General features: G+C 35.2%; 11 protein-coding genes and 3 long non-coding RNA genes across 20 annotated transcripts; 6 read left to right on the plus strand and 8 right to left on the minus strand.

The window, feature by feature from the left end:
• The first annotated feature begins 7,613 nt into the window (after nucleotides 1–7,613).
• On the plus strand, nucleotides 7,614–18,039 carry LOC144349345 (neuralized-like protein 4). Of its 2 annotated transcripts, XM_085505739.1 has the most exons (6): nucleotides 7,614–8,085; nucleotides 8,304–8,510; nucleotides 14,675–14,819; nucleotides 14,907–15,001; nucleotides 15,088–15,235; nucleotides 16,578–18,039. In XM_085505739.1, exons 2-6 carry the CDS (start codon nucleotides 8,447–8,449, stop codon nucleotides 16,780–16,782), a joined length of 657 nt encoding a protein of 218 aa, XP_085361865.1. In that variant the 5' UTR covers nucleotides 7,614–8,085; nucleotides 8,304–8,446; the 3' UTR covers nucleotides 16,783–18,039. The 2 variants fall into 2 exon arrangements, with proteins under 2 accessions (XP_085361865.1, XP_085361864.1); XM_085505738.1 differs by lacking the exons at nucleotides 7,614–8,085; nucleotides 8,304–8,510 and adding an exon at nucleotides 13,172–13,458.
• Nucleotides 18,040–19,170: 1,131 nt separating this feature from the next.
• On the plus strand, nucleotides 19,171–26,255 carry LOC102800526 (uncharacterized). The gene is made up of 5 exons (XM_078007977.2): nucleotides 19,171–19,244; nucleotides 23,480–23,554; nucleotides 23,853–23,930; nucleotides 24,098–24,176; nucleotides 26,137–26,255. Exons 1-5 carry the CDS (start codon nucleotides 19,171–19,173, stop codon nucleotides 26,245–26,247), a joined length of 417 nt encoding a protein of 138 aa, XP_077864103.2. The 3' UTR covers nucleotides 26,248–26,255.
• Nucleotides 26,256–26,523: 268 nt separating this feature from the next.
• LOC146736176 (alpha-N-acetylneuraminide alpha-2,8-sialyltransferase-like) lies at nucleotides 26,524–28,826 on the plus strand. The gene is made up of 4 exons (XM_085505185.1): nucleotides 26,524–26,546; nucleotides 28,017–28,106; nucleotides 28,203–28,411; nucleotides 28,600–28,826. The coding sequence occupies exons 1-4, from the start codon at nucleotides 26,524–26,526 to the stop codon at nucleotides 28,824–28,826; spliced, it is 549 nt and encodes a 182-aa protein (XP_085361311.1).
• A 4,817-nt stretch (nucleotides 28,827–33,643) lies between these two features.
• Nucleotides 33,644–50,829, minus strand: LOC144349431 (uncharacterized). 2 transcript variants are annotated; one of them, XM_085505740.1, is made up of 17 exons: nucleotides 50,683–50,828; nucleotides 49,853–50,052; nucleotides 48,891–49,031; nucleotides 47,561–47,689; nucleotides 47,335–47,445; nucleotides 46,140–46,294; nucleotides 40,114–40,264; nucleotides 39,458–39,607; nucleotides 38,532–38,662; nucleotides 38,053–38,344; nucleotides 36,833–36,982; nucleotides 36,535–36,678; nucleotides 36,020–36,174; nucleotides 35,783–35,930; nucleotides 35,388–35,546; nucleotides 35,167–35,297; nucleotides 33,644–35,031 (listed from the first exon to the last, which is right to left on the minus strand). In XM_085505740.1, the coding sequence occupies exons 3-17, from the start codon at nucleotides 49,029–49,031 to the stop codon at nucleotides 34,815–34,817; spliced, it is 2,364 nt and encodes a 787-aa protein (XP_085361866.1). In that variant the 5' UTR covers nucleotides 49,853–50,052; nucleotides 50,683–50,828; the 3' UTR covers nucleotides 33,644–34,814. The 2 variants fall into 2 exon arrangements, with proteins under 2 accessions (XP_085361866.1, XP_077864108.2); XM_078007982.2 differs by lacking the exon at nucleotides 49,853–50,052 and having other exon boundaries at nucleotides 50,683–50,829.
• A 1,432-nt stretch (nucleotides 50,830–52,261) lies between these two features.
• LOC100367799 (oxygen-dependent coproporphyrinogen-III oxidase-like) lies at nucleotides 52,262–71,113 on the plus strand. Its single transcript, XM_002730632.3, has 15 exons — nucleotides 52,262–52,382; nucleotides 56,154–56,238; nucleotides 59,280–59,343; nucleotides 60,313–60,414; nucleotides 60,507–60,554; nucleotides 61,544–61,618; nucleotides 63,978–64,096; nucleotides 64,739–64,805; nucleotides 65,027–65,152; nucleotides 66,700–66,811; nucleotides 67,308–67,387; nucleotides 68,133–68,212; nucleotides 69,009–69,035; nucleotides 69,646–69,748; nucleotides 70,887–71,113. The coding sequence occupies exons 2-15, from the start codon at nucleotides 56,204–56,206 to the stop codon at nucleotides 70,971–70,973; spliced, it is 1,125 nt and encodes a 374-aa protein (XP_002730678.1). The 5' UTR covers nucleotides 52,262–52,382; nucleotides 56,154–56,203; the 3' UTR covers nucleotides 70,974–71,113.
• A 4,363-nt stretch (nucleotides 71,114–75,476) lies between these two features.
• Nucleotides 75,477–94,977, minus strand: LOC100313685 (notum protein). The gene is given in 14 exon segments (NM_001168142.1): nucleotides 75,477–76,669; nucleotides 76,995–77,159; nucleotides 78,392–78,534; nucleotides 79,473–79,520; nucleotides 79,656–79,794; nucleotides 80,283–80,383; nucleotides 80,528–80,716; nucleotides 81,304–81,406; nucleotides 81,573–81,628; nucleotides 81,874–81,934; nucleotides 82,129–82,224; nucleotides 82,372–82,424; nucleotides 82,714–82,982; nucleotides 94,794–94,977. Coding segments are annotated over 13 exon segments (1,527 nt in total). The 5' UTR covers nucleotides 82,974–82,982; nucleotides 94,794–94,977; the 3' UTR covers nucleotides 75,477–76,556.
• A 5,934-nt stretch (nucleotides 94,978–100,911) lies between these two features.
• Nucleotides 100,912–117,608, minus strand: LOC100368401 (homogentisate 1,2-dioxygenase-like). 2 transcript variants are annotated; one of them, XM_085505398.1, is made up of 14 exons: nucleotides 117,517–117,608; nucleotides 116,177–116,254; nucleotides 114,769–114,963; nucleotides 113,758–113,817; nucleotides 113,452–113,578; nucleotides 112,446–112,525; nucleotides 110,472–110,571; nucleotides 108,754–108,875; nucleotides 107,683–107,787; nucleotides 105,404–105,530; nucleotides 104,652–104,704; nucleotides 102,928–103,068; nucleotides 102,361–102,485; nucleotides 100,912–101,196 (listed from the first exon to the last, which is right to left on the minus strand). In XM_085505398.1, the coding sequence occupies exons 1-14, from the start codon at nucleotides 117,547–117,549 to the stop codon at nucleotides 101,094–101,096; spliced, it is 1,449 nt and encodes a 482-aa protein (XP_085361524.1). In that variant the 5' UTR covers nucleotides 117,550–117,608; the 3' UTR covers nucleotides 100,912–101,093. The 2 variants fall into 2 exon arrangements, with proteins under 2 accessions (XP_085361524.1, XP_085361525.1); XM_085505399.1 differs by having other exon boundaries at nucleotides 102,357–102,485.
• Nucleotides 117,609–123,002: 5,394 nt separating this feature from the next.
• LOC100368553 (ferry endosomal RAB5 effector complex subunit 4-like) lies at nucleotides 123,003–142,947 on the minus strand. Its single transcript, XM_085505400.1, has 11 exons — nucleotides 142,794–142,947; nucleotides 141,382–141,459; nucleotides 140,816–140,888; nucleotides 139,508–139,621; nucleotides 138,455–138,588; nucleotides 137,078–137,189; nucleotides 131,266–131,367; nucleotides 130,597–130,739; nucleotides 124,803–124,908; nucleotides 124,068–124,113; nucleotides 123,003–123,209 (listed from the first exon to the last, which is right to left on the minus strand). Exons 1-11 carry the CDS (start codon nucleotides 142,857–142,859, stop codon nucleotides 123,113–123,115), a joined length of 1,071 nt encoding a protein of 356 aa, XP_085361526.1. The 5' UTR covers nucleotides 142,860–142,947; the 3' UTR covers nucleotides 123,003–123,112.
• Nucleotides 142,948–143,209: 262 nt separating this feature from the next.
• LOC100368708 (intersectin-1-like) lies at nucleotides 143,210–205,001 on the plus strand. Of its 4 annotated transcripts, XR_014931012.1 has the most exons (43): nucleotides 143,210–143,494; nucleotides 150,173–150,243; nucleotides 154,468–154,548; nucleotides 156,479–156,542; nucleotides 157,056–157,234; nucleotides 163,298–163,423; nucleotides 163,618–163,723; nucleotides 163,887–164,045; nucleotides 165,685–166,013; nucleotides 166,271–166,368; nucleotides 167,230–167,282; nucleotides 167,469–167,580; nucleotides 168,697–168,846; nucleotides 169,173–169,307; nucleotides 170,033–170,120; nucleotides 170,279–170,418; nucleotides 170,927–171,066; nucleotides 171,196–171,485; nucleotides 173,870–174,165; nucleotides 174,281–174,471; nucleotides 175,946–176,125; nucleotides 177,708–177,855; nucleotides 179,456–179,658; nucleotides 180,315–180,460; nucleotides 181,067–181,456; nucleotides 182,398–182,519; nucleotides 183,145–183,264; nucleotides 183,668–183,725; nucleotides 184,659–184,853; nucleotides 190,781–190,902; nucleotides 191,695–191,801; nucleotides 192,203–192,278; nucleotides 192,620–192,727; nucleotides 193,544–193,642; nucleotides 193,987–194,154; nucleotides 196,197–196,268; nucleotides 196,789–196,920; nucleotides 197,530–197,648; nucleotides 198,150–198,232; nucleotides 199,565–199,648; nucleotides 200,189–200,362; nucleotides 201,155–201,723; nucleotides 201,750–205,001. XR_014931012.1 is itself a non-coding variant. In XM_085505741.1 (42 exons), the coding sequence occupies exons 2-42, from the start codon at nucleotides 150,216–150,218 to the stop codon at nucleotides 201,310–201,312; spliced, it is 5,829 nt and encodes a 1,942-aa protein (XP_085361867.1). In that variant the 5' UTR covers nucleotides 143,210–143,494; nucleotides 150,173–150,215; the 3' UTR covers nucleotides 201,313–205,001. The 4 variants fall into 4 exon arrangements, 3 of the variants coding, with proteins under 3 accessions (XP_085361867.1, XP_085361868.1, XP_085361869.1); XM_085505741.1 differs by having other exon boundaries at nucleotides 201,155–205,001; XM_085505742.1 differs by lacking the exon at nucleotides 175,946–176,125 and having other exon boundaries at nucleotides 201,155–205,001.
• Nucleotides 205,002–206,649: 1,648 nt separating this feature from the next.
• On the minus strand, nucleotides 206,650–216,711 carry LOC100368866 (ATP synthase subunit O, mitochondrial-like). Its single transcript, XM_002730639.4, has 7 exons — nucleotides 216,632–216,711; nucleotides 215,473–215,517; nucleotides 215,225–215,335; nucleotides 212,236–212,308; nucleotides 208,688–208,860; nucleotides 207,100–207,186; nucleotides 206,650–206,962 (listed from the first exon to the last, which is right to left on the minus strand). Exons 1-7 carry the CDS (start codon nucleotides 216,656–216,658, stop codon nucleotides 206,843–206,845), a joined length of 636 nt encoding a protein of 211 aa, XP_002730685.1. The 5' UTR covers nucleotides 216,659–216,711; the 3' UTR covers nucleotides 206,650–206,842.
• A 190-nt stretch (nucleotides 216,712–216,901) lies between these two features.
• On the plus strand, nucleotides 216,902–218,985 carry LOC100367955 (small ribosomal subunit protein bS6m-like). Its single transcript, XM_002730633.3, has 3 exons — nucleotides 216,902–217,056; nucleotides 218,119–218,258; nucleotides 218,537–218,985. Exons 1-3 carry the CDS (start codon nucleotides 217,012–217,014, stop codon nucleotides 218,718–218,720), a joined length of 369 nt encoding a protein of 122 aa, XP_002730679.1. The 5' UTR covers nucleotides 216,902–217,011; the 3' UTR covers nucleotides 218,721–218,985.
• A 7,348-nt stretch (nucleotides 218,986–226,333) lies between these two features.
• LOC102810226 (uncharacterized) lies at nucleotides 226,334–229,739 on the minus strand. Its single transcript, XR_438057.2, has 4 exons — nucleotides 229,668–229,739; nucleotides 228,819–228,916; nucleotides 227,546–227,624; nucleotides 226,334–226,893 (listed from the first exon to the last, which is right to left on the minus strand). It is a non-coding gene; the product is annotated as an uncharacterized LOC102810226 (long non-coding RNA).
• Nucleotides 229,740–230,563: 824 nt separating this feature from the next.
• Nucleotides 230,564–233,049, minus strand: LOC146736177 (uncharacterized). The gene is made up of 2 exons (XR_014930901.1): nucleotides 232,991–233,049; nucleotides 230,564–230,658 (listed from the first exon to the last, which is right to left on the minus strand). It is a non-coding gene; the product is annotated as an uncharacterized LOC146736177 (long non-coding RNA).
• A 2,012-nt stretch (nucleotides 233,050–235,061) lies between these two features.
• LOC144349391 (uncharacterized) lies at nucleotides 235,062–239,089 on the minus strand. Its single transcript, XR_013419933.2, has 4 exons — nucleotides 239,009–239,089; nucleotides 238,198–238,295; nucleotides 236,490–236,568; nucleotides 235,062–235,745 (listed from the first exon to the last, which is right to left on the minus strand). It is a non-coding gene; the product is annotated as an uncharacterized LOC144349391 (long non-coding RNA).
• Between the last annotated feature and the right edge of the window lie 26,186 nt (nucleotides 239,090–265,275).

Consider the following 265,275-nt stretch of genomic DNA (forward strand, 5'->3'; position numbering starts at 1 on the left):
TAACAAGATAAGACATGCTGATGAGTGTTGTGCGGTATTTTAATTGATCAATTCATTAAAGATTAAATCTTGCTAAAAATAAGGAGAGAATGTGTTCAAAACAAGAAAAAAATACTTGTATATAGTTCCGCGGAAGAAACGCTGACTAAAATGGTGGATGATTGATATTTAGCCTTCAGAGGCTAGTTATGCGTCATGAGACACAGGTCTGTGCTGAATAGCGCCACCTGTGTTGACACAATGCTCCGGATGGTGAACTGACCATAGACAAACGAGGACATAACGATGACATGAAACCTGAAGGGTTCGATACAAAACAAATATTTCTTTCCCCTAGTATTGTATATTTCGGAAACCGTGCTTATGCGAATATTAAGGAGTGAGTTAAATAATCATAATAAGTGACATCACGACATTTTTGTGTAAGTTTTGTATAAAAAAAATAATGCTTATTCCGACAGGTTATAATATTTAATTTTGGATACAATCCAAGAAGGTTGCTAACTGACTCTTTGGAAATAAACATGGGTTACCATAGCAACTATTAATAAACCGTGTTTCGTCTGTGTATGACAAAGACATAATTCATACTAACACGATAATTCATGGCAAACTGTATAGTGCAATTAGATTTCCCAACTTTTCCGGGATATGTACATTGAAATGTAACATCATATGTATGCATGCCAATCACAATGCGCATGTTTGAGTTTATGTCATTGCACAGGACGCATACTAGGCGAGTGCTCATGGAAGGATAACGGGTTAAGATTTTGAGAGTTGTTTTTCCTTGTTTTGTAAATTGCAAAAGAAATCTTTTCTTTTTTACATATCTTAGACCAATTTCTTGATTTTACATGGAACAAACCCTTATTAAGAATCCTGATAGCTCATTTCAAATAAATAACACAAATAAATAATACAACTGCTATACCAAGTAATTTCAATTTAACAAACCAAAATGTTCATATTGAATCAGTAATGAACTACAGTGAAACTGCAACAGCTTTTAGAATAATTTCTTCAGTCGAAATAATCTGATGCAAAATGCTGTCAATTTTAAACTTCGTAATTTTAAAGACTTTAAAGCCATAGCGTATAATTGTTTACAAACAAGTGTCTACCCATGAGCCTTTGCGTTTTTAGCGTGTGTTGTTATCGTCGCTTGGGACTCAATTCCCGCGCGTGCGCAGGTTGTAAGAGAAGAAGGAGAGAAGAAGGCAGCGAGGGGTTACTTCCGCTGACAGTTTGGGTCAATAAAGCTGGACTATCTGTCATGAACTAAATGTGTATTCCTGACTTTCCTACGTGTAAATGTTTTAAGCAAAGCGAATCAAAGTTTCCTGTACACAGCATACTGTTCATAACAACAAAATCTATTTAATTACCCGCTACTTGAAAATCGTCGCTACACCTTATGGGTTGTCCATTTATACTACATCCTAAGTACATCATCAATAGTACAGGTAATTGTGGAATAAGTTTTATATTAGGCGTTAGTATAAGAACGATGACCGGTTTGAACCCCATTGGTGTTGGTTAAAACACGCAAATTAGTAGGAGTTTACTAGTTTTTTAGTCAATTTCACCAGTTTTTAGTGAATTTTCAACAAAACCCATCGTGATATGCGTATATTATCTAAGACTAGAATAAAAAAAGGCGCCCGAAATTACGCAACGAAACTGTAACTGAGTACCTGGGAAACGCGGACAGTTTGCAACGGAGAAGAATAACAAATTATAACAAAACTAACACCACTCTTGGTCATGTGACTCGTAGTGTGGGTTGTTGGAGTGTTTGTTAATTTTACAACAGAAACGGTATGCAATGGGCTGAAGGTGAGGTGACTACGGTGGCCCACAAGTCACAACATATATTTAATTCATCGCGGCACAACTCTATTAATTTCACAGTAATATTTTCTAATTTGACGGCAAAACAATATTACTTCATGACAAAACTCCACAATTTGACTACAAAACTGCTGAATAAGCTGTTTTTTAAGGACAAAGATCTACAATTTCAAGGCAAAACCCAATTATTTCTTGGCAAATGTTACTATTTAACAAAAGAAAACTATTATTCAATGGCTAAACATTAATTTTTAAGTAAAAAACATTTATCAAAATCACATGAACCACGGGGAAACGCTATTATTGCACGGACATACACTAGTATTTTACAGCAAAACTTTAATTAGTTGCGGCAAAGCTCGGTTACTTCGCAACAAAGCTTGCGGCAAAACTCTCCGCGTCACGGTAAAACTCATCGCGTCACGGTAAAACTCATCGCGTCACGGTAAAACTCATCGCGTCACGGTAAAACTCATCGCGTCATAGCAAAACTCTCCGCGTCACGGTAAAACTCATCGCGTCACGGTAAAACTCATCGCGTCATAGCAAAACTCTCCGCGTCACGGTAAAACTCATCGCGTCACGGTAAAACTCTCCGCGTCACGGTAAAACTCATCGCGTCATAGCAAAACTCTCCGCGTCACGGTAAAACTCATCGCGTCATAGCAAAACTCTCCATTTATGAACACTAATATTGAACTCAACAATTGAGTTTGCTACTCTTTTGCAAAAAATTTGAGGTACGATGGTTTTCACGATGAACATTATTATATGTTGCGTGTTCAAGTAACTGGTAACTTGTATTGTGCACACGCTCATTCAGTGATTGAACTATACAATCAGAAGTGTTTGGACAGATGGCATATTCGTTAAAAAAGCAACAACAACTTGGACCGAATGGTGCCTTTTAGATGTTCTGAGGAAAAAAGGAAACTAAAAATACTAAATAAACCTGAAGTTACTCTGGTACAAAACGTATGGAAATTGTAATTGATACGTCGGCAGTTGTGTACTGCAATGTTAGTGTTATTTGCAGCAGCCTCCATTCATTTCATTATGTGCGCGTAGTTACAATAACCGATTAAACTCAAGTTCATGCATTTATAGGACAAGAGAATTCCATACTGCATAACTTCCTTGTCGAAATAGACATGATCAGTGAAATCATAGAAATGGTAGAATTTAACAGGAAAATGCAGTTCAATTCGTGTTAATGGCGTGTGGTAATATTTTGTTTTCACATTATATATGCATTACTTCATAAAACAAAAATATTTTACAACACATATTTCAGATTCAAATATCGCATTGCTTGAATCAATAATAATAATTATATTAATAATAAACATTACTCGCTGTAAAGTTACAGTAGCGGACAATATAATATTGCTAATATTGGGAATTAATGTTGTCCTGTTAATATCGGTTATTGTTGGTTGAGAAGATCTCTTGTGGTTTTAAAACACCACACTTCCCGTTTCAGGGGGTGATTTAAGTGACATTTTTAATTAATGACTATTTAATTGTTCCACAATTTTTTTCCAAGGAATTTGATGGTCTGGGGAGACTGAATTCGAGACAACATTAGCACATGGGAAGAAATTGGGCACTTTTATTTATGTCAACGAAGAATTGATTTAAAGCTATTATTGTACGTTTCAGTGCCATTGTTCACAATTATTGGGTGTTGCGTCTACAGTTTTACGAAAGTTTCGAATTTTAGCAAACACATTTATACAGCTTCACATAAGTCGGGGACACTTTTTCATGCGATTGAGATTATTTTTTTTAAATAATAATATATGTCAAACATACTCTTTGTATTTAGGAATAAATTATGTGATTTTTGTATTGTATTGTATGTTATGGTTACTATACAATAGTACAAAGTGCTTGATCATACTTGAAATAAATTGTGTCCCTGTCACAATCGCTTGTCAATTTTCAGTTAGTATTTTGCATGGAAGCACTATTCAAAGTGTTGCGCTGGTAAACACTTTTGCAATACATATTTCTGTTGTAATTATTAATCATTTTAATATAATTGAAAGTACTGTCATGGATTTCCATGTGTTTAGAGATCGGTCAGAGATATAATTTGATAGTTGGTTTCCAGTGCATAGCTGCTTGATATCATTAGACACTTGCCCATAAACTGTCATCAATTAGGTTTATACAAGGTCCTGGACGGAACTTGAGTTAGTGATTGTAACTAATTACGATATAAACGTCTCCAACGGATGGTTATTCCTTACAGTTTGGATGTGTAGGCTCTTAATGTACCGGACAATTAAGTATATATATATGACGTGTTAAGTACTTCGTGTGATTGGCTATATGCGAGTGGAATGTGTGGAGGCCACGCCTCGAGCTCTTAAACTTCCATGTGATAGGGTAACGTTTTGGGGAAGGGAATAAATCTAGTTTTGGTCAGCTCTCCACGAGGTAGGCAGCGTATTGGGGAGTTCTCCGCGAGGCGAGCCAGCCTTAGCGAGCTCTACACGTGGCGCGAAGAAAAGTGGTCAACACGAATTCCATCTGTGTTTGTCTTTGCTTGGTCGAAAGAGTTGCGAACGTAACGATCCTAGGTACCTGATATAACGACGACGAACACGAGAATTACACCCTCATTCAATGACAGGTTATGAGCAAGTGTCGAATAATATCAACCAGCTATTTACTGGAAACCAGCTATCAAATCGTATCAGTGACCGATTTCTAGGCACATGGAAATACATCCATGACAGTAACTTTATTTGATGAAATAATAAATGCCAGAGTATTAGAATAACACTGGACATATTGATGTCAAGACTGGATAATCACAAGAGACACCTACTAATTCCTATGCGCATCTGCATATAGAAAACAGCTGCAACACATGGCAACATAGTAATGACACAGTAATGAGGCCCAAAATGTGTGAATCGGTTTCGAGTTACATACATCAAGTTACGAAATCTTAGAGTTACAAAAATGACCACGCCTACATTTGCAAAACCACGCCCACTTTTGCAACTCGATCGATCCTCGAACCTGGAGTTAGGGGCAACATATATTTTTATTTTTGTTCACGTTCACATTTAGTAACTCGGACTTTAAATTACAGTAACGGGCAACCTATATTTTTGTTTAACGTCCAAATTTAGTAACTCGAATTTTCATTATTTTTTAATCGAACTTCGAATAACGGAAAATATACAACATGAAACAAAGCAAACACTCCATGGTTTGAGTTAAACACCAGATAAACGCAACTCTTCTACGTGTCCGTGGCTAGTAGAGATGCCATGATGATAACAGTGATTGTGAATGTGATCGTAAAGATTGACTTGAATGTCGTCAATTTTTAGGATTCACTTGAATGTCGTCAATTTCTAGTAGGATTCACTTGAATGTCGTCTGTTTTGTATGATTGACTTAAATGAGTATTCAATTTCTAGGATTGACTTGAATGTCGTCAATTTGTGAGATTTACTTTAATGTCGTCAATTTGTAAGATTGAATTGAATGTCGTCAATTTGTAGAATTGATTTGTACGTCGTCAATTTGGAAGATTTACTTGAATATCGTCACTCTGTAGAATTGACTTGAATGTCGTCAATTTGCAGGATTGAAATGAATGTCGTCAATTTGTGAGATTTACTTTAATGTCGTCAATTTTTAGGACTGACTTGAATATCGTCAATTTGCAGGATTGAATTGAATGTCGTTAATTTGTAGAATTGATTTGTACGTCGTCAATTTGAAAGATTTACTTGAATATCGTCACTTCGTAGAATTGACTTGAATGTCGTCAATTTGCAGGATTGAATTGAATGTCGTCAATTTGTGAGATTTACTTTAATGTCGTCAATTTGTAAGATTGAATTGAATGTCGTCAATTTGTAGAATTGATTTGTACGTCGTCAATTTGGAAGATTTACTTGAATATCGTCACTCTGTAGAATTGATTTGAATGTCGTCAATTTGCAGGACTGAATTGAATGTCGTCAATTTGTGAGATTTACTTTAATGTCGTCAATTTTTAGGATTGACTTGAATATCGTCAATTTGCAGGATTGAATTGAATGTCGTCAATTTGTAGAATTGATTTGTACGTCGTCAATTTGAAAGATTTACTTGAATATCGTCACTTCATAGAATTGACTTGAATGTCGTCAATTTGCAGGATTGAATTGAATGTCGTCAATTTGTGAGATTTACTTTAATGTCGTCAATTGTAGAATTGATTTGTACGTCGTCAATTTGAAGGATTTACTTGAATATCGCCACTTCCCAGAATTGACTTGAATGTCGTCAATTTATTGTATTGACTTGAATGTCGTCTGTATGATTAGTGTAAATGTTGTCACCTTAGAGAATTGACTTGAATGTCGTCGATTTGCAGGATTGATGCAAATGTCAGGAGTTGTAAAGTTGAAAGAAATTCACACTATATAAATGTCAAGCGAAGTGAATAAACGTTGTGCACGTTGTTTATTGTCGACTCAATCCATCGATTGATGCCACATCAGTCTGGTTTGGAACATAAAGCAGCTGTACGTAGAAAGCTCAAACAAAGTGTACTTTTCATTTGCGTCATCTGCATGCTATGGTTCATCGAACATTCTATATTGATGCACCTGTAATGTACAGTAGTATATATATTCTATCAAGTCTGAAGAAACACTACGTGTCTCAAAGAGCATGCACCAACAGGTGTCATCAAACAAACAAGGTCTACTGTGTTTGTCTATCAGTTTAGACTACACTGGTACCACAAGGTCAATAACAATAAGAGTGCGAAGTCCATATTATAATTGATATGGCGAAAAAAGTTTGTACTCATTCTTTCGTTGACAATCACAAATGTACTCTGGTGTGCGTGTTAATTGATTTACATTCATATTGTTCGCTATTTAAAAAAAAACGAATAGTCACCGAAGATGGCGCTGCTTATTGAAACGTCAAAGTTGTAAATGGAATTGCCGATTCTTCATAATGTGAAGTGTATTCTCGGATTAAATTTATAAAAAAGTGCAACCATTTTTAATAATGGAAACAATGTCGCGTATAAATTCTAAACTTGGAAACCCGAATGCCTTGTGTTTATTGTTATTTTCAGGTCGACCTGACCTAAACATTCTACATTCAATGCTGGTTTTCAAAACTTACGTACAATTTTGTAAATTATGAATTTGACATTTTGAAATAATCGCATGCTCGTTATTAAATTTTATAAATTATGACACATAAATGGCAACTATATAACACGTATTGTCGATAACCAGCTTTATGTTATTAAGAGTGGCGGTAATTGCGTTGATACGCTAGGCAGAGTCATGTAATAGTAGCCCCTCCTTATATTTCTAGTCTTTTAATTAACATCGGGGCACACCGTCGGTTTTATTATGCCAAATTTTGTTTCTAGTAAACGATTCAACATTGCCGTGTTAATATTTTTGGTGGATAATATAAATAGTTTGTTGGCTTCATAGCAGTATTGTATTACTCACGATTTCTTCTGAAACGTTAACGGCGTCATGGCTAAATATAGCAATTCTATGAAATAGAGAATAAGCATGACTCATTATCATGTAAATAAAAAACCCGAACGGTAATAGACGAGCATAAAATAAATATTGCACGGGTTTTTCCCCTACATGTTATGAACCCCTTATATACACACTGAATACAATAATGACCCAGTAAACTGCTTCTTTGTTCAGCATCGGCGGCCCGAGCAGTGCCGCTTATACGTGTTTCTGTTCGACAATAAGGAGTATACGACACGCAAGACGGCATTCTTGGAGAATAACCTAATTTCACACAATGTTTCAATGTGCAGAATCCCAATTCGCTAAATCAACATTTCGCTATTACGTCATTTTACTACAATTCGCTAAATTAGTACAACACCGCTCTCAGTAGTGTACGTTATATTTTTTATTGTACGCCTCATAAGTACCGTTTGAGTTCAGATATTTATGTTTATAAATCGTTTCCAACGTTCTTGTCACCAACCTGACAGCAATATATTTCCCATGTAAATGCTGTTATACCTAAATAATAATTGTCAGTCTTCATATCTGTGATTTAAAGCATTTTTTTTTTAATTCGGCACTCAAGCAATCGTTCCCCGGAGTTTTGTTATTTGGAATTTCGCACGACGTTTTTGAGCTTTCCTTAATGGTTGTATTACCTCCGCGACACTTGTTATCTTCGGGTGGTCACTGTTTCTACGAAAATGTAGGTATCTTTCCCGGAGTTTTGTTATTTGTAATTTAGCAGGACGTTTCTACGAATTCCTTAATGATTGTTTTACCCCTCAAACACTTGTTATCGTGGCAGTATCACTGTTTCTACGAAAATGTAGATATCTTTCCCGCGTTGCCTGACAGCAATGTATTTCTCATGTATTTATGACGTTGTCATACCCATAAAATGCTTTTAACTCTTTTAAACAGGATACAAAACAAATGCAGTGGAATTATTTTTAGACATTGCATAGCTATGTGATCGAAATAGTTATTCAACTACAAGCACCGAATGGTTGAAGTCACAACGCGGACCTTGAAACTCGTCCTGATTCAGTAGTATAGAATTCATCATGAACGAGAATAGTGACTACTATAAAAAATGTCGCCGGTATTTCAGAACGCTGAAACTGCCATGTAAGTAGAATAATATTCACGTGAAACACGACCTAGTTTGACCCTGAACGTGGCCAGTGGCGGATCCAGAGGGGGGGGGGGGCAGAGGGGCCTTGACCCTGACCCACTGACAACAACAATGATTGTTTTCCCCATTGCTCATTGAATTCTGCTACCTTCTAAGTAGGGACCATTGTTATGACTGCTCAATCGAAATAGCTATGGACTGACAATGAGTTTGAACAATGAACGATCCATGACAAAAACGTATGCTTACGAGGGATGAGACTTCAGAACACCCTTGGATACTGAGTGGAGAGTTACACAGCTCGGACTTGCAAGTTCGCAAGTCGGACGAATCTCGTTCACCATTGATTCACTCCTTTACCTGAACTCTCGTCACCTTGTAGACTAACAAACATTATGCCACTTTTGGTCACGTGCATCATTGTTCTCGCCAACGATTTACAGGATTGACTTGACTGTCATCAATTTGTAGGATTGAATTGAATATCTTTAATTTTTAAGATTTACTTGAATGTCGTCAATTTGTTGGATTAAATTGAATGTTGTCATTTTGTAGAATTGACTTGAATGTCGCGTCTTTGTAGAACTGATTTGAATGTCGTCACTTTGTAGGATTGACTTGAGTTTCGTCACTTTGTAGAATTGACTTAATGTCGTCCATTTTTAGAATTCACTTGAATGTCGTCAATTTGCAGGATTGACTTGAATGTCGTCACTTTGTAGGATTGACTTGAACGTCGCCATTTTGTAGGATTGACTTGTATGACGCCATTTTGTAGGGGTGACCCTGAATTTCGTTAATTTACAGGATTGACTTGAATGCCGTTACTTTGTAAGAGTAACTTGAATGTCATCTAATTGTAGGATTCGTGCAAATTTCATTTCTTTGTAGAATTCGTGCAAACTTCATCTCTTTGTAGGATTGACTTGAATGTCGTCAGTTTATAGGATTGACTTAAATGTCGTTAGTTTGTAAGATTGACTTGAATGTCGTCAATTTGTAGGATTGATTTGAATGTCGTCATTTTACAGGATTGGCTCGACTCGAATGTCGCCACTTTGTAGGACTGATTTGAATGTCGTCACTTTGTAGGATTGACTTAAATGTCGTCACTTTGTAGAATTGACTTAATGTCGTCCAATTTTAGGATTCACTTGAATGTCGTCAATTTGCAGGATTGACTTGAATGCCGTTACTTTGTAAGAGTGACTTGAATGTCGTCGCTTTGTAAGATTGACTTGAATGTCGTCAATTTGTAGGATTGACTTGAATGTCGTCACTTTGTGGGATTGACTTGAATGTCGTCACTTTGTAGGATTAACTTGAATGTCGTCAAATTGTGAGATTGACTTGAATGCCGTTACTTTGTAAGAGTAACTTGAATGTCATCTATTTGTAGGATTCGTGCAAATTTCATTTTTTTGTAGAATTCGTGCAAACTTCATCTCTTTGTAGGATTGACTTGAATGTCGTTAGTTTGTAAGATTGACTTGAATGTCGTCAATTTGTAGGATTGATTTGAATGTCGTCAATTTACAGGATTGGCTCGACTGTCATCAATTTGTAGGATTGAATTGAATATCTTTAATTTGTAAGATTTACTTGACTGTCGTCAATTTGTTGGATTAAATTGAATGTTGTCATTTTGTAGGATTGACTTGAATGTCGCCACTTTGTAGGACTGATTTGAATGTCGTCACTTTGTAGGATTGACTTAAATGTCGTCACTTTGTAGAATTGACTTAATGTCGTCCAATTTTAGGATTCACTTGAATGTCGTCAATTTGCAGGATTGACTTGAATGTTGTCACTTTGTAGGATTGACTTATATGACGCCACTTTGTAGGGGTGACCCTGAATGTCGTTAATTTACAGGATTGACTTGAATGCCGTTACTTTGTAAGAGTGACTTGAATGTCATCTATTTGTAGGATTCGTGCAAATTTCATCTCTTTGTAGGATTTACTTGAATGTCGTCAGTTTATAGGATTGACTTAAATGTCGTTAGTTTGGAAGATTGACTTGAATGTTGTCAATTTCTAGGATTAAATTGATTGTTGTCACTTTGTAGGACTGATTTGAATGTCGTTAATTTGTAGTATGAAATTGAATGTCGTCCATTTCTAGGAATGCTTTGATGTCTTCAATTTGTAAGATTGACTTGAATGTCATCACATTGTAGGATTGACTTGAATGGCGTCACGTTGTAGGATTGATTTGAATGTTCTAACTTTGCAAGATTGACTTGAATGTCGTCACTTCGTAGGAATGACCATGAATGTCGTTAATTTACAGGATCGGCTTGACTGTCATCAATTTGTAGGATTGAATTGAATGTCGTCAATTTGTTGGATTAAATTGAATGTTGTCATTTTGTAGGATTAAAATGATTGTTGTCATTTTGTAGGATTGACTTGTATGACGCCACTTTATAGGGGTGACCCTGAATGTCGTTAATTTACAGAATTGACTTGAATGTCGTTACTTTGTAAGAGTGACTTGAATGTCATCTATTTGTAGGATTCGTGCAAATTTCATCTCTTTGTAGGATTTACTTGAATGTCGTCAGTTTGTGGGATTGATTTGAATGTCGTCAATTTACAGGATTGGCTTGACTGTCATCAATTTGTAGGATTGAATTGAATATCTTTAATTTGTAAGACTTAATTGAATGTCGTCAATTTGTTGGATTAGATTGAATGTTGTCATTCTGTAGGATTGAATTGAATGTCGCCACTTTGTAGGACTGATTTGAATGTCGTCACTTTGTATGATTGACTTGAATGTCGTCACATTGTAGAATTGACTTAATGTCGTCCATTTTTAGGATTCACTTGAATGTCGTCAATTTGCAGGATTGACTTGAATGTTGTCACTTTGTAGGATTGACTTGAATGTCGTCATTTTGTAGGATTGACTTGTATGACGCCACTTTGTAGGGATGACCATGAATGTCGTTAATTTACAGGATTAACTTGAATGTCGTTACTTTGTAAGAGTGACTTGAATGTCATCTATTTGTAGGATTCGTGCAAATTTCATCTCTTTGTAGAATTCGTGCAAATTTCATCTCTTTGTAAGATTGACTTGAATGTTGTCAATTTGTAGGATTAAATTGATTGTCACTTTGTAGGACTGATTTGAATGTCGTCAATTTGTAGGATAAAATTGAATGTCGTCCATTTCTAGGAATGCTTTGATGTCTTCAATTTGTAAGATTGAATTGAATGTCGTCAATTTGTAGGATTGTCTTGAATGTCGTCAATTTGTAGGTTTGACTTGAATGTCGTCAATTTGTAGGATTGACTTGAATGTCGTCAATTTGTAGGATTGACTTGAATGTCGTCATTTTGTAGGAATGACCTGACTGTCGTCAATTTAATTTGTAAGAGTTAAATTGAATGTCGTCAACTTGAAGGATTGACTTGAATGTCATCACATTGTAGGATTGACTTAAATGGCGTCACGTTGTATGATTGATTTGAATGTCGTCACTTAGTAGGATTGACTTGAATGTCAATTTGTAGGATTGACTTGAATGTCGTCAATTTGTAGCACTGACTTGAATGTCGTCATTTTGTAGGAATGACCTGACTGTCGTCAATTTGTAGAGTTAAATTGAATGTCCTAACTTTGTAGGAATGACCATGAATGTCGCTAATTTACAGGATTGGCTTGACTGTCATCAATTTGTAGGATTGAATTGAATGTCGTCAATTTGTTGGATTAAATTGAATGTTGTCATTTTTTAGGATTAAATTGATTGTTGTCACTTTGTAGGACTGATTTGAATGTCGTCAATTTGTAGGATGAAATTGAATGTCGTCCATTTCTAGGAATGCTTTGATGTATTCAATTTGTAAGATTGACTTGAATGTCGTCAATTTGTAGGTTTGACTTAAATGTCGTCAATTTGTAGGTTTGACTTAAATGTCGTCAATTGGTAGGATTGACTTGAATGTCGTATTTTTTGGAATTGACTTGAATGTCATCAATTTGTGGAATTGACTTGAATGTCGTCAATTTGGAGAATTGACTTGAAGAGATTAAGGTTGGGTCCAGAATATGCCTCATTGCATGCATAATTGTCTATTTACCATGAGTTTTTCAGAAATGTGGCTAAATATAGAACGCTGCCCTCTGTGTGTGTAATGAGGCGATAAATTGCGACCTTTGATAGTGAGTTGACTCTAGCCTCGTTTGGAAATGGGGATTCCCCGGGTGATTCCCTGGCTTGTGTACCTATGTATATGGCGTTGAGAATTGTGTTTCTGACGCCGAATAATACATCATAATCTTGTGGTTGTCTAAGTGATGATTTATATCCGCTTTCATGTGTAAGCACATGACAAATCTAACTATGTCATTGTTGATGCAGTTGTCACTCTTTTTTTTTTCAATATCTGTGAAGTAGCTATAGAGGCAAAGCAACCCTCATTATCATGTAATGATACCCAGATGCATAATATTGCTAGTCGAACGTAAAAGTGAGATGTGCTATTGTTAGAAATTGCACAGGGTTATTCCACTAAATGTTATAGGTCGCTTATATACACATCGAATACAATAATGATCATTCAAGCAATTGTTTCCTGGAATTGTGTTATTTGGAATTTCGCATGACGTTTCGAAACCTTCCTTGATGGTTATTTACCACTTCATATCTAATCGTGACAGTGGTAAATTTCCCCGTGTTGCATGATGACAATGTATTTCTAATGTAAACGTTGTCATACCTAAATAAAACAAATGATTCAACCCTCTCAAACTGGATACAAAACAACTGCAGCTGAATTATTTTTAGACGAAATAGTATACGCGCAACTGGCGGAGGTCACAAACAACCGAACTCATGTTCCAGAAGTACAGAGTGTACAATGAACGAGAACTGTGACTACTATAAAAAATGTCGCCGGTATTTCAAAACGCTGAAACTGCCATGTAAGTAGAATAATATTCCCGTGAAACACTACCTAGTTTGACCCTGAACGTCGCCAATTTGTAAGACTGACTTGAATGTCGAAACTTTGTAGGGTTGTCCCCGAATGTCGTCAACGTGTAGGATTGACTTGAATGGCGTCAATTTGTAGGATTGACTTGAATGTCGTCACTTTGTAGGCTTAACTGGAATGTCGTCAATTTGTAAGATTGACTTGAATGTCGTCAATTTGTAGGATTGACTTGAATGTCGTCACTTTGTAGGATTGACCTGAATGTCGTCGCTTTGTAAGATTGACGTGAATGTCGGCAATTTGTAGGATTGACTTGAATGTCGTCACTTTGTGGGATTGACTTGAATGTCGTCACTTTGTAGGATTGACTTGAATGTCGTCAAATTGTGAGATTGACTTGAATGTCGTCAATTTGTAGGATTGACTTGAATGTCGTCACTTTGTTGGATTGACTTGAATGTCGTCAATTTGTGAGATTGACTTGAATGTCGTCAATTTGTAGGATTAACTTGAATGTCGTCAATTTGTAGCATTGACTTGAATGTCGCCACTTTGTAGGATTCACTTGAATGTCGTCAATTTGTGAGATTGACTTGAATGTCGTCAATTTGTAGGATTGATTTGAATGTCGTCACTTTATAGGATTGACTTGAAGGTCGTCAGTTTGTAGGATTGACTTGAATGTCGCCACTTTGTATGATTCACTTGAATGTCGTCACTTTGAAGGATTGAGTTGAATGTCGTCAATTTGTATGATTCACTTGAATGTCGTCACTTTATAGGATTGACTTGAAGGTCGTCAATTTGTAGGATTGACTTGAATGTCGCCACTTTGTAGGATTGACTTGAATGTCGTCACTTTGTGGATGACTTGAATGTCGTCAAATTGTGACCCAAAAGTGCTTCTATATTACGTTCTTTAAAGCGGGAGGGTCGTCACCTGCGCACGCGCGGGAATTGAGTCCCAAGCGACGATAACAACACACGCTAAAACACGCGAAGGCTCATGGGTAGGCGCTTGCTTGTAAACAATGACACGATATGGCCATCTCACGCATGCCCAGGTGACGACTCCCCCGCTTTAAATAATCAATATCGTCATCATTTGTTGTGTCCTGCATTCTAGTTAACTGCAGTTCAATTAAAGTCATAAAAGTACAATGATATCCTATATATTTCAACTTCTAATTTTATTATTTCACCAGCTTCTTATTTTAGACATGGTACACCGTACAACATGTGTTATTGCAAAAATTGCCATACACATCGAAGAGATAATGAGGTTTACCAAAGAGGTAGCCCGGCAAAGGATTACGTTTTACCATTGGGATGGGCTCGAATTCCTCTAAGGCGAGTATCTAATATAAGAATGAAATGATTGTAGTGAATCGTTTCTTATAATTTAATATTTACTTTTGATATTTTTTTTATTTTTAGAGTCGCTGACGTCCCTAGCAAACATCACATTGCATTTCATGGTACTGATTCTGAATATGTGAAAAGCATATTGAAATACGGTCTACGTAAACCAGGTGAGTGTATGGCTAACAATTTGTAATTCACCACCACTATAATACTTAATAAGACATTTATATTTTAAATATGTAATTGATTGCAGGAGACAAGACTCCCGATGGTGAACTGATTGAAGAAAGACGGGGACATTTTAACGATGACATGAAACCTGAGGGGTTCGATACAAAACAAATATTTCTTTCTCCCAGTATTATATATTCCGGAAACCGTGCTTATGCGAATATTAAAGAGTGAGTTAATCACGTTTTGTATTAAAAAAAATAATGCTTATTCCGACACTTGCTGGCTTCAAAGCTTATATATATGCAAGTCAAGAAAGTTGCTAGCTGACTCTTTGGAAACAAACTTGGGTCACCATAGCAACTATTAATGTGCCATGTTTCGTCTGTGTATGACAAAGACATAATTCATACGTAACACGACAATTCATGGCAAACTGTATAGTGCAATTAGATTTCCCAACTTTTCCGGGATATGTACATTGAAATGTAACATCATATGTGTGCATGCCAATCACAATGCGCATGTTTGAGGATAAGGGGTTCGGATTTTGTGTTTAATGCACCGACCTATACACTCACACTATAATACAACATTTGAAAGCTTATTATGCCTAGTTTGCAACCATGTATGACGTGGACCTGTAAAATGGTCAGAATGTATGTTATGATGGGGAAACGGTCATGTCCCAGGGATTTAGGTGGCGCCGTTTTCGGAACACACTACACATAGCCGATTTATAAACTGGCATTTACTAAAATTAAGTAACAATCCATGAAAGCTTGAAGTATTGGAGGCATATGAAGAACAAATACTATTTAAGATTATATTTTAAGATTACCCCGTTCAAAATAGGAGCCTGGCAATATTGGTCAATAAGGATATCTGAAATGATTGAAGTATATAAATTTACACACAAGTATTTTCAAACAAAATGAAAAAATGATATCTGTGTTTGGCATAGTTAAAATTAGTTAGAATAAATGTCCGCAATATACTGACTGTTTAAGGTGGAACAATTCTGCCAAAAATAGTGTCGAAATAAACAAGCGATCGAGCCTTGCTGTTTGATAAAACATAAATTACAATTTCTTGATTTTTCATGGAACAAAACCTTATCAAGAATAGCTCATTTCAAAAAAATAATGCTGTTACATAAATACATAACTCAAATAAATAAATAATACAACTGGTATACCAAGTAATTCCAACTAAACAAACAATATTGAGTCAGTAATGAACTACAGTGAAATTGCAACAGCTTTTCAGTCAAAATAATCTGATGTAAAATGCTGTCAATTTGAAAGACTTTAAAGCGGGGGAGTCGTCATCTGCCTATGCGCCAGATGGACATAGCGTGTCATTGTGTCAACAATGAGCCTTTGCGTTTCAGCGTGTGTTGTTCTCGTCGCCTGGGACTCAATTCCCGTGCGTGCGCAGGTGACGACCCGCGCCCCCGCTTTAAGCTCAACACTGTAATCCATAATAACTATATCATATATATCGTATCTTGAGAACGACTGGCTTTTTGGTATAGCAATTTGTCAATGTTTTTTCCTTCTCCAATTACAGATGGTATGACAAGGAGTCTGGCACTAAGAATAAGGCAAGAGTTGCATTTCAGGCCTGGATCAGACCTGGATCATACGATGTAAACCATCATACAATCAGTGCCGATTATCAGATTGATAAACACATTCCAAACAGCGAGCTGGAATGGTCCACCAAAGACAAGTCTGCCATTATCTTGTATGGGTTGTTAATTATTTTAGAATAGCAATTTACTTTAATAGCATTAACATCACTACTGTGTTATAAAATTTGTATGATGATTTATCGGGAATGTGTATGATCTACTGCCATTTTATAAGTTCATATTTCGTTTTTACATATCTATTTTAATTATTAAAATACAGATATTAATGATATTAAGGAATAAGCATTTAATTGGTGTACAATACTTTATTATGATGTGTGATAATTCCAACTCTTACAACGTGCCGAATTAAAGTGAACATAATTCAATTACATTATTGTATTGAACACAATGATTTTCAATGCAGTTCTCTGTTCATTTCGATTAAATCATGTGTATGTAATTCAATCGCGTGACTAATATTAGATGCCTGAGATTAAATGAGATAAGGACAATCCTCAATTCCCATTGTGTAAAGAGTAACGTTACATTAAAAAATGGTAGTATGGAGCTAAAAATGAATATTATAAAGATTACGTATAGAGCACAGTTTTTATTATTTAATCAAGTCAAAATCACATTATCACCCTTTTTCATATGCGTGTTTTTCTTATATCGCTGATATGAAAAACAATTATTATTATCCTTATTATTATGTGCAGAATTTAATAATTTATCAATGATAATACAACCGAGCTCTGTGACACTTGTATCTTTTTACATGTTTTTATTATGTAAACGATGTATCAACAGTTGTAAATTATGTTTCATATCATCTAAGGAAGTGATTATTCTTGTGTTAAACATTAAAAAAAATAGATATTCATTTTCTGGAAGTGGTTTTGAAAGGTTACAAAATAATAGCTATTCGACTTTTTAAGCAATTTGTGAATATGTTGACTCAAGAAACTACGTATTTACAATAAACTTTAATAGAAAAAGATTGCAATTATTGATGAGGAAAGGAACCGAGTAAAATTTCTGTGATGAAATCATGTACGCACACTTGGGTCACATGACGTTGCAGTATTGTTTAGGATCAACAACTTGCATGTATAAAGTAGACATTTTAAACATGTATTACAGAAATGTTATAAACACAGTGTTTACTAATTGTATTCAGTTGTGGCAACTTCGCAATCTTTTAACCGTAAGACACATCCTTGGTAAACACATGATCGCTGCATCTATTGCCTGATCGCATGTTTGCTCTGCCACGCCTTAGAATTTTATTGTAGAGTTGGTAAGATTTTGTAAGAGGAGAAGGAGAGAAGAAGGCTTGGAGAGGTTACCTCAGCTAACCATTTGGATGAATAAAGCAGGACTATCTGCATAAAACTAATGTGTATTCATGAAATCTCTATGTTTAAATGTTATCTGCCAAGCCAGTCAAAGCTCCCTGAACACAACACACTGTTCACAACAAATCACCTATTCAATTACCGGCTACTTGAAATTCGTCACTACACCTAATCCCGAAACATTTATTTTGTGATTGATTATCATCTGCAGTAATAGAGTTGAAAAACATGGCAAAGAGGTTGTGATTCACGTGAATAGAACATGCAGTGATCTGCCATCTTAGGCGAGACGCAGGTCATTCGGTTCCAATGAATGAACCTAACAAGCGAAGCGATAATCAATGACGTCTGGGAGGTGCAAACTTGGTGAAGTCGATCACAGTAACTTACGAGCTAAAACCCGGATAAATCGATCAGTACTATTTTATTAATTTGCACTGTCAATATTAGTTGAAAAATTACAAAGAAGGTTTATGCAAATTTTCGGGATATCTCTTTTGTATATTTGTCACCTTTTTTCTGAAAAAAAAACTAGACCACCAATTAAAGGACTCCCGTCAACCGTACAATCAGCCAAGATTTCACCTACACCTGAGATAAAGGACATGAAAAGTATCACAGCCCGAATATAAATGTTTGTGCTCGAGCTCAGATATTTCATATAAACTCACTATCCCTCTTTTGGTCTTGAATTTCACAAGTGACATTTGGTCTATGCATGTACGCATGTCCATTTTGTACCAATAATGTCGCACGTGTCTTCTATGAAGCGCATCGACCTCAGACTTTTACTATTTTGGATCTTCACAATTGTCTTACTGTATTATTTTACCAGTGATTTAGTATATTGTTACATCAAGGGCAATGCCAACAGGTACGTCATTAATTATTACAAGTAATTGTGTAAAGTTCAACAATAAGCGTTTGTATGAGCATAGACCTTCTAAGGTCAATGGTATGAGCACGCAACCGGTTTGAACCCAAATGGTTTCAGAAAAAAAAATCGACTGGAGGTCCGCGAGTTATACCGCGCATTTAACGAGTTTTACTAGTTTGTTTAGTCGATTCGCTAGTTTTCAGTGACTTTTCAACAAAACCCACGGTGATATGCGAATATTACCTATATCCCTTTGTTTGCGCTAACGGTGAACCAAATATCAGAATAAAAATGGCGACTGATAGTACACAGCGCAACTGTAACTGGGCAACCAGGACACGTGGACAGTTTGCAAAGGAGAACAAGTATAACGAAGTATAACAAGGCTAACACCACTCTTGGTGAGATTCGTAGCTGTGAGTGTGGGTTGTTGAAGTGTTTGTTAATTATACCACTCAGACGGTATGCAATCGGTTGCAATAAAAGTGCACAGGTGAGGTGACTCACGTACGCACAAATGTTTTGTACGCTTTGTTGTTTGTCTGAATGAATAATTCAAAAAAACGCTTGGCCTTTTCAACTTCTGCTTTCGAACCTCCATTGAAATGTTAATAGCTCTGCCGTTGAAGGTTAAAGACTCTACTTTCTGTGGTTGATATATTTGGCTCGAACTTTCCTTGGCCAACTTTTCAATAGTTCTGCCTTCTGACGTTGCACCGCGACTAAAGCTACTCACTCCTAGCCAATGACCTGTGCCATGCGTTCGGGCAAACCGTTAGGAATTCCTAGGAATTTAGGAACTATGATCAACTGTACGCATTCCCCATGAGCGAGGGGGGGGGGTTATCGGCTGGTATCTAGTGTAAGAAATAGACAAGGGATGAAGGCTCCAGTCAGCTCATATTTTTTTAAACTGAAAAAAACAGACGAACATAATGAAAAATAAAATCTATAAAAAATACCAGGTTGAAGATTATTAGTTGCTCTTTCACATTTCGCCAAAGCCTTACCAATACTTTACCGATATCTGCAGAATAAATCAAGAAAACTACACAAATTGACTTAGGATTTCCTAACGGTTTGCCCGAACGCATGGCACAGTTGGAGGCGTGGCCTGTTCAGCATTTTGTCAACAGCCAATCACAGAACTGGTTACGAATCACTTGAGCAAGGCTAACCAAGTCGTGACCTCGACGTGATCACTGTGCAAATGGAAAAGTGTTATTATCGAAGAAACCGAAATGAGACCACAGAAATTATGTTCGCGGTACTTAGAAATACTATAAAAGGTTTGAATTCAATTTGATTATCAACTGCAGTAATAGAATTGAAAAACATGGCAAAGAGGTTGTGATTCACGTGAATAGAACATGCAGTGATCAGCCATCTGAGGCGAGACGCAGGACATTCGGTTCCAATGAATGATGTCCGGGAGAGGTGTAAACTTGAAGAAGTCTACTGTTGCGTGACCTAGATTTTGACCTCATAACACTTTTTTTTAAAAGCGTCATCAACGTTGTTTTGAAATATGATACCCCGTGTCAGAATTCACAAAGGGGAGAGTTGTGTCGTATTTTCTAAAGTCAAACTATCTTTGCCAAATTTTATTAGCAGCTATTAGAAAATACCTATGCCAAAAAATCACCGTCGTGAAGCAGCTGGGAGTCGAGATCAACTCTCCAACTTTCGAGACTAACCACAAATACTTATAAAATCACAAAGAACATAAAACACACTGTATCATGTATCAACATGCTAGACAATAATGTCTCTGTTTTTCTAGTTGAATGCATGCTTTATATATTCCTATAGTGAATGTGGAAAAAAAACACTTCTACTACATGCTTATCATCGTCGAGTAGAACATGTAAACATACAGTATATTCGGTTTATATTTACATCGTTTTAACATAGCCGGTTACTTGCCGGTTTTACTGAGTGGTCGAGAACACTTGTAACCCTAACGCAGAACAGCAAAACGACTCTTGCAAACTTCATGTAGAACGAAATTGCAAACAAACTTGAATTGGAGTGGAGCAGTGTTTTTCTTTGGGAACTCATTGACTAACTTACAATAACGACGAGACATTACACTGCAATCGTAATGGATGCCCGGGGGGTTCACTCTATATGCTGTTACTACCCCATGTGCGTTCCAAATTTAGCGGGAAAGCGGGGTATTTTTCACCTTCCAGAGCGGGCCCGCGCGGGAGGCTAATTGGTCCCCCTTTAAAATGCTAATGTCTGCAATAGGCCCCTAGAAAATAAACTCACAGGGTTACTGCGCCCGCTGTAGGCCCGCTCTTGCAACAACCACTCCCATACACCGCCCTAGGCCTCGAATTGGCGGACCCATAGCCCCGACTAGACCGCAAACTTCCGTCTGAACTTTCCCATTGGGACTTACCCGCCACTTCCAACACGAGCATACGGGGAAGGCTTAATATTGTAATCGAAGAAACGAAACGAAACAGGATAACACACATAATACAAATTGAACTGTATTCAGTGAAAAACGGCAGAGAATGCTCGCAATATGGGGTAGGATGTTCTCAATATGTGTCTGAAATAGGGGGTGTTTTTTTCTTCAATATGTCTGCTCTAGAGGGTATTAAATTTACATTGCGTCCGCAATAGGGGGTATGGTTTGCCAATGTGCTGCCAGCCCTAGGCGCCTATTATTTTTTTAGCAAGAACGCACATGGTGTAAGTTTTTAATATAGAGTGACCTCCCACTGACAACTGGATGACAACTCTGCAATGGGATCCATGCGTTCATCTACAAAATTCTGTTTAGATTACCGAGGCCTGCGACGAACATTCATTTGCTACGCTTCGCGTTCAACCTCATATAATAAAAAAGAACTCATGTCAGGTGTCAACATGTCTCTTTATATTTAGTATAGTGGTAATTATATGTTGTTTTGTGGTTGGTTACTACGGGCGTTTGATTAATGGTTATGGAAATGCGCATTTTATTCTTCTGTTTTGTTTGTTAGGCGGTCTCGGCTTTGCATATATTTTGTTGATCCCGAAAAAATAATTGTGAACCAATAATTGTGTCTTTCGTGAATATATCCTTCAAAATCGACAAAGATGTTGTCAGCAAGAAATTCTAGAATACTGAAATGTTTCGCACAAGTCTTGTTGTAAGTGGGGTAAAATCATATCAAACTACTATACTATATATTTGTAGCGACTTATTGAAACTAGCGGGTATTCCAAAAATTGTTTTTTGCCAGTTTAACATACAACCATTTAAACGCTTGGCTGACCCTGAAGCTGGGTCATTTTTTGTATGATGGAAACTTGTGCCCCTATGTTTCAAATTTTATTTGACAGCTCATTTATATTTCTTACAATAGATTATTGTATGTATATATGTGGAATTTGGTATGAGGTATAAGTGGGTCAATTATTTGACATTGCACTTATGAAGGAATAATGTGATGCCAAATGGACTGAATATGTACACTGAACACACTGTCACAAAGTAGTTAGGTTTGTGTTTGCGTTTGGTAAGGGGAATTAATTATGCGCACACAGTATAGTTGTTATAATATACGTCATTTATTGTGAAGGTTTCAATCGATAGATAAAATACAACACGTTGACATAAGTTGGCTGCTACGTGACAACCCCATGTCTCCGCCTGGAAATACATTTGGTTAGCCGACGACGATCTAGAATGAGATCAACCCCGTTCTTTTGAATAGAATGGGTCATGGGTCACGTGGTATTCGTAATGCACTCAGATTGGACAAGCATCCGGCTGATACGCAAATATAATTGTAATTACCATACTGTGGGTTTAGTAGTTGTATTGAAAACACATCAATACCAAAGTAATAAAACATCAAGACAGTTGAATGTTAGGTAACGCTTGGTAGTCCTTTCAAAATAAACGAGAACGACTGTAATTTTGACAATGGTGTATCTATGACTGGTAACAACACCCATGTCATGAATTAGTTTTCGCGTGTCTGTTGACCGACTCATCTGTCATCATTTAGACTCAGTGATTTGGAACTAATTACGATATAACCGTCGCTATCTGGACTACTATTTCTGACAGTTGGTATTTGTGGTTTATTAGTATAGTGAACGATTAATCAAAAGATATGACGTGTCCAGTACGTGGTGTGATTGGCTGTGTGATTGAAGACCACGCCTTAGAGTCTTTTAACTGCTTTGTAATTGGTTAGGTTTTGATACGTAATAAACGGTCTAAGTCCTTGGTCGCAGAGAGAGAGGGGGGGAACTCCACGAGGCGAGAGAGTCTTGGGGAGTGCTGGGGAGAGACGCCGACGAGGCGTTCTCGATGTGGCTATTGAAACGTATTTCGTTGTGTGTGTCTTATCTGACTGTTAAGCTTAAGTGACATTCCCGGCCCGGTACCTCAAGCAGACGAGACATGGAGACAGAGACGAGAATTCCCCCCTGACACGTGTTGGAGAACCCCCAGAGAAGAAGAATTTCCCCTGTGCTACTCAATTTATCAATAAATGTTCCTTCCTCTAAGTTAACAATATGACAGCCTTGAAGGCAAATTTGCACAAAAAGGATTATTTGATGTTAAAATATTTATTTTTATTTTCAGAAAATACATACTTGAAGATACAATCAGAGATGCCGAATATTGGACAATGAACAGCACTAGTTTACATGACACTCGGTAAGATGATTTATGTTTGTAATTACATTATGTGTTTACTACACCGCCCATCACGTTTATGCTTATGAAATATATAATGTTCAAATATTTGCGAAAGAAACAAGATACAATGAACACACGCGTATTTAGATTAAATCAATGTTAATGAACGGACCAAATGCTAAGATAACATAAACTATTGCTACTACTTTAAATGCTTAGTGAAATTCAATAAATATTGTTTTGTTAATTTGATTGATATCACGCTCAAGCTTTTGCTTTGACTTTTATGCCAACGTATCATATATTCTTTTATTAGCAAAAATAAGATAATTGTTGATTCAAGTATGAATGTCGAAAATTGGAGATTCAATAGAACGCGTCTTTATGAAACTAGGTAAGAATATTTTATATATGTTTACGACAATGTCTAATAGTGTTACTAGAATATATTGCTGAATATAATAATCTCTCATATGTGGATTATTTTTAAATAAACATAGCACCAATTTTTTGAATAAAGTGTCATTGTGTGCCTGACTTGTATACGCATTTACATTACAGGTTTAAACTATACCAACATTTACTTAGATACAATTTTTCAGCTGAGTGGCGATACCGTAATTTCCTTGAATATGCTGCAGTAAGTATATTATTAGTCAAAGTATAATGAATCTGTATATTGTAATTGGTACAATATATACACGATCAAAAAAACAAATACGTCAAACATTGTTGTCCTCCAAGCGACAATAAATTGTAATGTTACTAAACTTGTAAAACTGCTAGGGTCAATTAGATATAGAATAAAGGATAATGTTGAAAGTATATAACTGATTTCAAAATAATTGAGCATGTAAGTTATACATTTTACCACCTGACCATGGTGCATATAGTTCATATAGTGCATATAATTGTGACGTTTAACATAAAATATTATTGCTAATCGGTACAGTAATTGTAACAATATGCAAGTTACACGTCAATTTATGCGTGTTCGTACATTACGCAGAGAAAACCAAACCATATGACAGTGTCGAATTTATCACAGTAATATGAGAATATCAGGCTGCTTGTCATCAATTATTAGTATGACAATAACTTCATAAATTGGATTTGACATAGTTAAGTCATTCTTACCTCACCTTACCAAATTTCAATGTAAATCATTGGATTGGACTAGTGGGTTTACTGGCCAGGTAAATCCCCATAGTTAGGGAATCACAGAATGTACTCTATACAATAATTACATAGTCAGGGCCTTCAGAACTGGAAAACGTGTTCTACGTGCGACTCACCTGGGCGCATTTTCGGGGAGAGGTCAAGGTCATAGTACGTATTTATGTATGTTCAGTATTGAGCTCCAAGGAGGGATAGCTAGGAATTTTTAACTTGTAACACATGTGCCTCATTTAAGCCACATGACAAATTTCAGGGTCACAGTATATATTCGTACTATGTAATATAACTTCATGGGGGACAAATAGCAAATGCCATCAACATTGGCACATATATTCTCTATGTAATTCACAAGACCTTCACAACACGCAGGCGCAGTATGTGTTTAAGCATGTTCAGAATTCTGCTACAAAGGATAATAGCTAGAAATTTCAAACTTGGCACATATGATAATCCCACTACCCACATTTTCAGATCAAAGGTCATAGTAACAGTTTATATGTGTATAAATCCTAAAATGTGGCTCTGGTTGTTCGTTTAAATATTAAAGATATCCTAGCATAGGCTGGAATCTCTGAGTTTTGAGTGTCGATTTTTACACAGGAGGATTCATTCATCATGACACAGTTTTAATATACGTGCTCATGCAAAAGTTCCTCTATTTTTAGTCCTGCCAACCTAGCTTTGATGCTCTAGTCAATTCACATAAGGCTTTGCAAAGTCCGCCAACGTAATGATGATGATTACTGATCAGTCCTACTGGACTGTCCGTTATCATTGCGTCAGTGTGTGCACATTGCATGCATTGGGACATCCAAAGTTCGGTCTTGGAGGACTTGGGGGAACTGTCCCCCTTTCCGCCAATCCGTTTGCGATGAAATAGGCTGATACACACTTAAACGTATTTATTGTTATAATACATTTTCCAGTACCAATTGATTAATACACCCACCATACGACAAGCGCATTTGTATTTGCGTCCACTGATAACTCTTGCATTACAATCCCGGCATATTATTTTCTGGTAATTTTTCTTGTACTTATTTTTTGTTTGGATCAGCTGAAAATATTATGATTAGAGTGCTCAAATCAGAAATACATTCTCAGATATGATAACCGAGATGTCGCAAGCAGTCTATAGTATTGCCCCCTTTCGAACATTGTTATGCTAATGTAACTAATGATTGAACACAACAAAAAGTCAAGTGAAATCCTTAGAACAGATATTCATTGTTGGACTTCCAAACATCCTATCTGACACATTTCCCAGAGAACCCAACAAGTCAGATCATCAAATTGAATGTCATATTCTCTAAAACAATTAACATAACATACTAATTAATAATTAGGTGATATATGATCCATGTATGTAGAATTTGAATCAATTGTGACATTTAATTTATTATCATTCATTTTATTTTTAGAACAAAGACAAAATGCATTACAAACTATGTAGTGTTGTTGGAAATGGAGGTATTCTCAAAAACAGTAGATGTGGAGCAGAAATCGACAAAGCCGACTATGTCTTCAGGTAACTGAGAAACGTAAATACTGTGGGATTTATAAGTATTGTGCATATTCTATCAATTGATATGTTGTGCTATCATGTATGAACAATCAGCATAATATATAAGTTACTTTTTTTTATCTTGCGGTAACTCAAGGAACCCCGGACAAATCATCAACCTTGAATATACATATCCCATATATTATGGCAGTATTATAAAGCAGTTGTACAATGTTCCACTCTATGTATAACAAATCTCGGTAATCTAATTTTACCGTTTTAAGCAAATTTACTTTTTGGAATTATGACTGACTATGGCGAAAAAGGGTAAGTATTTCGAGATATTGGTAGTTTTACACAATATTATTAAAGGTGTATTAATTCCAAATTCTCCCAACTTCGAACTTCTTCGCCCATACATTTTAAAAGTCTTAGGGGCTATTCGGCTCCAAAATTAGTAATTATGTTACTAAAGACTCAGTCACACCATGACGTTCTGGCTAGCGTTCTCTGGCGTTTGAGGAAACGTTGTTAATCTCCCAAACTCGCTGGGACAGCGCCAGAAGAACGCCGTGAGAACGCTAGTGAACGTCGGTAATCGTTGCTGATCGTCGGGAATCGGCGGAGAACGCTGGTCCAAAAAAAAGTTTTGAACATGCACAAAAGTTCTCATTTGAGACCAGCGTTCTTCAACGTTTATTTTTAAACGCTGTTAAACGTTAAATAACATTCTTCGATCGTTTTGCTAACGTTCGACAATCGTTAGTCAGTCGTTGCTCTAGCGTTACTTAGTTGTTACCAATCGCTCGCTTTGCAGTGAACAACTCACTAGCGAACTGTCAACGACCGCTGAACGTACCCCTAGCGCACTAAATCGTCCGACTAACGTCAAATTAACGACCTAACGTTAGATACACGCTCAACACGCTCACTTAACGTTTAACAGTCGTTCGTCGCGCGCTAGTGACACGTTAGCACACGTAAATGATTTCCAGGGGTATCTTACTTGGTCGCTCATTACATGCTCCTCGTGCGTTAGGAACACGCTAGTCATACGTTTAGGCACTCGTTAATCGAACGCTGGATGTGTCTACCTCGTTCCAGAACGCTTGGAAATTGTACGATTGAAACGTTCAGAGAACGCTGACCAAAACGTTATGGTGTGACGGGGCCATTAGGCATCCCCAAACAGAAAATAGATTGATGACCCCCCCCCCCTCCAAATAACCATATGTCGCAATAGGCTAAACTAATGATAATCGTCATTCACCTACGACAATACAAAAGGTAATGACATACCCAACCATAGATATTTAAACCAGTCGTATAACAAAATTATGAAGACCAAGAAAAACTAATCAGCCAGAAAGTTCTACCGTGCTTTGAAAACGCGCCCACAAACTAACGATTTCTCTGTTGGGGTTTAGCACTTAGAAGCTGCAAATTGAATAATCGAATAAACAGGATATTCAGTTCGTTATCCTACAATATATATTGTAGAGTCACTGATGAGATATCCTCTATATATTAGATGACGCATATGCCTCTACATATTCGTTATAGTATCATTCAATGTCAGTTGTGATCCTGACATTATGGTATATGACATTCTTTGTGAATGTTTCACTGTGTACTAGGGGCAACGAATAATAAGTAGTAATGACCATTTGGTTCAAGATTGTTTCAAACTTTCACTGAAGTTTTATAACAAGAGTTGTTGTACGCAAACAGTTGATGACTATTTAAACACGTTATGTCTACGTAAAACAATACATTGATGCGATATTTTGTTTGCAGGGCTAATCTACCTTCAATTCGTAATTTCACGGACGATGCTGGAAAGAAGACAAACTTGAGCAGTTTTAATCCAAGCATAATTAGTAACAGGTTTGACATCATCATAATTTCACCAATATTGAATCAACTTGCATGAAAACAAAAACAAATTGACAAACAATAGGCATATGTCATTTATTTGAATAGGTACCACAACAATTTATCCGGATTTAAGGAGGATCTCGATGCATATCAAGGTCTTATATTGTTTTCTCGGACTGAGACAATAAAAGGAGCAAAACGTTCATTTTTATCATATGTAATAGAGAATACTACGTTATCTGACTTGGAAGTTGAATTGAATTACTTATTTGCAGTTGAAACATTTTGGTTGTGCAATAAAAGGGTAACTACAGGTTAGTTTTCAATTGTTGACAAATTATCAAGACATGATTACAGACTTTACTTATGTGGATATAATAAGGATTGAATCACAAGTTTAAAAAACATATATATATGTTTATAGTCTTTCGCAAATTTTGGATTGTTTAGGTTTTTCAAGAATTGGTTAGTCTATTGTCTATTAAACTTTTGATTTGTTTAGGATTGCTGTTGGTCAGCCTGGCGCTTACACGCTGTGATGAGCTTAACCTGTTTGGATTCTGGCCATTTGATACTGATAAAGAGGGCAACTATGTACCATACCACTATACCGAGGACAGTAATTGGAAGGAGGCATTAAAACTACATAACATGCCGTGCGAGTTTCAGATTCTTAGAGAACTGCATATCAAGGGTGTGCTTAAGCTGCATATTGAAAAGTGTGAATAGCGAGTAACAAGGTAAATTGAAATCGCTTCAAGTTAATAAACAATCTTTGAGGGGAAACAAGATGATGTAGAATCAAAGGAACTTAAATTATAATCGTGTAAACAAGCAAGTCGCGTAGTGCAATATGCAGGAATGATATGCTGACAATTGTACTAAACAGACGACTTCACAGGAAATCACGTCAAACAATGACGAACTGATGGGGGAATATATAGTAACGACAATTATGCAAAGATGGTTTGCTGGCAAGGTCTTTGCCAATTATTCTGTATCAAGCTCAGTGTTTTTGGCAAGACTATTCACATTATCCAGATCGAAAGATGCTTGCTGGCAGTTTTTTTTTTTGTTTCTAGAAAGATTTTTAAGATTACTGCAATTATCTTTTGTTGTTGTTGTTCTTTTTGTCTGAATATTAAAGCAGGAGGGTCGTCACCTGCGCATGCGTGAGAATTGAGTCCCAAGCGACGATAACAACACACGCTAAAAATACACAGGCTCATGGGTAGACGCTTGTTTGTAAAGAATGACACGCTATTGCCATCTGACGCATGCACAGGTGACGACTCCCCCGCCTTAAATTTGTTGGCATTGTTTGTGACTTCATGCATTTTGTTTGTATCCAGAATATAACTAAGCTTGTACTTATTGGCAATCCATTGTGGTTTTTATCAAGAACATTTTGGGGTGTGTACCACTTTAGCTTGCAGCATTTTGTTATTGTTCTGGTTATAATGGTTGATGAGTTTGTTTGTTATATGTAATATTATTCGTTTTACTTTTGCTGTTGTTTTTGTGTATAATTTTTACTGTGACGTCAATACAGAACGGGACTACAACTTAAACTGGTGCCCGTGTACATGGAGTGTCAGCACAAAGGACAAGGCAATATACAAAGGTTGTGTACATTAACTACAGAGCCTGATAAAGGTATATAAACCCATTGCTAATGACGGGATGTATATGTTTTTTTCAGCATGTGGCCATCTTGGTTCTCATGTTTACTGCCCGGTCACAATTAGCAGCTACATATCGTTCTGGTTCACGGAAATTTTCCGTGTTCTTGATGTTTCTCGCTCTGCATCATCTACCATTTTTTGGAAGCTAAGTTTAATAGTGTTAACTTCTCTCTGTTTGACATAAAACAATCAAACTGCTTTCCAGCACGTGGTATTTGAACTACTCTGGCTCTCTCATATAACCACTGCAAATGATTTGTCGGCTTTTCTGCATAGTCTGTTAATAATTCTTCTCTTTCAGTCATCCTACTCTCAATCATCACGCCTATGAGTGTAATGTATCTTCCCAGCATCAGCAAATTTGGAGTAAACAAGGTAGATTCTTGGAACGTTTTTTTTTTCTAGAAGACATTCTCACCAGGGGAATATGTAAATTCTAGTCAGACAGATCTATCCTGACTAATTGTATCTTTATATATAACTATTGCTCTTAGGATTACAATGTATCTTTTTCCTGCAATTGACACGTTTCTGCAAATATATATGATTCAAGGGTTACTTACTACACTGATGTGTATGCTACTATATGCCTTTATCTATTTTGTAATATACTCGCCAACAAGAGGATAATTTTTCCTCCTAAGAGTCTCAGGTAATGATCCTATTGCTCTCTCATGCTCTTTCCTCTGACTAAAAAAAACATGTTTTGCACACAGTGTACACTGCTGATACCACAGCACATCGGTTGTTAAATCGTGTCAATTTCTCTCTCCACAGTGTTTGTGATACCAATGTGACCTGAAGCTACGTAGTCATGCCTGCAAAGTCTGCAAATCTTCATCATTGGACTCTTTAGTCGCCTGATTTCTGCATCAGTTTTCTGTCACACTATAATCCTGATGGCCGTACCTTGATCTCCATTTTAATGACTACTATTTCAGTGTTCACTATTCTGGTTTCTTCAATTCTGGTTTCACCTTTTTCTGTATCCGTCATATATATATGGGAGTAGTTCATGCTATACTCTCCAGTCTTGGAAATCTCAGTGCTATGTTTCACCTGTCAACCAAATGTCAATATGGTTTTCTTGACAACCTGTCAGCATTCTGTTCACTACCTTTAATAACTTCATTTGAACACTTGAAACATTAAAGCTGCATAACCAGTCCTGATTGTGAATCTTCTACCATACAATATCTAACGAAATCCGCCAATAAATTCTTCCTTGTGGCACAATAATTCCATTCCTTTTTTCTTAACGACCTGTTGCCATATGCAATCACCATTTCCTTTCCATCTTAGTCTGTGATAAGACAGTTCCTATTCCGGTTTTACACATTGAACACATATTCCCTTTTTGCCATGTAGATACAATATAATAACACTGTAGTAGACATCACACACTTTAATTCGTGGCAAGCACTTTCACATTCTCTATCCCAGTCACATGTAAATCCCGACACGTATTGTTATCGGCACTATACGAAACAAGTACATTACACTGGTTCTGAACAGGTCACATTTTATTGGTTGAGTTTTAACCCAGCCACTCTCAGCACTATCTCCAACCATTTCAACTTTTTGGATACACCTTTACCATAAACAATATTACTATCTAAATATAACAAAAAATATTTCCCACTGCAATCTAACCATTACATACCATAGAAGTTGCATTACAAGTACCAAATGCTATTAACTTCTAGCTATATAGAGCACTATCAGTAACAACGGCAGCTTTATTTGTTGTATCCACTTGCTAAAAGTTGAAAACCAGCAAGCTCGACACAATCTAGGGAATCATCCATTCTTGGGGATTGGATGTGTATCTTTAATTGTTACATTGAATTGAATCAGTCAGCATTCTATAAACAACAAAGAACATATCTTTCTTCACCAAAAGATAGGCGATACCTAGGAAGTACAACTCGGTTGGATGATACCTGCTTTCAATATTTTTTCTACCCGTTTCCCAGTCTCCTCTCTGCGAATTTAGTAGCCTTCTTTGATGTTTCCTAATAAGAGCTGCATCACCTGTTTAACATGCATGGTGTATGATGTTACATTTGGTCACTGCACCTGTACCACCCTGTCACATTCTGGCAACATTTTTCCTCTTGCCAAGATGTGGGGACCATAATATTAATTTCTGTTGGCTATTCCTTTCCACCTAGATCTTGTATTTCGATTGTTTGGCTTAGTGTGATCTTACATATTTGTCAACATGGATTTCTCCCGGATTTCTGATAATAGTGTGTTGTTCATCTTAAGTTAGTTCCCTCTGGGTTTCTGACACCTTGAAGTTCCTGTAGTTAATTCATATTAGACCAACATAAGATCCAATTCCAACACTAACAGCTAGTTGTGGTGTTGTAATTCATTACATATTCTACACTAGCATCCACTGTAGGTGAGTATAGGTATAGTGACTGGAAAATTGGCAGAGAACAACACTCAGCTGGAGAACCAAACAACACTCAGCTTAACAGTATATAATCCAGCATAAACTCTCATTGACAGTACCTTTGCATCAACGGGTTTGACATTTCCCTCGGCAAATTACAGCATCAACACTTACTAAATGACTGAAGATTTAATTATGCACACACCACGAGTTTACTGTTATTCCACTAAACAGCCTGTCAGCCATACAAGTCAAACAGTCAAGTACTGTCCAGCTCGGTAAGCAATCATGAAAACAAATAGTATTAATTAAACTGGATCCGTAGAAATATATTTATGATTAAGTATTATCTACGAACTCTAACAACAAATCCACACGCAAAAAAATCATTCAGTGACGAAAAATACACTGGTACCAACAACTAAAAAATTCGTCGGCATAATTTCAGAAGACGTACGTACACTAAGCATTTTGTTTTTTTATTTATGTTAATTTATTCATGACGTGGCAGTTTTTGTGTTCATAAATATTCATTAATTTCTGGATCAGTACATTCTAAAAAGGGCGATATATTAATTTAGGGGGGCATTTTCGGAGTTAAAAAAGTTAAAAAGGGTAGCAACCCTTAGGGGGTTAATACAATTCTCGCCCCTTGTTCGTACTTTGAAGAGCTTTGACTGGCTTCCATTGGACCATTGGAGGTAGTATATATATATATGTGTGTGTGTGTGTGTGTGTGTTATTGTGTGGAGTTAAGTTCTTGATATACTGAAGCTTTAGATGTTTATGGCAAATATTTTATGTAGTTATGGACATGACTGACTGAAAGGTGATTATACTGATCAAGTTTTGACAGACAATGGTAAATATTGTACGTGTAAGTCCTTTGTTTCGCTTATTACAGATTTCCGATTTTCTGTAATTAGCGAAACGAATTTTTTACTAATTAAAATATTGTTATTTTCGGAAAATATTTTGTAAATATTGTGCGTGTAAAACCCATTTACTTTGATTAAAGTTTATTTTTTATTATGTGTGCTATCTTGTTTTGTTTCGTTTCTTCGATTACAATAAGCCCGTTCAGACGATAGCCAACCACGTCTCTGTCTTCCAGCGATACTTATTCCCCCTCGTTTACCTCGTTTTTTAGAAATCTCCGCTAGGTAATTTGTCAACCAATCAGGAGTCGTCACTGCTGACCTAAATGCCTTATTTAGCATGCCCTCACGTTGTGTGTGTTCCATTTCACGCCCGTCTAGGACCGTTCCTTTGTAACCATGGTTTTCAGTTAACACGTATTGACCGTCGTTATGCAAAGGTCGAGGAACTGGCAACCAGGTTGTCGACGTAATTGTGTCATTGCTATAATTAGACCGGTGCTTAGCACACTGCACTTGTACAGCATTCAGACTCTCACGGCGCTTGTGATATCTCGCAAAAACAATATACAGACACACTTATTTCTGTTTAAACAGTAATTGTCACCAAATTGATCATGGTGTGACGAATATTACTGTTTAAATTGTATATAAGCCTCGAGACATACAACCAAGAAGTCATGTCAGGAATGGGAACATGTGGCATCCTTCATGAAATAAATATATAGCACATGAAAGTTATATAAATATATATATATAAAAAAAAACATGTTTGCAGTAAACTCAAAACCTACCCCAAAACAAACATATACACACAATAGTTTTACACATATGTATAAACAGTATAAGAATGAGTTTTCTACTATAACCACACCATACCATATCATAGGATAGGTTTATGTTGAAAGAATGATTTTGTTCGGTCCAAAACTTCTAACATAACAACACAACTTATTGAAGGGGTTGTGACATCACTAATACATCATGCAACGAATGTAATAGTGATAGTAAAATTACAAAACAAATGTCTTAATTATATCTTTGATAGTTAACAAATTAAAACTTCTTATACTAATACATGGGGGTTCCTGACATTTATACGCATATAAAAAAACCTATTGTGAACTATACACCGACTAAAATCATTAGCTTAAATATTTTTGAGGGGCACTATTTTGTGCAATATAAGAACCCCTGTAGGTACTTCCTCGCCAAATATTAGTCAGATACGTAATAAAGTACAGATACGTAATACTAGAAGAAATATAGAAGAAGAAATCTGCACTATACAGAACAAATTGAGCCCAATATGTTTAACCATTAATTGCAATTGCAGATGGATTCATAACTTATTGTTTGCAATGAAAGCAAACCTGCTGAACATACAGACTCAGCTACATCCGGTGATCCTCTTATGAATAACACAAATTAAAAATGGCGGACAAAATATAAGTTAACTGCTATATTTTCTCATACGTTTCGGCAATTTATTTTGCTACATTATCTGCCTATGTACTAACAAGTCCATGTTTAAAGATTGTGGTGCTCACTTGTCCTTAGCAAAACACTGCATGTACGTGCAAATAGATATGTGTATATTTTTAACGGCAAAAAGCACAACATCTTCAGCAAGCATGACCATACCCATCATGTATGCGTACAGTATATGTATGTGCCTAACGTAGATCCAGACTTCTTGCAGCTTCAAACTTTACATTTGTACTTGGTCTTGATCATGTATTTTCAGAATTCACGAATATCCAGAATAAAAATCTCCCTTTTTCTGATACATTTGTCCTGGTTGTTTAACATCACGTTCGGAGCGAGGGTAAGACTGACTGGACCGTGCTGTCGCACGAAAATTTTCAGGAATCGGTTTAGCTGCGCCTTCAGTTTTAACTCCTAGTTCCATCTTGTCTGTACCAGACGCTGCTGCATGCAAGGGTCTAAATTTGATATCTAGAAATCTAAATGAAAAAAATAAAGATTGACAAGCACACCGTTGCACATACCGAAACGAACATGAATTGAGAGGCAAGTGATAAGTAAGTAACAGACGACTAAACAAAATTCATCACCAAGTAATTGAATTGTGTATTTACCTATCAATATTGTCATCCAACCATCTCTTGTATTTGAGTTTACCAATCCACGATGATGGTAACTTTTTAGACCCCAGCTTACATCCGAGTAATGCCCCTGCTACTGCTCCATTTGTGTCTGCATCACCAGCCTGGAAGGTAAATGAACAGATATTGAAAATATACAATACAAATATATGTAATTAGTACATTGTGGAACATACAATAGATAACTAATGTACCTCTTTAACGATGGCTGTCAGAGCTTGTCTGAAATCCGTCTGCCGTAATGCCCAGAAACCAGCCCCAAGACATTTGTAAGTGTAGCCAATTTTCCCAGCTTCATCTAACTTCAGGTCTTTTATGTTTTTTGCGTTCATGTACCGATACAATTCGTCAATCTACAAGTAAATGGCATTAATACAGTTTACACAAATGTCGTTATCGATTATTTTTCATATTATATGATTTTGTAAATTTGTATCACAATTACTAGTTCTTATGGATAATAAGCTTCACGTCAAGTAAAATAATTGAATTATAGAATATGTGTCTGAACACCATTGATACGGCTATTAAGATCACACAGATATGCTGATAACATAGTGGTATTGATACAGAATATACTTGTACATACTTGTGATTTGTCATTAAGATACACTTTTGCATGATGGAAGCTTTCATTCACTATTCTCTCAACATCATACTTTCCTATTAGGCTTAGATGTCTCCCTTGTAACATCATTGCAATGGACGTTGTCACAGCAACACAAGAAGCTACACATCTGTTAAATCGAATGATGAACTGTTAACATCAATTGTATTGTTCGAACACAGTATGTGGGCAGCTGAGAATAATAAAGTGTTTCATAACCTTGGATCAGCATGGGTTGTTTCACATATTTTCACAGTGTTCTTTTTGACCATTTCAATATCATCAAACTGATGAATACCAAGTATTGATGTCCTCATCACTGCTCCATTTGGTGCCAAATGTCCACCACTAGAACGCCACACCTCGTAAGCTGCCTACAACATGATGAAGATTGATAACTGTAATTATATTAAATTATAAATAATATGACAGCTATAGGATAATAATATCCTACAACTAGTTATTAAGCATATGTCCTACAAGTTACATCATTATGTGGGGAACATACTTAAGTGAGTGGTCGACATATGCACCCCTTTCCATGTTTGTGTTTGAATGGACACGGTTAGTGCCAAAAAATACAAAGAAGCTATCATATTGTGGACCTAAGTTGGTCATATGATACAAATTTTGGAATATGGTTTTGAAGAATTGTGAAGTTGTAGAACATAATTCAATGGCTGAGCTTACAATATTACATGTATGTGTGTTATAAAAAATGATTATATTGATGCCTGATTTGGTTTCATGTGAAACTTCGCATGGCTAAGAACTTGGTATGTTGTAGTTCCTATACCAAGACCACCAGTGTCACCAAGCGCCGGGAATCCGTTATGCATCCAATGTACAAGTTTTCCAGCAAAGTTCATTGGCACAACCTACATGAAAGAAAACATGTTAGTTAACCGACCATACTAACAGGGCCACCTAATTAATTATTATTGAATTAATATAAGTAATGGTTAGTGTCATAATGTGGAGTAATTACTCTGATAATAATTGGTAATTACTATAAAAGAAATTAAATGTAACCTTTCCATCGTTATCCACTAGTGATTGCATAATCAGTATCATCTGATCGCTATCATCTGTCCAATCACCTGCTTCCCATCTGCGTTGATGTTCTTTATACTTGTCAGCTCTCTCTTTAAATGCATACTCAAGTTGATTTTCGGGATAGAACTGTAATATGGTTAGTATAGTCGTAATTGCCACAAAGTCAAACGTTGTGAAAAGTGAGATGACTGTTTTACATTACATGACATGTAGAAATTCGAGTTGTCCATTGATACATACCCCCTCAATGGATAAAAGGACAGACAAAATCGCTACTACTACACACTGCTGAATATTAGAACACAACCTGACATATACACAACATACGCTCACATTGCATTGCCCGCAATTGGCAAGTTTTAATCGATTGCTCTCTATGTATAAATCTAACAGTTATACATATGATAAATAGTTCAAACTCATAATGGTCAATTGTAACATTTCATTAGGGATGTAGAAAACTTAAATTTACACTGATTATTTTCATCGAAGAAGGATTTTTAAACATAAACTATATTATTTCAAGCTCATGATTCACACTAATATATGAAAAACATAACATTTTCACTAGAATTTGCATTTCAGTGGAGTTTCTGCATTGAATTGTTAAATGGTCATGAAAATTCTTGTGACCAATGTTTTGAAGTCCAGTAAATTGAGAATGATTGCTAAAGATGTTCTTACTTTACTTGCGTGATTTATCAATTATTTACAATACATGCAAATATAGAACTACGAGGGTTGTTATTGTTGAAAGCTGTTTTAAATATGTTCCATTTATGATAGACATATAAAATGGTGATACAATAATTATACCTAAAAAGTATAAAATGTGCCAAAAATCTTCTACTACAACCTTGAATGAATTCGAGCAAAACAATCAATAATCTGTCTCAATATTATATTATATTTAACTTATATATAATCAAACAGATCAGGCTGAGCGTAATCTGCAATAATAAAGACTTAGGATTATTCCATTTATACTCCATATCATCAGCGTTTTTCTTTCGATATAGATGATCTGTCAGTCTTCAGTGTTGGTCATTTAACAGATACGGTTTGTGTCTTTTCTTTGCCAATTGTTAACGTTATTCTGTTGGGTAATGTTGTATATCTCATTCTGCTTTTATCAACCTCCAAGTTCGATATGATAACAATAACAAGTTTATAAATACAAAAATTTGTCAAGCTACCTTTTTAGCTTCTTGCTTATCCATGAACTCAGTTAATAATCCAATGGCATCACCAATACAATTGCCGTAGATTGTCCCCAGTATGCGTCTCAACAAAGTTGTCTCTGATAATGCAGTCTTATAGTTAGATATTTCTCCAAACAATTCAAATTGTCGATGGTCCAATGGCTGTCTGCTTTTACTGGAATAGTCATCCGCGCTACTAGTGTCGACTGTTGCCATTGCGCGGGAATAGTCACCCGCTTGTTGGGTATGTTGGCTCCGTGGCACATTGATTGGTAGATTAATAAACCTGTACAAATTAAGTAAATTAATGATTACAACATACGACAGTGTTACCAATGCCTGTAATTGACTGACTATCCATTGGTTGTTCGAAGAGTTTGACTAACTATCTGTTCAGGTTTATGAAATTCCTTGAACTCTACTTTGAAAAGGATGGTATGTGAAGCTGGACATTTTTCGCGGGGCGTGCTTACCTTTTGATTGTTGATTCAAGTGTACTTTGCTGTGGGAAACTGCTCACCCAGTTGGGCGGTATTGCGTTGTAGCCCAATTTACATCCTAATAATGCCCCAGCAACTGCGCCGTTAGAGTCGGCATCCCCACCCTATGAAAAAAAACAATATACCATTTGACTTTCGGGGAGCAAATTACAATTACTAATTAAATAATAACACACGTTTGTGAGGGCAATATCACGATAGATTGCCTGTCCAAGGAATGGTAGTCATGACCATACCTAAAGTAGACAACAATCATGTCATTGCCCGAATGATCATGTTTTATCATAGATTTAACACATTTCACTGTTGTTATCCATGATATGATTGGTTAAATCTCGGTCACATGATATATGTAGATGGTTATGAAGAGAGTTATGTAAGAATGGGTGGCGTCTTTTTACGGTTGTCTGCCTTATGGTCAGTTGTTATGATCATAATAATGATGATGCCTCCTCTGGCACAAAAAAATGTGATTATGCAAATGAGTGCAAAACCTTTAATTTTAAATAATTACAAAACGTTTGTGTCTGATTGTTTTGATATTTCACATAACCATCACCTGGCGATGCACCTCAGTACGTCAAATACTATATATAAATGCGGCAAATATTAATTGCAGGCACATAGGTAACCTTGCTTTTTTCTGAGCAGCGAGATAATAATGAATTAGCAATGGCTTGAGATTTAAATTAAGCCGTATATATAAAACAACGTATGTTGTTATATCTGTAAGTACATCCCGTTTTATTAAAATTTCATACAATCCGCCGTGAAATAAATTGACGAAGGTAAAATATGTCAAACGTTCAAATTGAATGCAAGGATCAATCACAAATCATATGTTTGTATAGTAACGGACATGGTACAGAGCACTTTGAACAGTACTTGTGTATTTTTACCTCTTTAACAATTGTCGTTAGGGTTTCCTGGAAGTCTGTCTGTTGTAAAGCCCAAAAGCCGTAACCAAGACAAGTGTACGTGTAACTGTACTTATCAGATGATAGCCTTCTATAGTCAGATATATGCATGTATTGGCGTAATTCTTCAACCTACAACAAACAAATTCAATACATTTCCATATGGCATATGGAAACATTTTAATTAATGATTCATTCATTAAGGGAATGTATATGAGAACGTTTCCTTTATATAAAATGTATGGTATTATTATACATCTGTCACCGTAACGCCATAAGTTACAGTGTGTCGTAATTTTGCGGTATTTTACGGGGTATTTTCATCTTATCATATAAGGAAATGCGAATTCCAAATATGGAATGATTACATGCGTAAGCGTCCTTTAATAATGAAAACAAACATGACTGCCACCAGGGTTTGACCAGACTCTACACAAAGAAGTTCGCTAATTCTGTTCTAAATATTCCCATGATGTATAAACTGAAAACTTATCTCTAACCTGTATTTATTATGACAAGATATTTTAAGTTTACAAAGTGTTATTATAAGGAGGATTATTGTTGTACTATATGCTCCTTTTTTCTTATTTTCGCTGTATATACCTGGAAGTATTCAATACACTAGAGAAAACACTTACTTGTTCCTTATTTTCAAGACATCGTTTTGCATATTTGAAACTTTCTGTTACAAGACTCTCAACGTTTACTCTTTTGTCATGGTCAACTTGATGTTTGCCCTGTAGCAACATTGCTATAGCGGTTGTCACAGCAACGCATGACGCAATACATCTATGTTGTACATAGAAATAAAGAAATAAGTTATGACATTACGAATACTCATGATAACTGAGGTGTGGGGTTATGACATCATCATGACATCATAATGCCCGAAATGTATTTACCCCCCCCCCCCCGTTACCTATTTGAATGTGCTCTGTGAAGTTTCGTTGACGTTAAAGGGGCACCTTCCAGTTAAGATTAATTTCACAACAAATTTACTTTCTGGATTAAAATAACAATGGATAACAAAAGATAGATTAACATTGTAAACAACATAAACAATAGTGTCCCATGATTCTTTGGTGCAATCCATGGGATTGAGCGGTTCCCCTTTAAGTGTTCGTCATATGTATGTACGCAAATGTAAATAACAATTGATAAACACAAAGTAATTCACTTATGCGCAAATAAATCACCAATGAGTGAACAATGTACAATGAAATAGACCCTAAGTTTCACATAATTGATGGTAACTTCGGGGTACATATTAACTACTAACTTCCGTTAATTATGTTTGGTAGAGGATGAAGTCGAACAAGGAGATCAAAATGCCGAAATTGAGCATGGGTTGTATTACATTCTATGAACGTACCTAGGGTCAGAATGGGTTGTATTGAATTATATAAACGTACCTAAGGTCAGAATGGGTTGTATTGAATTCTATGAACGTACTTAGGTCAGCATGGGTTGTATTGAATTCTATAATTGTACCTATGGTCGGCATGGGTTGTATTACATTCTATAAACATATCCAGGGTCAGAATGGGTTGTATTGAATTATATAAACGTACCTAGGGTCAGAATGGGTTGTATTGAATTCTATGAACGTACTTAGGTCAGCATGGGTTGTATTGAATTCTATAATTGTACCTATGATCGGCATGGGTTGTATTACATTCCATAAACATATCCAGGGTCAGAATGGGTTGTATTGAATTATATAAACGTACCTAGGGTCAGAATGGGTTGTATTGAATTCTATAATTGTACCTATGGTCAGCATGGGTTGTATTACATACTATAAACGTACCTAGAGTCAGCAAGGGTTGTATTACAATCTATAATTGTACCTATGGTCAGAATGGGTTGTATTACATTCTATAAACGTACCTAGAGTCAGCATGGGTTGTATTACATTCTATAAACGTACCTAGAGTCAGCATGGGTTGTATTGAATTCTATAATTGTACCTATGGTCAGAATGGGTTGTATTACATTCTATAAACGTACCTAGAGTCAGCATGGGTTGTATTACATTCTATAAACGTACCTAGAGTCAGCATGGGTTGTATTACATTCTATAAACGTACCTAGGGTCAGCATGGGTTGTATTACATTCTATAAACGTACCTAGAGTCAGCATGGGTTGTATTTAATTCTATGAACGTACCTAGAGTCAGCATGGGTTGTATTACATTCTATAATTGTACCTATGGTCAGAATGGGTTGTATTACATTCTATAAACGTACCTAGAGTCAGCATAAGTTGTATTACATTCTATAAACGTACCTAGAGTCAGCATGGGTTGTATTGAATTCTATAATTGTACCTATGGTCAGAATGGGTTGTATTACATTCTATAAACGTACCTAGAGTCAGCATGGGTTGTATTACATTCTATAAACGTACCTAGAGTCAGCATGGGTTGTATTACATTATATAAACGTATCTAGGGTCAGCATGGGTTGTATTACATTCTATAAACGTACCCAAGGTCAGCATGGGTTGTATTGAATTCTATGAACGTACCTTGAGTCAACATGGCTCGTATTACATTATATAAACATATCCAGGGTCAGCATGGGTTGTATTACATTCTATAAACATATCCAGGGTCAGAATGGGTTGTATTAAATTATATAAACGTACCTAGGGTCAGAATGGGTTGTACTGAATTCTATAAACGTACCTAGGGTCAGAATGGGTTGTATTGAATTCTATGAAAGTACTTAGGTCAGCATGGGTTGTATTGAGTTCTATAATTGTACCTATGGTCGGTATGCGTTGTATTACATTCTATAAACATATCCAGGGTCAGAATGGGTTGTATTGAATTATATAAACGTACCTAGGGTCAGAATGAGTTGTATTGAATTATGTGAACGTACCTAGGGTCAGAATGGGTTGTATTGAATTCTATAAACGTACCTAGGGTCAGAATGAGTTGTATTGAATTCTATAAACGTACCTAGGGTCAGCATGGATTGTATTGAATTCTATAATTGTACTTATGGTCAGCATGGGTTGTATTACATTATATAAACGTACCTAGAGTCAGCATGGGTTGTATTGAATTCTATAATTGTACCTATGGTCAGCATGGGTTGTATTACATTATATAAACGTACCTAGAGTCAGCATGGGTTGTATTACATTCTATAAACGTACCTAGAGTCAGCAACGGTTGTATTACATTCTATAAACATACATAGAGTCAGCATGGATTGTATTACATTCTATAATTGTACCTATGGTCAGCATGGGTTGTATTACATTCTATTAACATACCTATGGTCGGCATGGGTTGTATTACATTCTATAAACGTACCTAGAGTCAGCATGGGTTGTATTACATTATATAAACATACCTAGAGTCAGCATGGGTTGAATTACATTCTATAATTGTACCTATGATCGGCATTGGTTGTATTATATTCTATTAACGTACCTAGAGTCAGCATGGGTTGTATTACATTCTATAATTGTACCTATGGTCAGAATGGGTTGTATTACATTCTATAAACGTACCTAGAGTCAGCATGGGTTGTATTACATTCTATAAACGTACCTAGAGTCAGCATGGGTTGTATTACATTCTATAAACGTACCTAGAGTCAGCATGGGTTGTATTACATTCTATAAACGTACCTAGGGTCAGCATGGGTTGTATTACATTCTATAAACGTACCCAAGGTCAGCATGGGTTGTATTGAATTCTATGAACGTACCTAGAGTTAGCATGGGTTGTATTACATTCTATAATTGTACCTATGGTCAGAATGGGTTGTATTACATTCTATAAACGTACCTAGAGTCAGCATGGGTTGTATTACATTCTATAAACATACCTAGAGTCAGCATGGGTTGAATTACATTCTATAATTGTACCTATGATCGGCATTGGTTGTATTATATTCTATTAACGTACCTAGAGTCAGCATGGGTTGTATTACATTCTATAATTGTACCTATGGTCAGAATGGGTTGTATTACATTCTATAAACGTACCTAGAGTCAGAATGGGTTGTATTACATTCTATAAACGTACCTAGAGTCAGCATGGGTTGTATTACATTCTATAAACGTACCTAGAGTCAGCATGGGTTGTATTACATTCTATAAACGTACCTAGGGTCAGCATGGGTTGTATTACATTCTATAAACGTACCCAAGGTCAGCATGGGTTGTATTGAATTCTATGAACGTACCTAGAGTCAGCATGGGTTGTATTACATTCTATAATTGTACCTATGGTCAGAATGGGTTGTATTACATTCTATAAACGTACCTAGAGTCAGCATAAGTTGTATTACATTCTATAAACGTACCTAGAGTCAGCATGGGTTGTATTGAATTCTATAATTGTACCTATGGTCAGAATGGGTTGTATTACATTCTATAAACGTACCTAGAGTCAGCATGGGTTGTATTACATTCTATAAACGTACCTAGAGTCAGCATGGGTTGTATTACATTATATAAACGTACCTAGGGTCAGCATGGGTTGTATTACATTCTATAAACGTACCCAAGGTCAGCATGGGTTGTATTGAATTCTATGAACGTACCTTGAGTCAACATGGCTCGTATTACATTCTATAAACATATCCAGGGTCAGCATGGGTTGTATTACATTCTATAAACATATCCAGGGTCAGAATGGGTTGTATTAAATTATATAAACGTACCTAGGGTCAGAATGGGTTGTACTGAATTCTATAAACGTACCTAGGGTCAGAATGGGTTGTATTGAATTCTATGAAAGTACTTAGGTCAGCATGGGTTGTATTGAGTTCTATAATTGTACCTATGGTCGGTATGCGTTGTATTACATTCTATAAACGTACCTAGAGTCAGAATGGGTTGTATTGAATTATATAAACGTACCTAGGGTCAGAATGAGTTGTATTGAATTATGTGAACGTACCTAGGGTCAGAATGGGTTGTAGTGAATTATATAATTGTACCTATGTCAGCATGGGTTGTAATACATTCTATAAACGTACCAAGAGTCAGCAAGGGTTGTATTGAATTCTATAAAAGTACCTAGAGTCAGCATGGATTGTATTGAATTCTATAATTGTACTTATGGTCAGCATGGGTTGTATTACATTATATAAACGTACCTAGAGTCAGCATGGGTTGTATTGAATTCTATAATTGTACCTATGGTCAGCATGGGTTGTATTACATTATATAAACGTACCTAGAGTCAGCATGGGTTGTATTACATTCTATAAACGTACCTAGAGTCAGCATGGGTTGTATTACATTCTTTAAACGTACCTAGAGTCAGCAAGGGTTGTATTACATTCTATAAACATACATAGAGTCAGCATGGATTGTATTACATTCTATAATTGTACCTATGGTCAGCATGGGTTGTATTACATTCTATTAACATACCTATGGTCGGCATGGGTTGTATTACATTCTATAAACGTACCTAGAGTCAGCATGGGTTGTATTACATTCTATAAACATACCTAGAGTCAGCATGGGTTGAATTACATTCTATAATTGTACCTATGATCGGCATTGGTTGTATTATATTCTATTAACGTACCTAGAGTCAGCATGGGTTGTATTACATTCTATAATTGTACCTATGGTCAGAATGGGTTGTATTGCATTCTATAAACATACCTGGAGTCAGTATGGGTTGTATTACATTCTATAAACGTACCTAGAGTCAGCATGGGTTGTATTACATTCTATTAACGTACCTAGAGTCAGCATGGATTGTATTGAATTCTATAATTGTACCTAAGGTCAGCATGGGTTGTATTGAATTCTATGAACGTACCTAGGGTCAGAATGGGTTGTACTGAATTCTATAAACGTACCCAGGACAGCATGGATTGTATTACATTCTATGAACATACCCAAGGTCAGCATGGGTTGTATTGAATTCTATAAACGTACCCAAGGTCAGCATGGGTTGTATTGAATTCTATTATCGTGCCTAGAGTCAGCATGGCTTGTATTACATTCTATAAACATATCCAGGGTCAGCATGGGTTGTATTGAATTTTATAAACGTACCCAGGTCAGCATGGGTTGTATTGAATTCTATAATTGTACCTAGGGTCAGCAGGGGTTGTATTGAATTCTATAATCGTGCCTTGAGTCAGCATTGATTGTATTGAATTCTATGAATGTACCTAAGGTCAGCATGGCTTGTATTGAATTCAATAATTGTATGTAGGGTCAGCATGGGTGATATTGCATTCTATAAAAAAAATACCTAGAACACTGCGATAAAGACTTTCCGATTTTTACCAAGTAAAATAATTTTTATTAAAGTTATTGGTGATACATGAGTTGGAGAACACACTACATAGTTTGTAATTTCATTCAGTTCTTTCAGTCATAATTCAATACAAATAAAAGGCAAACATAAAGAGAATACTAATATATCAAATTAACTTTTTCTGTAATATTCTTGTATAATCGGTAATTATGAAAATTATTTATGAGAACATAGGGATTACATTTCGTTATGAATTATTCTTAATATACATTTCTGAATTATCTTGTCAAAATCAGGTTTTTTTTTCAGGCTTTTTTTTCGCAAAAAACAAAAGAATTTCACAATATCGAAAATGCAAACTTTTTATCGAGTGTTCTAGGGTAAGCATACATGACATTCTATCAACGTACCTAGGATCAGCATGGGTTGTTTTGCAGACATTTATAGTATTGACTATGACCTTTTCAATGTCATAAAATTGGTGTATACCAAGAACACATGTTCGAACTACAGCCCCATTTGGCGCCGACCACTTCCCGCTAGTTTCCCAAACTTTGACTGCAGCCTTCAAAGAAAAGTATTTTTTGCACTTTTAATAAAATTTATGGTAACTAACCATGTATACAGTTTTGCAACAAATGATCATGAATAATTAAATGATTTACACAGTAATTAGAAAGATTTATCTACCATAACGAAGATTTGTATATGAAGGCGTCATATACTGTTTTTCATCTAAACTATTGCAACTATTATACAGATTCCTTAACAATTATATCACCAGTCATCTCTAGAACACTCAACTTACTGCAGGAAAATCATCTCGCACACACATAAAGCACACAATGCATTTATTGCTTCGTGCATTGAAATTCGCCTTAATTAAAATTGAGTAATTAACAAACACAAATCATAAGCATAAACTAAACATTTATATGGCATATCCTAGTTACAATAATATCTGATGAGTTGTTATTGAGATATTGGTGGAAAAGCCAAGAATTGGGTACTAGTTTTTATTATTACACACTGATTTCAAACAATGTCTAATCCAGTCTGTACATCTATGTATCTATGTAGCAAGTTATATGGATATCTGATGAGTTGTTCATGCGATATCATTGGTAAAGCTGAGAATTGGTTAATTGTTATGTAAATGGGGTAATTAACAAGCATGGATTTCAACCAAAATTAACCAGTTCTGAGTATTGGCCCAGAGCATCTATGTACCAAATGTCATTTAAATGAGATAATTGGCGGAGAGGATGATAATAGTAAAATTATTATGCAAATAAGCTAATTAATATTCACGGATTTAACCAAAAACTATTAAGCATTGTTCCAGAGCATCTATGCCCTCAGTATTCCTTTGAGATAATAGTGGAACAGACATACATGCAAACATACGGAGACAGAAACTTAATATATAAAGTATTCAGTGTGGTTTAACTTGGAACATTAAATTGTGATTGATTCGAGCGCTATATAAATTTGTTATTTGTATTTATCCCCCTTTTCGAATTGTCGTTATGAGCGTTGCGCGTAGTGACGAGCTCCTGTGAGTTGTATGTCTATTGTGGATTAAGGATTGCATACAGTACTCACCTTATGGGGGTCGACTCGACTCATCTGGTGGCAGAGTACTTGGTGTGTTGTATCACCAATACCGTTTATATCGACTGAAAATAATTTTCTGATAAGATGTCTAGAATCAATCTGGTAAGTAAACACAAATTAAGAATAAACATTTAAATATTAAAAATACACTAGTGACAAATTGGGGGTCTAATGTCTGTGATTCGAGTATAACTAATAATGTAAAACACAATACCTGGCCATTGTTTTCAAGAATGGATTGTAGAATTAATAACATTATATTACTGTCGTGTATCCGATCGTGATGATCTAAATTGAAATGTCTTAAACTGTCATTCATACAAAATTCGACACCATGATGTTTCTGTAAAAAAAAGTTTTAATATGACATAATATTCAGTTATCAGTTTTTGGCGTTTTTTATTTGAATGTATAAAATTGATTCAAAACTTCCTATTGAACAACCTTCTCATAAATAAGTATTAGGTATTATGTGCAGCACATGTTATGATTTCACGATAATTTTGATGTTAACTAACAGTCACCTTTTTATTATTTTTAAATACAGTCGTGGAAACCATTACGTTTTAAAACCCGTTTTTTATATAATTTGCTCCTATGAATACAGTTCTTCAAATTCTTTACTTGGTTGTATAGAGTGAACAACAGGATAACTTGTTGTTGTTTGTGTAATCTGGTTTCAGAAATCGATTAAAAATTAAGCAATGTTTCGTCATATACAATATACACATATACGAGATATGTGTGACTACATATGTAGATAAAAGTGACCACATATACGAGATATATGTGACCACATATGTAGATAAACGTTACCACATATACGAGATATATGTGACCACATATGTAGATAAACATGACCACATATACGAGATATATGTGACAACATATGTAGATAAACGTGACCACATATACGAGATATATGTGACCACATATGTAGATAAACGTGACCACATATACGAGATATATGTGACCACATATGTAGATAAACGTGACCACATATACGAGATATATGTGACTACATATGTAGATAAACGTGACCACATATACGAGATATTTGTGACCACATATGTAAATAAACGTGACCACATATACGAGATATATGAGACCACATATACGAGATAAACGTGGCCACATATACGAGATACACGTGACCACATATACGAGATAAACGTGGCCACATATACAATATACACGTGACCACATATACAAGATACACGTGACCACATATACAAGATACACGTGACCACATATACAAGATACACGGGACCACATATACAAGATACACGTGACCACGTATACAAGATACACGTGACCATATATACAAAATACACGTGACCACATATACAAGATACACGTGACCACATACACAAGATGCATGTGACCGCGTATACAAGATACACGTGACCACATATACAAGATACACATGACCACATATACAAGATATACGTGACCACATATACGAGATGCTCGTGACCACATATACAACAGCACGTGACCACTTATACAAGATACGCGTGATCACATATACAATATACACTTACGGCTTCGTTCCATGTCATGCCAACGGTGGCCAGTCCCACTGCATTCCCAATACAGTTCCCAAAAATAGTACCATATATTCTATCTACAAACATTTTACTTGACAGCATGGTTGGAGAATCCAGGATGTTTCGAAGTGCCATCTACAAGATTCAATGTCATGCCGTTATACAATTACATACACACATACCCTCCAGCAGCCAGCCAGTAAAAATGTAATCAGTTCGGTATTTTCGTCCTTTTGACAATTGCCTAAATTTGTTAATTTGTTTCAAAAAAGCAAAGGTAAGAACACATGAATTAATTAACTAGATGGAGAGAAGTTGACAATCTGGGGAGTGTGTGGAATTTGGAGAAAAAAATAATCGGCGCAGAGCAAATAAAAAAAAATATCTAATGGGACAGTTACAGAAATGAATACTTTTATTTAAAAAAACACATACATGAAAGAAACAAATCATATAAAAACATGACAGAAGTCCAGATGTTCATTAGTAAATAACAATGAAGAAAGTAAACCATTTTACTACAGAATCGGTCATGTTCAACTTACTACTAGTAAATCGAAAGAGGCGGTGGCACAACATTTTGCATGTGGGGTGAGATCTGCTCACCAACTTGCTCCGAAAGTGCAATCTCACGTGGGTCTAGGGCATATTCTCCACCTTAAAAATTTTGAAATATAGACCCTCTGAAACGCTATTTCCTGCATTTTGAGTGTCAAATTTTGCTGACACAAAAGGTTTCATCTTGATTTCGGAGGGGCGATACCCCCAACATTTTTTTCGAGGGGGCGATCGAAATTCTTGCCGCCTCCGATGATCGGACAGTTTCTACGTTGTAAACTGTTCATGCTTGCTGGTCAGTCAGTTTCAGGCGGAAGCCGTGGAGGGCAATACATAAAACTTGCCTAATTGGGACGTGCCCCTGAAATGGGTCTCTCGTGCGTCACAGTGCAACTCACCTCTTACAATTGTTTCTAGTAGCAAGACGCAGAACTCGAACCACTTTCTTGTTCAGCCGAGCCGTAGAACAGTCACTCGATTGAGCTAAGCAGGTGATTGAAGAGAGGATGCAACAAATGGTCTTTTATTACATGCATTTATCAGGCGAGCCGTGGACATCCGGGTAGTTTTTTTATCTGATTTTTGACCCCTGGTTTACCTGCACAAAAAAGGAGTTACATAGCATACACACACAGCAACCACAGAGGCATTTGTTAAAAAGAAATCACCAATCGGTGAAGGGTTCAGTTAGGATTAGAGGTTAGGGTACAAAAGGAAATCTTTGCTCGCTATATTTCCAGTAAAACATAGTAAACATACTCGCATTCGAGCTGCGTGTCTCCAAGTTTTACTTATACATGTAATGGTACGATTTATTTCCGTAATTCTCTTCATATTTGTACGTTTACTATTAGTAGTCTGGCATGTTGCATGCACTCTAAATGTATTATTACTTCCGGGTTCATTCATCGCTAAAAATAACACAATACCATACGTGCAAGGTAAATTAACTCGTTGAAGTCGTTGTCAATATTCTTCATAATAGTGTGTATCGAGTTATTCCGGATGAAATTATTTCGGCTTGAGAAAATGCATTGAGAGCGTTAACATAGTGGGAGATTCGCGAACAGTAAATTTTACTTTCATTTTAACTCTATACATACCATCCTGATTACGCAATACATTGGTCGAATCATGGAACTACTGGGGTTTGTAGTTCCACTAGTCGAATGTTAATCGAGATCAGAAAAAATCTAAGATATAATTACTCATCAAATGTCAGACATACCATGACAACTTCCCGGAACAGTCTTCTGAGCTCGGATTTTAATTGTTGAGGGACTGTGATGTGATGAACAGTCTTCCGTTTATGTTATCACAAACACTATGTACTCACCACATTGTCTGCCGTTGGTGGCGCATGTCAGAAATTTAAAAAAAAACTAGTATTGTATTCGCTTTCTACGTCAGATGTAAAATGCGGATACTGTGATAAATTAACACAATAAATGTTTTGATACTAGTCAAATATATATTTCATTTTGTACATTTATGTGTATGTCTGTCTAAAATCTTGTTTCATTTCACTCAAATGACTCGGATGTTATTTCTAGGTAAGTAGATATTAGAATTATATATGTATACAATGCATACTGCACTATTTTATTTCCTCGTCGGTTTGACACGTTTTGTAGAAATATATAAAAGCGTGAGTTAACATTAAAAGCGGGGTAAAGAATTTCGAACAGCGCCGTCACCGACGAGAAAATCTCACTATCTATAGAACGGGGTATTACCAACAAGTTGCTTGTGTCAGTAAAAAATGGTGTGAAAAATATCAAATGCCGCTAGAGATGTGTGGTTTTCACGACTAAAATAAGCGAAATGCTATATAGGTTTGGTAAAAGTGTTCTTAAAAAGCTGTGAGGTGGATTAAAAAATATCTTTATGGGATTATTACGTTATTTTTCCCGATTATCATTCTTAAAAATACCGAAACAACCCGAACAAGAACTTATTTTAATCACATGGTGATGTACCTCCTCTATTTATAATAATTTATTAATTTTGTTCGTTTTAAAATATGGTCTAGCAAAATTGGTCTAAAATTATGTCTCGGGTGCACATTGGAAGCAAGTACAGCCCGGAACACTTGCCAGAAAGGAGGCATTTCGGCTAAACATTTTTTTTTTATTTTTTAAAATGCCCATTTTGGATAAAACACTGACCTTCTTTGAGTCCGTCCGAGTCGAATGAACGTGCGAAATAAAACATGTCATTCCTACAGGCATTGTCGGCCGGCTGCAGTCGGTAGTGTAATTTCACCAAGTGTCCGATATATTCAGTCTCGTTCGGGCATCCGGCACTACTTCGATAAAGAGGGTCGGCAAGGACTCGGAGTAAAATGTAATCAGCTATTTTATTCGTCCGTAAAAAGATATTATTTTTTGTAAGCGTATACAGCATTTACCAAAAGAATTCGTTACGGTACGCATTTTCCAATTTTGATTCTTAAACACAAATTATCAAAAATATTATAAAAATGTAATTAGGAATTTGCTTTGTCTGTAAAGTGTAAAAACCTATTTTTTACTGTAAATAGAACTTTCATTTATTTCCTAAAAATGTAAAATGCCGCTTTTATTTCCTGTAACCTGTACCAGCTACTCCCCCCCCCCCGATAAGCGGCAACAATTGTTATTGACATTTTTGTATTGTTCTGTAATAATTTCATGATCTATATATATTCTCAAAGTGGCGCTTAGTATGTAAGGGGAAGTGATTAATAATATCATACGAAGTTGACAATAGATGTACTTTGCGCCGACAAGCAGATTTAGAAGATGCTGGGGAGACCGAGTGATCGTTTTTTTTAACTTAAAGGGCCTTTTTTCACATGTTCATGTCATCCCAGCTGAGCGTGTGTACATGTATGTGTGTAGCAATTTCCCATTGATTTGAAATGCGGGTTTAGGACATAGCCCATAGGTAAGCATTTTCTAATCATTTTAATTACTGACCTGTGTTCTTGTATGACGCAATAATCTGATTATCCCTGTTTTGATTACATACATTTGTGCGCTGGTACATGTGGCGTGTCTTTTTCTCCTTTTACATTGGCCCATAAAAACACGGAACATTGTCATACATTTAGGTCATAGCTTTGACATCGGTCTATATTCGGTTAATATCTTCGGTCAAAAGTAAGTGTCTTTACGTGCCGAGTCTCGTGTGTGCGCGACGTATTGAGTCGTAAGTTTAAGTACGAAAATGTTTACCTTTGAACTTTCAACTTTACACCCTGGGGTTTTTCCTATATTTATCAACAACAATGGGATCGCCGACGTACGTGTCCGTCGGTGCGTAGTTCTCATTGAGCCCTGGAAACAACTGTGGGCTATTGTACATATTGGAATGATCACGTCAAACATTAAGTATTCAGTTATGGATATAACTCTTCACACTTACTGGCTGCGAATGCTTTGAAAATATGTAGCAAAAAGTATACAGTATTCTGTTTCAGGATCTTATATGCTTGATTAATAAAATAAATACAGACTTGATTTATTATTACTATATACTATAGAATATAGACTATAGAATGATGCCTAAATCGGTAATCACTTGTGGATGTTGACGTCAACCTAAGAGAAAATTTATTACATATAAATATCATTTTTGGGTCATTCTGAAAAGAGTGTTGTGTACAGTATGATTCGAGCGTAACTTACCATTTGGCGAGCTTTAAATCAGCTTCAATGAATTCCTCATGAGTACCATTTGTAAATTTTTTTTTTTTTTTTTTGACATGAAAATTGTTCATTAATATTTTGATTTGAATTTAAAATATATGTTCAAAGTTCATGAAAGGAATAAAATTATGACACATCCTGTGAACACACAGCTACTAAATTAGTAACCATGGTAGCACATATACCTGACGTATATTAACATACTATTTTTCTTACCTTGTCATATCAGTTTGGTCAGTTTGCCTGCACTTTGAGCATGTGTGAACAAACACCCCTCTTCTCTTTTTCAGTGAGGTTCCCTCAAAACCTTAATAATTTAGGAGCTCAAATTTCTCAGTGAAATTGGAAAATTCTTTCATGCATTTTAGATTAAAATACACTTGATTCATGTTAATTTTAGCATTATAGAAATTATAACATTTCTTATTGCCATTTCTTTTGTAATAACAAATAAAATCTCTATCTTTCCAACAATAAGCACACATATGCAAACATGTATAGGCTCACTGTATGGGGCGGTGGTTGTCATGCCATGCACGTGCGAGATATGGGTCTCATACATGTATTAACATAAATTACTAACAAGTACAAACTGAGACGTACCCAAGCTTTAACTAGGTAATTTCTTTGGTGATTGGCAGGTATCAAAGGAGTCAACAGCGGTAATTAGTGTACGTTACGCTATTATAATTCTGTGAACTAGCGTTGAAATTAATACTTGGGGTTATGCCACTAACTTAGTGTATGTAAAATCCTGAGATCACATGGCTGTGTATCTATACTTTCCATAGCATGTCCACCAAACATTGGTACCTGAGTTAGACACTATGCTTAGTCTTATAGCCCAGGACAAGTAAAAGTTAACGTCAGTACATAACATGAAACAACCCCAAGTGTTGTTTTTTTTAATCCATTTCTTCAATATTTTGCTATCATCTAATTATTTTTTTTTTCTCCACCCAAAACTATTTTTTTTTTCTTTTTTTTTTCTTTTTTTTTTTTTGCACATTTTCCTCCCACCAAGACCTTGATAAAACTTTGTGAATGTAAATAAATCAATGACAACCAATCAGATTATGGTTGTACATTTGACCAATCAGATTATGGTTGTACATTTGACCAATCAGATTATGGTTGTACATTTGACCAATCAGATTATGGTTGTACATTTGACCAATCAGATTATGGTTGTACATTTGACCAATCAGATTATGGTTGTACATTTGACCAATCAGATTATGGTTGTACATTTGACCAATCAGATTATGGTTGTACATTTGACCAATCAGATTATGGTTGTACATTTGACCAATCAGATTATGGTTGTACATTTGACCAATCAGATTATGGTTGTACATTTGACCAATCAGATTATGGTTGTACATTTGACCAATCAGATTATGGTTGTACATTTGACCAATCAGATTATGGTTGTACATTTGACCAATCAGATTATGGTTGTACATTTGACCAATCAGATTATGGTTGTACATTTGATCAATCAGATTATGGTTGTACATTTGACCAATTAGATTATGGTTGTACATTTGACCAATCAGATTATGGTTGTACATTTGACCAATCAGATTATGGTTGTACATTTGACCAATCAGATTATGGTTGTACATTTGACCAATCAGATTATGGTTGTACATTTGACCAATCAGATTATGGTTGTACATTTGACCAATCAGATTATGGTTGTACATTTGACCAATCAGATTATGGTTGTACATTTGACCAATCAGATTATGGTTGTACATTTGACCAATCAGATTATGGTTGTACATTTGACCAATCAGATTATGGTTGTACATTTGACCAATCAGATTATGGTTGTACATTTGACCAATCAGATTATGGTTGTACATTTGATCAATCAGATTATGGTTGTACATTTGACCAATTAGAATATGGTTGTACATTTGACCAATCATATTACGGTTGTACATTTGATCAATCAGATTAAAGTTGTACATTTGACCAATCAAATTAAGGTTGTACATTTGACCAATCAGATTATGGTTGTACATTTGACCAATCAGATTATGGTTGTACATTTGACCAATCAGATTATGGTTGTACATTTGACCAATCAGATTATGGTTGTACATTTGACCAATCAGATTATGGTTGTACATTTGACCAATCAGATTATGGTTGTACATTTGACCAATCAAATTAAGGTTGTACATTTGACCAATCAGATTAAGGTTGTACATGTACATTTGACCAAGCAGATTATGGTTGTACATTTGACCAATCAGATTATGGTTGTACATTTGACCAATCAGATTATGGTTGTACATTTGACCAAGCAGATTATGGTTGTACATTTGACCAATCAGATTATGGTTGTACATTTGACCAATCAGATTATGGTTGTACATTTGACCAATCAGATTATGGTTGTACATTTGACCAATCAGATTATGGTTGTACATTTGACCAATCAAATTAAGGTTGTACATTTGACCAATCAGATTAAGGTTGTACATGTACATTTGACCAAGCAGATTATGGTTGTACATTTGACCAATCAGATTATGGTTGTACATTTGACCAATCAGATTATGGGTGTACATTTGACCAAGCAGATTATGGTTGTACATTTGATCAATCAGATTATGGTTGTACATTTGACCAATCAGATTATGGTTGTACATTTGACCAATCAGATTATGGTTGTACATTTGACCAATCAGATTATGGTTGTACATTTGACCAAGCAGATTATGGTTGTACATTTGACCAATCAGATTATGGTTGTACATTTGACCAATCAGATTATGGTTGTACATTTGACCAATCAGATTATGGTTGTACATTTAACCAATCAGATTATGGTTGTACATTTGACCAATCAGATTATGGTTGTACATTTGACCAATCAGATTATGGATGTACATTTGTCGTTTGAATACAACAAGTGAACCTTCAGCACCTTGTGTAATATGACACAATTGTCCAATAAAATAAGGGTTTCTCTTTATTATTTTAATAACAGGTGAAATTGGACATATCATTTTATTATACTTGCATCTATATTAAATCAAGATGGCAACTTTTGGAAGAACATTTGTCAAGTACAGGTACGTTTCAACTTCCTTTCTTCATGGAATTTTGTATCACTATCATTATATATGCATATTGTATTTCTTTTATTACAATGAAAATCAATACAGTTTGGCAATTAGTGTCATTATTTGTGTTTTTAAGGTAGCGGGACTATTATTTGCATACTTGTTTTCATCTTCTAATTGTGACCAAATGACTACAAATAGACCAAGGAAAGTATATATTTTTAGAATCGCCAGACTTCAAGCTTTTCAAAGGTGTGTTTGTCGTGCCCGTATCTGCATTCTATGACCCGTTACTTAATCAAAGGTGAAAAATTACTTTTTTTGTAAAAAAAAATAATTACGCATTTATGCTGGTGATAAGAAGTATTTTTTTCACTTTTCCTAGTTGTTCAATAGTCTGGTAATTTGAATGTGTCTGGTCAGTTTTATGCAAGCAACGCGTTTTAAAAAATAGTGTGCTGAATTTCAATTACTGTTTTAGTCGCATTGCCCCCAACTCAAATCACAACTCGTTGGTAAATAATCGATGAAATAGTTTGTCTGGACACATTCAAGTTCCTATCACTGTCACCTTAAAGCTGTGAAAATTTGGTGTTAATCCAACGACAATAAGTATACGTTATTTTTTGTTAAAGACCTTGTATTTTGAAAAACATAAACTCCTAGAAAACGTCCATGAAGTAACAGCAAAGATTTTCAAGCTTGTTTATCGGCACAATCAGTTTGTTTTCCCATCAAGGTCTGCTTTAACATGTGTAGGGACATCCAAATGTGTAAGACTATTGGAAACCAAAAAAAATAAAGGAATGGGATAGCTATAATTGGATAAATTCGGCATATGAAAACACCAAAATCAATGATTTTTGTTCAGTGGCTATGTGACCTTGTGTCTGACGCATTCATATGCAAATGACGAATCTGTGAAACAAACAGGGGCAGAAACAAACTACTCAAATGTTTGGAAACACTCATTGTGTGTCAGATAACTACTGATAACACATCCTAACATTGCTTTGTCTTGAGTTTATCTTTGAAACTTATAGGCACACAGATTAAACCTGTGTTGTTGATTTTGGAAAACACTACTGAGGCTGCTTTGCTTCCCTTCAGAAAATCTACATTTTAACCAACTTACATGACATTCTATGTTATGTTGACTTTATCACATGAAAGTTTATAGTGCATTTCATCAATTAATAAATAAATGTGAAAATCGTAATTTTCAACACAAATAATAGTCTCGCTACCTTAAATGAGCCAAAATAAAGTAGTGTCTAGGCATAACACACTGATTCAAAGAAAGTTAAAGATGGTATAGCAGATGATTATTATACATATAATTACTGTAAATGCAAGAAATCACACTAATCACAAGAAATCGTTGCCTGGAGTTGATAAACACGTACCATTAGTTTGATGACACATCTTTGTTGATACAATATCACTCTGCAGGTTATTTTGATAAAATTCCAGTTATTTTTTCAAAAAATCACCAAACAAAACAAAAGTTGTGTGCTGCTCATACTGAGCTGAATTGATTTCCACTGTATAAGCACATGGGTTTGTGTAAACACATAAATGATGCAGCACTGTGCTGATAAAATAGATACAGTTTGTGATTACCGGTAAAGTGTATAATGTACATCACTTAATGTGGGGGAGGGTCGTCACCTGCGCATGCGTCAGATGGCCATAGCGTGTCATTGTTTACATTGTAAACAAGTGTCAACCCATGAGCCATTGCGTTTTTAGGGTGTGTTGTTATCATTGCTTTGGACTCACTTCCCGCACATGCGCAGGTGACGATCCTCCCACTTTAATATATATGTAAAATACAGCACATGGGATAACAGACTTGTAGTGTTAGATGGCCAAAAAGTCACTCATTTTACCGTGCTCCAACCAATGCCTAGTGATATTCTAGTATTATCTCATTACCTATATAAATTTATGCAAACATGACACACTATGGGATGTCATAAACATCTATGTGACATTCCACTTGATATATGCCTAGGTACAGTGCTAGTAATATCTCATTACCTATATAAATTTATGCAAACACCACACAGTATGGGATGTCATAAACATCTAAGTGACATTCCACTTGATATATGCCTAGGTATAGTGCTAGTAACATCTCATTACCTATTCAGATTTATGCAAACATTACACACACTATGGGATGTCATAAACATCTATGTGACATTCCACTCACTATATGCCTAAGAACAGTGCTAGTAATATCTCATTACATATCTCAGCACATATGCTTTGGGATGTCGTAAATCTTCTTGAAGGAAATATAACTGAATAAAGATAAAAAAAAACAATCATATTTAAGATTCTTTTGATAATTTGAATTGCATTTCTCAAGAAATATCCAGTCATTTAGTTATCAAATCAATTTCCCCAGCTTCGTCATGTCCACGTTTGAAGGCTGATTATGTACATGTACTCACTGGTATATACGTTATTTTTATTAGAAGATGCTTTGATCAGACATGCTACATGAAAAATATGAAGTTAAAGCATTCATGAAACACACATGTCCCAAATTGTGGCTGTTTTTGCTGAAAATCAAAGATGGCAGCAAAACCATATGACCCCCCCAAATTCTCAAGCTTTAATGTGCTTTACACATAGATGATAAAAAACAAGATAACAATTCAAAAGTCAGGTAATCCAAGTCACATTAAGATTTATCATTATAGAAAATATCAGATCATTCTATTCAGATCACTCAGGACAGCTTGATGAAAAAACTGTGGAAGAAGAAGAAGAAAGAAAAACCTGTAGAAAAACAAAAGGGCCAAAACTGACTTGGACTCTAATAAATGCATTTAACAGCATGCACACTAATTCCGAAATTTGTGTTGATGTTTATTATCATTTTTTTTCTCATGTCAATGTGTACTAATAAGTAACTGTTTCCAATATCATGTGTATTAAAATAATAGTTAATGCTAATCTTTACTTCAATTCCAAAACAATTTAGAATTTTAACTTGTAATAAGTTTAATATAATTCATTGTTTTTTCTTTGTGCAGGTCTGTTTTACTGGGAGTTGCAGCTGGTAGCTCAGTGTTGGGATATGGTGTTTACTACAAAACAGTATGTCATATCTTGTCATAACCCACCCTCCTGGCTCTCTATTGTGTTTATAAGTGTAAATCTAGTATAAAAATAAATGTACTGTAATGTACTTTATTTTCACTTGGAATTAATTTTCGCTATTTTTGCTGAGAGGATGATTCCGTGAAAATAAAATCCAGCGAATATACTTTTTTTCCTATATTTCACATTAAACTCATCAAAAAACAGTGAAAATATATTCCATACGAAACGCCCAAAAAGCCCTTTCAGTGAAAATTAATTCCAGCGAAAATAAAGTATTCCACAGTATTATAGAAATAATAGTTAGGTAGCCATTGTACCAAAATTTATTTCGACATATTTCTTTCAAAATTTACTTGTTACCAAAAATATAAGAAGGGATTTTTCGCACTATGATGTGATTTTGAAATACAAACAGTCATTGAAACCAATTTATCTCAACAAATGTAATTGAAAGATATTCAAGTACAGTAAGATAAAGCTTACATTTATATTTACTGCTCTTCAATTTCATAAAATTAAATATGTAAAATATCCTTATCCTTATGCGTCAGCACTAGCACTTGCAATTTGCACAGAAAAAAAAAAGTCAGGAGAGACGACAATGACATTGAATTTCAGGAACTGTCGCCTGACACCAAAAAAAAAAAATCTCCTTATTTGCATACATTAATTTGCATATAATTGTGAAATTTTAACGAAATTTCATTTAAAGTACTAGTACTTGTGTCTGTCTGTAGTTGCATTGGTTTGTTTAACCCAGGTGGGTCTGCAAGCCGTCATTGATAGTACTATAAGTCATTACCCGGTAGATATTGTATCTGCCAATACTGCCTCTATATCGACACGTTGTTTGTCACACTTGGTGCTATTGCACTTTGGCTGTTATACTTGGTGTTGGTAATTTAATCAGATCTTGAATCTCCCAGTACTGCCTTTATAGTTGTTGAATCGTTTATGTTTCAGGTCAATGTCGTACAAGCCAGAAGCATTCATACAGAGCAACAGAATGTTGATGTGTCAAAGTTCATGGCCGAACCAATCACAGTTGTCGACAAACTACAAAAGGTACAGATCCTTCAAAATAGTAAATCTCAGGAGCAAATATCATTAACATCTCATTACCCATTCATATTTATGCATATTGTTTCTATTTACAGCAAGATGATATGAAGAAAAGAATGGAACTGTATATTCTGCAATTACAGGTAAGAAAATCTACCATGATGCATTGCAATAATATTAATTAATATTTTCTAGATTTGGATTGTGTTTGTTGTTGAATTCAATTCATTTATGTTTGTTGCTAGGAAAAATGTGTTAAATAGAGACAGTAATTCGCATCCAACAAGATGCAATATAACGCTCCCAATTCCCTTACTTTTGTTTTCAGCTTGTCTGTTCAATAGTCCCTTCTTAAGATAGCATCTCACTCACTAACTATTCTATCATAAGGAATTATGTTTATATTTTTGCGAAAAGATGCAATGCTTACCTAAAACTTGCCTATTTGGCTGGGTCTTGTAACATCCACACTTCCAAGATAACCACTGTCACACGCAACATAATATTACCGTAATTGGTATAGTACAGGTGTGATGGTTCAAATACCAAAATGGCAACAGTAACAGAAAGACTTCCCTGGCGGCGATGATAAAATACGAACACGGAGCCAACAGATGAGGTTTCAACTGGTACTGGTATTATTATACTCTGCAAACATCAAGTACAATAACGCGGTAAAACTCCACTACTCCAATAACTAGATACTTAAACTCCAATACAATTCAACGAGATCTCCGATCTGAACTCAGTGCTGAACAACTCCCCTATATATACCCACACTGTCTATAAATAGATCATTACATCAGCATACATAATGAGTCTGGAATTTACTATAAATTTCTAGAATGTTCCATTACCTTCTATTGGTTCCTACAGTGTTCTATTACCTATTCAACCATTTTCTAAAAATAATCTAGAATATTCCACCCAGACACAGTACGGTTCTAGAACATTCTCAGTGACACGGAAGTGGTAAATAAGTCGTATGCGACAACCACATTTGGTGTTTTACAGTACAAATTCTACCGTATTTTGTGATAAGTGGAGTTTGCCTTTCTGTGTATGATATTTTTACTACTTTTATTTAATAGTAATGATGATTAACTTATCATGGTAAATTTTTGTCCTGTAGGCTGATATTTGCAGACGCTTTGAGAATCTTGAACAGAGTAAAAAATTTCAGGTTGAACGTTGGGAAAGAAAAGAGGTAAATAAATTGAAAGTTTAAAATTAATATGAAGTTGACTACAAAACTGAAACCGCTGGTTACAATAGCTTTTCACTTTATTCTTATCTTGTTTCATTTCATTTCTCAGTTTCTCAAATACAGTGTATCTGTGTTTGTGGTAACTTTACTTTTAAACATTCAGAGATGTATCTGTCATGTTATATATTTTATTTTATTAATATGGCACACATTTTTAAGTTTGTTACATTCTGTCTTTACTCCACTTTCCCCATGTATATTGTTGAAGTTGAATTTGAGTTGATAAAACTGTTGCTGTGTTCTTCAAGTATACGTTTGTTTTTAAAGGGGAACCGATACTATAATTATGGAACAAGATGGCCACCGTATTAGTATGCTAATTCGAACCAAGCCGCTCACATCGCAGCGGGAGCTCCATGAAATGTGCCATTTACGAAGTTTAGAGATCAAGCTGTGATTCCAAATACAATTCTACCGGGGCATGAATATGTATGCTAGCGATTTCACTCATCTGATTGAGCTTTAGATATATAAATGTTGTTGTTTTCGGTCAAAATGTACCAAGACAAGTAAAAATCAGTGGCGGCTAATGTATGCAAAACTCCTGTCAATCACAGTTTGAGTAAACGAAAATGTAAATCTCCTAGATGTTTATTCAATCTACAAAGCTTGTTGGTTTACAAACATCATCATCGTTACGTAGTTTGCCTATGGTCTAGTACCTTCCATTGTCTAACCATCAGTAACACTGGGACATGACGAAGTAAGACACTAAACAATGTCAATAACATTAGGTTACCGGCTCTCGGATATCCATTGCAATAACCGTAGAAGTAGAGATTATTCGCGTAGTTTTAATTTCGCGGTGAGTCCAAAAGTGCGAAATTAAAAACACGCGAAAATGTCTTGTTGGAATGTAAAACACAAGTCAAAGCAACACCCACTCCTGGCCCACATCACTGAGTAGAAAGCGATATTTGAAACCAAAGTGGAGAGAGGGAGTTTGGGCCAGACTCATAGCTCAACAAACTATATGCTACTTAAAATTACAATGCATTTGAATAAGTTATGCATACATGTAATATTGTTTCTTTTAATATAATATGTAACATGGTGTGCAATGATAATAAAATAACACAATAGAGAGTCCGGGAGAAAATAAGATCTGTATGATTTTGTTATTCAATTTCATTTTAGTTGTTTTTATTTGCCAGAAAACAATAGGCCCTGTGTTTCGTAAGTCAGCATGAAATTCATCAGACATCAGTACTGGCCAGTAGTACAATCAAGCGATCTGTAAAAAAAAAGTTAGCAACGGGTTCAACTTATGTGCACGATAAAAGTTTACAAACGACTCAACAAAAAGTATCCATGTGTTGTGACTAGCATAACAAGTAGTCATAGTCGCGCCATATATTGAAACAACGTCGGTTTTCACTAAACGCTCTTCTCTTTCTCGCCGCTCATTTGATTTCGTCTGTAAAGTCAACCCCACGTTCACCTGCCAGACCACAAGAACTCAAGTGTCATAAACAGGTTAGAAGATAAGCCTGTGATGTCGTGGCGTCTTTTTATTTCTTATGATTTTGTTATTTTATCACCCAGAATTCCCGTGTAATAACTTCTATACTTATAATATACAGTAAACTTTTTCGCCGCTACCAATTTGTAAATATTATATGGAAATTTGAGGGCAATAGTAAATTCACGTTTTGTTTACCAATTTGCGATGGAATTATGAAAACCGAAGTCCCAGAGGTATTTCCCCACTTGTTACATTAAGTCTATAGTCTGCATAGGAAGGTTCGTTCTCATTCTCAGTTTTACTGTATATGAGATCAGTACCGTCAATAGACCGACGCAACGGAAACAGACAAGTCAGCGAATTTTCCTCGTGACCGTTTAGAAACAATCTGGTTTTGTGTTCAATATCCGGGTCGACTGATGCCTTTATTTGTGGTCCGTCATCAACTTGAGTTAGTTTAGTTCCGCGTCATATTTGCCAGTCGATATTACGGAGCGTGCGAAATCATGGCATATAGCTCTGTGTTTGACGCAAATGATCAAACTAATGTGTACTTTGTTTGCAATTCAATAAGCAAATTATAATCCGTTCATAGGATGTTTATATCAGTTGTTGTTTTGTGGTATTAGCGGGACAGGGGGAAATATAAGCATTCATTTACTTAGTGGACAAAGGCGGAGTTAATTACCCATGAGCACTTGGTGCAATCCATGGGATTGAGAGGTTCCCCTTTAACTTTAAAATATTTTACTGGTTTCCTAAGATTGTGTTCGTTTCATTTATTATTCCGGATATGACCCTCTAAGCTTGTGTTTGTTTTCATTTCATTATTAGGGTGGTGGCGGCATCAGTTGTATCTTACAAGATGGTTCTGTTTTTGAAAAGGCCGGCGTGAATATTTCTGTTGTGACGGGAGAATTGCCGCCAGAAGCTGTAAAACAAATGAAGAGTCGGTGAGTATGGGAAGATAATTAAAATTTTTAATTATTGATTACTAATTAACTACTGCAAGTGTTCCCATACCCATGGGATCAAGTAAAATATCAAACTAAGCATGTTCTATTTTGGGATATATTCGTTAATGTTTTGTGAATAGTTTATAACTCTTTATACATATACGATCAAACCCGTTTAAAGCGACCATTCAAGGAGCTTCCTTAAAATAGTCTTTATAGAAAGGTCAGCTTTATATGGAGATTGGAGTATTTTTTAATGGAGCACAAATTACCTGTAATTAGGTGGACCTAATTTTTTTCAAAGTTTGTATTGACATCACTTATGGTGGGTTATATACTGATTTGATTCAAAATGGCCAACTGGTGGTCCTTTTGTATTTTTTACATATCCTAGCTATTTCTCAGATATACTCTTTTGATACTTTTGTTTTTCATTAAACCCAGCACTCACTGTACATGTTTGTTATATTCTATTAAATTAGTTTGAAGTAATTTTATTTGAGGGACTTTCAGAAATGTTAAATTGGAACATGTACTTGTATGCTGATTAACTATTTTATGAGCTTGCTATCAAAATATGTATGTGTACACTTTACATAATGTTTTGTGCATTTACCATTCTGTCTTTTTCTTTTTCAGTGGTAAAAATATTGGTGAGGGTAAATTGCCTTTCTTTGCTGCTGGTATCAGTTCTGTTATTCATCCTGTAAGTATAAACCCGTCTATCTAATATTGTCGCTGCCATAAATAATTCCGTCTTCATAACTAATATAATCTCACACCCCACCAGCACTGGGATTCGAGAGAGTGTATTCACAGAGATTTCTGTGCCTAAAGAATCACAGTGAAATCCCTGTTTAAAATTTCACAATTTTGATAAAAGCTATTTACAGTAATCAATGCTTATATAATAATTAAATTTTGCAGAGAAATCCCATGGTTCCTACAGTGCATTTTAATTACCGATATTTTGAGATTGATGAAGGGAATGGTAAAACAACATGGTGGTTTGGTGGCGGTACGGATCTCACTCCTTATTATCTGGATAAAGAGGTGAGTACAGTTACCTGTGCAAGTCATTGGGCTACATGCACTTTATACAGTGTAACACACTGGAGTTTTTGCACAAGTCATAATTAAACATGATAGCTGCAGGTTACATCACAATTACAATAATAGGGGTGGAGTCTTTGCAGGAGGTATGTCATAATTTACATGATAGTTGTGTTATATCACAGTTATGTTGAAACCTGTCTAAGCTGTACCGCCAGTTGATGACGTAGTTTTTAGATGTTTTTATATATACAAGTGTGTGGAGTATTGACTGGAATATGTGTGAATATGAGGTTATTATGAAGATACCTCAAAGTATGCATGAAGACAGTATAGCGAAAGTATTGACCGACGCGCAGCAAAGATCGATGCTACGATGCACTGTCTGAGTACATACTTTTAGTTGAGGTATCTTCGTAATGACCTTATTAATATACATCTTTTTCTTCCAAGAATAACATGTACATCAAAGTGATGCCAAAATGTAAAATAATATTGTTCATACAGGGTTCCAGCTTGCAATATACACAGCTTTTTACTGCATATCATTCTGATTAAAATATTATGTAGATGTATATTGTTAGGTTACACATCAATTTCACACTAAAATTTATTAAATTTTGAAAAGTCTTGCATCTATACATTCTTCCACAATTTTTCAGTCGATAACATTGTGGCAAAATAAGGTATAATTGTGTTTACCATTGTACTCAGAGCTGGATCAGCTTTAAAGGGCGGGGACTTGTCACGATCACACATGCACGAGATATGGGTCTTATATATAAAAAAGATGTCGACATGAAAAGTTATTAAGGTTTACCTAGATATTTTCTGTGGTGATTTGAACAGATTAACAATTATTCCAAAAAATGAATGTCTGTAAATCATGTACATCATGCTCAGATCAAAACTCGTATTCATATTTTCATTGAGGAAAATGAAGTTTAAAAACACAAATCTCACACATGCGTGGTACAAGAACCACCACGCTTTAAGAAGTGAGGAGCTTTACTCTTGTCACAGTGTGCTGTAAATATAGGTCTACTCCGTATTTTTGAGATGAGGGCTTATCTTCAGTACAGGTTTAATAATAAACTTCTCTGCTTAAAATTCGTCAATCTTATTACAATCTGAGGGTGGGAATTGTTTGGAATATGGCCACAATTGTCGCAGAGTGAGGAGAGAAATGTACCTAGCATTGAATACAATAATTCAATCTAAGGTTTTTCTTTTTTTAAATAATTAACTTGTTGTGCAAATAGAGGGGTTGTATACAATGTGCAATAAATGAACAAAATCAAAACCTTGATGTTGTACCTAAAGCTTTACTCGCCGGTGAGTATAGCGTTGTGGAATTAATGGTGCCTTCCTACATTTTTGTTACATGCTGAACTGTTCAGAATAGAATGCACACCACTTCCTAAATGTATGATTATTACAAATCAGTAATACAACATGTATGTAATATTTCCCAAACTTAGTTGCTTAGCAATCTAATACATCATACCTTATCTCATGGTAAACGCAATTTTAATTTTTTTGTTCAGGATGTTGTACATTTTCATAAAACTTTAAAAGAAGCATGTGACAAGCATGATAAGAAGCACTATATAGATTTCAAGAAATGGTGTGATGATTATTTTTTTGTAACTCACAGAGGTATGTATAGTCAAATAGCTCTTGAGAGTAACAGGCAACTGCAGTCTTCTTTTTTGATATAACAGTGGGTATGAACAGAGGTACCTAAACTAGTCTGTTATATTATAGATATTTGATTCTGCATGTTTTTAAAAACAGGTTTCTGTGGTGTTACACATCCAGATGCTCTCATACAAGAGACATCACACGGAACATCATTCTATAATTCTCTATAATCATTTGCGTCTTCGGTAGAATTCTCTACGAATTGCACACATTGGTATAATTACTATGCAAGAAGGAAGAATATATATTTGAATGTGTTTACCTGATATATATTTCAGAGTATAATCCATGCATAAAAACTGGGCATTCAGACCACTGGTCACCTTGCCATCCAATAGTTAACTTGGTGTTCTCCCCATCTAAACGGCCATTCTTGGCTAATATGTATCAATAACATTATACAAAAGTTCAAGAATGACACTGATCATTAGTTTTGCTTTTATATTTGTAGGTGAACGTCGTGGAGTGGGTGGAATATTTTTTGATGATTTGGACAAACCATCACAAGAAGATTGTTTCAAATTTATTCAGGTGAAGACATGTTGATTACTGTCGAGCGGAGCTTATCTTATGAGTGATTGTCCGTTCTTGAAAACTACAAGCCTGATTGCTTTGATACTTGGTGTATATGTACCTTGGGTAGACCTCTCTTTGATTTGTTCATTTCATGATGATATCTTCAATTCTCTAATTTTGATGAATATTTTTGTCATTTTTGGTAAAAAGTGATATTTTCCATTTCTTGTAAAAAAAAAAAACGCAAGTCGAATTGTTTTGATATTACATATATAGGTACTACATTTGGACCTCTCTCAGATTTGTTCATTTTGTAATGATATCTTTAATTCTCTAATTTTGATGATTATTTTTGTCATTTTTGATGAAAAGTGATATTTTTGAATTCTTGTTGAAAACAGCAAGTCCGGTTGCTTTGATACTATACATATTCATTTTCTAATGATATCTTCAGTTCTTAATTGAAATGTGCATTGCTAACAGCGGATCTATCTCAGCCGACAGGCTGCTTGTTTTATTGACCTTATGTGGCATGAAAATTATTGATTTTGACAGATGTCGTATACGACAGGTCTTGTGTGTGTAAATTACGTTTATTTTTGACAGATATATGTAACTAGTATTGTGCTATGTGTTCAGTGGAAATATTCAAATGTCATGTTAGATGTATGTCTGATGGGCTCGGTGTTGTAAGATTAGCTATTCAAATCTGTGTTCATTTCATCATCATGTGTTATTACACAGTCTTTTCTATTTTCAGTCATGTGGAAATGCCATCATGCCGTCATATGAACCTATTGTGGAGAAACATAAAAATGAAAATTTTGGCTACAAAGAACGGTAAGCAAGATGATTTCATGTTAATGGTATCACCCTTCACATTAAATCTATATTGCCCTAACCCTCATGTTAAATTTATATCACCCTCTCATTAAATCTTTATAACCCTCACTTTAAATGTATATAACCCTCACTATAAATCTATATCAATCATTGTATTAAACATTAAAGCTACCACTGTCATGTCAAGTCTGTCACCCTCACATTAAATATATATCACCCTTACATTAAATATATATCACCCTCACATTAAATATATATCACCCTCACATTAAATATATATCATCCTCACATTAAATATATATCACCCTCACATTAAAAATATATCGCCCTCACATTAAATATATATCACCCTCACATTAAATTTATAACGCCCTCACATTAAATATATATCACCCTCACATTAAATATATATCACCCTCACATTAAATATATATCACCCTCACATTAAATATTTATCACCTTCACATTAAATATATATCGCCCACACATTAAATATATATCGCCCTCACATTAAAAATACATCGCCCTCACATTAAATATATATCACCCTCACATTAAATTTATAACGCCCTCACATTAAATCTATAATACTCTCACATTTAATTTATATCTCCTTTGCACTTCCGGTATATCCAAGTCTTATTTTATGTGAAGTAAAATTGTTCTCCATTATACATCAATCAATACTGTCACATCTGTGTATACTTTGTTGATTTCCATTTGCAATAAAACTGCATGCAACATTTTATCATAATGTTTTGATTATATTTAACTATTTTGTTCTAAATTTCAGACGGTGGCAACTGTTAAGGAGAGGAAGGTATGTCTAATAATTCATGTACAATAAATTAACATGTATTGAATTGGCTGCTGTTACCTTGAACACTAACAAAGGGATCAACTTCTACCTTGTCTTATTGCGTTATTGTCAAACTGACTTTAATGAGGATAATACAAATCATTGGCTGATATTGTGATATTGCTAGACTATTCCTAGTTCATGCATTGTAACTGGTGGTAATTTTTGTTATGATGTCAATGTTAATTATTACATAGATTAAAAAATGTGACAATGACACAAAACTTGTGTTAACATTGTATACCTCCAAATGAGTATGCTGATGTAGGAGGTTTGGAGTCGAAGGTTACCCCAGGTATATTTCAATGATCAAGTTTTTGAGAAACATGAGTCTGAAATTTTGACAAATTTCATCACATCTCAAAATTTTGCTTGGCGACATGAGATTATTAAAAATTATAGATTATTGATATATGCAAAATTTGAATTTGGCTCAATATGATTTGATTTTGCGATGAGAATATAAAAATTGGTGATGGAAAAAAATGAGCATGGATTCAACTTAATGTTTATTTAAATTTGGTTTTTAGTTGTTGTAGGTCTAGCTTTAAGAAATAACTTTCTTTTTCAGATATGTGGAGTTCAATTTGGTGTATGATAGAGGTACCAAGTTTGGTTTGTACACTCCTGGTGCAAGAATTGAAAGTATTCTAATGTCATTACCATTAACTGCGGTAAGTGAATCAACAAAATTAGCATACACAATGATATATTTGTATTCGGTGTTAATTTAGTGGCTCGGATTGATGCAACTCGTGTCATAATGTGGGATTATGTATAAATATCACATGACCACGATGCATATATTAACAGTTGTGACATTTAGCATAAAATATCACTGCTGATATGCATCTATGAATGTCACAACATTTATGTTACACTTCATTTTTATGGTACTATTTTTATCAAAGCAATCTCCATATTTTCGGACTGGATAAAGACTAATACTCATTTGGTGTGTTGCCACTTGCTCATAAACTCATGAAAGTTTATTTTGAAAAAAGTATTGCTACTGACGTGATGTGTTTATTCATTGTACTGGTAATTAGCATAAATTAGCAAATGATGCATGCTAATTGGTTTTTGAGGAAAATGTTATCACCGGATATCACTAATTTGTGGAGCTGGTTGGCACTTGTGGTGTACGTCACAGATTGTATTATCCACTCGCCTTTGGTTCGTGGATAATACCGTACTAGCGTGTGACATCACTTGTGACAACTGGCTTGTGGAGCAAGTGATATCAGGTGAATAAAATCATAATATGCGAAATATTTTATGTTAAATGAGGGGGATATTTATCATTCCATGGAATCAAATCAAATACTACAAATCATTTTAATTATGTGGGATACATGTACAAAGTTTCATAAATTTCTCACAATAAAAATTGTCAAGTGAATGTAGGCTTCATCATCATCTTGATGTATTGTGTGTAATTGTATGGTGAATCCATCTTTGTGTCTGGATAGTGCCTTTTGAATCTAGTTTATGTAAATAATATCACAAACATCATATATTGTAGTAGATTGGTGGGTTGATGTGGACTACATCATAAACACCCAGCAATAAAATGACGAATTTGATTATGACATTGAAATATTTGTATAAGACCTGGCTTTGGTATGAGCAGACAGAATAAAGAGTTGTTGTTCATGAACATTCTCTGACCTATCTACATGCATTTTATTATGAAATACAGTAGATAATATTTGGTAATTTTTTATTATGTTAGTTTCATTGTTATTTAATTGACATATTCCTAATGAATAGCTGTTACTGATAAATTATTCACCTTGTGTTATATTGCAGAGATGGGAGTATATGCATACTCCAAAAGAAGGCTCAAAAGAAATGGAACTTATGGATGTTTTGAAGAACCCTAAAGACTGGGTTTGAAACTAATTTTACAGTATATTTATAATATTATGCAGATTTACTTCTGAACACTCTTCTTTGAATACATCTAAGGTTGTCAGTTTTATTATTTGGTTGGTACATCAAATGAACTTTCTTCTTAAAAGTCACATTATACTAAATATTTTATTACATTATTAAAGCGCGGTGGTCATCGCGCAGCGCGTGTTCGAATTTCATGTAAATAACAATGTATTTTACATGCGTTGTGTACGTTGCTATGAGTCCCATATTGAACAGGACGCGGCGCGACGACTACCGGCCTTTAAAACATATAAAACTGCAAGACAACGAGGTAGTAAAGCATAGCTACTAACTCTATGCATACATTATGGTCATTAGTTGCAGACACTGTCATATTTCATGAAGTAGTTTGCTTATTTACGACCAAAGTAGTTTGTTTGTTTATACAAACCAGTATGTTGATAAAATGTTCAAAACTTTTGATAAAAATGTGTTAAAAATAATATAAACTATAGATTTTTTTCGAAAATCCACATGGAAATTGCTGAAAATTATAGAAAATTTGGTGGGAAAATTTATGTGTGTGTGTGTGTGTATATTAAGGTATTGCCAACCCAGTGTTTTGGTGTGCAATAATAGTGTCAGGAATTGTGAAATGTCTCCTTTGTAGTTACCTCCCATTATCATACACTGAAACTGTATTCTGTGTAAAATGAAAACCTATCTAAACCAAACTCTGTTTTCCATCTTTATAAATGTCTATCAATTGGACACCTGTAAAACAAAGCTTTCTCTGTCACATAAGAGTTTGGTTTTATTGTATTTTTCAAAAGTGTATGCTTCACAAAATGTACTTAATATCTTCTTTTTGATATTTAATCCTGTCGGCCATTTTGTAAGTACTGTAAAATACATTATTTTCACTTGAAATTAATTTTCGCTATTTTCGCTGAAGGAATGTTTCAGTGAAAATAAAATTCAGCGAATATACCTTTTTTCCTGTATTTTACATTCAACTGGTCAGAAATTGGGGAAATAAATTCCATACAAAACACCCCAAATGTCTTTTCAGTGAAAATTATTGCAGCTAAAATAAAGTATTCTACAGTATTTGGATACAAACTTTGTTTGAGATAACCCTATGGGGCCATTGGATAAAAAGTTTGCACTAGTTTCCAGCAAGCCTGGAATTTATTTTAGTCAGTGTTAATGAACTAGAGGACTGGCATACAACAAAGTTTTTTCATAGAAGCTTTTGGAATGTGAAATAGGTATGTGGAAATGCAGAATTTCCTGTCAAAAGTAGCAACTAGTGGTAATAATGATCCAACCTAAATATGTCTAGCTACAAATACATAAATGTCTTTTTCTCAAAGCAAAGATTTAACTGATATTATTTGTTGGCACTTTTTAGGGAAAGAAAGTTTTGATTGGATACATGTTTAGACATACACCTATACCAGGTCTGTTGGAATGGTTCTATTTCTATTTCATTCGATGTACAATAAAACATTTATGTTCAAGCAATTTTAAGTGTACTTTCCTCTTTTAATGTGAGCTCCATTAAAGGCACAACATCAGTGTTGTGAGCCACTATTGTATTGTTGCAGAAAGGGGGCATCTGTGTGTTTAAAACAAAAATGCTACCATAATTTATTTGGTACGGACTATAATTTGCATAATCCAAAATGACAGCCATATTGACCTGCAGTGGAAAAGTCAATTATTTAGTGTTATGGCAGACTCTGCTTATTTTTTTCTTATACAAGTTTTATAGCACATTTTCAACATAGTTACATTACCCATATGTTCATAAACACGACTGTATATATTATTTTCCTTGCTTCAGTGCCTCAAGCCGTGGGAATTAGGGAAAATGGGTAAACTCTACACAATCCTCACTAGAAACAACCCTACAAGCATATAAGTATATTACCTAAAATGGTCTTTATATAGAACAGTTGTATGTCTTATTTCAAATGATGTAACATTGATACAATTATGATGCATGTTTGAAATGTTCTAAGTTATTAAACTTCATATTGTACAGTACTAAAACAGATTTAATCAATAACTATGTGCAGCAAGGGTATTAAAAGTAATTAAAAATGTTGGTTAATAAAGCTTTGCTTTTTTGAGATGAACAGTGTGAAAACAATCTGATCCACAGAATTGAAACTAAACTAGCTAGGGATGATATAACAAATGGAATTAATGTGCTTGCACATGTGCACTCTGTGTAGCATCTATTAATACCTATGATATTCCAATTGTCATTTGAGTTAAGTGGTTTTTAGCTCCGCTGTCAACTTTGTTGAGCAGAGTTTAACATATGAGTGATTGTCCGTTGTCGTCCATCGTCGTCTGTGTCAATGTTTTACTTTTTCGACTTCTTCTTGAAAACTACAATCCTGAATGCTTTGATACTTGGTGTATATGTACCTTGGGTAGACCTCTCTCAGATTTGTTCATTTCATGATGATATCTTCAATTCAATTTTGGTGAATATTTTTGTAATTTCTGGTAAAAAGTGATATTTTCGACTTCTTGTTAAAAACCGCAAGTCCAATTGCTTTGATATTACATATATAGGTACTACATGTGGACCTCTCTCAGATTTGTTCATTTTGTAATGATATCTTTAATTCTCTAATTTTGGTGAATATTTTTGTAATTTTTGGTAAAAAGTGATATTTTCGACTTCTTGTTGAAAACCGCAAGTCCAATTGCTTTGATGTTACATATATAGGTACTACATGTGGACCTCTCTCAGATTTGTTCATTTTGTAATGATATCTTTAATTCTCTAATTTTGGTGAATATTTTTGGTAAAAAGTGATATTTTCGACTTCTTGTTAAAAACCGCAAGTCCAATTGCTTTGATGTTACATATATAGGTACTACATGTGGACCTCTCTCAGATTTTTTTCATTTTGTAATGATATCTTCAATTCTCTAATTTTGGTGAATATTTTTGTAATTTTTGGTAAAAAGTGATATTTTCGACTTCTTGTTAAAAACAGCAAGTCCAATTGCTTTGATAATACATATATAGGTACTACATGTGGACCTCTTTCAGATTTGTTCATTTTGTAATTAAATCTTCAATTCTCTTTTTGTGGTGAATATTTTTGTCATTTTTGGTAAAAAGTGATATTTTCGACTTCTTGTTGAAAACCACAAGTCCAATTGCTTTGATATTACATATATAGGTACTACATGTGGACCTCTCTCAGATTTGTTCATTTTGTAATGATATCTTTAATTCTCTAATTTGGGTGAATATTTTTGTCATTTTTGGTACAAAGTGATATTTTCGATTTTTTTTAAAAAAAACGCAAGTCCAATTGCTTTGATATTACATATATAGGTACTACATGTGGACCTCTCTCTCAGATTTGTTCATTTCATGATGATATCTTCAATTCTCTAATTTTGGTGAATGTTTTTGGTAAAAAGTGATATTTTCGACTTCTTGTTAAAAACCACCAGTCCAATTGCTTTGATATTACATATATAGGTACTACATGTGGACCTCTCTCAGATTTGTTCATTTTGTAATGATATCTTCAATTCTCTAATTTTGGTGAATATTTTTGGTAAAAAATGATATTTTCGACTTCTTGTTAAAAACCGCAAGTCCAATTTCTTTGATGTTACATATATAGGTACTACATGTGGACCTCTCTCAGATTTGTTCATTTTGTAATGAAATCTTCAATTCTCTAATTTTGGTGGATATTTTTGTAATTTTTGGTAAAAAGTGATATTTTCGACTTCTTGTTAAAAACCAAAAGTTCTAATTTTAGTGAATATTTTTTTAATTTTTGGTAAAAATTGATATTTTTGAATTCTTGTTGAAAACAGCAAGTCCTGTTGCTTTGATACTATACATATTGTTCATTTTCTAATGATATCTTCTGTTCTTTAATTGCATTGTGCATTGCTAACAGTGGAGCTATCCAAGCCGACAGGCTGCTTGTTTAAATATATGTTGGAAAATTAGCTGATTTATGCAAATTGGGAATTAATATGCACACATTTCAATTCTGAACTAACTAAGTAATCACATTGTTTTTAGGTATCAGGGGAGAAATTATGCACACACACAGAGGTTAGATGCAAAGACACCAACTGTGTGCTTCGGAAGCTGAAGTTAAAAAAACACACTGATGTTATGAGAGAAGAATGTAGTTAATTGTTGTACCCTTACCAAAAATGGCACAAAATGTCTTTGCGAACTGCCTTCAATTGTCGAATCAATAAATTTGTATAAATAGTTTCCAGCGCAACCATATCATTTTCCTGTCTTCAACAGGGATATAAGAGAAACAAAACATACTGCGTGCTTTAACCCCAAAACAAGTATATTATGATGTAGATGGGAATCTGGGAAAGAATGTATTATTGTGATGCTGTTATCGAGCCTTGGACAGTGACAATGCATACATGCTAAAAATCTTCTTTATAAAAATACGAAATGCAAATTTTTATAAAATTAAGACATAATAACACTTAATACTTATTAAACGTTTTTTTAATACAAAATAATGCAACAACAGAACATTTTCTACTGAATATTTTTATAGCCCTGTTGTATTATTGGAAGTAGTAGTATATTAGAAACGATTTGCATTCCTGGTAGTTGAGGATTGTTGATAGCATTAAATCGATACCACAATGTTGATCACAAGTGACGCAAGTTTGTTGTACAGTACAATGATGAATAAAATGTACTTGAAGTGTTGAAGATATAAATACAATATAAATGCTTTAATTAGTTTATGCCGCTGGTATAGTCCTAGTCACAGAAGGAGCAGTGTATGGAAATATAAGTATAAATGTTCACACAAACAAAACTTGTCAAGACAAAATACCAGTCACCGTGGCACATATTTTGTGTAGAATTAAACACCATACTGTATGACAGACACTTTGTTTTTCTAATATCTAAATAAAAGTATCTCAAAAAGAATGATAAAAACCGTTGAAGGATAAAAAATATATCAATAATAATAGTATAAAAGTTCAAATACCCATATTCATATTTTTTTGCATTTTTTACAGCAAAAGGCTTGTCTACATTTTTCAAAGAAATACGTTATTTACAAAAATAATAGTTTTATAAATATTCTTAACATATTTTCACGCAATATGATATTGAATGTTCCATTTTAAGTATAGCATTTTTTCCTACATTTTATCTGTTGCACCCATCATGCAAAGATCATCTGGGATATGTATGCAACTGATGTGGAAATATCAATTGTCAGTAATCTATCCGATTCACCAACGTTTATGGATAACTGAAGAACAGTTATCGAATTCTAGTAACAGAAGGATTATGTCAACACTTCCGTAAAAAACATATTTTTAACTGAATCTTACATCCAGGTTTGCTAGTTTATGACAAACAAGTCATTTTCAACCTAGTTATTTTCATAGTTTGTTTAGAATATTGTGTTACATGTCACGCCTGGGAGAGTGACTGTTTTGGTAAACTGTATTACTCATCTATTTTTGAGTATCACACACAAAAGTTGTTTTGTGTTCACAAGAAAGAATTGATCCCACATTCTTCTCAAAAACAGTAATGTTGGATCAACCTTCCATCATCATTGCCATCGTTTGAGCATCCAGTCCCAGAAGTTTGGCCAATCCAGACAGATCAAATCCCATCAGTTTTAAAAATGGTAGAAACTCCATTTCCTCGTCTGAAATAAAATGAAAAGCAGTGATAATTGTTGATGCGATATTGTTTGTTGAACAGAACAAAAAAATGTCATTTGTTTCATATGATACATCGTCCGAATCGCACGGTCCCGTGTCTTCGACCTATAGACCTCTACACGATAGAGGCTTGGCCGAATAAACTTGAACCTTGGTTTGCGAAGATGCATATGATAAAATATTTCTCTAATGTACATCAAACAATAAGATTTAATCAGAAACAAAATTGGAGTACTAATTCCTTTTGCGTTTCGTGGGAAGCATGATGTTATACTGACATAAAGGCAGGGAAAATGTTGATCGTCTCACCTGTAAATGGGTTGACAAGCTTGGGACACATTGGGTTACACTGTGGACAGGGTGCGTTATCTATGACATGGTGATGGCATCTGCTTTGGTGGACAGTATGTGCATGCGTCTCGTATTCGTCAGATTCCTGTCGTTGTTTTCTTCCTTGAATACTTGCTGGGTGTACTGCAATAAACACAACACATATTATTAGTCCTAAATGGCTCAATAATCTGTCATATCATTTCAAACCACGGGGTGCACTGGGGTGCGGGACTGCAGTGCCAAGGCAGTGATCACGAGTTTGGTGCTCCTGTGTTGTTTGTTTACATATGTTCGTATTATTTATTTTCCTGTGAGACTAGACGTAATACTTTTCTATGTTGGACCTTTGGCGTGTATACAACGCATAGTAAGGAAAATGTACGTGACTGTAAGGGTTATTACACGTCTTTAAGTGCCCACACTCCGTGATTTGATGTATACATCACGATCGCTCCAAATCTTACCTTTAACAGTATGCATTTCCCACTCATCTTTAACGTAATCTGTTTCTGAACTATCTACAACATAATAATTTTTACCACTTCCGATGTCATCGGTTACATCACTACCATAGTAAGAATAGGAAAGAGTGTCTCCAGGCTTGTCAGCTGTGTAGACCAGAGCAAGAAAGGAAAGATAGATTTTTTTTTCAGCGAAAGAATAGACAATTTGAAAATACTGAGCAGTAGAGAGAATCAAGTGAATATACAAGCAGAGAAACATACAGAACATTCAGAGACTTTCATGGAAGTGTGTAATATGGCGGTGGTAGATCTATTGTATCCAGTTTAATTACTAGTTATTAATTAGTTACTCTCTAACATGTGCGTATTTGTAGCAAACAATTTGAAGCGACATTAGCTGTAATTATCGATCTTTTTTCTTCATTTTTTGTTAACACTTTAATACCATTAGTGCCAATAACGACCCTCGTTGAAATGTAGGCACTGGAAGTATAGGATATATGCTATATATAAACGTTGTACGTTAAATCACTTGCAACTGGGGAAAATGGTCGCGGGGTCGCGTCCGGCTCTCCAGAAGGCGCCATCTATTGAAATCCAGTTTTGTCAAGTGAACCTCATGTATTACGGTACAAGATGAAACTTTATATGGACCCTGGCCTAAATATCAAACACGTGGCAATCTTGGGGCTGTAATCCTCTCTGACGTTCTCTCACTGAACATTTTATGTGTTAATCTTTCTAATAGTGTGTACCCTGCACCACAATTGTTACGGTTCATATTACGTGATAGATTGTCTAAAACAACATTTCTTTGTGGCTAGGAATGTGTTAAATAACAGCTATTGCGCTTTAATTGAATTGGACAAACAGAATTGCAAGTTTCCTCAACTATCAAGTGTCTCTCACCTATCATCTGGCGATCATCAGAGTCTTCTGGAGCAGCATCTTCATTGTTTCTGAGTGAATGGTTAGATTCTTCGTTACTGTTCAACCAACACTCCAAGGCATTAGGTAGTGAGATGCCTTTTACATGCACATTTAACCATTGCCTAATGGGGAAATTGATAACACAAATATTTATATTCCATATTTCATAAAGCAGTGTAATAACTTTCTATTTTAATGTACTAATTAATAACATATCCCGACAATCTGATTGGTCCGTTCAAGCAGAGAATCAAAAGAATACGCCAGTAATATGTTAGTGGTAAATATTGGTGGTAAATATTTATCAAATTATTATTATTTGAAATACTTTTATTAGTTTCAGATGTCGACTAAAATGCCAGTTTGATAAAAAGTCGTATATGTTTGAGACGTTATTTTAAACTTTTCCGCACACACAAAATTGTTACACCCGTGTTTAGTGTCATTTATCACGGATTGTGCAACGTTGTGCGAATATGTAATTATGTTATCAATGTATCTCCGAAATATAGCGATGGTCTCAATAATAACTTTTTTTTTAATCGCAGTAGGGTAATCTAACAGTAATCGGTGTTCATCACATTCATTAAACTTCATTTGCTCCTAGGGGCGGACCAAAGGCTGGAATCAAATGAAAGTTACTGCACTCTTTTAATAAATCTAATATTGTAGGGTCACTCATGAGATACTCTCGGCGCGACAAAAGCATTTCTTCATCTTTATAAGTTTTTTGAATCAAATCAGCCAATCAACGAGCACAGTGCACGACGACGTCATTTGAAAACGTTCCAATATTATTCAATCGACTAATAGAAACCTGTCGTTTTAGTTTGAATTGTGAAATTTATAAATATTTACAAAGATGAAGCGAATGCCTTTGTTGCGTCGAGCATCTACATCTTATGGGTTTTGATATCGTATTCACGGAGTGTGATAGAGAGATGAGAATAACGTTACGTGACTGAAGATTAATTGCAATTTTTTGGCCGATCGCACTGGTTCTAGTTATTTTATTTTTAAAATATATGACTTTTATTTAAGTTGTAATTAAAATACATACATCTTATCTATGACTTTATGAGAGTAACAGGCTGGAGCAAACACCGCACTGCAAATAAAATATAAATAATCATTAATTTGACATAATTAATGACATACTCAAGAAATGTTTTGGTATAAGAAAATTAAGATAGTTGATAGGCTAAGTTTAAAGTTAAATAAATGTTTTATTTTATACACTTACGATACGTTTTTCAGAGAGTGTCTGAGTTCTCTTCCTAACTGCTGCATATAATTCCAGTGTTCCAGTTTTGCTGGTGGGCCTGTCATGCCAACAACTAATTGTGCTTCATCATAAAGCCATTGGAATATAAATACTGGTGCTGTAATTAAGTGTACAACAGACATTTAATAGAAAAATATATATATTCATATAAACGATAGTGAACATTCACATATTATAAATCGCCCAAGCCATAACTATTGTTCGTGATCAAGTAGTAAGTTTGTAAACAGTCGCGTATGTGTTCAATTTGACAGCGACGTGCGATAGAGAAAACAAACATAAATTTATAATATAAATAATGTATAATAATATGTATTACTTATAACAATGGGCAAATAATACAATTTCCATCAGTACAAGCTAATTGGATTTCTTTCAATCTAGAAACGAAGTTACAGAACTGCAGTATATGTGCTGTGCTGTGCTGTGCTGTGCTGTGCTGTGCTGTGTTGTGCTGTGATGTGATGTGATGTGATGTGACGTGACGTGACGTGCTGTGATGTGATGTGATGTGACGTGACGTGACGTGACGCGACGCGACGAGACGCGATGCGATGCGATGTGATGTGATGTGAGTATACTTACTTTGCAGAGTTGGATAAATTCTGTAACCAAAGAAACATTTCCACTGATCATTGTAGCTATATTCCTCACTGCATCGTGCTGGTACCTGGCCACTCCATAGTCTAGTGAGTAAGAGATATGATACAGACTTAGACTGGAGTTTAGGTAACTATAGTGATACGGTATACCTGATAGCGTGTATCTCAAGCAGGCAAATATAAACTGATGATGTTTGTTTTCATTTTGTCAGTAAATGTCGCACTCACTTTATTCCTCTCTTTATGACCTCTGAGGGCGCACATGACAAAGTGTTTGTACATGGTTGAGCGCGATGCTGGACTGTATCAAGGAACCATCCCGAATCACATATACCCCGTACTACAGCGTTGCTACCAGCCGCTGACAACATATCCGACACGTAATCGAGATTTAACAGCACACCAGTACCACCAGCACTGAAAGAAATTTCCTAGGATTAATTTTTACTCATGGGTTTCGTTTTCATTAAAACAGCGATAGTCTTCGCACAGTACGCATTTGAGTCTTGTTTTAAGCAAGCAACTTATTTTACACGCGCTGTATTAAAAAAAAAGTATAAAAATGACATTCATACTATAACAGAGGCGGCGGCACGAAATTGTGCATGAGGAGACGAGATCTGCTCACCAACCTCGCGCCAAATGCGTGACTTTACTAGGGGGTCCGGGCTGCTCCCCCTTAAAATGTTTGAAATCTAGACCCCCCAGAAACGCTATTTCCTGCATTTTGAGGGGAAAGTTTGCTGACACAAAGGGATTAGCTTAATTTTGTCGAGTAAATGTCAATTCGAATCTGTATTTGAATTGTCGCTAATTAATGCCAGAAGACCAAACCAACGCCAGGTTCCACAGACGACCCCGATCACCCCATTATCATTATTTAAACTTCGTCACATGAAGTGTTAGATCGTGTGGTCTCAGAACTTTAAAATAGCCAAAACTGCAATAATTAGTTTGAAAGACGTCAGCAAAAACCGAATATAAATAAACGAGTATACACATACCTGCTACCAGCCAATAATATTTTATTTGCAACTAGAAGTCCCTGTGGTATCAATTCCCGGATTACTTCTTGTAAAATCAATGCGCCCATAAAAGCATAGCCACCTATGAAAAATTAGTAAAAATAAAAATTAACACCAATAAAATATGTGTAGTTTATATTTATAATTTTTGACATATTTAGTCTAAAGCTGTTATTAACCACAGTTGTTCGTTATAAATATAATTGCCACAGAAAGGGTAAACAATGAAACATAATTAAAAAATTTACCTTGATCCGCCCGAGCCGTGCCACTCCAAACGTCACTCGAACAATATGGAATAAACCTGTAATATAATCAACAACAATCATGCTAACTTCTCCAATATATATTGTGGTTTGACTATTACTAAAATGTTCTGTAGGGTAACAAGCTTGTCCAGTTAATCTGAAACTAAGTTTAGTCACCGAAAAGCCGTGTTTGTCACGTGACTCAACGCACGTGAAAAGAATATTTTGAATATTATAGTACAATACTAATGAATAAATTACTTCAGTTCAATATTAATTATAATTGGTTGTTAAAACTCACACTTTATTTGCATTCCACCAATTAGGATTCTCTTCCGGGTCAGGTGACAGTAAACCGGAACCTGTTGAGTCAAGTAAAACCAGTAAAATTACAGTTTTATTAAACTATTCCAAAGAAGCGCGATTGCCGATGTATATCATCTTTAATTGTTCGATCTTTCAGTGAGCGTTGTTATAGTCACACGCATAACTGCCCCATCTGGCCCCTCCTCGCTAAATACATGCATCATAAGGTATCACAATCTTGGTTACTGACCTGCTTTCTCTGGTGTCCATCTTGTTGAGCTCATAAGTCCCCGCATTGATTCCCAACGACTCTGACAACTATCGTCATCGAAACAATACCAACCACCTGAAATCAAAATAATCGAAGAATGTTAATCTTCGTGAGCGCCCTCTGGTGACAATTTGAATACTAGTATACGACGGAGCAAAGCGCCACCACAAGTGTGATACGAAACAACTCAACTGAAATTGTGAAATATGTTTGATAACTTACCTTCTAGAAATATTAGCCATCTTGTGCTGCCGTTTGACGGATATAAATAATACCTAAAATATGATAAGATTAAATATCAGTTTCTAATTAACATTTACAAACCGTAGATCCTTTGCTGTGAGCCCAAACACGTCACACCAGGTAAGTCGAGAGAGCGGACTGTGCATATTTTATTTCCATCACTGTAACTGCTGTTTTTTGGTGTTTTTACCTGTAAAATGTGTATGTGTTTTTTAAGTTATTTTCCCTGCAGGATTTTGGTCTTTAAATCTTTATTTGTGTAGGTTTGTATTCAAATTCACCACAACACTTGTATCTGACTTCCTATTGGTCGAAACTTACCCTGCTGGCGAGCCGTCGTTGCACGTGACTGTTGTGTTTTCTAAATATCGCAATTTCATCTTGGGTAGCTCTGGGACGAACCCACATAAATTTAAGGCCGATGCCAAATATTTGATTTGCGTCATTGATCTCTCTGGGTCGTCACTCATTTGTAAGTCTAACACGCATTCGTTGGAGTCTGCTCCGTTACCACGGTGACTGTTCATCGATGATGTCATCTTCGCACAGAAGGTTACCGCGACAACAAGAAAGAGCAGCATGTTGAAAATCTGTTTTACAAAAAAAAGAAGAGATAAAATGAGAATTTAAAATTTAGAAAAAAACGCTTCTATAGCTGAAATCGAATATGCTTTCGTTGTTCCGATTGTTGGGACTATCACCTTCAGTTTCCGATCTCCGTTGGTGACTTGGGAGCTATTGTAGGAAACTCGTTATCAGAAGTTACAATTTTACCCGGTGTTGAATGATTGACTCAACGTATACTCTTGGTGGATGTGCCAAATATCCCACTGGGAAGGTCGATGCATGTGGTGAAACCGTATAAGACACGCTATGTCGGGAGTTGTTGTAGTAACTCTATATACATACATACACCGCAATCATCCAGAATCAGTTTTCTTAAGGTAGAAATGTCATGTACTTTATTTTTACATATAATTCATTTTATGTTACAAGGATGAAGAAAAAAACATGGATTCATCTTACTCGGTTCAGAACAAATCGATATAAGCAATATTAAGCGAATGTTAGCATATGTTGTTTGTTTTAGGGCATTTTGTCTTTGTTTCCGTTGACATATCTCACACTTTTGATCACATGAGGCGAAGAAATGATGTATAGTGTTTAACAATTTCATTGTCCGTGTCTAGAAATATTTTAAAAAATTATATTAGATTTTTGTGGATTTTTAATGACAAAATGTGTTTTTGTTATGATCGTTGGAAGCCCCTGCCAATTTGCGAATTTAGGCATATTAGTCAACATGAATAAAACTAAAAATATTAATTGTAGAAAGATTTTGAAAACACGGAATATTGCTACGTGCTATATGCGCTAAAATATGCGCACATGTCAAAAACGCACGAGCTCTACTTTAAAGGGCGGCGGTCGTCGTGCCGCGTCCTGTTCGATATGAGACTCATAGCGACGTATACAACGCGTGTAAAATACATTGTTTATTTACATGAAATTCGAACACGCGCTGCGCGACAACCACCGCGCTTTAAGGCAAATTACAGACTATAATTAAGTCATCTTCTTTTTGCTTTCATTATTATGGGTTAACGGCACTTGAGTATCAAAAATAAGAAAAAATTGTATCACCGGGCTATCCGATACGGGAAATGGTAATAATATTGATTTTTGCTCTGGTTTCTGGGTTGAAATTACTAGTACGTCCTGGTATCTTAAAATTATGCTCGGTGTCATAAAACAAAATGGTTTATATTATTGTGGATATGAAAACGAATATGTTAAAACACTTTTTTTAAAGATGGCATTTAATTTATTTAGTTTTTAGTGTGATAATATGCTTCCATTACATACAATGGGAAGTTCTCATATTCGCAGTAGCGTGTTCAGTAGGGCAAATTCGAATTACCTTAAAGCGGAAGGGTCGTCACCTGCGCACGCGCGGGAATTGAGTCCCAATCGACGATAACAACACACGCTAAAACGCAAAGGCTCATGGGTATACGCTTGTTTGTAAACAATTACACGCTATGGCCATCTGACGCATGCGCAGGTGACGACTCCCCCGCTTTAATGCGTCACGTGTCTAACATACTGTAAAATGGTTAATTATTCACAGGGTTTTAATTTGGCTTATTTCGCTGACTGTAAAATGCGCTAAATTAAAACCCAGTGAATATGTAAAATTTAGCATAAAACATATTATCTAAATGATAAAACCGTGAATTTAAAACCCACTGAATATGCCTGAAATGGTAAATCAGTGAAATTTAAACCCAGTGAAAATTAGTCATTTTACAGTATTGAAGATATGAATTTATAGTGCGGCTTTAATTATCAGGACTGTTCATAGAACGGTCTGAAGTTTGGTAATAACTATTTAGCGAATCTTAGTTTGCGTGTTAGGTAGCTTTACTTTTTATTAAGTCAACCCTTTTAACCCTGGGAGCTATTAAACTCGTTCGAGTGTCCCAGGGGTGGCAGATTAATATATAGCGACGCGTATAACACGTAAGACTCGAAGGTTAGCGTATTGTTATGCCAAGTGTATGCGATATTATTTGGGTCTATTTTTCTCAGCTGAGTTACAGCATTACGTGAAAATGTCCACGTCTTGTCATCATCGTCCTAACGTCAATGTCAACCTTCGGTGTCCTTTGATTGTTGTTTTTTAGTGGTGTGGTGTCATCCATCTTGATGTCAAAACAGTGAATACATTATCATAAATTCGTATCACTGTGTGATGCAAGCGATGGTCGGTGTCACTACGGGGGGGGGGGGGTAATACGTGACTATTCAGCCTGTCAAGGTTGGACCAGTGTTCCTGTCGAACTACTAGAATCATTCCGTCTTTGAGGGCTGGGCCAATTTCCTTATCATGGTGACTGTGTTAAAAGTTACGGCAGGGTATTCTCGTTTATGTTATATGTACTGGGGGAAAATGTTGTTGTTGTTTTTTCAGATCAAGTGTTTGTTTCGTCGATTCAAGTTTGTTTCTGTTATTTTCATGGGGCTGTCCACAGAAGGCTACTGGTCGTCTCACAGTGGCCTCAAGTTTTCAACATATGATTGGTCGTGCATTTTAAATTGCGTTCAAGTTTCCTGGCACTTTCTTCATGTAACAGCCACTCAGGTTGCGTTTACTACTTTCAGAATTATTTTAGTTTTCTAGATGGTTGGTGTGTTGTTATTTTCTTGACTTGTGAGCCTTACTTAATGAAGTATTGAGAACGTTCCAAATAAAATATCCCATCCTGACACATTACAACACCTCCAATCGTATGAATCGTATCGTGTTGCATCGTATCGTATCGTACCGTACCGTATCGTAACATAACAAGTCATCCCATATAACATGACAGTTTGGTACAATAAATGCAGTGTAATGAGTTTCTATATATTCATATCCATACTATGTAATAAAAATCCCGGCAATCTGATTGGTTCATGAAATCAGATTGGACTTTTGACATCACCGCGCACAGAAAATTGTTTCACGCGCGTCGCGATTTTTTCTCAGATTGCCAAGCGGCTCCAAAATTAGTGATTATGATCCCGAATACATTCCAGGAACCATGAATATAGTGATGGCATCCATAAATCTGTACTTCTTAATCACAATAAGGTAAACTAACGGTGATCGGTGTTCGTCTATGACGATCGTTTATACAGTTTGCTCTACGATGTCTTACGCGTTCACAAATTACGATCACTATGTTAGTTCGTTGTATTTACCGTATAAGCTGTGAAAATGATACATGAGATAAACATGAAATCAAAATCGTATCATATCATATCTCATTTCATATACTATATTTTGTTCAATCAGATATACACAGAAACATAGAATGACGTGCGTACGCTATATAAACAGTGCCGTTGCAATGTTTGCGAACACGACTCAGTTAAATCTTTACGACTTGGGTGTTAAACTTGGCATTTGTGGCAAGATTCGTGATTATACCGAGTTAGTCTTTAAAACTAGACTACTTCAAGTTGCCGATGGGACGTCATCCCTGGGTATGCTACTAGTAGTATTTGTAGAGAATTCATTATACGACGTGCTTTCAATGATATACTAACAATCTTAAAAAGCTCGTATTTATATACAGACGTCGGTCTCTCTTTGAAGCATTCTCATTTAGTAAAAGTGGTCACTTTAATGTATTTTACGGTATACACCCATAAAATGTCATATTTTGAGCCTGTTTTTCGGGCTTGATCTGCAACGTATGTGTACGTACGATAATAACCGCCTCTGTGTGTTGCGTGAACAATATTAACGTGCGAGTGAGTTGTTTGGCGTGCTGACGTGATCGCGTACATGCGCACCAGCAATTGTCTTACCGCGTAACATGCAATTGGTTGTCGGAAACACAAAATAACCGGTAGAATATGTACGCTAAAATACATGGATTGAAACGATTCGGGTAAAAATGGGTCTACGTTAGTCATAGAAAAAATATGAACGTTATATTAATCGCATCCCGTTATTGCCACTAGAGACGCGTTCGACTCACCTTCTGCGAAAGCAAATACTGCGCATACATACGCATTCCAACTGACTATGGACAAATCTGTTCAGATGCCATTCTACATCAAATCACGTTTAGTGTACACGTTTTATTCCATTTTTAGTACCACTTGCTTTTTAAAAAATAAGCATACGCTGAAATTACCAAACACTTTTTGCATTCATTCTATTATTCCTATCATTAAAGAAATGTTCTTACCATGTTCTTGCCTCAATGCCACTGGAAAGCGTCGATGAATATGAAATAACGGGCCGGTATGAAAAAAAAGTACGTATAGAACGTTCGACTGACTTCGTTGAGTAGCGCAGCAATCAGTGTTCAAAGTAGTTCTGGGGATTCAGTTGTTTACTTCGCACCTTTATATAAACCATGTGTTGTTGCTTGTATGTTAATGAGAGATAGTAACATGTACCCCCTCACATTTCTCTCATAAAACACCCTTTTTATGAATTTACAGCGCGGCGAATAAAACAAAGCTTGTCACAATAAAAAACAACAGCGGGGCAAAAACAATCAAATAGCTGCAGCTTCTATTTCGTCAGCGCCGTGACAGACACTGGCCTGACAGACAGACACTGACACTGGCACATCCCAACTGACGCGATATCATTAAATCTTGAATTTTATGATAAATAACTCTTTATTTACAACTCACTGTACATGCAGTATAACGTCAAAGAAGACTGACAGTTCCGGGGAAGGATGGAGGAAGTAATCGGCGACTTATGTCCTGTTTTTAGACCGAGGAACCCGCTGATACTTCCGCGGTTTGCATTGATACGACCACGTCAAACGCGTTCTGTACGACGATTTGGTTGCTTGTTTCAACATATACCTGACAAATATCCTTGGTACGCCGTATTATTTGCAGAAGACTTTATGGCAATGTTTATACACTGACCCGTGGCAATCTCGGCGGGAGTTTAAGTCGTAACTACACAAGGTCAATATGACATCGTCGGTGAACAATATCAAAACAAGTGTGTATGGTCACGTGATACTTTTTAATAAAGGTCGATGACCGCCATATACAAGTAATTATGAATATTAATAACAAAATAGACTGTATGTGGTTAATTACAAAATTAGTCATTATCAATTATTTATTTGCTACAAATATAACAATATAAACAAATCTTAAGCATTATTTTTGATTCTTGTGAAAACTTTGTTCTGCAGTTTTTAAGACTGCATTCTGGGTGAAAGACGTCATCGGTAAATGCTGTTGTAGGTTATCCAGGTGCCAATAAACCAAACACTTGAATCCAGGGTCCAAAAGTTCTGCAGGTGTACAACATATTTTCATCGAATTCAAAGGCCGATGCTCGGACGTGTGTATTGCCAATGCGTCCAGGTGCCAGTTTGTGTACTTGTGAACCAGGGTCCTTGAGTCACGGTACCAATTTGTACGTTGACGAGTCCGGGATATTGTGCACATTTGTGCATGGTGAACCGGTGACACTTGAATCAAGGTGCCCATTTGTATGATGGTGAACTGATGGCCCTTGAGTCAAGGTGCCCACGGTATTTGTGCGATGGTGAACCGGTGATCCTTGAGTCAAGGTACCCATTTGTATGATGGTGAACTGATGGCCCTTGAGTCAAGGTGCCCATTTTTGCGATGGTGAACTGGTGATCCTTGAGTCAAGGTGCCCATTTGTGTGATGGTAAACTGATGGCCCTTGAATCAAGGTGCCCACGGTATTTGTGCGATGGTGCACCGGTGATCCTTGAGTCAAGGTACCCATTTGAGTGATGGTGAACTGGTGATCATTGAGTCAAGGTGCCCATTTGTGTGATGGTAAACTGATGGCCCTTGAGTCAAAGTGCACACGGTATTTGTGCGATGGTGAACCGGTGATCCCTGAGTCAAGGTACCCATTTGTGTGATGGTGAACCGGTGACCCTTGAGTCAAGGTGCCCATTTGTGTGATGGTGAACTGATGGCCCTTGAATCAAGGTGCCCATTTGTGTGATGATGCACTGATGGCTCTTGAGTCAAGGTGCCCATTTGTGTGATGGTGCACTGATGGCCCTTGAGTCAAGGTGCCCACGGCATTTTTGCGATGGTGAACCGGTGACCCTTAAGTCAAGGTGCCCATTTGTGCGATGGTGAACTGATGGCCCTTGAGTCAAGGTGCCCACGGCATTTTTGCGATGGTGAACCGGTGACCCTTGAGTCAAGGTACCCATTTGTGTGATGGTGAACCGGTGACACTTGAGTCAAGGTGCCCATTTGTGTGATGGTGCACTGATGGCCCTTGAGTCAAGGTGCCCACGGTATTTGTGCGATGGTGAACCGGTGATCCTTGAGTCAAGGTACCAATTTGTATGATGGTGAACTGATGGCCCTTGAGTCAAGGAGCCCATTTTTGCGATGGTGAACTGGTGATCCTTGAGTAAAGGTGCCCATTTGTGTGATGGTAAACTGGTGGCCCTTGAGTCAAGGTGCCCATGGTATTTGTGCGATGGTGAACCGGTGATCCTTGAGTCAAGGTACCCATTTGAGTGATGGTGAACTGGTGATCCTTGAGTCAAGGTGCCCATTTGTGTGATGGTAAACTGATGGCCCTTGAGTCAAGGTGCCCACGGTATTTGTGCGATGGTGAACCGGTGATCCCTGAGTCAAGGTACCCATTTGTGTGATGGTGAACCGGTGACCCTTGAGTCAAGGTGCCCATTTGTGCGATGGTGAACTGATGGCCCTTAAATCAAGGTGCCCGTTTGTGTGATGGTGCACTGATGGCCCTTGAGTCAAGGTGCTAATTTGTGTGATGGTGCACTGATGGCCCTTGAGTCAAGGTGCCCACGGCATTTTTGCGATGGTAAACTGGTGACCCTTGAGTCAAGGTGCCCATTTGTGCGATGGTGAACTGATGGCCCTTGAATCAAGGTGCTCATTTGTGTGATGGTGAACCGGTGGCCCTTGAGTCAAGGTACCCATTTGTGTAATGGTGAACCGGTGATCCCTGAGTCAAGGTACCCATTTGTGTGATGGTGAACCGGTGACCCCTGAGTCAAGGTGCCCATTTGTGCGATGGTGAACTGATGGCCCTTGAATCAAGGTGCCCATTTGTGTGATGGTGCACTGATGGCCCTTGAGTCAAGGTGCTAATTTGTGTGATGGTGCACTGATGCCCTTGAGTCAAGGTGCCCACGGCATTTTTGCGATGGTGAACTGGTGACCCTTGAGTCAAGGTGCCCATTTGTGCGATGGTGAACTGATGGCCCTTGAATCAAAGTGCCCATTTGTGTGAAGGTGAACCGGTGATCCCTGAGTCAAGGTACCCATTTGTGTGATGGTGAACCAGTGACCCTTGAGTCAAGGTGCCCATTTGTGCGATGGTGAACTGATGGCCCTTGAATCAAGGTGCCCATTTGTGTGATGGTGCACTGATGGCCCTTGAGTCAAGGTGCTAATTTGTGTGATGGTGCACTGATGGCCCTTGAGTCAAGGTGCCCACGGCATTTTTGCGATGGTGAACTGGTGACCCTTGAGTCAAGGTGCCCATTTGTGCGATGGTAAACTGATGGCCCTTGAATCAAAGTGTCCATTTGTGTGATGGTGAACCGGTGACACTTGAGTCAAGGTGCCCATTTGTGTGATGGTGCACTGATGGCCCTTGAGTCAAGGCGCCCATTTGTGTGATGGTGCACTGATGGCCCTTGAGTCAAGGTGATTATTTGTGTGATGGTGAACCTGTGGCCCTTGAGTCAAGGTGCCCATTTGTGCGATGGTGAACTGATGGCCCTTGAATCAAGGTGCCCATTTGTGTGATGGTGAACCTGTGGCCCTTGAGTCAAGGTACCCATTTGTGTGATGGTGAACCGGTGACACTTGAGTCAAGGCGCCCATTTGTGTGATGGTGCACTGATGGCCCTTGAGTCAAGGCGCCCGTTTGTGTGATGGGGAACTGATGGCCCTTGAGTCAAGGTGAATTTTACAATAGCTCCGAGGGCAAAAATGACGATGGCATCTTGTACATGCAGTTTTCTTCAATATACTAATCGGTGCCAGCAGATTTTATTGTCTAGTGATAAAACTGAAGGACCCTATTCGGCATCAAAACCGCAAACGCAATGACCTTCAAAGGGCTGTCCGGATCGGTCTGAAAAGCAGTGTTTCATGCTCATGTGAAATGCTTGATGAATCTTCGTCAATGCGGAGTTCACTAGCCATGAAAAAATAAGTAAGTAAATACGTAAGTAAATACAAAAACAACGATTTCTATGAAAAATTGTCGTAGTCCCTTTCGTACCAAGGACGAAGTCTCCGTAGAAGTTGGAATGGAATTGGGGGAAAGTTCGCTGTAAACAGCGCCACTCGTATACAAGCGAACATCATGTATCCCTCCAAACCTCTAACAATATCAGTATTAGTACCATGGCGCACATAATAACACTGAGAGTAATCCATCTACACAACATTAATTTTCACGCAATGTTTTATTCGTGGACTTTACGGTCAGAATCAGTAACAGCCACGCGATACATTCATTGCTGTGCCATAACGTGTTATTATCTATATTTTTAGAAGCATGTTATCGCGTCCTTTACTCCAATAAACTTCCTGACCCACTTAATAAAATCAGCACCGCTTTCTTCCGCGTTGCGTAGAACTGGGTGACATTTTAAATACCGTTCGTATTTGTTTTCTCGGAAGTGTTTGTGTGCACCGGACTTCCTGAAATACCTGAAAATATGGCTACGTGGTATGTCATATTATCGTGTTGTTATATTGATATATTGCCATTTAGTTAATGTGTTTTATGTGATTAATATTTGTTTTTATTTCTATGTTTAATTAATTGTGGCTTTGTTTATTGAGGACAATTGTTTCTTCGGTTTGATTTGCCGTTATTCAGTTTTTCTTCATTTTGGTATCGATATATAATTTTTATTTATTTATTGTGTCGCGATAGTTAAGGCGATTGGGAAATATATCCACATCGTATTGTCGCCAGATTCACATGTTCTGTGTGGTGGATTCTTGTGCCGGAAGTTGCCTTTTCAAAGCCACTCACTTGTAATCATTCGATCGAAAGAGTAAAGGCTGTAAATTGCGTCGGACCTGACCTTCAATCACGAATTGTGGCCTTGATGATGAAGTATACATCACTCGTATAGCTCACCACGTGGCTTCATCGCATATTGTAAAGGCCTTAATTGTCACATGTATTTGATTTCACTGTGTTGGTATCGTGAGCATATCCACTGGAATTATACAAGTTGTCCGATTCGGCGGGTGTCATCAATCAGCGAAAATACTCCAGTGGGTAATTAATGCGTTTATACTTTTGACAACCGAACAAATTGTAGTCGTTCATTTGTTTCAACCGAGTCTCAAGACGCCCAGCTTATTGGGTACCGACGCAGGGGGTACTCCAAATCAGACCTGGTACCCATGCTGAAGTTTAGCTTTTCAAAAAACACGTACTTATTTTTGTGAAATTATACCCCCTTTTCAAGAGCAAAAACTTAAAATAGATGCCCTATATACATACTAAAATCATAGTGTTTCAAAGTTGAGGTAACAGGAATTCATGAGATTCATTTTTTCACCCTAAATACGGTACACGCGTCAAATACCTAAATAACACTTCTTTTGCGCGTTTTTTTTTTTACTTCAGATTGCGTACCATATTTTATTCAGCTCAACCCCCTCCCCTGAGGTACCAAAATGAGTGAATGTTATATATAACCACAGAATGTGATATAACATGTAGCTTGTGTGTGGTTTTTATATTTTTCCAAACTGTATTTGAGCGTTGTGTTCTGTGCGATGCATATATGCGAGCCTATTGCCGCGATGTGGACTAATTACACAGTAACGTGTTCTATGTTTGTAACCGGTCTGTTCAACATTGCGTGGTACGAAGGTTGCATGACCGGTTAAGTCTCAATTGAAGTACATCCGCCTATAAGGTTTTGTATGCGGTTATGTAATGCTAAGAAGTTTAAGGTTTCAGGGTCTACGGTTCCACTTAAAGCGCGGTGGTCGTCGCGCAGCGCGTGTTCGAATTTCATGTAAATAAACAATGTATTTTACACGCGTTGTATACGTCGCTATGAGTCCCATGTCGAACAGGACGCGGCACGACGACTACCGCCCTTTAAGCTATCTGAGACGTAAGCTGATATTTGGTTGGTGTAGGTCTTGGAGGACAAATATGTATATGATCGCAACGGGTCTCCGAACATCTGTCAAACTATTGTGTTTATAATTTTTTAAAGCACAGATTTGTGAAATAAATCAGGATATCAAAAAAGTACCATATCATTCATGATCAATAATTTGTTTATCCTGTGTTAGTACAATTCGGCATATCTTCATCATGGTTACGAAAGAAATATTTCTAATACTGATCAAATAGCCTGCATTCACCAAAACTTAACAACCGATTTCTCGAAAAATAGGTAACCCCACATTTGTTGTAAGTCGATACTCTTATATTGACTGTGAGTTCAATGTATTGTAAAATTGGCAACTTTTGTGTATTTTCATTCATGAGTAGGCTCCTACCTTAAATACGGTTTACTTTATAATGTATCAATGTACATGTACGTGTTATGGCGGAGTCATCCAGGGACCACGGTGTTGACATATAATTCGATATCCCGCACTCACCGACTTTCTCTCTGTCTACGACCTACCGCGAAGTAATCAATGCTATCTCATTAAAACCAAATGTATATTTTTTTTACAATCTACGGTCTTAAACTGTTATCCTAGTCACTTCAATTCGATACGCGGTAAAAATGATGATCTTCCCGAGAATTTACATTTTAAAACCCCAAAAACGTAAATTTATTTGTAGCTTGCATCCATGCTAACCGGCAAAACATCGCTGACACGAGTTTGGGGGACTTACCTGTATTTGTGTTGCGCTAAATGAACTCTCTACAACGCGTAAAACATACGAGGTTAATTTAAATATCGAACTTTATGCACATGCTTGCAAACGCTGTCCATTATCTTGTTTATATGGGCAATTCTATTTTATACGACAAAATAGATAAATACTGGTACTACATCGTACTTGTTTTACAGCTAATGCCATAACGTCTAAACCAGTCCATTCCAGCTATTTTCAAATTGTCAAAATGCATTAAATTAGTTGTTGCGATTGTGTTGTTGTCTCAAATCGCTGAAATGTATGTATGTATGTATGGAAGTATGTTTTTTTATAATGACGACATCCTCTCAGGTCTTTGCGGCCTCGAAGTGGCTGTACGGTTTTCCCGGCAAAATTTCGTTATTGGATGCTTTTGTTTTGTTTATTACTTACCTTGGGCATTTCAAACGACTACGAGATCCACCTAAACTGTACGCGTGGCTCCCGGGCGTGACTTGAATTGGTAGAATATACTAGTGTCTTCAATTCATTACTCAGTTTTGAAGTTATTGCGCGAAATCGTTTTGATATATTGTAATATACATTGAAACAGGAGGCAATGCATACCCTCATTCTACAGTTCTTTCGAACCTACTACGCATAGTATGCACTCACTTGAAACATCACTACCATCACTTAATAACACACCAAAGAAGGAAGGAATCCAAAACCTGCGATTCATTTCTCCTTCGGTGATAAATTACGAAAAAAAATATAAAAAGTCAGTCCACTTTGCTTTGCCGACTCGCATTCATTCCTCAAAAGTTACATTTCACGAGCATTTCAGCCAGGAATTTTACAAAGCGATTCTCGTACACGGACCAATAGCACTTCCTATTCGTCACTGTAACTAACCTCCCCAGTGGTCAATTTCTTCACAGTGGTTTTGTGGTTTATAATACAATTTATAGCAAGAATGAAGCTGAATTAAATAATGCCGAGCAACAAGTGTCTTTACCTGGTAATGGGGGTGCGTACCGTGAAATTCTTGTATTCGCTGCGATGTTCTCTTCTCGTGGCCGTGAAATCAGGAGGTTTGAAAATGTCGGTTGTCGTAGTCAGCTACCTCATCAACTTATTGCGAGTCTATCCACTCTTACAGTGTAGTGCCCATATAAATATACTAAATACTGTCGTGGCGGTTAAATAAAACAGCGGAGCAACTATAATTGTGTTGATACGCGTACGTATATTGCAACTATAAACAAAGGGCCGTGGTTGCGTGAACAGGGGTGCCTTCATGCATCCGTGGTGTAAATGTGGTGCCGAGATCTTCAAAAGATGCGGCGCTTATTCGCTAAAGACCGGTCGCCTTTCAGCCAGGTGCCAGTAGGCTTCGTTTACCGACAAGGTTTTGTTTTCTTGTGTAAACCGCGGCACCGCACACAGGCTGGTCAAAGAGCGTCTCATTAATTGGCCCAAAGCATTAATTATGTGAAGTGGCCCTGTGATCTTGGTCAACGCCGCCTGGGATCATAGTGAGAAGTTTTCGAGAACACGGAACAATCCAAGTAGTGATACTCCCATACGTAAAGGTCATGGTATGGAACATGGAAATTGTACACAATAAGGTCATCACACCCAAATTGACCAACACTGTATTATAAAACAAATTATTTAAAAACAAATCAAGAAACAATTAATTAGAATTAAAAAGTATCTCCAATAAAAATATATACTGACACATACCATAGACCCTCTAAAAGAGGGTATATGCACATACTAATGGTTCATCCCGTCACGTTTATATTTAAACAGTGTCACTAATCTCGACAAAGCCGCCATAACCCCTTTAAGGACCCTTCAAACATTTGTACTAGAATCAAATCAAAGATGGCTATAACAGTGAGTCTATTGACTCAAAAAACCTTCTAAATCTTGATATTTGAACAAAATAAACAAACAGGTCGTCTAACTTTCCGAAAGCAGTCACACGTGGTGGCGGTTCTTTCACAACGCGGGATGTTTACACTTGGGAACTAAATAAATAAGTGAATACAGTCAAAAGTCGATATCTACACAGAAGTATTGCCGCATTGTATTTTATTTAAACGACAGAACCTACTAACTCGTCCTTTGTCATTTGTGCTGGCTGGCATATTAGTAATGCCGGAGTTCCGATACATACGCTGACGCTAATATCTTTCGTTTTCGTAACGTTGCATAAATATATCAAGCATACTGTAAAACATGTCTTTTTAGCTAGCATGATATTTTAGCTAATTTTGCTAATCTGTAATTTCGCTAATTCAAAATGTCACTAATTTAGAATAAAGTATATTCTCACAATGAGATTGATGTCACTTTAGCTAAATTAAGATTCAGTTAATTCATGCATGGAGTCAAATTCGCTAAAATGGCGTGTAGCTATTTAACAGTATACCCTAACAGGAGAGAAAGGTGCATACGGTGCATATATATATTGTCTGTATTTTTCTGTTATTCCGCACGAATAGTGCGCCAAGGTTTCAAATTAGTTCGACCAAATTGAAATGTTGGTGTGACAGAGCAAAATAAATTCACTTTCCGAAACTACTTCATGAGAACAGTTCGACTTTTGTGGCAGGAAGGAAAGTAAGGGAGACATCTCATTTGAAGCCGATCTGCAGTCGACTGTAAATCGAGCCAGTTAAGTTCCTTGGACTAAACCATTCAGAAACACTGAGATGTGAGACATTCGAGCAACAAGTCTTTTACCACAATACTTGTTTAATATAGTCAGTTGTCGCAAAATATAAAAAAAACTTTGTAGAACACTAGTAATAGAAAATTTGAAAAAGTACTCTACAACCAATATTTCTCATTCCATTTTATTTTATGTTTCACCCCTCAACTAAATGGTTCAATCCAAGTACGTAAAATGTGTGAATTGGACGTCTGTGACCGTTGCCTAAGAAGCAGACACTCAAGTACGTCGGATAAAGTGAGAATATCAACACCTCGTCACGAAAAACAAGTAGCACCTCGAGAATGATGACCGTGATTTTGTCATCCATCTGTCAATCGCGTAAATGTCTTCTCCCTAACGACCCGATCTTGGACTGCATGTGCTAACTGTTCAAACACGTCCACACATTTAAAAGTTCAGACAGTGGATTCTCGCGCGATAATGATTTTATGCAAGTGATGACGGAGAAGACGGAAGGACACATATGCGGCTGACACTTTTTTAAGTTCTAAGAACAAACTTAAGTTACCCGAAACAGTTTTTGTTTTAGTCATTTGTATAGTATATTGGCCATTTTTGAAAATTCAAAATGGTCGCCATATTTTCGGTAGTTTAACATACTCGCGACTGTTGGTACTACCACAGTGCTGTGTCGTTCAAATAAGCAGCAATGGGTAACTCACTACATTCATATCACGGCCACCATCCATGCATATGATTCTATTGGATTCTCTGATACATCCTTCAGCCAGCTATATAAATAACCCCCAGACTAACAAAGGTCGTTGCTGGGACACAATGATTTGGATGCATAAATGTGGATCATAACCCCTAGCTTCTATCGGTGATGTTGATTGGTGACACCGTATGCTTGTTTCCATAGTTACATTTCAGAAGTAACATCACCATTTTGTGCAAAGAGGCGCTGTTAAAAATCATCATAATGATGGTTTCCAAAACGGACAAATTACAACTTGAAAAATAGTCAGGGGTAGAACCGTACCTCCAGAATACTAATTACATATTTCGTTATTTAAAATTGTTAAAAAGTGCATTTTATGTATGGGTAAGGTTTGTTAGTGGGGAAAGTTCTTGCATTTGAGCGGCATATACTTGTCCGCAGACAGAATGAGGACAGAATGGTACACGGAGAACGGCAACATTAATTCGCAATCATACTGCCTTACCACAGAAACAAGAAAGCGCGCCATATTTTGCGGTTGTATTTTGTTTTCCATTCCTCTCGGTTAATGACACTGTATTCTATGGTTACGGTAACTTACTACAGTCACGGTCTGCGCCGGCACACCGTGTGAGTACAGATGTTATCCAGATCAATGAACCGAACAGAGATCGTCACCGAAGCCGAACACGTGGGGAGAGAGTTGGTAAAATCACAGGGGGACTGTGATAACATTTAACAAAACGGCTGAAATCCACTGGCAGATGTTACTTGACGTACTTGAACAAATGTTACTATAACTTGTTTCTCAACGGAAATGTCGAGAATTAAGTGCGGCGTCAGTCACTGTGGTCGGCCGATAAAAGTTCACCTTTTGGCGTTGATTTGTTCTGTATGTCCTAGTTTAAAGCGCGGTGGTCGTCGCGCAGCGCGTGTTCAAATTTTATGTAAATAAACAATGTATTTTACACGCGTTATATACGTCGCTATGAGCCCCATATCGAAGAGGACGCGGCACGACGACCGCCGCCCTTTAAGAAAATCATCGTCTCGTGACTGTTACGGCACATAAGCCCGTGAAGGCTTAATACATAGTGAGTGACTGCATGCTGATTTGACTATTTTATACGGTTGTCGCGAATTGAAGATTGTCGTTGCGAATACGTATAGCTGAATATCTGATTGATATGGAGTTGTCGGTACTTTGATCACCATGCCACGAGGCTATCGGAAGACTATTCAGAACACTTCTACTGTTTTTTTCGGTAAAGTGGTCTGGGTTCGATCTCACATACCTAGTACCATAACAAAGTTGCGGCATATAACCACATTCTAGCATGCCTCATTGAAAAAAAACAAAAGGCGTGGCACAAAAGACATTTATCGACCGCTAACATCGGCAGTTATAATTTCATTGTTACCCCAATATTAATTCAGAAATCGAACGAACTTTATTTTGGCGAAGTGCTAATCACAGAGAAGAGAGAAAGGCGGTTTGTCATATATAAATGTGTATCATTGAATCCCGATTGATCCCATACGTCAAACTGCGGATCCGGGTGTAGAAAGGAAAGATAAAATTCTGTATGCAAATCACACTCAATGGTGATGAAACTGATCAGAGTGCTCAGCAAAATTGCTCATTTAGAATGCATGAAGTATTATATTTGTTATATTGTATGCAATCATGAATAGCCATATAATACGATTTTGACCCGACACGACCCGATCCGAGCGGAGTGTATATTTGAACATAGTTGAGTTGCCCAAGTTGTTTGGTCACATATCAATATAAAAACTAGTACACGCCATATATGATCGATGAATAACTTTCGGAAAATACTGCCGATATATTTAACGATAATATTTTAACAAGATTATAATTCGCAGACAATCTATTTGACCAAATGCAGGTGGAACGAAAGGTCAATGTTCAATGAGGTACACCCAGAAACAGATTACAAGTTTTAGTATCTGACGGTTGGAACCCTAAAACAATGCATAATAGTACTACAGCGAGGAGCACAAAGCTGGGAATATGCATATAAACGTATTTATACAAAAATGTAATACCGATCATCAAATATTTAATAGTGATTGGCTTAAGACAATGTCTGGTACACCCATAATGGGCGCACATGCATTCACATGACAGGCAAACTGTGACTGCCCACTTATTCAAAATGAGGTGTTTGCGGATTGGATATTGTTGAACTACTGTAACACATTTGTTAAAGGGCGGTGGTCGTCGCGCTTTGCATGCGCGAGATATGGATCTCATATGAACAAAGATGGCGACTTTGACTGTTGCGCAAACCAACGAGCACAAACTGGGACATTAACAAACTATAACTAGTATATTTCATTGGTGATTGAAGGTATCGAAGGAGTCACTGGGGACAATTTGTGCACATCGCACCAAGGTCAAAACTCATACTCGTTATTCCATTAGATAAGCGCATTGGATTGTGGCAAAATCATTGTTTATCAACACAAATGTCGCACATGGGCGGTGCGACGACCACCGCCCTTCAAACTTATGGCATAATAACTATTACTGGATTTTGATTTATAAAAATGTGTATTTATAAAGTGTTTATAACCCCCCCCCTCCCCAGCTTTCTACCCTTTAGATTGTATCAACAGAACGAACCCCCTCCATTTATTTCCTAAATTTCAATGGCAGCTGAACCCAACCAGCTAATCAGTGAACACAATACGCAATGACATACTTTGAAAATGTTATTCCATCAGCAAACAGAAACCTCTCATTTCAGTTTCAATTATGAAAATTAGAATTATGAAATTATAAATATTTATGACATTGAATGAAATTGGTTTTGTAATAAGTCTCAAATTTTTGTAAAATATTTGTTCACAGTAGAACAAATTGCCAAGTAGATTTTGCAAAGATTGACCATTCGGTTTTAATACATGTACAAAGTTGGACAGGACTGCATCCTTACAGGACTTGTCCACAGCCTCGTGTCCTACATAAGCCATTTAGGCAAACAAATCCAGAATCACGATTAAAAAAAAAAAAACATGTTTATTATTAGCTTGGATTTATTTTTGTGCAAACTAAATGTTGTGTATTGTGTTATAATTCATGTTCAATGACTCTACTGGTGAAACACACAACACAGTATTTTCACTTGAACTATTGCCCTAACTAAATAATGTAAATTTACTCTAAAAATAAGGGCCTCTAAATAAATAAGTCTTTATTTTGGAAGACATGTTTTATTGTATTCCACATTATAGATACAGATAATACATAGTTGGTAAACTAGTTGTATTTGTTGAATATCAGTTCAATTCTGTACACTGATTCCGACATGGCAGCTTTGTTGAATAGCACACAACACAAATCATCATTTTATACAGCGCCCTCTACAGGCAAACACCATGGTCTATTTGTTTTTATTTTATACATTATTCAGGAACATGAATGTCTTATCAGCATTGTACTCAATTATTTACGTATTTTCAGTACCATGAAAATAAAATGGAAAGAAAAACCCTAAACCAGATACAATTCAGATAAAATATGGTAATTACCAATAATTGATTGTGTTATAATTTTTGAGAATGTTTTTGTTTGATAACTTTGATGAAAAGAAAATATATTCTGTCTGAGCTTATTCACACTCACAATATTTGTCCTAATTTCACTACAAAAATGCAGGAAAGTTGATAATATACAGATATGTTCAGAACAAATAATTTGTTAAAATGCAATACGAATGAAAACATTTATGTTTTATTAATATTGTTTTTCCTTACTTCATTACTGTGGACCAAATCAGACATTGTACAGCACACTGCAAATAAATTATTCTTCAACATTAACATTATATTGAAAATGTCCCAGATGAAATTAAAAACCAAGCAAATAAAAATCTCATCTAAAATGAGTATGTAGCTGCACCAGGCTGGCTGAATATTAGTGGTTCTTCTTTCACTACATCTTGGCTTTGCTGTTGTACCGTCTCCGTCGTATCTTCATCTCTGTACAGAAACAAGAATAATGCGTGTCATGTCATTGTGCAGGTTATGAAAACATTATGTCGATAAATCTATGTCATTTAGCCTTTACATATTTTGAAATAACATTGTGCACTAGTTGTGTGATTGTGATGTGACATGTCAAAGAAACAGGAACATAAAAGATAAAATTAATCACTCATCAATTGGCATCAGTAACCCATTCCATGTATCAAGAGTTTTTTTCTATGTACATTTATTTTCAATGTACACCGGTATACCAAGTTTGAAAAAAAAACATCTATACACAACCACAATCCAGATTTGGAATGGCAGAAATGCTTGATTTTAAGTATAAAAATGACCGCCATTCAGCCATCTTAAATCAAATCATAAAACAAATGGTCATATGTGTAAAATTTGAATGTCAAGACATATCCAAAATATAGGTGGGTACACACCAACGCACACACGAATCCAAGGACATCAATTGATAAGATTTCCGATTTTGGACATTGATTTAATGAGAACTAAAACACTGCCAGTCAGAAAGACAAACAGACACAAAGTGATTGGCAGAGCGCCAAATTAATAGCCACATTGTTTTGAGATTGGTCATAAATAATGAAATCACACACAGATTAAAATGGATAGATACAAAAAGGTTGGAGGTCACATGGTGTTATGATTTTATAGTTATTGCATGCATGAACAAATATGAAATATATCAAAATATTTATCAGAGTGCATACTGCACTGTGTTTTCTGATAAATGCCAATTTGAAAATATCTTTACAAGATTACTTTATAGTAATCCTGAGTTATCTACTTTATGAACATTCCAGTGATGTTAATACAGCAGATATGAATGATTTTTCAATTAGCAATAATTAATGATACTGACTTAATTACCAACTTCATTGATCTGTGCAATCAGTTATGATTAGTAAATACAAATAGAAATAGTACAAACTGTCAATCCCAACTTTACTGTAGAACTCTTTATATTGAATTTTATAGGAGCATCATATCAAACTACAGGAAAGCGGAGGTGAAAATGTTTGTCTACCTTGATCTTCAGTTAGAGCTAGTGAAGTCTGGTTAGTCCCAGTACCAATGTTAACTACCATAAGTAACCATTGTTAGCTAGTAACCAGTGAGTACTTAAATAGTGAATAATTTACCTACTTTGGCCCAGTGAAATGGCTAGTTAATGACTGCCAACACTTGTAATAGTCTTTGTCCACTTTGTGGCAGGTTTCATTGGCCCATTCTGTCAGTGACATACTGAGAGATGACTCAAACATAAAAGCCTGCAATAAAACAATGAATGATTAAGACACATAAACACACTGTTATTCTTATGATTAAATATGAAATTCGCACATACACAACTGAGTTCTGGTTCCTAAATGACAGAAAAGTTTTTTTTTGATAAAAAATGGAGTTCAATGTATGTCTAAACAAAATTTACAAATACACAATCAATCTTGCTCTGGAATGACAGAAATACTTAATTTTGATGAATTCTTATACTAAAATGCCACCATCAGCCATCTTGAATTGGATCACAAAAGAAAAGCACAAGATTTATGTCTGAAGTTTCAATCTGATCTGTCAAGGCATGTTCAAGACACAGGTGAGATCCAATTACACATCATTGTTTTCAGACTGTATTTGTACTCTTTCAAAATGTTTCACCCAAACTGACAGAAATCAAAATCAAAAGGTTAACTATGCAATGCAAAGACTCACCATGGTGCCCTCAGCTATTTTCTGTGGCTTGGTGTTAAAGTCACTTGTTTCATCGCTACATTTAGTGAAACATTCATTGTCTGGTCCATGAGGTGTCATCATACTATGCATAGTGGCACCACCTGGCATAAAACCTTCCTCCTATAGAGTAAAAAATATGTTTCAGATATTTACATGTTAGCCAAGAATCCGAGGTTTGTATTCCATACAATATATGCCACTCTACCAATACCTAGGTACAATGCTAGTAATATCTCATTACCTATTCAGATTTATGCAAACATGACACACTATGGGATGTCATAAACATCTATGTGACATACCACTTGATATATGCCTAGGTACAATGCTAGTAATATCTCATTACCTATTCAGATTTATGCAAACATCACACAGTATGGGGAAGTCATAGGCTTCTGTGCAACATTCTACTCACTATGTGCATTTTGTACCTGGGTACGGTGATAGTAATATCTCATTACCTATTCAGATTTATGCAAACACCACACTATGGGATGTCAAAGACATGTATGCGACATTCCACTCACTATATGCCTAGGTACTATGCTAGTAATATCTCATTACCTATTCAGATTTATGCAAACATCACACTATGGGATGTCAAAGACATGTATGCAACATTCCACTTTCTTTGTGCCTGGGCACTGTACTAGAAATATCCTATTACCTATGTACTATAAATGTGGCTGTTATCAACTTATACCACGTCAATCCTACGAATACGCAAAATAAATCTACACAGCATTTGTAAGTGTACATACTCCATTGCTGTCAGTGGAACAGTACATTTGCATAAACCAACTGTACGGTTTTTTTTATTAAGCTATATTGTATACCAACCACGTCCCTCATAGAGTAGGACTTATTATAGGTACTGACTACTATATGAAAGTCATTGTTCAATAATTGAGAAAGAACTCTCATTCACACTTAAAATTCCAAGAAGTGACACCTGGCCAATCACAAAGTCCAGAAATGTTGGTTATTATTAATCTTCATATCACAAAAACTGTGGATGAGACAAAGACCAAAAGACAATAGACATGGCCAGGACAATAGGTCACATGACCAAGAGTGATACTGTAGAATACTTTATTTTCGCTTGGAATTTATTTTCGCTATTTTCGCTGAAAGGATGTTTCCGTGAAAATAAAATCCAGCGAATATACTTTTTTTCCAATATTTCACATTAAACTCATCAAAAATCAGTGAAAATAAATTTCATACAAAACGCCCAAAAAGCCTTTTCAGCGAAAATTAATTCCAGCGAAAATAAAGTATTCCACAGTATAACAAGTAGAAAACAACATATCCTATGCATGTTAGTGAAGTGGCTTACAGACCTTTAAAAATAAATTTCCATGCATTACAACTTTTTTTGAAACACCTTAAGACTGTTTCCATAGACTATCCAATATACTGTAAAATACCTTATTTTAGCTGGAATTTATTTTCACTGAAAATACTTTTTAGATGTGTTATATAGAATTTATTTTCACTGATTTTTGGAGAGTTGAATGTAAAAGATAGGAAAAAAGGTATATTCGCTGGATTTTATTTTCACTGAATCATTCCTTCAGCGAAAATAGCGAAAATTAATTCCAAGCGAAAATAAAGTATTCCACAGTACACACAAAACCACATCTCACATAAAACATCTCTTAAATTTACCAGGATATTGTAGTCTATTTGATGGATCTTACCTTAGCTTCGTATTTGCCTTTGATGAGTCCCATGAATTCACTCATACAGTTTCCTGAAACCAAACAGTAAACACAATGTTTATTCCACAGTCACATCATAGATGAATCGAATAATTTCATCTTCTCTGTAAAAAGTTCACATTCACATACAATATACCATAAAATATTTTATTATAGTTGGATTTAATTTTCCCTGAAAATACATTTTTTCAGCAAAAATAAATTCCAAGTGAAAATAATGTACTTTACAGTTCATATTTACAAACTTAAAAATGCACATACTTTACCAGTTAAAATATGTATGTACCTAATAAATACAGGTATTTTTAAGGACAAGTAAATTATGAAAAAAACTGAGATTATCTCAAATTTCATAAATTTTATCTCAAATTTACTAAAACCATTAGAAGGTACACTTTTTCAGAGGTGAGATCAAAGGTCAGTTAATTTTGTTAACCAAGCAATTTGACAGTAAACAGTTGACTTGGAGCTTTACCTCTCGACATTGAATAAAGATGACAGAGATTTCACATGGCTTTAAAGTAGAAGTAAGCCTACTCAAGTTGGTTATAAATCCCATGATTATGTTAATTGGTTTATTATGTACAACCATGATAAAGAGTAACTTGTGACCTCGAACTTTTTAAAATATAAGAATATAGAATTAAATATAGTATAAATCATTGCAAAATTGATAAATTCTGTGGATTTTCATTCATGAGTAATCTTTTTAATCTTGTAATCAGACTTACTATGGTAATACGGAGGTCTGAAGGTGTGTTCCTGAACAGCCCATCTTGGTGGAAAGATCACAAAGTCAGCAATGGCTACTCCAGGTTTCAGTGATTGACAGGTCAATACAGTGAAAATAGATGGATCCTACAAATGCATATTCATTAGGCAGAAGGTCAAAGGTCAATAATGCAAATATAGAATATTAAAAACACAAATCCAAGCCTAATGCTGGTATGCACCTTGTGTAACCACAACATTGGTGATCCAATTTCCTAATACTCAATGTTGTTCTGACATGCAAATGTTAATACCGTATTTACTCTATTACAAGAGCATCTCCAAAAGTAGCGTACTTAACACATCACCCACTGATACCATTTTTATACTATTCAAATTTTAATACCATATTTACTCTATTACAAGAGCATCTCCAAAAGTAGCGTACTTAACACCTTACCCACTGATACCATTTTTATACTATTCAAATTTTAATACCATATTTACTCTATTACAAGAGCATCTCCAAAAGTAGCGTACTTAACACATCACCCACTGATACCATTTTTATACTATTCAAATTTTAATACCATATTTACTCTATTACAAGAGCATCTCCAAAAGTAGCGTACTTAACACCTTACCCACTGATACCATTTTTATACTATTCAAATTTTAATACCATATTTACTCTATTACAAGAGCATCTCCAAAAGTAGCGTACTTAACACATCACCCACTGATACCATTTTTATACTATTCAAATTTCAATACCATATTTACTCTATTACAAGAGCATCTCCAAAAGCAGCGTACTTAACACATCACCCACTGATACCATTTTTATACTATTCAAATTTTAATACCATATTTACTCTATTACAAGAGCATCTCCAAAAGTAGCGTACTTAACACATCACCCACTGATACCATTTTTATACTATTCAAATTTTAATACCATATTTACTCTATTACAAGAGCATCTCCAAAAGTAGCGTACTTAACACATCACCCACTGATATCATTTTTATACTATTCAAATTTTAATACCATATTTACTCTATTACAAGAGCATCTCCAAAAGTAGCGTACTTAACACATCACCCACTGATACCATTTTTATACTATTCAAATTTTAATACCATATTTACTCTATTACAAGAGCATCTCCAAAAGTAGCGTACTTAACACATCACCCACTGATATCATTTTTATACTATTCAAATTTTAATACCATATTTACTCTATTACAAGAGCATCTCCAAAAGTAGCGTACTTAACACATCACCCACTGATACCATTTTTATACTATTCAAATTTTAATACCATATTTACTCTATTACAAGAGCATCTCCAAAAGTAGCGTACTTAACACATCACCCACTGATACCATTTTTATACTATTCAAATTTTAATACCATATTTATTCTATTACAAGAGCATCTCCAAAAGTAGCGTACTTAACACATCACCCACTGATACCATTTTTATACTATTCAAATTTTAATACCATATTTACTCTATTACAAGAGCATCTCCAAAAGTAGCGTACTTAACACATTACCTACTGATACCATTTTTATACTATTCAAATTTTAATACCATATTTACTCTATTACAAGAGCTTCTGAAAAAGTAGCGTACTTAACACATCACCCACTGATACCATTTTTATACCAATCATACAAGCAATCCGTGGTTATTCGCAGGAGAGTTCAGCAGGTGATGTATTATAATGTATTTATTCTATGCTGGATTTTAAAAATCATCAAAATACACCTTTTTGACCATAAACATAACTCTGTCACTAAATAAATGAAGATATTTGATACTAATAAAGCAATCACAGTATGCCAGTCTATGGACTAGTACAAAAGGCACATGACAACACATATGAACGACTTAGTCAAAGATTACACTATATAATGCAGTAAATAGACATGCATACAGTCTCCTCTTTGTTTTTTGGTGATTTTTCAAAAAAAATAAATATTCTGTGAATGTATAAATGATGAAAGCTGGGTTACCACGAACGCCAAGTCAGCACAAAAAAAACAAGAGACTTTTGTCCCTTGTAGACACCCTCTTACAATACTGGTGATGATTATCAACAGTCTGGGGTTCAGTGCATGATGCATGATTAATTTTATTTAAAAAAAAAAATAACAAAAATTAAAAATAAGACTGTATGCAAGACCGATTGTGATAACAATGTCCCCTGTAGAGGGCGCCCTGCAATGCATATGTATTATATTGTGGAATGTAAATTTTGCATATATTTTGCATGATTCATACTTACTGCATGGTCAAATAGCGTAGCATTTATTACCATAAAGTTATCAAGATGATATTTGTATGGAACATAGTTACCAAACCATCCTGCAACGTCAAATGGAGAGTGACCCTAAAGAGGAAAAACTCACACATTAATACATGCACTGAGGTCATCGGAAATTATGTGTCATCTCCATGCTTTTACTTTGGTAAGAAAAAACCAAAAATGAGGTCACCAGAGAATGTTCCAACAAGTGAACTCATCGTTCCGGCCAATCAGATTCATTTACTTGTTCCTGTCTCAATGTCATAGAGAGTGTTTGTGTGTGTGTGTGTGCCATCAACATACACCAATGATAAAGATAATTTTAAGTGTATGCATTACCTAATTGAGGATTTTCAGTGATTTGAATTCCAGGGAAGTTTACTCCCTGAACAAAGACATCACAAAATTACTCAATGCCACAACAATTTTACATCAAACATCTTTAACTCAAGATTACTAAAAAAGTAACTTTGGTTTGACAATTAAACACCATTCATATTTTTAATAAAATAAGCCAAATAAAGTAGTCTCTAGACATAACACACACAGACGCAGAGAAAGTCAGAAACAATGTAGCCTATGAGTACTATAAACATGGTTGATGTTGATTACTGTAAAAATATTTATTTCCACTGAAATTTAATTTCACTATTTTGATGTTTTGAGCATATTTCACAAATTTGTCAAGTTTTATTGTTATTTTACATGTTTACATAAATTTAATTTAGCGGATTTTACTCATCAGCGAAAATAGTGAAATTAAAACCCAGTGAATAATTAAAGCATTTACAGTACTCTAAATTATAAACTACTCACATGTTGATAAACACACACCATTCGTTTGAAAACAAATGCTTATTGATACAATAAACTTTTGATAAAGTTTCCAATTATTGTTTCATTAAATCACCAAACCAAACAAAATGTTGCAAGCCCTGTTGATGTTGAACTGGCCAGCTGTTTTTATTCTACCGTTACTTTTTGATTACTGATTTCTACGAATCAAATTTATGAAATGATAAATACATAACTTCAACCAACGCTATTTACCTGCTTGGCTGCAAAGAGTTTTCCTTGGTATTTACTAATGACTGTGTAGTTCTCCACTGTTTTGTCTTCATACCAGGCAACAGGAGTCAGGAAATCACGAGGACTTGCCAGACCATTAGCTCCTACACAAGTCAATAAAGAAATCTACATGTTATCAAACAGGTAAAAGATGGATAGAAAAAGTTGGATAAGTGCTCACCAAATCAGGTTAGAAATCCTTGACGAAACAGTGAGCAAAACCGAGCGAGGATTTCTGTTTATGCTTCATCATAGTGAACACTTCACTATAACAAACCAATTTATTATATGCTTCATTATAGTGAACACTTCACTATAACAAACACAATTTATTATATGCTTCATTATAGTGAACACTTCACTATAACAAACACAATTTATTATATGCTTCATTATAGTAAACACTTCACGATAACAAACCCAATTTATTATATGCTTCATTATAGTGAACACTTCACTATAACAAACCCAATTTATTATATGCTTCATTATAGTGAACACTTCACGATAACAAACACAATTTATTATATGCTTCATTATAGTGAACACTTCACTATAACAAACACAATTTATTATATGCTTCATTATAGTGAACACTTCACTATAACAAACCCAATTTATTATATGCTTCATTATAGTGAATACTTCACTATAACAAACCCAATGTATTATGTGCTTCATTATAGTGAACACTTCACTATAAAAAACCCAATGTATTATGTGCTTCATTATAGTGAACACTTTAACAAACTAACTGAATGCCCCTCCCAAGGAGTTTAATATAACAAGCTTACAGTGTATTACCATATTAAACAAGCTATGCATGGCACAGTCCCCGTTAGTTATCGAATTTAAGATATATAGTTTTGTTTATAGTAATATATTGCTTTGGAACAGCCTTAATCAAAACAAAATCAGACATTTTGAATACATGTATATATCTATAACATGATGTATAATGAATATTAAAAATTTGAACATAATCAGTCAAAGCATGTCAGAGATATGGCTCTAGAAGCCAATTCATTAAAACAAAATGGCCACCAGTCAGCCATTTTGAATCCATTCTGAAAAATAAAATGTCATGCATCAGGAACCCGCAATGTCTAACGTATGTACCAAGTTTGAACAAAATCAATCCATAAATGCCAGAAATGCTTGATATTTTATGACAAAATCCTTCTATAAACAGCCGATAAATGCTTAATTTTGATGATTTTTCAGTACAAAAATGGCTGCCATTCGGCCATCTTGAATCAGATCATGAAATAAATTGATGTGCATATGTATAATGTCATGTATGATGTATGTGTGAAGTTTAATTGTGATTGATCCAGGCATTTCTGAGATACAGGTCCGGATGCAAGCATGCACGCATGCATGCACGCACGGACACACGAAAGCATGAATGCACGGAGGTCAAAACATAAGTCCCCGTTTTCGGACTGCGTCCGAATGGGGACTAAAAAACAGACAAAGTGTTTTGAATGACAATATGCCAATGTCAAGTAACAAAGTGCTGCAAGCAACTATCCACAAAATTCACAGCAACATCACCCAATAATACACCCACTATTTTGTTTCATGTTAAATTTGATATTGATAATATTGAACTTTGAAAATTCAAGTTTCAAAGATAAAAAAAGTGAGATTCTTGTAAAATAGTAGGAAGGCAGTCAATATGCATGACATATACTGACCTATTGGTCCAAGACTTGGTATCTGAAAATGTCCATCATAAACTTCCATGATGTACCCTCTGGTAGGTCCATCCACATCAACACTGAACTTCATTCCTTGCTGTTGTATAAAAACATCACATAGAAATATTATGTTTCCTGAAGGATGAATCAATGAATATGGCTAACACACTGTTTTACCTTTATTTCCTGAGCCTAGCTATTTGAAAGTTTTAAGAAAAAAACCATTGGCCACCAGAGTAAAACCGAAAGGTAAAGTCAAATCCCAATGTCATCATTTTCATAGGTTTGTTCTTTGACATTCATTTGCTAGAACCTTTTGCACTGCAAAATATCAAGAATGTGTAGAATTTTTTAAATGTGATGCATTTTTACGAATTAGTCATGTCAAATCCTTTGTCACTTTTTACAAAATAAACCACAATTTTGTCCACATTTTCACAAAATTTTATCAAAACTTGTAGCTTACAATAAACTATGTTCATCTGGTCCAAAATTAACAAACAAATTGAAGAAATGTACACAAAAATGTGAAAAATGTTTAGATTTTGGAGGGAAAAATTATGGCGCTTCAAAGAGTTAAAAGAAAAAAAATATTGTATTCGTCTTCTTTTTATAAAACTTAAATATTGATTCTATATTTATAGAAACAAATAGTGACAGACTTTTCTATATCAAAAAAATAGTGATAAACTGTCACTACAAGCAAGTCCAATCAAGTCTTTCTAAATGTATTCATGCAATCAATCACATATATAAAGTATAATAATGTTGTGCTATACTTATGATTTATATAGCAGTGAGCAATACACTGCTCTATTTGGAGCCAATTTTAACTTTTAATCTTTTCAACACCAGAAATTCTCGCTCAAATTTTTCTTCACTTTTTTCCTATATTCTTAAATATTTCTGGAAATGAACCCTAATTTTGGAGCCAACAAACAAAATTTGAGTCAATTTCCAGTTTTTACTCAAAAAATTAAATTTGACTACTTTTGTCCTAATCTTCTGAAGGAAAGTGCAGACTATAAACAGAACCAATTTCTTTCACAACAATACCATTAGAGGACAGTATATGTTAAAACCAAACTACAACATTCAAAATGCAAAAAGTGTATCATAAACTGATACATGGTTCTCAGGTTTGATACTTAACTATAAACAGTAGGTTTCAGGTATTTAAAAACTGCCAAACTACCTACTGTAAAGGGGGTAATTATTCACTGGGTTTTAATTTAGCTTATTTCGCTGACTGGAAAAATGCGCTAAATTAAAACACAGTGAATATGTAAAATTTAGCATAGAACACATTATCTAAATGACGAAACCGTGAATTTAAAACCCACTGAATATGCCTGAAATGGTAAATCAGTGAAATTTAAACCCAGTGAAAATTAGTCATTTTACAGTATTATAATTTTTATTATATTTTTGTTCATATCTAATACAGCAGTCTTCAATGAGTTTTTGTTTTTCATTTTTTAAATAAATACAATCTAATATATAGTTTTTCAATGAGTGGTTGAGATAAAAATGGTTGAATGTTTCTGAATTTTTTAAAGAGCCATGCTGACTTTAAAAGAAATTGATAGCATAATTGCATCATTCTGAAACAGATTCTTTTTGAAGCAGCCCTCTTGATGAAAACTGTAACCTCATATACTAGATGACAACAGAAAATGTGAATTTTAGAAACGCATGAATTGAGAGTACAGCATACACAGAAATCAATGCGAGTGCAGGCAAAGTCATTCAACCAGTATTCAGGTCTCAATTTTGAAAATGATTGAAGAGTGAAAAATAGCTTCCCCGAAAACACTGAGGTGAGTTATGGGGGTGATTCCAATGTGTTGAAAAAACAATTTTGAATGTGTACAAAAAAATCAAATTAAAAAAAAGTCAAGTTTTTTAGCTCTCCTGGGTAAAATTGTGCAATTACGAGACCTGAAAATAAAAGTCTGTCCACATTATTACCTGAATTACACATATCTCCATGGGTTCCACAGTCATTTTGCCAAACTCAGTTTTGATATGCAAGGTACCTTGTTGAGGAACTGAAAACAAAAACACACTAATATTACCAGGTAGAACTGCTACACTAAAGATCACATCATAATGCACCAGTCAAGTGTATCCCTGACCCCTATGGTACATTATCAGGATTGTACACCAATTGCCACACAACCCAATTTCTGACCACATTCCATGAGAAGCCAACATGATTAAAAGTCAGTGGTTATTACAACACACTTATCACAATGCAATGCCACAAAACTATAGAAATTACTTTGAGTATTGCACAGATCATTGTTACAAGAAATAAGATGATACTAAGGTTTATGTAGGTTAAGTAGAATCCATCACCTGGCCCCACCATGAGCAATGTATCCATTTCCCCCTGATCAAAATTCACACGTGTTTGTGCCACCATACTGAATTGTTAGAGCATTGTGGGTGGTGGGAAAATCAATATGTTTATCAACACAAATCTCAGTTGAGCAGGGGGGAGGGGGGTGGAATTTACTGTTAAATAAACACATTGGCTGACATTTCAGATATTTTTTATATCGATACAATATTTTGCATGTTTGATTTGTATCTCCCATATAAATTTACACAACATGACCTCAATTGAACTTTCATGACCTAACCTGACCTCAACTATATAATTTGACACAACATGACCTCAATTGAACTTTCATGACCTAACGTGACCTCAACCATATAATTTGACACAACATGACATCAATTGAACTTTCATGACCCAAGCTGACCTGAACCATATAATTTGACACAACATGACCGATTTTAACTATCATGACCTAACATAATTATTATTAATACTATATAATTGCTATTTAATGACTTCACAGGATCCTTTCAATAATCAAGCTACTAATTTAATCCAACACGGTCATTATCCCATACTTCATTACCATATTTAAAAAGTTGTTGGTAGAGGGGCATTTGAAATACTTACCAATCAAGAAATCTCCATCGGAATTATAGAAGCATTTATCTGTCATGGACGCATTACATAAATAAATGTGAATTGCTCCACCATGTCGACTACATGGGTCACCAGCGCCACCAAGAGTATGCAATCCCTAATGAAAGAAACATTTTGAATTAGTAAAATGTGTCCACTGTGTTCATTGCTGGTTTTTACAATAATCTTTTAACTTTTCATCACTGACAGATTACCAAAGAGTCTCCTCAATGGTTTTTTTTTTTCTGGCAGTGGAAATTTTCTGGAATATAGTTTATAATATCAATGTTTCTTTACCTGGACAAAGTCAACTTTTTCTTTCTCTGGATTTGGAATGTCAAATGGTTTCCATCGTAGCTGCAAGATAAATTAACATGTTAACAGGCATAAAAACAAGCAGCCTGTTGGCTGAGATAGCTCCGCTGTTAGCTATACACATTGCAATTAAAGAACAGAAGATATCATTAGAAAATGAACAATATGTATAGTATTAAAGCAACGGGACCTGCTGTTTTCAACAATAAGTCGAATATCACTTTGTACCAAAAATATTCACTAAAATTAGAGAATTAAAGATATCATCACGAAATGAACAAATATGAGAGAGTTCTACATGTAGTACCAATATATGTAATATTAAAGCAATTGGACTTGCGGTTTTAACAAGAAGTCGAAAATATCAAAATTAGAGAATTGAAGATACGATCATGAAATGAACAGGTACATATACACCAAGTATTAAAGCATTCAGGCTAGTAGTTTTCAAGAAGAAGTCGAAAACGTAAAACATTGACAAGGACGACAGATGCCAACGGACAATCACTCATATGATAAGCTCCGCTCGACAAAGTCGACAGCGGAGCTGAAAAATGAACCATTAAACAAATACATGAAATTACACTAAAATATGAAATGCTTAAAAGTATCTCAATCCATGTTGTAGACTATAATGACTGAAACTTTTAATAACAGAGGCATGGCTTTACAGAGGCATCAAAGACTAGCACCTTGCTATCCATAGAACAGTGTTCCATTTGAAGCGACACTGAGAATAGTTGTGATTAAATTATTTTTAATTGAATACATAATGCCAGAAATTAAATATATAAGCCTTTTGGCTTTTTGTGCTTTTTCTCTGTGGACATCGAGACTACAGCAATATGGTATGGTATGGTATAATGTTACTTACATCATAGACCCTCTGTTAGGGTCTATGCTTACATAAACAACCTTACAAACCATATAACCTCATAATAATATTTTGTGATTTTAGTGAAATATCACATTCCTGTATTCAAGATAGCTTACCTGGTTAGGATTTGGGTAGCTAGCTTTCCAGTCATCAACTAACCCCCTGTTTTCCTCTTTAGTGAATGGTGAATGCACAGCTGAAGGTCTAATTCTATAAAACCAGGTTCTTCGGTTGTACTCTCTGGGACAGGTGAAAGCAGAACCGGATAACTGCTCAGCGTATAATCCATATGGACATTTTATAGGATTATTCTAGAAGAAACAAGACATCGTTGATGACATATGCCGTGTTCACACACAAGCCAGTTTAGAAGCCACCTTTATAGTGATGCTGGCGTTGAACATGTGTGAATAAGCCGTATGAAATGACATGTCTCGACCGGCACACTGTTCTTATAGAAACGGCTATAGCACATGTGAACAATAAGGCTGCCTTAAAAGTACGCCCTCAATGTCAGCCTCGCTCTGGAGTTCCACTCATCGCAAGTATTTTAAAGATACAGGGCGGCCGATAACAAGGCTGGCTTAGTTTAGTCTTTATACATGTATGAATGAACACAGGACCAATTAAAACCACTTATAACAATTGTTACAAAGTTAGCCAAACCGACTCTGTGGCACATGTGTGAACATGGTAATAATCTCCTTACGGTATTTAGCTGAATTGATAATTAAAAACACAAAATGGGGAGGCTGTGGAAATTTCACTGAAGCAAAATTGGTATTGAAAATGGGTGAGCACACTTGAAAAATAAAAAATATAAAACATGGAACAAAACAGTGTTGGCTTAGTAACCTGCCATGTATGATGTTAGTACCAAACTGCAACAAAATTTGCTTATGTATCTCTACAAATATTTTTTAATTTCACTTTTATAAGATGATATGGCATCTGGTCAGTTAAATTTAATCAACACTCCCAAAAAATTTGAGAGAATATGCAAACCAAAATCAACAAAATTACCTATGTATTTATCGGAAACACATTTGACTTTTTGAATCAAACCACAAAACAAAATTAGGTATGTTCTAAAAGTGAAAAAAATAACAGACATACAGACGGATGCAACACAAAACACAAGTTCCTGTTTCTTATTGCAATTGGGATGATAGAAAACATGATAATAAAATGTATTTGAAATTTTATACCGAGACACTGACAAACCACTGACAAATACAAATTGTCAGAATATTATATATTAATACATACATGTATCTAGCACCGCTATGCACTGTATTCTCATGATATTATTTCATCTTATGTATAAACAGTTAAAACTGATTGGCTAATATCACGTCACATGACAGGTATTAAAATAATTGACCAAAACAAAGTGCAGATGATTGTTGTGATGGCTATGTGAGGGCCACACATGTTGCTCAAAAAGTCCAACACACTACAAACAACAATTTTATGCAGAGGTATAATAATTAATGCCATGTGTCATAATGTATGAATAGATACCTGTCCCTTTGGAACTGCCCCAGGACATCGTGGATCTTCACTGGTAAACTCATTATCAAATCCACTCAGGTACTTCAGCTGAAATAAGAAAGCACACACAGTATTAGCTGCAGTTTTGCAAATACAGATTGCGGCGGACATTTATTCTTGTTAATAATTATTTTTGCGTTTTCTTCTGTATCTTGAGCTATGGGTGCTCTCATACACGAAAAGTGGTAATTTCATGGATAAGCAAAGAATGAATAACTAGATTGACTCTCACGTTGATGCAGACAGTGCTGGATAACATCTAAAGGGCAGTGGTCATCGTGCCACGCATGCACGAGATATGGGACTCATATGAACAAAGATGTGACTGACGGTTGCGCAGATCAATAAGTACAAACTGAGCTGTTACCAAGTTTTAAATATGTAATTTCTATGGTAATTGGAAGGTATCGAAAGAGTCATCGACAGTAATTAGTACACCTTGTGCCCAAATCAAAAATCGTAATCGTGATAATTTCCATGAGAAGAACACATGGGATTGTGGGAAAATCAATGTTTATCAACAAGTTTATTCCACCAGTGAATAGACCCCTCTCGTTTCACTTTGAATTGTGAAATTTATAAATTATTATTATTAAATTCATATTTATACAAATGAGGGGAATGGGTTTGTTGCATCTTGTTCTTATTTTTTTGTCACCCCTGATTGTTTTGATGATTCTGAAATGGATAATTGTCAAAATTATTTCTTATTTTGCAAATAACTCTTTAGAATGAACTAAACCCAGCAGTGTTACGAGGTCAAAGTTCATGCCTCACTTACCAACTGCTAGGGTATTGACTGAACAATGAAAACCTACTATTGACCTGTTTGGCCTCGCGCTCCATATACGGGTGATCCAAAAATACTATTACTTAAATACAACTATCTATATACATGCATAGCTTTACGCGTGGCCGATACTATTTGCCAAAGCCACAACGTGTTTGTGATAGACTTAATTATTTGACCTTTAGTCATCATTGAAGCCAGGCACGGAAGACGGCACGTACACTCCATGAAGTACGACTGCCACGACAGGCATACTCGTATACGTGCTCGTTAAAATGCCAGGGTGTCAGGCGACCAGCAAAGCGTGTCTCAATAAATTATCGATGCCGTCGTCGATGGCTGACGTCCCGGGCTAATGTCCCACATGATGCCCATACGCCGTTGATTTGTGTGGTGCTTCTTGTGGTATACGGCGAAAACAGACGATAGCTCAATGTCTAACATAGACGCGCATCAATAGAGAATAGTATCTGCTCATACAACGATCAAAATCTCCAAAAAATCTCAAAAAAGCTCTCACCTCTGCTTTCGCCATTTTCAACGCTGTTGACATTTGCTCGTTTGAAGAGCGCCCCCAAACAATGACCTACCGATATCGCCAAGCTGACAAGAGGCATAAAGTGGGCGTGTCAATGGTCTGACTGAGTTTACTAGCAGCGATTGGTCAATTACACGTAGAGCCCAAAACATTGTGCACGTAGTCCTAAAAAGTGGCCCTCCTTCCCGCACTACGTCCTCTCTATTTGGGGATGCATATACTCTTAAAAACTTCGATTCTGTGAACCAGGCAATTACTGAACATTGAACATTGGGTGAGGTTATGTTTTCTTGACATAGAACTACCAACACGCCCACTGCAATATTTGCTTGTTGTAATGGTATTGGTACATTCAGGAGGGACTCGGCCACTATTTACCACCAGTACTGAAGGAGTATAATTTGTCAATGACTTGCAAATTTCCCAATTTTAATTAATAAAATAAATACATAACTGACAAAAAAAACCATTAAAAATAGTGAATATACGATAACCCTATATCGACCCAGAAACAAAGCCCAGACTTTACCACAGTCACTTGGGGGCTGAACATTAATAAATACTAATTTTTAAAAAAAATCTTCCGCTATACATATATAAATAAACAAGTTATGAAACATGGAAACCTTGTCGGTTTAAAATTTCGATTTCTTACCTTAAAATGCGAAACAAAAAGTTAAGAGGGGATTGGGTGTTACTTTAATAACTATTGTTCATAATCGCTAACTTGGTTTTATTCAAAACTGCACAAATCCCACATTTTCTGATGATATTCGACGATTTCATGAACGAAAATGGCCAGCAGCCAGAATCAAAGGGGGATTCGCGCAGAGCTCTTGGTAAATCAAGTGCGCATACTCATTTTCAGCCAATCAGGCGTGCCGTAACATCGAGTTACTCATTTTTTTTTAGTTTTTATTTATATACGTATAGAGGAAGATTTTTTTTTTAAATTAATATTTATTAATTTTCAGCCCCAAGTGTGGACTTTACATACTTGTTCGGAAAAAAAAATATTGAATAAAGATGATCTGACTATCATTGATTACTGGTATGTTATTTACAATTCATTTTGTTTATCTGTTGCAATATAATATAATTCAACTAGACAAATAATACCAAACAATATGGTACTGGTTGAAGTATGAATCAAGAAGGGAGGGGGGCAAGGGGGTAGCTGGTACAGTTTTACGGGAAATAAAAAAGGGCTTTTTACAATTTACAAGGAAAAAAAGACGTTTTTACAGTTTACAGTGAAAATTGAATTTTGCAGTGCATTGTGTCATCTAGTCGTTTTACAGTTTCGAAAATGTAATTTCCCTGGATTATTCTTTACGACTTTTTTAGTTGGATGTAAATTCTTGTACGTACCAAGAAAAATAACACATTTTTACAGTGTACGAAAAAAATATTTGATTGATTACGTTGTACGTCTAGCCTGAGATTACAGAATTACGGAACTTATTTTTTCAATTTACGTTGTACGAACACAAAAATATTGCAATTACATTGAACGAAAATAACTCTTGCCCCCCCTCCAAGAAGATAAGTCCTTTTTTTACCCAAAATATACTTAAACAACAGAACTGACATGAAATGAACACATTAGAAAGATGACCATCAAATGTATCTACATATGAAACACCAAAGCAATTGGGCTCGCCATATGCATGAAGAACTTGAAAATATTTATTCAAATTTATTGTATTTATTTAAAAGTATTGAAGTTATAGAAAAAAACTGAATAATTCTGGAAGTGGTGCCGACAGTATATTATCAAAGTAATCAGGTCAGTCGTGAAGATATCGACAATAATCATTTTGACCACAAACATAAGTTATACAATTAAAATATGATGCTATCATGACGAAATGAACAAATAACAAATCATTTGAGCAAAGAAGCGTTTTTTATCAGTACATTCATTTCTTTATCACTGTACACATTGAATTATGTATGATGAATTTGTTTGCACGTATCTGTTAATCGACTTAATTAGCTGATTACTAGCGAATGGCTGTGTTATGTCTGTCATCATTTAGGCCCATGCGAGGTTCTGGGCGGAACTTGGTTCGGTGATTTGGAACTAATTACGATATAACCGTCGCTATTCGGACTACTATTTCTGAAGTTTGGTATTCGCAGTTACTAATGTAGTGAACGATTAATCAAAAGATATGACGTGTCCAGTACTTTAATAGTGTGATTGGCTTTATGATTGAAGGTTACGCCCTAGAGTCTTTTTACTGCTTTGTAATTGGTTAAGGTTTTGAAAGTGAATAAAGTTGTTTTAGTTGGTCTTGGCGAGTACACGAGGAGAGACGCAGTCTTGGGACAGTCTTGGGCCAGCCTTGCGATAGTCTTGGGGACTTTTCCCCAGGGCGCTGTGTCTTATAGAGTGCTCGACTGACCGACTAAGACGAGAGTTGAAGCGTATTTTGTTGTGTGCGTCTATTTGACTGTAAAGCTTGAATGACTTTCTCGATCCCGTACCTCAAGGGGATGCGATAGAGAGACGAGACGAGATTCCCCCTGACACGTGTGGAGAACCCTAGAGGAGAAGAATTTCCCCCTCATATATGCATGCGTGTAAATGTACTTTGTTCTTATATTTTTATTGTTGTATATCCATTGTATTTTGATGAAATCCCTGTTGAATTAACTGCAATAATCATTTTGACCACAAACATAAGTTATACAATATATGATGCTATCACGAAATGAACAAATAACAAATCACCAGTCGGCCATTTTTAATCGAATTGCTAAACCATTGCATGTGCATATGTCCCACATAAAGTACTAGACACATACAAAGAATGGACGGAATCGGTCCAAAGGAATCTGAAATATAACTCTGGATGGTTGCACAGACAGACAAACGAATGGACGGGAGGAGGACATGTATCCTAACATGTATAATCTATGTACCAAATTTGAATGAAAACTGACAAAGCATGTCCAAAATACGACATTTTCAAAAAACAAGATGGCTGCCAGTCGGCCATCTTTGATCCAATTGTGAAATAAATCATAATGGACATGTATCCTAACATGTATAATCTATGTACCAAATTTGAATGAAAACTGACAAAGCATGTCCAATATTTTCACTATCAGCCATGAAAAGAGCTTTATTGTATAAACCCCAATAGAAATGTATCTCTGCTTTTTGCAGACGATATTGTAATATTATCAGATTCAGAGACAGGACTCCAAAATAGTATTAACAAATTAAACAGTTATTGTGAAAAGTGGAAATTACAGGTAAATATCAATAAAACCATAGACCTTCTATAGAGGGACTGTGATAAAACTAAAATCATAATATTTAATAAAAAGGGTAGAATCATGGGTCATAATTTTAAGTTTTATTTAGGTAATAGGCAAATACAGATAGTTTCCACTTATACATACCTAGGAATTATCTTTCATAGCAGTGGAAACTTTAAACTAGCAAGCACAGCGAGCCCTAAGTGCACTAAGACAGACACTAAACTTGCACAATTATACCATTTCACCAAAGAATGCCATACAACTATTCAGAAGTACAGTTCTGCCAATCGTATTGTATGGATCAGAAGTATGGGCAGCTTTTAACTTTAAATTATTTAAATCAAAAAATTTCAACATTATTGCAAATGATTCATTCATTCAACAATTATTCAATGACAAATTACAATTTGAACAACTGCACATCAAATTTTGCAAGCACTCGGTGTACATAAAAAGGTCCAGTAACATTGCTTCTAGAGCAGAGCTTGGAAGCTACCCAATCATCACTGATATATGTGCACAAATGCTAAAATACCAAAGGAGAATATTAAATTCAGAATGCAGCCCTTTGGTTCAATCTGCATTCAAGTCAGAAAGCAAACTAAATGGCAACACCTGGACAGCATTTGTGAACAAATTACAGGAAATATCAAATGTACATGATAATGCAGAGTTCAATAGTATACAAACAAAAATGAAATTACAGAAAACCTATATTGATAACAAGTGGTTGCCAGCCCTCCAAAAAATAGAAAATAATAAATTACGCATTTACAAAACATTTAAATCAAAATATGAATTTGAGCCATATCTATAACTTGTAAAAAATATTAATCATAGAACAAGTATAACCAAATTTAGAATCTCTGCTCATACACTGCCAATTGAAAGGTTAAGATACAAAGGCATGCCTTCAGAGGAAAGAATTCGTAATTTGTGTGAAGACAAGGCTATTGGTGATGAAATACATGCATTATTGGTTTGTAAGAACCAAAGGTTAATAACTAGTCGTACACAATTTATTAATACTTTGTCATTGTATAATGATAGTCTACTAACATTATCAGAACAAAACATGTTCAAACAAATTTTAAGTTCAAATGATGGTTTCATTACCAACAGCCTGGGAAAATTCATCAATGATATTTTAACAGAAAACAAAAATTAAACTTTTAATATTTAACATTTTTTCTAACATTTATTTTATATTTTTACAGTGTTTGTTTATTTGTTATTTGTTTGTTTATAAAGTAATGTATTTTCCATGCATTTTTTGTGTCAAATAAAATAAAATAAAATATACTATACTATTTATTTGACACATAATAAACCTTTTATTCATCAATGGGAGACAAGTTGATTAAGCTAAAATGCAAGATGTAAATGCTAATACACCAATAATGTGAATGGAGTATTGCATTTAATAAAACAACATTCACACAATTGTTTTTTCTCCACATGTGAATTTTATTTTCCAAAGCTGTATGAGAAGAAAAATGCAATATGCTTATGAACCAGTATATAGTTTGCAGTAGTAAATAGTAAAACCAATTCGAAAGTAATCAGAAAAGATAAAGATATATGGTGTTTTGCCATTGGTCAGGAGTTCAAATCTCTAATATACCTGTTTATATGTTGATAATTTGCCAGTATATGTACTCACATTAATTAACCCCGCAGACTTTTTTGGTGTTGATGATTGTGGCATACTGAGGTGTCCGCATTCTTGCAGCAGCAAAGTGTTCTGCTTAAGTCCAGGAGTCTGAATGTTGTATGCGAGTATTATATATGTTCGTAATTTTCCTGTACTTATAGTACAAGACTATGGAATGGTAATTTTGAAAACAAAAATCAGCTGCTCTGAATATTACATGCAAAAATGGCCCACAATGTTCTATGTATGTATCAAAATCCATGCATGTACAACCAACTGGTTTTGGAAAAACAGAAATGCTCGATTTGAATTCATTTTGGTATTGTAGGCATCATTCAATTTGCACAGATTCGTTGAAGCCGACCATCCATTGTCACCCCTATGGCTGAATAAATGAACCTTGACTGGCGAAAATGTATTGCATCATGGACCCAATTTTATGTATGTGTAACAAGGTGACAAGTCTGAGACACAGCTATGTACAGACACACAAAGGTAAATCTTTCAAACATAGAGAAGAATAAATCAATTCAAAATGTAGGCTCCCAAATATTTATTCCCATTCTTTATTTACTAACAAAGACACAAAGTACACAGTAGAGAAATATTAACACAGCATATAGTTACTATTTACATATAATTTAGCTTTCAATTTTCCATCACAAACTTCCCTATCGTTCTATATGTCAATCTTCTGTACATATCTGGTACTTTTTCCAATGGTAACTTTTGAGATATATTTGGTCTGCAAATTAAACATAAATGAGATAAGAATTTGTCTTAGTTTTAGTTAGACCATAACTTTTGTTGAATAAACTCATAAAGTGAGCCATGCAAATGTATGTGATGCAATGTAATTAGTAACATGTATCGATTTTTAGTGTCATAACAAAATATTAATAATAATATAAATATTATAATGTAGCCTAGTAACAACATTATTAAAATAGAAAATATTGTAATATGTCATCTGATAATTTACAACTCTTTCAACAGCAAGACCAACAATGACAGTTCACACTTTTATGTTGATACATTGTATCTGATCAAAGACTATTGAGAAGATTCTCTATAGTCTTTGATCTAAACAAGTAGACTACAACTACATGTACATCGTTTGTACAACAATAGAGGTGTTAACACTGTGGCACCAAGTGAGATTTGTTTTGTCTGAGGTTACTGAACTTATGTAAACATACTGTTGATTACCCTATGATTAAAACACACAATGGATGTTTGTACAATCCATTAATTTCAAAACTTTAAAAGAGTGTTAAAATGTTTGATGGTTGTTTATTTTGTATGTAAACCCTTCTCAGCCAAGTCACTTTTAAGTTTACATTGGTGTTTACATGTTTTGTGTATTCTACTAGCAACTGTTACCAGAATTTATCTCAGTCAAGTTGCAATGCAGATGCTGATGTTGGAAGAGCTGTAATATGTAATCATTCAATACATCACACAATAACGTAATATAGGGTATTGCAATATGTTAAAACGTAATATATTATGTCATAACAACATAATATAAGGTCTTGTACTATGTCATATGATAACATTAGATAGGGTATAACAATTATTATAATATAATGTATTGCAATACCTTAGAGTTCCATTTGCAACTTTATTAATAATGTCTTTCAAAATATCTAAGTTAACAATTAAGGCAATCAACAATAAAAAGACAATTTAATATTTCAATATACTGTCAAGTGCTCTTATCAACTGATACACGAGTTAATGAATTCTGTATTTTGCATTAAATGTTTGAACTTCAATATAAATTCCCTTATTGTGTATTATTTATTAAAAATCGATACCAATCTTACTAACATGCAAATATGCAAGGATTTGTCTCATAGTATAAAAATATTACTAATGCATTAGATATTTAAAAAGTAACATAATCTTGTTTGATGCACATTTAATTTAAATCTTGTAAAATACCTTTATTAAATTTCTCTTTTGAAATTAAATCTTTTTGAATCATCTCATACAAGTGGCATATATTTTCAAATCACTTATTTGTTAATGCTAAAGGGTGGTCACCTGCGCACGCGCGGGAATTGAGTCCCAAGCATAGTAACACACGCTAAGAAAGCAAAAGCTCATGGGTAGACGCTTGTTTGTAAACAATGACACGCTATGGCCACCTGACACAAACATAGGTGACGATTCGCCTGCTTTAAGCAAATGTTGCTAATTAGTTTGCACAAGGTTTCATGAAAAACAATGAGATCTTGCAATTGTTCCATGCAATGTGGTATATTTCTATTGCATTTTATTCAAATTCGTTGACTGGTTCTTAATTTTTGAGATTTCATTTAAAAAAGGATACGTTGGTATCTTCCTTGTTGTCCTGATGATAATGTCCAGAATGAATCAAAGAGAAAGCTAACACTAGCTCCCTTAAAGTATAGCAACTGTGAATCTGGTGGGTCGAGCTGGAAAATGAACAAACTATATAATATTAAATCAAGATAAACCATCTATTGAAAGATGAGAAACTATCGTTTATGTTGTTCCATAGACTTTTAAGGTCTATGGTTGTTCACACTGTTAATCACTTTTTTATTTCATTGTAATTCTGAACCAGTAAGAACTTTGGCTGTGAGTTTTGACTTAACTGGTGGTTAACCCACAGAAAGGTAAACCGGCATATATAAAGTTAGCATATTTTGAATTTACTACATAAATGTTAATTGTTTTTTTGATTTAAATAATGTGAATAAAGCTGAAGTAAGCAATGTAGTATGGTAATGTAGGATTACTGGAAGTCCAGATTCTTGTCTTTTTGAAAAGTTTTTCACCACATTGATTGGTCAATATAAGGTGATAGATGGATTATGAATGAACAAATGAATGAATTAATGTAAATTTGAAACTTGAGGCAGAAATAGACCTTACCTAATGAGTGCATTCCTTAAAAAGCGACTGACAACATCGCACATCAAATTACTAGTACAAGCTTAGATAACCCACGGACTTACAAACCCCAAATAATAAAGATAATTTATTGCATCCTTAGAAATACAGTGTTTCCATCAGTTTATAGCAACAAAAGTAAGATATTAAAAAACAAAATAACAAAATAACTATAGCAAATAATAAATGATAGATTTTAGTGTTTTTGTTAAGTATCTTTCTCGTTTCTCATTAAGAACGAGCTGTGTATAAATTCTCCAACAAGTTTGATTACATTTGTGTTAGAATTTTTCATTAAGTATGTAAATTTCTGTTGCTCAGTTTTTGTTTCATCAGGAAACTGTATATTTGAGAATATATCCATTCGCAGTGTGTGATATTTTGGGCATTTGATGAGGAGATGCATTTCATCTTCTATGTCTGCTAAAGTACATTGTTTACAAATCCTGTTTTCCAAAGAAATTTTAGGTTGGGTATGTCTACCCTTTTCTATTGCTAGGCTGTGATTACTTGTTCGGAATCTAGAGACAGAAATTCTATGTTTTAGATTCAGTATAATTAAGTAACTTTCAAAGTTGTAGTTTGTTTTGAATTGAGTATATGTTTTCAACTTAGGTTTATCCATAATTGTCTCCTTCCAGAATTCAATATATTTTTGTTTAATATTGTTTCCTATTCTCTTTATATTTTGTTTTGTTGCATTCAATTTGTCATTGATATTCTTTATATCTAATGTGTTATCTTCCTTATTTAACTCTTTGTAAATTGACATAATCCATGGGAGTTTGCAGTTTATCTGTTCATGGTATGCCTGTTTTGTTAAATTACATTCTGGGAGTTCTTTGATCCGTGCCAAATACTTTATAAGATTTATTTTGATGTCTACTAGTAATGGTAGTTCACCTATTTCTGCTCTACAAGCTAGATTTGATGAAAATTTATTCAATCCAAGCATTCTTTTACTAAATTTCAGATGGGTTTTCTCGATTGGTGTAATGTCCCATTTATTATTTTCTTGAATTTCGAAGCCCCATACATCTGATCCATATAATAGTATTGGTCTTATACATGTTTTGAATAGGTGTAACATTGTTTTGCAGTCAGTTTCTTTTGGCACAGAAGTCATCATTGCATATAAAGCTCTTGTGGCTTTGTCTGCCAAATTATTTCTTGTGTCGCTGAATTTACCATTTGACTGTAATGATACCCCAAGGTAGTTGTATGAAAATACACAACTAATATTTTGACCTTGATATGTAAATTTTTCAGTATTTCTCAAGTATCCTCTTTTAAATATTACAATTTTACTTTTTGACATATTCACTTGGAGTTTCCAATTTTGGCAATATTTCTCCAAATTATTGATTGATCTCTGTAGACCTTTATTTGTTTCTGATATTAAAACTAGATCATCTGCATAAAACAGTGAGCTAATTTTGATGTTATTAAGTTGAACTTGATCTTTGTCATTGTTTTGTATTGGACTATTTAAGTCATTGACGTATAGATTGAAAAGCATTGGACTCATAACACATCCCTGTCTTACACCTGTGATAGTTTCAAATATCGGAGATATCTTATCACCGAAACGAATGCATGCCTTTGTATTCTGGTACAAATGAACAAATAAATGCACTTTCTGTAATCAACACCCAGAAACACTTGACCACCTTTTCATGTCATGTAAATTTGTAGAGAGCCTCTGGCAAGATGTGATAAAGAATCTAGGGGAACCGCTTCAATTGGATAAAGTACCAGGTAAGCTGTGTGCAGTTTTGGGAGATCCGGAATACAGTTGGCAAATTAACTTTATTAGATGGATGGTGAGAAAACATATTTATTTCTCAAAATATAAAAGTACCAAGCCAACTTACCAAAACCTAATGCATTTATTGCGGAAACATTTCCAAATTGAAGGTCAAATTGCTAAACAAAATGAAAAGGAAAATGCACACTACGAAAAGTGGTCTCCCCTGATTCCCTACACCATAGAATAAATAATGAAATGTATGTATATGATGAGTTTCATTTTTATGTTAGAAATGTATGCAATTATTGAACAGCCCAAATAAAATTGCTTAAATACAAAAAAAACCAAATGAACAACAGAAATTGTTTAGTAGGTTTCAACACAAACAGCGTAATCCAATGTGAGTTAGTATTTACTCTGTACATAAAATTTAACTACATTGTATGTATGCTCATGGTAACAAAGAATGCAAGAAAGCTGTTCATCCTGGGGTTTGTAGGTACATGGATATCCAAAGAACATCTTAAAATCATATTATATATAGAGGATATCTCATGACTCCTCCAACAATATCAAATTTATTAAATGCTACACAAGTTTAATAAATTAACAAGTTTATATTATGATCCTGAATTTTTATGCCATATATTCGTTTACCATATTGAGATTAAGAAATATTTTTATTTTTGAAGCAATTATATTTACAGTTTTGAGGATGCATTTGTGAACTAATTATTAATTTTGAAGTTAATTCACACATGTTTGACCTGACATCTGAAACTACTAGAAATATTAAAATTAATATAATTCCTAGCATTAATTCTAGAAATATGATGTCACCAGTGTGAATCACATGTGGTACTTACTTCTTATATAGTATTACAGGGGCACTTCCAGTTAAGCCTAATCTCACAACAAATTTACTTTCTGCATTAAAATTACAATGGATAACAAAAAATAGATTAACTTTGTAAACAACATAAACAATAGTGTCCCATCATCTTCTATGTCTGCTAAAGTACATTGTTTACAAATCCTGTTTTCCAAAGAAATTTTAGGTTGGGTATGTCTACCCTTTTCTATTGCTAGGCTGTGATTACTTGTTCGGAATCTAGAGACAGAAATTCTATGTTTTAGATTCAGTATAATTAAGTAACTTTCAAAGTTGTAGTTTGTTTTGAATTGAGTATATGTTTTCAACTTAGGTTTATCCATAATTGTCTCCTTCCAGAATTCAATATATTTTTGTTTAATATTGTTTCCTATTCTCTTTATATTTTGTTTTGTTGCATTCAATTTGTCATTGATATTCTTTATATCTAATGTGTTATCTTCCTTATTTAACTCTTTGTAAATTGACATAATCCATGGGAGTTTGCAGTTTATCTGTTCATGGTATGCCTGTTTTGTTAAATTACATTCTGGGAGTTCTTTGATCCGTGCCAAATACTTTATAAGATTTATTTTGATGTCTACTAGTAATGGTAGTTCACCTATTTCTGCTCTACAAGCTAGATTTGATGAAAATTTATTCAATCCAAGCATTCTTTTACTAAATTTCAGATGGGTTTTCTCGATTGGTGTAATGTCCCATTTATTATTTTCTTGAATTTCGAAGCCCCATACATCTGATCCATATAATAGTATTGGTCTTATACATGTTTTGAATAGGTGTAACATTGTTTTGCAGTCAGTTTCTTTTGGCACAGAAGTCATCATTGCATATAAAGCTCTTGTGGCTTTGTCTGCCAAATTATTTCTTGTGTCGCTGAATTTACCATTTGACTGTAATGATACCCCAAGGTAGTTGTATGAAAATACACAACTAATATTTTGACCTTGATATGTAAATTTTTCAGTATTTCTCAAGTATCCTCTTTTAAATATTACAATTTTACTTTTTGACATATTCACTTGGAGTTTCCAATTTTGGCAATATTTCTCCAAATTATTGATTGATCTCTGTAGACCTTTATTTGTTTCTGATATTAAAACTAGATCATCTGCATAAAACAGTGAGCTAATTTTGATGTTATTAAGTTGAACTTGATCTTTGTCATTGTTTTGTATTGGACTATTTAAGTCATTGACGTATAGATTGAAAAGCATTGGACTCATAACACATCCCTGTCTTACACCTGTGATAGTTTCAAATATCGGAGATATCTTATCACCGAAACGAATGCATGCCTTTGTATTCTGGTACAAATGAACAAATAAATGCACTTTCTGTAATCAACACCCAGAAACACTTGACCACCTTTTCATGTCATGTAAATTTGTAGAGAGCCTCTGGCAAGATGTGATAAAGAATCTAGGGGAACCGCTTCAATTGGATAAAGTACCAGGTAAGCTGTGTGCAGTTTTGGGAGATCCGGAATACAGTTGGCAAATTAACTTTATTAGATGGATGGTGAGAAAACATATTTATTTCTCAAAATATAAAAGTACCAAGCCAACTTACCAAAACCTAATGCATTTATTGCGGAAACATTTCCAAATTGAAGGTCAAATTGCTAAACAAAATGAAAAGGAAAATGCACACTACGAAAAGTGGTCTCCCCTGATTCCCTACATCATAGAATAAATAATGAAATGTATGTATATGATGAGTTTCATTTTTATGTTAGAAATGTATGCAATTATTGAACAGCCCAAATAAAATTGCTTAAATACAAAAAAAACCAAATGAACAACAGAAATTGTTTAGTAGGTTTCAACACAAACAGCGTAATCCAATGTGAGTTAGTATTTACTCTGTACATAAAATTTAACTACATTGTATGTATGCTCATGGTAACAAAGAATGCAAGAAAGCTGTTCATCCTGGGGTTTGTAGGTACATGGATATCCAAAGAACATCTTAAAATCATATTATATATAGAGGATATCTCATGACTCCTCCAACAATATCAAATTTATTAAATGCTACACAAGTTTAATAAATTAACAAGTTTATATTATGATCCTGAATTTTTATGCCATATATTCGTTTACCATATTGAGATTAAGAAATATTTTTATTTTTGAAGCAATTATATTTACAGTTTTGAGGATGCATTTGTGAACTAATTATTAATTTTGAAGTTAATTCACACATGTTTGACCTGACATCTGAAACTACTAGAAATATTAAAATTAATATAATTCCTAGCATTAATTCTAGAAATATGATGTCACCAGTGTGAATCACATGTGGTACTTACTTCTTATATAGTATTACAGGGGCACTTCCAGTTAAGCCTAATCTCACAACAAATTTACTTTCTGCATTAAAATTACAATGGATAACAAAAAATAGATTAACTTTGTAAACAACATAAACAATAGTGTCCCATGATTCTTTGGTGCAATCCCTGGACTTGAAAGGTTCCTTTTTAACTTTACTGTGAAGTATTTGTACTTTCTTTATATCGTAGTATTCCTGTGAATTATTTGTTCCACAGAAAAGACTTACCTGTAAATTGTTTTGTGATGTGATCCATCTACCACCAACACCAAGACTCATTATAATCTCATGTTTACTTGGTAAATGTTTGTCTTTCTTACTTTTTGCAGGACTTCCAGTGATATTCTCATCTTCATACATATGCATAGAAACTATGAACATGAAATACATCAAGACAATACGTAAATGTGAGGTGATGTGTTAATGAAACTTACACGTCAACTCTCCTCCAAACCATAGACCCTCTAGAGGGTCTATGTCCAAACATACTTTTTGCACAAACAGTTTTTTTTTCTTTTTTACTCTTGTTGATGATACCCATATAATTCACAGAGTAAACAATGTTACACAACAGGTATGTGTTTCCCTCTATCCAAATCTTCAAAATACTGTAAATGCATTAATTATTCACTCGTTTTTAATTTTGCTGTTTTTGCTGATTGGTAAATTCTGCTGAATTGAACTTGTGAAATAGCAATCTAGCAATAAATTCCATTGTTTTCCTGCCAAGTTTGTGAATTTGAAACCAAAAAAATCAAAAGGGGACATTATTTAGAGTGAAAATAAATGATTTTACAGTATGCACCCTATAAACTGAAGAATTGATTGTTGAGACTGCCTGATTGCTAACTAAAACACAAAATACATAAAGACCACTAAAATGTGCAAATGAGGTACCTCCATTATCAATAATGACATCCACTCCCAGTCCTCCAGTTTCTTCCAAACAGCTGTTAAGTAGTGCGTTTTTCTTACCTCCAATTAAGTCTATTACATGTGCTGGAAATGAGAAAAAATTTGGTAAAACAAACTTTGTATTTGGAAAATTTATTTATTTTAAATAAACATCCCCATCTGAGCCAAGTTATCATCCAATAATGGTTAGTCCAGAGTCCTTTATGTAATACCCTGAAACGATTTATAACATACATTCGGAGTGGATCCAAGAATTCCCCACTTATGCCGTAGTCAGATTCACCAGAAAGTACAAAAAATTGGTACAAGCTTGGTGCAGTAATTCTCAAAAACAATACTGTTTTTTTTGTTTTTATATACTTTTTATTAGGCGCTTCATTGATACATTACATTGTTATGAAATTACATTGAGTTGTTCTATTCCTGTATTCTATTTTACATATATAGTAGTACCTCTTTTTTTATCTTACATATGGTAACAAAGGAGACCACTTTTTTAGATGTGAAACCATCTTATTGTACTTTTTTGCAATATAATTTTCACATTGGTAAATTTTTTACAGTAAGATAGGAAGCCAAGGAAATTTGGCTTAATTTCCTTCATTTTACAAAAGTATACATGTTTTCTTACCAACAGAGATATAAAGTTTACAATCAAAGTATCATCTGGGTTAGATATAATCATACACAATCTACTTGGTGGTGACTTTAATTTATATAAAGTGGTTCGCCCCACCAAAAGAGGATTTCACTCCAGAGAGATATAACATATTGACATTCATAAAACAAATGTTCATAGCTTTCGGCTTCCCCGTCACAGAATGTACACTGTGGGCTGACATACTTCTGAGGGTTTATTTTGTGTAATTTTTGGTTTGTATATAAAATATTATGAAGGAGCTTGAACTGGAATTCTCTCATTTTGCTCTCAGTTGTCATTTTCATCATAAGTTTATATCTTTTTTCCCATTTAATGCACCCCTCCCTCAATTCCATTAGTAGTTTGTTTTGGCTTGTAGGGATAACAAATGACCTTTCACATAATTCATTTTTGACATCTTTCTTAGTTAAGGTTTCCAGATCCATAGGAATTCCTGTAATTTTGAAATAAGTAGATTCCAGATCCGCTTCTCCATACTTTAGATCCCCAGGAATAGCTGATGCTAAACCTAGCCATCTTAATTTATGTATTAGGGTAAATTCCTCCTGTGCTATCGACTGCCACGGTATCAAACCATTTGCGTCAAAAAGATCAGATACTTTCATTATTCCATTTCGAACAAAATCCTCCATATATACCGATTTTCCTCCAATCAGTATTTTTTCATTATTCCATATGATTTGATCTTTACCCTGTTTATAAACTTTGATTTCTTGTGCCCATATATCTAAGGTCTCTGTGACAAATTCACTCAGTTTCACCGGCAAAACCTTAGTATTATAATTGCACCTGAAGATCATTCCCCCCCCCCCCCCCACTGGTTCAAGCTGCTTGTCTAGAAAGAGTTTCCAGGGATGGTTAAAAGTCCGGATCTAAGTAATGTTTGATCCAAAGGATCCTTTGTTGTTTTTTCATGATATACAGGTTCGGCATAGCCAGACCTCCCTGGCCCACGCCTCCCATCATTGTACTTCTAGCTATTTTGTCCTTGCCTTCCCACAGGAATTCATACATAATTTTATGCACTTCCTGAATAGTCTGTTTTTTCAGGGTAATTGAATTTAGAATATACGAGAATTGTGATATTCCAAATGTTTTTATAATCAGAACCTTTCCAAATAAGGACAGTTTTCTTCGTTTCCAAGAATTAAAGATCATTTTCATGTTACTCACTGCCTTATTGACATCTCTTGCATAATTTTCCCTTTTATCATACGAAAAATGAATTCCCACTATTTTGATGGGAGACGTGGGCCACTTCACCCCGAACATGCTTTCCTTTTTATTTCTCCATTTTCCTAACCAAGCTCCCTCTAATTTTTCTTTATTTATTTTCAGCCCTGAACAAGATCTAAATATATTAAGCAAGACAAACAGTGCGCCAGCGGATTCCACATTTGATACAAATCACGTCATATCATCAGCAAATGCTGCAGCTCTTATTTCGGTTTCCCGTATTTTAATTCCGGATATATCATTGCTTTTTTTTATTGCTAGCAATAAAGGTTCTAAAGCTAACACAAAAAACAATGGAGACAAGGGATCACCTTGTCTCACTCCCCTTCTCAATTCAAAATAGCCTGTACTGAACCCATTGTTCATTACGCATCCTTTAATATTATACTGTACAGTGTAGTTATCCACTTATAGAATGTTGGCCCAAAATTAAATTGTTCAATAACTCTGAAAAGATACACCCAATTTACCGTGTCAAACGCTTTTTCAAAGTCTATTGCCAGTAGGATACTTCCCAGATTGGCTTCTCTTGTATAATGGTATATCTCATCTATCAATCTGACATAATCATTTATATTACGTCCTTTAACAAAGGCCGCCTGTGCTGGACCTATTAACTGGGGTATTACTTGTTCAAGACGTTTCGCAAGACACTTGGAGGCCATTTTGATGTCTACGTTCATTAGGAAAATGGGGCGCCAGTTCTTCAGATATAATTTATCCCGCCCAGATTTTTCAATTAGGGTTATCATACTTTGTTTTGGGGACTCTGAGAATTCGCCCTTGTCAAACGCATAGTTAAGTGAATTAACAACTAGCTTCCCTACCATAGGCCAGAAAGCCTTATAAAATTCAACCGCCAACCCGTCATTTCCGGGACTTTTATTTTCCTTCATTTGTGGTAAAATATTAAATACCTCTCCTGTCCCCAATTTTCCTTCACATATATCTTGTGACCGATCAGACAGCCTAGGAATTTCCAGATTTTGCAGAAACCTTTCAATTTCCTGTCTATTAAGATTTTCTTGTCTGTACAAATTTGTATAAAATGATTTAATGTCTTTTAAAATGTCCTGTTCTTGGCTAATCTCTGTAAATTCACTTGTTCTCAGCTGTTTAATAATAGATTTTTTCTTGTTTGCTCTCTCCAGGCTCAGAAAATACTTGTTGTTCTTCTCACCTTTCTCATACCATATCGCTCTAGAGCGTATGATTGAGCCTTCTGTTATAACATTATAGAGTTCTTCTAATTCTCTAGTTAAATCTTCAAGGATTGAATAATTTTCCGTATTAGGATTAACAGAACAGCTGACCTGTGCTGCCCTTATTTTATTTTCTAATTGCTTTAAATTTTCTTTATTTTCCCTGGACTTTTTCTTACTGTATTCAATTGTAACATTTCTAATTTTATATTTAATCATATCCCATAACAATCTTTTATCCTCTATCTCTTTCATTTCCTCTGTCCATTCATTTATTTTATCTTTTAATATATTATTATACTTTTCATTTCTTGTTAAAGCTGAATTAAATCTCCAGTAGGCAGGCCCACGTTTCTGAGTTTTATCATCGATACTTAATACTATTGCTGAGTGGTCTGAGGCTATTCCTGGTATTATTTCTATTTTCTTTGTTACATTTTGTAAAACATCCGATATTATGAAATAGTCTAATCTACTCTGTTGTATGAAAGGATGCCTGCGTCGCCAGGTGAAATGTTTTTTATTCTGGTTTCTGACCCTCCATATATCTATCAAATTAAACTGGTCTAAGACATCATTAAATATTTTAATGGAGTGCCTCCAAGGTCTTGCATCACTGCCCGATCGATCTAACTTGTTGTTTACTGTGAAATTTAAGTCCCCTCCCCATATAACTGCACAGTCTGGGTTTATATTTAAATCCACAAGTCTATCTCTCAAATTTCCTAAGAATTGTTTATGTTCCGATTCTCTGTTTGGTGCATAAGTATTCAATAAGATTAAAGGTGATCCATTGATCTTGCATTCAACAACAAGAAGTCTACCTTCATTATCTTGTACAATATTTGAAGCCTCCAAATCTAAATTTCGGTCAATAATCATTACCCCCTTACTGTTATTAGAGCCATGTGAATACCAGATTTTGCCCCTGAATTGAGCTGACCAAATTTGCTCATCCGCTGGCACACTGTGTGTTTCCTGCAAGAAAACCACATCCACTTTTTTTGCTTTTATCAAATTAGATATCTTTTTTCTCTTTTTAAATTCTCTCATCCCTCTTGTATTAAGTGATAGAATTGATAACTGTAAGTCCATACATAATATTTTGGCTTTTACAGGAATTTCTTAAGAATAGTAGCACCCATTTTTCGTGAACACAAAACACTAACAAACATACTAACAAAAGAAACGGTAAAAACAACATAGACATAATCTAAGATATTTAAGGCAAGATACTGCGCTATTGGACGGCTCGGTAACCTCACTATTTTAATCCTTATTCTCTCCGCCTTTAACTCAGATAGTACCACTTCATATATAGCACCAAGGATTTAGCATATAAAATAATAAAATAATTTCCAAAAATCCTTATAGAACTGTTCAACACTGTGATAGCTGATAAAACTTACAAAGTTTTTAGGCTTTTCTTCTTCTTTCCTTTCTCGTGGTCTTTCATTCCTCTAGATCTTTCACCATAATCGCTTTCATTTTTCCTTCTACTTCTATCATGCACGTAGCTGGAACCCTCCATGAGATGTAACTCTTTTTATTTGGATTCTCCTTCTGGTAGTCTTTACGAAATTTCATCAATCTTTTCCTATCTTGGATAATTTTTTGACTCACGTCATCTGTTATGAAGATGTCCTTTCCTTCGAACTTGTTGTTCTTAAGTGTGCTTGGAGCTGCAAATAATATTGATCTTGATACACTTGCGTCAACAAATGCTACTGTTATGCGTCTTGGCTTACCCGACCGCAACGGGAAGGAAGGCACTCTATGAGCTCTTTGAATGGCCACGTGGTTTTCGACACCTCTGACCTTCATATGATTCAAGACGAATTTCTTTATAAATTCTGAACACGATTTCTCGTGTTTTTCTGCTCCTTCTGGGAAGTTATGGAAGTTTAAGTTCATTCGTCGCGATCTGTTTTCCAAATCGTCGTTCTTGTTTTCTGAATCACTCAGTCTGGTTTCCATTTCCTGGACTTTTAATTTCAGTTTGTCCACCATCTTGTCACGTGTCTCCCCGCTGCGGTCTCTTTTTTCGATATCCTCTACCCGTTCGTAGATATGATTTAATGATTCTTCTAATTCTGAGACTTTGTGTTTTGTCTCCTCAATCTGCCGATTCATAGGTTCAATCTTGTCTACTGCCTCCCTTATCGAGAAAAGCAATCTCAACATCATTTCCGACCGATCCTTACTGGATAACTTCATTGCCTTTTGGAGGTCGCCATCTTGTATTATTTGATTCTGGCCTTCCGCACTTTCACTGGATGCCGATAGCATTTCGTCCACTTTCCTGTCCTGTTTCTCGGCTCCCTTTGCTCCATCTGCTTTCATGCCAACCCTCGGTGACATATTACTTCCATATTTTCCTCTCGGCGGGTTAAATTTCTTCTGTTTTTTTGAGCCGTCCGGTTCCGATGTTACTTCAGTTGACGCATGCGCAGAACCCAAAAACAATACTGTTAACATTTCCCATTTCAATTCTGAACTATGGTCACATTATAATCAAGTATTATGTTTCCTGCATTTTCAGAATCACTTTACAGAAAATGGGGTGTATTTGGTATTGTAAAATACCAAATGTTTTGATCCCAAAAGTTTGAAATTATTAACTAAATTTCAGATACGTTGATCAAAATTTATAAAATTTATTTCATTTATGATGGTTCATTTACTTTCAACTCACCAACTTCTGGCTTATACGCTTCTAGGTACATTTTCTCATCTTGTGTCGCTGCCGTGACGATGACCTTTGCACCCCAGAGTTGTGCCAGCTGCATCAATGTACAGCCAGAAGACTACACAAATAAAATAATTGACATGAATTTGTTAGTCTTGATCAGTAAATAATACAACTGTGCTAAGAGGTTTTCTTATGTTTTGTTACATTGATTTTAGTGTGAAAGTTGAGATTTCAGGAAAAATACTGCTTCAGTTCTGAAATATTCCAGTAAGTCATAATATAAACAGCAGTTTTTATTATAGTTAATGACCCTACTGATGTCAGAATGATCCCAGTTTCAGTGACCCAAGTAATGTCTTAATGACCCCACTGATGTCATAATGACCCCAGTGATGTCTTAATGATCCAGTGATGTTTTAATGATCATACTGATGTCAGAATGACACCCAGTGATGTCATAATGACTCCGGTGATGTCATAATGACCCCTGTGATGTATTAATGACCCCAGTAATGTCTTAATGACCCCAGTAATGTCTTAATGACTCCACTGATGTCATAATGATCCCAGTGATGTCTTAATGATCCAGGGATGTTTTAATGACCATACAGATATCATAATGACACCAGTGATGTCATAATGACCCCAGTGATGTCATAATGACGCCAGTGATGTCTTAATGACCCCAGTAATGTCTTAATGACTCCACTGATGTCATAATGACCCCAGTGATGTCTTAATGATCCAGGGATGTTTTAATGACCATACAGATATCATGACACCAGGGATGTCATAATGACACCAGGGATGTCATAATGACCCCAGTGATGTCATAATGACCCCTGTGATGTCTTAATGACCCCTGTGATGTCTTAATGACCCCTGTGATGTCATAATGACCCCTGTGATGTCATAATGACCCCAGTGATGTCATAATGACCCCGGTGATGTCTTAATGACCCGAGTAATGTCTTAATGCCCCACTGATATCATAATGACCCCAGTGATGTCATAATGATGCCAAGAGATGTCCTAAAGACACCAGTGAAATGTTCACAGATACAACATTTTGTGATGCTCTCTGACTCATGAAATTTTTTTCTTACGAATTACTGTAATTTAAAGTACTTTATTTTCACTTGGTATATATTTTTGCCTATGTTCACTGAAGAGATGAATCAGTGTAAATAAAATCAGGTAAAAATACTCTTTTCGTAAATTTTACTTTCAACTCCTCAAAAATCAGTGAAAAAAAATTCCATGTGATTTAGCCTCAAAGTTGAACTGCAGTTTCTACTCGTATAATTAAAATGTTTAATGACCAACTGACATTATGATTCTTTAGCAATCTGCACTTATTCTATTCCATAAGTTACTTACATTTGCTGCATCCAGTATAACCACAGTATCACCCGCTGATACCTTGGCCATATACTGTAATGCTGTATATGCTCTGACACCATCCCCTATGCATGCCACTGCCTCAGTGAATGTTACTCTACTCGGCTTTGCAACTAAGAACAAAATATTGCATTAAATTGAAAGTCAACTTTTCATATTCTTAACTCATGGGAGTAAGTAAAAATATAATGGGAGAAAAGATTGAGTATTTGAAGAATGATCCAAGTCACCTTTGAGGTAGTTGGTTACCATTTTTAAAACAATTATATGATTTAATTTACTGCTTTTAACAAACCCAGAAAAAAATATTAGGTCACCAAACTACTTTTCACACAAAAAAACCTCTCAGAAAATGGTGATTTTTGAGCTACATTGTATTTACTACATCACAAAATAACTTTTTATTACGTATGGTGAAAAAAAATCATATATAGTTATAAGAGATTTTTCTAAAACGAGGGACAGGGGCACAGTGCCTCGATAATTTGGCGCTCCCTTACCGAATTGCCGATTGAACTTTCAAGTCATAAATATACCAATATTTCTTGAGCCGCGCACATCCATGCTGCCGCACAACATGAAATCTTTCTCAAATATATTTTTCTCTGTGAAAACAACATCAGTTGACAATGTGTCTGGACACCAAATAGACTAAAATTACTCCAAAAGTCAATGGCGATAGACACACCATTAAAACAGTGCAGAAACCTTCTGATATGGCATTTCCAGGTATTATAAGATGGGTACTTGTGGTTGTCAAGAAGTATTAGGCAATTCTGATACTACATATTTTTTATGAAATAATGCTTTAACATGGATTAACATTGATCCAAAAATGTAATTTTTTTGCATTTTGTCAGGTAGTTTCTCTCAAAAAAATAATTTGTACTGGAAAACCTTGAAAAGTTGATGATATGTGCCCAAATCAATAATTATATATCACTTTTGAAACAAAGAAATGTGATGACTTGTTCACCTCCATTTGTTGGGTTGAATCTACTTCAATTAACAAAATAATGATTTAATACTCACTGACATCGTACTCATTTATAATACAGAGATCAGCACAACCTGAACATTCCGTATCCAATGGCAACACACCAACAACATCATCTCCAACTTTAACATTTGTCACTGCAGCACCGACTGTATCAAAGAAAAAAAGCCATGCATGGCACAGTCCCCATTTTAAGATATATATAGTTTATAGTACCGGGTAATATAGTTGGAACATAAACATGTCAGAAGTATGGATCCAGAAGATGATGCTTGATTATGATAATTTTTTAAAATCAAAATAATTGACATCTTGTATCTGATCGTCAAACAAGTACTCGTCCATATTGAGAAATATTGCCTTGGAACAGCATTAATTAAAACAAAATGGCCACCAGTCGGCCATTTTGAGTACATCTATATATCTATAACATGATGTAAAACAAATATATAAAATTTGAACATAATGAGTCAAAGCATGTCAGAGATATGGCTCTATAACTGCATCCATTAAAACAAAATAACCGCCAGTCAGCCATTTTAAATTGAATCTGAAAAATAAAATGACGTGGATCAAGGTTCCATAATGTCCAACATATGCACCAAGTTTGAACAAAATCCAAAAATAAATGCTTGATTTTAATGATTTTTCAGCACAAAAATGGCCACCATTCGGCAATCTTGGATCAGTTCATGATCATGATTGATGTGCATATGTATAATATGTATGTATGTAAGTGTGGAGTTTGTGATTGGTCCAGGCATTTCTAAGATACAGGTCCGGACGCACAGACACACAAAGGTCAAAACATAAGTCCCCGTTTTTGGATTGCGTCCGAACGGGGACTAAAAACGTCAACCTAAAATAACCTAATGTCACAAAAAGGTTTATCATGCACCATCATGTGGAACACAGAGAGTAACGATGATCTTGATGCCCCATAGGTTGACTGAAATTTAATGTTTATGAACAATGCCATTTGTACACAGCCTTTGTTCACAAGTGCTGACAAATGGAAGGCTAGATCACTTGAAAAATATTTGTTATCAGTTGGCTAAACCTGCATTCTGTTCATACGTTGAAGATTACATTGAAATCAGCGCTCTCAGCTTTTCACACTTCATTCACCTAATGCTGTGTCACCGTAAGAGGGCATTGTTTCAACCAGGAAACTGTTTTCACTTGTATCTCATCTCATGGAATTTGGGGTGAAGGCCATCATTCCGAGTGGACACTGCTAGTTTAACCCAAGCTAATTCTGTTCACATGTGTTTTTAGTGGGTTAAAATTTTGTTTCACATGTCAGCACACTATTTATGTTCTATCTACGTGTATGTATTCACCTTGTGTAACACTTCCAGATATTTCTCTTCCGACAGGATGTCTTTCCCTCTTTATATTCAACTGTGCAAATATCTTGAAATATATAACCATACAAATACAGACAAACCGCTAAAGGTAATTCAATAGCTTGCATTTGAATTGATTAGAACAAATATATTAATCTACTCTCAGTGCAACAAAGTCATTCCTTCCATCCTCATAAATTTTTATAAATTTCACAATTCGAACTGAAATGAGAGGTTTTTATTGGCCACTTGAATAAGATAAGAATGTTTTCAAATGATGTTGGATACTGTGCTCGATGACTGGCTGGTTTGATTCAACTGCCATAGAAATTTATGAATATTTATAAAGATGAAGGGAATGCCTGTGTTGCACTGCGAGTAAATAAAGTAAAAATTTGGTATCACATAACTACATTAAGGTGCATGTCATTTAGTTTTCAAGCTGATTTGTTAGTTCGAATCAAACATCCTTCTGAATAATAAATCACATGACTTTACGCTGACGTGATGTCATTTAAAAACAACTGCCATTATCAATCTTCGATAGATGTGGACCTCACCTCTAAATTCACCATAGATAATCCACAGGCCTTAATCTGTATCATAATGCTATTTTCTGTCATTGCTGGTAAATTAACCTGGAAGAAATAAAAATAAAATAATGTTGCTGTTTTATCTGTTTAACATTAGAAATATGTCAGAAAAAACAATTAGGGTCAATGACAGAAAAAATGTATATAAAAATGTCAGAAACTTTTTGATTGTTTCCAACAGTTTAAATGTCATGGAAGCACAAAAAGTAAAATAAAGACTCAAGCATTCATAACTGAACATGATTAGGAAAAATTACAAACACAGAAATTGAAACAGAATAAAAAAAAAACGTTTGAGGAACTTATAACATGACAAAAAATAATAAATTTTCTCTTGCAAAGGTGATAGCACAGATGACTAAAATGTTGAGTTGTGCAAAGAAATCAATGCTATGGAAAACGGAATAAGTATTTTTGTCATGTAATTTTATTCATTGTTTGTATGTTCATTTTACCAAGTTTTATGAAGGTGTGAATAAAATATTAATAAATGTTTATAAATTCTAAATGACGATTGAAAAGAACTTAGACAATAACAATCTTTCGAGAAGGTGTACCAGTACTGCTCATATACTACACTGTGGTTGGATAATAATCTTAACCTCTCATTTGACACTGGCTCACTCTTGCAATTTAATGTTTTATGTAAAAAGATAATGGTACTACTTTTACTTGCTTTCTTTCAATTTTTTTCAGGAAATGAATCACTGTAATTTTAACTGTTAAAGCGAGAGAGTCGTCTCCTGCGTATGCGTCAGATGACCATAGCGTGTCATTGTTTACAAACAAGTGCTACCCATGCATTTTTAGCATGTGTTGTTATCGTCGCTTGAGACTCAATTCTCGCGTGTGCACAGGCGACGACCCTCTCGCTTTAAACAAATTTGATGGGATCTATCTTTTGTTTTCGTGGCAGTAAATGGGCCAATAATTGAAGAAACCCTGCAAAAATTCGTGGGTAATTCAATCGGCGTTACCAAATGGTTTCTACAGCCAATGAATCTTTAAATTTGAATGAAGCCTGAGGATCTTTCTGGATGAATGTTTTATAAATATTTATAAATGTCCATAAACAAATCTCGCCTTCACTAAATCTGGTGTAATTATGTTTGTTTACAATTTCATTTTATGTAATGAATTGTTTTTCAAAGCGCACTCTTTATTTTAGTAAGACCATAGTCAATCCCTTCTATGAACAATTAAAATTCATATACTGAAAGGGGACAATAATATCGGGAGGGGGGCTGTTCCTTTTCTCAGTTGTCATCTATGCCCTACTTTTCTTCAGCTCAGATCCGAATTTAACACGGCTTTTCAGGATTACCATTCCTGTTTTTCACTTGAAGTCATATTTTACGGACTAAAACAATGATACTCACATTTTGTTCAAGAAAACATATTGGTTCTTCCGTTTCTGTAGATTTTTTTATGTATAATGTCCGCATCTTGGATTTAAATGAATGAATGAAAACACGCACTAGTACCTCCCCCTCAACTTCCTGGTGTGTCCTATCCCATCATGCACTATGGAAAATAAGGTGATTTCCGGCGGTTCATGCAACGTAAACTGATTTCTGATTGGTCATTAAATATCTCAATTACTGTTTATGAAGAATCTGTTTCTGTCTGTTTTAAAGTTAATTACTTGCACAGCCTTTTTCTCATTAGTTTTATTAAATTTAAAGTCAATAACAATGATTCCGTCGAATGAATTTAAATAAAAAAGGACTTCTGTGATATTTGCTATTCTGCGTATGAACCAATCAGAGCTCGTTTAATAAATTGTTCAAGGGATTCCCTCTATAATATACACTCCTTCGTGGGCAGGACCGACAGCTCTGCCGATATTTTTAATATATTTCTTAATTATCGTTGATAATTATTATTAAGTGAGATTGCAAGAATCCGGAATTTATTTTTCAACGTTCTGGTAACATTTTTAAATCTGGCGACATTGTGTGCCTGGAAAATTTGCTTGTTTTTATCGACTTAGTGGAATCGAGAGGCGTATTTTTCAAGATGGCCGACGGCATGTGAAGTCCGAGTGATGATATTTTCGCTGGACATGTTTTAAAAAAAGGTAAGATTGTGGAATGTTCTTATGCAAGATTAACCGTTAGTTGAATTTTGTGGATCGTTTAAATTGGGAAACGATATTTAATTCATACGAATTTTTAATGCAAGTGCTATGTCTGGGACGTCTGTGCGCCGGTCGTCTGTTGACCGAATGGAGGTCACAGGTCGGGTTAGCTGTGGTTCCGTAGCTCTTTGGTGCGACCTACAATCGAATTTCGCCCAAACAATTTCATTTGGACGTCTTTTTTTTAATTTTGTTGTTGTACGTCGAACATAGAGCTACGGGATCTATCACCGTTTAAAAACAGAAATCTGGCATACGTAAATTAAATCGCTTTTGCTTTCGATTACGATGGTGTGACATACCTTTATTGTGAATTGATAGCTGGATGAATAACATACAAACTTTTGTTTGCAATTTGTGTTTATAAATAAGCAATAATTTGTGATATTTTACAATTACCGGTACCGCGGAAAACAAGCAAATTACGAGAAAACGACAGCCATTGACATCCCACACTCCCTAGCGCAGAATAAATATAATCAGAGGTACATTACTTGGGGTTTGCAACTCGCATAGTACTGTATGGTGACATCATGTCAAGATCCCATTCAAGTCTCTTCTCGTAGATAGCGAGACTGAGGCTACGACCTTCTGACATGACGCATATCAATGTTCAAGGTTTGTAATGAAAAAAATAAACTTTTCTTGTCACCATCATAGTGAAAAATGTAATACATCGAAAATGTACAGAAAATATAGTTCTCGTAATCCGTCATATCGTGGGCAGCTATTTTGATCCACCTGGACATCCCAGTATCCTAGTTACCTCGGGCATGCGCATTCGCATTTTTTCTGAGTTGGAACGCTTATGCGAGAGCGAGATTGTGACGGGATCTTGGTATCATGTCACCGTAGTTACTAACCCCAAGTAATGTACCTCTGATATAATCTCGTTTGGCGGTCATGTGATACAGTGGAGGAAGAATAAAACTCACTCTTCCCGTTATTCTAATTGTTCCAACAAAGCAATCACATACAGTATTTATAATTGTATGATTTTTGTTTAATAATAGAAACTAGTTGCATAAACGCAATTTATCTACTGATTTTGGTCACGTGGTACAAAATTATAGGTCTCGCGTAATTTGCTATAGGTCTCGCGTAACTCTGTAGTCCAAAATGGCGTCTTTCGTCTTGTTATTTTTCTGCGACTCGGTGTACGGTAAATAAAGTCAATTTTTTATGACCACCTTCATCATTTCACAGCGCAAATAGGTTCTGGTCATTGTTTGGAAGTAAATAAACATAGTGAGTACTTTCGAAGGTCTTAAAATATGATTTTCGCAACGAACAAATTTGGCATGTGGATTTTAACCGGTATTCAGTCGCACAAGGCCCCATAGCCCTATGGGCCGGCCAGAGTCAGTCACGTAAATAATGCGGTCGGCAACATAGGGCTATGATTCCACAGCTAAGGTCGGGTACGCCCGGCTTTGTGCATCTTACTCCAATGCGAGAACATACGTCGACCGAGTTGTGACAATCATGTGGCATATACGTTTGATTCTTTTACAATCTGTGTATGTAATTCTAGTATTAGTAATATATTCCAAATAAATAAAAATAGGTCACATGACTTAATAATAATACCACTATGATGTGTACATATGACACAAAAAAAAATTTAATTACAAGGTTAATTGACATTTGTAAATCTGTTGTCACTAGCACTTAGCAGTTGATTAATTAAAATACAAAATTGTGTCTATTTCCACAGTTTTCGCATTTGAGGCAGGTATGGCAATTTATAGTGCATAACCAATGAAATTACATGCTTGAATTTTCTAGAAACAATAGAAGTTATTGATATGTTAATTACTTGTATTGTTACCAACTGCAAATGCAAATTATAGATTATTATTATGCAACTTAGTCAACTAGTCTATTTTCATTCAAGGATAACTTGCAAGTTTATCAGCCATAATCAGTTGAAGAAGTTAAAGCGACACATTCATTCCATGCAGCACATGTTCATATTTTGTGTAAACAAATGCTGTATTACAAACATGCATGTATATGCTGCATGCAATCCATATACAATAAGGCAATGCTCAACTACAGGTTAAGTAAGTAAACTTTTCATGGGAACAATGGTTTAATAGTGATCAAACTAAAGGGTTGTCTATATTAAGACAATGAATAACTATCATATAAAAGATACTGGTATCTCTGTAGTGAATCTCATTTATTGGGATTCCTGACCTTACTGTTATAGGTAGATGTAATAAAGTGCCTCTGAAATGAAATTTTTGTTTAATATGGCAATGGAAAATCTGCTATAGTACTTTGTACATGCTTCATCTCGTCCTCTATTTTTGTATGATTTTTTTATTCGAGCCAAGTTTGATTAAGTGCTAACCTACTTTCAACGTGCCCCAATTTGACTGACTTATCATGAACTCTGGTTATCAGACAGCAATTTCATCATCTTTTCCAATAAAAATACAATGTCTGTTGTGACTATCGTGAATGGGTTAACTATGTTTCAACAATGAGCTGTTATGACTGCGAAACATATTATGACTAATTCTTCAACTCTCACGTTTACATTTTTTTTAAAATCACACAAAAAACAAACATTTTTGTTGTCAAAGAAGGAAGAAGTTGTCTTTCTTAATCATTGAAAAATATGGTCAAGGTTTTCAATGTCACATAGTGGACATTGAATTTATTAATGAGCAATTGATAAGCATATGTAAATTAACCTCACTTCAGTTCTGTATATCCTTGTAGATTCATGCATTGTATGCTATATTTGCTCTATGGCATGCACATCTATTGAATGGAATGCGGTACTTATGTTACAGATTACAGATGATTTCTTTTATTTGCTGTTTATGTCATACTATTGAGATACGAACATGCTACTTATGATTAAATACTGTAGCAGATGTATTTATATGCCTCTACACTGCAAGTAACTTCGCCTAATCACGTCAGTTGTACAGATGAAATGATGCACGTTATTAGTGAGACATCTGATCTCGCCGTAAAATTAACAGTGACCTCACATAACATCTGAAAATTGAATTCAAATCTAATCTAGACACACTTATCTTCACAAAGTTTTTTCTTAAATTTGATTTGGCATTGTACATACACATACATTCAAAATCCTAATAACTGGATGTCAGATGTCTCTGTCTCAATTAAATTACCAAGATATGTAAATTATGATGTGGACTTGTTGATGCTATATCCTTGATCTGCCTGTCTTACTGTTTTGAGTTCATTATATTTATGTTAAAAGCAAAGACAAAAATGTCTCTACATCTGTCCCAGACAGGTGGAGTCTGGCAACTGTGACAAGGTGGTGGCAGGAATAAAATATTTCCTAATTTGTGAAGGATAACAGGTTGACAAAATGTAAACAAAGGAAATAGTGATGAAATAATTTGTATAAACATATGACACTTTTATTTTCCAACCTGAACAGTGAGTAGATCACTTTGATTTCAGTTAAAATCCTACTCATTATTTTGGGAAAGTTTGTCATAAATCACATGGAAACGTTTATATCTTTCTCTAATATATGGCACATTTCCCCAACTATGAAAACCAATGGTGAAATAATTCTTTTTATACTAACAAATTGCTTGCCATTCACTAAAATAAAACTTTAATTTTCTTGACCCCAACATTTTTGAAATCAATATCTTTATATTGCAAAATAAACAAATTCTGTGTATTTTTATTTATGTGTAGGCTTCCAGCGTTAAATTCTTCTGAGCTTTTCAAATAGCTTCTAACATTATAGACTTATCTATCATTATATTATTTACTGGGTACTCTATCCTTTTCTGTTCTATTGTTCAGAAAAAAAATGATTAAAGGCAACTAAACGCCAATATGATGAATTTTAAGCGAGTTTTTTTCGCTGTACATTGGCATTCAATCCTGTTCCAACTGTTTGTGCTATGAATGCACAAATAGTTTAATCAGGGTTTCATCCAATTCCCTCATACACTCATTCAAATCTGTCTGTCAATCTGACTTGCTATTTAAAAAATATATTGCATTGCCGCACGTCATTATAGATTATGGATACCCTACTTTAAAATATTGGAGAAACAATACAGCTTAATTATCATAACATGTTAATATAGGTGATTAACACATTCTTGTATTATACAAATTAGCCTATATGATATGCTATAGGCGAATTTAAGCCTAAAAATTTGCTTCAGAACAGAATTACAATTACAGACAAGCCTCAAATGACAGGTTTAATATATTACTGTACTTGATTAATATTATTATCATTCTTAGTCGTGTTGTATTTTGTAGGTCTCTGTTTTAGTTTTAGGACACACTCCTGCTATATTTGTCCGTGCCTGTCAGTATAGTGTCAGAATCGTGTCAATATAATGTCAATAAAATATTATTATCTGTTAGAAGTGCTCTTAGATAACATAAATTTGATGTCTTAATGCCATTTACCTGTATATGAAGACCTCTTTCCTTGGGCAAATAAATCTGTGTATAAAGGTCAAAAGATAGAAGATTATTTACTGTGACTGTGAATTTGTTTCGTACACCTAACTGGCTATAATGTCAGCTAAGTGGCTGACAATACAGCTTAGTTACAAGCAATGTTGCTTTAGGAGGCCACTAGATCCTTATCACATTTAGTAGCAACAGAACTGTATGGTCGGTCAATTAGCTGATGGTATCAGTAGTTAGATGTATGAAATACCGGTGTACCTGTAATGTACCGTACATACAATTATTTAAGTGAATGGTATGTGCAGATGGTACGGCATTATGCTGTATTTTGAATAAAAGTGCTAATATATGTATGACATGATTACTGCCGTACTGCCTTTAACCCAGATATTTTTCCTGCCCTAAAATCAGTGCAAATAATTTGTAAAATTTTTATTCGATTTCATCATTATTTTGGCCTATGTAAACAAGTTATTAGATATTGTTTTTAATTTATGACAAAAGGTTCGTCTATTTTTATCAACATTTCATGTACAGAGAAGTAGACTATAAAATAATTTTGTAGATGGTGCTGAACGTTGACAATGACACTGAAAGGGTTAAATTGATTGTAAGAGCTGTCTTATTCATGTAGCTGTACCTGCTTTGAAATGGATATAATCTATTCGTAGGTGGATTTGATGGATTGCAATTTAAATGCCTTTTGACACTTAATGAGAGCTTAGGAAGTATTATCTGTACTAGAGTGATAAATAGATTTGAGTGAATCTATGAGATTATATATATTCCTTGGGTGGATCTCTATTGGATTTGAACATTTAGTGAAAATATTTTAAATTCTTTAATTTTTTTTGCAAAAATGCTATTATCAACTTCCTTTTAAAAACCTCCACTCCGATTGCTTTGATACTTGGTATATGTGTACCTTGGATTGACCTGCATTGAATATTTTCTGACAATATTTTCAAATTTGTAATTTAACATTTGTTTGTTATTTTGGGTCAGAAATGCTATTTGACTTACCGGTATATTAAACTTATGATATCAGTGATAAGAAATAAACACCTGAGTGGAAACACTTATTATAAATAGAATGTAAACAAAGTCAAGGTTTATTGTTTTCTCCAGTATGATGTTTATGTACTTACATATGTGCATGCATTTATTAATGCAAAACGAGAGGGGAATTTCAACAGGCGAGTCCTGACTAACATGAATGCAACGTCTGTAATCCCTCTGCAAACACAAAGGATTAAAAACTTTGGTACATGCCGAGATCCCCTAACGTGAATGTAGTATGTGCTCTGCTGAAACAGCAGAGCTATTTGGACAGTCAGGCTGCTTGTAATATTCCCCCTGTTTTTTAATAGTCTGACATTAATACATCCCAAAGTTAGCATGCCGTGAAAACAGAATCACCCCCCCCCCCCAATCTCCCGAAATCAAATTGCCATCTACAGTTGTTAATCAGACATCACCTGAGGGCATTTGTCATGTAGAAGGTGATTTTACAAATACACAATAACTTAATGTTGAGGTTTACAAGGTGTACTCTGCAGTTGTCTAAGTACTTGAGAATATAGCTACTCAGGTGTTAATAACATAAATTATTTTAAATGCACTGTATTTATCTTGTTTAAAACAATGACTGAATCAGATTTAAATTAGACATGTCACATGTATCATATGAATAATGGCTCATTTATATTTAAATATAACTGTGTTTTACACGATTTTTTCAATAGTGCATTCGTCTTTCTGTCAGTGTAATCAGGATGAATTCCCCCTAAAGCACCATTTTGATGAAAAATCTAATTTGTGACCTGAGCACTCTGTCAAGCATAGAATTGCTACTCCAAATTCAGTGTGATTTATAATGTATATAATCAATACATCTCCAGGGTTGGTGTACTCCTGGTGTAACTAACTGATGTAGATTTGCTTTATTAAATCCAAACTTGATTAAAGCAGAGCTTGAAAAGCCTCAAGTATCCCCCAGGACTTGTACCTGCACATACTCTGCATAGACGTTCAAGCCCACATATGAATGTTTGAATAAGTGCAGATATGTTGTGAACAAATGCAGATATACCTTTTTAAGGAACAGTAAACTCTATTGTTTGTGGTGATAGATGTATAAATATTCATATTATTTTGTATTCTTCATTGTAGATATTACACTAACAGTGATAAGAAGTGGTGGTAGTTTATCATCATGGCTCAGTTTCAAGATTCTCAACAGAGTGAGTATGCATATCTTGCATGATGGGGTTATAATAATTGTTCAGATAAAGCTGTTTGATACAAATGACATCACTGGTTAGTAGAAACCAAAGAGTACGTGAGTGGATAATACAGCCGATCACTCTTGAGTATTGCAACCTTTTCATCACATGACCAACTCAGAGTGTCAAAAATAAGTAAAATCATAAATAGATGTAACTAATCTCACGAATTTGTACTTTTGCAGTTGTGATTGTCAATTTTAGTAATCAGCAGAAATATTTTTCTTAAGCAATATTTTTCAAAATAAACAGAAAATGATGACTTGCATGAATATTTTGATGTTTATTGTACCATATACCAGTACATGTAAATACATATGATGGGCATTTACTGCAAACGCCAAGTCTGAGTTTGATAAATTTCGGCATGTAACTGTTGCAAGCGGCGGGAGGTCCGATGCTTGTATAAAACTAAGAAACTGGGCGTAATCCAGTTTCTTTTAAAAATGACATCGCTCTCTCGGCTTGAACAGGAGGATACATGTTGCAGTGGTCGCATTCAGGGTTTTCACACTTTGTAAATATAATCGTTCCTATTCGCTTCTATAAATGGGCATTCATAAATTTTATTTCCTTAAATATGTCAGCGTTTTCTGGTTGATAGTAAAAAATATTGGTGATGAAATTTACATTGAAGTCGCCACCGCCGTCGAGAACTCCAACAACAATTGGTCCGTCACGTTCTTTGATGATGTTAGCCAAGTCTGTTATGTGGGCAATGATGGGCTGAACAACTCTGCTCGGTTTATCACTGTTAGTGGCCCACTTCAGGGTTCTCCACGGTTTGAAAATTAAACAGGGCGCTCCAATGTGAAGTGGGCGTGGCACATTTGTAATGTGCATCATTGGCAAGAATGTTGAAAAATGGAAACCAAAAAATCTATTAATCTACATATTATTACATATGCATAATATATATTTATTATTACAAAATGAATAGGAATTTTGAAGAGCTATTATTAAGTAAACGTCAGCACGTACAATCAGCTGATTTTAGCTGCACGATTCCTCAAGCGGTGACATCAGTTGTTTACAAGTAATGATCGCGTCCAGAAAAAAACGTAACAAGTTTGTTAATTTATTTTCCCAAATAGATACATACATGCTTTATTTAATTATTAGCAAAAATTTATATTTAGGATTTATATTTATTTGGACGAAGCAAAATAAAATATATGTCGCACAAACGTTCGTAATTGGTTCATTAAAAAACTTGCATGAATGGCACCAAAAACCAAGGTGATCAAACGAAATAAAATGTACACAATAGAAGATTTTCGATCTGCAGTTAACAGTTACTATCAAAAATAATAGAATTAGGTATAAAAAAACAAAATACATATTTAAAAGAATAATTTTCATTCGAATCGAAAGTTTGTTGATGTCTGCTTCGTTCAAAACAGCTATGACCCGGAAACAGTTCATTTTACTGTGTGCACCCTGATACTATGTAACGATGCTTTTGATTGGCCAAAGCCACGCATTGACGCGAAAAACAACCAATCGGAATATTTGTTCCAAAAGAACACAAGTAAATTTATTTCTTCCACTTATGATGCGAGTTGAAAGCATGGCCGTTTTACCGGGGTTTTTAAATCGTGATTTAAAGAAAATGCAACTTTAAATAGTGACATTTAAATGTAAACATTTACATGTTCAAGCAAGCATTCGTGTGGACTTCTTGGTGATCAGCAATGTCTGTGATGGTACGTCGGCTGCGCTGGTCGTTTACCGATCATGCAAGTGCATAGCTGCCCGGTTGCTGACTTTGTTCCACTCGGCGGTGACGATGTTGCCGATACCTAGTCACGGCGTGAACTTGGTTTTAACCATAGACCTTATGTTTAACGAATGGTTTTACCGATAACGATTTTATATATTTGACGTCACCCTGGCAGTAAAAATATGGGTACGGTAATGCACTTTTCTGGGCCACATGTTCATTTTTAATCGTGTTGAAAAAACTTGTAACTTTTTGTTTGGTGGTGTTATCACCTCACGGTGACCTGCTACGATAACAAACCGGAATTTTCACAGTTGCACCTTAAAACAATGAACCAGTTACCCTGAGCACGATGAATCATCTTCGGAAGACAATGAGTGTTGGCCTGTTTTGTAAACAATTCTTTGTATGGGACCATGCAGGGCGCACAGGAAATATAACAGGGCGCTGACAATTTAAACAGGGCGCCAATTTCAGATAACAGGGCGCGGCGCCCTGTAAAAACCCCTCGTGGAGAACCCTGCACTTCTCGAGTACGAATAGTGGTCACGGCCTGAATCATCTTTTATTATTTCCGGTTGTGCTGAACTTTTTAATATTATGTAACCGGCTGGGGTTATCAGATAACCTGGGAAAGGAAAGTCGTGGTCGGCAAAATTTGGTTTGTCATCTGAGGGGAAAAAGCGTTTAACTTGGTGGTACCTACCAACGGCTGGGACGCCAGTCTTAACTTTATTCATGTTGTCGCATAATATAATCATGCAAGAATTGCTATATTTTGCAGAAAACTCCATGCAATGTTTAACCTGCGAAAAATAATAATGTGCGTTCTCGTCTTTTCTAAGATTGTTAGCTGACCCACGTACAAGTTTTGCATCTATCTCGCCAGTATAACACTTTGCTGCCTTGAACTTTTTGTTTGGGGCAACCATCCACCTTGAAATAGTTGAAAATCCAACTTTTCGTTGTTCCAACGAGGGGTCATTCTCGTACAGAGCCTGTCGTATTTGTTGTCTTTTCACACCACTGCTTCCAGTTGTTGTTCTTCGCCTACGATGTGCTTCAAAACCATTTTCTTCAATAAATGATTTTACTGTTGTCACAGCGTCGGGGTATAGCTGTGACAATCTTGGTCGCCCAGCGCCTGGTCGGTTGCCACCTCTTGTAAGACTTTTCTTGCACGTACGTGCAGTTGTTGACGTCTGGGCATTTTCGACTTCTTCACAGTCTGGGCCGTCTAAAAAAAATAGTATTTTTCGAACAATCTTCAAACATCCAGTCATATTGTAAACATAAATCACTCGATACAATATCGGATACACTAGCTTCACACTCAGGGCCCTGAGAAGGGCCGCCTACATTAAAAAGTGTAGTACTTTCTGAGCCATCCGAGAAATCTTGAAACATCCAGTCATACTCCATTTTAAGAAAGGTGAAATGTAGTTTACCAATCAAGCACAAGGCAAGAATAAAGCAGGAAACCTTAATGAACTGAACTTGAATATATACATTTAAAAACGTTCATTAGTATTTTTTTAGACAGTCACAAATTTGAATATACCACAGAGTGACTGTGAATAGACATTGTTTCATAAATAAAGTTTTATTATGGCTACATAATAATGTATTTGCTACATTACACCAACTCATTTCTCTTGACAACTATGTTACGTAAAATGCGTCATCTGGCGAATTTCTGATGTACATTTCTGTTGTTATAAAATGCATTTCTCATATTTTCGTATGGGGAACTGCCGGTCTTGCAGGGGAACTGACGCACTTACGAGACCTGTGAACAATTGACACCTCAAATTAAGTGTGAATCATTACTCCCGGGGAAGCTCTGTTTCGGGAAAACTACGGTATTTCCGTGCCATGTCGTGCCGGTTCGGGCATTAGCGGAGTCCCGCAGGAAACCGCCCAGTTTGATTTTGGTTTCTTTCCTAAATAGATTTTGATTGTATACAGCCCCACCAGTAGCTGTTCCCAGCTCTGTGTCTAGCATCAAAAACAACAGAATTTACTATTTCGTAAAAAAAGCTATATAATGTACTCATTCCAGTGTTCAAATTTCCCTTTATATAGGGGTAAACTACTATGTCACCAACATTCCAGTTATTGATGTCATATTCAAATGCTTTCTTTTGTTCACATTGGATACAGAGGCACTACAAGATGTGATGAAAATAGATTCCCACACAAATATTTGCACAGCACGAAATGTTTTTGTGGGCATTTTTATATGTTATCTCCCAATAAATTGACTACAAGCAAAAAAATGATGTATAATAGACAGTTAATCACAAAAATACCACAAAATATAAGCACAGATCACTCATGCTTAATTAAAGGCCCTGAGAAGAAAATAGGTTATGCAAATTTAAAGATATAAAATATAAACATTATGAATGTGATATTGTAAAATGATCACTAACTGTGTTCATTTTCTTTGTTTGTAGATTGGGTGATTACAAGTGAAGACAGAAGCAAACACGATGCTCAGTTCTTTCAACTCAGACCTGTTAATGGTTTTATTACCGGTAAGCGGAAATATTGTATTACCTTATTTGCTTTATTGTATTTGTTGTGTACTGAATCATTAAAATATGATTTAGTTTCATCATTGACACTCCTGTGATAGCACATGCGCTATCAATAGAGCAAATACAGTAATGTAAATCTTGTATTTTCACCTAGCATGTGTTTAGCTTATTAGTTTATTTTCACTTATAAAGTTGTACTAGTCTATTCTGACAATGATATTGCTTGTACTTTAGTTAAACTATAGACAGTGTACCGTTAAAATCCTAATATAAACCGCGGTTTATATTACAATGTATCAAATAAAAAATTTGGATCAACAGCTCAAGTTCGGGGTGCGGTTTCTATTACGTACATATTGCAATCACTAAATGGGCGTGGTCATTTTTTCCCACATCACTTGCACAAAACAAACAATACACCGTACAATCTTTCGAATATAAGCGTAACACCAATTTAGATGTCAGGGAAGAGCGATAAGCGTCACGTCACACAAAAACTGTTCACATGAAAAAAAAATACTCAGTATATTTAATGTAATATGCATTTATTTTTTTAATTTTCTTCGTAACGGAAAGTATATTCTGACAGGAGCTTCTAATAAAAACAAGCATTAATGCATTGCTTAGTAGAAAATGATCATGGTATGGCACTAAAAAAGTACGGTACCGTGGGTACGGTAACGCAATCCGGCCATGCTTCGACTCACAAGTGAATAACTTACCTGTTTTCAAAGTGTTGAAATTGTTGATTATTACTCAGTAGTGATTATAATAACGCATGAAAAATAAATTCGTTGAATTGTTATCAAATGCAAGTAAAATTCAACTTAGTTTCACCGTAAGCGAATTATTTCGGTCACATGTAAACGATCGATGTGCTACAACATCGCCATGTAGTTTGAATACCACACGACACGTTACTTGACCGGATAGGTCAGGTCGCTAATTAACCAATCAAAATGCTGGATGGTACCCACGTGTTCAAATTACCTTAGTCATTTAAATATGTTAATGACAGGTCACCGACTTCATGGTGAACGAAACATGGAAGTGATTTACTGATAATGTAGTGCGATCTTTTGACTTTGATTTCCATGGGAAAATGACATGATTTTTTTTTTAATCAAGAAATTAGTTTTCGAAAGATAAACTGAGCATTGAAAAAGAATTTAACAGTTTTTCGGTGATAACAGCTCATTGTCGAAAACTTGCGACACACGGACATAAGGAGTGTTGACAAAAGTTGTCGCAAGAACAAAAGCAGTTTCACTGCGTGTTTGACATCCTAACACTACTGAAGAATAAAGAGGTGTGAATAGTTTTAGGCACACTGTCGAAACAAATGAATAGGATTAGGAACAATGTACCAGCTGGTTCAAACAAAGTCAGTCACGGTCTTGTTGAATTGGGGGTGCGGTTAGTAATAGGTTTTCATGTTTTCAATTTTTGTTGATAACTCTTTAACACTGAAGCCGTAATCGCGGGTGCGGTTACTATTAGGTATGCGGTTTATAAAAGGATTTTAACGGTAGTAGGAAGGATGCGCAACTGCGGCAAGTGAAACACCAGATCCCATCGCAAGCTGGACTGGAATTTACTAATGAGGAAATAAACAATACATCATATTTACAGTGTGTCTTGAAATTGCATTGTCTTGGCTTTCGAACTACAAGTATCTCTCATTAAATCAGCTGTTTTCTTTTATATGCATCTTAGTAAACATTACTTTTAATATACATGTTTGTGTTTAATTGCTTATAATTGTTACCCTGATAAATTATTTTCATACGGCAGTGATGTTTCCATTCATGTTCGCCAAATGTGGTGGTAGCCAAATTTTACTTTCAGTTTGTACCCTGTTTTCGATTAAAACTTTATGTATCTATTCGAATGTATTGTACAGTAAAGTTTTCTTCATTTCTTGAAGGTGAACAAGCGAAAACTTTCTTCCTACAGTCTGGGTTATCACCTGATGTACTTGGCCAGATATGGTAAGCAAAATACTGTAACACATAATCTGATGTACATCTATGTAGTATTTCCTTTATCCTATGATATACATCTATGTAGTATTTCCTTTATCCTATGATATACATCTATGTAGTATTTCCTTTATCCTATGATATACATCTATGTAGTATTTCCTTTATCCTATGATATACATCTATGTAGTATTTCCTTTATCCTATGATATACATCTATGTAGTATTTCCTTTATCCTATGATATACATCTATGTAGTATTTCCTTTATCCTATGATATACATCTATGTAGTATTTCCTTTATCCTATGATATACATCTATGTAGTATTTCCTTTATCCTATGATATACATCTATGTAGTATTTCCTTTATCCTATGATATACATCTATGTAGTATTTCCTTTATCCTATGATATACATCTATGTAGTATTTCCTTTATCCTATGATATACATCTATGTAGTATTTCCTTTATCCTATGATATACATCTATGTAGTACCGGTATGTATGTTTGTTTTTCAGGACACTAGCTGATATGAATGGAGATGGCCGAATGGATAGAAAAGAGTTTTCTATTGCAATGTTCTTAATTAGAAAGAAATTAGAAGGTCATCAGATACCGACAACACTGCCAGCTCGTTTGAAAGCCGATCCTATGCCAGTTATAGGTACATTTGGTAACCAGCCTATGGCACCCATGGGTAAGTTTAAATCCTATGTTCGATTTCATGAATTATATGCATCGTAATGAATGAGTGTGTAAGGGAGTTTTTAAACGAAATTTTTGGCTTAAGGTAGAAGCCTACTAATAAATTAAAATACCCAGAATTTGTTAATTTTGCATTAAACTGTACTTCAAAGCAATACAAAGATATTAACCTAATAAAAGTTGGGGTCACCAGCCTTTTTTTCGAGAAAATAATGGATGTATTTTAGTGGAAAGTTGCCATTTTGTCATATTATAACACTTTTACCATAGGTTCCTATGGCAGAGATATTATGTAATATCTCAAAATCTAACCTGGTTACATAGACTGAAAAAATCATATATTGTTAATGATGGAGTACTTTTTGTTCTGAATTATTTAAAAAATCTGGGTTTTAAAAAGTGTCAAAAAATGCAATTGTGTTCTATGGAATTGTTCTAAAAATAACAACTTTCAAGAAATATTAGGACACATTTCTCGATAAACTTAACTATAACACAAAAAATAATGCTATTTCATTGTACCATGAGACATTAGCTTCATGATTGTACATAATAAACTAATGAACATTGTCATGCGATTTATGACCAATTTTGTCAAAAATTATGACTAGGCTTCTACCTTAAGCATAAACCTTGTTCTGAGGTAAAGAGTATGTATAGCTGCAATTGAATAATCAATATTTGTGGTGTTATTAGACATATAAAACCTACTTGCTTATTTTTTACTCCTGTGTACGAAGCACAAAAAAGGAGTTTTTGCAGTTAGTGTGTCTGTCTGTGTGTCTGTCTGTGTGTCTGTATGTGTCTGTGTGTGTGTCTGTTCCACTGATATCTCAAGAACCATACATTGATTTTTGATTAAACTTGGTGCATAGATGCTCTGGGCCAATGCGCAGATTTGATTAGGTTTTGGTAAAAATCTGTGCTTATTAATCACCTAATTTGCATGATAATTAGCTGATTTTTAGCTGTTCCATGATTGTTCCACTGGTATCTAAAGAACCACTCATTGGATTTTGATGAAACTTAGCATAGATGCTCTGAAGTAATGCGCAGGTTTTGATTAGTTTGGGGTAAAAATCTGTGCAATATTAATTACCTAATTTGCATAATGATTAATCAATTTTTGGCTTTTCCATCTCGAGTACTAATCATCACATTTCAATAAAACTTGGTACATAGATATCATAGGACACTGCACAGACCTGATAGTTTTTAGGGTAATATCAGTACATATTAATTAACTAATTTGCATAATTAATTTTCAGCTTTTGATATTTTGAGTAGTAATGATCACGTTTCAATGAAACTTGGTACATAGTCACTTACAGAGACCTGATTAGTTTTAGGGTAAATAATTGTGCATATTAATTACCTAAGTCGCATAATTAGTTAATTTTCAGCTTTTCACCTGATAACTCAAGTACTGATCATCATATTTCAATGAGACTTGCTACATAGATCCTCCAGGACTATGCAGAGACCTGATTAGTTTTAGGGTAAATAATTGTGGATATTAATTACCTAAGTCGCATAATTAGTTAATTTTCAGCTTTTCACCTGATAACTCAAGTACTGATCATCATATTTCAATGAGACTTGCTACATAGATCCTCCAGGACTATGCAGAGACCTGATTAGTTTTAGGGTAAATAATTGTGGATATTAATTACCTAAGTCGCATAATTAGTTAATTTTCAGCTTTTCACCTGATAACTCAAGTACTGATCATCATATTTCAATGAGACTTGCTACATAGATCCTCCAGGACTATGCAGAGACCTGATTAGTTTTAGGGTAAATAATTGTGGATATTAATTACCTAAGTCGCATAATTAGTTAATTTTTTCCATGAATGTTCCACTGATATATAAAAAAACACTTATTAATCACTTAATTGAAATAATTAATTAACACTGATATCTCAATTACTGATCATCACATTTGAATAAAATTTTAGGTATGTAAATGTGTCGAAATGGACATAGTGCGAGTGGTTAGTGCTAGTAGCACTAATCCGAAAAACTACTAGATCTAGTGCTAAAATGGCACTAGATCTAGTGCTAAAATGGCATCCTGTAATTCTCTGAAAATATTAATATTTATGTAAAATTGTTGTATCTTTCATTCATTGGAAATGTGCTACAGTGGGAAAATTGAGAATGTCATTGTCCACGTTTGTCGTAATAAACCTTTGGAACAACGCGATCGGCTGGGAAACTAGCTGAAACAGTGAAACTGCAGGTCGAACTTCGCAATTTTTACAAATTTTTACAAATTGTGAATAGATATACTGTATGGTATTGTGGGGGAAGTTTGTGTTTTCAACTTTGCCGAATGGAAACTTTATGTAAATGGTGGAATTCCGCGTTGATTTTTTTTAATCGCTGATGTGCCGTTTTATTTCTGGTCGGCGCCACACTTAATGAAAATAGATCTTCGAAAATAAAATTATGATGCCATATGTGAACTAAATAAAAAATTGGTATACTCCTAGTCTAAGTCCCGGGTCCCTGTAAAGCTCTGTGGATTTTGTGTGTACTGCGACCTGTGAATGGGCATATACATATTCACGCAATCCTGTTATTACATTGTATCATGGAGGAACAAACTGAATATGATGTAACTTCGCCGATTTTTTAACGTGACCATACTATATATGTCTAGACACTTTCTCTGCAATAATATTTTTTAAAAGCCCTTAGGATTTTTTGCAATAGTTTCTTTTGTCTTGGGTGGCCATACTGTCGGCGTAGAAAGTCTGTGTAGTTGGATACAATGAAAATATCCCCCAAAATATTTGATAATTATTTTTTTAAATTTTGAGCCCCATCAGCCGCGAAATCCCCAGGGCGATTTTTCGGATGGGCGAATTTACGGCAGAATCCGGTGTTATATAAAGAAAGTATTATTATGGACATCTCGCGCATATTGCCGATGTTTTATACTGTTTGTAGTTTGCATATGAAAGTGGTTGTTGATGCCCCTCCTATTATTCGACGTCGTTGACAATGCGATAACAATACCACTCGCACTGTGCACATTTTAGCACTAGATCTAGTACCAATTTAGCACTAGATCTACTACTTTTTCAGATTAGTGCTACTAGCACAAACCACTCGCACTACGCCCATTTCGACACATTTACATACATGAAAATTTCGTACATAAATGCCCTAGAACAATATACAGGCCCAATTAATTTTGGGTTAAAATTTGTTCATATTAATTCTCTAATAATAATTTATAGTTTTTTTGTTCTAATCACATTTCAATGAAACTTGGTACATAGATATTACATTACGCAGGCCTTATTAGTTTTACACTCAAATCTGTTCATATCAGCTATCTGATTTACATAATTAGTTTTCAGCTATTCCATCAATATCTCAAGTACAAGTAATTTTGAATTCATTTTTAATGTGTCTTCAATACTCACAGCACACGGGAGTCCTTTCTAAGCTTTCTTTGATTTTTTATTGGTGTTCACTGCTCTTTCTGTTTGTATTCTCAGCACCTATGATGAGCTTTTCCAGTCCTTCTTTAATGAGATCTTATCTACGACCAATGTCTAACAACTACACACATTCTTATTTAGGTGAAATATAACGTCACCTTGGCTGTGCTAATTGTGAATATATGTGTGCCTGTATCTCATACCATATTGATATTACATTGGCTGTGTGTATCATTGGGAGAGGAGAGTTATATTTGTAGTGTGTATTCTTTTGTATGCTAACAATCATGGTTTGGTACAAATCAGAGTGAACAATTATTAGGGAGAGATGATTCATTTCTGATATGAAATCAGTTGTTTGGGCTTTAAACTATGATCCAAACTCCAATAAATATAGATTTTGATAATGTGGCTATGATATGGACGAAATGATATAAAAATTGGTGAAAAATGCACCCTACTTTCCAGTAGTGTAGGGCTATTTCAAGTATATTTTGTTGCATATGGTACTGAATACCCACACTGTATAACTCTCTGTTCCTAAAATTACACATAATAAAAATCACTCCATGTTAATGGTTCATAATGACAGCATGTAATGATGCAGTGTCTGCCAGATGTATCTTTATTATCTTTCTGTCATTGAAGTATTGAGGCCATATAATTTGTGTTGTGTGGGCCCCATTTGGTGGAGTTGCATAAAGATTTACTGATTTGTTTCCTGTACTAATGAGAGTTGTACAATGTTAATAAATTTATAATTTTCAGCATATATATCTGTTATATATGTTGGTATATGCAACCATATAATAAAAACATATAATGTGCATTTCCTGTTAATGTCATAGACCACATTGTCCACAGTCTTCTACTCTCTCTAAACTTGTTTTTGGATGATTGGAAACTACATTTATACACACTTCTATTCAGAATGTTACGACAGTATGCATTGTTTAATTTGTACTAGGTACATGGGGAGGTCCTCAAAGATATCAAAGAGGTTCTCTCTACACAGGTCAGAATGAAAACCTAGATTATGACCCCTATTATTTCATCTGTCAAATTATACATGTTTTGATGCTTGGTGTTCATAGTATTAATGTCATTTCATCTTAACACAAAATACATGTATTGAGATGCTCCTCTATTTTCTGTATTAAAACATGTCATACATGTGTGAATTGAAGGCATGTATTTAATGCAGGAAATATGGTTCTGTTCAGTGGTAAAAAATGCTATTCGTTAGCCATATTGATTATTGGTACATGTAGGCCTTATTTCAAATTAGTTATCTCTTTTTATAGCAATATTACTTATTTGAAATTGCTGTTGCCTTGGGTCAGTGTTCTTGATAGAATTGCACTTTTTCATGTACTGTTAAGTTAATTGCATTCAAAATATTAGAAGACTACCAGACTCCTCTCAATGCAATAATTCTGATTAATATGAATTTGTATCCATAATACTAATTTAAGCTGATTGTTTTGCCAATTTTGTGTGGCAAGGTCTGAATCTGAATAATTCATTTCTTCTTAGTGTTTGTGAACAGTACTGAGGTGGATTGTCTCAATCATTTGGAAAATGATTCTTGAAAAGTTTTTTGTTCCTACCTAAAGTGCAAATTTTCATTGGTCACATAAATTTACTGAGTACCATTGAACAATCGTTATTAATTCATATAACTGGTGGTGGTTAACTGTTTCATTTCAGTTCACTTCTCCATTGTTTTTCAGACACATTGGTGCTTCAACCAATCAGTCATGCATACATTTATCATACCCTGTTATGACCAGCTGGCAGCAGAGATTGTTTCCACTGATAGTATGACCATTTACCACAGTCAATTGATATATTAAGATTAATCTAAAAGTTTTACAAAATTACAATACAAGGTCATATGTGGAAACAAAAATTGGGATCACAGAAACATTTTTTAGATTGGTACATTACTTGACCGAGTTTGTATGTTTGTATGTATATAGGGTAAAACATGACCTGTTGGATTTGAGAATTTATTAATTTTTTGGAGTAGACCTACCGGTAACGATACAACAGTTTCAGGAGTTCGTCTTATGCTAATACATGGGTAATAGAACGTGAAAACTTTGGTGTGTTTGCTTTGAATTTTACCCACATTCTTGAAACTGTATGTATTGAACATTGAGCAATCTGGTGTTGTTTCAAAAAATCTGTTTGTGTTCGGGAACGTGTCATTTTTATGTGCGAGTAAACGATCAACAGTATCATGTGTGTTTTATGATACATAAAGCTATATTTGGGAAAAACTCAAACAAATTTCAACATTTTTGGGCAATTTTTGTTTTTGTCGCTCTACCCCAAATTGCTTTGATTATTATAGAACACTTATGATATATATAGTATATTTGTACATGAATGTAACAAAATTAACATGTTGCCGAACACAAACAAAATCAAAATCTATTGAACAGCTTGTTTCAAAAATGTGTGAAAATGATTAAAAATTAGGCTAGCAGTAGTCTTGTGGTTGGTCACTATCAAAGGGAACTGTTTTTGTTACAGCTGATCTCTGTCATGTATTCTGCAACGTATTGTTCATGTGTGATTTTCCTTTCATAGCACCAATGGGGTCCATGATGCCAATGGGTACGCCATCCATGCAGCCCACTCCTATCATGACACAAGGTGGCTTTGCAACACTACCGGTATCAACAACACCTGTTTCTTCTACCATGGCACCTTTAGGTATGTGGGTTTTGCTCTGTATCTGTTCTCGTAGATCAGTGATATTATTCTTAGTTCAGTGAGTATGAGAAGTTATTTGATAACTCTTATAGATCACAGGCATCTATAATTTGACTATGTCCATATAGAACGCTTAGGTCCAGTTGTTTTTCAATGGTACTTATTTAATAATGTTTGAATCCTACTATTCATAGGTGTTAACAGTCCAATGACTATTGGATCATCTTTTCCTGTGGATAACAGATTACATCGAGCCGGATCTGTAAGTTCAACAGGTTCCGCTTCACCACCAACTACAAGGTAATCTATTGAAACTTAGTGTTCACTTGCCTAGCTTCAGTGGACATTGAAATTAATAAATTGGAATAATAATCATCATACTCATTGTGAAACATAATTTATCCCTCTCCATCTTCCAAAGATATAATCACTAATATCATAATATTTGGTTTTCCATTTACAGGGCAAGTGGAGAATGGTCAGTGCCTCAGTCTTCTAAATTAAAATACAATCAATTATTTAATACGCATGACCGGTTGAGAAGTGGTTATTTAGCTGGCATGCCAGCCAGGAGTATACTAGTGCAATCAGGTTTATCACAGCCTATACTGGCTCAGATATGGTAAGTATAGATCTCTGCTCATCCATACCGTGGTAGTGCATTCAACAAGGATGACAGTTATTGTTGTTGTTGTTGTTTTATTTCCCATATTATACAAGGTGAAAAAAGTTACAATAGGAAGTAAGCAAATAAATAAATAAATGTACAAGTATAAATAAATAAACAAATAAACAAAGGAACAAATAAATAAACGAACAAAAGTCTTAGTAAATTTGTATAATATGGCTGGGAAGCAGAAATAGCTATAGCGAAGCTAGTAGAGCCTGCTTCCCAGAGTTTGAGTAAGTAATCTTAAATGAATTAAACACATGGGCAATAAAAGGGGCAAATTGTTCTAATAAGTATTGTCCAAAGTAAAAAATATACATATATAAATAAATAAATGATAACATAAATAATATATACTGTAGAATACTTTATTTTCGCTATTTTCGCTGAAGGGATGATTCTGTGAAAATAAAATCCAGTGAATATACTTTTTTTCCTATATTTCACATTAAACTCATGAAAAAATCAGTGAAAATAAATTCCAAGCAAAACGCCCAAAAAGCCTTTTCAGCGAAAATTAATTCCAGCGATAATAAAGTATTCCACAGTACAAAAAATAAATAGTAACTAAATAAGTAACTTTATAATAAACTAACTGAATAAATAAATAAATAAATATCAGGTAAAAAAAGCATGTAGTGAAATTATATGGTATAGGGCACCAGCAGTTAATTCAGCAGTAGGAATTTGTACAATTTATACCACAATACCTCAATCTGCATCCCCTAAAATATTGAAATATAAACTCAGTGTTTCAGAACCACACTCTGTGGTTGGTAACGAACTATGCAATTTATTGAGTTACAATTCTAACCTTCTATCAACTTACTGGTATATTAGGCTTTTTATGAGCATAAGCTGAAACTAAGCTGGAACAACAATATAAAGAACTGGTCAAATCTAAGGGACGCCGTCAAAAGATCGATGTCGGATAAAAAACTTAATTCCTTTAGTTTTTTTCCAAACCCCCCTACCCCCCACTGAAACTTAATTGATAAATATTCGTCATGGCGTTAGACTGCATTCACCATTAAATACAAATTGATAATCGGACAGTAGTATTGCATAGCAGTTGGTTGTCGGGAGGGTGTAAAAAGGTTTTACAAATGCACCTCATTTGACGCACAGATTTACACTCGAACCAAACCATTTTTCTGTTTTTGTTTTTTTTCAGTTTTCGGTTATTTCTGTCCATGATTGGATAGAAAAAAAAACGAACTACAAATACTCCAAGATTTTTTTTACTTCATTAAAAAATAAAATCGTTTTTGTAGGATGGAAACTTTTTGAGGTCAAAACCCCCACCCCCAAACTAAAGGAAATAAGTTTTTTATCCGACATCGATCTTTTGACGTCGTCCCTAACATGGCTGCAAATCGGTGCCAATTATGAAGACATACCCAATATTAATCCATGTTAAAATTGATTTTCAATATGTGAAAAAGCATGATATATCACTGTCTGCTAATAACATGGTATAGGGATGGAGATGATTCAACATAAAGTATTAATTCTAACGAGGCTTCCAGATCAGTAATTGAAACCATTTCCTGTTGATGTGAAAAATAAATTTTCATCTTTGCATTTTTAGGGGCTTATCTGACATCGACAATGATGGTAAATTGACAAGAGATGAGTTTGTACTTGCAATGCACTTGGTGGACATAGTAAAGGGTGGTCAGACATTACCACAAGTACTGCCTCCTGATTTAATACCACCTTCAATGAGGCGACAGCGTAGTGGGTCTTCTATAAGTGTCCAGCCACCACAAGCTCCTGTTAGTGTTAGTAGTTCATCAAGTCTGGGTCTGATTGGATTGAATATGCCTCCGTTGATGCCATCCATGCCAGTATTAACTAAACAAGGTAGTGTTGATAGTGTGGAGTCTGCTGACAAAGAAGCTGAAAAAATTAAACCAAGTAAGTTAAACAACAATATGTGAACTTGATTGAGTTATGAATTTTGAAGTAATGTACTTATTATGAATAGGGTGCTGAATATAAACAGTATTCTGTATATTAAAATATATCTATCACAGTAATTACATCAAGTTACAGGTTACTGTTATTTTACTCAATACTTTGTACTCTAAAATGGTTATGAAGCAGGACATGCTGAAATGTAATTGATAGTGATACTTGATATTTTTCTCGATTTCTGGATTATTTTTTTGTAGTGACTCTTGAAGAAAAGAAAAAAGCCAATTTTGAGAAAGGTCAGCAAGAACTAGAAAGGAGGAGACAGTTGTTACTTCAAGAACAGACAAGGGAAAGGGTAAATATGATTCTTTTGTTGTAAATTGTACAATAATCTTTATCTGCAGTACAACAGGGCTGCCCAATTGTTAGCAGGGTCACCCATGTGTTAGCAGGGTTAGTCCATTGTTAGCCGGGTTATAGCTCTTTGTTAGCAGGCCTATAGCCCAGTGTTAGAAGGGATATAGCCCAGTGTTAGCAGCGTTATACCCCAGTGTTAGCAGCGTTATACCCCAGTGTTAGCAGCGTTATACCCCAGTGTTAGCAGGGATATAGCCCAGTGTTAGCAGGGATATAGCCCAGTGTTAGCAGGGATATAGCCCAGTGTTAGCAGGGATATAGCCCAGTGTTAGTAGGGTTATACCCCATTGTTAGCAGGGATATAGCCCAGTGTTAGCAGCGTTATACCCCAGTGTTAGCAGCGTTATACCCCATTGTTAGCAGGGCTATAGCCCATTGTTAGCAGGGATATAGCCCAGTGTGGGCAGGGATATAGCCCAGTGTTAGCAGGGATATAGCCCAGTGTTAGTAGGGTTATACCTCATTGTTAGCAGGGATATAGCCCAGTGTTAGCAGCGATGTACCCCAGTGTTAGCAGCGTTATACCCCAGTGTTAGCAGGGCTATACCCCACTGTTAGCAGTGTTATAGCTCAATTTTAGCAGAGTTATAGCCCAATTTTAGCAGAGCTACCCCAGTGCATTGCAACAAATCTCTCTGCGATAGCAGGTATGACCAAATGTTAGCAGAGATAACCCAGTGTTAGCAGGGATAACAGTGTTAGTAGGGTTATAGCCTAATTTTAGCAGTGCCACCCCAGTGCATTGCAATAACTCTCAAAATATGCAAAATTTGTACAAACTTATTTTTGTTTTTTATAGGAACGAAGAGAAGCAGAAGAAAGGGCAGACTTTGAACGCAAAGAAAGAATAAGGTAAGTCTTATATTGTAATTATCTCTTGAACCTCTGACTCCATATTGGAGCAAAGTCTTTACCAGAGTTGTTCATGGCTGAGTTAGATGATTTCTATCACTTTAGATCTTCACATATTTCCTCTAACTCAAGCCACCTTAAATACAAGCACAGTCTCCTGAACGAAAAAAACTATATGTTTTACAGGTTAGAGCAAGAGAGGAGAAAACAGATGGAAATGGAGAAAATGTTAGCAAAGCAACGTGAGATGCAAGCTGAACAGGAAGAACAAAGACGGAAAATGCTGGAACAGAGAGAAGTTAGTTTGTTTCAGTGTCATTGTTTAGTAGAGTGGAGACTGAATTTTGGTTTACCATAGTTGTCGGAGTATAAACCCCTCCGGGAAAACGGCAAATTGACGAAAAATTAAAGTTAAAACCTCTCCTGAGCAATAATTTAAGCTAATTTATTCATAAACAAATCGTTGTGTGTACACAAGTGAGTACTAGCATCATCCAAATTAACTTGAGGATCCCCGGGGTCACTAATCACTCTTGGGTGCATTTACTTAGGGAAACAGAATTCAGCCCTGCGTTTCACGTGAATATTGGTCTGTACGTTTTGGGGTAACGAAAGTATATTCTAAACTAAGTTTCAAAATAAAAACTAACACAACTGCATTGCGTAGCAGCAAATGATCCCGTTTGCACAATTCCGTCATGCTGCGTTTCACAATTGTTGATTATCACTCAGTGATTATAATAACGTACAAAAAAATTAAATTTGTTGAATTGTTATGAAATGCAAATAAAATTCAACTTAGTTTCATCGTTAGCAAATGATTTCGGTCGCATATCGCATATAAACGCTAAATGCTGTCGGGTATCCGCCATTCTCTTTCTCTTGCATTAGTTGACCTAATAGGTCAAATTGCTAATTAACCAGTCAAAATATAATCAGATAAATGACTTGTTGTAAAATGCTGTAAATTTGGAGGGGGGCTTATACTTGAGCAGGGGTTTGTACTTGGACAACTATGGTAGTTTCATTGAAAGGTAACCAGGCTAGATACTTTCTTGCATCTCTTTATTATGGGTGGATGTGAAAAATGTGATTGATTATGTTGCTAAGAATTCCTAATATTGGCTGGGCTCATAACCAGGAATGTTACCAGGAGTTATCCTAAATGGCCATCGCAGAGCTGATAGTTTTGTGATTTGGAAATTGGGAATTCCAGAATAACATTCCAAAGTATTTTCATGAGATTAATTATTAATTATGAGATATTTGTACAAGTGAGCCCAGCCAAAAAAGAAGATCCCTAATTGGCTAGTTAATTGAAAGTTAGTGTATGGTAGCCAATGAAAAATAACCTCACAAGAATTTAATATATCTATAAAGACTGCTACACTCACCTTATTTTTTACATTCACAGGCAGCTAAGAGAGAACTTGAAAGACAAAAGCAACTTGAATGGGAGAGGAATAAGAGGCAAGAATTAACAAATTTGAGAATTAAAGAACAGGAAGAAGTCTGTCATCTAAAAGCTCGTAATAAAACATTAGCATTTGAAATTGAAGGTTTGGTAAGTGTTCCCCTCTCTTTTACTTTTGAGTTGATCATTTCTTTTACAGATGAGTTCATAGTAGCCGTTCCATTACTGGGACATGGATGTACTAGTTTATTTGAAACCTAACAACTTAAGCTAAAAATATTTTTATATATTGCACCATTTTTCTATGAAGCACAAGTCATTCGTTACTTAGTTCTGTTGACCCAGTTTCTGCATTTTGTGTGCTTCATCCTTAACCATACAATATCTCTGTATTACAAATATCAATGTCATCAGCAGATTGTGCAGTTTATTCCAAAGCACAGATCTACTATATAATAATATTTTTTTTCCTGCAGGATGAAAGGAAGGAACAGTTACATACACAATTATATGAATCAAGCAAAAAAATAACAGATCTTAGAAATAATTTAACACTTATGGCAAAAACAAGAGATATAAAAGTTACTGAACTGGAGAGATTGCAGCAACAGGTAAAATACATTGCTGGTGTGGAGCAAGTACATTAGTAGTTTTTAGTGTAGAGCAAATACTGAAGCAAACTGGGTCAAACCCTGCATGTGCAACAGACTTTCCCAGAATTATTTGGTAATGGTTGCGACTTAAAGAGAACCTTGGTCATAATGTTCACGTGTAAATACTAGTCTTTTTTACCTGGCTGGGTTGATGTCATTACTGCAGACCAAATACTGAAGCTGAGTCCAACCCTGCCCCAAGTGTGTGTGTACCACAAACTCAAAGCCACTTGTAGAGAATATTTTTTTTATTATTGGATGTGACTTTATATGTAGATACAAGTTTTTTTTTACCTGTTCTGGTTGATAATGTTTATTCGATGCGTAAATTCCTTAGGAAAGGATAAAAAGGGTCTTACAAAAAGAAAATTAAAAACTATAAACTAAAAAAAAATCTTAATTCTTAAAATATAAAAAAAAATTAAAAAAAAAAATTGCAACCAATGGTGAATACAGAATAGAAAACAATATCTAATTATAACCTAATACACTGTTAGTTGTTGCTGTTTTGTTTCATTGCTGTTTTTTAAGAAGAAGCTAAGGCTGGTGCTAGTGTATGGTTTCCCATAATTAATATGAATTTGTTCTGTTTTCTTTATCAAAATTTGGGATACCGCATTGAATTGCTCTAATATGCTATGTCACATTGTTTTAAACATGGACTACCTTTGTTCTTTTGATAGCACTCACAGGGCCAAGATGCATACTTGGCCGAAGTCAAAGCAGATTTACTAAATCAACTAAAAAAGCTGAATGTAGACAATCCCACAGGTAAATGTTGAACATCTTTTATTACCAATAATTGAATGGGTTCTTTAGAAAGTTGATCTGTCAATTCAAGTCGGAAATATTTAGTGATCATTGCTCTTTCTTTCAGCATACAAGTTGTGTTAGGGATGCTCATCTGAGTTTCATTTTTCTCAAATTAGGTGACACTCTTCGAACTGTTATGTTTAGTTTTAATAATAAACAAGTAACAATGAAGAGGCTTCGCAATGAACTTGAAGAAATAGAGAAAGAAACCGCCCTGAAATTAAAAGAAATTGACCAATCTCATCCACAGCTTGCAGTAAGTATGACTTGCACCATATATCTGCTGATATACTCATAAAAGGTTTCCCAAACAACTATTTCTATTCCCACTGAGTTCTTGTTGACTGAAAGAGAGCCTCAGTTTTGCCCCTCAAATAATGTTTTTCTGTCGTCATGTTCCTTGTTCTAATTACCATGTTTACATGGATGAGGGCAAAAGAACAGTGGTCTTGATGGAGGAAGCGAGTAAAAACAAAGTATTGTTAGTCTCCACAAAATTTCAGCGATCTTATGATTTTTCTCTGTATCACAAATACAGCTTGTCTGTTTGATTCAGCTATGATCACACAACTTACAAACTTTGGGGTCAGCACATTTGAATTTACTGGAAATACTTTGTAAAACATTTCAAGTTCATATTCCAGATGTTGAGCATTTGGATTCTATTTAAATATCTCCAAACTGAAGTCTGATGTAATTGTTGTAATTTTTTGTGTCGATTCAAGTAAGGTTTAGATAATCCCTTTAAAACTTGTTGTTTCTAGAATACAAAATCACTTTATACCAATGAAGAACTTGAAATAAAGAGGCTTTACAAAGTACTACAACAGAAACAAGCCGAGGTTGCTGCTGCAAGAAAAGAAATTGAAGAAAATAGTAAACGGAAAGGACTTTCTGAAATAAGGTTTGGAATCACTCCATTTTCAATGACTTGTTGATTTATGTGTGATTCTGATAGACATTCTTCAAAAATTCTAACAATTTGATGGTTTCTACAAGGATGCTGACACGAACTTTTGTTTCTCTTTGAAAGTGAAAGAAAAGCAGCTGAGGATCAAAGGCGACACCAACAACAGATGGAAGCTATTAGGCTAGCACAACAACAAGCAGAGCAGAAAAAACTGGAAGATCTACGGAAACGACAAGAAGCAGAAAGAAAGGAGCAAGAGAGCAAAACAGTTTCCAAAAATATATTTCAAAGTTCAAAAACAATACAGGAAATGCAGCAGCAAGAGTTGCAAGAAAAACTTCAAAAACAACTTTTGAAACAGCAACAACATGAAGAAGAGACACAGCCACAACCACAGCAAGATTTCTTTGCTAGTAAGTGCCATGTTGTCTGAAGTTCATCATCATTAAATATTTTCGTTATTTCACATAATCTGTGTATTTATGATAAATGAAGAACTCAACTGTCTTTATGTCATTGATTCAAAGCAGTCACCTGGCAAGAATGTGGAATACATGGAAAAAAGGAAAGTTAGGAAACTGGTTTTAGCCATTTCCCATCAAAAACAGGAAGATGAAAATCACAATTGTTACACCGGTACACAGATATGCACAACCACAAACAGTAAATCACAGTAAATGCTGTATTTCAGCATTCTTCACACAACCAGTAATTAATTGGATACTTTTCAGCTTGTAACCAATAAGTGCAACATTAAGAAACTGTTGACCGGAGTGCCAGAGCTTCCCTAGGATAAGATTTATTCAATTCAATAACCGAATTTGCGTCATTCATAGAGCATCTGGTTATGTAAATTACGTACATTTGTATATAGAGGTGTTTCTGTGGTCAAAATAATTTTTTAATGAATCAGTATACAAGAAATTAATATGATTTTTTTAGCTCCGCTGTAGACAAAGTCAACGACTCGAAGCTCTTCATATTACTGATTGTCCGTAGTCGTCAGATGTCTGTAGTATGTAATCTGTCGTCAACTTTTTACATTTTTGTCGTCTTCTTCAAAACCGTTAAACCAAATGCTTTTATATTTGCAACATAGATTCTTGGGGTAGTCCTCTGTCAGATTTCTTCATTTCGTTGTAATATCTACAATTCTCTGATTCTGATGAATATGTTTGTCATTTTTGGTGAAAAGTGATATTTTCGACTTCTTGTTGAAAACCGCAAGTCTGATTGCTTTGATATTATACATGTAGGTACCTCAGGTAGACCTCTGTCAAATTTGTTCATTTCATGATTATATCTTTAATTTTCTAATTTTGATGAATATTTTTGGTAAAAAGTGATATTTCAACTTCTTGTTGAAAACAAGTCTGATTGCTTTGACACTATATTATTAGGGTAGACCTCTATCAGATTTGTTCATTTTCTAATATCTTCAGTGCTTTAATTGAAATCTGCATTTGCTAACAGCAGAGCTATCCTCAGCCGAGAACTTCAAGCTGCTTATTTGTTATTTCTGTGCTTCTATTGGAGATATCTGCTTCCAATTGGGCAAATATAATATTTGCCTTTTCATGAGCATCATTTGAGTAGTATTCTGACCAGTAGCATGGCTACAGCTCCATTCTGTTGTGGGCTGCTAGTAAATATTCGTTGAGAAAATATACTGCAATGAACTAAGTATTTTTATATTCTGATTGTGAAAACATTGGATTGTGGAAAGGTGAATTAGTCCAACACATTGTCAATAGTTGATGGTATATCTAGATTGATGGACTCTTTGGCTGTTGTTTCTCATCGCGTCTTTTTCTCTGAGGCCCAGTGGACTTTGGCTGCTGTTTCTGACAGTGTCTTTTTTTCTGAGGCTGTCGTTTCCATTTGTGTCTTTTTTCTGAGGCCCAGTGGACTCTTTGACTGTTTCCGATCATGTCTTTTTTCTGAGGCCCAGTGGACTTTTTGGCTGTTGTTTCCGATCATGTCTTTTTTCTGAGGCCCGGCCAGTAGACTCTTTGGCTGTTGTTTCTGATCGTGTCTTTTTGTCTGAGGCCCAGTGGACTCTTTGGCTGTTGTTTCTGATCGTGTCTTTTTTTCTGAGGCTCAGTGGACTCTTTGGCTGTTGTTTCCGATCATGTCTTTTTGTCTGAGGCCCAGTGGACTCTTTAGCTGTTGTTTCTGATCGTGTCTTTTTTTCTAAGGCTCAGTGGACTATTTAGCTGTTGTTTCTGATCATGTCTTCTTTCTGGAGCCCAGGAATAGAGATTTTTTTAAGGGATTGTCAAACTAAAAAGATGTACTAATAATCATTAACAAAATGAGGACAAGGGTTTTGTAAAATATTAAAGACTGCAAAAATAATTTACCTTAGTATTGGCACACAAGAATGAAAAAAAAAAGTTATAATAGAAGCACTAAATGTAGCTACCTCTAGGTTTTTTGTATTCATTGTGTATATATGATGAAAATGTGTGTGATTCACATACTGCCTACATACCTTGTTTGTATACTATTTACACATGTATTGTCTTGTTTCAGCCTCCACCCATGATGATACTTTTTGGTCAGACTCTGAAGCTTAAAAAAAGTGCACTATTGTCATTAATTCTTGTTTTAAAAAACACACTTTATATAAGCCAAATTTTAAATAAAAATTATTTCTAATGCTTTCTAGTGTTTTGATCATGTGGCACAAATAAAATGTCTTCAGTTCAGTTTTATAATGCATGTCTTCCATATCATTCATTTTCAAGCTTTATTCTAAACCTAGATATGTCTTGCTTGTTAAACTTCTTTATAGATTTTGATGATGCTTTCACGCCAGCAGCAGCACAGCCAGAGGCAGCCTCGCCCTTTCAACTAACACAGCCAGAGACGTCCTCACCTTTTCAGTCAGCACTGTCAGAACCTGCTGCACTCTTTCAGTCAACACAACCAGACCCTGCAGCGCCCTCTATACAGCCACAGGAAAATCTACAAGTATCAGAAGAGGGGAAATCTATGCCAAAAATTGAAATATTCCGTTATAAAGCTTTATACGCTTTTCAAGCTCAAAATTCTGATGAATTATCCATTAATCCTGGAGATATTATCTTAGTAAGTTTAATCTTTTCTTTTTTTTCTGCCAATTTTTTTATGAGGCTTATTGTTATTCGCAGTTATAGACATATTTTTCCTCTGTTACATTAGTCATACTTCTTCGTTTATTTAGGTTGCCAAAAATCAAAATGCAGAACCTGGATGGTTAGGTGGTGAGTTAAATGGTAAAACTGGATGGTTTCCTGAAAACTATGCTGAGAAGATAGGATCATTTTCCCCTGTAAATACAGCAGTAGCAGCAGCAGCAGCTGTAGAGACATCAGCCACAACAACACCAACGTTTTCACAAGAACCATCTGAATTGTGAGTATATATGCTATATAACACTAATACCACTGGACCATCTGATTTTTGTGAGGGGCGATGTTACAAAGAAAACATTTTAGTAGGTGAGGCATAAAGGTCATTGTCTCATGGCCTAGAATTTGGAGCCCTGCTCTCTGAAACTCTGGTATCGTGGTGATGTTTTATCTTATGTAATGTCAAATCTGAACATGATCAGCAGGTCAACCCTATCCCTCATAAATCAAATGGTTCAGTTCTTACTTGCTGTTATGTTACTATAACAAGAGTTGTTGATGGGATCTCATAGCATAGCATTATGCATGGTGAAGCTGTCAGATGGTCACACCACAACTGATTCAACTGTTGTGCCATGCCATGCCATGCCATGCCATGCCATGCCATGCCATGCCATGCCATGCCATGCCATGCCATGCCATGCCATGCCATGCCATGCCATGCCATGCCATGCTGAAATCACTGCATGGTTTGTTGGGCACCCACAGAATTGTTTTAACACATTTAATACCAAGTAACACCCTGTGATATAAGCTTTGTTCTGGAACTAACTGTTTTTTGGGGACCACAGTACTAATTCACTCAGGTTGGCAACCTGTAATGTGTATGCTTTTGTGAGTAACCTAAATTAATAGTTCAAAAGCATGTTATTCAGCACGATTTGAATTTATAATATTGCTTTCCTTGTTTGAAAGAATGGTTTTCTTATTTTGAGCAATTCCTGAGTCAATGGACAAGATTAAGATTGTACATGATTGGCTACCTGACCCTAACACCTAAACAGTTGGGCTAATCAGAAGAGCTGCTTGCGAGTGACAAGTTTTTTGGACATATCAAAATCGGCCTCGTATATACGCCTCGACTCAACTGTAATTCCTTTAATACTTATTTGAAGGTGATGTCTTAATTAAAATACATTTATTTCCATATTTAGAAGAATTTCTTTATCACTTCTCGCATCAAGCTTATTTGCATCATTGTAGCATGTGCAAAAATTATCCTTGACCTTTGAACACCTTAGTTTTTTCTAGCAATATTTGGATGAAGCATTTTGTTCATATTTGTATGTATTTTTCTATAACTTCTTTGTAAATTCTGAACCAATTCCCCATCAAAAACATTTTAAAACTCAAAAAAAGGATGAACATATAATTTTTGATAGGTGTTCGAAGGGTTAAAATTGTTTTAATAAATTGCTTTCAAATAAATAAAATAAATCAGATATGTGCTGTCCTTAATTCTAATAATCGCACATATGTTTCATTCCTGCTTTATTGTATTGTTTATTTGAATTTTTTCCCCATCATGGTTTGGCCCTCCTATTTTGCACCATCTTGGCTGAAAGATGAATGTAGTGAGCAGTACAACCTAAATGTGAAATAGTACATTGATCCCTTATTAATCCAGTGATATAAAGGTGTTATGAATAATGGTACAAAGTGTGTTAAAATAACCTTGTATCTTACTTGTGTAAAAGAATTGATGTCATGGATGAGGTAACCCAGCAACAGGAGGAGGTAGCAGTGATAGGGGATGATGATGTGGTGGTGGTGGAGGAGGAGGTGGCAGAGGAGGAGGGTGAGATTGAATCAGGTTCTGATTCATCATTAGATGAAATACAAACAAATGAACCAGAACTTGAACCCCGACTGGATAGGTAAGTTTACTTGAGTCAGTACACAAACTATAAAGAATCTCATTGTTAAACTCAGTGATAAGTTTAAATTCATTACTTAAGAAATGTAAGTATTAAATAAATCATTGCCTGTTAGTTTAATCTTTAAAAGTAGAGAGAAAAATAAATAATAAATGTATAAAAGCCATGTATTTTCTGTCAACATATTTTGTGTACTGTAAAGCACTTTTTGCTTGGAATTTATTTTCGTTGAATGGATGATTCAGTGAAAATAAAATCCAGGGAATATACCTTTTTTCCTATATTTTACATTCAATTGATTAAAAATTGGTGAAAATAAATTGAATACAAAACACTTCAAAAGTCTTGTCAGTGAAAATTAATTCCATCTAGAATAAAGTAATTTACAGTATGTAAACATAAAAATATAACTAACGTAGTTGTTAAAGTTATGCTGTGCACAAAACCCACCAATATGCTTGTTTTAAGATAAAACAAATCTTTCATAAAACTCTTCAGGTAATCAGTCATAGTCAAGTCATGTTGGATGCTACTCTGCATATGTACGTGTAACTCCCAACTCCCTTCGTGCAAAGTGTTTGGGAAATGGTTTAGCATGCCATGCCATGTACGTCTGATGCATTCTAAGACCCCATGATTATTGCTTTCTTTAGTAGTTTGTCATGGCGCTGTAATCTGAATGCTATAGTAATTGTGGATTCCAATATACTTTGTACATTCTACTGTACGCTGTATTATTTCACCCCACAGACATTGTATATGAACTTTTTGGCATTAAAGCTTGTATTTGAGAATGTATAATTTGATGTGTGGGAAAAGTTGGTGTCAATGTCATGAGTAAAAAAATGGTGTTCCCTGGATAAATTATTTTCCACAAATCATTTTAATAGCTTGTATTAGAAATGCTGCAACACTTCTAGTTTAAATGTACAAATAATCCAATTATAGACAAGTGTCTAGAAAAAAAGCAAAAAAAAAATGTCCTTGTTTTCACTACTGTGATTATTTCTGGCATAGGAATCTGCAAGCTTTTACAATAACTCAAAAAGTTTCTTCTCAAACTTAGACTATGTGCATGTATGTGAGAAAAAGGTTATAAATCAAGTCATTATGTGGCTTCTCTCATTTTTATCCAGAATAACCTATTATTTATGCAATTTTGCAGTTTGCTTCTTATTAGAAGAACTAAAGGTTGTAATGTATCACTTGATTGTTAGGAAACAAATATTTCAGACTTTTTACTTCAAAATTCTGACATTTGTTGTGTATTACATACATGTAGTGGCTACAAGAATAATTGTCATGTGCTCACAGATTCTAAGTTGGCATGACAACATATCCTACATTGTATATGTATTCTGTATGCTCATAGTAGAAAAAATACAATAATATTTTCAGTTAGTACAATATACCGGAACATACCCTTAGTACAAACTTTAATACTGGCCAGACAACATATCTGTATCACTTGAAAAAGTAAATCTGCAAAAATAAAAAAATAAACAATTTTTTAATTCAGCTAAAATAATATCATGTAGTCTACTGTTGCCTGATGCTTTATTTTGTTTTCTCACTTTTTTAGCCTTGAAAATAAGAAAACGACAGTGACTACAAACATAGACAATACTGTAGCTACATCATCGGAATCATTAACAATAACTGGTTCGGTATTTACACAAGTTTTACCAAGTACAGTCAACGCTATTGCACCATCACCAACACCAGGGCAGGTAAGGCATCACTCTTACTTCTGTGAGCAACATCAGATGGTACGTCATGCATCTGTGCAGTATTATAAAGACCCAGCTTTGAAACCTTGCATACATGTACTAGTAAAATTGAAATGCAGTTTTAGCCCACCCATCTCGTAGCATATATGTAGATCTATTGAGGAATTAGTCGACATTTTATTCCCAAAATGTGAACTTGATTGGAAACTGTCCATCAGTACGTCAGTTATTTGTCTTCTATTTCTACACCATGCATTTGATCCGCAGAGATGATTCATTTTTAGCAAGTATGTGAATGTATTTTGTTTTGATCCATTTTGGTTTTTGTTGAATTTCACTTCTCTTGCCCTTATCTCCTTGTCAAGTACTGCAAATTGCTACCTGGCATACTTGTAATAGCAACAGTACCAATTTATAGGAATTTGTACAAAATTCTTTGAGTCTTCAAAATATATTTAAAGTTTTATAAAAATGTGTTACTTTAGGTTGTATATGTAAATGTGTCTGTGCTAAGTTGCTTGCAATGCAATATTGAAGTTATAGTGACGTCAAACACTCGGCAGTACACTGCAGCATCAAATCTTGTTTTCCCCCCCGAGTCATTAATCAGCTTGATTTTATTTTGCTCCTGGTTTACACGTCTGATGCATTCTAAGACCCCATGATTATTGCTTTCTTTAATAGTTTGTCATGGCGCTGTAAACTGAATGCTATAGTAAATGTGGATTCCAATATACTTTGTACATTTTACTGTACGCTGTATTATTTCACCCCACATACATAAAACACTTTTCCATTTCTTGTAGTGGCATATATTGAGTTTTTATTAAATCTGTAGTGTGTAATTGGATTATTTATATTTAATTATCATAGTATGAAGGAGATTTGAGCTGAATTGAAAATTATATGCCATGTTCATCCTACTTTCATTTTTATGGGTTTATGCTGAAAATGAAAAGAAAATTCGGGTCACCAGACAATTTTTCTAGACACAGGGATCTAAAATGTCCAGAAAAATGGTCAAAACTAGTATCATATCTCACAATTTTGTTTGGTAGCATAGGATGGAAAGTTGTATATTATGATTGACATGAATTTCAATATTGTGAAAAATTTGACATATAATGTTCCATAGTGATTCCATATATACAGTGGAAGGTTGTCTCTCACAATATATTGCATATATGTGCAATAACATGTTCAGTAGTGCAAAAGTGCTGTGTGTTTATGACAGACCATTTTCCGCTCACTTTGAGATTCAGCGTTATGCATGTAATTGAATGTAAAAACAGGACATACAAATGTATGTATAGCGTGTGAGATTCAATAACACAAAACAATTTTTTGGGTGTTTCCATGCCTAATAATGTGCTATACACATTTAATGATGATCAGTTTTGATAAAGGAAGGGTATGTCAATGACATATTCCTCTCTGAAAAATAAAAAGATAAATTCAAGTATGAAATCGAATCGTTTGTTTTTTGCGATTTTTCGGTTTGCGTCTTTAACACATTATGAGAGATCTTGCAGTGAAAGAATTTTCACCCATTGGTATTCAATGTTAATAACAGTATGATTTTTGATTTGTTTGTTGTCAGGGTGAATCTGCACCAGAGGGTTTACAAGCAAAAGCAATTTATCCATGGCGAGCTAAAAAAGACAATCATTTATCGTTTAGTAAAGGTGACATTATAGATATCAAGGAACAACAAGATATGTGGTGGTCTGGTGAATTGAATGGACAAGAAGGATGGTTTCCCAAATCTTATGTCAAGTTAATATCAGAACAGAAACGAGAAGGGTAGGTTTTACCAAACTAGCATTTTAAATACACCAAAAGTGATGCAAGGGTAGGTTTTACAAAACTAGCACTTTAAAATACACCAAAAGTGATGCAAGGTAATATTTTTGACTCCCGTGTGCGAGTCACACAATGGGAGTCTTTGCTGTTAGTCTGTATGTGTGTATGTGTGTCCGTTCCACTGATATCTCAAGAACCGCATGTTGGTTTTTTAATGAAACTTAGTGTATAGATGCTCTGGGTTAATGTGCAGATTTGATTAGGTTTGGGTTGAAATCCATGCATATTAGTCACCTTATTTGCATGATAATTAGCTAATTTTTAGCTGTTTTATGACTTGCACTTTATCTAAAGAGCCATTTATTGGATTTTGATTGTTTGATTAGTTTTATCATATTTGAAGCAGCACAAATGTTATGAGCAGCACACAGTGTTTTGGTTGTTAATGAGTTTATAAATACCTACTGTGTAAAGCATGTTATTTTAGCTAATTTTGCTCATTCAAGATGTAGCAAATTGAAAATAAAGTATATTCCCACAATGAGATTCTTTTAATTCATGCGTTGAGTCAAATTTATAAAACTGACAAGTTTTTACAGTAATTAAAATGTGATGTGGATGGAAATATCAATTGTGGTAATGATTTCTCTGTAAAGTTCTAGATCCCAGACACCAGTGGATTTTCTGGATTCAGCTCCTGTGAGTGTAACACCTACTCCGATGGCAGCAGAGAATGTGAATAACGCATCCCCTGCAATTACAAGAAAACATGACCAAATTGATACCACACCTCCAACTGAAAGTGAGTATAAATAAGATGTACCGGTACATAAAGACTCCATTAAGTTTTTCCTCATAATTCATTTGTTTTTTCTATAACTTTGAAATCTTGTTTAATGAACAACCAATCAGGGGTGCATCGTGTTACAAATTCGTTGCACTGAATAATCTACATTGCATTGATAGTCGCTTTAATGCTTCCAGTATATGTTTAAGTGATGTGAAAATATATGCGAGTATGTTGATGTTGGAAATATTAAATACGTTATTTTGTACTGAGTGTGACTCATCCCAAAGTCACTTTAGTTGGCAGCATTCTTTTTTCTGAGTTGTGAATCTGCAATGAGCTCCATTCCTAGATTACACGTCTGATGCATTCTAAGACCCCATGATTATTGCTTTCTTTAATAGTTTGTCATGGCGCTGTAAACTGAATGCTATAGTAAATGTGGATTCCAATATACTTTGTACATTCTACTGTATGCTGTATTATTTCACCCCACATACACATGCATCAAATAGTCATTAAATTGTCTCGTGTTGTTATTCAGAACACAATAAACGTTCAGTGTGATTTTCATTCTTTGAAAAATAACTGCTAAATTCATTTTTATGTTGTTTTCCCAAGCTTCCGTAGCAGTATATACATACACGTCAACAGAACCGGGTGATTTAATTTTTAATGCTGGTGATGTCATCACTGTGACTAAAAAAGATGGTGATTGGTGGAGTGGATATATCGGTGACAGATCAGGAATATTTCCAGCTAACTATGTTAAATTAATTGAATCAAGTGAACTCAATAGTCAGCAACCGGAACCTCAGACAATGACAGCCCCCAACAAATTAAAGCCAGCACCACAACCTCAAGCAGTAGCTCAGAAGTTACAACCAGCGCCACAACCTCAAGCAGTACCTCAGAAATTACAACCAGCGCCTCAGCCGGATAAACGAATGGACTTGAATATGCATGAAGATTCTTTATCTGGAGCCAGCACATTAGAGCGAACCAAACCGGGTAAATTTCATTTCTCATTATTTTGTGTGTGCTTTTATTAGAGTCAGTCTAAACAACACATTTGAAGTAAATTTGCAAGGGCTTCTGTTGGGCAGAACCCAGGCCTTATGTATATATTTATGAGTTGTTAATCACAATGAACTCCATTCCTGGATTACATGTCTGATGCATTCTAAGACCCCATGATTATTGCTTTCTTTAATAGTTTGTCATGGCGCTGTAAACTGAATGCTATAGTAAATGTGGATTCCAATATACTTTGTACATTCTGCTGTACGCTGTATTATTTCACCCCACATACATAACATTATTGTGCCATCTAGTATTAAAAACTGTGGAATTTACCATAAAAAACCATATAAGGGATAAACTATACTGTTCCAGATTATTGACATTACAATCAACTACTTACATTTGTTTACATTGGACGAAGAAGTGCGATAGAAAGACTTCCATCAATGAATGCAAACATACGCACAGTGAAAATACTTTGTGCGTTTTTAGCTGTTAAAATTATTGCTACAAGCAGAAAGCCATAATTATACGCATCTCATTGAACTGCGCTTCATGATGTCTGTCGATACGATCAGCGTACTGCTTCATTCATGTATACTTTCTGGTATTGTCACGGTTACCTCAAAGTATAACATTGTATTCATACATTAGGTGTTATTTGGAGCCTACTTCAAAGCTTTACATAGTCTAATAAATTATACATACAATGTAAGACAGGAAAATAGTAAATAAAAGCTAGAACAGTTACAGAAATGATTTTCCAATAGCTCTGTTTGTGTAGTATGAACCATAGGCTAACTGTCTTTAATTTCAAAAATTACTTTAAATATTGGGGTATGTACCCTCCATAATGTTCTATGGTTACTTCAGTACTATTTTAAGCAAATCAAACTTATCATCATTAATAAGGCTAAATTTATTCTCAGAAATTGCACAAGTATTGGCAGCTTATAAGGCCTCTGGTGAAGAGCAATTATCGTTAGAACCAGGTCAAGTTATACATGTGAGAAAGAAGAATCCTAGTGGATGGTGGGAAGGGGAATTACAGGTATGCTGCTAGTTGCATGTAAATTATATGTAAACTGTCTAGCATTTCTGTTTGTGGAGAATGCTGTTGTTAACTATAGCTCCTTAATTCCTGTTCATGTTGCCTTTTCCAGAAATTTGGCCAGCAATACTGTCATTTTCTAAGAAAACCAATGGCTGTCTTTCTCTAATGTGGGTGTGTAGGGTATACTGTATTTGCTCTGTTATCAGCACATATGCTTCTATGAATGACATAGATGTATCTATGGTATATGTAAGGGGTGAGTAGACAAACAGGTGATGAACTGCTGTGAGTATTGCACAACAACCAGCCACTACTACTACTGTATTCCATGCAGCAATGCAAAATTATCACATAGTTTCCAGCTCTCACTTGCGCTATGCGTAGCACTACAGTAATTACCACTGTGTGTGCCATCTGTTCGTCTACTCGCCCCAAGACATATTTTAATGATCTAGTATTTCAATAAATACAATTTTTGATTTATGTGGCTTTCAATTGGAATGTGCCTCTAGTAGAGCAAAAATAGTAGGCTTCATTCATCGTGTAGTTTGTAAGGCAAATTTAAAATATTGGTTGTCCTCACACTAAAATTTGACACGAGTTGTGGTTTTTGTTTTTTCAGGCACGAGGGAAGAAACGTCAAATTGGTTGGTTTCCTGCCAATTTTGTTAAATTACTTGGTGGTTCATCAACACCAACTCCAACAGACCAAGCTAAAGTTGCTTTATCAAATACTGCTCAGGTAAATGAAATATAACAATATTCATGGAAATAATATATTACTGTCCAGTTTTCATAGCAGTTTTTACGTTAGTACAGTACAACACATGTAAACCGTGCAGTTCAAATTTGATACCCATCAAAACTGAATTCTTTTCAAACCAGATACCTTTCTGAACATGCCATCTTTTTCCACTTCCTTCATGGATTTGTCTGTTAACATATATGAGCAAGGCATTAAAAAAATTATTTGGTTTCCCTCTTTAAATCAAGCAAACAGTCTTAATAGTAGTGGTGCCCAGTTTAGACAGGTTTAACTGTTTGAATATCTCCATGCATTTGTGTCTCAGAGCTCTGGAATATAATATTCATCTAATTTTAAGAGCAATTTCTAAAATTTTCTGTGATTGTGATTGTCTTTACAGAGTAATGAAGTGAATGGTGGAGGGCCAGCTGTAGTAAATACAGCACCGTCTAACACAAGTAAGAATTTATTACAGATATATTTATATGTATGTCATGTTTTCTTAGTGTCTTTGTTCACTCTGTTTTGTACTGCAAATAGTCATCTTAAGCGCTGTATGATTGTCTGGCTTGATCGAGAGGGGGTGCAGGTAGCTGTCTAAAGCGCCTTCTAAAGTGAAATGTTTTGGTGGAGTTTGAGTGGGTTGAAATAGGCACCTGACGCGCCCTCTAAGGTGAAATGTGTTGGTGGATAAAGCTGGTGGAAGTAGTCACCTGAAGCGCCCTCTAAGGTGTAATGTTTTGGTGGGGTTTGAGTGGGTTGAAATAGGCACCTGACGTACCCTCTAAGGTGAAATGTGTTGGTGGATAGAGCTGGTGGAAGTAGTCACCTGAAGCGCCCTCTAAGTTTAAATGTTTCGGTGGAAGAAGTCACATGAAGTGCCTTCTTAGGTTAAATGGTTTGGTAGATAGAGTTGGTGGAAGTAGTCATCCAAAGCGCCCTCTATATTGAAATGTTTTGGTGGTTGTAGTCACCCGAAGCACCCTCTATATTGAAATGTTTCGGTGGAAGTCGTCACCCGAAGTGCCCTCTATTGAAATGTTTCGGTGGAAGTAGTCACCCGAAGCGCCCTCTAAAGTTAAAGAGCAGTGGTTGTCGCGCAGCGCGTGTTAGAATTTCATGTAAATAAACAATGTATTTTAAACACATTGTATACGCCGCTATGAGTCCCATATCGAACAGGGCGCGGCGCGATGACTACTGCCTTTTAAATAGTTTAGTAGATAGAGTTGGTGGAAGTAGTCACCTGAAGCCCCCTCTATAGTGCAATGTTTTGCTGGATAGAGGCCATTCTTGGTAAATCCTGCATCCTAGGTTTGAAATAATTTCCAACATTGAAATAGAAACCACAGTTAATATCGTGACTGAAATATATGTTGTTTTTGTGTCAGTCTTTCAAGTGATAGCACAGTATCCTTACACAGCACAGAATGAGGATGAGCTGAACTTGAGTAAAGGTTGTGTCATAAATGTAGTAAACAAAGAAGATAAAGACTGGTGGAAAGGAGAACTCAACGGCACTGTAGGATTATTCCCTTCCAATTATGTACAACAATTAACAGATTCAGATGATACTGGAAACAAATGTAAGTAAATTCTGCTCTCTATAACCCTGATTTGCTAGTATATCTGTCCTTGGTAACCCTAGACGCAAATGCTCCTCAATCAACAATTATTCTCTTCTGTCAGTCATATCCAATGTTTTGAATATCTTGTTTACATAGATAAATGGACGTGATCGACAGGACAGGTTGTGATATTGTTTGAGGGGTAAACTGTGATTGATTAGAACGAGTGACTACTGTGGTGTAGGCATTGTATGTGCTGGGTAGTGGGAAATGATAAAGCTGAAACTGAATGTTCTCAGTGCATAATACTGTCACTGCGATGAAAAAACCGACATACTGAATGAATTTGTGGGTATAGAAGCATTTAAGAAGATTTTTGCCCAAACTATTAGTACCGGTGGTCAGGGTTAAAGCCAGAAAAAGAAGGTGCCTGTCTGAAATTTTATCGAAATGAAAGATGGTGGACCCTAGTCTATAATCAAAATCGATTGTTTGTTAATTATACATGGTTACTTAGTAATTTACGGGTGATTTTCAATGAAAATTGGACAGGTATAAATTTTGTTCATTTAATGAAATGTTTTACCTGTGCCTATCTAAAATGACAGACAGGTGGCTGGCTGGCTAAAACCATGTTGGTAGTCAATAAGTCAATCAAGGTTGTAATCACATAAAAATATATCAGTGTTTTCCATATTAACATAACTATGCAAGGTGGCACTAAATGTCTTAATGCTCCAATCTCAGATTTATTAATGTATAATAACATATTTGACAACAAAATATTAATTCCTATCCAATATAGCAAATATAATATCTATAATTTTTAGTAATTTAGTAATTTCATTTACTAATCTACTTGTGTTTATACATACAATCCTTCTCTATAAATCTAGAACTGCTTCAAACTTACATAGAGGGTGATTTCTTTTACTTCTACTGACTGAGGCTTTTTATCGCTATGTGTACATGTCAGTTTCATTTATACTTTTATTCTATAATTCCAACCTTGATCTTGTAAAGGTGGATAAACCTCACGATTTTGTTCTGCTTGAGAGAAAGTTTTCTATGTTGATCACCCCAAATATTCACATCCATTCATCTACATAACTCCACTTAATCACTACTTACTTTAGCATTGCTAATCCCATCTCTAATATCTCACTTGCTTCTCAACTCACTGTACATAAAAATTACATTTCAATTGGCTTATCTTTTCTTGTTTTGTTTTTTCATTTCTGTGCTTTTCCAGGATATGTTCATACTCACCCAAGTTACCCACTACCAAACAATGCCACAGATTCTAACAAATCAATCCAAGCTTTGTATCCTGCCACAAAAGTGGGTTTTACTCAAGACTATTAATTCTGCCGCCAAAAGAGAAGATGGAGTGATCAGGATTAGCTTCTTTTTAGCATTTTGATATACACTTGCAATAATTTGTAAACCACTGTGAAAGATTGGTAGTGGGTCCTTGTGTGTGTCCACTATCTCTTTATTTCAAATTTCTCCATGGAAACTGTAACCATGCTTTCTATTTCTTCATCCTCATCGCAAATATTCATGCGCAAGGTCATATGCACAAGGTCAAAGTTCACCCACTTGACCCACTACCAGCTTAACACGGGATGATATCAGTATTTGACTTTAAACCAGATAATGCCTTTCTTTTTTTTAGAATTAATTTAGCATCTCACTCGAATGTGCAAATTGATTTTCATTTCCCTGTCTGTGAATTTCAATCTAAAAGTCACAACTACGGAATCTGTTTTTAAAAAAAAAGGATGTATACTGCATGGATTTTAGTCGCTTTGTTTCTGTTAGACATCGTTTGTACATGTCAAAGATATGTTAAAATCAAATGTAACTCCCAGATAACTTTGATTTTTGAAGTTTTTAAAAACCATATTTGGGGGAAAATTATCATATGGCAATTTTCTTGAATTGCAAAAATTTATCTTATACATCACTATCAAACCTTAAACCAATTTTATGATAGAAGTTTAATAGAAGATATGTAATACACTTAAACATTAAACAAATCTTGTCGATATAAATGTACAGCATTTTCAATGAAATGTTGTTTTGAAATGAAATGTATCGCCTTACATAATACATATGTAGTAAAATATGGTATCTACAGTGCAGAATTCCTTTCATGTAGTGTATACAAACTGCATGTATGTACTCAGTAGGTGCAGGTAGGTACATCCTATGCACATGTAAGCTCTAGCTCTTCTCTACTCTTATTACATGCATGATGCAAGACAGGAAGTCCTGATTACCCGGTAATCCCATAATTTCAGAATACAGTTTTGTACTTACTGTTAATATGTGCTTCCATTTTATGCTTGATGAGCAAACTATTTAACTTTATCATTTCCGCTGAATTATTATTTTAGGATTTTGAAATATTTATTGATGTCCCATTTAAACTTTCTGCAAATTGTTGGGATCCTCTGTGCATGGTGATGTAGTCTAATTTCAGTGTGAACTTAGAAATGTAACCACTTTTATTAGATTATTATTTATTGCTTTCATTTATTGTAATAATTTGGTTTTATTTATTCAGACAATCAAAAGAGCTTCAAATCTTATCAAATTTGACATGTACCCCATTCATCTTTTGCCTTCCTCCCAGGATACACCTGTACCTTGTACTTGATGGTCTTGTACCTGTTACTTGTTTCAGTGTACTAAATGATTAAATCTTGATTTCTGGGATTTACATGTAATTCCAAAAAGAATAATTACTACCTGAAAATTGTGGGTAGTTGCATTATTTGCATTTACTGCCAGCCATTCTGTGTGCATTCAGCAGCACTTTTCTCTGTATTTGTAATTTCCTAATGTTTGCAGCATATGTGTCATATCACCTCCATACTTTATATTGATATCATTTCACCTGGTAAAACATCTCCATATAGTGATTTAAAACACCTCCCACTGGAGAATATTTGCCTTTTCATCCAGAGCAGACACTGATCATTTCTGGATTTTTGTTTTACTCAATTCTACATTTTGGTGCAAATTAAATCAAATCAAATGATGATGATGGTGATGATGATGATGTAACCGTTTAAAACTTTTTTTCTGCTCCACAAAAACATGGCAAATACAAGCTTTCAGCTGTTGTATAATACCGGTAACTGGAAATTCCATTCGGCATCTTATTTTCAGACTCGCATAAAGTTTCTATACATCAATTGTGAAATGCCTAGTTTCTGCTTCCATGACTTAACATCATTTTTTGATAGCATTTTCAAATGCGCATTTGCCAATTCAAGACAGCTACAATACAAGAAATCATTCAAGAGTAGATTGTAAGTTTATATTACAGTTAACACAATGCTGTTCATGCACTTTGGACAGCATTTGAAAATATTGTATGTTTAAGCATAGACTGTTGAAATCTTTAAATTTCAAGTTCATAGTTGGTGCTGATAAAACAATTCAATTTTTAATAATACGAGTATATGTAGTGTATTAGTGTTGTTTATTTAATATGTATAAGATATTCATAACTTTACATGTTTAGTTTCTCTATATTCCGTCATAACAATGCAATTTGGAGCAGAATAGTCAGTATATTTCATGATCTTTGTATGTCATTTTTAATTTTCCACATTGAGTTTGTATTGAACCACACCTCATCTGATTCAAGTCAACTATCTTCCATTCACTTTGTCCCTGTATTGTAATTCAAGCCTCATTTTGATCAACAACGACTCCATGTAAGGAAATCACATCCAAATCTTGTTTTGATCAAAAATCAGCTGGAATGTCAGAATATGATTCATCTTAGTAAGGCACTTTCTGATTCGTTAAATCATCACAGAGGAACTCTCCTTAACGTAATTTCTGTGCGTATTGTTTCAGGTGTGATTTATCCAGGCAACTGAGTTAAGATAAGCAAAAAAAATATGGATGTCTCTTAAAACTATATAGGATTGTAATCAGAGTGGGTTATATCGATAATATTCATGGCATGAACTATATGAAATATGTGTGGAAATATTAAACTATATGTAAATGTAACCCTTGTATTGTGTCAATATTATTGTTTACAATCTCTTCTGATGTACTTTAAAAAAAAATTATAAATTCAATGGCAGTTGAAATCTGTCATAGAATCTGCCTATTTAATATCACAAGTGCTTTCCACCATTATCAGATGTATCTTTGCAGTTTGAATCAGTGTATATGTATGTGTGTGTGTGTGTGTGTCTGTTTACTCCACTGATATCTAAAGAGCCATTCATTGCATTTTGATGAAACTTAGTACATAGATGCTCTCGGAAAATGCACAGATTTGATTAGTTTTGGGTGAAAATTCGTGAATATTAATCACTTATTTTGCATAATACTTTTGCCAATTTTTGTCTTTTCCAATGATATCTCAAGTACTGATAATCTGATTTTAATGAAACAAATCATTTTCTCACAACAGATTCTATGATGGCTGACTACATATTACTGATGAAAAGTTGAATATCTAGAGAATGAAATGTGATATAAAAAAACTGAATTGCATTCTACATTTGTGGAGCTTTTTCTTTAGAGGTCATTATGTTGTTTGGATTGATGTTTGCTTTAAAATATGTAGTATCTTATCTGAAAAACAAAATAATGTGCATCAAGGTCCTATAATGTCCAACGAATATACTAAGTTTGAACAAAATCCATCTATAAACATAATTTTGATGTTTTTTTAGCACAAAAATGGCTGCCATTCGGCCATCTTGAATCAGATCCTGAAACAAATTGATGTGCATATGTATAATATGATGTATGTGTGAAGTTTGATTGTGATTGATATGAGAGTGCTGGAATTTGAAATTATATATTGTATGCTTGTGATTAAATGTTTTAAATGTAGAACACTTGTACAATGAGATAAGGATACAGTAATAAAGCATATTCTTATTTCACTCAAAATCTTGCTTCATTTTGAATCCAAATACATAAATTTGAAAATGGTTGTTCGGGAGCGTGGCTTATCAAGAATGGCAGTTGAAACAAATACTGCATTGTTCCTAGGAATATTGCAGTGTTTCAAGGATAAGGAGATATAGTGGTTAGTGGTTTTTAATTTTCTTCCGGCGTGCTGTAACACAATAATGTAGACTCTTCTCATAGAGGTCAATGCAAGTTGTGTATCAGTAGTAAATAGCATTCGGTCATGCAAGTTAATCCCCAGTGGCAAGTACAGTGGATGAAATAAGGAAACAATGAATTCACACTACTACAGCTGGTTGTCTCTTCCTAAAGATCAGTAACTTTTAATTCAACGTTTTTGTTGAAGTGATATGTGACACACCGGATGAATGGTCTACATGGAATTAAAAGCTACCAATCTTTTAAAAGAGACAACCAGCTGTAGTAGTGTTAACTTATTCTTCATTGCTTCCCTATTTGGGTATCAGTAGGCCATATAGAAGGCAATACATCGATATCATTTGTGAACGACAATGTGAGGTATACTATACAATCCGACCCATAGAGGGCAAGCTACAAAAAAAAATGATGTAAAGTTTTGTATCGGTTGGCTGTAGCCCATAGAAGACAATGTACATGCAGATCGTCTACCCAAGGAAGGCTGTGTCTCAAAAAGACTCCCCATGGAAGACAATGTGAATATACATGTACGAGTAAACTCTACCCATAGAAAAGAGTTTATTGAAGTCATTAGTACATGTAGTCTCTTGCCATTGAGAGTAATACACATGTAAGTTGTGTATCAGTTGACTTAAGCCTTTAGAAGAAGATCTATATATACAGATATACTCTACCCGTAGAAAGCAGTGTTTTCTTCATCAATAGATGCTTCCCATAGAAGACATTGTGCATATCATCTACCAGTATTAGTAAACTCTGCCTATAGAGGGCAGTGCAACTACAGAATTCTAAGTAATGTTTGAATTTGTATTAATTATTTATTAAAGGGTACAAGGACCTGAAAGTGTATGAGAATTTGTCACCTTTAGAAAGAAAAAGACAACAACATATTCATGAACTGATTGACACAGAACAGAGTTATGTGGATAATATGCAGCTTGTCTTAGAAGTAGGTGGTGTTTTTTTCATGCCTTCTCTGAAACTCTTTAGATCATAGCTGTCACATTATTGTATGTGACTTTACATGCTAGTAGTGTCTGGCATGTTCTGTGTCATCAATATAATTTGAAGGGGCAAGGGGGGGGGATATCTGGCACAGGTAACAGGAAATAAAAAAGGCATTTTACATTTTTTACAGGAAATAAATAGAAAGTTCTATTTACAGTAAATTTAGGTTTTTACACTTTACAGATAAAGCAAATTCCTAATTACATTTTCCATTTTTATAATATATTTGATAGTTTGTGTTTAAGAATGTGTATGAATTACGACATTTAATTTGAAAAATGTCTTGTACGCTTACAAAAAATAAATTCTTTGTACAAATTACGGACAATTAAAATTTGTACGATTTTACGTTTTTTATTCATTTAAATAACATTCTTACGAAAATAAAAACAATTGATTACAGCTTACAAAAATACCCCTTGCCGACCCTCTAATTTGGCTGGTTCACATGTCAGTTGAACACTTCATCACCCGCCACCCATATTTTGAATTTGTTGAAGGTAACAAAAGTTGTATTTTACATGCATTGTTTACTGTAATTGAATGCATAATGAACGAAAGAATATTTCAGCATTCCTGCAACATTATTGGAAAAATTTCTTTCAAATTTGATATGATCATTCATTCCAGATATTATATTTTTCATATTCACAGTAATCATGCCTGGTTACAAATCATTTATTAATTCACATGTTTGTTTGTAATTTGTTTACTCATCTAATTGTGTTTGTAGGTATTCTACAAACCAATGGCAGAAGCAGCCATTGTCACAAAAGAAGAACTTGCTTCAATATTTGTCAACTGGAAAGAAATTATTATGTGTAATATGAAATTGTTAAAGTAAGTTTTCATTTCGTTATAACAAAGATTATCAAACAAATAAATAAATAAAATTTCCCTTGCAGATTGTCTTTTAACAAATTCACACACATTTACTCCAGAATGTACCGGTACATGTGGCAGGGGAGTATGTAATAAAAAAAAACACTACAAACTAAAGTCACATACGGTTTCTTTGAAAAAAAACATAGCGTTAATGAATTTTGAAGAAGAGTTATAAGAAATATCAAATTTTGGGTACCATAGTAGAGGGGAAACGCATAGAGCTGTAAAACACATCGATAAATCCACAAATACAGTTTTATTCCAATTTTTGGATGGATCTCATCTCTAGTTTGTTGCACTTAAGACCAGTGATGGTAAATTCTTGAATCAGTAACGTTTTCAACACTTTCTTTCAGAGCATTAAGAGTACGAAAGAAAATGAGCGGTGAGAGCTGTGTGATTCGTAATATTGGAGACATTCTTTGTGAACAGGTACCATCCTTTCACTGAAGTCAGCATTCAGTATTTACTCGCATGTTACATTTTAATTTCTTCTTCTGCATCCTCAGTGGTAAATCAGCAAAACATGAAAATGGGTGACTCATACCGCATTTGTTCCAATAGTACCAAATACCCTTATGTACATGACATACACTGAGGTTAATCTAAGGTCAAAATAAATACTATTTTATTGGTTCAGTATACAACAAATATGATTTTATATGTACTGCTATTGGAGATTCTATATCATAAGAGCAAATACAGTAACGAGATACATGTATAGCTAAAAATTGTGACTTTATGTTAAAATACTTTGTGTTTTTACATCACAGCTTCCCCATATGACACCATACATTAGATTTTGTAGTTGTCAACTTAGAGCCTCATCGCTAATACAAAAGAAGACGGATAACGGCAACGAATTTAAAGCCTTCATGAAAGTAAGTTAATACTGTTACAGTAACTCTCAAGATACGAGACTCTTACTTTCGTACATTTGGATTTGAAACTTTTATATCAACTCTTTTTGACCTTGACAAAAGTAAATAATGTTTATTATATACAACTGTCAACATAACGCCATAAGTTACAGCGTGCCATAATTTTGGGGTATTTTGCAGGGTATTTTCATCCTATCATATTAGGAAAAGCGAATTCCAAATATGGAATGATTACGCACGTAAGCGTCCTCTAATAATAAAAACAAACATGGCTACCACCAGAGTTTGACCGGATTCAACACAAAGAAGTTTGCTGATTCTGTTCTAAACATTTTGGATTTTGGCATTCCCATGGTGTATCCTTGGAAGGAAAAGATGTATAATAATAAGGTTATTACGAGAATACCTCAAAGTATGCACTCAGACAGTACGCTGCACATGCATACTTTGTTTATCCTCATAATAACGTCATAGTACACTTCAGTGTGGTGTCCTAGTGATGTTTTTCACATGCAGTGGGTCTATTCTGAATAATATTATCTACTTCTCTTTGTATTACCAAATGTAAACTGTATGTCACACTCATTCAGTGGTGTCTGTGGCTGTCATATTGTACCATACTCTACCATTCACATCTGAAGATTATGTGATGAAAACAAGTACGATCAAACCGTTTTTACAAGGTTATGCCGTGCGGCTGAATACTTGCACCAGACACTCCAGCATCTGTGTCCTGACACGTGAGACTGTCTTTAGTACATACATTTGTTTAATTTGTTTGTATAACTTTTCATTATAATATTTCTTATTTTATAGAAATGTACCGCCAATCCAAAAACCAAAGGTTTACCATTCAGTGGGTACCTTATAAAGCCAATGCAACGAGTCACTAAGTATCCACTGCTGATTGGCAAGGCAAGTCCATTCATATTTATATGTGTAAACACTTTTGATGTTTGAAATGTGTTGAAATAGACCAATGCTCAAAATATAAGCAATGTAGTGTGAACACAAAGGTCACATCAAAAAAAAATTTGGTCTTGCCCTTGTTCATAAGTTTTAAATTGCTTTTTACTATTTAAATAACTGCATGCCTTCAAGACCTACAATGTTTCAATATATTTTTTATAATTTCTCTTTGACCAAATAAACATAATTCCCCCTTTTCCAGGTCAACATTTGTGGAAAAATATTAATTTATAAAAAAAAAAATATATTATTTTTCTTTCAATAACTATAACTTTTCTTATGTGAGACAGATTTTAGAAAATACCCCAGTGTATCACCCTGATCATGATAATGTGGAATCAGCGCTAGAGAAAGCTACTGAACTTTGTAATCAAGTCAATGAAGGGGTGAGAGAAAAAGAGAATTCTGACAGATTGGAATGGTTACAGTCTCATGTGCAATGTGATGGTTTAGCTGAGGTAAGCTTTGCTGCTGCTTTACATTTGTGTCATAGCTTCATGGGTTTCCATATCCTACCTTTGTAAAAAAACACTACAAACAGGTAAAGTATTGCAAGCAAATAACACACATGTACTCAAAACGAGGCTGCCGACACCTGGTACCCAGATACGACAGAGATGGTATACCTTATTAGAAAGTCAAAATACCAAATAAGAAACAATGACATGAATTTATAAGACGACACAATAAAGGTTCCAACATTTGTCCATTACCTTGCCTACACCATGGAAGGTACTAACGGAAGGAGCCACGACGCCTATCAAGTGGCCACTTAAGCCTCTTAACTGGCTTATTTCCTTTTGTTTCAACCCAAATTAATCCTGATAGGGACATTGTCTAGCTCATCTTTGATGTCGATGATAGTTTGCGATTGTTTACACAAGTAACGAGTTAGCGGAGTATGATATAACCTCGCCGATTTTTAATGTGACCATAAAATATATGCGCATTATGAAACTACGGTCATCACACATGCGCACTGAGTTTGTTTAGGTGTGAAAGGTCAAAATACGTATTTCACATCCTGAAATTCAACAGATGAACGTTTGACTTCACAAATTTCACATGTTTTAATTATTAGCAACTGTAACTATAACAAGATTCCGAGTGCATACAACAACAATTCCTAAGAACTCCTAAAAAATATCATTACAGAGAAAGTGTCTAGACATGCTCTTCTTTCGATACTATCTTTTCTGTTGGTGTTCGCCGATGTCCGGTGGTCAAAAATTTCGACAGTTTCGGACACCAAACCCACGCACTGACAATGGTACCATTGAATAATGCAATCGTCACAAGCAATCATTGATTAAGTCTCATTACCATTACAAATACAAAATTCACGATATTTCATCAGTTCTTCTTTAATCAATGTTACCGGTATATGTGACAATTTTCCATAAGAGTTCGCCAAGATCTCCGGAAACAACAGCATTCAAACTAAAATTTGTTTTTTCAATATTGTACATGCGAGGTTCGACTATCGCTTCCGAACATGCTCCGAATATTACCGAATGCTCGAGATTAGCGTAACCCATTATACGAAGGTGCTAAAAGCTAAAAAGAACAATGTTTGTGAATAAACATTGACAAACGATCATGGGGTAAAGCTAAAACAATAGCGTCGTGGCTCCTTCCGTTAGTACCTTCCATGCCTACACCAAGCAGTTTGGAAGCTATGATGAGTTTTTCATCATGATTCAGCTATGTTTGCATAAAACAATGCGACCTCTGTGTTGATACCGGCTTATATATGTATGCTTTGTGGCTGCTTGATTAATAGATTATTATGGTAATAATCCTATGTCAAAACAGATCACTGGTAAAATATGTTATATCACTGATTTTTCATTCAATAACTGAACTCCTTTTATTATACATCGTTTCACTGATTAGTTATGCTGTGGGGACATTTTTAGCTCCACTGTCGACTTTGTCGAGCGGAGCTTATCATATGAGTGATTGTCTGTCGGCGTCCGTGTCAATGTTTTACTTTTTCGACTTCTTCTTGAAAACTACAAGCCTGAATGCTTTGATACTTGGTATGTATGTACCTGGGGTAGACCTCTCTTAGATTTGTTCATTTCATGATGATATCTTCAATTCTCTAATTTTGGTGAATATTTTTGGTAAAAAGTGATATTTTTGACTTCTTGTTAAAAACCGCAAGTCCAATTGCTTTGATATTGCATATATAGATGCTACATGTGGACCTTTCTCAGATTTGTTCATTTCGTGATGATATCTTAAATTCTCTAATTTTGGTGAATATTTTTGTCATTTTTGGTAAAAAGTGATTTTTTTGACTTCTTGTTAAAAACAGCAAGTCCGATTGCTATACATACTATACATATTGTTCATTTTCTAATGATATCTTCAGTTCTTCAATTGAAATGTGCCTTGCTAACAGCGGAGCTATCTCAGCCGAGAGGCTGCTTGTTTATTATACATGCACTTTAAAGATGTGCTTTTTATAATTCAATGTTTTGTTATTTTTCAGGAACTTATTTTTAACTCGGTGACGAATTGTTTGGGACAGAGAAAGTTTTTATTCTCAGGTACTTTAGTGAAAGTAAGTAATAAACACTTGTAATCTTTTTATTCAAATGACTGAGTTTTCTATGATACTGGCTGATGAATAAATATTAATTTGAGATTTAGAAATTGTATGTAAGAAATGTTAGTTGCATCTATCTAGTATGTTAATATAGTGAATGAACTTATTATTTGATGTTATAAACACGCTTTTGTAGTTTTTTTTTTTACTCCTGTGTGTGAGTTAGTTAGTGCATCTGTGTGTGCATGTGTGTGCATGTGTCCGTTACACTGATATCCCAAGAACCTAGATTTTGATAAAATTTGATACATAGATGCTCTGAGATAATGCTCAGACCAGATTACTTTTGAGTTACCCCGGTAAGTATTTTCACTTTTTCCAAAAAAAACAAATTTCAATGAAACTTGATACGTGGATGCTATGAGATAATGTCCGAACTTGATTAGTTTTTGGTTGAAATCAATGTGACATAACCATAGACCTTTCTAAGGTCTATGATGTACGGTAACATAATGATTTCCTTTTTTTGTCATAGGCCAAAAGCAATAAAGAATTAGTTGGATTTTTATTTAATGACTTTCTATTATTAACAACACCCACCAAGCAAGGTATAACAGTATTTAATATGGATGCCAAGCCAGGTATTCTCTTTAAAATGTACAGAAATGTAAGTATAAATTCCTGCCATCAATTTTATCAGTCACAGGTAGAGGGCAGTATCCCATGTTGGGGGCGCTATGTTTAACTGACTGGTGGCCATTTTTTCCTAAAAGTCTTAACATTTCATCAACCTATTCATCAAACTGTTGATATTTGAAAACTAAATAAATGCGACCAATGTATTCTGGCAACATTTGCCAATGTGCCAAAGTTTTACCGAACAACACCAGATACTTCAAATCACATTATGGGTATACAGACCAGCTACTGGGCTGTATTTAATGTCTGCTAAAGTGCTACCTTCTGATATGAGCTGCATAAAAATATGCTGTAGATCTTATTTGCTGTATAATCAGGATTTTTTTGTTAAGAGGTGACTGTCAGCTAAATATTAGTCTACTCGAGTTGTTCAACCAGTTACTTCTGATTAATAGCACACACACTTACATGAATGACAGAGGTATTTATGGTTAAATTAAATCATATTTTAATGATCCAGCATACATACATTACAGTCAAACCTGTGCAATTTTTGGTATATACGGTATGTGCTTCTAATAAAGCAATACATACTGTCTATAATGGCGCCATGTTGTGGTATTATCTTTTTTTACAGCCATTATTTCTAAATGAAATCAATGTCAAGGGACCTACTGATAAAGAAGAAGATAGTTTATTTCATTTGTCTCATATTGATAAAGTTTACAGTTTAAAAACAGACTCTGTCAGTGAAAGGTGAGACTCATAGAAATATCAGTAGACAAATATACAGTTTAAATTTAAGCCATTGTTTGACTTTAGCCAGTGTCACATTTTACATTTTAGGTTACATTACATGTGGGCTAGTACTTAACGCAGTGACATCGGTAACTGCACATGCTCAGGAATTGAGTCCTCAGCAGCGATAACAACACCCGCTAAACACACAAAGGCTCTACACTCTTGTTTGTAATCAACCTGGTAGAGCCGTCTGTCATATGCACCGACTTCCCTTGCTTTAAGACAAAACCACACACATATTTCTTGCTTATGTGCACCCATAAAATAATAACATCAATGAATGTTCAGATGTTTTTGAAATGAAATAAAATTGTCAAAAATGGGTGATAAAAAACAATATAGTTGGTTAACATAGTGTTAAAATAAAAATTGTAAGTTGGAGAATGGGTTTATCTGTGAACATGTTTTAAGTATCAATATTAACACTGTTTTGTCTTTTATTTTGCGTTTCAATAGAACAAAATGGCTCAACAAAATACAAGAAGCAACCACAGTTTTTATTGAAACAGAAAAAAAGAAACTGGAAAAAGCCCACCTAGGTTTGTGAACTAATGTTATAAAGGCCTACTTTGGTCACTGAACTTCAGTGTAATATAAAGACCCACCTAGGTTTGTGAACTAATTACCTAAAAGCCTGCTTAAGTTTGTGTACAAATTTCCTAAAAGCCTGCCTATGTTTGAGGACTACTTTTCTTAAAGCCTGCCTAGATTTGTTAACTAAATTCCTAAAACCCTGCCTAGATTTGTTAACTAAATTCCTAAAACCCTGCCTAGGTTTGTTAACTTATTTTTGGAATGCACTTCAAGCTTTGTGAACTAATTTCCTAAATTATTGGGCCAGGTCACTCTATGCATTGATTGACAAGCTTATATAGCATACTATAGCAGTGGGTTCATATAGCTTCTTGTGTTGGTCTTTAGTCTTTGTGGTGGTATTTTAGTCATTTCTGATATATTTGTTATTTTCAGACATTATGATTTTTATTGACACAGAAGATCTATGGTTTCTTCCATAGACTTGCGTACTGTAACACAAACATGCGATGTCAAATTATATCGTAGATAAAAGTCAACAAAAGCAGAATCAATAATATGTTTATTAAACTCTCACCAAAACCAAAACCGTGACAAAAACCATTAGTTTGTTGTTCTTTTCTTCAGGTCCAACAAGGACAATATTACCGAGAGGGTATTCACTGGAGAAGGTATTCCTGATAACTTAGATACTTCCATAAAGCAAAACCTACAAATAAATGTCTTTCCATGCATGGTAGGATACAGAGAAAATAGACAACAACAGTAAATACCACGAACTCCATAGAAAAATACTGATAGTAAGACTACCATTTCCTGGAGTTTTAGCTGTACCATTTTCCAAGGGAAGTCCTAATGCAGTTACATTTAGCCATGGTTACTAAAAAAGACTCTTTTTTTAGTAACCGTGATTTAGCCAATTAATTTTGTCCTTGTTCAACCTCAAGAAAATGGCTGTCACTAGAGTCACATACGGTTTAACTAAATCTCGGGAAAAACAACTTTGAACAGATCATTTTTGTCACAGTTTTCATGTTGGGGAGTGTTTAATAAGCATACTATTGATAGGCGATAGTGTCTGTTGCATGCTATGTAAAAATAGTGTACTTTTATAAAATTGTATTTGCAACACCATTTGGTGTTGCTTGTTTGTGTTACGCAAGACAATGGAAGGAACTATAGCTGTCAATAAACATCCTACATCTGAAAATAACAAATTAATTGACATGTTTCTTGGTACTCAGTCTATGATAGAAATATTGAACATATAATCAAGCCATAAAAAACTCAATAATGAGTCTAAATAAATAATTTTCTTTATTAATGTGATTTTTTAGCTCGTACTCAGAGAAGTAAAGGAGTTGGAAGGTTATTTGTGACAATCTTAGAAGGTGCTGATCTAAAACCAGTTGACAGAAATGGTGAGAAAACTGAACTCCAGATAGTTTGGTGTAATTAGCAATTTGATTGTAAACTCCCATGTACAGTTAAGATGGAATTATCATTACGAATTATGTTAAAGAAAAATTTTCTAAAAGGATTTAAATCTTAAGTGCTAGATGAATACGGCTTTACCATATTTGTAGAGTATGTGCTTACATAAATTACACTTGTCAAAATAATTAAAGCGCGGTGGTCGTTGCGCAGCGCGTGTTCGAATTTCATGTAAATAAACAACGTATTTTACATGCGTTGTATACGTCGCTATGAGTCCCATATCAAACAGGACGCGGTACGACGACTGCCGCCCTTTAATATTTTAATTATTCCATATACAACAAATGGGATTGTTCGTTTATTTGCGCTTCTATTGTAGATGTGCTTAAATAGAGAAAATACAGTTTTCTTGGATTGATCCAGAGTGTCCAAACACATTTTCTGGATTGAAATCGATATAGGGTCTCTGTCTCTACACTATATATAAGATTGTACACTTATAGATGTTCTGTATTGTCTTGTAGGTTTAGCTGATCCATACTGTGAAGTCAGTATGGGTGTACAGGAACATAAAACTAAGATTATACCGAATACATTAAATCCAAAGTGGATGTCATCTATGCAATTTATTGTACAAAACATAGATCAAGATGTGCTATGTATAACAGTCTTTGACCGAGACTTGTTCTCTCCAAACGGTGAGTTTACCACATGTTGCACACGCCCTCTATTATTGGCTAGCTACTGTAAATGCATTAATTATTTGCTGGTTTTTAATTTCTCTATTTTCATTGATAAGTAAAATTCGCTAAATTAAATCCATGTGTATGTGTGAAATAACAATAGAAGTCATTGTTTCTCTGCTATCTGAACTTAAAAGCCAGTGAAATTGCTCAATTCATTGAAATTAAATTTCAGTGAAAATAAACAGTTTTACAGTATATTGTAAATAACATTTTTACTACTATAATTTCCATCATGATTTTTTCGCTTAAAAAGTGTTCCATTCTCCCCTATTGATTGCATCCATTGTTCCACTGATCCATGGTAATAGGAACAGTGGACCAATGAGAATTGAATACTATTTCAAGAACAAAAACGAGTCTTGTGGTTCTCTCATTCACAACAATATCTTGGCGATCATCAATCTGATTATTAAAAATCTGATGTAGGTATGTGGCTCCAATTTTTTTATTTTTTATTATTAATATTTTATTTATTATTTTTTTTATGACCCTTTATATAATATTTATTTGTAATAAAAAAAAAAAAATTGGAGCCTCATACCTACGTTGGTTTTTAATCAGATTGGGTGATCTACATCTATTAAAGCAGTATATGGTATTTTAATAAAAGTATAAGGTATTGTTATAATTTAATGAATTCATAGGGACAGGGATAAATTAAAAGCAGTTAACTGCTTCAGGAATGCTTTGATTATTACTGTGAATATATCTAAAAGCTTCAATAACTTATTGGCATATTCACAGATTTTCTTGGTAGAACAGAAATCCGGTTATCTGACATCAAAAAAGAACTGAGTGATCGTGATTTACGAGGCCCGTTACAGAAGAAGTTACTATTACATGAAGTAGACACGGGTGATGTGAGCATCAAGCTGGATCTCAAATTATATGGTGAATCATGACGATGAATACTGACATTGAAATGCAATTAAACCATGGTGACGGGCTGACCTACACTGTCAGTCATCCATGTGACAGAATATGAATCATATCAGATTAGTAACATCAATGAAGGCAGACAACTTGAATGACAATCATTGTGGCTGTGACAAACTATGCATTATACTCATCTTAACCACACAGTATGAATCATGATGGTGATGCAACAAAGACATATGGATTGACATGTGCTTTACACATACTGTAAAGTGCTACCCCAGAACATATTCTCACTAATGTTGTGTATTTAACAAAATGGTGACTACAGAATTGTTACTCCATGTAGTATCTAAGTCATATAAGTTTATTGCGAAGATACCTCAAAGTATGCACGAAGACAGTACAGTGGCAGTATCGATCGATGCACAGCGGAGGTCGATGCAACAGTGTACTGTCTGAGTGGTATCTTCATAATAACCTTATTATTATACATCTTTTCCTACCAAGGATACATCATGGGAATGCTGAAATCTGAAAAGTTTAGAATAAAATCAGCCAACTTCTTTGTATGGAGTCCTGTCAAACCCTGGTGGCAGCTATGTTTGTTTTTACCTTGCCCGTACCATCAAAGATGGAAGGGAAAGGTATATTAAGGGAAAAATTTTGTCCGGCGTTGTCGTCGTCGTTGTTGTTGTCGTCGTCGTCGTTAATAATTGTTATTGTGTGCATAATAACTTTACTAATTCTATTCCAAACTTCATCAAACTTGGTCACCTTATTCATCAGTATAAAGTCTTCCCTGAGTTTGAACAACAGATGTCCTGTATGAAAATATCATGCAAAAATTGAGAAAATCTGATAAAATATTTTGACTGTTTCTACTTGACTGATCACTGGTGATACACATCAAAGGTCACTGATCTCAGTGGAAATATGCATTGTTGTATGTGTTCAATGAAGCAAATGATTTATCTTGTAATAATATCCTTGGTAATGTATCTCAGAATCCCATACTGGGTTTCCAAACCAACTCATGGAGAGATTGCACAGTCTGATAGACATTTGCAAACCTACCAATAAAATCTTTACAGAAAACAAGATGTCAGAAAATCAATATAAGCACTCCTATGAACTGGGTGCCAAACTTTGATCAAGATCTGAAGCTAATAGAAAATCTGTTTAGTTCAAAGTTATCAAATCAAAAACAATACATAAAAAATACATTAAAAGCAAAACATTTCATCCACATTTTAAAAAGAAAATTGTTCTAAAATATATGTATTCTGTATTAGACAAACTTCATTCGACAAATGAAAACTCACAGGAATATGTTTCAGCTATTAGAACAGAATGATAGAGTTTTTATAATACTGGTTTAAAAACGCACTTCAAAGATTGCAGTGTTTGAAGATTTGCATACAAAGCAGAGCTTGCAAGATGATAACTATTCATAAAGGCTGTTTTTTTTTTACTTTTCATATAATACAGTAGTCACACAATGAGGCAGTTCATATTTGTCTCAGTGAATCATTAATTTTTGACAGACACCTGTACAAAATACTTGGACTAAAGCCAGCTAAGATTTTCTGTTATCTTGCATGTTTTATGAATCTATTCACGTCTAAATGCAGCACTTTTTTTTTTTGCGATGAGGCATTTGTTTTAATACTAAAATATCTGAATTACTTTGAATAAAGCTGGAAATTATGTCCCTTAATATAATTAAACAAATAAGGCACCAATGTTTTTGTAAGATATTTACATCTTTAAAGGACATTCGGTAGACTGATTCCCCACTGTTGGTTCAACCCCAAAACTTGTTTGTATTCAAAATTAATTATGACAATGCATATTTATATTGAAACAAACTATGTTAAAGGGAATTATATTATATTTATAATTAGAGGACACTTACGCACGTAATCACGCCATATTTGGAATTCGCATTTCCTAATATGGTACGATGAAAATACCCGTAAAATACCGCAAAATTACGGCATGATGTAACTTATGGCGTTACGGTTACAGATGTATAATTACCTAACAGTCTTGTAGTAATTTGAGTATCAGTCATGGTAATCTATTAATCTAATTTGCTGATAGAATCTACTGTTACATGAAGGGGAGAAATCAAATGTCCATCCATCGACAGTAAAACTGTGTTGAGTTGTTGCCTAAAAATATATTTTGTTTACCACATCACAGCACAATGTTGTAATTATTCTAAACACACATATACATATATGTGAATGAATCAGTGCAGGTTTTTTTCTCCACTTCAGTTATCACATATTGGAAAAAATTTATTTTTTTAATGTACTGATTTATCAATTTTTTTTTAGCTTGCAAAGTTGAATTGTACAAATCATGAGGTTTATAAATTAACTTCAGTATAATATACTTTGCATTTCAAGTTATCTCCATGATCAATATGTGTATTATAAACATCTTTCACAAAATCTGCAAACAAATTTAAAATTAATATTCATATAGTATTTTTATTCAAATTTTTGACTCTGAAAGCGTAAGGAATAATTATCGGGTATCAGTGCATCAAACTAGATACCTACACTTATTATATATATGTATATATGCCATACTTGTGACTCTTGAAGAAATACTCTCATTTTCAAAAACATTTGTCCACTCTGATTTCCAAACAAGTTGGAATACACATGCAGCTCTGCAGCATTAATGAATAATATTAAAACGGGAGGGTCGTCACCTTTGTACACTCAGGAATTGAGTCCAAAACGATAACACATGCTAAAAAAGCAAATGCTCCTGGGTAAATACTCATTTGTGAACAAAGGCATGCGCAGGCCACGCAGGCTTTAAGCGTGAACCGCGACTTTATACAGAGGAAATTGTTATTTGAATCTCTATTATTTTATCTTATTATACATGTATAATATGGCAGTATGACCAATGTAATTTATCTATATCTATGAAGCTCTGTGGTACACGTATAATCTAAAGATTTGACAATTCAAACTTGTGTATTTACTGGTAATTGAATGCCTACATTTAAAGTATTATGTCATAAGGGTCCCATGTGATGTTTACATTTTAATGCATATGAAGTATTAACCTGGTTCTTTTATGAGTAAATGTGTACCGTTACTAATAATGTGCTTTGCTCTTACTGCTCTTTCCAATTTGTTTTGTACCAGCTGTTCTCAGCAATGTCACCTTAAGCAAATCTGAAATTGTTATCAGCGCTTGATTTTCTACTTGTAGGGATATTTAGTTACCAGTACCTCCAGTATTTTCTTGTTTGTCCTTTTATTTTTATAAAGCCATTTTAGTTTTTTTTTATCAGAAGATCATTACCCAAACTTCATTGAAGATAATCACTGCTTTACTCTGCATGAGATACAAGTTTTTTTAAAGTGCATCACAGTCTTTGTACACCCTGTTATGGGTCCTCGCTCTACGTTCACACTACATGCAAAATGCATGATGCACAACACTCTAATAATAGTTTCTGATGGTGACATTGTGAACATCGTAAATTGTCCATAATTAATGAGAATGCCAAGGATGAAATTGTATTTCTTGCCATACTGTATGCATCAATATCTCACATACATTGTACATATCGTAAATGTTTTACTGTACAGTTTATGACTTAATGTGTTACACAAATCAGGCATGCCATGCTACATAATGTACATTAACAAAATAAAACCACATTTTATCCAAGACAAAACAGATTCTGCGTTTTCTTCATTAATAACTCTTACTACGTGACCAGAACAATCTAGGATAATCTGTTCGCAACATAATGTGAGACTAGCATATAGTTGGGATGAGGCTAAAAACTAGTGCATTTCTCAGATTCCATTTCAGGCTTCTGTGTTCAAAGCGTACAATAGATGTCTTTGCACAACTGTTTCACCGATATCTGAAGTACCAATCACCAGATTGCAATGCGAAGACCTGCCTAGTTTTTAGTGAGAATACATGTCTAACTAAGTTGCATCTGTTCTTAATATCTCTAGAACTACTCAGCAGATGTCAATGAACTTAGTAAATATGCTATGGGATTGTCCAGACGTGATCAGGTCTTGGTTGAATATTAAGCTTTTCCATGGGTACATGGGCGTAATCCTCCAACTGCATAGGTTTGAAATTAAAATCTGTGCATATTACGGTAATTACCTAATTTGCATGAATTGAATTTTGCTGTCCAATATCTCTGGTACATAATGCATTAGCTAATTGAGCTTTTCCGATGATCATTAGATTTTAAGGAAATGCATACATTGCTCTGGCCACAATCCTCTGAAATTTGTCAAAATGGTTCCAGCCAGTCATATTAGATCAAATGCAGAACGATGTATTGGACAAGACCCTCAAATTTTAGCCTCTTCAGGGATACAAAGTCCACTGTAATGAAATGCCTGGGCAGATCTAAAACCAACCCACCCTGACAAGGTTTGAAGGTTGGTTTCATAATAGTAGCCAGTACCTATAACCCCTACTCGGAGGAATTTGGTTGGGATAGCTATACAGATGTAAGAATACATTGGGTGTGATATGTACTGAATAGTGTCTTGTGTTTATGCAATGGAGTGGAACAGTGTGTGCATTTATTTGCGTTTTCGTCAGATTGTCATGGCATTATTAAGTTATTATTCACACCTCACAACTGTGGTGTTTGTACATGTAGTTTACTTTAACAGTGACACTTATGGTCAGTATCTTGTAAACATATGCAGGAATGCATATTTCAAGGAAAATCACACACTTTTGTAAAAAGATAGTATCGCCAACCATTCTACATGAAATTCATAATGGGAAGGGAAAAATCATCCCTCATTTTAAAATGGAATATGCTATAGAAGTCCTCAAACAAAGTCAATATTTTAATGATCAAGCATCCAAAAAATGCAAATTTTGGTTGATGTGCATTTCCAATACATACAATAAGTTTCTAAATAATTAGAAATCTGAGCAGTAAAATTTAACTTCATTTGGAACTTGAGTAAATTATTTTTTCGTAGTGGAAATGTTGAATTATTAGAATGGATTTTGGAATTAAAGATGTCAATAACAGAAAAAGGGAGGTAACAAATCTTAAGCACAACAAGTTTTAGTTCTTGTCAATATGACCATTTTTAGCCAGGTGGTTAAAAAAATGTTTGTGTTGCATACTCGGATGTTATTCCCATAAAAGCCTTTAGATGCCAATCTTGGTAAAGCTGGCATGCGTTTGGTGGCTTTCTATTTTTAGGTACTCAAAATAGGCAAACTAAAGAACAATTGTTTTTCACAAATTATTTATTACTGGTGTATGTTATTCTTGAGAATACCATGAATCCCTGTTATAGAAAGAACTAGTTCAACAAGTGGAATTTTCCAAAATGTTTAAATTTATACAATTCACTTCACTTCAAACAAAATCTTGAAATATGTGTAGTCCTATATATTTGTTGGCAACACGCAGTTTCACAAGCAAAAACACAGTATGATGAAAACACGCTTGGATTTCTCAATAAATATACAGGACCAGTGAATATCGTCCAGCTTTGAATAACACACAACAAACTAAACCTCCACAGGATCTCTGAGTAGCTCAGTGAATTTCCTGATTTTGGTAGCTGTGGACATATCTACATACTTATCACCAATATTAACAACCATACCACCAAGTATCTTTGGATCGACCTGGGAATGAAAATTGAAGAATATATCATATCTAGTCAAGAAAAGTAACATGTCTGTCAACTTTCCCCTACATGCGTTTATTGCCCACACACTTCTGGAAATTATAAACTATCGCGAGTAAAAATATTGATACTTGCCTGCACATCTAGTTTTAATGATTCTCCTTTCTTTAAGAAACTTTTAATTGCTTCTTGTAAACTCTTCAGTTCTTTATCATCAAGAGCCTGGAAAAACAACATTATTAATATGGGACGACCAGATTTTAAAATTGATAGCCCCGATAATTATGGAAGAATTTGCAATGTTGACATTCTCATTACATGAATGCAAACACTGTAATATAAATGTGTCAAGTTCATGTTCCGTAGTTATTTAATGTCATACAGATAAGTGTGAATAGATAAAATCCCTACATGTATATGTATGAATGAATGAATGTATGTCACCAGGGGGGGAGTTGCATGACACGATTGGCTGAAATACTCGTCTCATTTGCATAAATTAATATTCATGAGCAATGAAAAACTCGTCTTTTCAGTAAAATTGTGCCAAAATGCTTTCCGATAGCATACATGTTAGTTCTAAATTGACCGATTCTATCGTTACGAGCTGGAAAAATTATCGGAAAAATGATGTAAAGGTATTTTTTGAGACGCGTTTTCGAGCGGACTCCAGCTAACTGTTGAAAGTAAGCACAGATTTTCTCTTTACCCTGATCATAGCAAGTTGCGATATTCATGGAGAATGCAGAGGCACGTTTAAATTTCACTCTAGTATTATTGCTCAAAATTGCTCAAAATGTTTTCGGTGACTTTTATTAGTGACAAGTTACCTAATTAGTATGCATTTCGAGAAACCACAGTGTGTGTGCATGCGCAGTTTGAAATGGAACAGATTTGAACGCAATACCATCACGCGTAGAACTCGGGCTCCAGCAATAAATTGTGGCGTCAAACTGGTCGTTGGTTGAATTGTTTTGCAATAGACATAATTTTGGGGCCTATTTGTCTATGAAATGTTTCTAAGTTTTGTTGTGGATTATTCTGTAAAGAAATTGCTGAAATTATTTCATCTGTTTGAAAACGGGACGTTGTTGCTTTGACGATGGGCTATGGGCGACTGACGTCGAAACGTTCCATTCAGATCGGATGGCGCCCTCTCATGCCAATCCCCCCCTGTATGTCACATTTGATTAATTTCTGTAGGCTAGAAAACAAATTGACAAAATGCAGTACTAATATTTTGTCAATTTCTAGTATTCCAGTCTGGCTACTAATTTCAGTCAAAATGAGGCACATATACAAGGCAGAATTTGACACATCGTAAAAAAATAACTTTTCAATAAACAAGCTACTCTCTGATTGGTTTGACAGTTAGGTCTAAAGGTAACCAATCAGGCACAACCTTTTAAGTAGCATTAAGCAACAAATTTTGAAAGATGGCAGCCCTAAGACAAGAGTTGGTAGTCTTAATTTTGTGCCCTTATTATGCATGTAGGCATGAACATCAATAATAAATAATTTGCAAGCGATAGGGGGTTCATGTCTGTTTTAGTTTATAAATTTTCCCAATATTTTAACCTTTAACTACTACTAATTGGGAGAATTCCTTCAGATATAAATATTTGAAGATAACCTTTATTTCCAAGAAAGTGCCTTGCTGAATGTCACCTAAAATGTGCTACATTAAACCAAGGGAATAGTAAGTTTTTATATTCAACCATACCTGTGATGTTGTTACTACACATACTACTTCGCCACGATGTGCACTCATAATACGACCAAAAGCATTGAGGACTTCGGTTATTTTCTTCAGTCTACCATTTTCTGCTAACAGTTCAAACAAATTGACAGTGACCTGCTGACAATTCTGTTTCTGCAACACACCAGTTAATGCTTCTAAAGGACAGACAGAAAAAACAAAGATGTCAAAGTTCAGAAATACAAAATAACTATAAAAATGCATCTTTACATAACGGATGTCGCACAAATTTTACTCCATATATTTGGCAACATCAGGCACTTTGATGTAACCACATCCATATACTTTATTTTTGCTTGGAATTAATTTTTGCTGAAGGAATAACTCTGTGAAAATAAAATCCAGCATTCTGTGAGTTGAGTCAGGCCACTTTGCAAGTTTTTCTGCGCATTACTGTCACTGGCAGAATGTAGAATCAAGATAGAAACTATTCATGTGGTCTTATTTTAGGTTTTACCGTTATGACAATAATTTGTTATCACCATTATTATTCTTCAAATCAGTGTTCTCCCCACATAGAACAAAGCATGGCGGTACCGCCACGCTTGGGCTCGGACCGCCATGCTTACAACTTCACCGCCATGCTAATCCAGCATTCTGTGAGTTGAGTCAGGCCACTTTGCAAGTTTTTCTGCGCGTTACTGTCACTGGCAGAATGTAGAATCAAGATAGAAACTATTCATGTGGTTTTATTTTAGGTTTTACCGTTATGACAATAATCTGTTATCACCATTATTATTCTTCAAATCAGTGTTCTCCCCACATAGAACAAAGCATGGCGGTACCGGCATGCTTGGCAACCCGGCCGCCACGCTTGGGCTCGGACCGCCATGCTTACAACTTCACCGCCATGCTAATAGGATGCAAAGTTTACATCCATTTGACCCGCTCACACGTAGCACTGCATAAATTATCACAGTCTACGCCACGGCGGTTTGAACTTGCCGGGACAAATTAAACAGTCCCATTGTTAAACACGTGTGAAGTACAGACGCTGTCAATGGGGAACAAATTGTCACTCAAGTTGCAAACACCGAGATGTTATATGACAAAACATGTAAAGGAAAAAAAGGTGATGCCGCCCGGCTAAAACGAACAATCACGGCTAGCACAGCACAGAAACGGAAGCGTGTAGAAACACAGAAACGGCGTGAGGCTGGTTTTGATAAGTCATGGAAAAAGACATTTCCCTGGTTAAGGTCAATTGTTCAGGTAAGATTTCGTAATTTTAGAAATAAAATGCCAGTGTGTGTATGTTTTGCCGATCGTAAGAACACCGAACATGGTAGGCCTACACCGATTTCAATCAACATCTTAGACACGAGGCTGGTATAGACACGGCATGAAAAAAAACATCACTCTTTACTGTCAACTATTTTTTAGATTGTCGTCACGAGCTATGATCGATGGAATCCCGATTTGTATACATAATTCTATAGTTACGTTTTAATTTTAATTGAATAGTGACCTCATGTTTTTTTTCCTCAAAATTCCCGAGTCTCCTTGTCGTTGACCTGACAAAACCAACATGTAAACAACATGTTTTGCAGACGATATGCTATCCATACGGCACTGGGTTCCCGATCGTGGCACATATCAAACGTTATGTTTACATTTATTTGAACCTCAATCCTCATTGTGTTTTTTTTTCATTTTTCATTTTTTCCCACTAGGAATGTTGTGCAGTTTATGCTTGAAGCACAACATGATTGCAAAGAGTGGGTCTTCTTTATGGAATAAAGTCCCGTGCACGTCTATGACGAGTTTAACTACAGTAAGGCAGCCAATGTTTGGAGCACAACAAAGTCAAGGAGGATTAGTTTAGACTAAGTTTTATGGAACAGTTCACATTATATGACGATCTTGTCAAATTATGGTATATTATGTAAAGTATTATGTAATTTAAATAAAGTCTCTCATACATTTTAATACTGTCTTGTATGTTTATTTTTGTGAGTGTGAATCCTGAAAAATATGCAAATTAGTATGCAAATTAGACTGCCATGCTTGCCTCTGAGCCTGGGGAGAACAATGTCAAATGCTCAGTTTATCTTTCGAAATCAGCTAATTTCTTGAAAAAAAAATTGTGCTGTTTTACCAGCAAAATCCAAGCCACAAAATCGTACTACTACATCGACAAATATCTTCCGTGTTCCGGGCATGCAGGAGCCACGCAAGACAAGTCTGCGTGTAATACAGATTCTTTTGTTTTATTACCATACTATAAATAAAATCAATTTACCTAACAGTAAAACTGGTTTTCAGTGGGTTGCAACAAATTGGCCCATTTATGTTTTAGTTTAAATTGAAGCATACTTTACGACAGCGGAGCTAAAAAAAACTTGTGTTTTCTAAAAAAATGCTACTTTTTGTATGACTTTAACACGTTATTTACTTAGCATTTAAAATAAAGGACACAGTGTTTAAGTGTCAGACTGTAACAAGCAGCAAATAGTTATTGTGTAATACTGGTACGTGTAATACTGGTAGGAAAAAACGGTTCAGTTGGAGGATGCAAGTGTCGGGAAAACAACAAGACATTGATTGACTGACTGCTTTATGTGGACAGTGGTGTGACCCTTTGTTTTATTTTTTGACAATCCGCAAAATTTAAACATCACAAAAAGCTTGGACAGCTCAAAACCACGAAAACTAGCGAAATTGAATATTTCTACAGTACTTCGTAGTACTGAACAGCGTGCTTGTTTAAACAACGTAAACATGTCAGTTTACACATGGAGGTAAACTCCATGGCTTATATGAATATTCAAACATACCAACAAATAATCGCAGTCGTGAAAGCCGTACAAGAGCCGTAACACGATCGACGTGACGTCATGGTTTGGGTTTTCAGCTTGTGTAATGTTCAGGTCATTGCAAGTTTAAGACGGCACTTGTCGTTCGACCTTGATTTTGTGAAATGCAGAGGTTGACGTCTTTGTCTCACAGTAGTACACTTTCTAAGAATGAATAAACACTGGCGTAATTCTAGCTGAATGAAGTGCATGATGCCGGTCTCAAAGACAGAGCTATGTCACAACCCCCAAATGTTGCCTGGACCATGGACGTACTAACACTATGTTCATGCCTACATTCAAGAATAGACAATGAATTTTCCTATTAACACCTCTGTTTTCCCCAACACTGACCAACTTTGCCCCAGGTTCTGGTTCATCTTTGAGAATGCACATTTTTCAGTTTGCAGATACTGTTTATATACCACTGAAAACTCGGAAAGTGGCTTAGCTTGACTCGACTCGCAGAATGCCTTCATTCGACTTTTGGCGACTCGCAGAGTGCCTTTTTTTCCCAATATTTCAAATTCAACTAGTCAAAAATAAGTGAAATTAAATTCCATACAAAACAACCAAAAAGTCTATTCAGCGAAAATTTATTATTAGTATTTTATAGTAGTGCATAATACTGACAAAATAAATTGAGCATGGATTGAGAGGAGTTAAACACATAACACAATTTAATTTGGATAAAAAATCAATATGCAATGTACAGACCTTTTTTTATTCTTTTGTTCAATGTTGGATCCCTAACAAATTCTGCAAACTTCTTGTCCGAGTCCAGCAGTTTCTGTAAAAAAGAGAAAACATCACGACCTTTATTATGCCTAACCATTATTGCAATAAAAAATACCATTAATACCGTACTTCCCGGATCATAAGCTCCTTCCTAGGTATACCCCCACCCTTGTGTTTTTTTTAGATATTTAAGGATCAAAGGGCATCCCCGGTTATAGGCCCAGGGTGTTTTACCAGGCGTTAACGATAGGTTAACATTTATTTAAATATGCCTGTAAAAAATATGTTACATAGCATAAAAACTGTTGGTATGGTAGTCCTTTTTTTGAAGTGTGTGGTGGCCCTCACAAGGACCAAGTGGTTTGTGCTTTAATGCGAAAACTCACATTAATTTCACAGTACCTGGCGAACAACGCAACATGGTTCATACTCCTTCTGTTTTGTTAATACACATGATGAAACCAATGTTGCAATATTGAACTAATCCATATCTTTTTTGGGTGGCAGCTTTCGAAAGATTTATCAAATATGCATTACTAAGCATAAAGCGACAAAGTCATCAAGCAACGTTAGGTTCAATATTGTTCCCATTGTTGTCTTTTACCGTAAAAACTTGATTAATTCACGGTCTCTATTAAATCGTGCACCCATTTTATTTTCGAACGCTAATTTTTAAATGTATCCTTTTAATTCGCGTCATTCAAAAACATGTTTAAAATTGTATCATTAATTCGAGGACAAGAATAAAGTGGATAACTCAAAATATATTGCATGAAGACATTAAAAATGTACATTTTGTTTGAGTTTTTATGTTATCAGTACTTTGTGTAGCCACAATCGCAGATGATCTCCGTCATCACAGCCTTTCAGTTAGCAAGCAGTTTAGGTTCGGTAAAGATTTGACGTGAAAAAAATCATTCCCCCACGACACTACAGATGTTGGGCAAGATTATTACTTAGTCGATAAATATCCATCGGTCAACACATCGATTACGAATTTCTGTGATGGAAAGCTTACTACAGGGCTTTTCGTCGCTGGTCCACAGGATTGCATCGACCATGTGTCTGCCATTATTCTATTACGTCATTTAAGTGACCAGCCCTATGGTATGTAAATTGGCGTTTTTGATTGGTCGGGCAATTGACCTCGTGTCACATTTTTATTTTACCGGATTGGGTAAAAAACACATGTATGTTTTAGAAATCTAACCTTGCACATATAATCGTGTTCCTTGACCATGGAAGACATAACCCCCAGTTAACTCTTAGCGTCCATGGTATTTGTGAGAGTTAAAAGATTTTTTGAACAAATGACAAGTAACTAAATTGATTTGAGTCAAGCTGGGTGGCCCGAATTTAAATATCAGTGCATGAATTCTGGAGGTCATTGCCCAATGCCGCACGTAATTCAAATGCGTGGTTATTTATAGTTCAGTCAAAATGAACATGAATAATTCGATCGAAATGCGCTGCCCAGAGTTTGTTATATTATAGTAAAATTTTATTTGACATATGGTATGTTTATGTTTGCGTAATTATTATGAATGCATCGCATTATCAAGTCAGTGATATTGAAATATTCACAGACCAAATACCCCGGGTCAGTGCCCTAACAATAGTTAAAAAAAACTAATTATCATGAAAGCAATACATTACAAAGTTGAAATATTCAGAGCCGGTACAATATTGTAAACAAATTTGCGTAATTAGAAAAGCAATGCACTAAGTAAACAACATTGATATATTCAAAGCCAGTACAGAGTTGCATACAAGTTGTGTAATTACAGTACCGACGAATAAATTAAAAATTTTACTAGATTGACGCGCTGGGCACGAAAGAAAAAGGTTGCTAAGGTAACACGCCAGTTCAGTGCGTGACTTGGGGTCAAACTTGGGTCAACACACACTTGATGTCAGCATCGCCGCGCAACAGGTTTCACAAAGAAGTACTTGCGTCTCAAAATGATGTCGCTGATCACTCAATTGTCACAGCATGTGTTGTGTCATGTCCATGATGCACCCCGTTTCGACTTTGGCTTGCTTTTCCTTCTTAGTGCATGTTCTTGTTTCTGTAAAATGCGATCTCTCACCAAAGTATTAAAAAAACTTTGAATTTATACTTTGCATGATTATATTTGGTCAACGCAAAACATTATTTTTTCTAAACATTTTCTGAGACCATTTTTATCAACGCAGGGTTATTTTTCCAGAGAAGATAGGCTTCGTAATATCTGCCATAACATCACCCGGGCGATCTTTTGGTCCACATTTTTCTTTAAAAAAATCAAATCCTCCACAAGATCGCCTAGGGCGGGGTATCAGCCGAATCCGGAAGATGAAAGTGCTTGACAAAAAAAACAAAACAACCATGTAAACAATGAACACATGGCTACAAAAATGCAATCAACGGGGAAGAAGACCACCTTATCCGAAGCAACACTGAAATAGCAGAAATCATTGCCGATCTGCTTTTAAACGACGACAACGAAGATGGTGATTTGGTTTGACGGCTTTACTGCCGACGACATGTCGAACAATTAATAATTTGTGTCTGACGGTATTGCCTAGAAAAAAAGGCAATGCAGCCAGACGGCTACTTTGTAGCCACGTGTTCATTGTTTGTTTGTGTACAGAGTGACCTTTGCCATTTCACTTTTCCCATTTCAAGTGTAACATGGTGCGTGGTCCTTGACGTAGTGCGTGTTCTCTACCCGACTTAACGCCATGAATGTCGCTAGCCACGAGTCACTAAAACAACGTCATGTAATCGTGGTCATTGGAAAACAAAACAAATCACTAACAAATTTATGAAAACAGCTCCTTTTTGAATCCATCTAAAAGTACTATTTTAATTCGCGCACCAAAACCAATAATTTCCGTTTTTACGCTATTAATTCGCGCACTTGAAAAAATAATTATTTTTACAACCACGAATCGAGTTTTTACGATAGTTTAGTTTACACTTTACCTTTACTGTCTTCAGATCAGTTTCAATCTGGTCTAGCTTCTTCTCTTTGCTAGCAGCAGAGTATAATGCATGAGCATAGCGTCCTCCAATACCATATATCTGAATTGGAGGCTAGTAGAAATAAAAAAAAGTCACTGTCAATGACAAAATCACCATATTCATGTAGTATTTCTCAGAATCTAACGAGTACTTTTTATTCACATGATATAAGTGTACTAGTAATTGTACTGTACGTCACTCTCACTTACCTTAACCATCTGTGCTTTTGCCACAGACGTGCTAAAGCACCTAGCCTGCAAAATAGAAACAATTATTACAGTTTATGCATAACAGTCAGGACTAACCATAAAATGGGGTATATATTCTGATCAAGATATTGTTCTATATTCTGATCAGGATATTTTGCCTTAGATCGCCTTGGTTCACTTTATTACTGCTTGGTGCATATTGAAACAGGTATTATGTATACTTTCTTATCCCAAAGACCTACATAAAAAGACAGAGGTCAAACATACAGGGCAATTTTTTGATACCTGTTGTTAATGTATTTTACACGCATTGTATACAACTCTACAAGTCCCATATTGAACCAATTAAAGGATATTCTTCTATCCCGATTCTTTCTACCATAATTATGACTCTAATGTGATTTTTTTACCTCTTAACAATATTAGCTAGTGTATTGTACCGTATAAATTTGTGATCCTCTGCATGTTTGTAATATTATTTAGCATTCTGTGTAGTTGATTAACTTTATTGTATCTTAGTAGTGTAGTTTTATCTTTATTCTATTTTATCTTTATTTTTGTTGACCATATAACAAATAACTGTAGTTCGTTTTAGGGTTGAATAAATATAAATATTTAATCCTTACTAAAGTATTTAGTTCGTTAAGACAAAACATCAAGATTGAGATATATTTATCCTGATCGAGATGCACTTGTATGAAAATCGGGATATATGCCATTCAACAATTAGTGTGTTAGGATTCCATAATAATGTCAACACACTACGATATGAGCAACCTGAGATTTTCCTGTAATAATTATATTTTCTTTTATTTTTCACGATGAGATTTAAGAACATTTTTGTAACTACCAACAACAGTTCTTTGAACTGCTGTTATACACGATCGATATATGACAAAAACAATCAAGATGAATGTACAAATTTAAATATTACATGTTATTTGAAGTTGTACGTGCAAAATTCGTAGACGACGCCGGCTCAAATCTGAAAGTTTGTTAGGAGCCGGCTTTTTTGTCCTCCTACTGCCACCACTATTTCATGACAAACAGTGAACTTTTACGAATCGTGAAAAAATATAGTAAGTTAAAAGGATATCCCTGCATACATAAACTACGAAAGTATTATAATATTGCTGAATAGATATAGTATAATTCTTACCAAAATCAACGACCTGGAAGCAGCCATGATGGAATATGACCAAAACGATACCCGGATGTTGAACTCTAAACCACCTAGCTTAGTTTGCTTGATTATACTAAAAATAACAATTCCGTTTATTACAGTTAGGAATTATTTGTTATAAAGCATTTTTGCCTCATAATAGTATCAATACTGCCAAAAAAATAATTTATACATGGCCATCATTATTTATATAACTTTTTCGTGATAAGCTATTAATAATTACTGACCTGGATGGTCTTTATTAAACATGGCGACTGCTCTGTGAAAACGTGTGTAATCAGGTGGCTGGGTTTTTTGGTTTGAATTGTTTGATTGAACTATCTGCTGGAATCGGATCAGTGAGTGATAAGTGGAAAATGCCGCGCTATGAAATGGCTCTTATTTTCAGAGCCCTAAATAGGGTAAGTGCACATACTAACGATATCCGTCTTGTTATTGACAGGCGACCTCGAATGACCTCTCCAGCGAATTAAATCATGTAAATATGATGAAAATACACATATGATACGTTATATTATGTTCCATTCATTAAAATATCTGTCTTGATTTATTATAAATTGAAGTGAATTTTCTATTTAATGTTTATTTTAAAATAAATTCATGTAAATAAACAAATAATAATAATATTAAGCCTACGAAAAGGCCTGGATCACGCACCTGCCCTCTCTAAATACTACCTGGGAGCACAGTCAGCTGGCATCGGTGTCGCTGGGTGTATATGATAGAGGGAAGTTGTGCAACCAAATTTGCCGAGTTCGCAGTTTTTCGCAGATAAAAAAATAACTAAGGCAAAACTCACGGTTTTTCATCATTTTTGTAAAGAAGACATTATTCTCCATCAATAATCCGCTCAAAACAGGAATATTTCTACTAATCCTTGTGTTTTTTCGACGTTTTTCGAAAAACTTGCGATTAGGCTGCGAAAGTAGAACATTCCGGAAGGGTTGAAATGAAAAAGCAATGGACACGGGGCCCTTTTGGCAACGGCCGCAAACGTATCATGTCCAGCCATTGGTTTGCCACATAAAGGTCAAAATACGCGTTCTATTTTTACGCATTGTATTTGGCTCTTCCGTTTCACCCCCTCCGAAATCTTCTACTTTCGCAGCCCAATCGCAGGTTTTTCGATAAACGTTGAAAAAACACAAGAAAAAGTAGAAATATTCCTGTTTTGGGCGGATTATTGATGGAGAATAATGTCCTCATTACAAAAATGCTGAATAACCGTGAGTTTTTGCCTTATTTATTTGTTTATCAGCAAAAAACTGCGAACTCGGCAAACTGGGTTGCACAACTTCCTTTTATCATATACACCAAGCGACACTGATGCCAGCTGACTGTGCCTGGGAGGCACAGTCAGGTGAGTCTACAGAGTAAATTAACAACTGGGAGCTGTAGGAATTACCTTCTGATTCATACATGTACATTATCGGAACTATTATTTTACCTGGTTTGTCTTTCAGTCTGAAACTATTTCTGCCATGAAGCGAGTTGGCGAAAGTGTCATTGAACGAGGCGGTCAGATTAGAACCATTGAAAACTTAGGAGAAAAAGATTTACCGTTCAAAATGGTGGCACACTCACAGGGTTACAGAAGAGGAAGGTAAGTATTAGGGTTGACATCAACAGTACATACAACTAACTCTTGTCTTAGGGCTACCATTATCGCTCCTAGTAGCTGAGGTGTAGTACTTTTGTTTGACAAAGTATTGATACTTTATTTTTTATTTCGTTACAGTGAATTTCATGGAAGCATAAATGTTTTGTTTTCACTACTGTATTGGTGTCTCGCTTAGAATCTGTGCTCGTATCAGCATAGCAGCATTTAATTATGTGTGCGTCTCATATCAATATTTACCAGTATTTTGATTTTTTCTATAGATATATAGTTATGGAGTTTGATGGAAAACCTTCAATTGTAAGTTCAATGGTTGAATATCTCCGACGAGATGTGGATGTCATTAGACCTGCAATTACTAAACTTAGACCGTTTCTGAACAAGACAATGGAGTGTGACGGACCTAAGAAAATAGCACCACCCAGATCACTATCAGATACAATGTGATAACCACCAAATATATGTACAGTTTCTTGCGAGATATATTCTTGAACATTTTTGCGGACAACTCTTATTTATCTTCTTTGTCTTTCATATTCAAAATTGAATGAACACATATCGGTAATCCTCCAAGGGATTACTAAGGACTACTACCAATTTTTTATATGTTACATAGCTGCTTTGTGGAATGGTATTTTTGTTTCAAGAGTTGCCCTACTGTGGCTTACATGTAGCAGCAGGTATTAAAAGTTTTACTACGTTTCCAGTGAAATGACATCAAATAAATGAAGTTTTTGACTCCCATGTGCGAAGCACAAAATGGGAGTCTTTGCAGTTAGTGTGTCTGTATGTGTGTGTGTATGTGTGTATGTGTGTATGTGTGTGTGTGTGTATGTGTGTCCGACTGTTCCACTGCTATCTCAAGAACCATACATCGGTTTTTGATGAAACTTGGTGCATAGATGCTCTGGGCCAATGCGCAGATTTGATTAGGTTTTGGTAAAAATCCATGCTCGTTAATTACCTAATTTGCATGATAATTAGCTAATTTTTAGCTGTTCTATGACTGTTCCACTGATATCTAAAGAACCACTCATTGGATTTTGATGAAACTTGGTACATAAATGCTCTGAACATATGCGCAGATTTGATTAATTTTTGGTAAAAATCCGTGCATATTAATTACCTAATTTGCATGATAATTAGCTATTTTTTAGTGGTTCCATGACTGTTCCACTGATATCTGAACAACCACTCATTGGATTTTGATGAAACTTGGTACATAGATGCTCTGAACTAATGCTAGGTTTTGATTAGTTTTTGGTAATAATCCGTGGATACTAATTACCTAATTTGCATAATGATTAGTCAATTTTCGGTTTTTCCACTGATATCTCAAGTACTAATCATCACATTTCAATGAAACTTGGTACATAGATGTCATACGACACTGCACAGACCTGATAGTTTTTATGGTAATATCAGTACATATTAATTACCTAATTTGCATAATTAATTAATTTTCAGCATTTGATATAAGTAGTTAGCATTACATTTCAATGAAACTTGGTACTTACATACTCAAGGACTATGCAGAGATTGATTGTTTTCGATAAATATTTGTGCATATTAATCACCTAATTTGCATAATTAGTTAATTTTCAGCTTTTCCACGGGTATCTCAAGTACTAATCATCGCATTTCAATGAAACTTGGTACATAGATCCTTTAGGACTATGCAGAGACCTGATTAGTTTTAGGGTAAATAATTGTGCATATTAATTACCTAATTTGCATAATTAATTTTCAGCTTTTCTACTGATATCTAAAGTACTAATCATCACATTTCAATGAATCTAGAATTATGCAGACCCAATTAGTTTCCGGTAAATATTTGTGCATATTAATCACCTAATTTGCATAATTAACCAACTTTCACACTGATATCTCAGGTACTATACATCACATATCAATGAATGTACATGGATGCTGTAGGACAATAGACAGACCTGAATAATTGTGGGTTAAAATCTGTACATATTAATTACCTAATTTGCATAATTAACCAATTTTAAGCTTTCACACTGATATCTAAAGTACCGTAAAAACTCCAAAATTTCGACCGGTTTTAAATAATTGGTGTTAGATATGTGACGTGTTTTTAGAGTCAAAATTAAGGTGCATTTTCGGACGGTCGAATTTTTCAGAATAGAAATCAGCAAATGAAAAAATGGGGATGATAGACAGTGTGCTTCATTAGTTTTTAAAAAATGCAATTGACGTAAACTTCCTCGTGTTTCACGGTAAAAGCAAAGGTCGTGGCCGAGTTGTAACTCAAAATCTAAACAAAGTCATCAATCAGTGAGTATTATGACAAGCAAAACAAAACATCAAGACGCGGAGAAGAGGTCAGCACAAAACTAATAGGTCAAAAGACAAAGCTGTCTCGCACTACCTAGAAAAACTTGCGAATGTTCGAAGTACAGGTACCCATTGGACAAAAGATGCATGGAAGTTTAGCAAACTATCTCCCCGACCCAGTGCAATGTATCCGGTTAGAATCAAAGCTCACGTGTCCCTTATTTGAGGGACCAAATTCTGCCGTAAATTCGCCCTTGGATTAAAAAATAAAATGGGATTTAAGAAAATAAAATGGGACTTTTAAGGTGTATTTTGGCGTCATTTTTCGGACATTTCAATCAATCCTGCCGGCTAAAATAGAGTCTAAGTTTTACCGTAGTCATTGACGTTTGTCTATTCAAGAGTACACGTGTATGATTTTTATCGTGACTAGGTGAGCGGGTAAGCTTCCTTTCGAGAATGAGCTGTTATCACTGTGAACAATGTTAAATTATTCTTCAGATGACCAGTTTATTTTTTAAAAACAACTAATTTTTTTATTTAAAAAAAATCATGCCGTTTTCGCATCAAAATCCAAGCCAAAACATCGTACTACAACACCAATCTCTTCCGCATTGCGTTCAATAACATTAACATATTTAAATAAGCTATGGTAATTTGAACACGTTGGCATCATCCAGCTTTTTGATTGGTTAATTAGCGATTTGACCTAAGAGAACATGGCGGATATCCTACAGCATCAAACGTTTATACGAGACCGGAATCATTCGCTTACGATGAAACTAAGTTGACTTTTATTTGTATTTCATAACCATTCAACAAATTTATTTTGTGTACATTATTATAATCACTACTGAGTACAGTAATAATCAACAATTCAGAAACGCAGCATGCCGAGATTTTTGTGTTCGTTTTTATTTCAAACTTCGTTTATTTAGAATATATTTTCGTTACCAATAAAATAAAAATCTCTCAGTCAATCAGAAACCCGGATTCATGCCTTCGAGGAAGGTCCCGTTTGAACGCTCACATCGTTTTTTTTTTCGTTTGTGGGAAAACTAAAACTGGTCGCAATTTTCGAATAAGAATGAGTCGGCAATTTTTAGTGGAATCGAAAATTTGGAGGTAAATAAAACACCGAAACCCGGTAAATAAATAGGCGATCGAATTTTTAGAGGGGTCGAAATTTTGGAGTTTTCACGGTACTAATTATTCCATTTCAATGAAACTTGGTATAAAGATGCTCTAGGACAATGTACAAACCTAATTAGTTTGGGGTAAAAATCTGTTCATATTAATTCCCTAATAAGCATAATAATTCATAATTTTTTGGTTCTAATCACATTTCAATTAAACTTGGAGACATAGATTTTCTGTTACATTGCGCAGACCTCATTAGTTTTACACTCAAATCTGGTCATATTAATTTTCTGATTTGCATAATTAGTTTTCAGCTAAGTAATTTCGAATTATATTTAATGTGTCTCCAATACTCTCAGCACATGGGAGTTCTTTCTAAGCTTTCTTTGATTATAGATTGTTATGGATGTTTCTGAGTATGAGATAATTTTTTTTTTTAAAGTGTCACACTTGTCGGGCAGTTCACATAAAAAATAAAAACAGTGTATTTAAAATGTGTTGTATTTGTTGCATTCAACCCATATTCAATATAACACAGTGTGATGACTGGTGAACTATGATGTTTTTCTTGACATCTCTGTAATCTGATTGATCTTTTTTGCTTCATATTGTGGCGTAGTACCAATAAGTCGTAGGGCTAGCGTGTGCATGCTGCCCTCAGCATTATTATGAGTTGTACTCAATGGATCATTCCCAAAGCTTTTTGGGGTTTTAGGACTCCTGGTATTTTGTGAAATATTGGTCTTAATTTGTGGGAATTGCAGGGGAAAATGAATCAAAAATTAAATTTTTTTAATGTTGTCCATCCTTTAAGTTTTTATTAAATTGTAATAGTGTTGTGATGCATATTGTTAAACAAAAATTCACCTCCTCTTTCTGTTTGTACACGCCACCACTAACCCTAATCTTCCGCTCAAGCACTCCCTGATTTAATTGTATATACCCTATAAACAGATGTATTGGGCTTGAGTGATGAGGGGTACAAAAAGTACTCTACCCTCACTTGGTTAAACATTTCACATAATAGTTCCAGTGAATCTATATGAATGATCTTCAAGGTTCACTTTCTTAGTTAAATTATTCTAACTGCATAATATTTCCATATTGGAGAATTAAAGTAATTTGGACCACTACTTTCCATGGTCGAAACAAAGAAATACCGGTAAGCCAGTTACGAGGCATAAATGGTCACTTGAGAGGCGTTGTGGACCTACCCGTTAGTACCTTCCATGTTTGGAGATAGGTATATTTACCAATCAACATTGATATTTTGTGTGTCTTATTTTTTACTTAATATTTGTACCGGTAGTTTTAGATGCAATAAATTTGAGATTCACAGTAACCCAAGTAAACATTTGTTAACTCATTTCGGCTATTTGTCGAGGTTTTCAACAGGCCGAGTTAGTACTGTGTGTGAATCATAGTGTCAGTGTTGCTCTCTGTAATATGCCTTGCATATCAATGGTCACTAAAATTGTTAACTGCAAAGAATTTTATTTTATTTCATCAAGTCTATCCATGAAGTTACTGGTCAGGCCTCAGTAATTGCAATCTGAGTTTTTTTTAATAAATGATATCTGAAGCTAATCCAATTCAAGATGGGGACGCATTTAAAATTAATCATTTATATCATTTTGGGGTCTATATAACATAGGACATAGATGAACACTATTCGCTTTACTAATGAATTCTGACATCTTCGATTTGATCTCTTCCAAACTTCACAAAAAGACCATGCACACCCCCACTTAGCCATATCTTTGACTTGCTTGCTTTGATTGAATTCAAAATTTAAATTATGTACATTTGTACAGCATGTAACACATATGGACATTCATTTTCTCCAAGTTTTGATTCAAGATTGGTGACTTTATTATAGTAAACATGCACCACATAAATATTTAGTGGAAGGGGATTTCATGCATTTGTGAATTGTGGTCAAGTTTGGTACAGGGTCCATAGCGTTGGGAAAATCCTTTGAAAGTCTTTGAGTTGTCTTTAAATTACAGGAATAATAAAAAATTCTTGAAAAAGTCTTTAAATTTCTTCATCGTTATTAATTCATTTTAGAAAGGCTCGTTTTCTGCAGGAAAGTGTCATATCCTCAGAACTTTGGTGATGATGTTGGCCTCAATTAAGGGCCAAAATGTCTTGGGGGTGCAAGAAAGTTTGGGAAAAGTCTTGGAAATCGTTTGGCTCTTCGTGCTATGGAGCCTGTGGCACATAACTATATATGACAGAACCTTTGTTTGTGAAACATTTTCAGTAATTAGTCCCCGTTCGGACGCAGTCCGAAAACTGGGACTTATGTTTTGCCCTGTGTGCGTCCGTGCATGCGTCCGTGATCACCTGTATCTCGAACATGCATGGACCGATTAAGTTCAAACTTCACTCATACATCACACATTATATGGGACATATGCACATGCATTTTTTTCATGATCCGATTAACGATAGCCGAATAGCGGCCATTTTAAGGCCGAAAATGCATCAAAATCGCACATTTTCACCATTCCGGACCCGGATCTCAGTTATGCATGGACGGATTTTGTTCAAATTTGGTACATACATTAAACATAATAGGACCTTCATGCACGTCATTTTTTTTTTTGGATCGGGTTCGAAATGGCCGACTGGCGGCCATTTTGTTTTAAAGAATTCAGTTCTGGATCCGTATCTGAGACATGCTTGGATTGATCGAGTTCAAACTTCACACACACAAGGTACATCATGTCACAAATATGTATGTGCATTTGTTTCATGATCTCATTAACGATAGCCAAATGGCGGCCACTTTAAGGCCGAAAATGCATTGAAATCGCACATTTTCACCATTCCAGACCCGGATCTCAGTTATGCATGGACGGATTTCATTCAAATTTGGTACATACATTAAACATAATAGGACCTTGATGCACGTCATTTTTTTTTCGGATCAAGTTCGAAATAGCCGACTGGCAGCCATTTTGTTTTAAAGAATTCAGTTCTGGATCCGTATCCGAGACATGTCTGGATTGATCAAGTTCAAACTTCACACACACAAGGTACATCATGTCACAAATATGTATGTGCATTTGTTTCATGATCTCATTAACGATAGCCAAATGGGGGCCGCTTTAAGGCCGAAAATGCATTGAAATCGCACATTTTCACCATTCCGGACCCAGATCTCAGTTATGCTTGGACGGATTTCATTCAAATTTGGTACATACATTAAACATAATAGGACCTTGATGCACGTCATTTTTTTTTTCGGATCAAGTTCGAAATAGCCGACTGGCGGCCATTTTGTTTTAAAGAATTCAGTTCTGGATCCGTATCCGAGACATGTCTGGATTGATCAAGTTCAAACTTCACACACACAAGGTACATCATGTCACAAATATGTATGTGCATTTGTTTCATGATCTCATTAACGATAGCCAAATGGGGGCCGCTTTAAGGCCGAAAATGCATTGAAATCGCACATTTTCACCATTCCGGACCCGTATCTCAGTTATGCATGGATGGATTTTGTTCAAATTTGGTACATACATTAAACATAATAGGACCTTGATGCACGTCTTTTTTTTCGGATCAAGTTCGAAATGGCCGACTGGCGGCCATTTTGTTAAAGAATTCAGTTCTGGATCCGTATCCAAGACATGTCTGGATTGATCAAGTTCAAACTTCACACACACATGGTACATCATGTCACAAATAGATATGTGCATTTGTTTCATGATCTGCTTAACAATAGCGGAATGATGGCCATTTTAAGGCCGAAAATGCATCAAAATCACGTATTTTCACAATTCCAGAACCGGATCTCAGTTATGCATGGATGGATTTTGTTCAGATTTAGCACAATGTGTTGTACATATGCAGGTGCATTTCGGTCATGATCTGCTTTGAATGTATATGTCACTCAAATATGAACGGAACGGGGACATGTCATTGACAATGACTTGTTGCATTTTGTTCTTGCTAATGTGTAAATACAGTATACCCGGTATCAGGCGGTATATGCACACGCTGTAGTTATCTTACATTGAAAACATACAGGGACTATGTCATGCTTTGTGTTTAATATATACATATGAACTAAACTAGATACAAGAGAACAAAACCCTGTACACTACATTACAGTGGTATCTATACATAATTTACATAGCTATAGAATACTTATTTATTCAATATTCATTCTACGATTCTATATTTCGGAACTTTCAACCATTATGCTGTAGTAGGGTCTTGTAATAGACATCAAAATTGTATTGTTAATTACCATGGCAATATCCATTTATAAATATATGCTATTTTACATATTCTTCAATTCGATGTTGAGCGTTTTAACATTACACGTTAGTCTCCTCATGCGAACGTGGCTTGACTCAATTTTATACATGACATCAGTCACGCATGAATTAGCCATTGTCATTTCACGAAAGTACGTACTCTGTTTATACTACGAGAGCATGTGTGTACATTTCTAAAATGAACATGTGCTAATTCATGCGTGACTGATCAATGTCGTACCATACTTACTCTACTAGAAATGCATTTACTAAATAGTATACTGTACTTAAATTAGAACTGCTTAACATTTATATACGCACTTTAAATGAAAGAAATGAGAATTTCTAGCATAAATCATCTATTTAAGGAATGAAAAACTACTTGAATATATTACTACTAACAATATTTGTATACATACACTAATAAAACAGACAAACTCCTAACCATATTGAGTCATATTATGTTGTAAATTTTACGCTGGAATATTTTGTTTAACAACATTCGAATTATGAGCCATATTCTCTAAACATTTCTGTTTTTCAAATTTCCCTTTCAACTACATACAAGTCATGAGAATCTTACATAAAATGACTTAATAAATGATATTCCTAGTGATTTGTGGGTTGCTATGGAAATTATTCATTTCAGTATAGTCCTCTTCTAGTGTGATGCTCGACTATGCATGTTTTCATAACTATGAAGAAATTATTTTATCGATTGCAAGTTTTTACGCAATATTATTGTAAGCAAGTATTAGTTCTTAACTATGGTTGTATAACTAGTTCTATTGTATTTATAATGAATTATATATTTAGATATATTGATGTTCATCGCCCAATCAAATTTGTCAAGACCGATTATTCGTCCGGAGATTCAGTGCCTTCTTCTGAAGAGCCCATTTCTGTAATAACATTACATGTAAGATATTATTAGCTTATCGTTTTCGAAGCGGAATCATCTCTGAGTTGAAACAGAAAACTCTGATTGTGTAGTTGCTCGCGATTTATATTTGTAATATCGACAAAAACGACAAAAATGGTCACACAAAACAAAAACGAAAACGGCAAAGAAAAGTAACAACACAAACAGTAAATTTCTGAAAACGAAAACCCTCTTTTTATGACAAAATGTTATATCAATGTCGATGTTGTGAGCGATCGTTTTCGCACCCGTTTCCCATGCGACCCATTTACATCACGTAGGTGCTTCGTTGTTGAGTGTAACACCCTGACAAGGTTCGCAGCAGTCCAGGGCGCCACCTACGCCAACTTGTCAGGCTAGTAACACCCAAGCAGACAAACCCATGCAGTCCACAAACAAAATAAGGGTAGCGGAATACAAAACAAACAAACAATGCACTACGATACTAGTTGTATGTGAACACTGTGATGTGAACAAACATTTTATTTTACTCGCTTCCCATAGACATGACGCATCACATAGAATCCATATCGAATATTATAAATAAATTATAAATTCTGTATATTTTCTCCCGAGGTATTTTTATTTGTGTGTAGAGATCTACCTTAAAGATATAATTTGATTAAGCTTACCAGAGTCTCGACGATGGACGCTGTGTAGACCAGCCCCGGGTGCAGCAAATTGTGAATGCACCTTCCCTGGAATGTGACTCTATGGTAGGATTAGAAAAACACTATCAGATACAGCAATTATAATCATAACTTAAACTCGTACTATTACAAATTAGGTATCCAGAAAATATACTCCAGATGATCAGTTCATTTAAATTTTTCGAACGCAAAACATGTGTATTTTCAAATTATTTTATAAAACATAGTGATTCGGGCGCGGCTTTAGAGGATCCGACTGGTTCATACCCACTTCTTTTGACCAATCATACAATTTTTTTAGTTTTAGGGTATTGTTTTGTAAATATACTTGTTATTATTTCTCGAACTAGTGTTTATTGTTTAATATTTGTTTAATGAAATTGTCTCTGCCTCATCCTCCCGTAGTTTTAATGGTCAGTCCATGATAGATTAAATATCGTCGCGCGTATCTACGCGATGCGAACATCAAAATGGTCAAAAGAGTAAAGGGTGTTATGTGATAAGTAATATCGAATATTCATGGTTCATATTTGGTAGACATTATTCATCACGCCTTCTACTGCTTGGCTAAACGCGTCAATGCAACGAAATTAATTTTAACACTGTTATATGTCAAAAAGACAAATGGAACGTATTCGCATTTACATTGATAAAACCCGAAACACTCGAAGGGCTAAAGGGGTGTGTTAGATGATATGTAATATTGTTTATTTTCGATCATTATGAGATGGCCGCGATTGGTCATAGGTTTTTATATATTTTCCATAACTTATTCCCATGTCGAGTCAATGACTTGAAACGTATAGTTCTATTCTATATACATACAGTGCTCCCACAACACAGCTAATTATAAAGAATGTCCCAATTTACTCTTCACCTTAATAAAAGTTATATGAATACCTCGAATTTGGAGACAGATTTTAAATCAATCTGAGTTATAATTTATGACAAAAGCTTTTATGTGTACTAGCAAATGGAATATGAATATTTACGCTGTTATTATTCGAATCGCGTCCTTGTAATTTATTGTGATTATCTATAACGGGAGCACTGGGGGGTCTTCTCGCGATTTGTACACTATAAATCGGTGGACATTTTAGATCTTGTACAAATGAGGGAAACAACAGCATATGTTAAGTTCCATGTTGTACGCGAAAAGGAACTCCACCCAAATACAAACACATTGCTTTGTGCAGTACTACCTATCGTATATAAACTTGGTCGCACCCATGTCAAGAATATAATTTCAACATACCATGCGAGGTGCGCCCTCTGTGTCGGTGAAGGCGAGGATACAAACCACTAAACAGAGCAAGGCTATTTTCTTAGAGTCCATCTTTAGTCAGCACTAATCTAGAAAGTAACAAAAAGGATAAACTGTTTCAAATATTTGTATAATAAAAGACGATCTATTGGACATCTCTCGATGACTGAAGAAATAACTCGGGTACACCTGAATATACAAAAATACTAAATACACAACACCTAATAATTAATTAATTTGGCAAATAACATACAATCGCTTAGTTTATAGCCGTGGAATAAGAGATAACTTGAAATAGTTCGTTGTTCGTGTGCTTATTGTTCAGAGATCGTTTGTTGTAGATTTGGGGGAAGAACTCCTTTGGTAATGAATTGTGTGAGAACCGTTGGGAGTACCATGTACGCAGGACATTGAGCAAACCGACAGACAAGGTTGTTTCTATTCTTTTAAACGCCGTAACTACAGTGACCCTATCAAAGTATTAATAGCCAGTCGTCCACACGCTGTTTACTTCTTGACATCGGCCAGGGAATCCCTTCTTCCGTCTTCTAAGCATGGTTTTGTTATTATACTTCTGTCGATAACCTCACTGTAATTAGCACAAACTGATATATAGTATTCCAGTATATTGAGACTGGTCATCAAAAAAAAAAGAAAAAAAAAAAACATCCCCAAAGATGACAATCTGAACAACGAGCGCATCAGATGACAAATCAATGATTGGTTACAGAATGTGTCAGGATGTGACCCTTCAAGATGACTCGTTGAGTAATGGAAAAAAAAAAAAACTGTAAAACTTAAATACGGAAAAGACAAATGAGATTAAAAAAACGGTCGCACCTTCTGAATGGAACACGTTTATCCGAACTGACTACAAATTGTTGAAAGAATCGAAGCTGTACAAGAATGTGTACCGCGGTGTGCGATGTAAGCTCTATATATAGTTATTCAAACCACCACATTGTCGAATAAATAACAGGTTGGCATATGGTCAATACAGACGCTGGTATTATTTAATCATATTTTGGGATTAGTCTATATTGCTTCCGATCCTCTAATTGTCCAACGCAACATATTGCACAAAACGGGACAAATGTTCGCGATTCAGTAAAAATTGTGAAAACTTTGTAGCAGTCAGAATTTCTCCGGAGTTCCGTTCTACGACACGGAGTCTCAGCGGCTTTCGCACATTTTTTTCTTCGCGAATGCCAATAAATTTTGATATCGCGAAAATTTCTAGCAGTATTCTCAACGGCTAGTTTGGTAGTGATGTTGAACTTGAATTATCTACTAAAAATTGTATAGTTCAAATTGTTAAATACATGTATTTTTTTCCTATGTTGTATGTTGATACACACGGTAGATTTAAATACAGGGCGGCAGTCGTCGCGTCGCATCCTGTTCGATATGGGACTCATAGCGACGTATACAACGCGTGTAAAATACATTGTTTATTTACATGAAATTCGAACAAGCGCTGCGCGACGACCACCGCACTGTTAGATTCATCAAGTTAAAAGGGCTTTTCTTGTTATGAAACTTTATAGTGACCTTACTGTTTATCCGGAGACTGCTGACTGTGATGCCATGTACCTCAAACTTGGCCACTTGTTTTGTTCGTTTCAGATATTCGCGGCGTTTAATAAATTTAACCCTTAAGTTCAATTCGGCTTTTTTCAAAATCAACATCAACTCCTGTGGTATATCTATATACGAACGGATCTTCATTCTTCCTCTTTTCGTAGGCGGCTGGTTTGCCATATGTTAGACCAAGTAGCATTTCAGTGACGTCATCAATACAACGATCACTGTAGGTATCATCCCATACTCGCTTACAATTCAAATTAAAAAAAAAAACATAAAAATATATAAATGGCTATATAATACAAAAATAATAAATACAATAAGCCCCCGGTCCAAATGTATACATTTCAATCGTTACATGGCTCGGTGATATGTATTAAACCACGTGCATCTGAGTATCTATGGTTTGCACGAGCTGTTGAACAACTCTTTAAAGCGGGAGATATGAATCTACTGGTCATATTATGCATGTTTCAAGTATTTTGTGACTGGAACAATTAAATAACACTGCATGTAGGGGTTGTTACGTAATAATCAGATAGATGTATTATCATGCAGAAATGAAATTAATTTCCTATTTTATTTATGTACAGATTCGCAGAATGTTGTGAATATTTTGCCCGTTTCTGTTTATGGAGTGGAGGTGAAAAAACAAAACTACGCCATAGAGGCAAGGAAATCAAACAAACCGTGTTCTCTATTAAAGATTTGTGGTACTCCGATATGAGATATTCGTAGTGAACTACAACTTCCGGTACATCTCGTGTATTGACTGATTTCCCATCCACTCCATAAGTGTGACGTCATTTATGAGATTGCGATGTGTGTAAAAATTAAAACAATAAATTTATTATTAAATTGTAAAAATTATTCTCATTTTTTTTTGATAATCTTCTGCTAATTTTCTGCTAGTTACATTTATACTGCTTGAATTGGTTGGTCAGACCGATATTAACACATGTACTGCGCATGTGCATAAGTCGACTTTATTGACAGCTCGTAAACGATGTTTTCGGTGCGAACAAAATAATGTTAGATCGATGACCGATGAAAAACACACATGTGCTTGCGATTATTGGTACATACCATGAATGCACAGAGCATGCGTAGTTGCGTCGCGAATATAAGTTTGTTTGCTAAAATTAAAACAACCTTTTTAAATTTTCGATGAATTTTAATCTTGTTTATATCAATATACAACATCGAAATAAAACATTTAACAATTATTATTTTTTTATTTTAAGGTAACAAAAGAACACTATCAAACCAGTCGTTGTAGTGAATATGTTTCGTTAAACTATTTTAATCGGAAGCAAAATGTTAATGATCCCCAAAATATTATTTAATAATACATTGTACCAGCATTTAGAGTAACCATATGACCACCTATTATTCATCAGGCAATCTTGTCGCTGACGTAACTGTATATAGTGCATAAATCAGTCATTGTCGTTCACATTATTTTACGATCTCGTCAACAACTCGTAATCAGTTCCGATAAACATGTTCAGAAGGTGAGAGCGTTTTTATCTTGTTTGTCTTTAATTTTTCGTATAATGATTTTACACATTCTGTAACCAGTCGACCGTTGTTCATGCACCATTGCTTAAAGCGCGGTGGTCATCGCGCAGCGCGTGTTCGAATTTCATGTAAATAAACAATGTATTTTACACGCGTTGTATACTACGCTATGAGTCCCATATCGAACAGGACTGGTGAAAAGATGCACGTTGAAGTAAAAATCCAACTATATCAAAATTAGGAGCATTAACTAATTAATGGTCTGTCCAAAGAAACGAAATGTACACAGTCGTTCGGTGACTGAATCATGTCATATCATATCATATATCATATCATATCAGCCAAGTCACATCACGGGTTAACTAAAACTGTTATCGTCCATGGATAATCACACTAAATCATTGATAGTTTTGAAAATTGAAAAGCCAACTTGTTGGATTAACCAGCCAAAATGGTTTAAAACTCAATAACTGCATACTAGTACAGAGTATACGATACCGTATAAATCGTAACTAATATGATGTGTTCAACAGCCATGAATCAGAATACAGTAGAGGTGTTCCGTTTGATTTAAAGTTTTAACACGACAGTGCACCATTCCAACATAATGACGTGATTCGGCGTTAGAACGTGTAATAGCATGTTTCTGAATCGCATTCAGGGAGCGTTGGTTTGGAATTTTGGGAAATAACTCGATTGTGGCAATGAGCTGCATATAAGATATGAATAGATAAAGTGGTTACTGTTTCAATTATATAACTAGTTGTTATCGATCGGTCGTTTTGTCATCTTTCACGCTTCTTTCACCTCACTTTATTTTGTTATATTGATGAAGTCAGCGCGTATATTGATGACGTCACCGCGATTAGCGTAAATCAGTCTCAACTAACGCCATACTCTGAACAGTTTTTGAGACATTTGAGACTCGACACAAAACCAACACCGCGAAGGAGTTAATCTGAACGAGCTTATGTTAGGGTGTGACCATTCAGGCTGGCTAGTAGACGACCAACTTGTAAAATCGTCAAAGTGACAAACAAGAAGTAAAACGTTCTTACCTTTTCAGCAGACTACGTTTATCAGAACTGATTACGGGTTGTCGACAGGAATGTTCACCGCGCCGTACGATGTAAGCATTAGTTTTTATCTTAGTCATTGTCGAATATAGAACAGATGAACCATATGACCACTCCAAATGCTGGTACCGGTAATATTGAGTAAGATCTGGGACTGGTCGGCATTTTGCCTCCGATTCTCTTAACTGTCCATCGAAACATATTCCTAACAGCAACTAACAAATAATAATGATCGTGACGCAATTGCGCATGTTCTGTGCATTTGTAGTACGTACCAATATTATTATTCATCAATCTAGAAATATTATTTTGTTCGCAACCACATCATCGTTTAGTTTACGATTTGTCAATGTGAGTCGACGTACGCACATCCACAATGCTTGGGTTAAAATTGATACTAAACCAACCAGCGTATCTGCCACGTTAATGTTGCTGCAACTTATTGCTATTGCTATTCAGGCAGTATAGATGCATTATGATTAGCAGAAAATGAAAATAACTTAGAAAAACTTGTATACAAATCGCAATACCAGAATGTTATGACGTCACGGTCCCGGCGAGCAACCCGGAACCTGAGTGAATGGGAAATGTTATCTCAAAACCAGTCAACACACGAGATATGTCGAAACTTGTAGTTTACTACGAATACTATAACGACATAGACCAATGGGTCATGCTTTTTAACTATCCAAGTAAAATCAGGGTATATAAATATGCGATAGATTTATCTGTCCGGGGTAACCGTTTTTCATTTATTAAAAACGGATTTATGTGCAAGAATAAAGATCCCGTATAAATATCATTAACTTGATTCAGTCATGCTTCAGCCACGTTTTTCATATAGTCCTGGCAGATATACACAGTGTAATAGAAGGCACAACACATTATGATTTGCTAACTGGTTTTGTGCACGTGTTGGTATTTATTTGGTATGAACATGGGGTGTCTTTCTTGGATCTAAAGTAAGTTACGTTGATGGGATTCCACGTTTTGACTGTGCTTCGAAAACATGCTGCTGTTGATCTGAAAGAAGTTCTTCTATTTGTATGTATTTGTACATGGTTCGTCAACATTAGACGTCATTTTGCTGACGGTTACGATTTAATAACCGTGTTCATATTCGAATGGTCGAAGAAGCTTCACCGCACGATAAAAAAAACCCAGAGAAGCTACTAGACCCGCATCAAGTCTTATTTTTTTTAAACGCAAAAATTAAGAAAAAATAAATGCATTAAAATAGCCAAACGCGAAACAATGGAAAGATCGCGAAAAATGCATTATTTCGTATTTTATACATTTTCATGTTTTTTGTTATATTCGAAAACACAATAAGACCCTTAAGCAAAACTAGGAAGCTACCTGCAGTGATGATTGTATTCATGACGTCACTAAAATATCACAACGTGGTCTAGCACAGGACAAACCAGCTTCGAAAGAAGAAAGATTGGAAGATCCGTATTATTCGTATGTAATTTATACCATGGAAGTTGACGTTGATTTTGAAAATGCCGAAATGAACGCACAAAAAGATCGAATAGAAAGAGTATATTGAAATGATACGGATATCTGAAAGGTTAAAGCGGGAGGGTCGTCACCTGCGCACGCGCGGGAATTGAGTCCCAAACGACGATAACAACACACGCTAAAACAATGTAAACAATGACATGCTGTGGCCACTTGACGCATGCGCAGGTAACGACTCTCCCGCTTTAATGCCAAGTGTCCAAGTTGAAAAATAGAAACACATTTGTAAAGATTGTTATCAACGAAGTACAGACCACCACAGACGGAACTGTCCCGACACTGATGAGCAGTCCAGTGCGGTGAACAACTTGAAGATTCCCAAAGAGAGAAACAATATATAACTTATGGGATAGATCAACAACAACAACAAAATAAGGGCAACAATCCAAACAAAAAGGTCATATAATAAAAAAAAAAAAAAAAAAAAGGAATAATGTAATAATAATGCAAAACTTGATGATACGTGCATACAATGTATGCGCACACGCACTCTAATAAACTCTTACATCGAAAAAGTACAGAGACCATGTCATTTCATTACCTGTGTTTATTATTAGATTAATATACATATGGACTCCACGTGGTACCAGCAAACACCACTATACGTATACAATACAATACAGTGGGATATGTTATAAATATTCATCACACGATTCTACTGGCATGCTTCAGAATGTTCTTGTAACGAATTATCAATGTGTTACTTGATACCATGTCAACGTCCATTTTCAAAACCATTGCTATGACACAATCATTCCTATTTACATCTAGTAGTTTACATAGCATTTAGATTTTAGCCTGGTATAATTCCAAAGCGTCTTTGCTTTACAGTTATATTCACTTCTAATAAACCAAATAAGTTTTTTTTCAACCCAAATTATCATACAAGAAATGAAAAACTACTTGAATATATTGCCAACACTGAAAGAGATGAACCAAGATGGTGTCCTAATACGGTGTGGATTTCACTCGTGGTAGCTAAGGCAAATTCAGCGTAGACATCTTTTGGTGTGATGGTGGAATATGCATTTTTTTTTACCATTTTGTAATAGTTTTATGGCTAAATGTGGTTGTAGTTTTATGATGGCTATACCAAACCCCATATTTATATTACACTTATTTAGATACATTGATGTTCGTCGCCCAATCAAATACAGAAAGAGAGACTATTCATCCGGCGATTCAGTGCCTTCTTCTGACGATGACGAGTCATCTGTAATGGACAAACATGTATAACGTTAGTTTACCGTACTATGCTTTCAAATCGAAACGAGCCCTGAATTTTAGGTTGATAACTGGTCCCACAAAGATTAATGTTGAGGACATTTTCTGGCTCAAAAATGGCCCGAAAAGACCAAAAGGTTGAATTTTTTTTTCAGTTTTGTTCGCAACTCATTAAAGACTGTTAGTGTCATGTACAAGTGAACAAAGTCGTATCATTGGTTTATGAATTACAAAGAGGCTATAATTATGGGGTAACATGAAACAGCATTATGTGGCACCCTGTTTTCAAATGTAGGCTAGTGACCTCACACATTTTTTTTTACTAATTAAGGTAGTTTGTTACAATTAAAAAATATTCAGAAATCCTAGAAGTCCAGCTCGAGAGGTTATGTTACTCTAATGTTCAAAATTCTGAAATAAAAATATATGGTCACCGAACTAAATGTGTTTTTTGAATAGTTTGTTTGTAAACAATGACACGCTATGGCCATCTGACGCATGCGCAGGTGACGACTCCCCCGCCTTAACATAAAACATATTAACCTGGAGTACATTTTTTTTTTAAAACGGATAAATTCATTCACATGTAGGATACATTCATTCACGTGTTCGAATTTCATGTAAATAAACAAAGTGTTTTACACGCGTTGTATACGTCGCTATGAGTCCCATATCGAACAGGACGCGGCACGACGATTGCCACCCTTTAAAGATATAATTTGATTAAGCTTACCAGAGTCTCGACGATGGACGCTGTGTAGACCAGCCCCGGGTGCGGTTAAGCGTGAATGCACCTTCCCTGGAATGTGACTCTATGGAGGGATTAGAAAAAAACATTGTTAGATGCAGCAATTACAATCACACCTTAAAGTGCCTGTGCAATGCCCACCCTCACGTTTCCCATTTTAGATCTGTGTCCCACTGAAATGGGCAGTTATTAATTTTTTTACTGAAAATGATTACTCGTATCCAAGTAAATTTGGGATATTGATCGTGTTGTAGCCACGCCCACCTATCCTGAAACGGTCGACTGTTTCCGGATTTCCGAAAATGTGAGAGGAAGTCATACCCCTGAGCCGTAATAACACTGGTATCTGTGATAGAGGGACTGTGATATGATGTTATAATTATGACAAACACGCCATGGATCACGCTAACTCGAATCCACTCTGAATTTGTCTGTATGTGTGTCGATCTCGATTATTTTTGTTATCCAATTAAACGCCGCTTTTAACGCACTTGCCCTCGTCCTGACCCGACGCGTTCACCTATTTCAACAAAATTTCAATTTATTTCCACGCGGCTTTTATTTATTTAGTAACTGTGATTTGTCGTTTTTTTAATTATTTTACAGTGATCACGATAGTCTAATGCTTTTGAATGTCAAAATATGTTCTCTTTTATTTTAATTTTGAAAGTTTTACTCAGACGATCGATGAAATAAAACAGTGTAGCGACGTGCCTAGTAACCTGCTAAATAACGAGATAATTCCGACGTCAAATTCTATTTTGTCCAGCAACAGTTTACAAACGTGCGCCGGTGTCGGTGACGATCACGGTGACCAGCCACACCAGAACGGACATATTTCGCATCTAACCCAACCCCCATGCAACAAAAATTGATAGTATGTGTTCATTATGGTCTATTTCCCCTCGACGAACAAGTACGTAAGTGAAAATTTAGTCAAAGACGAGAAAACTGCACAAGAAATTTGCCTTTTTTACACGTATCTGCAATGCAAGCTGCCATGCGACTTCCCCTTCTGACGTCACAAGGGGAATTTCTGTATGCAAATAAGAAGCTAATGAGGAGCCTCGTTTTAAAATACACAAAAATAAAGTTGCCGTAGATTGAGTTTAAAACACATTTTTTCACTTAAAAAAATAATTCATGCTTAGAAACATAAAAATTAATAATATTTAGGTATCAATGGATAATTTTAGGCGTGAAAATAGCATCCATATCACAGGCACTTTAAACTCGTAATGCAACTATTTTATTAACATCTACATGTCGTTTTTTTATTCACAGTTTCGGATTCTTTAACATAATGCATTTTTGCATTTAATGCATTGAACCTTGCCATCTACAACTTCTTTTTCACAAAATCCTCCAATTTTTAAATTGAAAACCCCGAAACATAAGGAAAGTAAGCGGCTCTTCTTTTCGCGCACAATACTGACTTGCCCCCACCCTTTAAGAGCAGCCCCTTAAGAAATACGAATTTGGAGTGTTGACTAAATATTACTAAGACCAGAATAAGTAATACGATGGTGAATGTGAAAACACTTTGGCCCGTTGTTTTGACTTGATGCAGGAAATAAGAATATTGTTGTGTGGAAAGTAATCTTATGTTTAAGAAATTGGCCACACCTACAAGTCATTAAGATAAGTTTTAATCATGGACTTCATAGGGTTCAACAAATGAAAGTGAACGTACCATGCGAGCTTCGCCCTCTGTGGCGGCGAAAGCGAGAATACAAACCACCAAACAGAATAAGACCATTTTCTTAGAATCCATCTTTGGTTAATATTATTCTAGAACGTAAGAAAAAATATAATAACAATAACAGCTTCGTTAATGTGTGCATGGTGGCACCGGAAGACGATTTACTGGACATTTTCATCAAATAATATAAGTGTATCTTGCACACAAACAACACGCTTCATTAAATATTCAAGCGTGGAAGTAGAAACGCAATTCTTAATAATTTATCAAAAAATATCAAAACTAACAAAATCATAGCAATCAATAGCAAAATTATTTAGAGAAAAAAAAACACTATATGATCGACAACTTATGAAAGAACTCTGAGGCATACCAGTGATAAAGATAAACTAAGAACACACAGACACATCAAACATGCTTACCAAGATTGGTGAAAGCTGCTAGAACCGATAAATATAATATATAAACAAAAAAATGCAGCAGGTAATCGGAGTCCTTGGTAACTATTCAATATATATCTTGTTAAATCGCAAAAGTTGAAACTGTCTCGAAAAACTTTAAAGAATTAACTATATGTTATAGGTGTGTTTTGTTTGAACGATTCAAACGTTTCACTGGGCAGTGCATCACAGTCATTACCACCGAATGTAATTTGGCGTCAGTACGTGCATAGAATTAAGAACATAAGATGCGTACCAGATGACTAGATGACCGTATTAACTATATGTACTTATAGGAAAAACAACTTGTAAAATCACACTTAGTCTACCGAAAAAAAAAACAAGAATGAAAATGTTCTCACCTTCTGAACAAAACACGTCTACGCTGTCGGAGCAGATTGGGATGTGTTGGTAGAATCAAGTTGTAAAATAATGAGTACCACGATTTAGGCTAGTCATATATAGCTATGCAAACACTAGATTGTCAAAAATAGAACAAGTGGTCCATATGGCCGCTCCAAACTGCTGGTAGTCACTAATAATAAATTTGGCTTCATATTTTGCTTCTAATTCCCCTTAGTTGTCCAACGCAACATATTCTCAACGGGTGGTTTGATAGTATTGTTGAACTTAAAGGCGACTTTTTTCTTTTCAACTGCAAAACGTTTTATTCCGATGAAAACATTTGTTTACACAATGCAACATCATGTAGTCACGAGCAAACCCGGAAACGCCGCCAACGGATTGGATGAGAAACGTCGGCCCACGTGACCGATACGTACTATGTGTAATAATATGCCCCCAGCATCTTTGATGGTGTATAATTATAGCTATTAAAAATATAATTAATCAACATACCTCTGCTGAATACCATCACACTTATATATGGGGTATTAATATCAAAAATATCTATTCCATCTGTCGTTTATTAAAATCCAAGCAAGTATTCTCGTCGACGTTCCTGGTAGAACACAGGGCTATGCGCATTTGCCTGTAAAAAATTATATTAAAATAATAAATTAGTATGCGTGTATCCAAATAACGTAACCATGGGGACGTAGTGTCTCGATATCTCGGGCTTCAACGCATATTATTATTAATAATACCAAAAAATACAACGATAATGAAGATGTTAATTTTTTTCTAATTATAATATCGTTCTATACAAGTGTGCTACGCCTGTGTATGCGTGTTTGTGTTCAGACGAGACTAGTTTAAATTTATTCAAGCCGGTCTAAACTACTCATATATCATGGTTCTGACGTTCTAAATTCGACTCTAAATCTGAGTATATGTTCATTTATGTGTCGAACCATTATAGGGGTACATATTTAATCCGTTCATGTCAGTAACATCGCCATTAGTTCACAGTCATCTTCCCGCGATGAATCACGGGAACACACAGGCGGCGCCCATTGATTGGAGAATTTACATTTATTGCACCAATCAGTGAGCGTTTATGTCTATGATGAAAGGACACTTTTAAGAGGACAACATTGCTGAGAATCCCGAGAGGTTGAAATCAACGACCAGGAGTTTTGTGCGAGAGCGTGTAAACCAAGTGTGTACATTTCGGGAAAGAACATGCAATATGACTGTGGGTCTCATGTCAACAAGTGTGTGTCACTTTTTTGTTTGATGTAAACAAACCAATAGAGGGCGCGATTTATATAATTGCGAGAGCACAATGTGGAATTTCCATGTGAAATTTGCGCAATGCATTGTTTGTAATAAAGTCCATTGAAATGCGTCTCAGCTAATCAAAATACCTATTTTTCCTCCGATTTATGATTTACGGGATGCAACATCTATGCACGGTAATATCCGAGAATGAAATGCGACCAAGGTTCTATAGCATTAATTGGAGTTACGTTCAATTCAAATGAAGAATCAGTAGTCAAAAACTAGAATAGTGACACGCGTATAACTGTTGTGGTATTAAAATAATGTTGCAATCAATGACGTTGTTCAAGTAGTAATTTTTCTCTTCAAATTATTAAAAAAATCACCGAAAAGTCGCATCACAGTATTTAAACTCAGTTGGGATTAAAATGAACAACTTTAAGAAATGTTATTTCTCGTGAATACAATGTACTGATTACGGAACTTAATTTCAAACTCAGCAAATTGATGCAAATTAGCTTTGTTTTGGCGCCTTATTTTCAACTTAAACGTTACTGCAAGAAATACACACGGACACACATGATTACTGAAACTTGTATAGCTTGCGCTTATTATCTGACGCATGCGCATACAGTTGCGCGTGTTGATCATGATAGTACTTTGTAGTTTATTTGCGTTTCATCAACGCGTCGTGTACGAATTCTTTATTTTGTACTTTAGGGTTTAAAACTTTGGAGATTACTGGTAATTGTGCACGTAATTTTCTGTCGTATAATAATTGTGCTGGTGTTTGTAGTCCATCACCACGTGGACTATCACGATATACGAACAAAGCTTTTTTGAGAATGTTGTCTGAATGGTTCTTTCCGCTAAACCTTTTGACCGGATAACGTGAACTGGATGTTTTATGGCTAAATCCCTATTTATTAGCAAAATGTCGGAAATCTTTGCTAATGTATTGTGGGCCATTTTCCGTCAGTAGTTTCTAGGGGATGCCATGGCGAGCAAATATTTTCTTAAAGCGTGGTGGTCGTCGCGCAGCGCGTGTTCGAATTTAATGTAAATAAACAATGTATTTTACACGCGCTGTATACGTCGCTATGAGTCCCATATCGAACAGGACGCGGCACGACGACTGCCGTCCTTTAATGAGTTGAATCACTGTGTGTGATGTGATATCTTCCAGCATTTCAATTTCAAAGTAGCCTGAGTAAATTAAGTGGAGAGGTTGCATCTTATCTTTTTCATCGTCCGCGAAAGTAATTAAAGTTTCATGAAATTAAGTTGAGTGGTCTCTAGCAGTGTGGCGCACTGTAGGGCTCTATCTTTTGCCGACAATCCAATGACGGTTGCTTACTATTCAAAACGCTTTTTCCACTTCTCCCAGTATGAGTTGAGCGCAATATTAGCATCTAGCCTCAGTGGACTCGGGTTTTTTTAGACCTTCCATCTCGTCTACTTAGTTAATAAAAAAAATATCTCGTTTTTAACACCATATAAGAAATACACAAGGACACACGAGATTACTCTTGTACAGCTTGTGTTTATTATCTGACGCATGCGCATACAGATGTAGTTTACCTCACGAAAGTTAATGTAGTGAAACACGAATACATAATATGACAGTTATATGTTTCCAACGTATTTAAATATATTTTAATTATGTATTAAACACGTGTTTTTATAGCGTAAACGCGTAAATACATTTAAAACATAAATGTATTGTATTGTATATCAATATATGATAAGGGAACTTAAAGTGAGGGTGATAAGCATCGAAAATGTCTTAGAAGAAAACATCTACGTTTTTATTTGAATGAAACCACAAGAAATCTGATAAGTAATGTCCAAATAACTTGAATGACTGCAATGACGGGAAAAATAGTAAGGAACAGAACGCAAAACGCTAGAACGCACAGATCGTACTAGCAGAACACTAAATGGTGAATCCCTATAAATCAGGAAAACAACTTGAATCCCTTCTTCATTACTTCATTTCAAAACGTTGAACTCCCAAACAAAACGTGTAACGGGCCAAACTGTATCTAGACATTCAACTTCGATCTATAACATTATTTTGTCAGGGAAAAAAAATATAGTTTACCGAATGCAATCGCGGAACATCGAATATTTACGTCGATGTCAAATGAGTCACTTTGTATTTTAACTGTGTCTACTCGTTAATCAACGCTATAACTTGATCTAATATTTTCTGTCATCGGTGTCTTTCGCTTTTTTTCTTTTTCTCGGCATTGCGTTAGTAAAATGGTGTTAGCAAAATAGAATATTGACTTTAAAAAATAAAACAAAATAAAAAACGATTTAAAATAAAGTTGTGCAAAGTTAAGACCGTGTTTCTCCGACTTGACTCAGGCTATCAGTGATGCTGACAAAGAACGCCGATCGCCGTCAACATAATTATCACTCAGCTTCTGTAAAACTGTTAATTACGCTGGCGACCAAGTTCATCCACGGTTTCCGGAAATAACAGTATCAAATAAAAGATATTTGTGAAACTGTTGGTACCATTTAAAATAAAAAGTGTATATTATTAATGCCGTTACTTATAATGCTATCAGACACCGTGACGTGGTTCATGAACGGAAACGCTTGGGGTGTTCATTTAGGTATACGGCGGGGGAGGGGGACTCCAAATCAGACCTAGTACCCATGCTGAAGTAAGCCTCTAAACACGAATTTATGTTTGTGAAATTATACCCCCTTTCAAGTGCAGAAACTTAAAATAGATACCCTAAATACATACTAAACTCATACTGTTTCCAAGTTGAGGTAATACAAATGTAGTAACAATACCGTTGACGTAATTTATAAAGCGCCAGTATTCAAAACAAGGTAATGTTCAATGGTGCTGTACATAGAGATGATTAGTTGTTAAAGGCTTTCCTAAAAAGATGAGTCTTAAGTTGAGTTTTGAAACTGTTCAATGTTGGTGACTTGCGTAGTTCAAGTGGCAATATGTTCAAAAGCCGTGGCGCAGCACATGAGAAAGAACGTTTGCCGAATGATTCTGATTTAAATAGGTAACATGAATTCATAAGTATGCGCGCCAACTTGAAATTACACTAAATGACACCCCTTTTACACGTTTTTTTTTATTTCAGCTTGCGTACCATATTTTATTCAGAGAATCCCCCTGGATTAGAGGCGGTAACCACAATTTCCTTGCGTTGGTGACAAGACATGTGGATGAAATTAAACGATATCAAGAAAGACATATTACATGCGACAAATAGATGTAGTCTGGAACATGTGTGACACTCGGAGTGCCCTTAATATAGATAGTAAGGAATCTGGCATTAATTCATGTACTGGATACTCTCAGCACAGCACGGGCATCTTTATAAATCTATTGGCCGATTGAATAAAACTGGAACGGGTTCAAATGACGTCGATGTTATAATGCTCGTTGATTGGCTGGTTGGAATTTTATAAATATTTATATAGACGAGGGAAATGCAATTGTTGCGCTGGGAGTATTTGCCATTTTTTCTTCTTTTATCTGTTATTTGTTGTTATTTTATTTGTTGTTTTACGCTTCTTTTTCGTATCATGCATGCATCGGGCGCAAGATATAGAAAAGAACTTTAAGCGACAAATAAAATGAAACAAAACAAAACAAATAAAAATAAATGCCATTCGAATTCAAGGGCAGTGGTCGTCGCGTAGCACGTGTGCAAATTCTATGTAAACAAAGTATAGTTGTGTACAATGCATATCGAACAGGACGCGGCGCGACGCCCACCACCCACCTTTAAAAAAAACGCTTTGGGTTTTATCAGGTTCGGTATGTACTAGTATATATTTTCTATTGATGAAAAGTACTAGTATATCCCGGTATGTTGTAGTCATCGGAGATTGTATTTACTATTTACGTTTTAATATTTATTAATACATTTCGTCTAAATACATGTACTTCAGGTCAATGTGCGATCATTTCGGGTCGAGCAATTCTTTTTATTTTTGCTTCTACTCAGGCACGATTTTTTTCTTGAATGACCTTTGTCATATAAACTGACGGCTCTTCCCGTGTATGCCGTCGTAACGAAATCGTAATCGTACTAGAGCGCCCCAAAAAGTGGCGGTGGATGGCACGTGGGCCTAGGGATGGCACAGATAGGAAATGATGCATGAAATGAAGGGACTGTCAATATTGACCGGTTGTTGACCTCTAATTGGCTTATCCACACACCTCTATATATTCATGACCAGTCTGTGATTTAAATTGTTGTGTCTGTTTCTGTCGGAGCAGCGAACGGCGAACACTAGTTCATGTGGGGGTATTGGTCCTTTTAAGTAAAGATACATGTATATTTTGTAATACTAAAGTGACGTATTTCTTCCACGACCTACAAACCCTTACTTTTAAATCCCAATCTCGGCAGCCCACGTGACTCTGGATTTGTCAATGACGCCTTAGCAGCCCATAAATCATGTCCACTTTCTTGAAGGTTGTGGTAGGTTAATCAAGTTAGTGCACTACTTCAGATAATAAGCTTATACTAGTACGCTACATCCATCCGGCAATGTCAATCATTTCACGCATACATATTGGAGCCTATTTTTTAACTAACCTTATTAGGATGTTAAGCTTTGTTTTGATTACGTCAGTTGCCTAGACCTCCTATTTCCTGACTCTGGGACTCGTAAAACACGCTGAGGTCAGACTATAAAGTTCTACTGGTAACTATGTCCGTGATGTTGCCGAGTTTACCGATTCACTTGGGATGGCGGGTCAACGACAATCTGGCCGAAGAACCAATGGAGGAGAATAAAAACTGTTATTGTTCAAAACAAAAACCAGGTATGATTTGCTTTTAGTTTTTTTTTCAGAATTGACCACTGCAATTTTCGGAAGATGGCATTCAGCATTTCCCATTTTACTTCAGCAGGTACGTTCCCATGGAGCTCCATGCTCTGTCGAACTGCGATGGAATCAACGCGCATTGAGTGCAAGCAGTCCTCACTATATGTAGATCCTGTGACAACAGAGAAGATAAGCGTGCAATTGGGTTCTAGCGATGTGTGGAGAAGGTTTAATGACATCGGCACTGAGATGATTGTGTCAAAGATGGGACGGTAAGATCTGATTTCAAGTTAATCATTTGATGGCGACAAAAGTCAAGTATTGAAAAAAAAAATCTGATCCCGATATATCAGCCTGTTGTGGCGCGTATATGGGTGACCCCCCTATCTTCATGGGAATGAGATGTAAGTGGTGAACCATTACTTTCACGGGTAAACCGAATACAACTCGTGGATTAAGAACCTGACTGTAATTATTGTCAATTTATGATTTTGCACCCATGAAGTTTCCATTTTTGGCTCGGAGTTTGGCGCTGCACGTCCTAACTAAACTGTCAACGATTCTTGATACAAATTAATAAACAAGCCGTCCGAACCCCGTTTCACACGCTGATAAGCTGATAAGAACTGCGCAAATCTTTCTTTGTTTATATGTCGGCAGTTTGCATTATTCTAATAATACAGATTCACACATAATGCGCAGTACGGAATAAAGTTGTGGACTTTTTCAACCATGACGTATTGTTATTATAAGTGATTACAATGAAATTGTAGACGACTCTTTGTGATGCCGCCGCCAAGCTGTCAATTGTTTTTTTCTCCGCCAATCAAATATTTTTTGCTGACAATGTTTACAAATCGTACTCGACTTGTTGGCGACATTGTATCAATGATCTAACGCAAATGCCAGGTCAGCAGGTTGTCGTTGACTTTATATCAACATGTTGCTACAAACCCCAGATCCATGTTGTGGATGTAATCGAGTCTACTTCGCCCACATTTGGTTCATCTTACGTCAATGAACTTTGGAAAGCATGTCGAACTGACCACCTATAGAGGGCGCTATTCTGAAATTATCCCAGTTTGATTGTTATATCTTGATTTTTCAGGCGGATGTTTCCTTCATTATGCTTTCAGTTCAGCGGTTTAACACCTAATGACTCGTACTATGTATTTAGTGACGTCATTCACACTGACAAGTATCGCTACAAATTTTCGTACCAATCCTCACAGTGGACTCCGCAGTGTACTCCATTGCCCACAGGTGGCGACACTGCCCTCTGTCGACCGTATCGTGCATATGTACACCCGGACACCCCAGCTTGTGGCCGTTCACTTATGTCAAAGGCTTTGTCGTTCAATAAATTGAAACTTACGAATAATGAACAAGATGACAATGGAGGGGTAAGTGTCAAGCTTATTTCTTTCATTATTTATAAACAAAACTTGCTGATATCGGTGATCTGGTGAGGAATAAATCGTGACGTCATTGTTTGGATCTCATTCTTGACAATGGACGCTGACAGAAAACCACCATTAATGCCTAAAAAATTATTGAATTTAATGTTAATAGCAATGTTCATACTATATATTATTATATTAATTATTTGCAGGTTGTATGAAAATGCATGTTTGTGAAACTTGTTACTAATTTTTTGACCTTGACCTTGACCTCTGACCAAGCTTTTGGGGGTGGTGGTATGGAATATTATTGTCAAATTTTCAAAACTGGACAATAATATTGTGAAGTGATTGTGTATCACGTACTTGAAATTCATGTAAACAATTTTACATGCATTATATTGTATGTCACATGGGACCCATAATTACCATGACAACTTAGTAATTTGAAATAAAGTTAATTTACATATAACTCCACAGAGAGACCAGGAACTATAATAAACTGTATGCCTAGCCAGAGCGAAGAAACCAGTCTTGTGTTCTGTCTGTTCGTTTGTCCATCTGTTTGCATGTGTGTCTGTGTCAACTCTTGTTAGTCCCTGTTCAAATGGGGACAATTTGGTCACAGCTCTTCGGGAGTCATGTTTCAGAATGCTCTGGACCAAATCAGTTCATTCTTTGTATGTGCTCAGTACTTTATGTGGGACATATGCACATTTGGTGGTTTAGTAATTGGATCCAAGATGGCCGACAAGCAACTATTTTTTTTGAACATGCTTTATTGGTTTTTGTTAAAATTTGGTACATACATTATACATGTTAGGATACATGTTTTTGACTATTTGTTTTACTGTTAGGTACAATCGAATCAAAGATTGCTAATTTGCTTATTTGGCCATACTGCTATATTTTTGATACCAATGTACAGTCTCATATTTTTGTCACATTCATTATAATACGCATCTATTGTTGGAATATCTTCTAAAGGTTGTATGAAATGTTCATAGTTAAAAAAAATTAATAAATATAAAAAACAAAAATGTACATAGATCATTTAGGATCACATTAGTGAATCAGATTGCAAATGAATTCATGACTGGCAAGATTTCCTTATGAGATTCATATCAGCTCGTACAGCAGATTACAGCTATGGGTGTGTGTATCAGGTTGAATTTTTACGTATATAAAGAGTCGATAATGGTTTCCATATACTGATGTTCGTGTTTATTTCGAACTACCATAGACCTTTTCTAAGGTCTATGCTATAACAAGGAGGATGAATCAGAGTGTTTTACAAACGATGCTAGCACTGTAGTATATTGTAGACATAATCAGCGTCAATAAGCATCTCATTAATTGTTATTACCGTAAAAACTGTAAAATATGAAATAATACAGTACTGAGTGCACGCATATGCACCTTACATGTTTGAAAAGTGAAAACTAGAAAGCATAATATGTTTATCACACACAGAAATATTGACAAACGCCGCTCAGAAGGGTCAAACGACACAGCGAAAGAGTGTACAATTTGATTTGATGATACTGAGTAAAACCTATATAAAATGCATATTTACCACGCTGGGACCATTAAAACTCTGATAAATACGAGTGTTTCCAACTTCGTACAGTGGTCAATTGCTTCTTTCTGAGCCTCATGGTTCCTCTTCATCAAAGCGGACTGGTACATAACAAACATAATCATAAAGTTCAGATACTTATAACTACGGCCTCTAGAACCCGCCACGAGGAGCTAAGTTCGCTTTACCAACTCCAAATCCCAAGAAAATAGGAATCTATAGCTGTTGTGAACAACGGCACAGTGGTACGAAATTAACGCATCATGATACACACATACAAATAGGTCAATGCAACAATCTCAACTCAAAAAAACAAAAACAAAGAGTTCATGCAAGCGTCAAAACAGAGAGCGGGTAACATACCTCGCACTATGGTAATTCCTGCCAATCAGATGCAACGACTACATCGTGAGTAAACTTTAACTGACGCTCCAAGTTGATTGATATATTCTCAAACATACATTGTTTATCACTTGCTACACGTTCATAATTTGTTCTCATTAAATTGTAAAGTGCCCTAATTTCCTGCTATGAAAACATTTTTAGAAAGAGTATGATAATCATAACAAATAATTTGGTACATGTTGACAATATTTTGAATACAAAAATTGCATAAATGTAAATATAAATTTAGTGACCATCTATTAGATTGCAATTTTAAAAGTCGTTTACTAAATATGATTTTTGTTGATACTGGACTAGTCTATTATTCACTCTCAATTACTGACCATACACTACAAATTCATTCAGAAGCAATTTATTTGGTCACATGACCAGTGATTAGCATATCCAATTTGATTACATGTAGCAATACATGTTCATAACAATTCAATTTGTGATCAGATAAAAGACAACAGACTTGCAGCCATCAGCTTGTTGGCCATATTTATCTTAGGCATGAAATAACATTTCCCCTAATTACAATGGGGACTGTGTCATTAATAATGAGTTTCACTGATATTTCACGAATCACTGGCAGAATTGAAATACAACTTGGTACACAGCTACTACTAGTATATCATGAACACCAACCTTGATTGGATTTTGGTATAAGGCTGCATGTTACTTAGGTAATGGAAGTTACTAACGGAAGGAGCCACGACGCTATTGTTTTAGCTTTACCCCATGATCATTTGTCAATGTTTGTTCACAAACATTGTTCTTGTTAGCGTTTAACACCTTCGTACAATGGGTTATGCTAATCTCGAGCATTCGGTAATATTCAGAGCATGTTCGGAAGCGATTGTCGTACCTCGCATGTACAATATTGAAAATGGCGAACTTTAATGGAAAATTGTCAGATGATTGAAGAAGAACTGATGAAATATCGTGAATTTTGTATTTGTAATGGTAATGAGAGTTAATCAATGATTGCTTGTGACGATTGCATTATTCAATGGTACCATTGTCAGTGCGTGGGTTTGGCACCCGAAACTGTCGTAAATTTTGACCACTGGACATCGGCGAACACCAACAGAAAAGATAGTAATGAAAGAAGAGCATGCCTTGACTCTTTCTCTGTGATAATATTTCTTAAGAGTCTTTAGGAATTGTTGTTGTAGGCACTCGAAATCTTGTTCTAGTTACAGATGCTAATAATTGAAACATGGGAAATTTGTGAAGTCAAACGTTTATCTGTTGAATTTCCGGTTGTGAAATATGTATTTTGACCTTTTACACCTAAACAAACCCAGTGCACATGTGTGATGACCGTAGTTTCATAATGCGCATATATTTCATAGTCACATTAAAAAAATGGCGGGGTTGTATCATACTCCGCTAACTCGTTACTTGTGGAAACAATCGCAAACTATCATCGACATCAAAGATGAGCTAGACAATGTCCTTATCAGGATTAATTTGGGTTGAACAAAAGGAAATAAGCCAGATAAGAGGCTTAAGTGGCCACTTGATAGGCTCCTTCTGTTAGAACCTTCCATGCTTAGGTGATTTGCATAATAATTAGTTTTAGTATGTTCATTGTGTATCTTTGCATCTGTTTGCACAAATGCATTGAAACTTGGCACATGATTGCTGTTTTTGTGGATAAATATCTAATAATGGTTTCTTATTAATCCTTTTTTCTCCCAGGGTATTCCCCTTTTTGTTGTTCAAGTGGTATTCTCAAATAGCTGGTGATATGCCTGAGTAGTTTGGCAGCCTCCTGCCGGACATAAAAATACTCATAGGGGACAAGGTTGAGTGACAGATACTATGAAAACATGATACTTGCCTGTCCCTAATTACTCTTCAGAGAAATAAGAAGGTTTAATAAAGTTCTTGTTGATCTTATATATGATGGAATATCATTAGACGAGTAATTACCCATGCAAAAAAAAATCCCCAAAATTTAAACCCTGGGAGTTATTTATGAAAATCTACCACTTGGTGGCGCCCTATACCCAGACAATTAGTTGTAGAAAGTGGCAACATACACACTCAGCATAACACCAAAATAGATGTTAGGCAATGAATATAAGCCTGATTATTAGATGCAGTACTGTAAGGTATAATGTTCTCAATCACCACAAACAAGTACAGACCAACGTTTGGCATGATTAGTAATTTTAATTAATTTCTAGAAATAATACATAGAATAATGACAATTAAAGGTGGTTTATCACTATAATTTAAAAAAAAAAAAAAATTCTACTGAATCAAAAGTCTCAATTCATCAGCTCATTATTTCTCCAATTAATTAAAAACAAAAAAACAATTCCACGGTACTGCATTTAGACCGGAGACCTGTGATGGGCAACCTTGGATATACCAAAACACAACAGTGGTTTGATTTACCATGGCCACACATAGAATTTGCTCTACATAAAAAGCTTAATCAAATCTTATGTGAAAAAAAGTAGTTCAACGAAACAATTTTATTATTTAAAAAGAAATAAAAATAAAAATATACAAACCAGAAAAGGGTCTAAATATAAAATACTCGTATTACATCCCTGATCAAATTAAATTCAAATCAACAGGATTTCTAATTAATGCGGGGGGTGGGGGTGGGGGGGGGGACATGCACTGTTCAATAATAAACTCAAGATGGGATTAATTAGCTAACTATTCACAAAAATTCTGAGAAAAGAGCAATAATTGTGAAATTGAAAGAGTTTTAATACTTGGCTAATATACTGACAGTATGCAAATCTCTTGTCAGTGACAAGATACACAACACAATTTTAAGAATTTATTTGAATAATTAGGATTTTGACCTCATTAAACTTTGAATAGGGTACATTAGAAATTACCGCACTACAAATTGTTAAGTTTGTCTGCCATAATGTGAAAATAAGACATTGAAATTAGTGGTGACATGAATAATTCATTGATGAATGAATAACATTTTTGGACCAGTTTAATAAAAACATTTATATTTACAGACCACAGCCCAACCACAGCCAATTAATAAGATTAGGGCAAAAAATATACCGAATTACAAATTTTCAAAATCTTCAACCAAGATATAAGAGATTGACAGAAATGGGTGAAACGCATAGCAAAATATGACATTTCTGGATAAAAAATTACTCCATTGTGTCTAAATAGTTGAATACAAAGCAAGAAAAGTGGTAAAATAAAAATAAAAAAGATTCCCAGTTACTTTGCACTATACCTGCCAAATAAATGGAGCTGATCTCATGAAATGTGTGCTTGAACACACAACCTCATAATTATCAGATCTATGCAAGGTCAGGAGAGGTCAAAACTTATAATAATTAGGTCAAAATAAAACTTTGGTTATGTGATCTGCCAAAAATGACTAAATTCCAGTGAATAGAGCCATAATTATGGTCAAAACAACAACCTCAGGTGGTCCTAGGCAAACTGTTACTTCAGGGCTCATACCACTAATTGAATTTCCATAGACGACAATGTTAACATATGACGAGATTGCTATATGAAAATGACGAAGAAAGTTGAAAATATGGCTCAAAAATGGGAAATCAACATGCCAGTAATCAACCATATGAAAAAAACTAACATGTTGGCCAGCTCAAACTCTTGCAAATCTCAGGTAAACAAGACACACCGACTGTATTTGGATTGCACCAAGAGAAATCACTGGAAAAACACCAAGATTAGAACATCCAAATACACACAGAATAAACCCAGGTACACAGCTGCTAAGTAGTAAACAAAAGACCACATGTTGGTCTCACCTCTGACCCCGGTGATTACGCCCTCAAACAGGGAGCACCTGAGAAAAAAAATATTTAAAAAATTTCATTGGTTCTTGCTAGGCATTTAAGTGCTACGAGCAGCCATTGGTTGATTAGTGGCATGAGACCTTATAGTGTAACATGGGGGTGGCATGTACTACCATCAATGAAAGACAGTTTGGCCAGCTGTGTGCAATCATTAGTATTTGAAAACTACTTAATATGTACATATTTAATTAAACTTTGGTTTTGACTATGCAGATTTGACAAACATAAACAATTGTGCATACTGTTCAGTGCTTTAAAACCTCATAAATATTGATGACTGAATAAAGTGTAATATTCTAATTGTAGGTCATCTGCAAAGTTGGCAGTGAATCAGTGAGCAAGTTTGTTAACTTGCTGCCCCAATACTTCTGAAATGTGCTGTAATTGTAAATTTTGATAAATACAAAGAAATGTCTTGCCTTTTCCTCACATTTTGTGAAATTATATGCTTCCTTGTTTTAAAGGAGCAAGAGCAGTTTTTTTGTAAACTCTTTTGAATTCGTGTACTGAGCAATTAATACATTTGTGGTAATGAGTAAACACAAAGGTAATAGTATTTTTCATAATTTCAGATAGTTGTGAATACATTATACAAGTACCAACCCAGAATCCATATTATTCGAGAGTCTGATTTTGAACTAATCAAGAAAAAGTTCCCGGAAAATCTTGGACCTGAGTATAGAAATCTTGTTAAGACATTTGTATTTCCGGAAACACAGTTCTATGCAGTGACTTCTTACCATAATCATCGGGTAAGTGTTTTCCATGATTTATACATTTGTATATTACTATACACTACATTCATAAACACATCATGATCTGTCACTGTATAAATTTGTGAATTTTTGAGCTTGAGTTCAATAGATGATTTAATAAAAATAAAAATTTCAGTATTCTGAGACTGATCCTGTTTGGAAATTTGATGTTTTTACTCCTGACTCAAAATTCATCAAAATTATCAGATCATAGTATTGTATAGCAGTCTAACATAAATCTTGTAGCAGTCTGACATAAATCTTATAGCAGTCTGACATAAATGTTATAGAAGTCTGACATGAATCTTATAGAAGTCTGACATAAATCTTATGGCAGTCTGACATAAATGTTATAGCAGTCTGACATAAATGTTATAGAAGTCTGACATAAATGTTGTAGCAGTCTGACATGAATCTTGTAGCAGTCTGACATAAATCTTGTAGAAGTCTGACATAAATGTTATAGAAGTCTGACATAAATCTTATAGAAGTCTGACATAAATCTTGTAGAAGTCTGACATAAATCTTATAGCAGTCTGACATAAATGTTATAGCAGTCTGACATAAATGTTATAGCAGTCTGACATAAATGTTATAGAAGTCTGACATACATGTTGTAGCAGTCTGACATAAATGTTATAGAAGTCTGACATGAATCTTGTAGCAGTCTGACATAAATCTTGTAGAAGTCTGACATAAATCTTATGGCAGTCTGACATAAATCTTATGGCAGTCTGACATAAATCTTATAGCAGTCTGACATGAATCTTGTAGCAGTCTGACATAAATCTTGTAGAAGTCTGACATAAATGTTATAGAAGTCTGACATGAATCTTGTAGCAGTCTGACATAAATCTTATGGCAGTCTGACATAAATGTTATAGCAGTCTGACATAAATCTTATAGCAGTCTGACATAAATGTTATAGCAGTCTGACATAAATGTTGTAGCAGTCTGACATAAATGTTATAGCAGTCTGACATAAATGTTGTAGCAGTCTGACATAAATGTTATAGCAGTCTGACATAAATGTAGCAGTCTGACATAAATGTTATAGAAGTCTGACATGAATCTTGTAGAAGTCTGACATAAATCTTATGGCAGTCTGACATAAATGTTATAGCAGTCTGACATAAATCTTATAGCAGTCTGACATAAATGTTGTAGCAGTCTGACATAAATGTTGTAGCAGTCTGACATAAATGTTATAGAAGTCTGACATGAATCTTATAGCAGTCTGACATAAATGTTATAGCAGTCTGACATAAATGTTGTAGCAGTCTGACATAAATGTTATAGAAGTCTGACATGAATCTTATAGCAGTCTGACATAAATGTTGTAGCAGTCTGACATAAATGTTATAGAAGTCTGACATGAATCTTATAGCAGTCTGACATAAATGTTATAGCAGTCTGACATAAATGTTGTAGCAGTCTGACATAAATGTTATAGCAGTCTGACATAAATGTTATAGCAGTCTGACATAAATGTTATAAAAGTCTGACATACATGTTGTAGCAGTCTGACATAAATGTTATAGAAGTCTGACATGAATCTTGTAGCAGTCTGACATAAATCTTGTAGAAGTCTGACATAAATCTTATGGCAGTCTGACATAAATCTTATGGCAGTCTGACATAAATCTTATAGCAGTCTGACATGAATCTTGTAGCAGTCTGACATAAATCTTGTAGAAGTCTGACATAAATGTTATAGCAGTCTGACATAAATCTTATAGCAGTCTGACATAAATGTTGTAGCAGTCTGACATAAATGTTGTAGCAGTCTGACATAAATGTTGTAGCAGACTGACATAATGTTGTAGCAGTCTGACATAAATGTTATAGAAGTCTGACATGAATCTTATAGCAGTCTGACATAAATCTTGTAGCAGTCTGACATAAATGTTATAGAAGTCTGACATGAATCTTATAGCAGTCTGACATAAATCTTATAGCAGTCTGACATAAATGTTATAGCAGTCTGACATAAATGTTATAGAAGTCTGACATAAATGTTGTAGCAGTCTGACATAAATGTTATAGAAGTCTGACATGAATCTTATAGCAGTCTGACATAAATCTTGTAGCAGTCTGACATGAATCTTATAGCAGTCTGACATGAATCTTATAGCAGTCTGACATGAATCTTATAGTAGTCTGACATGAATCTTATAGCAGTCTGACATAAATCTTATAGCAGTCTGACATGAATCTTATAGAAGTCTGACATGAATCTTATAGCAGTCTGACATAAATCTTATAGCAGTCTGACATAAATCTTATAGCAGTCTGACATAAATCTTATAGTAGTCTGACATGAATCTTATAGCAGTCTGACATGAATCTTATAGCAGTCTGACATAAATCTTATAGCAGTCTGACATAAATCTTATAGAAGTCTGACATGAATCTTATAGCAGTCTGACATAAATCTTATAGCAGTCTGACATAAATCTTATAGCAGTCTGACAAATCTTATAGCAGTCTGACATGAATCTTATAGCAGTCTGACATAAATCTTATAGCAGTCTGACATGAATCTTATAGAAGTCTGACATGAATCTTATAGCAGTCTGACAGTCTTATAGAAGTCTGACATAAATGTTATAGCAGTCTGACATAAATCTTATAGAAGTCTGACATACATCTTATAGAAGTCTGACATGAATCTTATAGAAGTCTGACATGAATCTTATAGAAGTCTGACATGAATCTTATAGAAGTCTGACATGAATCTTATAGCAGTCTTACATGAATCTTATAGCAGTCTGACATGAATCTTATAGCAGTCTGACATGAATCTTATAGCAGTCTGACATGAACATTGTAGCAGTCTGACATGAATCCTGTAGAAGTCTGCCATGAACATTGTAGCAGTCTGACATGAACATTGTAGCAGTCTGACATGAATCTTGTAGCAGTCTGACATGAATCCTGTAGCAGTCTGACATGAATCTTATAGAAGTCTGACATGAATCTTAGAGCAGTCTGACATAAATCTTATAGCAGTCTGACATAAATCTTATAGCAGTCTGACATAAATCTTATAGTAGTCTGACATGAATCCTGTAGCAGTCTGACATGAATCCTGTAGCAGTCTGACATGAGCATTGTAGCAGTCTGACATGAACATTGTAGCAGTCTGACATAAACAATTTAGCATAGGAATTGACATCGTAAAAGTATGTTTGCTGCATGCTTACATGTTAAGTAATCTGGGACAAGAAATGGTTCTTTTAGAGCACCTCATTCATCAAAAATCACATCATTGTATTCTATACTATACTAAGTTTTTATTTTATTATTTTTTTGTTTAGATTACTCGGCTGAAAATTAGTATGAATCCTCATGCCAAATCCTTGCGTGGAAGTGTGAGGTAGGTAGATATCATTTTTCCATTTTTTGAGAATTAATGCTGTATATCCATTTAATACTCGGCTTGGGTTTACTCTTAGTTTATTATAATTCTGACTTCTTGTTAAAAACCGCAAGTCCAATTGCTTTGATATTACATATATAGGTACTACATGTGGACCTCTCTCAGATTTGTTCAATTTGTAATGATATCTTTAATTCTCTAAATTTGGTGAATATTTTTGTCATTTTTGGTAAAAAGTGATATTTTAGACTTCTTGTTAAAAACCGCAAGTCCAATTGCTTTGATATTACATATATAGGTACTACATGTGGACCTCTCTCAGATTTGTTAAATTTGTAATGATATCTTTAATTCTCTAAATTTGGTGAATATTTTTGTCATTTTTGGTAAAAAGTGATATTTTAGACTTCTTGTTAAACACCGCAAGTGCAATTGCTTTGATATTACATATATAGGTACTACATGTGGACCTCTCTCAGATTTGTTCAATTTGTAATGATATCTTTAATTCTCTAAATTTGGTGAATATTTTTGTCATTTTTGGTAAAAAGTGATATTTTCGACTTCTTGTTAAACACCGCAAGTGCAATTGCTTTGATATTACATATATAGGTACTACATGTGGACTTCTTTCAGATTAGTTAATTTCGTGGTGATATTTTCAATTATCTAATTTTGATGATTATTTTTGTCATTGTTGGTGAAAAGTGATATTTTTGACTTAACAGCAAGCCCCATTGCTTTGATACTATACATATTGTTCATTTTCTAATGATATCTTCTGTTCTTTAATTGAAATGTGCATTGCTAACAGCGGAGCTATCTCAGCCGACAGGCTGCTTGTTTGAAAAATGTGGTATCTTATGCATGCTTTGTCAGTTTTTGTTCAAAATTGGTACATACATTATACATGCTGCCAAATTAAAGATGGCTGACTGGCAGCCATTTTGTTTTTTGAAAATGAGGTATCTTATGCATGCTTTTTCAGTTTTTGTTCAAATTTTGTACATACATTATACATGTTAGGATACATGTCTATGATGATTCATTTCGCGATCAGATCAAAGATGGCTGACTGGCAGCCGTTTTATTTGTTGAAAATGTGGTATCTTACGTATGCTTTGTCAGTTTTTGTTTAAATTTGGTACATACATTGTTCATTTTAAATTACATGTCCATGACAATTTGTTTTACAATGTCTGTTGATACTAGACCAGCTAAGTATTCACGCTAAATTATTGACTATGATTTAGGTGCATATTACTTACTTTTGGCATGAATAAAATTCCCCCTAATTCAAATGGGGACTATGTCATTAACAATGACTTGTTTCATAATGATTCATATTAGTACTACTTGTGGACCTCTCTCAGATTTGTTTATTTCATGATGATATCTTCAATTCTCCAATTTTGTCATTTTTGGTAAAATATGATAATTTTTACTTCTTGTTAAAACCCGCAAGTCTGATTTGATATTATACATATAAGCTACTACAGGTGGACCTCTCTCAGATTTGTTCATTTTGTAATATCTTCAATTTTTTCATTGAAATGTGCATTGCTAACAGCGGAGCTATCTCAGTCGAGAGGCTGCTTGTTAACGCATGACTTAGTTGTGAAGGCTTTGTGAAAGTATTCTGAGGTCACTATCAGAGTCACCAAATGCTAAGAACTATTCTGTCATAACCATGGTCACTACATGCTAGGAAGTATTGTGAGGACACAATCAGGGTCACTATACAGGTCTCATGCCACTAATTAATCAATGGCTGCTCGTAGCCCTTAAAGTGCCTGTGAAATGGCTGCTATTTTCACGCCTAAAATTATCCATTGATACATAAATATTATTAATTTTTATGTTTCTAAGCATAAATAATTTTTTTAAGTGAAAAAATGTGTTTTTAACTCAGTCTATGGAAACTTTATTTTTGTGTATTTTAAAACGAGGCTCCTCATTAGCTTCTCATTTGCATACAGAAATTCCCCTTGTGACGTCAGAAGGGGAAGTCGCTGGGCAGCTTGCATTGCCGACAGTTTTTCCAAAAAAAAAAAAGAATCTGAGGTGAAGTGGACACTGCATATGACACTGTTACGAGGAAGTCCACCCCAACCTTTTCTCGTTATTTTCACGGCTTTCGTCCATCGATTTCGCACCTTTGGATCGATTGGAAACGTGGAAATACTTACACTATGACTATACGCATTACTGCAACCGCCCACAACACAACGTTTAACCATCATAAAAGTTTGTTGTGAAAACAACTTCTAAAAATTCGCTCTCTCAAAAATAAAATAAAATAGACAAAAGAAACGCCGATTAAAAAATGTATATCGTTTAAAAGTACAGTTGTACGTTGAATGACACAGTGATATAAAAGTATGGCCCAGGGGTATGGCTTCCTCTCATATTTTTGCATTTGGTGGCGCACTTTCGGCGAGAGTCGGAAATCCGGAAACAGTTGACCGTTTCAGGATAGGTGGGCGTGGCTACAGCACGGGAAATATCTCAAATTTACTTGTACTAGTAATCATTTTCAGCAAAAAAATCAATAATTGCTCACTTCAGTGGGGCACAGATCTAAAATGGGAAGCGTGTGGGTGGGCATTGCACAGGCACTTTAATTTAAATACCTTGCAAGAACCAATGAAACTTTTTAAATTTTGTTTTTCTTAGGTGCTCCCTGTTTGAGGGCGTAATCACCTAGGTCAAAGGTGAGACCAACATGTGGTCTTTTGTTTACTACTTAGCGGCTGTGTACCTGTGGGTTTATTCTGTGTGTATTTGGATGTTCTAAATAATCTTGGTGTTTTTCCAGTGATTTCTCTAGGTGCAATCCAAATACAGTAGGTGTGTCTTGTTTACCTGAGATTTGTAAGAGTTTGAGCTGGCCAACATGTTAGTTTTTGTCATATGGTTGATTACTGGCATGTTGATTTTCCATTTTTGAGCCATGTTTTCAAATTTCTTCATTATTTTCATATAGCAATCTCGTCATAAGTTAACATTGTTGTCTATGGAAATTCAATTAGTGGTATGAGCCCTACATGCTATGGAGTTGTATTATGAAGTCATGACCCGGGTCACCATATGGGAGTACTTAAGTTCACAGCCAGGAAATAATATACTTGATGTATGATTGTAATTTGCGTCTCTAATTTCATCTCATATTTGTTATTTATTGTAGATTACCAGAGACTTATGTGTCCAAGGAACACAACTATACAATGCAACCTGACAAAGGTGGGGATGAATCATACATGTACATGTATTGTGTTGCAATAAACTACATCGTCTAGCAATGATGTAGGGTGAGAGCACAATGTCATTCAAATAGTCACCTCAGTTTGATTGTGGCGTTAAGCAAACATGTTGTTAATGACGGATCAAAATGCTATCAATTATACTGTGAATGGTGTTCCTAACACCTGACTATGTCACAGTAGTGATTCAGTACTAGAAAGCATGAATTATTAGAATGGTGAACTGACGAAACAACTCCTCAGTTTAGGATTAGGGTTTTGGCCCACAAAAATATTAATGGTGTGATTATTAGATTATTTCGTTCAAAGAGGCATATTCTGTGACTTATCTCTCTTGGTTATCTCTGACTCACTGTAAGCTAATTTAAAATGGATCAGTATTTCTGATGCATTATTATAGATCTGTGGATTGTAAATTATATACTGATGGAGAATAAAGTCTTACAAAAATGACAGGGGAATTATAGTCCCTAGAATTGTGTGGTTTCTATGGCTTCTAACTTAAACAAAAGATTAACTCATTTGAGCTCTAGGTGGCGCTCACACAAAACAATGCCGTCATGAAGGCTTCAAACAGGAGATATGAGTAACGTATCAGATGACTATACATGTATATGGCTATGTGACCCAATTAATATGCATAACTGTAATATCTTAAGTACTATAACAGATAATGACATAAATATATGATCAAAATATCAAGTCATCATTTATGATTATGATTTAATTCAATATTCATTATTGAACCAAATCCACTTAGAACCACCCTGATCAGTGTTTGCAGTTATATTTTTAAATGCCATAATTGTAAATGATAAAAACAAGTCTGTGGTCAAAATAAGACACATTTTAATGATTTTGCATGCAATAAATACAAATGTCACTTTATGTGTATTGAAGATGTACTTCTAAAATACAGTATTCCTTATTTGTACTTCATGCCTCCGATACCTTCAGCACACAGGAGTCCTTTCTAAGCTTTTTTTGATTTATATTGGCAGGATTGAAAGTAGAACACAATTTGACCTCTTTGATGTTAACTACCAGTAGTAATCAGCTTACCCATCCTTCTAGCACCTACCAACCAGTGGTAACCAATCAACAACAAACAAGTCTGAACCATGAAGACCAGGCAATACTAAGATTGAATCAAAATAGTTTGAAGTCATGTGATCAGATTACCACAACAGCAGAGACTGCCATTGGAGGTAACCAGGTTGACTGTTTCCATGGAGATGAGTATGTTACCAGATGCGTTAAGTCTGGAAATACCAAGGCTGAACAGTTTAATACCAGCATATCTGATGCTAACAATACATTCATACCACCAGGAAGAATTGAAAGAAGGAAAAGTGTTGATTGTGTGAATACTGTACAAAACATGGCACTTTCTAGTATATGTATCAGTGACATTATGAACAGTCTCAAAACACAGTGTACAAATGCTGGAAATCCAAAACTACAAACAAGTTCAAAACCTTTGTATTTGGATACCAACAATAACAACGTGGGCAGGAATAGTCCAGAGCCTGATTTGGGCAGAGAAACCATTCTGAAACCATTGGATGAAGTTAAGTATAGTGGAGCCGGATTAATATTTGGTGAAATTGAGAAGGATACTGCATTGATCAGTCAAGACATGGAAGAAATTACTCGTTCACCAATGTTACCTAGTGGAAATAGCATACAAAACAATCATCAAACTGTAAATGAAGCTGCCAGCAATGATATGTTTTCTGATCAGTTTAGTACAAAAACCAACTGTTCCAATGAACTGAAAGAGCAATGCATAAATAATGAGTTAATACATGTGGATGCACCTGGATGTAAAAGGAAAATTATGAGTAATGTTGCGGACGAGAACATTGGAAAAAAAGCAAGTGGTTGCCAAGTTACCAGTAGTGGTAATGATGATATAAAGATAGAAAGGAGCAATTTTAGTATTGACATATTGTTGAAACCAGATAGCTGTAAATCAAGTGTTGATAAACCTCCTGGGCTTTCAAATACCTCTGGAGGTGGTTACAGTAAAACTATTGGATGTCATGGTAAAAATGATCAGGAGATGAGCAGTTCCACTGGGGAAGTCAGAGATGAAATGAAGCTTGAAAGCAAGTCACTACCATGTCAGTACAGAGGAAGTATTGGTCCATATGATAATATTAACATGCTGGCCAATATGGCTGTCAAAGTAGGAGGGGAGATAAATGAAAGTGTGGATGTCACACAAAATGCTGTTTGTAATGAACCACAGGCACAGAGTGGTGTTTGTTGTAATGATACAAAACTGGACAATCATGTGATAACAATCATTGGTGAAGGATATCTGATGGATAATAATGTGGTTGGTGGAGAAAGAGGAAAAACTCTCATTCAGTTGTTAAATGAAACAGTTAAGAAAATTGGATCATCAGATCTTGAATATCAAAACTGTATAGAAAAGAAGTCTATTAGTGATGGAGATCTGCAAATAGCTGGCACTGATTTGAGATCTAACCACAGTGGCCAAGAATCTAGTTCACTGCCATCTATAGCTAGTACTGATTTCAGATCTAATCACAGTGGCCAAGAATCTATCTTGCTTCCGTCTGTAGATAGTGATTCCAATTCACTTGCACACTGGGATACCGTTGAAACTGGCATAATTATCACAGCGCCCCCTAGAGGTGGAACCTTGCCAGACAGCTATACACGGCCAACTTATCCGGAGAAAACTACTGATGACCAAACATGGAATAGCATTATGAAGTATTCCAGTGTTGCGGCAACTCATAGCTATATTGACAAACAACCATTCTGTGAATCGCATTTAAATGATTTAACTGCACATAAAGAGGGAATGACAACACAAAGGAAAAAGGCACTTGTCAGGAAGTCACCTGATATGGTGTCCATGACGGTATCCAATGAACAAGATAATCCATGTCCTAGTAAGAGTAAGCGCCCACGGACTTGCTTTTTTGGTAACTATGACAATGGGAATTACTATAGCGATGATGAGCAAGACCAGGAAGCAGACTATTGGATGTGTACACCACAGGCAGACGTGCAGCCAGATGTTCAATCAGATGAAAGATGCTTAGATCCCACCGTTCCTACTTTCTCCAGCACAACACATCTGCATTCTGCTCTTCTAGGAAATTCAACTAAAAGTGGTAAACCCAAGTTACCTAGCATGATACCATACCAACCCCAAACAGAAGTCTACAACTCAGCTATGACATATGGTATCCATGGGAACAATCACCTGGCATCATGTAACCTCAGAGTTAGTACTCCTGACAGTCGTCATGGTAACATACACGTTTCTAGACCAATAAGATATTCAACTCAGTCTCACGCCATACATGGTTACTATAACTACGCTCTACCTACACAGGGTTTCCATAGCAACATGCCCTCTACTCTGCTGACTAAAACATCAACTTATTCAAGTCCAGAGAAATCAGCTAAATGCATATTGACAAATACTGTCATAAGCCAGACATTGAATGGACATGGCAAGTACCAGGCTACATACAATACATCACGGACAGTGCTCACTGGCATACAGGCACCTGTGCATTTTCAGCCAAATAACCATTCGTGGCAGCATCCCATCACAAGATGTGCTTCTACTTTGTATCCACTACCCTCACCTATCTCAGCTACCTACTCCGCCACTGACATTACCAAATCAGGAAATGTAACGTCCAACAAGTTAACGACCGTAGACAAACTATTTCTTGATGGTGTTAACTTGTCAGTGTGCTAGCTTGTTGACATTTATACCAAACTAGGAACTACTTATTATTATCTATTACACAATTTATATTTGTTTTTTTTACTTTTGTTAGCAGAATAGATTGTACTTTATTGAATATTTGTTATAAAGTATAAACAACAAGATGGCTATGTATGAAACTGCCAGTTGCAAACATAGCAGCAAATGGTTTATTAGTCCCCGTTCGGACAAAGTCCGAAAACGGGGACTTATAATTCGGTCTCCGTCCGTCTGTGCGGAGTCATATTTCAGAATCCTGTGGACCGATTCTGTTCATTCTTTGCATGTGCCTCGTACCTTATGTGGGACATATGCACATGCAGTTGTTTAGCGATTTGTATCAAAATGGCCGACTGGCAGCCATCTTGTTTTTTGAAAGTGTTGTATTTTGGACATGCTTTGTCAGTTGTCATTCAAACTTGGTACATAGATCATACATGTTACGATACATGTCCTTGACGATTTATTTCGCAATTGGATCAAAGATGGTCGACTGCAGGCATCTTGTTTTCGTTTTTTTTATGTTGTATCTTGGACGTACTCTGTCAGTTTTCATTCAAATTTGGCACATACATGTACTTTATATGTGTTAGAATGCATGTCCATGACAATTTGTTTCAAAATCTGGTCAAGGATGGCTGATTGACAGCCATCTGACTTTTTGGCCTTACTACTATATTTCCACAATTTATTTACCATATTCATTCGTATTTGGCACATACATCATACATATCAGTGTGTTTCATAATCAGATCAAAGATGGCCGAATAATGGCTGTTTTTATTTTTGGCCATATTACTACTACATGGAACACATGTTTTAGTGTAAATAAACAATCTGTTGTATACGCCACTTGGAACTCCAGTTTCAAGGACACGCTCGCGACAACCCCTCAGCTTTAATATGACGAGCACAAAGAGAACTTTTAAAAATTTAACGAGGACTGTGTCATTTTCAATGACTTGTTGATATTAAGTTACCCATATTTGTTCTATTAGAAGTTAGCAAAATAGGTCTATTGCGAGTTCTTAATATCTTGCCAAATCAGATGTTTATCTATTGAACTGCACTTTTGATAAGTAAATATAAACTTTCATTTTGCACTTTCAAAAAAACTTGGAATGTTTTAATTTGGTTTGGAAAAAAAAAATGTTTATGTTAACATGAACTCAAATGACATCAAATTGACTAGAGTTATGTTTTTGATAACTTGGTCAACAGTGTGACTTATTAATTTCAAATCAAAACATACTTCTAATTTTTTGAAAGGAATATTGTTAGGACTATTTTTTTTCGGACGACGATTATAGTGAGTGTAATCGGTACAAAAAAATCTCATTTTTTTACTCAAACTAAAAACAAATTCAACAAAAATGCAGTTATTCTTTTTACTGATTATAATTAATTTTCACCCTGTTTAACTGTTGTTAATGAGATTAAATTATTTTTATTTGATTAATTGGACTGTTTGCAAATTTCCATGTCAAGTAATGAACATATCTTATGATGAGCTTATTCTAACATAGTCTCTGTTTAATAATTCTCAAAGTACTGTAAACTGCTTAAATTTTTCGTGAATTTCAAGAGTCAGTGAAAATGTTGAAATTTGGTATCAGTGAGAATTTCTCTGGCGTTCTATGACACAAAGTGTTAATTATTTTAGCAAAATTTTGTCTCCTTGAATGCTCATGCAATCACGAACATTTTTAACAGTGAAAATTATATGGTTCACAGTATTTATTTGCTAAGTTTTGCCAGTACACTTAAGTCAGGTATGTTATAAACTATTTATAAACTGAAACTGCAGTACACTCTATATAGTGTG

Source organism: Saccoglossus kowalevskii, chromosome 11, assembly GCF_978046115.1.
Source record: "Saccoglossus kowalevskii chromosome 11, keSacKowa6.1, whole genome shotgun sequence".
NCBI lineage: Eukaryota > Metazoa > Hemichordata > Enteropneusta > Harrimaniidae > Saccoglossus > Saccoglossus kowalevskii.

Excerpts from the sequence above, each read along its gene's own strand:
- LOC144349431 (XM_078007982.2), bottom strand. Across the intron at positions 39,608-40,113 it reads GTCTTGAAAATAAGGAACAA|GTTGAAGAATTACGCCAATA; the intron begins GTAAGTGTTTTC and ends TGTTTGTTGTAG. Across the intron at positions 38,345-38,531 it reads CTTGAATCAACAATCAAAAG|GTTTATTAATCTACCAATCA; the intron begins GTAAGCACGCCC and ends TAATTTGTACAG.
- LOC146736176 (XM_085505185.1), top strand. The coding sequence starts at position 26,524 with ATGACTGACTATGGCGAAAAAGG. Across the intron at positions 26,547-28,016 it reads ACTGACTATGGCGAAAAAGG|GGCTAATCTACCTTCAATTC; the intron begins GTAAGTATTTCG and ends TTTTGTTTGCAG. Across the intron at positions 28,107-28,202 it reads CCAAGCATAATTAGTAACAG|GTACCACAACAATTTATCCG; the intron begins GTTTGACATCAT and ends TTATTTGAATAG.
- LOC100368866 (XM_002730639.4), bottom strand. The coding sequence starts at position 216,658 with ATGGCTGCTTCCAGGTCGTTGATTTTG. Across the intron at positions 215,336-215,472 it reads CAAAAGCACAGATGGTTAAG|CCTCCAATTCAGATATATGG; the intron begins GTAAGTGAGAGT and ends TATTTCTACTAG. Across the intron at positions 212,309-215,224 it reads CTGATCTGAAGACAGTAAAG|AAACTGCTGGACTCGGACAA; the intron begins GTAAAGTGTAAA and ends TCTTTTTTACAG.
- LOC100368401 (XM_085505398.1), bottom strand. The coding sequence starts at position 117,549 with ATGTCAACAGCGTTGAAAATGGCGAAAGCAGAG. Across the intron at positions 116,255-117,516 it reads TGAAAATGGCGAAAGCAGAG|CTGAAGTACCTGAGTGGATT; the intron begins GTGAGAGCTTTT and ends TTCTTATTTCAG. Across the intron at positions 110,572-112,445 it reads TGGAGATATGTGTAATTCAG|CAAGGAATGAAGTTCAGTGT; the intron begins GTAATAATGTGG and ends TTTATACAACAG.
- LOC100368708 (XM_085505741.1), top strand. The coding sequence starts at position 150,216 with ATGGCTCAGTTTCAAGATTCTCAACAGA. Across the intron at positions 170,121-170,278 it reads GAATGTAGACAATCCCACAG|GTGACACTCTTCGAACTGTT; the intron begins GTAAATGTTGAA and ends TTCTCAAATTAG. Across the intron at positions 194,155-196,196 it reads AATGTGATGGTTTAGCTGAG|GAACTTATTTTTAACTCGGT; the intron begins GTAAGCTTTGCT and ends GTTATTTTTCAG.
- LOC100367955 (XM_002730633.3), top strand. The coding sequence starts at position 217,012 with ATGCCGCGCTATGAAATGGCTCTTATTTTCAGAGCCCTAAATAGG. Across the intron at positions 217,057-218,118 it reads TTTTCAGAGCCCTAAATAGG|TCTGAAACTATTTCTGCCAT; the intron begins GTAAGTGCACAT and ends TTTGTCTTTCAG. Across the intron at positions 218,259-218,536 it reads CAGGGTTACAGAAGAGGAAG|ATATATAGTTATGGAGTTTG; the intron begins GTAAGTATTAGG and ends TTTTTTCTATAG.
- LOC102800526 (XM_078007977.2), top strand. The coding sequence starts at position 19,171 with ATGGCGACTGATAGTACACAGCGCAACTGTAACTGGGCAACCAGGACA. Across the intron at positions 23,555-23,852 it reads ACTAGTTTACATGACACTCG|CAAAAATAAGATAATTGTTG; the intron begins GTAAGATGATTT and ends TTCTTTTATTAG. Across the intron at positions 24,177-26,136 it reads ATTTCCTTGAATATGCTGCA|AACAAAGACAAAATGCATTA; the intron begins GTAAGTATATTA and ends TTTTATTTTTAG.
- LOC144349345 (XM_085505739.1), top strand. The coding sequence starts at position 8,447 with ATGAACGAGAATAGTGACTACTATAAAAAATGTCGCCGGTATTTCAGA. Across the intron at positions 8,511-14,674 it reads CAGAACGCTGAAACTGCCAT|CTTCTTATTTTAGACATGGT; the intron begins GTAAGTAGAATA and ends TTATTTCACCAG. Across the intron at positions 15,236-16,577 it reads GCTTATGCGAATATTAAAGA|ATGGTATGACAAGGAGTCTG; the intron begins GTGAGTTAATCA and ends CTCCAATTACAG.
- LOC100367799 (XM_002730632.3), top strand. The coding sequence starts at position 56,204 with ATGGCAACTTTTGGAAGAACATTTGTCAAGTACAG. Across the intron at positions 61,619-63,977 it reads AACGTTGGGAAAGAAAAGAG|GGTGGTGGCGGCATCAGTTG; the intron begins GTAAATAAATTG and ends TTTCATTATTAG. Across the intron at positions 64,806-65,026 it reads TCAGTTCTGTTATTCATCCT|AGAAATCCCATGGTTCCTAC; the intron begins GTAAGTATAAAC and ends TAAATTTTGCAG.
- LOC100368553 (XM_085505400.1), bottom strand. The coding sequence starts at position 142,859 with ATGCGGACATTATACATAAAAAAATCTACAGAAACGGAAGAACCAATA. Across the intron at positions 141,460-142,793 it reads TATGTTTTCTTGAACAAAAT|GTTAATTTACCAGCAATGAC; the intron begins GTGAGTATCATT and ends TATTTCTTCCAG. Across the intron at positions 130,740-131,265 it reads TGTCATTATTGATAATGGAG|TTTCTATGCATATGTATGAA; the intron begins GTACCTCATTTG and ends TCATGTTCATAG.